At 46.8% G+C, this 223,010-nt stretch overlaps 5 protein-coding genes across 5 annotated transcripts; 3 read left to right on the top strand and 2 right to left on the bottom strand.

Moving 5' to 3' along the window:
• Window positions 1-7,966: 7,966 nt before the first annotated feature.
• Adgrf3 (adhesion G protein-coupled receptor F3) lies at window positions 7,967-20,209 on the bottom strand. Its single transcript, XM_051181745.1, has 13 exons — window positions 20,156-20,209; window positions 19,720-19,869; window positions 19,160-19,336; window positions 18,425-18,643; window positions 15,682-15,891; window positions 14,656-14,799; window positions 14,329-14,525; window positions 13,647-13,826; window positions 11,340-12,722; window positions 10,610-10,651; window positions 10,460-10,528; window positions 10,010-10,065; window positions 7,967-8,510 (listed from the first exon to the last, which is right to left on the bottom strand). Exons 2-13 carry the CDS (start codon window positions 19,745-19,747, stop codon window positions 8,486-8,488), a joined length of 2,730 nt encoding a protein of 909 aa, XP_051037702.1. The 5' UTR covers window positions 19,748-19,869; window positions 20,156-20,209; the 3' UTR covers window positions 7,967-8,485.
• A 15,510-nt stretch (window positions 20,210-35,719) lies between these two features.
• Window positions 35,720-70,384, top strand: Selenoi (selenoprotein I). The gene is made up of 10 exons (XM_051181746.1): window positions 35,720-35,902; window positions 48,904-48,972; window positions 49,895-50,003; window positions 50,584-50,658; window positions 54,538-54,800; window positions 56,145-56,253; window positions 60,754-60,802; window positions 62,863-63,043; window positions 64,109-64,294; window positions 67,411-70,384. The coding sequence occupies exons 1-10, from the start codon at window positions 35,846-35,848 to the stop codon at window positions 67,507-67,509; spliced, it is 1,197 nt and encodes a 398-aa protein (XP_051037703.1). The 5' UTR covers window positions 35,720-35,845; the 3' UTR covers window positions 67,510-70,384.
• Window positions 70,385-78,481: 8,097 nt separating this feature from the next.
• On the top strand, window positions 78,482-107,275 carry Drc1 (dynein regulatory complex subunit 1). The gene is made up of 17 exons (XM_051181747.1): window positions 78,482-78,725; window positions 86,354-86,441; window positions 87,174-87,286; window positions 89,870-90,053; window positions 92,066-92,203; window positions 92,947-93,033; window positions 94,204-94,326; window positions 98,131-98,270; window positions 98,470-98,604; window positions 98,920-99,152; window positions 100,743-100,849; window positions 101,642-101,731; window positions 102,337-102,423; window positions 104,987-105,249; window positions 105,543-105,686; window positions 105,966-106,068; window positions 107,076-107,275. The coding sequence occupies exons 1-17, from the start codon at window positions 78,571-78,573 to the stop codon at window positions 107,130-107,132; spliced, it is 2,247 nt and encodes a 748-aa protein (XP_051037704.1). The 5' UTR covers window positions 78,482-78,570; the 3' UTR covers window positions 107,133-107,275.
• Window positions 107,276-108,350: 1,075 nt separating this feature from the next.
• Otof (otoferlin) lies at window positions 108,351-198,976 on the bottom strand. The gene is made up of 46 exons (XM_051181748.1): window positions 198,714-198,976; window positions 181,104-181,162; window positions 167,384-167,472; window positions 161,339-161,438; window positions 159,680-159,861; window positions 147,682-147,755; window positions 146,646-146,772; window positions 146,186-146,240; window positions 140,624-140,755; window positions 136,442-136,504; window positions 135,930-136,014; window positions 131,326-131,485; window positions 130,169-130,355; window positions 129,709-129,895; window positions 127,681-127,904; window positions 127,206-127,314; window positions 126,219-126,399; window positions 125,997-126,117; window positions 125,467-125,567; window positions 125,273-125,363; window positions 125,050-125,166; window positions 124,327-124,479; window positions 123,861-124,050; window positions 123,634-123,758; window positions 123,153-123,287; window positions 122,530-122,691; window positions 122,235-122,354; window positions 121,179-121,340; window positions 120,907-121,069; window positions 120,335-120,465; window positions 119,209-119,238; window positions 118,738-118,869; window positions 118,281-118,347; window positions 117,234-117,364; window positions 117,000-117,134; window positions 116,663-116,800; window positions 116,256-116,383; window positions 115,982-116,152; window positions 115,215-115,375; window positions 114,472-114,614; window positions 114,042-114,130; window positions 112,354-112,452; window positions 111,971-112,212; window positions 111,386-111,564; window positions 111,168-111,268; window positions 108,351-108,536 (listed from the first exon to the last, which is right to left on the bottom strand). The coding sequence occupies exons 1-46, from the start codon at window positions 198,790-198,792 to the stop codon at window positions 108,356-108,358; spliced, it is 5,991 nt and encodes a 1,996-aa protein (XP_051037705.1). The 5' UTR covers window positions 198,793-198,976; the 3' UTR covers window positions 108,351-108,355.
• Window positions 198,977-203,175: 4,199 nt separating this feature from the next.
• Fam166c (family with sequence similarity 166 member C) lies at window positions 203,176-221,484 on the top strand. Its single transcript, XM_051181901.1, has 4 exons — window positions 203,176-203,292; window positions 217,393-217,663; window positions 219,216-219,328; window positions 221,267-221,484. The coding sequence occupies exons 1-4, from the start codon at window positions 203,219-203,221 to the stop codon at window positions 221,409-221,411; spliced, it is 603 nt and encodes a 200-aa protein (XP_051037858.1). The 5' UTR covers window positions 203,176-203,218; the 3' UTR covers window positions 221,412-221,484.
• Window positions 221,485-223,010: the final 1,526 nt, after the last annotated feature.

Consider the following 223,010-nt stretch of genomic DNA (forward strand, 5'->3'; position numbering starts at 1 on the left):
TTTATGCTGTCTGAAAAAGTATTAGCCTCAGTTGTGGATGTTTGTTTGAATGTTGTTCAAATGTATGAAAGTTGCTATCAGACACACCCTGGGCTTTTGGGCAAGGAACAGAGTATTGACCTCTGAAAAGTACTTGAGTTTTCTTGGTAAATTAGTGTATGTGTGTGTATATATATATATATATATATATATATATATATACACACACACACATATAAGGGATTTTGTGTGGTGATGGGAATTAAAGTCAGGGCCCCATGAACATAGGCAAGTCCTCTGCCACTCGGCTTCAGCCCAGCCCATAATGTGAGTGGTATGTATTTGTTTTTTAAGTTTCGAGTCCAAACTTTTAGTTTTAGATATCTGATGTAAATCAGTTACATTTTGTGTTTTAATATTTAGTGAACTTTCCTTCCAAAAGGCGTTATTTTAAATTCATTTGCAAAAATGACAGAATTCTTACCACTTAGTCAATAAGAAAACCTAGCTTGTGGCGGGAGTGGGAGGAGCTGCACACCTTTAGTCTCAGCTCTTGAGGAGACAGAGGCGGATGGATCTCTGAGTTCAAGGCCAGCCAGGTCTACACAGTGAGTTCCAGAACAGCCAGAGCTACACAGAGAAACCCTATCTCAAGAGAGAAGAAAGAAAGAAAGAAAGAAAGAAAGAAAGAAAGAAAGAAAGAAAGAAAGAAAGAAAGGAAGGAAGGAAGGAAGGAAGAAAGGAAGAAAAGAAAACATTTCTAGAAATATCTATACGTCAGTTTTCATAAGAGGCTAGCTGATATAATACCACACCCATCTATTTTGTTTGTATTTACCACGCATTATGCTGTAGAGACATGCTATGAGGATAATCAGCCAGCCTGCCAGAGGAAAAATGTAGACTTCTCAATATCTCTGTAGTCTCTAGGAATGCTTTGGGGAATCCTAGACATAAAGAATCAATGGCAGTCTTAGTTAGGGTTTCTATTGATGGGATGAAATACCATGACCAAAAGCAAGATGGGGAGGAAAGGTTTACTTGACTTACACTTCCATATTGCTGTTCATATTGAAGGAATAGGTCAGGAACCTGGAGGCAGGAGCTGATTACTGGCTTGCTTCCCCTGACTTGCTCAGCCCAGGGTGGCACCATCCACAATAGCTGGGCCCTGCTACATAAATCACTAATTGAGAGAATGTCTTAAGGCTGGATTTCACTGAGGCATTCATTCCTCTGATGACACTAGCCTACATCTCATGGAGGCATTTTCTCTGATGACTCTAGCCTGTGTCAAGTTGACACAAAACCAGTCATTACAGCAGTGCCACTAACCACACTTGAGAAACGCTTTAATTTTCCCAGAGTTATTTAAATATAATAGTTAAGAAGTGAAAGTTAACTTTTTGAGTTAGAAAAGCTATTGAGTTGGGGAAAATGACATTAGTCAAAAGCACTTTCTTGAGCTGGCCACATGGCTCAGAGGCAAGTAAAGGTCCTTGCTACCAAGACTGACAACTCAGGATCTACATAGATGGGTGTTTCTTTCCCAACTGCCTGTCCCAAATAACTGACACAGAGACTTAATATGAATTATAAATGCTTGGCCAATAGCTCAGGCTTATTATTAATTAGCTCTTAGAACTTAAATTAACCCATTTCTATTCCTGCATTTTGCCACATGGCTTTTATCTCTATTCCATTTTGTTTCCCACTCATTCTGTATCTTATCGGTGACTTCTCTGACCCCACCCTTCTTCATCCCAGCATCCTTAGTTCGGTTGTGCTGCCTGTTTTACTTGCCAATAAGCTTTTTATTAAACCAATCTGAGTGACAGATCTTCACAGTGTACAAAAGGATTATTCCACAGCAGACCCACATAGTGAAAGGAGAAAATATAAATTGTTCTTTGACCTCTATATATGTGCCATGAAATGTGTGCATGTCTGCTGACCCACACACACAGAATAAATAAGTATATGTAATAAGAAAATAAAAACCCATCAATAGAAATAAAATAAGGTGTTCGTACAGGTGTACCATATATAAAAAGGCTAATACATTTCCTAATGGCCAGGCTAAATATATGAGGTAAGTTTTACAGTAATAGAAACAGATATATAAGTGCTAATGTCATGATGCCACTGTTTCTGTTTTAAAATATGAGGGAATTATCTTAGTTACTGTTCTATTGCTATGAAAAAACACTATGGCCAGGGAAACTTATAGAAAAAGGCATTTCACTGGGGGTTTGTTTACAGTTTCAGAGCATTAGTCCATGATCAGCAAGACAAGGCATGTAAGCAGGCAGGCAGGCGCGAAGCTGAAGCAGTGCCCAGAGCTCACACCTGATCTGTAGGCAGAAGGCAGACACTGGGCCTGCTGCAGGCTTTTGGAACCTCAGGTCCCACCCCCAGCGACACACCTTGAACAAGGCTACACTTCCTAATCCTTCCCAAACAGTTCTACTAACTGGGGCCCAACTATTCAAAATCAGAGCCTGTGGGGTCCATTCTTATTCAGACACCACAGTAATTACTCATACGTTTGAAAGCTATGTACTTTGTTGAGGTTGTAAGACTGACTAGGTCTTACAGTGTAGCATGAGCTGGGCTCAAACTCATCCTCTTTCCTCAGTCTCCAACACTGGGATTACAGGCGTGTTCTTGGCACATGTACCCCTCAACCAGTTATGTACACACAACATACAAAAACAAACAAACAAACAAAAAAACCAAAAGTCCAGATTAAGTAATTTTTAAATTAAAATTTAGGAAAATAACTCCACTGTGATCTTAGATTGAAGGGAGCTGGGGATTTATTGGAGAAGACATTTAAAATACTAGCTATTGAAGTGCTACAAGTTTGCTAATATTGGGCTGGCAAGATAGCTCATTGGGTAAAGGTACCTATCGCTAAGCCAGCTGACCTGGAATTCTGTTGCCAAGACCCACATTGTAGTAGACCGAGAGAACCAACTCCCACTCACTGCTCCATGTGTGCATTCTGACATGCACCCATCCAGCTACACAAAATCTAATTAAAAATTCAATTTTGCCTGTGTTGAAATAAGAACTTTGGTTTTCTGTGTGCTTAGAATGCTTTGAGGAGACAGGCCACAAGTCAGCAAAAATAGTAGACACATTTTTCAAAGATTGCAAGCCATATCAAGAATTGCTATAGAGCCAGAAGATAGAAAACATGTAGAAAAAGCATCGACAAAGGATTCATAGACATTATTTTCAAGTGGTAAGTAAACATGAAGCTAGGATTCAGACAAAAACCTAAAGCCATAATGACATTTTACTTTATACTTACCAGGCTGGCAAAAATCAACCAGAATGAGAATACTATGTAAAACAGAACTAAACAGAACTTCCCTCCTTTTTTTGAGGCAGGATCTCACTATGAAGGTCTGGCTGACCTGGAACTCATTATATAGTCCAGGCTTGGCAGGAACTCACAATGATCCAACAACAGCATACATGCATGGGGTACAAGGTGATTGATTACAAAGTATGATCTCATGTTTGAGAGATCACCCAGGTCTGACCTGTTCTTCTTTAAAGGAAAAACCATAGAATGACTTGGAAAGACCCCAGACTATCTGTTGGCCAGGAGTGACCCAGACAGAGCTGGTCATCTGGAATCATTTTTTCCAGGGTTGGGACCTATTTCCTTGTTATGGGCCGGCTTGACCTGTGAGAAACTTTTCTTATTCTGGCTTTCTCTTGGCTGTACATTTAGAGCCTTCAGTTATTCCACAAAGGTTTGATGATTCAGTAACTAGCCCTATTTAGCAAGATCAGCCTAGCATATAACCACTAGCCCCATCACCACAGTAACCTTTCTTATTCTCATAATTCCTGATCTTTCTACCCATGTCCACGTCCATTCTTTGTGACTTTTTCTATATTCTGTTTTCAAGAACTATTTTTCTTTTCCTTTCCTACATCCTTGCTCTGCAAACTAAAGTCTTTCATCCTTAACTGACAGGAAAGTTTACAAATAGAACTGGTTTCTAATGCCTACAGATGAGTTCAAAGGTAATTTAGGAAAAGATAGGGTTTTTTCTGTTTGTTTTTGTTTTATTTTAGAGAAAAATAAGAGTGCATGTAAATATCTCAGTCCAGAAGTTGGACCCCCCCCCACTGGACTGGACTTTGTGACCCCAAAAAGTAGTGCATGGAAAGTGGGGAGAGACAACCTCACGGGGGAAGTTGTGATCCAGTGTGATCCAAGATTAACCTCAGACACTTATAATTGGCAAAACATCAGGCAAAACTAAAATCCAGAATCCAGGGGAATTCTACAAAGCACTTGGCCAGTCCTTAACAACTGTCAAGGTCATGAGAAACAGTGACAGAGAACAAAGCAGCAATGACAACATGGATTGGACTCTGGGACAGAAAAAGAGGTGGGGCATTAAGGAAAACTGGTGAAGTCTGAATGAACTTTAAAAAAATAAAACAAGCTGGGCCTGGTGGCACACCCTTTCTTTAATCACAGCCCTGAGGACACAGAGATAGGCAGAGCTCTGTGAGTTCAAGGCCATCCTGGTCTCTGTAGAGAGTTTCAGACTAGCAAAGGCTACATAGTGAGACTCTGTCTTTAAAAAAAAAAAAAAAGCTAGGAAAGTGCTTGCCTCCTGTGTAGGCCCTGGGTAGGGTCCTCAGCTGGGCAAGGAAGGGCAACCAAAAATAAGAGCTGCATAGAAAGGATCAGATGCCACTTGATTTTTAATTTCTTTTCTTAACTGTTTGAATTTTTTATAGTTAACATTTTTGTTACATGTTTATAGTTTACAACATGTTTTGATAGGGGTGTGTGTGTGTAAATGATTACTAAGCAAGCCAATTTATCATCTCACATAACTCCTGTGTGTACATGGGTCTCTCTCTCTTCGTGTGTGTGTGTGTGTGTGTGTGTGTGTGTGTGTGTGTGTGTGTGTGTGTATGTAGCTCAAAGCTTCTTCCAGGGCACATTACATTACTAATTACATTACTATCAACTATAGTTTCCACACCAGCTAACTGCACTTACTTCTCCTACAGAACTGAGATGTGTCTTTTTATATTAAAAATGATTACTTTGGAAAAGTTCAGGATCTTTTACATATCTAATCATATAAACTCAATAAACGATTTCTGAGGAAGTCTAACTACTATGTAGCCCAGGGTGGCCAGAGTGAGAGTCACTATGTAGCCCAGGCTGGCCTGAAACTTATACTCTTCCTGCCTCAAGAAGGCAGCTAAGGAAGTTTTAAATTGTCATTTGGCATTCTGCTTTGGTAATCAAGTGTTTGATCTGATAGTCCTATACAAAAGGGAAGAGAACTTGATCCAATGCAGCTCTAGATATCACCAACAAAGTCTAAGAGCCTCTTCTGCTGTAGAATATTATTTTAAGATGTGTCACTTTTGTTTATGCTGCATTTGTTTAACTCTGTGGAACTGTGATTCTTTGCCTGTCTAAAACTCCTGATGGGCTAATAAAGAGCTGAATGGCGACAGTGAGGCAGGAGCAAGCAAGGATAGGCGGGGCTGGCAGGCAGAGAGGATAAATAGAAGGAGAATCTGGGAGAGAGAAGGAGCAAGAAAGGGAGGGAGGACAAGAGGAGCCAGCCACACAGCCAGCCATGGAGTAGGAGTAAAAGTAAGAAATACAGAAGTGAGAAAAGGAAAAGGGTGGGTGGTGGGACCCCAAAGGAGTAAGAGTAAGGAGTAAAAGTAAAAACAAACAACTATACTTTTCTCTTTCACAACAATGTTGTGAAAGTTCAAGGCCAGCCTGGTCTACAGAGCAAGTTGTAGGACAGCCAGGGCCAAACAAAAAATGAGAGAGAGAGAGAGAGAGAGAGAGAGAATCCCAAATAAGGATGGGTAGATGGATCTCTGAGTTTGAGGCCAGTCTGGTCTATAAAGTGAGTTCCAGGACAGCCAGGGATACAGAAAGTGTGGGTTGAAAAGAAAAAGGAAAAGATCCAAATAAACCAGTGAGAGATTGGACAACAACAAAAACAAAAACAGAATGGTGCCTTGGAGCCATGTTAACCGCGACCTCTCTCCTCTTGGGGGCATATTTGTACACTTCAAAGTCCCATAGTATGACTCGGCCTGGGAGCTCTTTGTTTGCTTAGCTCTATAGCCTGACCACTTCCCCACATTACTGACCACACCGCAGCCCAGCGTATAGGTTTATCCTCACTGCCTCTCATGTTTACCGAGACTGAGTCTGCCTTTGCACATTGATCTGCTCAGATGCCCATTTCCTCTTCAAGCCATCTTAGAAATGGAATTGTGTTTTCCTTTATTTGTCTCTGGAGACTTCTTTTATTCCCCCCCCTTTTTTTAATGGTGAGAGTCAAATGAAGACTTAATGTTGTTTCATGTACTTGTTCTAATGTTCACTGAGTATGTGTGATTGCTTAGGAAGGAAAAAGAAATCCTCTGGCCCCCAAAGCACACTCAGGAAGGCAGTCTCCTCTGCTTCCAAAGGGAAAGTGCAATTTCTACCTCTAAATTTTTTGTTATATTTCTTTATTTGTGTGTATGTGCTTGGGGGCGGGGGGGTGGGGTGGGGTGGGGGGTGGGAGCGGGCGTGTGCATCCCATGACAGAGCACAACTCTGGGGACTCGGTTTTCTCCCACCATCTGTGGGTTCTGATGAGCAAACTTAGGTTGTCAGGCCTTGTGGCAAGCACTTTTATTTGCTGAGCCATCTCCTGTCTCTCCAGTTTTATTTTAACATCCCATTAACAGTTTCCGTCCCATTTCATAAAAATATCCATAGAAAGACTGACTCATCAGAAGATTTTCATTGCTCATATATTTTCTCAAAAACCTGTCACTCCCTTTCGAATTCTATCAATTTGGCCAGATGTCTTATTGTCCTTTTTTCTTGCTTCTTACTCCTGTCACTTTCAAGTTTCATTCAAATTGGTTTTTTTTTTTTTTTTTGTTTCTATATATATTTCCCTGATACATATATTTTATTTTGATTTTTAAAAGTTAAAGATAAAAGGACTTCACCTTTTCTAAAACCTTAAAAAGATGCAAACAAAGGGCTGAGTGTGGTGATATTTTGTTTGTGATCTAACAAATAAAGCTTGCCTGAAGATCAGAGCAACTAGTTAGGAGCTAGCCACACTAGTTAGCCACAGATGCCAGGCAGTGGTGGCTCACGCCTTTAATCCCAGTACTTGGAAGTCAGGCCTTTAATCCCAGCACTAGGGAGGTGGAGACAGGAGCGATGTGGCTGGACAGAGAGAGGACTATAAGGCAGGAGGAGACAGGGACTCATCACATTCAGTTTGAGGATTCACAGGGACAGGATTGCCTCTTTGGTCTGAGGATTCAGTAGAGGCAAGAGTCTCTCTTGTGGCTGCTGCTTTACTTCTCTGATCTTTCAGCATTTGCCCTGATATCTGACTCTGGGTTTTTATCATTAAGACCTATTGGACCTCGTGCCACACTGGAGAGGTGCTCATTGATCGAGAGCTCTGGCTGCTCTTCCAGGGACCTGAGTTTGATCCCCAGTCCTCTCATAGTGGCTCATAGCTGTGGGTAACTCCAGGGGATCTGACACCCTCTTATGGCCTTTTGGGCACTTCTCAAATGTGGTACGAAGACATACATACAGGCAAAGCACCCATAAACGTAGAAAATGAAAAAAACAAACAAACAAACAAACAAAAAAAACAGGGAAAGGAAGATTACAGAACATTGTCGTTTGTTTGCTTTGATTTGGTTTGATTTGTTTTGAGAAGGAGTTTCTTTGTATAGTTCTGGATAGGCTAGAACTCACTTTGTAAACCTAGGCTGGCCTTGAACTCAGAGATCTGCCTGGCTCTACCCTTCTTGTCCTGGGATTAAAAACTAGCACCACCACACCTGGCATTACAGAACATTGTATATATTGCAAAAGTAAGATGTAAAGATTGGTAAAACTTAACAGCTACTTCAGAGATATTTTGGCTATTTGAAAATCTTGGACCACAAGGAAACTGATCATATTCTCTATGAGATTGTTCTAAAGCTGCCATCAATTTTACTGCTCTGCTATGAAACACACAGGCCCATCTGTGGTCAGCTTTTTATTGTAGTTATATAAGTAAATGTAAACTTGGAATTTTATTGTAAAGCACTTCCCAAAGTCTGACATTACCTTTTACAATAGCACTTTTTATAGTTAGTGATGCAAAATAGTCAGGTTCCTCCCTTGCCACCCTGAGCACGTGTACTGTTCTTTCCTCCCTGTTTAAGAGGGCACTGTCAAAAGTTTCACTGTTGCTTAGTTTCAATCACTGGCTTTAATAGGTGAATTCACTGTTACTCTGAAGTTTTTCTAAGCCATGTATGTGCCACTTCATAGATTAGTAAATGAACTCTTTTTGGTGTATTTTAAAAGCAGTTATATTAGTAAGGATTTTGTAACCAAATACTGTCCCCAAAGAAACTGAATTCTGCCCTTCATCTTCAATGTTCAGAAGATCACAGGTTCCTGTCAATCAGTCATCCTTTCTTCATAACTGTCAAAAAGAAACAGCAAAGAAATCACTCAGTAGTAACATTAAAAACATTTCCCTGTAACATGCACTGCTGAGTATAATATTCATTGTTGTTAAAACTGTTTTTTCTTGCTGGATGGTGATGGTACATGCCTTTGATCCAAGCACTGGGGAGGCAGAGACAGGCTCTGTGAGTTCAAGCTAGTCTGGTCTACAAAGTGAGTTCTAAGACAAGCCAGGGCTGTTACACAGAGAGAAACCAAAAGAAAACAAAACAACAAAATACAGCGTTTTTCTTTGGAACACTGACATCTGTTTGTAATTTTTCTTTTATTTTCTTGTTTTTCAGCAAAGGCAGGCCTTTTCATCAGGTCACTGGGTAGATTTAACTACTTTTTTTCATGTACCTTGCATGGATACTACAGGGGCTCTGTGTGCTGAGCTGCACAAGGAATGCCTATGACTAATGGAAATGAAAATCCGCCTGTCCTGAGTAAGGAGCAGAGTGTTCAGAATATGGCCTGGGACTCCTCTGGTGGATTCTAGCACAAACCCTCACCTCCCTCGCCAGGAACATGAGCTCATGGATGGTTCATCCTGGAATGTCTGTCTTTCTTATTAGAAAAGGTCACCCTGAAGCTTGGGGTTGGGGGGGGGGGGGTAGGATACCTTGTCTTTACCTGTGTAAACAGCTCTTGTCTCCAGATATCAGACCCACAAGGGCAAGTCATTTAAGATAGGATTGGTTGGTTGAACACACACACACACACACACACACACACACACACACACACACACACTATATGTGATATAGGTATAGATAGTTTTGTTGTTGTTGTTTGGACAGTCATTATGTAGTTTAGACTCTTGCTCCTCCTGCTTACAACCACACACACCCCACCTGACTGAGTTTTTCCAGGTAATTTCAAAGTTGGTATCGTGAGCTGGGCCTTGGTGGCACACACCTTTAGTCCCAGCACTCGGGAGACAGAGGCAGGTGTATCTCTGTGAGTTCAAGACCAGCCTGGTCTACAAGAGCTAGGCTCCAAAGCTACACAGGGAAACCCTGTCTCAACCAAAAGACAAAAACAAGAAAGTTGGTATAGTGGAGAGGGACTCTCTGGAGTGAACTAGATCCTGTTTCACACTGAGCTTCACCTCTGTACTGCAGCTCATTCAGGGATGGCCACACCCACTGGGGTAAGGCTTTGCCAAGTGCTTGCTGAGAAGGTATGATGTCACATGTCACATGCCTGTTATTCAAGCACCTGGGAGGCTGAGGCAGGGAGATCACAAGTTCAAGTCCTGTTGACTAGAGTGAATTCAAGGCCAGCCTTTGGTAACTTAGCAAGAGCCTTTCTCAAAATGAAAACTTAAGATCTGGGGCATCCGGATGTGGCTTAGGTCTCCAGGTTCTGGCTCTAACCCCGCCACTGGGGGAGTGGGGGACTTCCGGGGGCCCTTACTCCAGCCTCTTTCATCTCCACTCTTGCTCTGTTCCTGAGAAAGCTGCCCCTCACCTGGCATGTTCACTTCTTTCTTTGCTGTGTTCTGAGGCGTAGGCTTCATTTGTGGCCTGGGGAGAAGTAGAGAGGCCCAGCTGGGGTGTGATCTGTATTACAGCCCACCCACCGTGAAAAGGGTGGCATTCTCGACAGCCCTTCAGGAACTTTGGTATCAGCTACATAGGTCCCATGGGACCTCACTCTATCATTTCCCTACAAAATGTTATCATGGAGTAGAGTATTAGATGTGGGAGACTATGGAGAGGAGTATTGCCAGGCATCCAGGAGGTCACTGGGAACCCCCAAATCCCATTCTGCCCACCTGCCCACCCATGTGGCTGGAGAAACTGAGTCTGGAAGCTGCTTGCTATAAAAAGAGCTGCTAACTCATCTCCTTGTTGGGACCATCTCTCCTGGGGATGGCTGGCCAAATCTTGCAGACAGCTGAGGCTTGGGGTAACTCACCAGGGAGATGGCAGAGTTGAAGGATTGAGTGCCTTGAAAGCGGAATCGTTTGCGCAAGGCCTCGAGTACCTGAAGGGAAGGTGAACACCCTCTTGTGTTGATTGCATTTAGGCCTCTGGGTCAGGAGTGGGGAGCTAACTGGGCACTCACCTTCTTGTCTGTGAGGCAGCCAAACACTAAGATGAAGACACCCTGAGGGAGGGGGTTGGGGAGCAGGTTAGTATGGGGGAGGCTCATTTCTCCCTCCCTCTCCTCATCTTCTGTTCTCAGATCCTTTTTCTGATGGATATTCCAAGTCACCACCTCAGTTTCTGCACCCATAGACACCATTTGGTATTGTGTGTGCACATGTGTCTGTGTGTGCCTGTGTACATGCTAGAGCCCGGGGATCAAACTCAGCTTGTCAGGCTTGGCAGCAAGCACCTTTACCTGCTGAACCATCTTGCTGGCCCTCAAGTGCCTGCCTGCCTGCCTGCTTTCCTTCCTTCCTTCCTTTGATTTTTTGTGTGTTTTTTTGAGACAGGGTTTCTCTGTGTAGCCCTGGCTGTCCTGGAACTCTCTCTGTAGATCAGGCTGGCCTTGGACTCACAGAGATCCACCTGTCTCTACCTCCCAAGTGCTGGGACTAAAGGTATGTGCCACCATTGCCTGGCTTCAAGTGCTTTTCTTAAGACTGGGTTAAGATCAGGTACTGATGATTTCTAGACTCTGACACAATCATAAGAAAAACAAAACTCAGAGAGATTATGTTATTTGCCCAAATTTACCCAGTGAGGCAGTGAAGGAACTGGAATCTATATTCAGTCCCCTTCTAAAATGCTTGAGCCTGATGATTGGCAGCGACTTAAACTATCATATAGTCACCTACCCTGCCACTTACCTGCAGGCTGTTGAGAATGGTGAAAATGTAATGAGGGACCATAGAGTCCTGATCAAATATAACAGCTACTCCCAGTCCCCAGGTGAGGCCAAAGATGGGCGTGAGAATGAGCAGAGCTTTAAGCACCCCCACAAGAGCTTGCCGCTTCTCCACTGGTGGCCCCTCTGACAGTGAAGGCCTTAGGAGCTTCAACACAGCTATGACAAGGACCAGCCCGTTTACACAGACGATGACCAGCACTGGCTCGCTGAAAGTGTGCAGCATGACTCCGTCTCCATTCAGAAAACATTTTCCCTCCCACAGGTACTTCCTTTGAGGCAAGTAGAGGCCCAGGGTGACACCTGCAAACCCCAGGGGGCACAGGTAGCCCAGTATCACCATCAAGGAGAGAACCAAGTACTTGGACAGCTGATGGAAGACAAAAAGCAGCTGGTGGGCCAGCACCAGCGCCTGTGCCAGCATCCAGAAAAAAGTGGCCAGGTAGAAGAAGTGACACAGGAAAGCGGTGGCCAGGCAGAACAGGCTGTGGTACCCTGAGGGGAAGAATGGGGCCCCCAGGAAGCATGTGTCTGCGGCCAGCAAGCAGATCACCATGTTATACAGGGCGGCATGGCGGAAGAAGGAGACTTTGTTCCGAACAACCACTCCCCACACCAGCTTGTAAATAACCAGGCACACCAACAGTGCCAGGATGGAAACCCCAACACCCACCTGACTCAGCAGGTTCAGGATAGGATTTTCTGGGACAGTGTGTTGGGACATGAGGATGGAAAAGGCAGTGAGATGCTGGCAAACACACTGAGTGATGGTGCTGGTGTTGGCTGCATGTACCTGGCACCCTTTATCTGACCAACCACCCTGACCCTGGAAGAGACTGTAGTCCCAGAAGACACAGTACAGGGTTCCATTCATCTCTTCAAAGTCCATGATAAGTTCTGCCTGTGTGAAAGCCTGGCCATCAGCTGTAATAGAGACTACCAGGACCAGCCCAGGAGTGATATATGGGTTGTTCCAAAGCCCTTGTGCATAGCTTGAGGGCAGACAGTGGTCCAGTTTTTGCAGTACTAGACTAGTAATACTGACATTAGTCCCATTATGGACCAGTGGGGCCAGTGAATACCATGGGATCCGTGCCTGCAGGAGGGGCCAGGCAGAGAAGGACATTTGGTAGCCAGGAGGAGAGGTGTGTCTGAGGAGCTGGCTCTGCAGTAATACATTAGATGAGTTGAAGGAGAAAGGGTGCTGCTGTGGGCTCAAGCTGTGGACCAAAGTCTCCACAGCCTTCAGGAAATCTGAGGCCAGCGAGGGCTCCTGGGTCTGGGCCAGAGTCCACAGAGAGCTGAGGTTCACCTCTAGGATCTTGTCTGTGGTCGTCAGGAGATCCTGTAGTGGCCAACAGAAGGAGGCATGTGACTTGCCGGAGTCTACAGGGTCACTAGGACCCAAAGGCACCGCCCCTTCCCTCCACGGCAAGACCCTGGGCTAAAGAAGAGGTTCCAGGAGGACAGGACTGTGGAGGAGACCATCTAGACTGGAGGGATGGGGCACTGTCAGCAGCTGCAGGGGCCTCTAGGGCTCATGGTCTCCAAATCACACCCAGGTCCTCTGCTAAAGCCTCTTCTCCCACTTGCATCCCTTGGGACTTCCCGAGTCCCACAAAGGTTCTGGGAACAGTGGCCAGGGGCAGGGAGCACATTATTCTGAAGTTGACAGACACATGAGGTCCACATGGCCGTCATTGCAGTTTAATGGCTGACAGGAAGGGCGAGTGGCATCATTGCCTCTTGTTATCCATTTTTATTTCTTTTCTTTTCTTTCTTTCTTTTTTTTTTTTTTTTTTTTTTTTTTTTTTTTTTGTTGTTGCTGTTTGAAACAGGGTTTCTCTGGCTATCCTAGAATTCACTCTGTAGATCAAGCTGACCTTGAACTCACAGAGATCTGCCTGTCTCTGCCTGGGATTAAAGGAGTGTGCCCACCACTTGGCTGCCTGGCAATACCAATTGTGTCTGAGTGTTTCTGTGGGATTGGGTTATCACATATGGTGTGTGTGGTTATGTGATGTTCCCATGCTGTGTCCCTAAAGTCCATGTCTCCCTATCTCTTCCCGCCTTCCAGCATCCGGCTTTCTTTACTCTCCATGGCACTGGAGGCTGGTGTTTAAGAACAGAGGAAGCAGGAAACCACATCTGGACTCAAAAGGATCCCTGTTGCGCTGCCCTTGTAATGCTGAAGGGCAGAAGCAATCATCAGGAAAGATCTGTCCTCCCACCCACCCCCACTTGGCTCCCAGTGGCTCTGAGGTCTCACCTTCAGGGCACTGTCTGTGAGCTCTGTTCTTGTCTCTGCTACCACATTGGCCAGCAAGATCACAGTGTGAAGCATTTCTTGTAAGTCAGAGGGTGTGCTGACCACACCCACCTGCCCTCGAAGCTGACTCAGGATGCGTTGTACCTCCTCATTGGGCTTTCCTTGGCCTTCCAGCAGCAGCTGACAGAAAAGACAATGGGAAATACTTACCAGGAAAGGGCCACATCTTCCCTGACTCAGCTCCTTGTCCCTCTGTTTCAGAGTCCTCAGAGGACCAGGAATGATCAGGTGGAAAGAATGCACCCTGATACTAAAGGACAGACACTACTTGATGGGACTGTGGTTTGAGTCAAACACCCACCCCACCCACTCCCATCCCTGGAGGACCCACTCCTCCTTCCCAGGTCTAATAAAGGTCTAGATGAGAGAGGCTGAATAACAGGAAAGCTGGTATCAGGAAAGATTCCTGAATCTGAATTCTGAGGGAAGAAGGAGAGAACAGGAGGGAGAGAGGGAGGGAGACAGGGAGAGAGGGGATGCAGGCAGGTAGGCAGGTAAGTAGGCAGGCATGTAAGCAGGTAGGTGTGTAAACAGGCAGGCAGGCAGGCATGAGGGCAGGCAGGCATGTAGGTGGGCAGGCAGGTGTTGTTTGCTGGGAGGGTCATGGAGGTAGCAGCTTTACCTTAGCTTTAAGACACATGGCTAGAATCTCAGCCTCTGTGCAGCTGTTCTGGACGGGTCCCCAGATGCCATCAGGCCCACAGAGCCTCTTTACCACGCCCCTCTTATTCACGGGACATGGGGCCTGTGCCACAAAGCCAGCCTTGGTGACATTCCAGGCAACTACTGAGAAGTCCTTGGGGCAGGTAGTGTCTGTATCTGAACAAGAATCATTGAGGTCTTGATACCTGACTCAGTGGCTCAAGGCAGAGGAACAACAAAGAAGAGACCCTGTGCTCCAAGGACAAGTCACTTAGAGGTCAGCCAGCTGAACCCAAGGCCCACATACCCTGGATGATGGTGATGGAGACAGGAGCCATGAGAGGAGCCAGGTTCTGACTGTGAAGGGTACACGTATATGTGGTATCGGCTGCTGGGCAGTGTTTAACAGTCAGCACCAGGCACTGGGAGTCTGAGAAGTTATGCAAGGAAGCTGAGGGTAGGAGAAAAGAGACAAGTGAACCATCACTGGCCGAAGCAGGTGAGAGCTAAGCAGGTCCCCAAATGCCATTTCAGAGCGGTCTTTGAAGATGAAGCAGTGAAGGAAAACTGAATGCTATGTCAGCATCCAACTACTGGGTACAGAATTTGGGTTTCACTGAAGTGCCTCTTGAGCCTCTATCCTCAGGGACTTGGTTTCAATATATTTTAAAATATTTGTTCTTGCTAAAAAGATTCACTTTAAAGTTTGAATAATTGTGTATGTGTGTGTATCTATCTATCTACCCTCTATCTTTGTGTGGATATGCGCATGAACAACAGTGCACACAGGGTCCAGAAGAAGGCTTCAGAGCCCCTGGAGCTGGGGTTGCTTGTGGCGAACCACCTGGCATGGGTGATGGAAACTGGTCTTGTGTCCTCTGGAAGAGCAGCAAGTGCTTTTAATTGCTAAGCCATCTCTCTAGCTGTAGTGTCCCCCTTTAAAGATTTGTTTATTCATGTAATTTATGTATATGAGTTCTGTCTTCATGCACACCAGAAGAGAGCATCAGATCTCATTACAGATGGTTGTGAGCCACCATGTAGTTGCTGGGAATTGAACTCAGGACCTCTGGAAAAGCAGTCAAGTGCTCTTAACCATTGAGCCATTTCTCCTGTGCCCCAGCTTCCTCTTTTTTAAAATAGGATATTGTTAAACTAACCTCATGGGGTTTACCACAAGTGAGAGTGTGTGATGGAAGGGTTCTATCAAAGAACAGGGATTGCTTTGCTTTGGTGGGGTGAAAACAATGAACATGGACGCCCAACTCCCATCTAAACTGCAGTCCGAGCTGCCCCGAGGGACCAGTCACAATCATCTTTGACCGTCTCCTACCTTGGCTGCCCTCCCCAGGACTCCAGGTAGCAGTGTAGGCCAAGTTTGTGAGTGGGATGCAGCAGCTCAGCTGGAAGCCAGTGGAGGCAGCACAGGAGATGGACAGCTTGTCTGGAAGTCGAATCACTTCTTTCTCCTCCAAGGGCACCTGCACCACCTGTTTCAGCTTCCACCTGAATCCCTGGGCCTCGAAGATGCTCATGTACGAACCTGCAGAGATAGACCCATTCTACCCGGTGGCTCACCCGGTCTACCTGCAAGCCAGCTCTCCACTGCTTTCTGAGTCACAGCCCAGGCCCTCCAACTTCTCCTTCTCTGCTCAGCACCAGGAGCTTACTCCCAGCCACAAGGTCCCAGGATGGCTCATTTGGAGAACATTCCCTCCCCCAGGAGAAAGACCTGTGGAAGAGGCTCTTGCCCTGTCCATCTTAGCCAGTGCTGGTGAACTCTAAGGTGAGCCCCTTCCCCACAGTGCTACCCCTCCCAGTGCTACCCTGTCAGTGGTTTTCAACCTGTGGGTCATAACCCCTTTGGGAATAACGACCCTTTCACAGGGGTTGCCTAAGACCATCGGAAAACACAGATATTTACATTACGACTTGTAACTGTAGCAAAATTACAGTGATGAAGTAGTACCGAAAACTTTATGGTTGGGGTCATAACATAAGGAATTGTATTGATGCGTTGAAGCATTAGAAAGGTTGAGAACCACTGCCCTAAACAAACACCAGTCTTTTGTCAACTGGAACTGAGTGGTCTCAGTTTTTAGTATTCCCCCATACTCTGAATTTTTAGCAGGAATATTTTTTTTTTCTGAAAAGTAGTAACTATCAGATTAACATTTTTGCACTTGTGTTTGTGTATGTATTGGGGAATATTATTTTCAGATGTGTGACTTTTGTTTATGCTGCATTTGTTTAACTCTGTGAAGCTGTGTTACTGTGCCTGCCTAAAACACCTGGTGGTCTAATAAAGAGCTGAACAGCCAATAGCAAGGCAGGAGCAAGGGTAGGCAAAGGGTATAAACAGAAGAAGAACCCAGGAAAGAACAAGGAGAGAACAAGAGGAGAAGGACATTAGGGCCCCCCAGCCCCCCAGCCCCCCACAGAGTAAGAGTGAAAGTAAGATATAGAGAAGAAAGATAAAAGACAAGAGGGAAAAGGTAAATGAGTTAATTTAACTTAAGAAAATCTGGCTAGCAACAAGCCAAGCTAAGGCTGGGCATTCATAACTAAGAATAAGCTTCTGTGTGTGATTTACCTGGTAGCTGGGTAGCAGGCCCTTCAAAAAGGCCAAAAGCCAAGCAATATGTGAAACTGTGTGTGTGTGTGTGTGTGTGTGTGTGTGTGTGTATGCACTTACATGCACAAACATGTTTGCTGTCTGGGTGGGCATGTTCCACTGGTGGTCAGAGGACAATCTCTGGTGTGGGTACTTCTACCTTGTTTGAGGCAGGGTCTTTTTTGTTGTTTGATATCGTGTCTTCTGGGCTCTTTTTGTTAATATGAGGTTTCATGTAGCCTCAAAGCTACTATGTTCTAAAGGGAAGAACCTTGAGCATCTCTCCTTCCTGCCTTTACTCCCAGGGCACTGAGATTATAGGTACGCACTACTATGCATGACTTATGGGGTGTTGGGAATTGGACCCATGGCCTCATGCCTTCTGGGTAAGCACTTTACCAACCAGAGCTATATCTGCAGTCTAGGCACAGTCATTTTAATATATAAAAGAAAGCCCCCTTCTCTTCATTCGTTCCTATTGTGGAATATTAGTTTAAGATGTGTTATATTCATTTATGCTGTGGAATATTTGTTTAATGATGCAAAGATGTGTTGCATTCTTTTATGATGCATTTTTTAACTCTGTCAAACTGTGTTACTTTGCCTGTCTAAAACACCTGATTGGTTTAATAAATAGCTGAAGGGTCAATAGCTAGGCAGGAGAGAGAAATAGTCAGGGCTGGCAGGCAGAGAGAATAAATAGAAGGTGAAATCTAGGCTCAGGAGAGAGGCGAGGAGGACAACAGGGGTCAGCCACCCAGCCACTCAGCCAGCCACGGGGTAAGAAGGGAAGACAGACAAAGTTAAAAATCCCAGAGGCAAAATGTAGTTAAAGAGAAACAGGATAATTGAAGTTATAAAAACTGGCTAGAAACAAGCCAAGCTAAGGCTGGGCACTCATAAGTAAGAACAGGTCTCTGTGTATTTATTTGGGAGCTGGGTGGTGGGCCCCCAAAGAGTTTTAAAAACAAAACAAAACACTCACTCTCTGCACCATTCCCAACAAAGAAGCAAGTGACATCGTCACTTTTTTGTTTGTGTTTTTACATCTTCATATATAAGAACAACACTGAGTTTGTGAAGCTGAGAAAGGGTCTTAGAACCCCCCAGACTACAGTGCAAACAGCTGGCTCTTGCACAGAATTTTCCCACTATGATGAGCCTCTCTGCCTTTGCTTCCCCAGCAAGTGGAAAGATGGAAAAAGTTTGGACGAGGTGAATGGGGAGAAGAGGAAGAAAGGGGAAGGAGACTCAAGATGGAGATGGGAAGAGAAGCAGAGAAAGAAGTAGATGGTTCATGCCTATAACCTCAGCACTTAGGAGGCTGAGGCATAAGGACTGCTGTGCAATTGAAGCCAGCCTGGGCTACAGAATGGGATTCTGTCTCAAAAACAAACAAACAACCCCCCCCAAAAAAAAACCTACGGGAGAAAAGGGGACAGAAGAGATAATAGAGTGCTACCTGTCCAGTGACGGGATAAGCTGGTGATGCTAAGACCAGCCTGGCCCTGACCAGACATCTGGGACACATTTGTCCCTGGCCGTAGGAAGACGAGTCTGTGGCTCTCTGGGTGCTTCAAATACCATCTCAGGTTGGTAGCCTCCTCTTTCTTCAGGAGAATGAGGTGCAGGGTGTCCCTGGGCATTCGTAGCTGGGAATCCAGGATCAGGTTTGCAGGAACTGCAGGGAAATAAGAGATATTGAAAGGCCTTAGCCAGCAGTTCCTCTTCCTTACCCCCTGAAGCCTGCCTCTCCACACCCCTCCCTTCATAACCTCCTTCTTGCCAATCAAAGGTGTCTGAAGGTAACTGCTACACCTCAGCCTTGTAGGCCCTCCCAACTAGTGGCAAGCCCTCTCTGATGACTTCCATTTTCCAGGGACTTGGGGTTGCTGAATCTGCTTTGGAAACGGTCCTTTCCTTGCCCAGGTGTCTTCAGAGCCACCCACTTTCTTTAGCCTCATTTTTCAAGTCCCAAGCTCAGATCTAGTGACTTGCTGTGACAGCTGGGTTTTTTTGTTTTTGTTTGTTTGTTTTTGTTTCTTTGTTTTATATATCCAGCCAGAGGAGTAGCTGGGCTTGGACTAGCTGCCGGAAACCCAGGTCCAATGAAAACACAACAACAAATGAAAACTGCAGAAAGTATTTTTTTTCTTCACTTGGGGATACTAGTTTCCAAGTTCCCTACCCTCCTTACCAGGTGGCGGAAACTGGCAGTAGCCCGGAGCAGGACCATGGAAACTGCGACACATACAGGAATCAATTTCTGATCTGTGGCCATGGCAGGTAGGATAAAGGGAGCAAAGCGTAGCGTTCCACAGGTAGCCAGAGTGGCAAGTGCAGAACCTAGTCCCATTGTGGGTGACGAGACACTCTGTGACAGAGAGGCAGGCAGGCTGTGGGACCAGCAACTGACCCCTGAGAGGCCTCAGGGCTGGCTGATGTTAATCTTGAAGTCCCAGGAGATCATCCACCCAGCCACCCGGGGGAACTTCCTTTGCAGCCAGGACTCAGAGCAGCAGGTTATGCTGGACAAGGACACCGGTGAAGTTCCCCACACTCTGCCTGCCCCTTGTACCCTCTGCTCAAGTTAGAACAGTGAGATGTGACCTAGAAGGGGAGGAGGCTGTCGGGTAAGGAGACGAGGAAGGAGCTGGGCCAGCCATCAGGGAGAGCTCGAGACATCTGGGACAAGCTGGTTAGAGTTGGAAAGCTGTGTCCTGCTCCCATTGAGCCTCTTTACCATTTAGCTGCTACCTGTTGTAAGACTGAGGGAGGTAAGCATCCTTGGGGGAAGGGATGTGGAGGCTGCAGGGAGAGTGAAGTTCTCAGGGAGCTCCTGTGGCCAGGTCCTGTTTGGTAATTTCAGGCGTACATAGCTGGAGATCAGTGCTGATTCTACAGAAGCTAAGGGGACAGGGGAGGAGAGGCAGTGAGGCCCCTTTTGCCTTAACATGCCCAGCCGGCTGTTTCTGGGGACACAGGCAAATGTCATTTCCCAGAGCCTGCCTAGGTACACACAGGACAGCTCCTGCCCTAGCAGAGGTGCATTCTGTCCATGGCTCCATGTCATTATTGCAAAGGTGCACATGTCTGGCCCTCCCACAGCCTGTCCTCTCTGCCCACCTTGCTGTGCCCCCTCCTGTTTCTTCCTTTCCTCTTTCTTGCCCCCCTCCATAATCCCTCCACTCACCCCCTACTCCCTTGTTCTGGTTCAGTTCCTGCCCAGGTTTCCCTCCAGACAGTTTGGATTCCTGGAAAGAGACAAAAGGAGAGAGATCTGAGGAGAGGCTGGTCCCAAGTTCCGGGGGGCACCACAGGGACAACCTGGCAACTCTGGTGTGACTTGGTCTCTTAGAGGTCTTTTTTAACCTAGAGGTCAGATGTTACTATCTGGAGGGAGAAAAGGCATTCAGAAGGGGACAAAGACATAATTCCAGGGACCCTGACAGGGGCAGCAGTCCATCTGAAACCAGGAACCAGGCACACCCTGGGAGTCAACATGCTTTGCTTAGCTCCTTCCTGAATTTACCTGTCCCTGGGCCTCTAGGCTAATTGAAATGCCTGGGCCCAGTGCACTGGTAGGAAGGAAAGAGGGGCATGCAATATAACCCATTCTTTCTCTTAAATTCTCATGTACATGGGTCTCTAAACCAGATGGCAGCACACACTTGCAATCCTAGCACCCAGGAGCCAGGAAGATTTGCAGCAAGTTCAATGTCAGCCTGGGCTACAGAGTGAACCTTTATCTCAAAAAAACCAACAACCACCACCCCAAAGCATGGCAGCTCATGCTTGTAATCCTAGCCTGTAATCCTAGCTCTTAAAATAATGGAGCAGGAGCATCACTTAAGTTCAAAAGTTCAAGACCAGCCTGGGCAACAAAGCAGAACTATATATAAAATAAAAACAAAGTAAATAAAACTTAATGTAAACGGCTGTAGAGAAGGATGGGGTATAAGACTCAGAGAAAGCTACAGATCACAACAGGTTTGGAGATGTAGGTAAGTGAATAATGAACGATATTGTGACCCCCCTGGGAGAAAACATAAAATACAAGCCTGGGCTCTACCGCTTCTTCCCAGACTCTGTCCCGTCCTCTATGCCAATGAGTTTCCAACCTGTGAAGGTTTTCTTTTCATTTTAAATTGCCAGCATGGCCAGACCTTTATCCACAGTGCAGCAGGTGTCACAGGAGTTGGTAGGGATTCAAATAAAGGCACCCTGGGCAGAAAGACTGACTTCTTGGGGGGTCTTGTAAGCTGGTTCCTTCCTCCCACCTGTCCGCATTACACCTTGTGGTCCCTTACAATACCAGGCTTTGACTGTGGTATCTGCAGATCTTCCCAGGCCCTCATCCCGGTACTTACTGACTGGACAAATGTTGACTCCAACTCCAGCAGGGGAAGCATCATGGCCAGGAGTAGCTGGGAGAGAGCTCGAGAGGCCATGGCTTGATACAGCTGTCCCTAAAAGCCTCCAGCTGTCCCATGATGCAAATCCCCTCCCCACCCCAGAGCTGGCACAAGAAGAAGGGCAGGGATGGGCTGAATTTACAGAGCAATTGCCACAGCCTGTGACTCAGTCAAATGTGCTTTCCGGTCACTGGGGCCACCTGGACCCCACATGACTCTGTGAGAGGACTGTGCCAGGATTCTGCTGGGTCTAGACCAAGAACTCGAGGAGGGAACGCAGATGCCAAATCCCAAGAAACAATGGGTCACAGAACCAGGTTCAGGCATAGTCCATGGAGCTAGGAAACTTGGATTGTTTTGGAATTCGTCCAAGAAGCTGGATCATTGATCCAGAAGCCAAGGTTAGAAAGTAAAAGGGAGCAGTGGTGGGCAGTGGTAGAGCACATTTTTAATCCCAGCATTCGGGAGGCAGAGGCAGGCAGACTCCTTTGAGTTCGAAACCAGCTTGTCTACAGAGCAAATTCCAGGACAGGCTCCATAGCTACTAAGAAACCTTGTCTTGAAAAACCAAAGTAATACTAATGATGATAAAGAAAATAAAGAAAAATGGCTTGTTTTAGTGCTTCTCTGGGCATGTCACACTCCTTCTACCTTCATATGTGTACCAATCCAGAAGCCCTCTGAACTCATCAGCTTTGAATTGTGTGTGAATGCTTCATCATATATACATGAGTGATTATTTTTGTTTGAAGGAGGGTTTATCTGTATAGTCCTAGAACTCACTCTGTAGACCACATGTTAGTCTTGAACACAGAGATTGGCCTGCCTCTGCCTCCTGAATGCTGAGACTAAAGGCATGTGCCACGACCTCCTGACCAGGCAGGATTGACTATTACTCACCAAATCCCCAATTCTTCTCTGCTCTCCAAGTTGGAAGGAAAGCAGGGTTGATATTTTCAAGCTTCTGATTACAGAGCTGGTTCCCTTGGTAACCTGCTCGTTATACTCAGGCTACCCAAGAGCTGTACCTGTCATCTCAATAGCATATAAAAGGACATGCACCACTATGGGATGCTATGTGCCAGGAAGCTAGATAAATACCAATAAAATTCTCGCATATGCCTGTGCATATGTATTACATCACAGAGAGCAATTCTTTCTAGGCCAAGGGCATCCCAGAGACAGGGATATAGTTGGCTATGAGGTATTGACTTCAAATGCCTCTTTTTAAAAAAAAAATACACACACACACACACACACACACACACACACACACACACACACACACATACACATCCCCAGGTTTGATTTTTCTAAAGAAAATGTCTTGACTGCCAGGCCACACATTTTAAAGGGCTGTGCCTGTATAAAGAGTTTGGAAATCAGCTTTTTGAATCAGTGTTTGAACTTGATTTTCCTGTAGCTTTTTTGTTGTTGATTCTTTTGCTTGTTTTCTGTTTTTTTTTTTTTTTTTTTTTGTTTTGTTTTTTAGATAGGAGCTCACTCTGTAGCCCTGGCTGACCTTGACTTTGTGATTGTAATCCCCTATACTGGGATTACAGGAATATAGCACCATGTCTGGCTTCTCTCTACCTTCTGAAGGCTCCCCAGGATAAACTGACAAAGATTATTCAGGAGACAAGGAGTGGAAGGGAGGCTTATATGGAGATTCTATGCTTACTTTTTTTGTTTGTTTTGTTTTTCAAGACAGGGTTTCTCTGTGTAACAGCCATGGCTGTCCTAGAACAAATTCTGTAGATCAGGCCGGCCTGGAACTTAGAGATCCACCTGCCTCTGCCTCCCAAGTGCTGGGATTAACAGTGTGTGCCACCATCACCTGGTTATGCTTACATTTCTGAAGAGTTAGCAAACATTTTCCCACAGACACTAAACCATTTTACATTTCTCCCTGAAGTGCATGGATTCCAATTTTTCCTCCATTCTTACCAATAGTAGAGTTGAGGCTGGTTCTCAATCCATCAGAGTGACCTTATCTCGCAGTAAACCATTTTAGCTGCTCCACAGCCAATCAATCAAGCCATGATTTCCATGGTTAGAGAGTACTTGTTGAGACCAGTAGAAGCCTTGGGAAGAAGAGGGGGCCAGCAAAATGGCTCAGCTAATGAAGGTGATTATATAGCAAGCCTGATTACCTGAGTTAAATCCCCTGGCCTACCCAGTGGAAGGAGAGAACTTTGTATGTCGTTGCAGGCACGTGAACACTTGTGATAATAATGTGATAACAATAATGACGGAATAGACATACATACATTTTCCAGAGCCTGGTTTTGTTCTATGCTTATCTGAGTATATAGTCATGTCTGTAGATCTAACACTAGGTGGCGCTCCAAACTCAGGTTTGTACCAATTTTGCTGCAGCCCCAGTACCCCAAAACATAGAAATCTGATGGGTGGGAAGAGTGAACTTCAGGTAAATGGATATTTGTCTGCCACTCTGCAGGCAACCCTTAATAAACTTATTCTTCTCAACACACTAGACTTGCATACATCATTCTTTGGGTTGTTGGCATCACCCCAGTTTGGAGGCAGACATTTCTCCAGGTAATGCACAAAACTTTATTACCAGTCCCTGTCCCTAATTTATTTACCTTGTTAAAGAGATTATATACTTTATTACATTAATTTATTATAGTTTGGGTTTCCACTTAACTGGGAATTTGATTGCTTCTGTCTTCTGCGGTTATAAAAATGGCTTACTGTGCTACTATAGGAAAAACAATGGTTTTTCCCAGTCTCTCAACAATCAGCAATTCTGACATCAGGTGGGCAGGATGTTCTCCGTGTACATCAACAGGCATTCATTTCTGCAACAAGTTCTACAGCAGACATTGGTGAGCAGTGTTCTAAATCCATTCACTTCTGACCCTGTCTGCAGGAAGACACCTTTGGACCCCCAGGGCTCACCTAAGAGGCTGCTGCCCACTTTGGGAGCCAATCTCAGGACCAGTTGTTTTGCTCGTTTTGACAACCTGCTACCCAAGATTCCCATGACTCCTGCCTTGGGTTCAGTTAATTTTCTGGAGATGCTCATACCTCAGAGAAGCACTTGACTTCCCTTTATCCAGGTATTAGCAGTTTGTGTAATGAAGAGACACAGGAGGCAAGAGATGTGGGAAGGAATTCGGAGCTCCCCTCTTCTCTTTGCATCTACCAACTTCAAGACCTCCACATGTTTAGCAATCTACAAGCATCCCAAACCCCACCCTTTGGAATTTTAAAGGAAGTTTTAATATGTAAACATGATTGATGGACTCACTGCCTGCCCTTCCTGGAGGTTGAGGGTTGAAGCTAAAAGCCCTGCCTCTCTACCACATCTTCATCCTGCTAATGATCAGCCCTTCTCCTGATGCTATCTGGGATTCCTCAGCTACCAGTTTCCCATCAGCATATCAGAGAGACATTTCACAATGTCGCAGGGTCCCTTTCACTTTTGCAACAAGTGAGGTTTTTTTTTTTTTTTTTTTTTTTATTCCTCTTGGGTTATTTCCTAATATTATATCATTACAACATGAGTATGAATGAGTATGAGTACTGCTTTAGCACTTGCTGATGCCAGCAACATGTTTTTCTTTGTTCTCTTGTGATTCACCTTATCTCAGTGAATGCTTACTGAGGGCCTCTTGGAAACCAGACACTGTGCAAGGTCCAGGTGTATCCAGATGTGGCTCTCCCACAGATAAGAAGGGTGAATGAGATACTGAAGAAGGAGAACAGCAAGACAAGTCTAGGTGGTGCAGGGTGGGAACTGAGATGAAAATGTTTTCTTGCAGTTCTTGAGAAGCTGAGGTAGGATGGCTGAGTTTGAGGTTAGCTAGGGATAATTAGTGAAACCATGTTGGTTTTACTTTTTGTTATTTCAAGTTTGGTGGCACATACCTTTTAATACCAGCTCTCAGGAGGCAGAGGGAGGTGGATTTCTGAGTTCAAGGCCAGCTTTGTCTACAGAGAATAAAGAGTTCCAGGACAGGTAGAGTTACATAAAGAAACCCTGTCTCAAAAAACAAAGTTTTTTGGAGGTAAATGAACAAGATGGATCCTGAAGTTTGAAGGCCCAGAGTTAACTGGGCATAAATGAATGCATTGTACACACAGAGCTGAGATTAGTGAATAATCCTTTATTCCAGGGAGATTGGGAGGGTGTGTGCGTTGGGAATGTGTTCCTGTATGTGCTCTAGATTTGTGTGCATGTGTGTACTGGGAATGTTCCTGTGTGTGGGAGCGTGTTCTCTGTGTGTGTGTGTTGGAAGACTCCTAAGAGCAGGCATACTTGAAAGCAGCTGAGGAAGGGGGCAGGCGTGGCAGCAGCCAGTGACTGCTAGCTTTAGGGACAAGGAGCCTAGAAGCAGTTTAACTGGGTTACTGGGTGGGTAACTAGACTGGGAAGGCTGAAAAGCGGGTGGGAGGTGCCTTAACAAGAGTTGTTGATCACTTTAGCTTGGTTTTGTTGTCCCTTTTCTGAATGTTTTATAACAATTTAAAAATAATCCGAGCCAGGGTGGGGTAGCAGAGAGGAAAAGGCAGGACAGGTGGCACTTTCCAAACCTGCCAGGGCCACAGAGCAAGAGCCTGTCTCAAAAAAGCCACAAACAACAAGAATAAGTCAGAAGTTTCTTTCCACCCTCATTACACTTCCCCCACCCCCAAATCTTCCTGTGTAGCCGAGACTGGCCTCAAGCTCATGGCAATTCTCCTGTCTCAACCTTGTGGGCACTGGGATTATAGGAACAAACCATTCCTGGTTTTCCAAATCTCTCTCTCTCTCTGGCTTTTTGAGACAGGGTTTCTTTGTAACTTTGGAACCTGTCCTGGAATTAACTCTGTAGACCAGGCTGGCCATGAAGTCACAGAGATTTTCCTGTTTTTGCCTCTCACGTGCTGGGATTAAAAGTGTGAGCCACTACTACCTGGCCCAAATCACTCCTTAATGGAATGCGCTTACTCTCTTGTATTTTAACGTTAGGGATAGTGATGGAATGTTCACAAACCCATTGTCTCATGACTCAGCTATCTCCTCCCCTCAGAGGTAGATCTAGCTAGGCATTTTGGCTCATGGCTGTAATCTCTGTGCTTAGTTTCTAAGAATTCAGGCCAGTTTGGGCTACAGAATGAGACCCTGTCTTAAAAAAAAAAAAAAGGCAAGATCAGGGGCCAGAGAGATGTCTCAGTGGATAAGGGCATCTTCTGCTCTTCCAGAGTACCCAAGTTCAATTCCCAGTACCCACATTTGGCAGCTCCAGGGAGATTTGTCCTCTGCAGACAGACACACACAGACACATAATAAAATTAATGAAAGTAAAGCTTAAAAACTAACAAACCAAGATTACAAAGGAAATGGAAGCTGGGATCTCTTCCTTCTCACCAAGGCTGGTTTTGTGGTCTGTTGTGCCATCAATTTTGCCCAAGGAATGACACAGAAGCAATGTTGTGTAGTCTCTTTTCTTTTAATTAACTCTTTCAGTGCTGAGGAGTCAACCCAGGGCTTTGTACTCACCACAGATGTGCTTGGTGCTGAGCCAAAATGGCCAGCCCTGACATGTTGAACTTCTAAGTGGAAGTTTTCAAAGGACCAGTTTTGTTGAGGTATGACTACCAGATAAAGCTGTGTATGTCTAAGGTGTGTCCTTGTAAAATGATTATGATTTATCAAATAAGACCAGAACTGTTCTACTGACCCATGGGCTTAAAAGTAGGTGCCAAGGAGGAATTTTAGGTTAAGTTTTGAGTGCTTTGTTATCTCCGCTCCCCCCCCCCCCCGGTCTGAGTCTTGCACATGGCCTGGCTTAGCTGGGAGCTATGTAACTTAGGATGGGCTTTAATTTATGGTGACCTCCTGTGGCAGCCTTGTCATGGCAGCAATGAGCCACATGCTCAGCTGCCATTTGCTTGTCCTTTATAGTGAGGTGATGTTTTCATTTTTGATTTGTGTGTGTGCCATGTTTTGTCTTATTGAGACAGTCTCTCTAGTGTTTGTAATCCTTCTGCCTCATCCTACCGACTGTTGGAATTACAGATATGTACTGCTGCACCAGGATTATAGTGCATTTTCTTGTAGTTTTTATCTGATATGGCAATATAAAGGGCTAAGGATCATTAGTGAATTTATAAAAAAAGAATTAAGATTTTATTTTTAAACAAGTGCTCACATTTGTGCTTGTGTGTGTGTCTATGTGTGCACATGAGTGTAGGTACTTGTAGAGGCTAGACGTATCAGATGAACCAGAGCTACAAGAGGTTGTGAACCATCTGAAGTAGGTGCTGGTAGTTGAAGTTTGGTCCTCTGCAAGAGCAGTACATGTTCTTAACCACTGAGCAATCTCTCCAATCCTCATTCATAATTTAAATAGTTATTTTTGTATCCCATATTCTGATTATTCATTAAAATGCTAAAGTTAACATCTGGAGGATCTCTGACTATTAATTTGAAGACTCTGCCAATGATGGCCCCAATTCCAGTCCTTAAAGTGGTTCTCTGTGGAAGAAAGATCTTATGCTTTTGCTGGGAGAGGAGTGAAGGACAAGGATGGAGGGGAGACTCTGTGGTGAAGGATCGAAGTTGCTCTTCACAGGATGCAGTAGTAAACCACAGCTGGGGCTATCTCTCCCCAGTCTTTGGTGCCATCTGTGGCTAGCAATTGGTTACTATTCAAGGATACATGAAGGCATTAGGAAATCCTTACCTTTACACATTGTTTCATAGTCCTGTTCTTATTTTCTAAGTGTAAGGCCAGTCTAAACTTGCATTCTGATTAAGCAAGCTAAATAGCCTTGGCCCCAGCAAGAACATCTCAGAGTTTTACTTTGTAGCTATTTGTGTTGGCCATCTTGTGATTTCAATGACTGCCCTGGTTTTTCCAGGAATCCTAGAGGAAAGTAGTAAAATTTCCTACTCTCAAGCTCCACTTACTTTTGTCTTTACTCTTGCCACTGACTTTCACTCAAACCAAAGGGCCACTGAGCCAACCATCTCAAAGGTTCATGAAGATAAAAACGAACACAGAAGAGTAAACAGTATGATAGTGGCCACATGTGGCTCTACCTGTAGGGCTGATATTAGATGGCATCAGTGCTTGGAATTAGAAATAAAGGAAAAGTCACCCCAGGGCTGATGGATGCATGGCACCATGGCTCCTCATCTGAAAAATATGTGCTTGAACACCACTTGGGTGCAGCAAGAATGAGGAGGGGAGAGGTTTCAATCATGTCTTTGTTCCTAACATGCTGCTCACTTTCAGCCCTTCAAAAAAAGCTGACAACTGAATTGTTCTGTATACAACTTTGAGATCAGTTGTTAATATTCCATTCATTTACTATTGAGTACGTGTGCGGGTGATCACAGGCGTGTGTGTGTGTGTGTGTGTGTGTGTGTGTGTGTGTGTGTGTGAGATCAGGATAACCATGTGAGTTCAGGTCACCAGGCTTGCACCCCCTCTGGGCAGGTGTTAAGACAGTTATAAACTATAAAGAACCACTATTGATGTTAAAATGTCCTTATTAGCCAGGTGATAATGGTGCACACCTTTAATTCCAGCACTCGAGAGGCAGAGGCAGGTGGATCTCTGAATTTGAGGTCAGGCTGGTCTACAGAGCGAGTCTCAGGACAGACTCTAAATCTATACAGAGAAACCCTATCTCCAAACAAAACCAAAACAAAACTTTGAAACAAACAAAAAACACCCTTATTATAAATGCTCCTGGTGCTTAGTTTTCCTGTAAATAAGCTAGAATTTTAGAGGCTTGGGCAGTTTGACCTCCTGACTGTGAGCTATTAGATACTGGTACTCTAGATGCTTCAGGGAAGGACAATTAGCCAAGTGGCCAACTGACTGCCCTCAGACTAGCATTTGAGGAAGCCACATGGCACATGGCTGGCTGTGTACTTTAGCTTTTCCTCCAGAAGGTGGGACCCAGGCACAATGGTTTCAATTTGTGTTGCATTTTTCTGTCATCTCAAGTCTTGGTGAAATATAGATGATCATGCAAGCACCACCCAGGACAAGAAGGGCATCTCCCCTTGTGGTGTGGCAGAGAAACTCTGTGACTGGTGCCAGAAAACAGCATGGTTAGTGTGAGCACAGTCCTCCATTTACATGAAGGTCTACCACATTGATACCAATACCACTCTTCTAGCTGGTCAGCTGACATTGGGAGCTGGCTGGGAGTGGTCATTCTGTGCTACCCCACTGCTGTTCCAACGTGAGCCCCAGGTTCCTCCCACTCTGTCTTTTCTGGCTTGCTTCTGATCTTTCTTTGACACACTCTGGAGAACGCAGCACGGTGGCAGCTGAGGTAGTGGCAATGGAGACAATGGCAGTGGCAATGGCTGCAAGAGGGAGCTGACCAAACAGGACACTTAGGTTAGAACAGCCGGCAACCACTCAGTACTGCCCCAGACTCCTACATGCTGGGCTTGTAAGTGTGCACACAGGTCTAGCTAAGCTTTGAGAGTAGAGAGCTCAAGAAGATGGAAAGCTTAGCTAGACCTGTGTGCACACTTACAAGCCCAGCACGTAGTAGTCTGGGGCAGTACTGAGTTTGAGGTCACATAACAAGAGCCAGGTTAGCCTGAGCTACATGGTGAGACCACACACCACACACACACACACACACACACACACACACACACACACACACACACACACACACAGAGAGAGAGAGAGAGAGAGAGAGAGAGAGAGAGAGAGAGGTGTCAAGTGGTCAAGCTATAAATAGCCATAGAGGACAAACTGCAGGCCCTGGTCACTGGAAAGTTCTAGAGAGCTATCAGAGATTAAAGGCCACAGGTCTCAGATATTGTGAGCCCCTATAGCTATGATGCTTTTTCAGGGCTGGTGAATCTCAATACCTTAAGCCTGAAAACTGTTAAAAAAAAAAAAAATGTACCATTAGCCAGGTGATGGTGGTGCATGCCCAGCACTTGGAAGGCAGAGGCAGGCGGATCTCTGTGAGTTTGAGGCCAGCCTGGTTTACAGAGTTCCAGGACAGGCTCCAAAGCAATACAGAGAAACCCTGTCTCGAAAAACCAAACAACAAAATGTACCATTAATGGGTAGGAACACCAACTTTTTAGATCTGAACCAAAGCTCAACATTTGTCATCATAAGGATAAAGGTCACAGTACCTAAGGTTCCCTGCACAAAAGTAATAATAAAATCACCTGCTGTTGCTTGCAGCCATCTACTATAGCTCATTGCAGCTGAATTTGAAAAGGCACAAGTTTGATCTCTGCTTATGCTTTTCCTCACCTGCCTGGGATTCTAACCTGGGTAAAGGGCCCTCAACCAGGTGATTGCTAACAGTAGCAACCTGGGCCTCTACCTCCCTCTGAATATTGCCTGCCTTTATTCAAATGATTGGTCATAGTACTGGTTAAGTGTCTGGGAAAACAAAACTGGCCCTAACATCATTGGGAAGCCAGTATGAGAACCGTAGTTACGGTCCTCCTCCACCATCATGAAAAGTAAGTACCAGGTGCTAGCCGATGTCAACTCTTGGTGTACCCTCACATACTATGGAATAGGGGTATAAACCACTCAGGGTTTCCTATACATTTTTATGTAGGAGGATTATTGAAAACTAAAAGTAAAGCGGTAAAATACAAGTAGGCAAAATCCTATTATTACAGCCAAGAATTTTTTTTTCTCCCCAAAACAGGGTTGTCCTGGAACTCACTATGTAGACTAGACTTGCCTCAAACTCAGGTATTCACCTACTTCTGTTTCTTGAGTGCTGGCATTAAAGGTGTGTGCCACCAAATCTCATTTTTAAGAAACAATGAAGAACTTAATGTCTGTTTGACTCTTTCCTAGTCTCCTCTTCTGCATGCCTTTGCCTTGATTAGAAGCTGGCTTACAAGGTTTGGCAATGTTACTCAGTGGTAGAGTAATAACAATGTGCGAGGCCCTAGGTTTGATGTCTATCACTGCAAAACAACTAGACATATTATTTTTTTTTCTAACACCTTATCATGGTAACCTGTATGGTCCAGTGGAAAAATTACTCAACTCAATTTGAATAATTTACTACAAATTGAATAATTTGGAGGCAAATATATGAGTTTTCTTTTGTTCTGTTCAATTGGAACAACTCTGGCTTGTTTCAGAGTTGTTAGGGTGAACAAGTGATGCTCAATTGCTCTGAGAATTGATGATGGTGGTGTGTGTTAAGGTACCAGACTGAACCCAGAATCTCTTGCACTTGAGGCTAAGTGCTATAACCCAGCCAAGGACTGTAAAACTTATGAACCATTACTTTTTATTAGTGTATTGTTTTTGTGTGGGTTAATATTAAACCCAGAGCTTCATGCATATGAAACACTCATGGAACACTGAATTATACCTCAGGCCCTAATTTTATTTCACTTATTTAAATTCTAATTTTTTTTATTTTTTTTTAATTTTTAAGAGTTTAAATGAGGAGTTTATTTAGAAAGGGGAGTGAGGGAGAAGGGAAGAGACACAGAGGCACTGGTAACAGAAGAGGAGAGAGGGAAAGAGAGGAGAAGAGGAGGGGGGTAGCTGGTGGCCAACTGAAAGCAGGAGAGCATATATATATATATATATATATATATATATATATATATTTTAAACAAGGTCTCATATTGTAACTCACGCTGGCCTCAAACTTACAGCAATTCTTTCTGTGTTGGTTTTCCAAATGCTGGAATTGCAGGAATGAGCCACAACATGTGGCTTAATTTTTATTTAAAAATGAGAATAAATCTATTACATCTTTTACAAACTTCCATGGAAAGATTTTGTTCATTTTTATGACTTCAATAACTCTTATTGGTGTTATTAATTATATTAGTCCTTTAACTTACTAGCTATTGTCACTTACCTGACACATTCTTCCTTCTGACTAAATAAAACAGAATCTACAAGAATTAGGTTCTTTTCATGTTATGTTACAAAGATAACATTTTTTAAAAGCATGAATTGATATTTTCTAACATTTGTGAGGGTAATATGTGGTTTGAGATGCAGATGTTCGCCCAGTGGGAGGAAGACCCTAGCTAGGTTCAGCCTCCATACTGGTAGAGGGGGGTGGGGGGGAACACAGAAGTAAAGCTCAACGGATGAGGTGGCAGACAAAGGAAGCAAGGCAACAATAAAGCACTCACCTTTGCGGCATACTGGGAAGAGATACAGAGGGGAACAGCCAGGTCAATATAAGACTGTCCCTGGTCACTCTGAGCATAAAAGTCTCCTTGAGTGCGATTCAGAAAAGAGGACACAGGAGAGTGGTTCAATTCCAAAGCAACTTTTCTCTTTCTAGCATTGACGAAGTCTATGGGAAGCTGACCCACTCCTATGATTCATATGCCTCAGGAAGTCCTATCTTATGCTTGCCTGGTTTTAATTTAACCACATTAAGCCACATCATTTCACATGATCTGCGCAATAACTGAAGGGAAGGCATCTTCCTCCAGATGAGCTGGTTTCATCTGCAAAGTTAAATGATTTAGTTCCATTGGATTTCAGAGAGTAAGTTAGCGTTAGTCTAACAAGATGGCTCAGAGGATAAAGATGCTTGCTGCCAAGCCTGACACTCTTAGATTCCCAGGATCCAACCCAGCTGTGGAAAGTTGTCCTCTAACTTCCCCACAATCAATACCCCCAACAAATAAATACATTATTAAAAAAGAAAATAAAATAGAAACTGGGGCAAGGGAAAACTGAATTGTTGAGGTTTCCTCAGATAACATGATGTAGACAAACTTCTATATTGTTTTTGTTTAAGATGCTCTCAGGAGTTATAATTGATTCTAAGTCAAAGCAGAGGCAGCAAACTACAACTGCTTCCTTTACAAAATTAAAAGCTGTGGGAATGGAGAGATAGCTCAATAGTTATGAGCACTTACTGCCACACAGAAGACCATGTCCTGAAGCTCACAACTACCTGTAACTCCAGCTCAGGAAGACTGGATGCCTCTGGCCTCCTCAGGCAACTATACTCACTTATTCATACCATACACATAATTGGAGATAACAAAAAAGTTTTTAAAAAATTCAAAGTTTCCTTTTAAAGCATATTTACTAAATTATTTTTGAGGCAGGAGGATCATGAGTGTAAGGTCAACTTTGGGTAAAGTGGTCCACCTGCCTCAGTTTCCCAGCAAGCTGGGACTATAAGTGTACATCATCACACTCTGCTCTGGGGGAAAATATTGAAGGAAGGAAGGAAGGAAGGAAGGAAGGAAGGAAGGAAGGAAGGAAAGAAAGCAAGCAAGCAAGCAAGCCAGGTGGTGGAGGCATACAACTTTAATTCACTCAGAAGTCAACGACAGGAGGATCTCTGAGTCCGAGGCCAGCCTGGTCTACAGAGCAAGTTCCAGGATAGCCAGAGCTATTACACACAGAAACCCTATCTCAAAAAACCAAATAAAGCCACATTGAATTTGCTTCCATATGAAGAAACTAACAAATGGAGTTTATGTACTATTATTAGCTTATACCAAGTCACTTTTAAAAAAAAATTAATTCTTTTTTTGTTTTTTTTTTTTTTTTTTCCAGATAGGGTTTCCCTATAGCTTTGGATCCTGTCCTGGAACTCGCTCTGTAGACCAGGTTGGCCTTGAACTCACAGAGATCCACCTACCTCTGCCTCCTGAGTGCTGGGATTAAAGGCCTGTGCCACTACCACCTGGCTAAAAATTAATTTTTATTTTATGTATATGAGGTGTTCGCCTGTATGCATACACCATGTGCATGCAGTGCCCTTGGAGGCCAGAAGGGGGCATCAGATCTGCTGGAAACGGAGCTACAGATGGTTGAGCCACCATGTGGGCATTAGGAATTGAACTTGGGTCCTCTGGAAGAACAGCCAGTGCTTTAAATATTGAGCCATCTCTCCAGCCCTATCATGTTACTTTTAAATGGTTTTCCACAAGTAATTAAAATGTTAAGTATGGTGTTTGTATTTCTGATGGAATAGTACAAGGCTTATATTAAAACATTTGATGGCAAGATCCTTTTCTTTTTTCTTATTTATATTGACTAGAAGAAATACATGGCAAAGCTTTTATCTTGGTTTAACACATACTTTATATGTATCATCTCATTAAAAATTGTATACTTTAGAATTGGGTGTTGTGGCTCACACCTACAATCCTAACACTTAAGAGACTGAGGTAATAGTTGAGGTTAGTCTGGGCTGTATGAGTTTCAGGCTAGCTGGGACTACAGTATGAGACCCTGACTCAAAAAACGACAACCCCACTCATACGCACCTCCTTGCCTTTGGAAGGGAGCATACAGCCAAAAACTGGGCTCAGCATATTTTAGGTCATAGTAAGTATTTGTTAAGTGAATGACTCTAAGGGACATAAAAGGAGATTTCAAATTAATTGCCCTTATTCCAGGAAGTAGGGAGACTGAGATAGTGATTTTAATAAGTCTGTATTTCTAATCGGGTTGACCATTTCCCACCAAATAAATTGTCTCTGGGGAGGTAATGTAATCTAAATTTCTTTTTTCTGGTACTTAAGTCACACAACTCCTGGGTTTGTGCTAGGGGAAATGGGGAAAATACCTCCCATCTCAATGGGTTGGCAATAATGTATGCAAAGCTCTTGGCAGTTAGAACACTCAACTAAAAAGTAGCAATCGTTATTAAACATTTCCTATGATTAGACACATAGTAACCAGTAGTGACTTGTTCTTTCTACAAAGCACTGGGATCTCTGGCTGTGTAAAAACACCCCTTGCAACACAGTTAAGGCCCCGACAAGACTGAGAAATCAATGGTTTCATGGGCGATCGAGATTTAAGCAATTGGAATTCGCACCGTATTGAACCAGTGTAATATGACGGGGCAGTCCAAGGTTCACAAGCAACACCGATCAGAGGCGGGCAGACTCCGATGGCTTTTCAAGTCCCTTTATTGGACCGCTCCCAGTCTCCCGATCGCCCGGCATCATCAATTCAGGCTCCCGAGGCTCCAGGAACTCGCAGCCCGCCGCGGCAGGCACCTGGCTCCGCCCTTCCTCCCGAATTCGCGCGTACACACTCACCCGGGCCACAAGATTACAAGGGAATCCCACACAGTCACCCTCGAGGGTCCTACACCAGAGACAAGAGCAAAGGCTGCCGGGAAGTTGACCTTTCACCTCTCCTCTTCACCTACTTTGACTCTAGCAAATGAATCGCCGAAGACAGCGAGAGGGCGGGACTTACCGGTGATCAGTCTGTTCCGATTGGATAGAGGCGGCATTAGGGGCGGGCCGTGCGAAGGGCGGTGTCCCTATCCGAGTGGGCGGGATCCGCGGGGGGGCTGCGCTTGCGCGCTGAGTCGGCTACGCGTGCGCGGTGGGCGGAGCGCGCCTTTACCTTCTTTACCAGCCCAGGCTTTCCCAGCCCTGCACAGTGCCGTGGTGCTGCTCGTGTTTCATCTGCCAGTCGCAGAGAGTCGCTGCCACTGCGGAGTGGGCGCTGGGTTTTCGGGTCGTCATGGCTGGATACGAATACGTGAGCCCGGAGCAGCTGGCCGGATTTGACAAGTACAAGGTAGAGCGGGCGGGCGGACGGACGGACGGACGGACGGACGGCCACCCCTCTCCCGCTCGCCCCGGCCGCGCCCTGGCGGCTGAGGGGCCGGCGCGGTCCGTGTCACCTTGTGCCTGCCGCGTGGCGCGCCGGCGGGCGTTGTTGCGGGGATCCTAGTGGAGCTCGCGGTCGGGGAGCGTGGGATCATCCTAGGCCCGCCGCCGGGTCCCCGCACCCCGCGGGAGACTACCTTTTCCTTAGATTAGAGCACCCAGAGAGAGAGAGAGAGAATTCCTTTCTCTCCTTTTCCTTATTACTTGTCACTGCTGTGCCTTTTCGGCCTCTTCTAGAGAGGTACCGTTCCCTCTGTGTCCTTCTATTGGTCTTCGTTTGAATGAACTTCTCATTTGCCTGTCAGTGCTTACAACTTCAGAGATCGGAATGGTCCTGCGAAGGATGCTAAGGGAGGGGAAGTGACTTCTCCAGGCCTTGATGCAGATGCGCTCCACCCTGCCCCTGGAAAGAGTCTTCCACTGTGGCTCGTGGCGCTGCTGTTTGAGACATTGTGCACTAGAAGGAACTATGCAGTGCAAAGAGCGCGCGGGCTTTCGAGTACATAGAAACCCGATGTCAAAGTCAAGTTTCTATTTGGCTTTGGGCGAGTCGTTCAAACCCCACACTGCCTTTCTTTTAGGTGGTTAGCTCAAGTGTGAGTTTCTGTCATGCTTAGCTAGCTGATTGTGAATGGTTGAAAAGACTCTGGCATGTAATGAGCCCTCAGGAAATAATGATGGTTTTTACCCCGATTTAGTACTCCCACCAGGGAACTACTGGCCATCTAGCCATCTTAGCCTGGAATAATGAATGGGCTTTTAGTGTTTCCTCTTTGCTAAGCCTTTCCAGGCCAGTCTGTTACTTTATGAAATTAATGTGCCCGTAGAATAGAATAGAACGTCCAATGATGAGGCATGGCCAAAGCATAGTGCTACACGGCACAATTGGCATCCAGCAAACATTTGTGCAATGAATGAATATCTGGGGGTGGTGGTGGTGGGGACTCTTAATTTTGTTTAACTGAAATGTAAAAAACCCCAAGGGGCTTTATATCCCTCTTTGAAGCAGCGTTGGACCTTACTATTCTGAATTGAGGTGGTGACTTGTCTTAACACTATAACTGGGAAGAAGTTCCAGAGGCTAACTTGGGCCAGGGCCTTGTAACTTGTATTTCAGAAGCCTATTACTATGTGTGGTCAGCGCCCCCCCCCCCCAATTTAATATCTATGCTGCACTCTGTAAAGATTGACGGCTAAAACATTTTTTCCTACCAGAGCCAGACGTTCAGAGCACGGTATATATATATAATAGCAGTAGTATTTATTTAGTGAGTCTTGTTTTCCTTACAGCCTTCTCTAGGTTTATATTTTCTGCTGGACTGGAGTCTTTTAGCAGACATTTCAATGTGGTTTTCTGTGGAGATCCTCTCCTCCCTTATCTGATTCAGTTCCTGTATCTGACAGCATGCTTCCTATCATCCTGGAAAACAAAGGTCAATTTTGCAAGTGCTCTAGCATTCTTTCACAGAAATAGTTTGTTGATGTTGTCATTTTAGTTACAGTGAGTCTTTTGGGGGTGGGGTGGGGGAAACACACCCAAAATCAAATACAAATTTATTGCCTTAGCATTTTTCTAGTAGGAGTTAATAGCATATACCATGTTCATTTTAAAAGAATGAATTAGAGGTGTCCAAAGGAAAGAAAAATCTGTGTGGTCATTTTTGTTGGCACGTGAGTTGAACACAGAGATCTATTTTTTTAATTGCCTTCTCACTGTGTGGTCTTCAGAGAGCACTTGCTTTACAGCTTCTTGGATTAAACCACCCCCAGATGTGCAATCAGCACTCTTAAAAGACCTTCTATAACCCAGCAAAGATATAGAGGAAAAAATGATAACTCCTAGAAGAGCTGGTGGAAAAATTACTTTTGAACCAGTTGAATTTCTTCATTGGCCCTAGAGGAGATCTGAGAGCTGCAAGTGGAAACCTGGCTCTTCACAGAGCAGTTGCTGCCGAGAGGGGGACACACGGAGAGCTAGTTAGGTTTCTGTAGCAAGAAGAGGGTGATTTTCAGTACAGAAGAAAGCCTGGTGTGGACTCGGCTTTATAGACTCTCTTTAATACTCATATCTTCTGGTGGAGTGTCTAACACAGTCCTGTTCAATAGTTAGTTTTTTAATTAGTTGAATGTCTGTCTTCTGTGTTAGGACAGGAACTCTAGTTGGGCGGGGCTGATAGCAGTTATGTTCAACATAATCAATGTCTCCACAGCATCCTGAGCCAAAGAGATGCCCAGTAAAAACTGAAGGAATAGAAATGGAAATTTTAAGTATGTAAAAGTAACTGTGCATGTGACCCCTGGAAGACTTTTGAATTTTCACTTTGAATGTGAAGGTACCAATTTAGAAGTGCTATTGTTCTGCTCCATTGCTTATAGCAACCTCAGACAGTTGTGTTAAAGTATTCTGCCTTCATGGGTTTTATCATCCTTTCCTCTACTCACTGGTTTCTTCCCCCCACCTTTCCTCTTGTTCATACTAGACAGATACTTACTGTTGAGGGACTCTACTTTTATGGGTTAAACTGTTGTAGTGTGCTTAGTCAGACCTGGGGAAGGCACAGTTTTAATTTATAGTGTTGCATCTAGTGTCTCATTGTATCCTTTTGCTTTAGAGGGGGAATGAGCTAAATACCTTGTTTAGTTTCAAGAGTAGAATTTCAGGAATTGGTTCCTGCTGTTGGGGTTTAATTAACGTTACTGATGACAACAACTTGATACAGGGACTGTAGTTATTGTGAATTTATTGCTTTTATAATTAAGAAGTTGTAAAGACAAACTGTATTTGCATTTTGATAGCAAAGTCAGAGAACCAGAATCCAAATTGGCCTTTGGTCTTACTGGACCATACCCTGTCATTTTATTTATTCGGCAAGCATTTATGGAAGATCTGCTCATCAGGCATAGCACTGGGGTTGCAAAATTAGGCTAAGTTGAAATTCCTGACTTCAGAGAGCCCAGTGGGGTGGCGTAGGGATGGGTAAACAAATCTTTATAAACAGTGGATACAGATCATAAGTTCTAGGTGCTGTGGAAGCAGACAGGAGGCAGCACACACTGATAGAGGTGAGAGTGGATGTTAGATCTGAGGAAGACTTCTGAGGTGATGGAAATGAGGCAAGGCCAATCTAGACAGATGAAAACTGAGTAAGAATGCAGATGGGAAAAGGGATCCTCTCAGAAGGGAGCCATGAGATGTGAGATGGGCCCAAGAGGTTTCTCTGAGAACCACAAAATAAGGTGTTTGAGTATAGTGGTGGTGTGGCAGGTGAAACGGGCAAGGAACAGAGTGGGGGTAATTTTGTTCTGTGGGTTAGTGATTGTGGCTCACATTTATTGGCATCAGAATCACTTGGTGTGTGGAGGGGTGGTGATTACCCTCCACCAAGTGATTCTGATGCCAGTGAGTAAATCCAAACCTAGGAGATGTTGGTGGCCTGAGTATTATGGCAGGGGGGACAGAGGTGAGGGAATAAAGATTGTCTGTGTCTCAGTGTGCCTTAAACTCATGATCTCTGCCTTGGTATCCATAATGCTGAGCTGACAGGCCTGTACCACCATGTCCCCCAAGAAAGCAAACACCCTTCTTCCTTTCCCCTGTTTTTCTTCAAGACAGTTTTGATCTGTAGGCCAGCTAACCTCTAACCACTGATCTTCCTGCCTCAGCCTGTGTAGTTCTGGGGCTGCAGGCATAAGCTGCCACACCTAGTAAGGGCGAGGGGATTCTAAAAAGAGGTTACAACTGGAAAGCGCATACTGGACTTATCCAGAAAATACATTTAATTTGGTCCTTTCTTTGTCTTAAAAATTAATCTTTCTCATAAAAGTTCTGATTTCCAGATGCTCTTGAAAAATCAGAATATTGGGCAACACTGTCCTTGAAGTTCCTCTTTTAGTTCAGGCTCACTGCTTAACTTCTTTTTAAAAGGTGTATGGCTTGGTGTGATTGAACACACTTGTAATCCCAGTCCCAGAGAGGCAGAAGCAGGTGGTTTCCTGTGAGTTAGAGGCCAGCCTGGTCTACAGAGTGAGTTCCGGGCCAACCAAGGATACATAGTAAGACCCTGTCTAAGAAAAGGGAAGGGATATATGACTGATTAAAGAGGCACAAGCTTCTGAGATCAAGGGCAGCTTCAGGAACATAGCAAGTTTCAGGCCATCCTGGCCACTGTGAAACATAGTCTCAAACAATAAGAACAAAATGGAAAAACCTCCAAAAATCATAAATAAAGTAGAGTATGTGTTCTCCAGTTTGTTGTTTTCCTGCTGTTCATGTGTCTCATATAGGTTGTCTTTGTTCATTTGACCTTTTCTGTCCCTGATTTAAGAGTGACAGAACATGGTAACTGAGTGAGTAGCTGGGGGATGGTATCCTGGGCAGTGGAGGGGCACATAAAACGTAAGGAGAAGCTGGGGTGACTCAGGATCTGGTAATAGGTGGACTAAGTGGAGGGAGGTAACTGTCATATGAGGCAGGGTTTTGTGAAGCACTTTATTGTAATGCTTTAAAATTAAAAAAAAAATCCTCTATTATTATTTTTGTGTGTAATGGGGTCTCTTGTAGACCAATCTGGTGCCAAAGTCTTATGTAGCTGAAGATGCCCTGGAACACCTGGTTTTTCTCCCTGTCCTTCCCAAGTGTTATGACAGGTCCTATGACTCTATAGTAACCTTTGGAGTAGGGCTTTTTTTTGTGGGGGGGAATGTGTATACATGAAAGTGTAGTTTGTGGATTTGGAATGAAAACAGAACTAATTGTTCTATAGGACATGCCTGTAACTCAGCACTCTGATGCTGAAACAGGATTAGCAAGAGGCCAGCCTAGGCTACATAGCAAGACCTTGTCTCAAAAGAACAAAAGGAAACAAAATATCAGCTATTGTTTGTGAGTTGGTTGTCCTACGTTAGAGACAGTTTCTGTAATTTCAAAGACTAGGATGCTTCCTGAGCCTCAGTAGAAATAGTATGAGAAATTATTGATTTTTTTTTTTTTTGAGTTTTGATTATTGTGACTGCAAACTGCCTGCAGTGTCATCTAACATGTAAATATGGCAAACCTAGATGTCACTGTTATTCAAGAATAACCCAGCATCATTGGTACATTAGTTGCCTTGATGAGAATTATTCCTAGTATTTTCTTAGACATACTCTAGGGATGTTGGTAAAGATAGACAGTTGCCAGGTGTGACAATGTATACATGTAATTCCAGCACTGGGGAGGCCAAGGCTGGAATTTAAAGCCACCCAGGCAACATAGCAAGACCATGTCTCCAAGTTCACTCATGCCTTTTCCTTCCTTCCTCTCTCCCTCCTCCCTTCTTTCCCTTTCAACTGTCTCTTGAAGAATTATAACCTGAAGCTAGAAGGGAGTCTTTCTGAAGGAACAGAAGGTGGTAGATAGGAAGTTCTGCTGGTTCAGGGGAAAGAGTCAATAGGAGAGGGAGAAAGTTACCTGCCTGCAGGTGCTGTGTGAAGGAAATGCCCAAGGCCCTTTCACTTACAATGTAGTGGACTGAGATTTGATACCAGGCCGTTGGATCTCAAGTTTGTTCTTCATGCTATGCTGCCTCTTTTTTTCTTTTTTTTTTTGATTTTTGAGACAGGGTTTCTCAGTATTGCTTTGGAAAGCTGTCCTGGAACTTGCTCTGTAGACCAGGCTGGCCTCGAACTCACAGAGATCCGCCTGCCTCTGCCTCCCAAGTGCTGGGACTAAAGGCGTGTGCCACCAACGCCTGGCACTATGCTGCCTCTTAAATGTAGGAATTAAGTATAAGCTATCCCTGGTTGGTACTGGCTGTGTTTTGTACAAGATATGTAAGGTTGGAGTAATAATCTTCAGTAATATGCTTAATTAGGTATGTGTCTAATGGTTTAGAGATGAGACAATGTACAGTGGAAACCAAAAGTGGCTTAGGTGGGCTCATGTTGCTAGCTGTGCATTTCATTGAGTCTTGTAGCCCCCTTATTTGCAGGGGATGTATTCTAGAACATTCAGCGGATACCTGATCCCTGAGTAACACAGAACTTTGTCATGCAATTTTGCTACAGAGACAAACAAACCTATGGTAGAGTTTAATTTGTAACTTAGGCACAGCAAGAGGCTAATAACAGTAATAGTATATAAAAGTTCCATTAACATGGTTTCTCTTGATCTTTTGTCAAAATACTCTAGCCTTCTTGTGATCACATGACATACAGTGCCTAGTGGTGAGCTGAGTGAGGTGAGTGACATAGCATTGGGTGGTAGGATTTTAGAAAATAAACAGTGTGATCCCACAATACTTGTTCCATAAACCTTGGCCCCTACCGAATGACTAATGGGTGGGAGTGTGTATGGCGTGGATGTGTTGAATAAAGGGACAGTCCACATCCCTACTTGGGCAGTCTTTCTCATATTTCTTTCTGTTCTTAGATACATAATACAATGTTGTGAGTAGTCTGTGCCCCCCCACCCTGCCACCAATCCCACCACTATGCCAGCCCCAAATAACACAGAGACTCTGTATTTGATATAATGCTGTTGGCCAGGTACTTGTTTCTTATTGGCTAGCTCTGTCTTAAGTATTAACCCATTTCTATTAATCTAAGTATTCCCACATGGTCTTACCTGAGAGTGAGGCTGGTGTCTGCTCTCCCCAGTCTCTACATGCTGACTCCTCCCTACTACTTCCTCTTTCCTCCTTGTCTCCTAGTCCCTCCTATCTTCCTTTTCTATTTTCCAACAGTGCTTTATTCATTAACCAATAAGAGAAACACATTTACAGAATGACATCTTCCATCAATACAATAGGCAGAATAAACATTTTTCCTTAAATATGACTCTCCAGTGTAGGAATCTGCAGGGCCCTTATGCATTTATCATATGCTTGATATCCAGATTCCTCAGCAAATATTTCTGTTCCTTACTGAGGTAGACCAGCTGTCATCATAGCTTGCCCATCTCCTGGCTGTAATTCTCTAGGCTGCTCTGACTTGTTAGCAGATATAAATGACAGTGCTCACTGAGATGAGATCTCATTACTGTTTGAGTCATGTTGTCTGTGGGTGTAGTTCTTAGAGCCTCATAGTCACAAAGACACTGTAAGGAACTGTTTCTGTTCAAGGTTCATACCCCCACCCCAATGCACCTGAAGTTTAGAGTTTGTATCATCTCTTGGTTGTGGCAGAGTGTTTTCTTGTACTTAGTAGACTTTTAATGGATACTTAAAGTTTATTAAAACTATGTTTTGCCTTTTGCTTACAATGTGATGTTTGGTGTTACCCCAGGAGGTGTCTTTGTTGGCCATTAAGCTCTTGTTAGTGGCCTTTCCTTCAGTCAGGGATCAAGGCTGCACTTAGTTTCACTTCTAAAGGTTTGTTAACAGGCAGGTCCTGAGTCGGTGTGGTAGCCACACCTTTCATTCCTGTACTACAGAGGCAGAGGCTGGTGGTTCTCTTGAGTTCTATGCCAAACTAGTCTACAGAGGGCCAGGGTAGCTATGAATACACATAGGATTCCTTTCTCAACAAAACAAGTAAACAAATAAATAAAAAGGGCAGATTGCCTGGTCTCACTCTTGGGGAACCAATAATTTGTCCAGTTTGAGACCCACACTTTGAGAACTATGCTGAATCAAAGAAATATCCAATTATATTACAAGAAATGGATGTGAGGAAATCATACTATAATATATATATATATATATACACACACACACACATACACACATACGTATATACATATGTATGTGTGTGTATATATATATGTGTGTATTATGATTGTGTCAAGACAGCATAGTCTGTCTCACACAGCACAGCAGTCAGTTTCACTGGAGTGTTCTAAGATGACTAATCTTACTGGACTCAGGATGTATAACTTAGACCTTTCCATCTATCAGTTGTGCTAATCTGATTTTATAGCCTCTTTATCTGTAAGATGGGGACAGATAGTCCTCACCTTAATTTCCTTTCCTGTTGCTAGGATAAAATACTCTTGACAAATGCAACTTAAAGGACATGCTTTATTTTACCTCACAGTTGATGGCAGGGAAGCCAAGGCAGCAGGGGTTGGAAGAGGCTGCAGAAGAGGGATGGCAGCACAGCTGCTCAGCTGGCGCTCTCCATTCTACAGTCTGGAGTTCCCTGCCCAGGGAATGGCCCTCGGACAAGATGGCTTTTCCCTCCCTAGTTAACATCTGTCAAATGGCAATTAACACTGTCATATATGCTTTGTCATGTTAAATGAGGTGACTGGTAAGATTGTCCTTTGGACACAAAACATAACACAATATGGTACTGTTAATAGGGACCAGTAAGGGCAGCTTCCCATTCTGATGTTAAAACATTGCTGTGGAGGGGGTTGGACCCAGGTTCAGTTCCCAGCACCAACTTGATTGGCTCATGACCACATGTAACTCCAATTCCAAGGGATCCAGTGTCCTCTTCTGCCTCTGCTGGTACCGCACCATGTGGTGTACATACATAATACACCGAAGCACCTGCACCATGTGGTGTACATGCACACATATATGCATGCATGCATAGATACATACACTGAAGTACCTGTTCCATGTGGTATACATGCACACATACATAATACATGCATACACACACAGAAGCAGCTGTACTATGTGTACATACGTACACCAAAGCACCTGCACCATGTGATGTATATGCATGCATACATACATACATACATGCATACACACACTGAAGCACCTGTACTATGTGATGTACATGCATGCATGCATGCATACATGCATGCATGCATGCATACACACACTGAAGCTCCTGTACCTGAAGTGGGTTTGGGACCCAAACTCTTATCCTCTACAAGAGCAGTACTTGCTGTTAACCAGTCCATGGCTTTTCTTTTGAGCTTCATACATGTCATGGACATGGTAGAAACATGTTCTCTTTCAGGTCTGGCTTCTTTGACTTGATATGGTGTTGTGTACGTTGACTGACTGACTACCTTCTCACCTTTTAGGATGCCGTTGGTCTGAGCACTCTGACTACATAATGGGGGTAGGTCAGACTTCATTGGTTTCCTAGAGATGCCATAGGAATTGATATGCAGTAGGTGGCCATAAACAACATAAACTTATTTTCTCAGTTCTAGAGGCTGGAAAACCTTGCAGGGCCACATCATCTCTAAAAATGCAAGGGAATCCCTCTGCCTCAGCTGGTGGTGGATCTGAGTGTTTCTTGCTGTGTGGCAGCATTTCCAGGTTTAGCTCTTGTCCCTGTAGTGCCTCCTCTAGGTGGATTTCACCTAGACTATGAAAGTCTCTTACTGTAGACATAATTGCTTTAGATGACATTACAGGGTTCTGTATTCAAATAAAAATGATGAGATGTAATGCAATAGCCATTCCAAGGGTGTGGCCTAGAAGTTCTGCCTTACTTGGCGGTTTTATGAGACCTAAGTGCCCCTCAACTGAAGAATGAGTAAAGATGTGGTATATTTACACAATGAAATACTACTCAGCAGAAAAAAACAATGGAATCTTGAAATTCGAAGGCAAATGGATGGAACTTGAAGAAACCATCCTGAGTGAGGTAACCCAGTCACAAAAAGAGGAACATGGTATGTACTCACTCATATATGGATTTTAGACGTGGAGCAAAGGATCACCAGCCTACAATTCACACTTCTAGAGAAACTAGGATACAAGGAGGAACCTAAGAGATTCATACAAGGTCCCTCACAGACAGGGAAAGGGACAAGATCTCCTGAGTATACTGGAGGGGGGCGGAGAGGCAGTGTGTGGAGAGGGAGTTAGGAGAAAGAGAAGAGGAGAACATGTGGGACCAGGAAGATTGAGTGGGGACGAATAGACCAGAGCAAAAAAAGAGATACTGTAAAAGAGGGAGCCATTATAGGTTTGAAGAGAAAACAGAGAGAAATGTTCAGAGGATGACCTCAACTAACAATTGAGCAACAGTGGAGAGGCTACCTTAAATGCCCTTCCCTGATAATGAGATTGAAAACTAACTTATATGCCATTCTAGAGCATTCATGTAGTAGCTGTTTTAAACAGAAGCAGACACCCACAGCTAAACACTGAGCCGAACTCCAGGAATCCAGTTGCAGAGAGGGAGGAGTGATAAGAAAAAGGGTCAAGACCAGGCTACAGAAACCCAGAGTTAGCTGACCTGAACAAGTGGGAACTCATGGGCCCCCAGACTGATAGCTGTGAAACCAGCATTGGACCGACTCAGACCCCTGAATGTGGGTCTCAGAAGGCCTAAGGAATCTCAGTGGAACCAGGATGTATCCCTGGTGCAGGAAAGGACTTTGGGAGCACATTCCCCATGGAGGGAAATTCCCTTAACCTAGAGGCGGGATGGAGGGCCTAGGCCCTACTCCAAATGACTTGACAGATTTTGATGATCCTTCCAGGAAGGCATCACCGGCCCTCTGGAGTGGGTGGGGAATGGGACAGGAGTGTGAAGGAGGGAGAGGAACTGGTATTGGTATGTAAAATAAGAAAAAATAACAATAAAAAGAAAATAAAAAAAGAAAGAAAGAAGAACCAGCAGCATGGGTGTAGGTGGGAAGCACCGAGTGTTTAGGGCGTTTGCTGATCTTGCTATAGTATACTTCATCTCACTCACTACTATTGAATGTCAAATTAGAATCCTAGAGGGTAAAATGCCCCTTTTGTGTTTATTTTATATTATTATTAACCTATTCTGGAGTGGAGGTTTAAAGTGTCAGTCTATAAAAAGAGTTTTTTTCACACTAAAATGTCATTCACTTAAAGATTTTTTCTTTTGGACCAGCAGTGGTGGCCCATGCCTTAATCCTAGCACTCAGAAGGCAGAGGCAGTTTTGAGGCCAGTGTGGTCTGCAGAGCTAGTTCCAGGACATCCAGGGCTACACAGAGAAACCCTGTCTCAAAACAAAACCAAAAACCTTTCTTTTGGATCTAATTCAAAATTATGAAGAGTTAATGAACGAGGCTCTTTGAGTAAGTGGAGTTTTGGATGTTGTGCCCAGTAGATATTCATTGTGCCTTAAGTTGTGTCCTTCTCACTTGAACCTCTTCCAGCAGATGGGCCTGAAATGGGTGCTTTTCCAGTTTTTCTGGCCTCCTGGCTCCATCACATGGTCTGGGTACAGTTTGTTAGGTGGAGGCCAGGACACTCCTACTGAATGAGTCATCTGTGCTGTAACGTTCCACATGTCCAGGTCTGGAGGCTTCAGGTGAGCTGTCAGCAGGTGTGTTCTTTCTGTGGAGCATCCCATGTGGTGAAAGCCTCATAGCATAGTTTGCTAAAAGTCACAGTAAGGCTACTTCAGGAGGCCTGTGAGAGTCTGGAGAAGGCCCTGGGCATGTGACTCTGGCCAGAGCAAGCAATCTCTGTCATCTTTTCTTCTTACTGCCTGTGTCAGGTCTTTCATTCCATTTTGGTTGTAATAGGCTAGAGCAGTGGGAGAATGTCACACACAGAACATGGTGAGTAGATATTAGAGTTACTGTGCTAACCATATTTATTCATTTTCAGTTTCTGTTTTGTTCATATTTAGTACTTGAGGCATTGAAAATACTGGCTGACCAGGTGGTGGTGGCATATTCCTTTCATCCCAGCACTCGGGAGTCAGAGGCAGGCAAATCTCCATGAGTTTGAGGACAGTATGTATGTGTCTATGTGTGTGTGTGTGCTTGATGTGGCACGTGTGTATGTGTGGAGGTGGGGGCCAGTTTCTAGGAGCTGGTTCTCCACTTCAGCCCTGTGGTTCTGGGGATGAACTGCAATGCCCTTTCCTGCTGAGCCATCTTGTTGGTGTTTGGGGTTCTTTTGAGACATGGTCTCACTGTGCAGCCCAGGCTGACCTGGGACTCATCCTGCTTCAGTATCAGTAATGGGATTAAAGCTTGCATCTCTCTGTCTGGCTCTTCTGGTTTTATATCTCTTCTTCCCTCTACCTAGTGGAGGACATATTTTTTTTTTTTTGGGGTGGGGGAGAGGGAGAAAGGGAAGGGAGGAAGGAGTTATTAGTATAATTTGTACATATTTACATATATTTATCTGCTAAAATTTCTTTGCAAGTCTCCCCACTCCCCCATTCTTACTAAATATTTCAGTTGTTAATTGGGGTATAATATAACTCAATTACCACACAACCTTTACTTCTGTGTTTGCTCCTTCATTTATACAGTCTGCTTTTTTACTGGGGGGGGTTGTCATTCCTTTGGTGCTCAGTTCCTGTAGTAATAGCTAATTCTTACATTGCACTTACTGTGTCCTATTCTAGGTGTCTTGAATGTATTATTAACTTACCAAATCCTTGTGATAGCCCTCTAAGAGAAGGGCTATCACACATTCAGTTCACAGGTGAATAAGACAGAAAGGTCATTCAGTTGTGTGTATGAGAGGGAACAACTAGACACCTGTAGGTGAAGATGGTTGAAGGGGATTGGGAACGTGCCTGGTGTGTTTAATGTGCACAGCATACATATTTCCCAACCTGTGTAATAACTATAACAGCTTAAAGTGTGTACACATATTCTTTCTTGTAAAAGTGTTCCCTCAGTACCAGTGCTCTGCCACTCAGCTCTATCCCTGGTCCATAGTGTAAATGTCTTTATTGAACCACCACAACATTATAAAGTTGATTGAGAGGGGACGGATGAGTTAGTGATGACCCTGGCCATTTGGACTTGGTGTTTGTGAATGAAGCAACCACATTAGGGTTAGTGCCATGCTTTAGACTGATCTGTTTACTTCCTCTGTGACCCTTCCCTGTTGCCATAAAGTAATACCTGACTGCTTGACAGTTTTGCCCTGTTTATATTGCTACTCTAGTTTTGTTATCCAGAGGGGGATAGAATACAAACAGATGTGTTCTTCATAGTTTGCACTGTTGTTATTATAGTTTTTAGTAATTAAGGGTTAACTCTGAAATGTTTCATTTCTTAACAGTACAGTGCTTTGGATACCAATCCGCTCTCTCTGTATATCATGCATCCATTTTGGAACACTATAGTGAAGGTAAGATTATTAATGGCGTACACTTTTGTTTAAACAAATTTTGAGTATTTTAACTAATTTTAGAGTCTTATTGCTGCCACTCTCAGTTTTTTCTTTGCAGTTCTAGTTATTGACCCTAAGGCCTCATACATGCTGTCACAGTGGTCCACACAGAACTGTATCCTCAGCTTTTTGCTTCTTGAAAAATTTGTTTTTAGAGTTATTATTTTATGTGTATGAGTGCTTTGCCTACATGTATGTCTGTACCATGTACATGCCTAGTGTAATTGGAGGTAAGAAGAGGGCATCAGATGCCCTGGAACTGGAGTTAGAGATGGTTGTGAGCTACCACAGGGGTGCTGGGAATTGAACTCAGGTCCTCTGGAAGAACAAGTGCTCTTAACCACTGAGCCACTCTCCAGCACTTTGTACTTTTAAAATAGGGACTCATTGAGTTGCTTTGAACTTGGAATCCTCCTGCCTCACTGTCCAGAGTAGCTGAGATTACAGGCTGTGCTTGCAGGCCCAGCGAACAGTGTTCTTAGTAAGATGTTACAGAGGTGCCCCCTCTCCCCTTCCCAGTTAACCCTCCCTTTTGGGGTCACTCCCTGTTGGAATATAAATATATATACTACTGTGATTGATCATTTTTATAAAAGGCCTTTGAAACCTCCTAAAATGAACTGTATGCTATCATTATAAAAGTTTGTGTATTAAAGAATCTAAGGGACAGGAAGAAGAAAGAAATGCTCACTTATCAGCTGGAGTTACTGTTTGTATTTTAATATACAGAATACCTACATATGCTCTTTCAAACTGGTAGCTTTTATGACCTAATTTGTATGTTGTGATGTTTATTGAACAGAGCTTTCTTTACTTAACTATTTCTTTACTTAACTATTTTGAAAAAAAAAAAAAAACAAAAAAAAAAACAAAACCACAGGTATTTCCTACTTGGCTGGCTCCCAATCTTATAACCTTTTCTGGATTTCTGCTGGTTGTATTCAATTTCCTACTTCTGACATACTTCGATCCTGACTTTTATGCCTCAGGTAAGAATTTTATTATCTTAATACATAATTTTAAATCTCTTGAGTAGCAAAGAATAAGGTGTGGTTAGTTAATTTCTAAATCTAAGATGCTTATGTTTCTGAAAGTTTTGGGTATTAGAATGTTATATAAGATCTTGGGATTGTGCTGTGCAGTGGTGGTGCACACCTTTGATCCCAGCACTTGGGAGGCAAAGGCAGGCAGATCTCTGTGTCAAGTCCAGCCTGGTCCAGGACAGCCTCCAAAACAACAGAGAAACCCTGTGTCAAAAACTCTGCCTGTCCTGGAACACTTTATTCTCTGTGGACAAAGCTGGCCTTGAACTCAGAGATCCACCTGCCTCTGGACTGGGATAAAATGTACCTACCTGGCTTCTAAAATATTTTTGACATTGGTCTTGAACATAGCTTATTAAAACTGTAAGTGGGGACCTGCTAACTTTTAATATTTTAGTTCTGCATTCAGAATACATTGTAAAGTAACTTCTCATTAAGAAGCAGCAACATTTCTCACTGGCAGCAGGTAGGGTGGTGAGAGCTATTATAGTTAGACTGTTAAAATCTTGGTTGCTCTCCTTTACAGCACCAGGTCATAAGCATGTGCCTGACTGGGTGTGGATCGTCGTGGGCATCCTCAACTTTGTGGCCTACACTCTAGGTAAGAGACTGACCGTGGTGGCTGGTGGGTACACCAGCAAGACTAAGCACTCATTAACATTTTCTTCTATGCTTAACTCATTATCACTAGAATCTGTTAGTGTCTTGTTCAAATTGATCATTTATATTTTTGAATCTATGAGAAGTGATGTTATTTACTGCTAGGGATCCAGAATAAAAGTAGGAATTGGCAGGTGACTGCTTGCAAGTCAAGCCTGGAGAACTGTCTATTTTTGGAAGGAAGGTTTTTGTTGATTTTTGTTGTTGAAGAATTTTTAAGAGTTCTTTAGTAATTTCCTCCATATATATTATATATTTAGAGTGTATCAACCCCGCTTTCTTCAACTTTTTTTGGCGCCCCTTCCACATCTCTTCCAACTTTATGTCCTCTTTTCTTTTTTAACCCACTGAGTCCAGTTAGAGCTTCCATGTGTGTGTGGGTGTAGTTAAAGCCGTCCTTTGGCATGGGCAGTCTACCAAGGACCACACCTCTGAAGAAATGGACTCCCTTGGCACAGCTTTGCTGGACAGAATGTGTGCTTTTCTTTATGTGATGTCTCTGGCTGCCTTCCTGCAATAAAGATCCATTGAGAAGCCACAACCAAGTCTCACAAAGGGTGTGCCTCACAAAGCCTAAGCTATTCATTATTTGACCTTTGCCACAAGGTTTGCCAGCTCTTAGAGTAAGACATTATTTTTGCTTTAAGTTTCACAAGAAATCCTGACATAGATATTAGACTGAGTATTCTTGTTTACTATTGCATCCTAAGTTTCTAGAACATGGCCTGGCACACAGTAGCAGTTCAGTATTTGGTTTTCAAATACATGAAAAATAGCAGACCTGAAGTTCAAGTTATTTAAGTCTTTTCAGATAAAAAATAGTTTGTTCTCACAGACCCAGTGTAATGTGGCATATTCATGCTGGCATAGTGGATGGCAAGAGCTGTAAGAGTAAAGAAACCAGTGAGGTCTCTAAGAGCCAGGAGCTTGGCTAAAGGTTACATATTTGGATAGAGGCTTTATACACTTGTTAGAGGAGGGGGGCAGGTTTTAAACTGCTGCTAGTGGAGTTTGTTGCCAAGGGCTGCCTTGAGGACTAGGGAAAGGTGAGGTGACCTGTGAGGTCTTGCTGCGCACAACATTCATCCGAGCCTTATAAGGCTCCGTGTTCCAGTTAATTTAGGGCCACAGTTTCTGTGAAGACCCTGACTTGACATAAGCAACTTGCTGCATAACTAGTTATGAATTAACATGAGGCAGTTTATAATCTGTTAAGTGTGACTGTAGGAGTGTTACAAAAATTATTTGGCACTGTAGTAGTTTTGTTAGAGTCAAACATGTCTTTCACAATAATGAAATCTCCCCTAAGTCTTCACCATTATGAGGAAGAAATTACATTCTGAAACATACTCAGACCCAACATAGGGAGCTGGAGTGAAGCTGAAAAAATGCACAAAATCTACTTAATATGTATTTGTGGATCTGATAGTTTAACCATATGATTTATACAGAAATTAGAAAATTGTTAAGCCAGTTAATAAGAAAAAGGGTTTTATTTGTTTGTTTGTTTTTGTTTTAGATATTTCAGATACATAGAAGCAGAAAAGAATCCCAACCCTGTGTACTTCACACTCCTGCCCTGGTTGGTCTCCTACTTCCCTCTTTGTAGGGTTACTGCTGCTCTCCTGGTACCCAGGCTGGAAACTTGTGCAGTTGTTTTCTTGGATCTTGCACCTCATCTTTATGTATTCTCTCACTTTTACTTGTTTGGTTTTCTTTGGGTTTCACTTGTGGCTCACCTTGAGATGCTCCTTCCTGTGTCACCTGAGTGGAAGTCTGCACTCCTGCGCCCAGTTTCCGTCTCTCTGTTATTGTTTCACCAGCTTTTCATTCCGGCTATACTCCATCTCTGTCTAGGTAACTCGCTAGGGACTCTGTTTTCAGCATGTCAGTCGCACCGTTTCAGCAAACATGATTTCTTCTCTTGTCTCATGGTTTCTATTATTCTTTCATACATCTTTTAATAGCTCCCTCTAGTCCCAAAAATATTTGAAGCAGCTCAAATCTCTTATTAGACATTTTTGTTTTGCTTTCTTTGTTTTTGGTTTTTCAAGGCAAGATTTCTCTGTGTAGCTTTGGAAGCTGTCCTGGAACTAGTTCTTACAGACCAGGCTGTTTAGAACTCGCAGAGATCCTCCTGCCTCTGCCTCCCAAGTGCTAGGACTAAAGGTGTGCGCCGCCACCACCCGGCTGATTTTGTTTGTTCTTTTAATAAAGAAACAAGTATGAGATTTACTTTTTTTCTTTTTCAATGTATGAGTGTTTTACCTGCATGTATATATGTGCACCATGTGCATATCAAGTATATGAGGAGGCCAGATGAAAGCTTCTAGAACAGAGTTAGGGATGGTCATGAGCTGGATGCTAGACACTGAATCTGGGTCCTCTGCAAGAGCAGCAAATGCTAAACCATTTCTCCATCCCTTCTCTTAGCCTTCACTTACATCAAATGATGCTGCTTGCATTTTCTGAGCATGAGTTGTGCTTTTTGCCATCTCAGGCTTCTGCATGTGCATTGCGGTTTCCATCAACGTACGTTGCTGGTAGCACTTCTCTTCTTGAAATGGCATACTCCTGTATCTCTTACCTGCTGAGATCCAACTCAGTCTTTATGTCCCTGCTCACATTTCACTGTGCTCTAAAGGCCAATCTAGATTATCTGAAGGGAACCTTGCTCTTTTTTAGCCTCTTTTCTGGTGCTCTTTAGTGACTGTCTTCTGTCCCTTTCTCAGTTGTAAACACTCCAAGGGAAAACTCAATTGTAAGGTTTTTACACTTTTATTTATTTATTTTAATTTGTACATATTTGGGGTATTTTGCCTGTGTATATGTCTGTGTACCATGTGTGTACTTGGTGCCTGCAGAGGCCAGAAGAGGCTGTCAGATCCCCTGGAATTAGAATTACAGATGGTTGCGAGTCATCACATGGGTGTTGGGATTCAAACCCAAGTCCTCTGGAGGAGCAACCGGTGCTTCTAACTGCTAAGCTGTCTCTCCTACCCCTTGTTGTCATTTTTATAGCACCAAGAATAGTGAGTGCTTTGTACAAGTTCAGCAGACCCAGTCATAATATTTGCTGACCACCTTACTGCATTCGTACTCTGAAAGCACTTGGAGGGAGGGAAAGCAGAGCCGTGAAGAGAGGCCCTGGTCACAGAGGAGGAAATGAGTATGATGACTAAAGTTCTTTGGGCTCCTGAAGCAACAAGTTTTGAGCTAGATAATTACGATGAGCAACTGTGAGAATGCTGTGGGAACTTGAGAATATATGCCTCGTTTGGAGGAGTTTGGAGTCCAGCTAGAATGCTTTCTTCTTAGATCTAAAATGGCACCATTCAGTGTAATATGATGTGAGCTTTTAGATTCCGCCTTAAGCAATAGTAGGGCTGGAGGAGAGATGGCTCAGTGGTTAAGAGTCCTGTTGATCTTCTGGAAAACTGGCGTCCTGGTCCCTGCACCCATGGCAGGTGGCTCACAGCTGCCTGTAATCCCCGCTCCTGGGGATTCAATGCCCTCCTGGCCTTCATCACCGTTTGCACATCCGTGGCTTGACTGTTTGCACAAACACACACAAGCACACACAGACACATACACACACTAAATGAATGAATGAATGATTACATAATAAATCTTTAAGAAATTACATGTTTATTTTATTTCTGAAATGTTTGAATTGCAGTAATTAAAGATTAGGCTCAAGAGTACTGCCTGGGAGAGGCACTTGAGACTTGTTTTGCTTCATTCTACTAGTTTCCTGAAGTCGACTTTCTCCATGCTGGCCAGATGTTGACCTTCTTTTGTACTATGTGTTTTGTTGCAGATGGAGTAGATGGAAAACAAGCACGTAGAACCAATTCCAGCACCCCTTTAGGGGAGCTGTTTGACCATGGCCTGGATAGTTGGTCATGTGTTTACTTTGTTGTGACTGTGTACTCCATCTTTGGACGAGGACCGACCGGTGTCAGTGTTTTTGTTCTTTATCTCCTGCTTTGGGTAGTTTTGTTTTCTTTCATCCTGTCTCACTGGGAAAAGTATAACACAGGCATTCTTTTCCTGCCCTGGGGCTATGACATTAGCCAGGTGGTAAGTATACATTATGCCCTAGATGGTCTGCATGTTTTAAAGTTTTTACTACCCTTCTTTACTGCTGTTAGGCATTGGCAAGTTAGAACTGATGTGTGGGACTGGAGAGGTGTCTCTCCTTTCTGAGGCTCCAGGTTCAATTCCCAGCACCCATATTGCAGTTTACAATCGTCTGTAACTCTAGTTCTGGGGGACCTGATGCCCTCTTTTGATCTCTGGGCACCAGGCAGTTGTGGTACACATGTAGGCAAATCACACATAAGATTAAAAAAAATAAATAAAAATTTCAAAAAAGCAATTGATGCTTTAGCGTTTTCTTTTCCTGAGAAGACAGCTGAGGGTGGAGATGTAAAAAAGCGCTAGAATGCTTGCCTAGCATGTAAAAGTCCATAGATTCTATCCTTCCCAGCATCATTGGTTTCTTTTTTTGGTAGTGGGGAGGTAGTCCAGACAGGGTTTCTCTGTAGCCCTGGCTGTTCTGGAACTCACTCTGTAGACCAGGTTGACCTCCATCTCACAGAGATCCGCCTGCCTCTGCCTCCCGAGTGTCGGGATTAAAGGTGTGTGCCACTATCACCCAGCACATCATTGATTTCAAACATACAAAAGTAAAACATGACAGTGAACCTTTAACGTGCTTAGTACTTAGCTTTAGCAGTTATCAGCACATGGCCTCTAGTTTCTTGTGTGCTGTCTGTGTTTTCCTCATTCTTTTATAGGAAATGTGGTTAAGTATTTTGTAATGTATCTCTAAATGATAAAAAGCTTTAAAAATATTAGAGTGCCACTGTTGTATTAAAATGTTATAACATCTTAATGTTATCAAATATGATTTAATTTGGCATGTTGACCTATTTTACTTTTGGAGAAAGTGGTGCACATATGACTGAAGTTTTGGCCTTTTGCCTTCCTTGCCGACTTCAGTGAGTAGAGAGCTTTGTCTCGTGGATAGACCTGTGTTAGCTCCGCCTTAGAGTCTCAGCTTCTTGTGCTGCCATTTCTCCATTTGCCATAAGTTGCCAACAGAGATACGGGAAGCTGGGGTGTGTCTGCCGATGGAGGTTGATTAGATTAGGTGGGCACATTGAGTCATCATCCTATGACTTAACTGCCTTTGAAGGGCTCCAAATGGTGACCACTTGCCTGCATTGCCTACATGGCAGCTATTAGATGGCAGTGTTGGAGGGGGGAGTCTCTATATGGCAAGGAGATTTGCCATATAGCAAGTTTAAGCACGTTTGTGGTAATCACTCTGATTAGACTTAATGATGCACAAAGCACTGTTGGCTTCCTGGATTGTTCAGCTGTTGATGCCTCTTTGTTCTGTCTGTGTTTTCCTTCCAGACTATTTCTTTTGTCTACATAGTGACTGCAGTGGTGGGAGTTGAGGCCTGGTATGAACCTTTCCTGTTTAATTTCTTATATAGAGACCTATTCACTGCAATGATTATTGGTAAGGAGCTCCATGTCGAAGCCTGTTTTAACCCTCACTTTGTTATCAAAAGCCAGTGTTTGACCATAGCAAGTGATAACACTCTTTCCTTGTTCTCCATCAAGCAGAGCCCTACAGCCCTACAGGATTTCTACCAGAATGTTAAAGAAACAAGGTTTTTGTTGTTGTTGTTGAGCACCAAGCTTTTCCTAATTGGACAGAAATGCCAAAGTAGATCAGCACATACGCTTTGTAAAGTTGTTACCCGGTTTAGTCTAGCGTTGGAGGACTACATTTAGTGGATACTTCATACCTGTTTCAAGTTGAAAATTGTTAATTTGAAAGAGTAGATGAAATATAGAGATTTATACTCTGCTGACAAAACTAACTCTCTCTTCCTCTTGGACACCTTGCCTCCTGTGTCACTGGAGCTTTTGGTTGTGGTTGCTCCCTAAGACGGTAACCTTCACAGTAAACAGAAGCCATCACACCCCCTCCTGCCTATACCACCCCCCTTTCACAGGTGCTCTTTTCCGCCCATCCCTTCAGCCCCATCCCCCCATTTCTGTTTCTTTGAGGCAGGATTTTATATAACCAAAGCGGCCCTTGAATTCTTCATCCTCTTGCCTCTACCTCCCAAGTGCTAGGATTAGAGATGTGTGTCACCATGTCTGGCTTAAATGTCCATGACAGCACATGGTTAGTGTTTAAAGATACCTCACATAGTACATGTTTCTATATTCTTTAAATTTTACATTTAAATAGTAAACCTCCATGGGACAAGCTGCTTGATTGAGAGATTCGCTAAATGGTATGAGAAGAAAAGTAACTTTTTCAAGGCTTAAAATAACTCAAACAGAACCACTTTATACAGATAAACATCTGCTGGTAAAATAGAGTGGTTCCTGAATGTGGCCCAGACTACAGGAAGGTCTGCGCCTATACAGCAGTCAGCAGTTTCTGAGCCTTATCTAGTTTCTAGCCTTTACCAGGGTTTACCAGCAGGAATAGGTAGGGTTGTGTTTAGATAGAGCAATAGATCCATGACCTGCATTTTATTCTTAGATCTTTAGTATTTTTTTTCTAGGACCCCTAAAAAAATAGCCTAGATTCTTTGCCTTTTACTGCTCTCAAAACCACTAGTGCTGCCTGCACACTACAGATACCTGCCTTGGCTAACTCAAAAGTTAATGTGAGCACATGCTAGGGATCACACAATGTTTAGTTGCCTCTGTTTTAAATAGTGATGAGAGGGTTTAGGTATTGTATGTCAGTTCCGATTTAGTCCATGCTCTTCACCTAAAAGTACTCATAGACATTGAGGATCTTTGTTTAGCCAGCCATTCATTCAGCAGCCAGGTAGGGGAACTAAAGTCAGTTTGTGATAAAAATACCACAGGAATTCAAAATATTGATTCCAAATGGAATCTGATAGTAAAGATGCCACTTTGTGTTGTGACACCATTTTTTGATATATACATTTAAATTTTATAGCCAGGCGGTGGTGGCACATGCCTTTAGTCCCAGCACTTGGGAGGCAGAGACAGGAGAATCTCTGAGTTCAAGACCAGCCTGGTCTACAAAGCTACACAGAGAAACCCTGTCTAGAAAAGCCAAAATAATAAAAATAATAATTATTATATTATTATTTTCTTTTTTATTTTAACTTACAAGCATTGGATTTTCTTTCGAAATTTATTCTTTATAGTTTTAGAAAACATAAGTACAAAGTAAAATCTATAAAGGGGTATACTCAAAGAAGTACAGTTTTTGTTTTTTTTTTTTTTTTTTTGTTTTGTTTTTTTTTTTTGTTTTTTTTTTTTTGTTTTTTTTGAGACAGGGTTTCTCTGTATTGCTTTGTTGCTTTGGAGCCTGTTCTGGGACTAGCTCTGTAGACCAGGCTGGCCTTGAACTCACAGAGTACCACCTGCCTCTGCCTCTTGAGTGCTGAGATTAAAGTTGTGTGCCACCAACTCCCAGCCTTTTTTTCTTTTTCCTTTTTTTGGGAGAAGTATAACTTTTATTCTGCCTATTCTCCCTTCCCCTCAGCCATTCTTAGTCATTCATTCATTATTTATTCACTGTGTGCGTGTGTAGGTCAGAGGGAGCTCTCCTTTACCATGGTAGGACTCTGGTTGCCAGGCTTGGCAACAAGTGTCTTTATCCACCAAACCATCTCTCCAGCCTTATTCTTAGCTTTAATTTACGGTTTAGAAGTGCATGCATCATTTTATCACCTTGTTTGTAGCGTGTGCCCCCCACTTGCTAATATACCCCTGACAGTGTATAGGCTTTTCCCCGCTCTTCCAGCTTGCTGATACTGTATTGTATAGATTGTACCAGAGTGCTTCAGCTAGCATTTGGATTGTCTTCAGGCTTTTACTGTTGCACATGTTATTGTAGTAAATATAGTCTTGTGCATGTGTCTTCTTCATATTTTTTGCCAGGCTAGTGTGAAGAAATACCTAGAAGTAGAATTGTTAGTGAAAGACAAATACATGCAGTTATGTTGAATACTTCCATATTCAGCCCCACAGCATTGCTCATTTTACATGCCCATGAGCTGTTGTGAAAATTCTTGTTTATTTGTAGTTAGTTTCACCATTATAGTATATTGCTGTATTTGTTAACCTATGGGTAAGAAATAATACATTGGTATAGTTTCAATTTGCATTTCTCATGAACTTAGCTAAGCTAATAACCATTTGTATTAGTCTTTCTGTGTGCTTTTAGACGCTAGCCCATTTTCCGCAATAGAATTGTTGAGCACTTCCTTTAGGCCCTTGTGTTTTGTGTACATTAATCTTTGGGGTTGGTTAATTACAGTTCTCCCACTTGTTGTCTTCTCTTTTTAACTTGGTGGAATTTTTTGTTGTGTTTGTTTTTAGTTTTATTTTATGCATATGGATGTTTTGTTTACATATATGTCTTTGTATCCTATGCATGGCTTGTGGCTATGGAGACCAGAAGAGGGCGTTGGCTCCTCTGAATTTAGGATTATAGATGATTGTGATCTACCATGTGGGTGCTGGATTCCCTGCAAGAGTAGGGAACAATTCTCTTAACTGTTGTATCTTTCAGCCCCATGTTGATGGCTTAGCTTTGTATTTTTAAAATTCTATGTGTATGAGTGTTTTGCTTGCATGTATGTCTGGGCACCACAGAGGCCAGAAGATTATATCGACTCTCCTGCAACTGGAGTTGCAAGTGGTTATTAGCCACCATGTAGGGGCTGGGGATTGAACCCGAGTTCTCTGAAAAAGTAGACAGTGTTCCTCACAGCTGAGCCATCTCTCTCCAATCCCTCATCTTGGTGTTTTTTAAGTTCCTATGTGATGTTTTTTTTTTTTTTTTTTTTTTTTTTTTTTGTTGTTGTTGTTGTTGTTTTTTGTTTTTTGTTTTTTTTTTTAAATGAGTTGTCTGTTTTTTTCTGTAGAGATTCCATTTTCTGTATTTTAAAGTCTGGCCTTAAATTACGGCAATATGAAAAGCAGGTTCCATCTCCATTGTAGACTTGAAGTTTTGAGGTTAAGAGATAAGTCTTCAACAGTTAAGTGTTCTTTATAAAATGTAGAATAAATTCTACTTAGAGAAGAAATAAAGGTAGTCTTTTCCTTTGGTAACTTACATAGAACACAGGCTGTCTACATGCTTCCTGTGCTTAGATTTCAAGAGTATAGTTCCTGGGGGCAGATGAATGTTAAGAACGGACAGGATAGGGCTGGAGAGCTGGCTTAGAGGTTAAGAGCACTGGCTGTTCTTCTGGAGGTCCTGAGTTCAATTCCCAGCACCCACATGATGGCTCACAACCATCTGTAATGAGATCTGGTGCCCTCTTCTGGCCTGCAGGTGTACATGCACACAGAACGCTGTATACATAATAAATAAATCTTTAAAAAAAAAAAAAGAACGGACTGGATAAGCTGTGCCATAGGGTCCCAGAATGGATGGACTGTCTCAGAAAGACTATACATTATTTTTAGGTTTAAGAGAAAATAAATATTGTATGAATAAGGTGGGAAGGAGAGAAACTGAAGATTCTAGAAAGATTAAAAATAAACAGGAAACAACAGACACCCCCCCCCCCCACACACACACACACTTTGTAGGAGTTACATTGATTTTCCAGTTTGCTGGGCTTGGGCTCTGTTTTGGTGTCTTTCATGTAATGATCCGTGTAGTTTTCAAGCTCTGCAGTTGGTATTACTATTTTCCTGCTTCAAAAATAAAGAAAATGAGGCACTGACTGAAAGATTGGGTTGCTCAGAGTTTGGTGGTTTGTGACCAATTGACAACAAAACGGAAATTGAAGTCCCTGCTGGTGACTTGAGACTGTACTGACTTCACAAACCAAACCGCCTCTCTTCACCTACAGCTGCTGTGTAGAAGAGTAGTTTTGCTGAGTAATAAACTTGAACCTGAAAACTATTGGCCCTAAAATATTGGACATTTTTCATGGATGCAATTACTGTAAAATAATCACCCTAAAAATTCATAATAATTTAAATATTCTTCTTTTAGGCTGTGCATTATGTGTGACTCTTCCAATGAGTTTATTAAACTTCTTTAGGTAAGTAATTTTTTTTTAAGTTGTGGGGAAAAGGCAACCTTTAACAGTTGTATTATTAGATTTTAAGGAACTGTTTATTGTTTGTTTATTTGTTTGTTTTTCGAGACAGGGTTTCTCTGTGTAGCCCTGGCTGTCCTGGAACTCACAGAGCTCTGTCTGCTTCTGTCTCCCAAGTGCTGGGAATAAAGATGTGCGTCACCAAGCCTGGCTGTTTGCTTTTTAACTGTTTGCTTTTTAATCTGGACATTTTGAAAAGGGTTAAAAATCTCTATGTCAGATCTAGAGTGAGAACTTGATGATTAAGGTCATTTCTGCTCATAGTGTAGTCAGCTCAGTCACACTGTAAATGGTCAGTTATTTTCTCAGGTTTTGGGCTCAGCAGTTTTCAAGTTTGTCATTTTTATGACTGAGTCATAAGGAATGGGTATTTTCTTGTTATATATTGATGTGTTCACATTCTTTTTAGGAAGGATTATAATGAGGTTTATAAGATAACACTCATGAATATGTGAGGCTTAGGATCAAACTCTGTGCTGTTGTTCTCACATAGGAGGTTGTGTAGACTTTCCTGCCTTTGGGGAGTAGTTTCTGAGGTAGCTTAGAGGTGGGCTTTCAGTCCGATAGCTTTGCTGGCTGCCTTGACTTGCCTTGTTTTGTCCAGATATATTTTATTCTTTCATGACTCAGTAATTTTGGTCTGCCTGTTTCCTCTGCTACGTTATTTCATCCTGTTCTTCCTACTTTGGAGCTCAGATCTGTCTTATAGTTTCTTCCTCATGTTATGACAAGCTCTATATAGCCTCTGTTGTAATGATGGCCATTTACAGAAGTGATACAGTTTTAGCCAAATATGGGGCACACTCATAATCCCAGTACTTTGGAAGCTGAGGCCAGCAAGCCTGGTTTTCATATTGAGTATCAGGTCTGCCAAACAGTACATGGTATGACCCTGTCTTTAAATGAAAGAAAGAAAGAAAAAGTAATAGCATTTAAAATTCACAAGCCGCACTGATCATTTGAGTCATTTCCTCCTCTTCCTCCTCTTACAGATGAGGCTTTGATTGGGCCACACATTGTCCAAGGTAGTGTGATCAATAAGCAAACTAAGACTAGAATTTGGAACCCTGTTTAGATGAGCCAGCATGCTGGGTTACTCCTAGTGTATATAGGAACACTAAAATGTGCTGGCCGTTTCTCTTCAGGGTCTTTTGTGTAAAGTGTATCTGCTATAAATCTTATCACTGTTTTTATGTGTATGGGTATTTTGCTTGCATGTATGTGTTTGTACCACATGCATTCCTCTTGCCCAGGGAGACCAGAGGGTTTGATTCCCTGGAGCTGGACTTGTAGATGAACCTCCATGTAGGTGCTGGGAACCAAACCTGGGTCCCTTGGAAAAGCGGTTGAGATTTTTAACCTCTAAGCCTAATGCTGCAGTGCTTTAATGCAGTTCCTTATGTGGTGACCTCCAATCATAAAGCTTTTGTAATTACAAAGCTACTTTGTAATTATAATTTTGCTACTGTTGGGAATTGTAATGCAAATATTTGATATGTGACCTCTGTGAAAGGGTTGCTTAACAGCCCTCCCCCACCAGGGGTTGTGACCCATAGTTTGAGAATCAATAATCTAGGCCCTCTCTCCAGCCCTGTCTTTGCATTTCTGACACAGCTGTTGACCATTGGTTTAAAATTAAGAAATGGGCTAGACATGATAGTATATTACTTTAACCCCAGCACCCTGGAGACAGGCAGGTGGATCTGTATAGTGAGTTCCAGGCCAGCCAGGGCTACATAGTGAGCCTGTCTAGAAATGAAGAAATGAAGGAGGGAGTGTTTGATCTGGAGTCAGAACCTCAGCTGTAACCCTGGCCTTGGTAGCAATTATAAATTTAGAGCATTTCAGCCTAACCTTAGCCTGCTTTAAAGCAGGGTTCACGATGTTGGTTCTCTGTGCCATAGGGTTGTAAAAATACAGTAAGAAAACATGAGAGGAGTCTGGAGATGGCGAGTGTTAGGTGTGTGTCCTGTATGTAATGATGTTCTGTATTGATTTTTCAGAAGTTATAAAAGCAACACCCTGAAGCACAATTCCGTTTATGAAGCTATGGTCCCCTTCTTCTCTCCGTGTTTGCTCTTCACTCTGTCTACAGTGTGGATCCTCCGGTCTCCTTCAGATATTTTAGAAATACACCCTAGAATATTCTACTTCATGGTTGGAACAGCTTTTGCCAATATCACAGTAAGACTTCTTATATTTTAAAAAATAATATAAGCCAGATGTGGTAGCTTATGCCTATAACTCCAGGACAGCATGGGCTGCATGAAACTTATGTCTCACAAAACCAAAATAACAAACAAAAAAGAATTGAAGCAGCTTTGAAAGGTGTTCATTGCTGGTCGGAGGTCTTGCTTCCTGTTCATTACCATGAAGAAGTTGAGTTGTGTCGAGGTTTAGGAGGTCGTTTGGTTATTCACATAATAAAGTTTTAAACTTGGGAGCTACTTTTACCTCAGCTGGTACTACACTGTGAGAAAACACCTTCTGTTTTTGTGTTATTTGTTTGTTTGGTCGGGCTTGTTTTTCGAGACAAGAATTTCTCTGTAGCTTTGGAGCCTGTCCTGGAAAACTAGCTCTGTGGACCAGGCTGGACTCGAACTCACAGAGACCCACCTGCCTCCGCCTCCTGAGTGCTGGGATCAAATGCGTGTGCCACCACTGCCCTGCTAGAAAACACCTTCAGTAACATCCATGTTAGTTCTTTTCTCATCTCTTGGCGGAGTACCTGACAGGCAATGAGAGGAAGGGTTTGTTCGGGCTTGTGCTTTAAGAAAGGGAGTGGTTCGTCATGGCGGGGAGTCATGGTGTCAGGTCACAGTGTTGGTCACACTGCAGCTGCAGAGAGGGGTCTGCACGGCTCATTCCTTTCTTTTTATTCAGTCCAGGGCTCCAGCACACCAACTGTGCTGCCCACACACAGAGTGGGTCTTCCTTCCTCATTTAAACCTCTCTGGAAACTAACTCTCCCCCAGACATGTCCAGAGGTGTGTTTCCAAGATGACTAAATCTAGTCGAGCTGAGAGCAGAGATTAACCAGCAACAGCACGACACCCTTTCCTCATTGTCTTAGCCTCTTCCGATCCGGTCCTAAGATTTGAGGGTGGGATCAGGAGCCGGTTGGGGCCCTGAGCGCCTGAGAACTATTGATAACAGATAGATTCTTGAAAGCTTTAAATGTGGCTGGTTTTGAAAGTGCTTTGCTAATTCATACCCCCTCTTTTCCTCCCTCTTCTTGCTTCTCCCAAGTGTCAGCTGATTGTTTGCCAAATGAGCAGCACGCGGTGCCCGCCTTTGAACTGGTTGCTGCTTCCTCTCTTCTTGGTTGTGGTAGCAGTGAACATAGGCGCAGCAGCCTCCCACCTGGAGAGTCTTCTCCTCTACGCGCTCACAGCATCCTTCACGCTGGCTCACATCCATTATGGAGTACAAGTGGTGAGTAATCCAGAGCAGGGCAGAATGGCTTCCGTCTGCTGCTTAGGAGTCTAGAAGGCACAGCGGGAAACCGCACAAGAGAGTTGCTTAGTGTGACAACTAGACATGTGGGGCAGATGCCTCAATTTCAGGTGACATGTAAGGGAGTCATTTCAGATACTTTTTTCTAATGATTGTAGCACCTACAAATGATTTTAAGTGAGCGATTATGGGTAATTAGTTCTTATTTTAAATCATATAAGTGATTTTCTTATTGAGAAAACACTATGCTTTTCATTATGTGAAACCAGATAATCCCATTAGTTTCTGTTTCTTGCCTCTTTAGTCCTAGGACATTTTTATTGCTTATGAATTTAATTTGGGGAAAACAAGTAACATTGGTTTATAGTATACCCCTGTCTATTCCTAATCTCATGAGAAATGGAGAAGGGCAGTCAGTATCTTAGGGTTTCGATTGCTGTGATAAACACTATAACCAAAGGAACTCAGGAAAGAAAGGGTTTATTTCAGCCTATAATTTCACATCACAGGCAGGAACCTGGAGCAGGAACTGAAGGAGAGGGCCTAGAGGAGCACTGCTTACTGGTTTGCCCTCGGTGGCTTGCTCAGTCTGCTGTCTTCAGCACCAATGACTGCCTATCTGTCCATGGGTGGCACCAGCCACTATAGGCTGCACCCTCCCACATCCATCATTAATCAAGAAAATGAACCACAGGCTTGCCCACCAGCCAATCTGATGGAGGCAGGTTCTCAGATGAGGTTCGTCTTCCTGGATAACTCTGTGTCAAGTTTAAAAAACAAAACAAAGCAACTGGTCGGCACAGGCAGATTAGTTTTAGAGTAGAGGAAGTCATTTGCATTACTTCAGTTTTTATCTCATGAGCCTTTACCTTTATCGTCAAATGATGAAAAAATGTAAAGGAAAATGGTTAGAATTTTTCCAGGTGTGGCAGAACACCGCTGTCATATCATCACTAAGGACAAAGAAGCAGGAAGGTAACTTGAGGCTGACTTGGGCTGCATGTCAAGATCCTGTCTCAAGAAACTACAAACATAAACAAATAAGCAAGTCATTTCAGGATGAATGGAAGGATACAGTGATGCCAGAACCATGTGGCCTTCTCTCCCTCCCACTCTAACTAGTTTTCTATTTATGTTTAAATATTTTAGTTGTTGTTACATAGTATTCCGCCACAGAGATCACCAGTAGTTAATCAGTCTAACTAGTTCTACTCAGTTTATTTTATTACCTAGTGATTTAATGTTTACACTGCTGATCAGAACAAATTGAAAGTCTTTTCTTTGACTTGTGTCACATTGAGATGATTGCTGTAGGGGTGGGCTGGTGTACTTGGTACCCACACTGCAGCACTAGCATCTGCTCCCTGCCTTTGTTTTGGAAGGGTCCCTGCTGAGAGTCGGTTTGATGACCAAAACATTTTTTCTTCTTGATTATTGTTGTGAGAACCCTCATGAACTGTGATGTCAGGGAATTGCTTATGTCTTTACTTGTAAAGTTTATCATATGCTTCTTGCCAATGATCTTGGGCATTGTCTTGCTCTTCATTGATCATAAGAGTGATATAGAATGCTATTGCCAGTGTCTTGAAGTTTCTAAACAAGTTGTCACTGTGTAGTGTGATCCTGGTTGGTCTGGAACAGACCGGCCTGGAACTCACATAACTCTGTCACCTGCCTCTACCTCCTGAGAGCTGGGAGTAAAGGTGAGCCTCCACACCAGGCTAGAAACTGTATACCCACCAGAACACATCCCTTCATGTGTGTAGATTTGTGATGTGTGGGCAGTGCCTGGGGAGGCCAGAGGAGGGAATCTATCTGGTCCTGTGGATCTGTGTGTCTGGAGTTTACCAGCAGTTAGGAGCTGCCCAGTGTGGGTCTGGGAACTGAACTGCAGTCCTTACCACTGTGCCATCTCTCCAACTCCAGTAGCTGAGGATTTAACCGAGTGTCTTACACATGCTGTGTAAGCACTTCATCAGGCACACTGCCGCCTTCACAATCGTTTTATATTATGAAAGTGTACAGATTCTTTGTTAAAATCTGGACAAGAGGGCCTACAAGCCTGACAATGTGAATTTGATCCATGGAACCCACATGAAGGGGAGAACTGACTCCACAGAGCTGTCATCTGACCTCCACTGCATGCTATGGCACACATGTGCCCCCCCCCCCCCCCACACACAAATAAATAAATCTAAAAAGAAAGTGGAGAGCAGGAAAGATGGCTCAGGGGTTAAGAGTACCAGATGACCTGGATTCGATTCCCAGAACCCACATGAAGACTCACAGCCACCTGTAATTCCAGTTCCTCAGGGGACCACATGCTTCTTCCGGACTTCTTGGGCACTGAACACACATGGTGAAAAGACACACATTCAAGCAACACCCATAGACAAAAATAATTAAACTTAAAAATAAGTTGTAATTTTAAGAAATCTGTAAAAAAAACACACTAACAGAAAGAACATCCTTCCTATTTGTCTTTGTGCTCTTTGGTTTTTCGAGACAGGGTTTCTCTGTAGCTTTGGAGCCTGTCCTGGAACTAGCTCTGTAGACCAGGCTGGCCTCAAACTCACAGAGATCCATCTGCCTGTCTCTACCTCCCGAGTGCTGGGATCAAAGGTATGCACCACCACAGCCTGGCTCTTTACTACTTCTAACTAGAAACCACACAAAATATTGATTTATTTATAAATGGAAGCTATCAAAGAATTATCTCCTGCAGGGAATACCCTAGCCAACATGACTTTCAGATTCACAGATCTGATGTTTTCTATTTTATCCAGGTTAGGAAGCATTCATTACCTAGCAGTGTTTTGAAGCTAAATACTAATGTATCGAGGTAATCATTTTCTTTACTAGCTGTTTGTTGTAGGTCAGATAATCTTGTAGTTTCTCAATAGGGTTAAGGATATATTTGTCTGTTCTAGAAGGCTCCAGGAGAGACTAGAATTTGGTTTAACAGAGCCTTTCTTGTTTCTGGCAGTTTACTCTCAGTATATTGCACTGTCTGCAGAGGGTGAATTCTGAGTCTGTTTGCAGAAGAATCAGGTGCGTGTTTGTCATTGTCTATCTTGTATTCTGGTTTTCTGTAGGTGAAGCAGCTGAGCAGCCATTTTCAGATTTATCCATTTTCATTGAGGAAACCAAACTCAGATTGACTAGGAATGGAAGAGAAGAATATCGGCCTGTAATCTTCAGGAAGTACTGTAAATAGATGCTTGTAAATATCTCATACATCACCATCGAACTAAACTGGTCTGCTTGACAGATGTGGGATCGATCGCAGTGTGGCATGTGGACAGCAGGAGTGAGCTTGTGGAACTTCAGACTTTCTAACTCCCAACTTTATTTTTTTATGAAACCGTGAGACATTTGGTTAAACACAGTGTACATTAAACCAGCTAAATGTTTCTAGCTTCATGAGTCCATAATGTTTTGACTCATAGAGTTAAAGATGCTTTACTTCTGTGTTTAAAGTCCCCAGATTGATTCAGGAACGCTAATAACATTCAAATAGCCACAGCATGTCCTAATATTTGGTATGTTATAAAACGTCTTCAGCTATGGAAATAGTTGACAGCCCAAATCTAATGTAGAGAAGCATCAAAAAAAGTCTCTGGCCAGAAATACCAGTGTGCACTTGCCAAACCCTGGTTGCTTTCTTGTGAATTGCGAGAGATTGTCTGGTGTCCTGGCTCTTGCTGTGGCTAAATGCTGATAAATGGTTTAATTTTCTGTTAGAGAGAAGTGTTCTGTTGTTACTTGGTGTAGAATGGGTTGTAATTACAGCTTGCCATTGTGGCACAGTTCATGGTTTAATAGTGGCGTTTCTTCCCGTCAGGAGTGGGTGCTGTGAGCTGTGTTTGGCAGCCTCATTCTTATTTGTGAGGATGCAGATGAAGTCCCTTGTGAGAGGAAGTTTAAGCTGGAGTTAGGAACCTCAGAACGTCATGATGATCACGGTTAGCACCCTGCGCTGCCTGTCCACCTGTCTTTGCTCGATTGCTTTCTCTCTCCTTCTTGGGGTGAGGTGCCATAGTTTTTAATTTCACAAGGGATGAGGCAGAGAGACAGTCTCTCTCCCCTGACTCTCCCACCTCCCCATTTAAAGAAAACTTTTGATATGTATGCCTTACTGAGTATGTACTCCCTTAATATGTCTCAGTAGGTTTTAAGGTTTACTGACAGCACAAAAACTCCCTTTTGCTGTATTGTGATTATCTCAAATCTCCCCTTTTTTTACGAATGTGGATGTTTTCTTTCTTTGAACTTTGCCTTTAGTTTGGTGGTGGTGAAATTTAATTGCTGATTTTATTTTTCATTGAATGAGGTTTGTGCTTAAATGAAGAGTGTGTCTTAAACCCCTTTTATAACTTTTGGGCAGGTTGCACTTGGATAAGATAGGCACCACTGTGTTGATATGTAATTAAATTTGTAACTGTTATTTACCTATGAATATGACCATCCTTAAATATTGTAGCTCATTCCTTTGTTGGGTTTCTGTCTGCTGCTTTGTAAAAAGTAACCAACTGATACTCCACCTGAATGTTTTTAAATTCTAATCATTGTCATCCAGGCTGTTGAAAATGAGTCCGGGAGCTAACCCACAGCCCTGTGCTCAGTTTTAATTGTTGTAAGGCTATGTATGTTTGGGGACTTTCTCTGACACTAAAATTGAAAGCAAAAATCAATGAGAAATTGATGTAGAAAGTGGATAGTGATTCTGTATTCGTTAACAAATCATGGAGGTCAGAAAACAAGCTGTTTGCACAAGGATGATTGTCCTGTGTACTCCAGCTCTGTAGAGTAAGAGTCAGGAGAGAACTTGGTTATAAGGCTTTTTGGCTAATCATTTTTACTGTTTTCTTGACCTTGTACACAAGAACATTCATTTGTATAAAAGAAAATAACATAACTATGTATAAGAATGAATTTGGATCACAGGCTTTCTTCACCTTGTACAGTATACTGAAGCATCATGTCCTGTAATCTGGGGGATCTTTCCCTGCCAAATGTGTATTTGTTCTCTTTTTGTTGCATCAAGTGGATTTGAAAAATGTTTTGTGCCTTTTGTTCTGTGTTTAACATGTCTATGTGATGGTAAAGAACTCTATTATAGTTTGTTGATACTGTAGAGTGGAAAAGGAGACTGCTAATTGAGAAGCAAACCCAGGCAGCCAGTGTTTCAGGATCCTGTGGACTCACGAGTCCCTCCTAGGTTGCTCGTGTCCTGTGTCTTGATGGTGCATCTTAAAAGACCCATTCGTCGTATCAGCACAGCAATACAGGAGCTCTGTGCATCTCTGTCATGCCCCTTCCTCTATACCTCCCCAGTGTAAATGGTACTGAAAACTTATGTACTCTATTTGGGTGAGTTTACCCCATATCTTTTCCCTGGTGACACAGAGCTGCCTTTTGGGGAGTAGCATCATGCTGTGTCTGTACTTGTGGAATAGAGTGCCTAAGCCAGGTTAGGGGCTTGCATTGTTATACTGCTGGACTCATGTTAGAAGGCTATGGTATGAAAAAGCCCTTTCAGGCTTGTCAGAAAATAATCTCCCTGTGTCTGAGAGGATGTGAGACAGAAAAACATAACAATACTTAGATAGCTGCCGCCGCCTCTGTTCTCTCAATGATATTGATTATCGTATTTCTGCACACTGTTTGAAATTGCCACAATCACTGTCTAAAAAAATAGTAATAGTTCATAGGTTTCAGAGGAGTAGAGTGACTTCAAAGTAAAAATATAACCATTCTTCCTTGGCATTTCAATATCATGACTAGCATACTATTAATTTCAATTTTGAAAAGAAAACATCGAACATGGTTTAGGATATTACAGTACCACTGCTAATACTGCCATTTGTTCTCTCCGGAGGCACTGAGGAGGGAGGTATATATCTGGGTTAGCACATGCTAAGTATTTGCCCAGAGTGTTGCTTGTGACTTGGAGCGAATGTTAAGGGAATATGTTGTAGTCAGAAGGTATATGGACGGCACCTTGCTTCCTGAAGCAGACTTCAATTCCATGTCCTATGAAGAATAAAAAGATATTTTTTTAATTTATTTTAATTTTTTGCTTGTTTTCTTTTTCTAGACAAGGTTTCTCTGTGTAACAGTCCTGGCGAACTCCCTTTGTAGACCAGGCTGGCCTCAAACCCACAAAGATCCGCCTGCCTCTGCCTCCCGAGTGCTGGAACTAAAAGTGTGCGCTACCACCGCCCAGTGAACTTTCTCCTTTTATATTATAGCCTGAAACCTACTTATAGCCACCTCATAATACAGAAACAGCTCACTGACTGCTAAAGGATTGGGAACAACCCCAGAGAGAAGGCAAAACCTGTGGATCACAACATTTGAGTTTGGGTCTCCCAATAAGCCAGAAACAGAGAAATTGTATTAGTTGTGATGATGCCTGTGTTCAGAGTGTCCTTATGTTGACTCACTCCTGGGCTTCACTGTCGGAAGGAAATCTGTGGCGTCAGATCAGAATTTTCTTTGCCCTGTGAAATGTCGTTTTAAGGCAGCTATCTCGAACATCCTGTGGGTGAGTAATCTTATTATAGTTAGCTGTCCCTACTCCAGCCTGTCAGGAGGAGTGTTGACTGGTGTGCTGTATTGAAGCACTTGGATGTACATTTAAGTGACATTCCTAACAGTAAAATGGTATTAAATTAATTACCATGAAACTTGAATGTGTGAGGCTCTGGGAATTTTTTAAAGCTAGTATAGATTTCTGCTTTTCTTTGATTATGTAACCCATGTGATTTGTACATTTGGGTTTTTGTTATTGTTGTTGTGTTTTGTTTTTTAATCTTTGACAGTGGTGACTGACATCATAACAGGCAGTGGCTTCAGGGTACATGGTGACTCATGGTGGTCTTAACTTTTCCAGAGAAAGTGCTCATGAGTTTCTTTCTTTCTCAAATAGAGCCATGGGGATTGAGTTTGCTGCCTTGTTTATTTCCAGTGTTTTTACAGTACAAACTAAATGTCACTTACTCTCCAACCTGCATCCTAGTAGTGTACTTTGCTTTTTAAGAGGTAGCATACCAGCTGGTTATTGTCTCTGGCTTTTAAGCAGGGGTATGTCCTTTTTATAGACATATGATGAGCTCACATGTAGGGTAGCAGGAGTTTTGCCATCGGGAGCTCTCTCAGAGGCAGCCTAAACAAGGTTTTGTTGATTCAGTGAGGAAGGTTGGGTTCCCAGGATTTAAAAACCGTCACCTGGCTGATTTTAGATTATTTGTCAAGGGTTTGGTTAGGAAACACCTTTAGGGGGAGCAGAATGGTTGTTTTGGGCTGTTAGGCTGTTCCTGGTGTCTTCTATTCCAGAGACTCCTTCTTAGAAAGCTGGACTATAAGTCAGTTGGGCTGTTTTTATGACAGTTGGATCATGGCCATTGAGAGTCTAAAAATAGAAAGAGAAGCCAGTGTCCACTTCAGCATCTCTGAAACTGAAATCAAAGATCGCATTGACTATCCAGGGAGTGACTAAATACTGTGTGTGTGTGTGTGTGTGTGTGTGTGTGTGTGTGTGTGTGTGTGTGTGTTTCTGTCATGTTGGCTACAAGAGCAGTTTCTTTGGGTACCAATCAAAATAAGCTTTGGATTTGGGTTTTTCATAAACTAATCCCTGATGAATTCTCGATTGTGTTTGATAAGCACTTTTTTAATACCGAGAGAGGAAAACTCATGACCTGGAGTTTGCTTATTTCATACTTGAGGTAACTAAGCAGGTTATGGAAGTGGCCTGTATTAACTTGGCCATGTCACTGATCTATTGGAATTAATGTTACTCATCAACAGGCTAATGTCCCAAGAAAACAGAATTCAGTATTGAACTCCAAATTCTAGTTTAAAAAGAATTTTTTCCCCTTTCTGGGCGAAGTGGAAGACAGTAAAGACCGCTGTGTAAGGGAGTACACTCTTTCCTTCCCCACCCAGCAGTGGATTAAATGGATGGCAGGTGACGGAAAGTAAGTTACTACTTTCTTTTTGAGTAAGTTTCATGTTCTATGCTAAGAATGTGTGGCAGGAACTGAGGCTGGGGAGTTTAATTTGGTGCCGTTCCCTGTAGGCTTTATGTAGTCTTCTGAAGCAAGAATGCAATTCCATCCCTTGCCAGGCACCTAAAAACCAGCATTGGAGTGGGCAGGGTGTATTTGCTGTGAAGAAGGAAGATACCAGACATAAAGATAAAAAGGATTGCTCCCTTTCAAGTATTTTTGATTGTATCTGGCCTGCATAGGACTTGCTGTGTTAATAGCAAATAATGTAGCATTTATTTAATCTGGTTCCATGTGCTGTGTGCATATACACATTTAATGTGTACGCCTATTCTGCCTGCATATATACATTTAATATGTACACCTGTTCTGTGTGTATAACAATACGTTATCTACATGGAGTTTACTCTTAATTACCAGGTGGTGACTAACCCTCATTAGACTGTTGCTTTGTGTGGACTTGGTGTGTCCGTGGTCCTCATCTGAAGCCAATTACCCACCTGGACCCATAAACCCCCCAATAGCACCCCACACACCTTGGTCATCTCAGGCTTGAGGAAGCCCCCTAAGTATATAATTTTCTATGTCTTTTCACCAGGGAACTTGTGAGCCGGAAAGACTGGTTTCAAGAATGCCAGCTGCTATCATCAGAGCTGAGGTTTCTGGGTCTGCTGGGGCCTTTTTGGCTAGGAGGCAGCTTGGGAGCAGTGTGCCTGTAGACTCGGGGAGATACTTGCTTTTGCCAAAGCAGAGCTCTGCAGCTTGCTTAACTTTACTGAAATGTTCCAAGTCTTGTGGTTTGATGTATAGTAGAGTACTCTGAGGCGTTTGAATGTGATTTTTGCATTATTTGTGTTACCGTTCCCTGCTGCTAGTCCAGATAATCAAGACCTGTTCCTTGTCACCGGATTCTAGAAGCCTTGACCTTTCAACTGGATTTACGTTCATGTCTGCTGCTGTGAACTCCAAAAGTAAAGCAGTAGGTTTTGGTTTTCAATTGTTTAATTCTTTTATTGATATTTATTGTAATAAAAATAAATAATTTTTAAATCCTTTTAACTGTTTTCAAGTTGCCTTTTTTATTTGTTATTTATTCATTCATGCATTCATTTACTTATTTATTTATTTATTTTGGTGGGTGCAAAAGGGAAGGCTCTGTAATGGGAAATAGTCTCAGCTGCTTGATCCAGAACCATTGGTCAGTGTAAAACACAATAGTCAAGATACACACACACACACACACACACACACACACACACACACACATCAAATAAGTGGATAAATGAGTCTTACTTAGCCTTCATTGGCCCAAGCTTGTACCATCAAGGGTGTACCCAAGATGACCTTGGATTTCTGATCTTTTCCACTTGCCGTTACTGGGATTGGAAGCTTGTGTGCATTGGGCCTGTTGTGCTGGGGTCCCAACTGGAATACGTTGCTAGCCCTGAAAAGGGGGTTGTTCTCTTTCTGGTTATTGCTTGTTTTGGGTATAAAAAGACCAGCTTGCTTTCAAAGACCATCCTGGGTATGACTTGCTTCCCTACCAGACAGTGACAGCAGCAGCTCTGTTTGATTTGCCCAGGGCAGTGTGGAAGTATCAACATGAACTTGTTTTTTTCTAACCATTTACAATCTTCATTAACTTTTTAAAGATAAGGTCTCATGTAGCCCAGGCTGACCTCAAGTATTGTATAGCTGAAGATGACTTTGAATTTTTGACCTTCTGAATTCTGAGGTTGCAGGCATGTTTCACCATAGTCTGTTTAATTCTGCACTGGGGATTGAACCCAAGATTTCATATATGCTAGGCAAGCTCTCCACCAACTGATCTTCCTACCCTCTTGGTTAAGTTTTTAAAACCTTCAGCTCATACATGTTGTCCAAGCTCATACAGCTCCTGGCTTCTCTGCTGCCTCTCTTCCTTTTTTCTTTCTTACAATTTTAAAGATGTACATAGTGGTGGTAGGGATATGCTACTGCCCACATGTGGTTTGTTAAGACAATCTGTGGGATTTGTTTCTCTTCACTATAGGGGTCCCATGGGTAGAACTCAAGCAAGCACCTTACTCCTCCCTAGCCTTCTTCCTGACCCCTTCCTTCATACTTTAAATATAAAACCAAACAAGTTTTAAAAATATATTAAAATTGGATAAAGATTTCCTTCTGGGAATGAAATTGGTAAGAAATTCACACAAATTGGAATATACAAATAAACCCAGAAATTTTTAAAGGGTGTGGTGGGCTTTTCTGACAGGTAAGGTGATTTATAGCATGAGCATACAGATGTAAAATTGTGAGTTGACTTGTGAATTAGGATCAGTGGAAAATTGCCTGAGGTTTAAAGTTACCCTCATATAATGTGAGTGAGCACCAAGCTAGCCAAAGAGCTACACTGCAAAACCCAGCCTGTATCAACAAACAAAACTACAAAACTACCCTTCTCTCTGTGTGGTGGGGTCTGCAGCTGTGGATTCTTCTGATAGTCTGCTGCCCACTGCACAGCCAACTGTCTCACCCAGATTAAGGCACTGAGCCCATGTGCAGGTACATGGGCCTCTGTACCATGATATTCTGTGTATATTTTAAATAAAATTGGGTGATGCTTTCCATGAACCATATCTTCCTCTTTGTATGAAGTAGAGTTGAGAATGGATGCATGCATATATATGTATATTTAAGCTTAGCGGTTGAGAGAAAAAGTAAAGCACTCAGAAAAGTAGGACACCTGAAAGCATGGGTGTGGTGGACTTCTCTGAGAGACTTGCCTGCATCTTTTTTTTTTTTTTTTCTTCAATAGATCTTGAGCGTCATTCTAAAGTCACAAAAATTCTTAAATCTACATCATCCCACAGATGCTTTGGTAGTTTGTTTTTTAATTTAATTCCATTGTTTGCATTGGTGTGAGATTCTCTGGAACTGGAGTTACAGTTTGAGCTGCCATGTGGGTGCTGGGAATTGAATCCAGGTCCTCTAGAAGGGCAGCCAGTGCTCTCAACTGCTGAGATATCTCTCTAGCCCCAATTTTGGCAGTTTTTTTGATGGATCTTGTACCATACCAGTTTTTAAATTGTAAGTAACCAGAATAAGCACACAGATTTATCTGCATTTTTTTCAGTCAACATCTCTATATATATACATATACGTGTGTGTGTGTTGCACGCTTACCATGTAGTAGGTATCATGGTAGATGCTATAGTGTACAATGCTAAATAAAACTGATCAGTTTACCTCCAAGGACCCCTTATTCCCTAGGATAGTTGTTTTAAATAGAATGACCATGGCACTGTGTATATGTTGATAAACCCTGGTAGAACTGTTCAGTAAGGGACCTTCCTGGCGTCATTCATGCATTTGTTTCCCACATCGAATTACAGCCCAGACATTGTGGCTTAAATCTGTAATCCTAGCATTTGGGAGGTTGCCAGCCTGGGCTGCAAGGTGAGATGCTGAGGTAAGGCAACAACAAAACCACCCAAAGCAAACAAATACTTATTACATAATTGAGATTGACTAAGAACAGCTGAGCAGGCAGTGGACTGAGCAAGGAAAGACGAGCCTGTAGCCTTTACTGTGCTTATAGAGTAGATGGGAGTCCCTGGCATGCTGGGAATCACCTGCCAGCAAAAAAATACTTAGGCATTTGCTTGGTTTTGTTTTGAAGGTGTGTGTGTGTGTGTGTGTGTGTGTGTGTGTGTGTGTGGTGTGTAGGGGGGGGAGGATACCAGAGGAAGCCAGAAGGTGTCAGGTCCTGTGGAGCTGGATTACAGGCATTTGGGAGCCACTAGGTGTGTGGGTCCTGGGCACTGAACTCAGATCCTCTGGAAGAACAAGTGCTCTCCATAGCTGAGCAATCTACTGCATCCTGTTTCTTTTTCTTTTCTTTTTTATTTGTTTGTTTGTTTTTTGCTTGTTTGAGATGCCCAAAGCCTCACTCATACTAGGCAAGTACAATATCACTAAACTACTTCCAACTTCCCTTCTAAAACAGCTGTCCCAGATGTGGAAAACAAAGGAGTGAAATCTGAGAGCGGCCCTCAGCCAAACGACAGAAAAATGGACACAGTGCCTTCCCACACAAGCAGCTAGACTGATACCTGTACAATGTGGGGGCCATCCGTCACCTGATACCCTTACTGCTTACACATCATGGAATTTTTTCCTTGTTCTCCACTATGTAGCTGTTGCTGGCCTGAGATTCTCTATGTAGACCAGGCTGGCCTGGAATTTACTGAGATCCTCTGCCTCTGCTGGAATTACAGATATACACCACCACACCAGCTCTTTTTTTTTTTTTTTTTTTTTTTTTTTTTTTTTTTGCCTCCGTCTCCCATGTGTTTATTGGAATTCCATGGTGCCTTTATTCTTGCTTGTCTCTTACGTGACAGCTCATTCCCATTGATTATCTCGTGGTGTCCTGCTCACAGCTACCACTAATTGAACATGTACAAGAACACACAGACACATTGCTTAGAAGCAGGAGCCAGAACCTGACAGAGCCTAGGAGAGTTAAATGCATGCGGTTATAACAAAGGAGAGAACTTTAGTAGAAGGCCCTAAATCATAGAAGCAGCTGCCCCTGTTCTTGCCACTTCTGGACTTGAAGAACATATTTAAAATGCATTAATAGAAAAAAATGGCTCTGCTTGCCTCTTGGCAGGGCTTGGTCACAAAGGGCTTATCTTCTTGGCTTGACCTTTAAGTCAAGTAGACAAGACAGTAAATGCTTTCTTGGCAGTGAAGGATATAGCTTTCAAGGAATTATGCTTTGTCCAAGGTGGCAGGGCAAGCCCAGGACTAGTGGTTGTATTCTAGTAACTTTCTTTAGCTGCCCATGGGCTGCTTGGTCAGAGTGATACTGGTACAGTTTAGCCTAAATAGCTGTAAGGATGGGAATCTCAATTCAGTGGCAGGGCTGTCATCCAACATGTGTAGACCCTGACCCTTCAATCTCCGATGCTATAAAAATAAAACACTTGCTTTTGGGATAGTGTCTTGCAATGTAGCCCAGGCTGGCCTGTTACTTTTTACAGTCTCCCTGCCTCAGCCTCCTAGAGGGCTGAATGTGAACCACCATGTCTGGGTAAAAGGGTTTTTAATTCTTCTTTCTCCTCCTCTTCCTCCTCCTCTTCTTGTAGGGCTTTACAGTTTTTATTTTAATTAATTAATTTAGAGACAGGGCTTCATCTGTAGCCCAAGATGACTTGGAACTGACTATGTAGTCTGAGTGCTGTGATTACAAGGGTGGCTTTTTTTTGGTTGTTTGTTTTGTTTTGTTTTGTCATGTGTGTCCTGTCCCCGAGGCTCCCTCCCACCTACCACTTGCTGGGCTGGGCAAGCCCTTTACCACTGGGCTGCATCACAAGCCCCACTCACTGTTTTAATTCTTTTTTGGTGGTGGTGGTAGAGGGAAGTGTTAAGACAGGGTTTCTCTGTGTAATCCTGGCTGACCTGAAACTCACTCTGTACACCAGGCTGGCCTCAAACTCAGAGATCCACCTACCTCTGCCTCCTGAGTGCTGGGATTAAAGGGGTTCACCACCAACACCCGACAGATGGTTTTATTTTTTGATGAAGACCTTTACACGTATGGCGTGTGCTCGAGTGCCACTGTAGTATGTGAGTATGTGAAGGTCAGAGGCAACTTGTCAGAACTGGTTTTCTTTCCACAGTGTGGATCCAAAGGATTGAACTCAGGTGGTCAGTCTCCTAGGCAAGAGACGTCACCTGCTGAGCCTGCTCTCCTACCCCAGGAACATTACTTTTGTTGGCAAGGGGACATGCTGTGCCTAACGAATAATGTTGTTCAGCTTTGAGAGAGTGGTGGTGTTCTAGGCTCCTTCCCCCAAACCATTCTGCTCCTGGCTGCTGGAGACGCTGCTGCTGATGTTCGTACTTGGGTTCACGCTTCAAAAAACAAGAACAAACAAAATCCGCAGTGGGCTTTACACTCACTCTACACTCTGCTTGAGGAAAGGAAGCCACCATCCTTAGATAGAGCACAATGCTTTTCATGTAGCAGGGGGAGTTTTCATTTTAGAAATATTAATTTAGTCAGTGGATGATGACTTGGTCATTCGAGTCAGAAAGTGATACAGGTCGGTCCCACTTGTTCCAGAAGAGCTGCGCGCGCAGCCTGCTCCAGCTGTAGGTCAGGTGACTGCCTTCCCCTGGCAACGGCTTGTTCCTAGCAACAGGGCTGCGGGTCCAGGTGGAGCTGCCGGTGGGCAGGAGGCCACTGCCATGAATCCGTCAGGAAACCTTGGGGTCATAGAGCAGAATGGCGAAGAACACTTGGTCACCACGATTCACGGGCCCTCGGTGCATTCGGATAACCCGCAGGAGCGCATCCAAGCTCGGCGACTGCGCATTGCTGCCAGACAGGAAGCCCGGAGGCGGTGAGCAGTGATGGAGGGTGGTGGTATGGTGGGGATTCCTGACCACGGGGCGGGACCTGGGGCTGGCTGGGTGGGAGCCCTGCAGTGAGGAGTGGGTGTGCTCAAAGTTTGAGCAGGAAACGTTTTCTTCCAGAATATTCAAGCAGTGAGTTTTGGGACAGCTAGGCGTGTTGGCTCATGCCTTTAATCTCCCAGTACTGGAGAGTCAGAGACAGGCAGATAGATCTCTTTGAGGTCAAGGATAGCTTGGTCTACATAGTAAGGCCCTGTCTCCTGAAAATAAAATAAAATAATAAAAGTAAAATAAACGCTTTCATTTCAATTAGTGGCCACACTCACTGAACCCCTGTTCATGCTTGCTAATCTACTGTAGCAAAGATCAGGACAACTACTTGTTTGTGCTTGCAGGAATTGATAATGATTTTCTAAAATCCATCCAGGTATTTTGAGTGCCAGACCAGTGAGTTAGGAAGTGTGAAGCGGGCCACCAAGTCTTTATTAGCTTAGGCACAGTCGAAGGGACATCCACACTGTGAGAGCTCTTACCCAGACCTAATGTGGCAGCTCTTCAACTTCTAAGTAGTTTATCAGTTTTAGTTTTGGTGAGCAGAAAAATGGCCACTGGCTGAGTGTACAGATCCAGCAGAAGCATAAAATGTTGGTGCCTGCGTGTCTTCATCCTGGTTGGGTGAGGCCATGGTGATGGTTTGCATCTCTAGGTGTCAGTGGCAATTCAAATCTTGTTTTAATAGTCCTAAAACTGTCTGGGTATCCCTCTTTCTTCACCATCCGTCCTTTGGGGAGGGGCTATAGGCATCATTACAGTACATATTTGCCATTTGTTCCTGTTCTTCCTCCTGGAACCCTGCCACCTCCACCTCTTTAGTTAATAGGTCTGTTGTAATTGGTATTGGTTCAGGGACTGGGCATTCTCGGTGTGTCTGTTGCTGCTTTCCTTGGTGGACAGATGACCTGGACTCTTGTCTGACCTTCTGTTTGGCTCCAAATCATGCCAAATTTAACCATCTCCAAAACTGTCTGTAGATCATGCTCTGGCTTTGACAATGATACGGGGGATTTGGTGACTTATGAGACAAAAGTTCCCTCAGGAAGTTTATACTCTAATGAGGGAGGGAGGACAGATTACAGTGGACCAGGGGAATAGGTAGCACCTTGTGAGCTGTGACAAGAACAGTAAGAGAGAAAGGAAGACAACGGACATGGGACGTAACGACAGGCAGCTAGAAACCTGAAGCCGAGAAAGCACCCACTGGGGCATTCAGTGGATTGATAGGGGTGTATGATAATGCCTCAACAAAATAAAGGCTACTTTTTCAGTGGGAAGGGCAGCACTTTCACCTTCAAATTGCTCTGCTCACTGTTTGGGCAGCAGTGTAAAGGGGCCAGCAGCGTAACCAAGGAGACAAGGTAGGAAGGAGGCAGGTATTCTGGTTCTGGGTGACTGGGATCGGCCTGGACTCTGTGGGTGGGTTAGAGAGAAGCAGTTGGAACTGATGGACGCTCCTGATTGGCTGTTTGAGCAGAAGACAGTGAAGCATGGAGGACAGCAGGTGGCGGTGTCTGGAACTAGGGTGATGGTGGCAAGACGCTGGTGGGACAGCGAGGCAGGGCGTTAACGATTGGGTTTGGAACACGTGAAGCAAAGTTGGACACTGTAAGATATTAAAATTGAGACTTCCTTTAGGCATTTGGAAATGGGTCTCAGATTGAGGAGAGAATTGTCTTTTAGTAATCTTTAGTAGCCAAAGAATCAGCCCACAGAAACGGCCCATGTAGATCATAATTCGGAGGTCCTTGTCCCGGTGCTATCAGCTCTCTTTGTTAATGTAAACATAATGTATGCGTAATGTAAACATACTCTAAACATAATGCATTTGTTATACCTTTGGGGTACAGAAGTTGAGAAAGGATCTGACTTGTAAATATATAGACCAGGGTGATCTCTCTTTCTCCCCCCCTTTTTTGAGATGGGGTTTCTCTGTGTAGCCTTGGCTGTTCTGGAACTCACTCTGTAGACCAGGTTGACCTCAATCTCAGAGGACCGCCTGTCTCTGATTTCCAGGGGCTGGGATTAAAGACTTGCACTACTACCTCCCGGTATAGACTAGGGTGATCTTGAACTCTCTGAAAGTTGCCTGTCTCAGCCTCCCAAGTACTGGAGACACTGGGTGCTACCACATCAGGCATATTAGTCATAATATTAAAATTTTTTTCTGCTTTATAGTAATACTATATTTCAAGTCTCTAAGTGATTGGGTATTTGGAGTGAAATAATTCTAAATGGTCTTTATTGTCTCTGAGTTGGGGGAATTTGAATGTTCACATACTTGTATGTATGTGTAACTAAAATCTCTTCTGAGATTCTAGTTTTATTCTCCCTTGCCTCAACAAGGCAGAAAGCAAGATCCAGCTTCTGAAAGTTGTTCTCTGACCCACATGTGTGCCATGGCTTAAGCTTAAGTACACACACACACACACACACACACACACACACACACACACGAATAGATAAATGATATTAAAAAAAAAAGATAGTTGTCAGCCAGGCAGTGGTGACACACGCCTTCAATCCCAGCACTAGGGAGGCAGAGGCAGGTGGATCTCTGTGAGTTTGATGCCAGCCTGATCTACATGAATGAGTTCCAGGATAGTCAGGGATACACAGAAAAACCCTTTGTCGAAAAACAGAAAAAAAAAAAAACAAACGGAAAATAAAAGAAATAGTTGCCATCAATGTGGTGGCACATGTCTACAATCCTAGCACTCAGGAGGCAGAGGCAAGTCGTTATCTCTGAGTTTAGGGCCAGCTTTGTCAAAATAGGGAGTTCCAGGCCAGCTAGGGCTACATAGTGAGACCCTGTGTCAAAACAAAACAAGAAAGAGGCCCGGAGAAACGGCTCAGCAGTCAAGCTCTTCTTTCAGAGGACCTGGGTGATTAACACCCCATGGCAGCTCACAACTGTCTCTAACACCAGTTCCAGGGGATCCACTGCTCTCTTCTGGCTTCTGTGGGCAGTAGGCAGGCACATGGTACACAGACATACCTGCAGGCAAAACACCTTTAACATAAAATAATAATCATAAAGAAACTCTTCAGCATAATGAAGGAAGTAGGCCTACTCCAGCTAAGGTGTAGCTCAGTGATCAATCATGTGCCAATTCCCAGCACAAAGGGAAGAAAGGGAGTGGAGAGGAGAGCAAGGGAAGGGAAAGAAAAGGAGAAAAGGAAGGAACAGAGGAAGAGAGGGAGTGAGGGTCCATGCAAAGTAGAGAAGTGCCTACAAGCTTCCACAGTGCAGATGAGCCTGGGGTTGTGGTACATGCCAGTAACTTCAATACTTAGGAAGCAGAAGCAGATGCATCAAGAGTTCCCAGCCATCCTGAGCTACATAAGGAGAATCTATCACAGAGAAACCAACCAACAAAATAAAACAGGACAGCAGAGTATGACCATGCCTAGCTTCCTATGGATGCTGGAGGCTGGAGGTTTGAACTCAGGTCCTCAGTGTTTCTATTTTCCCAGCCCCTGGTGGATGGTTTTTGTGTTTAGATTTATTTAATTTTACTTTATGTTATATGATGGCTTTGTCTGCATGAATGTGTATGTACCACACGCATGCCTTGTGCCTGAGGAGATCAGCAGAGGGTGTCGAATCCTTAGAACTAGCGTTGTGGCTGATTTCAAGGCAGGTGGGTGCTGAGATCTGAAGCCAGGTCCTCTATGAGAGCTGTTATGCCCAGATCATGGAATCCCCCCCCCTCAAATAAATCCCATATGTAAAGGCAAAGAGCCTTTATTCAAGTTTGAACTTGGACCCTCCGTGTGACCAATGTATTGGCATGATCAGAGAGCCTCGAGCTCAGTTGGGGTGGAGTTTTATCATAGCAGAGGTTGGAATGAGGGATTGTTAAGATTCAGGACCCTGATTGACTGACATTTGTCTAGGGGTGTCTTGGTGAAAGGGGATGGGTGTGTGCTGGGCTAAGGGACATCTGATGATCCTATCTACAATGGTTGGAACATTAGGTATTTTCCCGTTAGGTCTGTTTCTGAGTGGTGCCTGGGTGGTCTCAGTTTATGATCTTTCCTGGAACCAGGTATTGCCTTCATGGATGGGCCAGACAAGAACAAGTGTTCTTAGCCACTGAGCCATCTCTCCAGCCCTGTATTGTGTGCTTTGAACTCACCTCTGTTTCAAGGGCCGATTGACTAGTGTGGTCAGTGGCCACCATATTAGTCAGCTCAGTGCCCAGGATGTCAAAACAGATGAATTAAAGCAGCAAAGGGTTGAAATAGAAACTTGGTGAGAGTTTGTAGCAGTCACTTTCCTTTCTGAACCCCTGATCTTTGTTCCAGGAATTAGCTGTAAGTATTTAGACAGAGTTGGTTATTAATTAAATGACTGATAGCCAATGTAGGATGCTTGAGGTGGGCCTGGGGAATGTAGGTAAATTAGCCTGGCAATGTCCTAGATGAAGGGAACAATTAGTGTTCTTTCCAGAAAGCAAAGGGTGAATTCAAATAAGGAAACTGAGCGGAAGGACTGTTGAGAAGGATTTGGATAAGACTCAGAGCCCAGTGGGGACTCTAAGCTTTCTTATCTCAAAAATGGGCAGCGGTGGACTTTGAACAGAGTGGGTGGAGCTGAGGCCAATGAAGGGATCTCCTTGTTTCCTAATGAATGCTGGAATCCTGACAGCTTCCTTCTTAAAGCCACTCACCCTTATGAAGGCTTGTGCCTTGGGAGTGAGGGAGGCCTTTTGGTAGTAAGCAGCATGGGGGGGGGGGGTGGCAAGCTATTTGCCTGCTGCCTCCTTGGAGAATCCCAAACCCTTGTCTCTTTCCCCTCTCCTCCCTCCAAGGTCACTGTGGGTTCCAGGGTCTTTTGAAGGTCTGGGGAAGAACATTGTAAAAATGGACAATAATGCATAGTACTCCCTCTAAGAGCTGAGCCATCTCTCCAGGCCCTAAGTGTCTGTTTTATGCCATTTGTAAACTTTATGCAGTAACTAGGTTAAAAAAAAAAAAAAAAAAAAAAGAAGAGGAGGAAGGAGAAGAAAGAGGAGGAAAATGAGGAGAAGGAGGGGGAGGAGGAGGAAAAGTCCTCACAAACTGGATTCCCTTTTCTTAAGTCATTGCTTTCTTCTGTTTGTCATATTGCCAGCAGTGGCAGGAATGTGGACACAGCCCCACTCTGTGGCTCAGAGTCAGCCTAATACCAAGAGTGCTCTGCTTTCCATGTTACTTGACCTTACACCTATCCTTCTCTGAGCTACTAAGTAGCTCTTTCTGTTGCTGTTGTGTAAGCTACTTCAGTCGGCTGCGGCTGCTGGGACTGGAGAGGTGGCTGACATACCACTGTTGCAGAGGACCAGCGGTTGGCTCCCAGCATCCACATTGGGTATTCCATGACTGCCTGAAACTCCAGCTCCAGGGGATTCACCACCCTCTCCTGGACTCTGTGGGCACTGTCACAATAACCCCCCCCCCCCCCCGCCACACACACACATGTACATCATTTAAAAATAAAGAAGTCAACTGCTGTTATACCTGAGACTGTTTCATGTTCCCATTGATGTAACAGCAGCTATCACTGTGTCTCTGTATTCATGTCCCCGTGAAAACTTAAGAAAATTAGTAATGAGGGCTAGTAGGAGAGTAAACAAATTTCACATTTTGGTCAATTTTACCAAACTGTCCTTTATGCCCAGATTGTTACACATTGTGTAAATGGTACCTGTATTTTCAACCTTTTAAAATCTTTTCTACTCTGATGTGAGAATAGGGATGTGTGCTGGACAGTTTTACGTCAACTTGACACGTGCTACACTCTTTTGAGAGGAGGGAACCTCAAGAGAAAATGCCTCCATGAGATCCAGCTGCAGGCCAGCCTGTAGGGTATTTTCTTAATGATTGATGGGGGAGGGACCAGCCCATTGTGGTTGGGTCATCCCAGGTTGGTGGTCCTGGCTTCTATAAGAAAGCAGACTGAGGACTGGAGAGGTGGTTCAGTGGTTAAGAACACTAGCTGGTCTTCCAGAGGTCCTGAATTCAATTCCCAGAAATCATATAATGGCTCACAACCATCTGTAATGAGATTTGGTGCCCCCTTCTGGCGTGAAGGCATACATGCAGACAGAACACTGTATATATAATAAACAAACCTTTAAAAAGTAGAAAATATTAAGAAAGGAAGAAAGGAGGGAAGGAAGGGAGGAAGGAAGAAGGAAAGCAGATTGAGCAAGCCATGGGGACAGGCAGTAGGCAGCACCCCTCCATGGCCTCTGCATCAGCTCCTGCCTCCAGGTTCCTGCCCAATCTCCTTTAATGATGAACAGTGACATAGAAATTTAAGCCAAATAAACCCTTTCCTCCCCCAGTTTGCTTTTTGGTTATAGTGTTTCATCCCAGCAATAGGAACCCTAACTAAGACAGGATGTAACTGGATTGCTAGGGTTCTGTACTGAGGGGTTCCAAAGGTCCAGGCCCAGCTATGCATTGGAAAGGTCAACTGACAGGAGCAATGGTAAAGGCAGGAAAGGAATTTTCTCTTAATGTGACCACACTGTAGAGTAAATGGCTGGTTTTGTTCTCAACAAAGACCATACCTTGTAGGCCTGTTCCCTCCTGGGGAACCCCAGGTGAAGCCTACAGGAATAATTCAGAGAAAGGGAAAGTCAGAAAGGTGAAAGGTGGCATCGGCTGGTACCCACAGCTGCTAATTACCATGTGGACAAATGTCACAAGAGGAGATGCCAGCTACCAGGCACCATCTTGGTGATTTTTCCTCATAGTTCACAACAGACAAAGATCCCAACCAGGGATGGTGGGTGGTGATTCTCCCATGGTAGCTATGTCAAGACAGACTCCATATATGGTCCAGATACCCATCTCCCAGGTGATTCCAGGTTCTGGAAACTGACAATTCCAACCATCAGGGCGATTTATAGCACTCAAGTCTTGTTCACCTGACTAGATTTATTCAAAGACAAACTGGATGTGCCAAGGTTCTCCATTCTCCTACATTTGCTCCTAGTGTGGGGTTTTGTTGCTTTTCATTTTTTTTTTTTTTTTTTTTTTTGAGACAGGGTTTCCACTGTGTAGGCCAGGCTGGCCTTGCATTTAGATTAAATTTAGGATTAAAGGCAGGTGCCACCACAGCCTGTTTGTGTGTGTGTGTGTGTGTGTGTGTGTGTGTGTGTGTGTGTGTGTGTGTCAGGGTCTCTATATAGCTCTGGCTCTGGATGTCCTAGAACTCACTATGTAAATACTTCCAGCATTTTTATTATAATTGTGTATATGGTGATTCTGGGAATCAAACCTAGGGCTTTACTTATGTTAGGTAAGATATGTCTCTAGTTCTTAGAATTTTATTATTTAAAAGTTTATCTAAGTCTGGCATAATGATGCATGTCTGCAATCCCAGCACTTGGGATTAGAGACAGGTAGGTCTCTTCAAGTTCAAGGCTAGCCTGGGACAGCTAGGGGTACATAGTGAGACCCTGTGTCCCCCCCAAAAAAAATCCAAGTGGGCTGTTTTATCAGTAGACTAAGCACTTAAAGACAGCATGACCCTCAGGGCCCGGCTTTGATCTCTCTGCCACAGGGAGGCCCTTGGAGAGTATCTGGACGGAAAGAAGGAGAGTGTGGAAGACCAAAGCAGAAGCTACAAACAGAAAGAGGAGAGCAGACTGGTACGAGCTGGCGACAGCGGAGCCCTTAGCTTGGTCTTCCCTGACTGCAGGCAGAAACTGCGCCTCTCTCCCTAGATGGGGCTGACCTGGAGTCTGTCCACCTGGGGGGTTCCCTAGGAGTGAGCTCTCAGATTGTGGTGGGTTCTTGTCAGGAAATGTGACATGTATCTGTGGGAACAGCATCCAGGAGACTGAGGCAGGAGGATTGCTATGTGTTTAAGATGGGCCTAGGATATAGTATGAGTCTCTCTTAAAAACAAACAAACTGAAATGGGATGGCTCAGTGTTTCAAGTGTCGTGTCCAAAGCACAAGGGTTGGAGCTCAGATCCCGAGACCCCATGCTAGTGCTGAGCGGGCAGGGCAGTACAGACCAGAGATCCTAAAGCAATGGCTTGGAATTTGCTGTGTAGAGCAGCTTGGCCTTAAAATAAGATCTACCTGCCTCAACCTCCTGAGTTCCAGGATTAAAGGCATGCAATACCACACCTAGCCTTAATTTTTTAAATGTAAAATTACATTTTATTTATTCATGTGGCCAGGGTGTCATATGCCATGGTGCATGTGGCAGTCAGAGGAAAATTTGTGGGAGTCTGTTCTACAGTGTAGGTTTTGGGGGTTGAACTCAAGTGATCTGGTTTGGCAGCAAGAACCTTTACTCACTGAGCTGTGTCATCAGCCCTCCAAACTCTTTACACAATGTTCTAGCTTAACAGCTTCTCCTTGTTTTTCAGAAATTGACTAAACTCCTACTCTGTGGTACTGAGTTGGTGACAAATATCCAGGTGGCTACAGACATCAGAGAGATCCATAGGAGAGTCGAAGAAGAGGAGATGAAGCGTCAGCGGTGAGGGAGGCATCAACTGCGCTTCCGTACTGCCAACGTGTGCCAGTTCTTAGGTTCCGAGTCCTAGGAATGAAAATCTGTCCTACTTTGTCTCATGAAACCTCCTTTCTGCTCCTCATGAATCACCTTCTTTTTTCCCCACCCCATGTCTCCCCCCTCCCTTCCTCAAGTGTTCCCAAACTGTGTGGGCATGAAAGGGTACACCTGTCCCTTCCTCTGATTAACACGGAACACTCAACCATAATTTGTTCTAGAATTGAGATGAAGGTAAAGAACCGCAGGAAGACACGCAAGGAAGCTTTAGGGTTTCTCTGCAGAGGTCAGAGGGAAATCAGCAGGCTTTTAGGTTGGGCTGGAAAGGCTAAGTAGAGTTTCAGCTGTTGAGTAGGCATTTTAGGCAGAGGCATGCAATCTCAAAATGTGCTTGGGAGTGGCAGGTGACTCAGATGGTGCCAGCAGCCTCTGGAATGACTCTTACAGGTGTACCTTGTTGAGTAGGCGTTGCTGACGAAGCAAATGATGACCACAGGGGCCACATTCACCTGAAGTCAATATCCACCTCTGCCAACAGATTTTTTTTCCTATGGCTCGACGGAAACCTGGGCTTCGAGTGCCCCCTAGTGTTCTCTCTGTAGAGGTGGCTAGGGCTCAGATAAAACAGCACATTGAGACAGTGTCCTTATACACTTCCTCTTCCGGGCTCCTCTGATGGTAGTAAAAACCCCAGGAAACAGCGTGACATTACAGGACCATTACCTGAAGTCATGCTGAAGGATGACATTACTGTGGCTGGCATTTAGAGGTGCCATTTCAAGGCAACATGATGGTGAAGATTTGGAGTGGAGAGGGGAGGGTAAAAAAAATCAACCCATTTAAATAATTGAATGACCAGACTCACAGGTAGCTCAGTGTTATGTACATATGCAGCAACATATTTTAGAAAAGAAAAATTGTAGTAGGTATTGTGACCTAGCTTGGATAGTGGAGGTATGCAATGTGATTATAGGATATTTTTGTTTGTGCTCTTTTTGGTGACATAGAGAGTTATAGGGATGGTGTGGTCCTAGCCACCATATTCAGAATAGCTACTGCCTCAGCTCTGATGCCAGTTTCTCTACTGCTCCTCAACCCCAACAGGGCCTCTGGCATTTCTAAAAGGCGCTCCTGGTTTTGTTACTGGTGATGGAAGGGGAGTGACCAGCCACTGAGGCTGTGGTGTTCATGAAAGCACACATAAGGCTTTAAGAGTTGGGTGTGATGTCATGCCTGTGTTCATCTCAGCAGTTGGAAAGATGAGGCAGGAGCATAACCTCACTTTTGAAGCCACTCAGGAATACCTATTGAGTTCCAGGCCAGCCTGGGCTACATCCAAGACACTCAACAAAAAGAATTTAGGTACTACTTGTGAGGTGGCTGGCATGTACTGAGTCCCCAAATAGTGTGTCATTTTATTAATCCCAGCAATGGGTACACAAAGGTCAGTCAACAAGGTAGATATTTCATTGTCTGCATTGTCCAGAGGGAGGAGCATGAGGCTTGCGGAGGTCAAGTGGCTTGAGTCCACTCACTGTAAGGTCAGGGTCTGAATCTAAGCTGTTTGCAATAATTCTAAGTGTGTCTTCACCTCACCCAGCCCAGTTGGCCTGATGCAAATGCACGGGCAGGTTTAGCATTGGCTTGTTTTTAAATCAGGGTTGGCGTTTATGAAGAAGAGGTTTTGTCTTTGTCACTGGTCTTGATGCTTGGGCAAAAGACCTGACCAGATGAGCTTAGAGAAGGGAGGGCTCACTTTGGGGTTACAGTTCATCGTGCAGGGATGTCATGTCAGCAGGAGCTTGAGGCAGCTAGCTGGTCACGCTATGGCCGAAGCCAAGAGCTAGAGAAAGATGACTGCTGGTGCTCATCAGCTTCTCCTTTCGAGTTAGCCCTGGACTCCAACCCTCTAACCTGTGCACTGGTGCTGCCCACCTTAGTTGACTTAATCCACACACCCTCACAGACATGCCCAGAGGTTTGTTTCTATGGTGATTCTAACCCCATCAGGCTGACAAACAATATTAACCATCACAGATTTCAATGTAGATGGAATCATGGAGAGTGGGGAGAGGCATGTGCACCATCGCATGGGTTGTCAAGAGACAAACTTCTTGTTGGTCTGTCTGTCTTGACAGGTGCTTGATGTAAGTTTCTTGGGGTGAAGCATTAAATGAAAAGAAAAGGTGTGGAAATGGCTCAGTTGGTAAGGATGCTTGCCTCAAAAACTGAGTTCATCTCTGGGGTCCACATGGTGGAATCTGAGAACTGACTTCTTCAGGTTGTCCTCTGTTCTCTATACACAGGCTGTGGGGCACATGTCTGCCGACACACATATGTGCATGTACACACACATACACAAATACACTAAATAAATAAAGTGCAGTACAACATTAAGCTAGAAATAGTTTCCCCAGAGTTTGGTTTGGCTTTGGGTGAACATCTGAGGGAAGAGCCTGGACCATGAAGCCTGTGTCATTCTCTTAGGAGAAGCTGCCCTGCTCCTCTGGGAGGCAGGATCTAGAGCACCCAGCATGCTTCTATTTGCAGACTCGAGAAGCTGGAGAATGAAGTTAAGACCAGCCAGGACAAATTTGACGAAATCACGGCCAAGTGGGAGGAAGGCAGACAAAAGCGGATTCCCCAGGAACTGTGGGAAATGCTCAACACCCAGCAGGTGCACTGTGCTGGCCTCATAGAAGACAAGAACAAGCTGATCAGCGAGCTGCAACAGGCAAGGGGCTGCAGCAGGCAAGGGATGGGCTTCCATCCCGGCCAAGGGGGCATGGCCTGCTGGTTCTTGGCTTTTCCTGCCTTACATTATCATCAAGCCTGTGACAATTCAAGCCAGTAATGGTGATATACACCTGGAATCTCAGCACTTACATGGCTGATGGAGGATAGCAAGCCCAAGGCTAGATGGGCTACAGCAGTGAGATGATGTTGAGGGGGAAAGAAAGAAATGCACTTGATTGTATTTTTATGATAAGTTGAAGCTCCGTGGGTGTTATTCGAGCCAGCTCTCTCGGGAAGATGGTCCTGTTCAGCTGACTCATCTATGTGGTCTGCTTTACTCTGTTGACAATTTCTTTAAACACTCAGAAGCTTTTGAGGTTGGCACAGTCCCATTTGTCTACTTTTGATTTTGTTCCCACTGCAAATCTACTCTCCCAAGGCTTTTCCCATTTTTTCCCAGGTATTGCTGTTTTAGGCTTTGCTTTTAAGTTTTTATTCTGAGTTAATGTTTTATGACATTAGGCGAGAGAGAGAGAGCACTATTTTATATTTTACATGTGAACTGTCCAGCTATTTCAATAGTGCTTCTTATCCACCCCCACCTTTTTTAAATATTTTTTTCCAAGACAGGGTTTCTAAACACTTTGTAGATGAGGCTGGCCTCGAACTTACTGAGATCTGCTTGCTTCTGTGCTGGGACAAAATGTGTGAACCACCACCCCCTGGCTCCTTTTTTTTTTTTTTTTTTTTTTTTTTTTAACATACGCAGTTTCTGGGCACAGTCTTACAGTTCTGGTTGGCTTTGTAAGCAGTCTGTAATTGAGAATGACCTTGAGGTACTGGGTTACAGGCATGTGCCACTAATCCGGACTTGTGTGGTGTTATGGACCAAATGAAGGCCGACCAAATGAATGCTAAGTGAGCACTCTACCACCTGAGCTAGAGCTCTGGCTCCAGTAACATCGAGAGGACTCTCACCATGGTATGGGCATGTTGAGGTTGGGCTGTAGCTCAGTGGTAGAGTGCTTGCCTAGCGCAAAGCTGTACCCTGCACTGCCTGCCTCTGCCTTCCAAGTGCTGGGATTTAAAGACGTACCCCACTGAATAGGCCTTTTCTTTTGGGCCATGGCCCATATCCCAAATCATGACACAGAGACTTACTAGTTTTGAATGCTCAGCCTAACTCAGGCTCATTTCCGGCTAGCTCTTTTAACCTAATTAACCTGTTTCTCTTTGTCTACCTTTGCCTCGGGAGGGAGGTTACTTCTCTCTCCTTCTGTATATCTTACTTTCACTGCTTCGTGTGCCTGCTGGCTGGGGATTCCTGGCTTCTGACCCCAGGCATCCCCCCCCTTCTCTCCTTATCCTTCTTTCACTCTGTGCTGTCCTCCCCCCTCTATCTTTCTCTCTCTCTCCTCTCCCTCATTCTTTCTCCCTCCCTCTCCCTCTCACCTAGATGTCTTCTCCTACTTATTCTCTCTGCCTGGCAACCTGCCCCCATCCTTTCTCCTGCCTAGCTATTGGCCATTCAGCTCTTTATTAGACCAATCTGGTGCCGTAGACAGGCAAGGAGAAACAGATGCCATACATCATTACATAATTAAACATACATCCTTAGAGTGTTAAACAAATGCAATGTAAACAAAAGTAACACGCCTTTGCACAGTTAAAGTAATGGTCTGTAGCGTAATCAAATGTAACACATCTTTGCATAGTTAAAATAATATTCTATAACACACCACCACTCCTGAATTCCTTTTCTTTTTCTTTTTTTTTAAGCCAAGTGTTGCTATTTAGGCCAGGCCAGCCTTGAACCCACTATGAAACCTAGAGTGGCCTTGAACCAAGGCTGATTTACACTCACAATCCTCCCATCTTTAGGCAGTGCCATCAAGCCTGCCTTAGGTCCCAGTGTTTACAGATTTGGATGGGAGGTAGTGGGTGGTTATGATTGGAAGCTCTTGCTTCTGCCTCTGTTTCTGGCTGACTTATGCCTGTGTCCTTCTCAAGGAGTTGAAAATAAAAGATGACCAGTACGTCAAGGACTTGAAGAAACAGTCGGACGACATCAGCCTGCTTTTAGAGAGGATGGAGGAGCAAGTGAAGAATGTGATGAAGAACTTCCGGCAGGAGCTCATCCACATCGAGGTGAGGGCCGTGGGGACTCTGGGAGGGTGGCTGCCCCTGTCCTGACAGCCTACATCGAGGCTCCAGTGGCTCTGACCTCTGATTTTAGGGTTTGTTTGCTCATTTGTTCATTATTCAACAAGTAATAGTCAAGCATTTAGCATATGGCAGACACTGCTCCAGGAGCAGGCCAGACAGCCATGGACAAAACAGAGACAGCTAGTACTAAACATGTAAATTCCTAGCCACATAATTAGGCTGGCACTAGAAAGTGCTGTGAAAGCAGCCAGGGTGGAGGATGTGCAGTCAGTTTTCTGTTGCCACCATGACAAGTACCTGAACCCTCCTGACTCTTGCTCGTTTCACTTAGTAATGCAAGGCCTTCCCAATCCACATGTTATCTTTGTAGCCATGGAAATGCTAGTCAAGTTTGTGGTACCTGCCAAGGTTTGCCCTGTGATGTCACCCAGGGCACTTCTTTTGCCCCTAGTACCGGTGCTCTGGTAGACTAAACTATAGCACTCTGGGTAAGCTTCCTGTCAGCATTTATGAGACATATGCACTTGCTAACTTCCATTCACATGGAATTTGGCAAGTCCATTTTTGTATGTAACTTCACCTATACGAATAGGCACTTCTGTGGTTACCTAAAGTTCTTTGGTACTGGTGTGACACCTCCCCTCCCGCCCCACCCCGCCCCGCCTTGCCCGCCTGCCCCTTGCAATGGAAGTGGACACCAGGACCTTTCCCCACCTTGGTTGTAGAAAGCCTTTGAGTTAGAACGACAAGAGCTGCTGTCCAGTAATAAGAAGAAATGGGAGCGAGCGCTGCAGGGTCACAATGCCAAGGAGGTAAAGCAGTGGCTGAGCAGGTGGGGTGGGGGGGTCTCCAGGGTGGGCCCGTGGGCAGTATTGGATGTGGCTGAGCCTTGGGTCTCAAGTACCTTGGGTGGAATGTGATGTGTGCGGCTCTCGCTCCTTTCTGTGCCTCATCATTAGTCAGTGTGGCTTTGAAGGCTGAGTGTGTCCAACAGGACTCCGCCATCTTCTCATTGTCTCTTCGGAATCCATTCATGATAGTATTTGTGGCCCAAGGAAGTGTTTGCCTTTTTCCTTTTTTTTCTTGAGGCAGAGGGTCTCATGTATCTTAGGGTGGCCACAAACTTTCTATATGGCCAGGGACCTTGGTCTTCTGCCCCAGTGCTGGAATCCTAGGTATACAATGTTACAACCCATGTCCAACCCAGGACTTCCTGTGTGTATGCTAGAAAAGCATTCTTTCCACTGAGCTACCCCAGTTCGGGAAACTTTCAAGGTGCAGTTCATTAAATATTGTTATTAATTGTTTGAGATAATCTCACTATGGTAGTCCTGGGTTGCCTGAAACTCAGTATGTAGAACAGGCTAGCCTTGAACTTGTGGACATACTTCTGCTTCGTGATTGTTGGGATTGCAGCTATATACAATTCAATTGTAGGACACATTTTTAAAAGTGTAGGAATATTGTACCACTTTATTTCATAGGTACAAAAAACAAAGAAGAGACATGACTAAGGCACATTACTATTGCTATTATTTTACACTGTAAAGGCTGGGTTATAGGGTGTATTTAACTTCTCTTGACAAAAATATTTTTTAAAAATTATTATTATTATTTATTATTTGGTAATTAGGTATGCGAGTGTGTGTGAATGTGTATAGGAGCCTTCAGAGCCAGAAGAGGTCATTAGATTTCTTGAAGCTGGAGTTGTGCTGACATGTAGCTGTGTGGGTGCTGGGAACATCGCTCTCTCCTAACAGCTGGGCTACCACTCGGCTCCTGCCTCTCTGTTGTTTCTACAATAAGAGCCCAGCCAGGACTCTGAGAGCTCAAAGCCTTGGAGCTTGGGTCTCTGAATGCCAGCAGACATCCCTGTCCAGACTCCTGGGCCCTGCACTGTGCCCTGCTTGTCAGGCTCTTGGAGGGTGGGGCTGGGAGGGAGGCTCCCGAATCTGAGAATCTCACCCTCTGCCTGCCCTTAGCTGGAGTACCTCATCAACCGCATGAAGAAGGTGGAGGACTACGAGAAGCAGCTCAACAAGCAGCGGGTCTGGGATTGTGAAGAATACAACACGATTAAGATCAAGCTAGAGCGGGATGTGCAGGTGAGAGATGGCTCCCCACCTCAGGACCAGGGCACCGTAGGTGACAAATGCCCGAGTGTCTATTAGCTACTACTCACAGTGTCTCAGAAGCAGCCACTCATTGTAGTATTTATCTTTTTTCTTTTTCTTTTTGGTGGGGGTGGGGCAGGGCAGGGCAGTTAGAGTTTTATGTAGCCTCAGCTGGTCTTGAACTCTGTGTAGCTAAGGATGATCTTGGACTCCCGATCTTCCTACGTCTATCTTCAAAGTGCTGGGACAGTTGTGAACCCACTGGGTGAGGGTTAGGAAAGGACACACAGGTCCTCTGCAGGAGCAGACAGTGCTCCTAACCAGCGAGCCAGATCTTTTCAGCCCCTTAGTTTAACTCTATTTATTTGTTTGTTTGTTTTTTCAAGACAGGGTTTCTCTGTAGCTTTGGAGCCATGAAGCCATCCTGTAGCCCTAGGTAGCTTTGAAATTGTGACATATTTGCCTCAGCCTCGGGCTGAGGTTGTAGGCCTATGCCACCAGGCCCAACTGGTCCATGCTCATTTAAAATTGTAAGCTCAGTTCTTACTAAGAGCTGCTGTTTTTAATACCAGGGTGTTAACCACAAAACATTGAGTATGTGCCAGGCACGGTGGCATTTAGTGCAGGGCTGGGGATGGAGCCAGGGATGTGATGATGCATGCCTGTAGTCCTAGAATCTATGAGGTGAAGGCAGAAGGATCAGCGGGCCATTGTTGGCTACAGAGTGAGTCGGAGGCCAGCCTAGGCTACATGAGACCATTCTAAAAAAAAAAAAAAAAAAAACAGCAAACAAGCAAACTGTACTTAATATATAGCAATCAAGGATAGCTGTGTTGGGACTGAATCCTGTGATGACTGACAGTGAGACATTGGTGAGAAAATTACAATAAGCATAAAGAGAAAAAACGAGTGACCAGCTATATAAATCATGTCACTGTGCCCTGCAGAGAGGGACTGTGGGAGACACAGGCTTCTGTGAGTGGTGTGGGATCCTTGGCTGCACTGCCAACAACCCCTGTGTGCCATTGCCTTTGAAACTCCAGTGGGAGCAGCCTTGCATCTGAGATCTGGTGAAACCCAAAGGCCTGGGGGCTGTTGCCGGGCACTTGGCACATTGGCAGTGCCCAAGGTATTGGCTCCTGGAATTGCTCTCAAGCAGAACAAGGAGCAAATGTTTGCCAGAGATGCAAATCAAAACAATCAGATGACGGTTGTTGTGGTTGGGTTGCCTGGGTCTGGTTGCTTTGGGGTTTTGCTTATAAAATCAGAATAGTTAACTTCTTCCAGATTGCAGAGGGGAAAACTGACTGGAGTCCTTGAGCTCCAAGGTTTGGGGAGTGCTATCCTGTGGAAAGCATGGGGTGGGGGGCTGGAAACCAGCACTGCAGACGCTGTGCTTCCCAGAGAGGACCGGAAGAGCCCCTTGCTGTCTCTAATTCTAAGTGCCTCTGGAGAGCATATTCTCTGTGTCCATACATGTTCATGTTACCCCATCCAGCATCAAATTTGTGTCTCCAACTTCTGTATTGAGAGCCACCTCACTGGTCCTTGGCCAGCCTCTGAGCACAAATGGCTTGGGTTCTGATCCAGATTTCTGGGTTATGTCCTGGAAGATGTCATGTTTGGAGCAGAGTGGGTGGTTTCCATCAAGGAGGAAGAATTGTCCTCTGGAGCCACATTGGACTGGCCCTCAGAAGCATTGTCAAGGCCATTGATTCTGCTCTGAGCATCTTCCATCAGTCCCTTTGGCTCTTGTTCAAATCAGAAATTTCAACATTAAATGCTAGATGTGGTAGGACATGTAGCTTCTGGCAGCTCTCTGCCCATCATTCCGGTGTCTTCTGTGAGGCTGGTCTACAAGGTATTCAGTGCTGGCAGTGAGAGGTGCAGTTGGGACTAACTCTCCACCAATGGATACAGAATCCTTGAATACAAGTTCCTTGAAAGGGATCTGTAGACTGGGGGAGGGACAGGAAAAAGGCTTTGGGGAGAACATGTGTGAAATCACCCCTTCCCAGGAGAGGAAGTGTCTGCTGCCTGCTGTGTTTGCCAACTCTTCTTAGCCTGTCTCTCTAATCTTCAAATAGTTAGCTGGGCTTTGGAGATGCCTCGGTCAGGAAAGTGATTGCTATGCATAAGATCCTGAGTTCAAATCCCTGGCACCCACATAAAAAGCTGGACATGGTAGCATGTCCCTGTAATTCCAGTGTCAGGGGGTTGGAGATAGGTGGACCCTCTGGGAATGGTGGTGCACATCTTTAATCCCAGCATTCAGGAGGCAGAGGCAGTCAGATCTGTATGAGTTCAAGGCCAGCCTTGTCTACAAAGTGAGTTCCAGGATAGTCAGGGCCCTGTCTTGAAAAACTAGAGTCAGTGAGCTCCAAGTTCAGTGTTTTAAACAAATAAGGCAGAGAGTAATTGAGATTAAAAAAATAAAATAACAAAACCACCTGATGTCAACCTCTGTCCTCCACACATGGCACTCACATGCATGCAGCCCTGCACACACATGTGAATACACATATATACCACATATTTGCAGACAGATTAACTAACAAATTGAAGATTTCAACATGTAGATCAGGCTGGCCCAGAACTCACAGTCCCACTACCTGGGCCTCTGGATGGCTCTGATTAAAGGCGTGCACCATGTGTCCAGCCTCTCTAATCATATACTACAAGTTGACACAGTAACCTTCTTCAGGGTGTGGGCACCCCTGCTTAGTGCCCTTCGCAGTCCCTCCTTGACTTTAGGATGCTGTTTTAACTCCCCATCTCGGTGAAGCTCAGCTGCACAGCCCACCTCATCTCTAGTCATTGCGCCTCGCGCCTTGCATCCTGAAGTGCTTGCGGTTTCTCCCGGCACCTCTCGCCCTTGCTTCTGTGTCTCCTGTGCCATTTCCTCTTTCCAGTGCCCGTGGTTCTCACTGTCACCTCACTAAGTCCTACTCATCCGGGTCTCAGCAGACATGAGGGTGCCATCTCCTCAGGGCTGTTTCCTGGTCTCTCAAGGCCAAGGGCTTCTGATTGAAGAAGGAAAGTGTTCCTCTCTGTGTTCTCATAGCACCCTATTCATACTTTGAACTTTTGGGGGGGGGAGGAGACAGGGTCTCTCCGTGTAACAGTTCTGGCTGTCTTGGAACTGACTTTGTAGACCAGGCTGGCCTTGCACTCACAAAGATCCACCTGCCTCTGCCTCGCAAGTGCTGGGATCAAAGGTGTGCACCACCACCACCTAGCTGAAATTTCAAGCTTTTGTGGTAATTATTTTCTGGTGATTTTAAAGGCAGCTTTTCATCCCATTGAAGGGTGTGGAGCATAGTGCCAGAGTTAGTTGCACTGGGAAATACTTGCCACATTCTTTCCTCTTTGAGTACGCTGGTTTAGCTGCCAGATGACCCATTTGTATTTTATCCAGTTGTCCTTTGTTTTGCCTCTATTGACACTTTCTCCTTTTCTTTTCTAGATTTATTTTGTTTTTAATTTTTGTGTTTGGGTGTCTGTGTGTATATGCACATGTATGTACAGGTGTTTGCAGAGGCCAGCAGAGTGCACTGGACCCTCTCCCCGACATGTGTTCTGGAGACCAAACTCCAGTCCTCAGTAATGACAACAAATACTCTTAAATGCTGAGCCATCTTCAATCCAACACTATGTTGATAGATAGAACTTCTAGTTTAGGTTGAGGCACATGTCCCTGAGGTCGCTTTAGAGCATGACTTGAACAAGGTCCTTGGGAATAGTACTAGGGCCAGCTAGGTATGCATGTGTATTTACTGTTAAAATTGACACCAGATTCTTGAGCAACAGCTTCAGCAGATAAAAGCAACTTACCAGCTAAACCAAGAGAAGCTAGAGTACAACTTCCAAGTGCTGAAGAAGAGAGATGAAGAGAGCACCGTAATCAAATCCCAGCAGAAGAGGAAACTCAATCGGTGAGTGAGCGAGCCTGTATAGAGAAGCTTGCTTTGGGGGCAGCATGGCTTCTGTGCTGTCCCCAGGCAGGGGTGGATGGTAAATACTTATTTCTCCTGAAGGGGTAGAAAGTCAGGCAGGTGAGGGGGGAGGACTGCCCCCCCCCCGCCCCCCCTGCTTAGCTGCCAAACTTTGCTTTTTTTGCCTCCTGTCAATCAGCATGCACGACATTCTTAACAACCTGAGAGCTAAATACGCCAAGCAGATAAGACAGTTTCAAGAGGAGAACCAGTCCCTGACCTCCGACTACAAACGCCTCGTGGGGCAGTTCAAGGAGCTACAGAAAGCTATGAGGTCTCAAGGGGATTCGTCCTGGAGTTGGGGGTGATGGCAGGAGGGGAGTTGGCAGGGGCGCAGCAGCAGCAGCAGCGATTTCATTAGACTTGAGATCACCAGCTCTTTTGGAAGACTCTCTCATGTATATGTTCCTCCATCCCTTGACCTCCTCCATCATGTGTCAAGCATCTGTTTTTATTTCTCATTGGAACAGCTACATTTTATCCCACACAGAGAATTTGAAATTCTTCCTCATGTTCTTATCCTATTGATGATGTGGGCAGGGGCCGGCCTTGAGGCCAGCTGGCTGAGCTGAGTGACTTTCCTTCACAGACACTTCACCATTATTGATGCCGAGAAGTTTAGGGAGATTTGGCTGATGAATGAAGAAGAGGCGAAGGCGCTAGCCCAGAGAGCATTTGACGTGGACAGCATTATCAATGCCCAGCACCTGGGGCTGCCCTGGAAGATGCCTGATTTCTGGTTCCTGAAGAATGTGGGGCCAATTTCCATGCAGCAGCAGAAGTCAGCCACACAAATACTAGAAGAACTGCTGCTGCAGACAGGTGACTAGAGGCAGTCGCTGAGACTGGGGTGCACCCATCTTACTCGGGAGAAGCAGGAGAGACGCTTAGCAGTGAGTTTGTGAGAGGGTTCAGTGGGTAAAGGAGCTTGCCGCCAAGCTTGACATCTTGAGTTCAAACCCTAAAACCCACATGAAAGGAGAGAACTAATTCCTGACCCCCACACATGTGTGCCCCCACATGCAATAAATAAAAACATATACTTTCTTTCATTTTTTGTTTGTGCTACCCAGCACTTCACACATGTTAGGCATGCTTGGGTCACTGTGTTGCACCTGCAGCCCTTATTTTATTTACGATACCACTGGAGATTATCTGGTTGCAGTAAAAACTCCTCTCTTTACATGGTACCACACTGACTCTGTGCCTGACTCCCTCGAACAACCCTCTGATCTTCACAGGCCTAATTGCTTTGGGGATTACACATGTTGCTGAATGAATAGCTCTGTTCATTTGTCTTTTCATTTTCTTTTTTGGAAAATTATTGGGAGAGATCCCTACAAGTATGTTTGCTGGGTTAACAGGCAAATGCCTTTTTTAGCTTGTTGGAAATCCCTACACAGAGATGTTGTCATTTCCAGGCTCTCAACATTGTGTGAGAGGGTTTCATGTGGCCCGAGCTAGCCTCAAACTCTATGTAGCCTTGAACTCCTGATGCTCCTGCCTCTTCTTTCCAAGTTCTAGGGTTACAGCACATGCCAGGTCATAGATACTATCTTACTCTTTGAATAACCAGTAAGTCTTGGGTGATACGTGATTTTCAAAAAAAAATTTATTTATAGCCAGGTGTGTTGGTGCATGCTTTTAATCCCAGACTCAGGAGCAGAAGCAGGCAGATCTCTGTGAATTCAAGGCCAGCCTGGTCTACAGAGCAAGTTCCAGGACAGCCAAGGGCATTATACCTTATTTCGAAAAACCAAAAAAAAAAAAAATTGTGTGTGTCTGACCCACACTTGTGGGTCAGAGGACATCTGGGAGGAATTGGTTCTCTCCATCTATCATGTAGATTTTAGTCATCAAGTTTAGATTATCAAGTTTAATGGCAAACACCTTTACTCATTGAGCCATTTACCAGCTGTTATACCATGATTTTTATTAAATTATAGTCCCTTTTTTTTATTTTTGGTGTGTGTTTTCCTCCTTTGATTACAAAAAATTATGTGAGTGTATGCTACATGTATATGCCTTAGGAAGCCAGAAGGTGATGTTGGATCTTTTTGAGCTGGAGTTACAGGTGGTTGTAGATGGTGTGGGTGCCTGGGGAACTGAACTCAAGTCCTTTTGGCTCCCGCTGTTAGCTGTCAGCTCTTGCTGACAGTGTTCCTCTGTGTGGAAGCCATTTTGTCTTTTTAACTGGCCACTTCTGTCTGTGTGGCGTGCCTTTTGAAATCACGATCTATCCCTAAGTCTAGTGCCTACATTATAGGATTCTTTTTCAGCACTCAGATGTGTTTGGCCACAGAGAAGCAGTAAGAGACCCATTTTCTTAGGGAAAGCCACTCAGCTGCTCTCAAAGTCCACAAGCCAAGACGCTGTCCTCTCCCTGCCTTCCTTTCTCTGACCCACTTGCAGAAGGGGAAACAGAAGAGGCTTCTGAAGACGATTCTTACATGGACCTACCCAAACAAGTTTCAGCAAAAACTACCAAAAAGATCTTGATGCTCCTGTGTGACGAGTCGGTAAGGCCTCTGAGTCCATGGGGTCTGGAGCCAGGAGAGGCAGACCTGCAGAGAGGGACCTGGGGAGTGACTTCAAAAGGCCTTGCTTTGAGAAGCCTGGCTGGCAATGGCTATGCCCACAGGGGGCCAATCAGAGCCATGCTGGTTGGCAATAGCCTTTTCCCTTCCACTGTCCCACCCCTGGCTGCTGTTCTCCAGGTGCATCAGGTCTAAAATATTTAAGGATTGGGCTTGGGGTAAAGACATGGTGGAGCTGACTCAGCCCCAGCTAGGTGGTCCTGGGGCAATCAGGGCAGTTTTCTTTGGTGCCATTGAAGCCATTCCTGCTGAAGGAGTCAGCAGGCAGGTCCCCTCTGTCACATGCAGCTGTATAGCATGACCTCCTCACTCAGTGTAGCACTTGGCCTCTCCTTACACCCCATCTGTGTAACTCACAGTGTGTTCCCACGAGGCCCATTCCTCCTCCATACCCTGTTCTCATTTCAGTGCTTGCTTCTGGGTTCTGTTGATTTGGAGGAAAATGGGTGAGGCAGGCACCAAGGGGTAGTTTTGTTTAAATTGCTGTTCGCCCAGTGGCGTGTGGGTGAGGTGGAGGGTAGTCTAAACCCAAGACGGGAACTAGCTTTGTCCTTGCATGCTGAGACTGGCTTAGGTACCCCAGATGGCCTTCCCTGAGGATCCCACGGTTAGAGGTTCTACTCTGTGGCATTGTCCTTGGAGAGTCACAATGTGGGTGGCTGCAGACCCTAGACCTGGCTCTGACTGGGGATGCCATCTTCCTTTTCTCCTCAGGGTTTCCTCATAGAGAGCAAACTGCTGAGCCTGCTCCTCCCCCTGGAGAAGAGTGAATGCTATCTGCTGAGGTTGGATGCCATCTTCTCTGTGAGTCCCACTGGGCAGAGAAGACGTGGGGTGGAGGACAGAACCTGTTTTCTCAACATCCTCAACCCAACCCTGAGACTGCGCCAGAGTCTCCCCAGGCCTTTCTGGGCTCACTATCACTGTCTTCCTTCAACTTCAGACCGGCTTTGGTGTCATGATGTGTGGAGCCCCCCCATCCCCCATCATTGCCATGATGTGTGGAGCCCCATCCCCCATCATTGTCATGATGTGTGGAGCCCCCCCTACCACCATCATTGTCATGATGTGTGGAGCCCCCCCATCCCCCATCATTGTCATGATGTGTGGAGCCCCCTCTCCCCCATCATTGTCATGATGTGTGGAGCCCCCTCTCCCACCCCATCATTGTCATGATGTGTGGAGCCCCCCTACCCCATCATTGTCATGATGTGTGGAGCCCCCTCTCCCCCCGCCCCCGGGATTTGTTCCAGTGTTGGCTCCACTTCACTGCATTGTCCTGGCTCTCGCCCTGGACCCTTTATTCGGGCCCCAGGGATACCGGTTCAAATGAGCTGAGGGTCTATGAGCATCCCACGTTCATGGCCTGCGTATGAGGCATCTGAGTGGCCATCCTGTTTCCTCCTCAGGCCCTGGGAATTGAAAGTGAGGATGACCTGTACAAGCTGGTGAACTTCTTCCTTCGATACCGATCCCATCGTTTATCCTCTGCCCAGGTGGGAAAGGGTGCAGCTTGGGAGAGTGTTCATGTCTCCAGAGGTTTAGCTGCCCCATGGGGTCCTGCCTACCTTTTCCCTCTGCCCCTGTCTGTGACATGTGCCCTTCGTCTGACTCGCCACATCTCTCCATCATGTCTTCTTCTCTTGTAGCTATCTGGGGAATATGGTAGAGTGAGAACTGGCTCTGGGTCTGGGAGGAGTTGGGGGTGTCTATGCTGGGAATGGCTAATAGCATTGGCTTAGTTATTATTTTTTCTATTTGCAAAAAGCATAATGCCTGGGGGAGGGATGGGATGTTGCTCTACATTGTGGCCCAAGGGCCCTTTTCCTGGGATTTCTTCAAAACCAGGTTCTAACCACTGTGAGATCTGGCTGCATCACACTCTGCATATTTGATCCATCACCCCCTCCTATGAAGTGGGACTCCTTTGTAACACTGTGAATATTATGTTGTAAATAATTCCAATACGAACTTCAAAGGGCAGTTACTCTGGAGAGTCACATTAAAGGTTACAAGATTTTAATTAAAAAAATGTTTTTAGTGTTGTTAGCACCAGGGTGAGCTTCCTGACATCCTTCAGAAAGAGAGTGTCCAAGGGCTGGGGAATGTAGCTTATGTGGAAGGTACTTGCCTAGTCTGCATGAGGCCCCGGGTTTGACCCATAGCATTACATGAACAGTGCAGAGTGATGTAGGTTATAATCTCAGTACATGGGAGGAGGAAGCCGGAAGACCTTAAAGCACCCATGACATTGAGGAAGAGTAGCTTCAATTAATATCACAGTTAAGGGTTAGCTACTATATAAAGAGCTCACATAAACCAATTAGGAGAAAAGACCAACGTTTCAGAGGAGTGGGACAGGCTCACTATATAGCTCAGGTGGCCCTCAGACTCTTGCAGCTGTCCTCTTTGATCACTTTAGGTCTGGGATGGCAAGTGTGCATCACCACACCTGGACTAGGACAGGCAACGTTGCACATGCTACCAGCTTTCCCTGTAAGAAGGGAAGCAGCACAGTGAGACCTGCACAACTCCTTTCTGCCCGGCGGGTCAGCAGTAGAGCTTGACTGTCTGCTAGCATGTAAGCTCTGCGAGCTTGTGACACACTCAAAACCTGGTGGGAGTGTAATGGCTGTCACCTGCTGTGAGGACAATTTGACAGCATCAGTGACTATATATACTTCACAATCCTCCTAGGATTTTGTTCTATATACATTTGACTTTCTAAATACATTTGACTTTCTTTCTTTAAAAGATGGGCTTATATAGCCTAGGCTGGTCTCAAGCTCTGTGTAGCAGAGGATAACCTTGAACTTTTAACTCTCCTTCCTCTACTATTCCAGTGGTGAGATCAAGGCATACTCCTGAATAGTCTTCTTAATACAGTTGAAATTATATGTATATTATAGTTTTTTAAAAAATAAGTTATTTCATGTGCATTTGTGTGTCATTTGTATGTATGTCTGTGTGAAGGTATCAGATCCCCTGAAACTGGAGTTTCAGGCAGTTATAAGCTGCCATGTGGGTGCTGGGAATTGAACCCTGCTCCTCTGGAAGAGAAGCCAGTGCTCTTAGCCACTGAGCCATCTCTCCAGCCCCTATATTATAGTTTTTTTTTAAATTGTAACATTATTTGAAACAGAAGACTTTCATGCTTAAGGAATGTATTTAATAATTCATGGTGCACTCAATGGGGCACTACTCAAATAAAAAACAAAGACCAAGAAAGTGTATATGAAAAATCTATATGGTTAATTGTTCTGTGAAAGAAGCAAAGTACAGAATATGCACAAATATGTATATAAAAACAGCAAAGAAGCCAGAACTATGGCTCTGTAGTTAGAGGCACATGCCACTAAGCCTGGCAGCCTGAACTGGGTCTCAGACCCGAAAGGTGAATGAAGACAGAAGACTCCCACAAGTTGTTTTCTGATCCCCACACATCAGTAAATGTAAATAAAAACAGGGAGGAAAAGTATGTATGTATGTATTTGATCAGAGACACACTTTGTTTTGTTTTGTGTTTTGTTTTTTCTGTGTGTCGTGGTGTACACTTGGAATCCCAGCTGAGGCAGGGGGATCACGAGTTTGAAGCCAGCCTGAGCTCTATAACAAGATCTTGTTTCAAAAACAGCTTTTATTCATCCTCCCCTCCCCCGACACACTTGCTGCATAGGAAGCAAGCTAATATCAACTTGCCTGTGGGTGGTAAACAATGGCTTGGGATTGGGAGACAGTTGGAGAAAGACTAGTTAACTTCAAAAATTATACCAGGGTTGATTCTGCATTATGAGTCCGAGGGTATTTATAGCACATGATTATCAATACAGTGAACACCTGTGAACTGGATTTAGAGCAGAATTTCAGCTCCCAATCATTTCAGGGCCCTGTGCACCCCCTTACTCACCTGCCTTCTATCTTTATGGAAACGTGTGCATCTGAAAGTTTTCTGGAAGCTTCCTTTGATTTCTTCTTCTCCTGTTTCTTGTCACATGTTGGGTATTTTCTTGTCACGTGTTGGGCATCACCAGCCCAGTCACCCAGGCACCCTCTCTCCAGTACAGCACCTCCATTCACACAGAGCGCACAAGCCTGCTGTCAGCGATAGATCGTCTGAGCTTGCTGTCCCAGGTGGATAGGAGGAGCGTGGTGTCTAAATCGGAGGTGGAGTCCATAGAGCAGGAGGCCCTGCAGGGAGGCGACAAGGAGAGCCTTGTGGACAAGGAGTTGAGAGATGAGGGCCTATCTTCTCCAATGCTCATCCACCCCAATGACGTCCTCAAGATTCTGGAGGCCTTTGTCATGGGGCTGAATAAATCCAAGTATGCAGTGGTGCAGTGGTAATGCAGGGATTGCCTAAGACCCAGGGATGGGGAGGCTGGGAGGCAATCAGTGGCAATTGAGTAGAAAAGGGGCCGTACATACAAACGCCCATTGATGTGGGTGATCGCATGCGTGCATACACACACACACACACACACACACACACACACACACACGATTTTTTTTTTTAAACATCTGCAAGTATATGACTGGCTTCAGCACCATGACTGGCACTGCTTTGGGAACTAGGGTGTTGGGTGGCAATGGTGGCACCACTGGTTTTGACTTTCAGGGACATGCGGCCAGTACTGAGAGTGAAGAAAGATATTCGAGATAATTCAAAGGACACCGAGTATTGGGCATCCCTGGCCATGGTTATCCCTCCCTCCAAGCAGAACCTCTGGGACGCGCTGTACAAGGCCTTGGAGAAATATTAGTCAGTGTCGGGACTTGGAAGGGCAGGGAGCTGAGGGGGTTTATATGTCCTGTCTGGGGTCAGTTGTGTTTCCTGTGCACACAATTTGAGGTGGTGGGTGACTGCCGCTCTAGTCCCACCCTCCTAGTCTGACCCTGCTAGCCTGGGAGAAAAGGAAATGCCCCAGTCCTTCCTCTACTTGCAGGCAGAGCAGAAATGCTAAGCGCCTGTCTTCTAATCAGCGGAGGACAGAAGACTGAGCTGGCTTCTGTCTAACCTGCTTCCTCTGCCCCACTCTAGCCTCGTGCTGACCCAGAGGGCCAAGCTGCTGATGGAGAATGACTCTTTGGAGCAGCAGAATGCCGAGATGCAGTCCTTGCTACAGCAGTACCTCCATGCCAAGGTGGGTGGCGGAACATGGGGCCAGAGTAAGATAAAAAACCATACCCACGGAGGAGACAGTTGCTGGCAAGGCCATGGGTATTGCCTGTAGTGCCGTCTAGGCCAGAAGCCAGAAAGACTGAAACTCTGTCCCCTTGATGTCATGGCTTTGGTATCACTGTGTGATCACTCTTTTTTTTTTGTCTTTATTTTGTTTTAATTTTTTGAGGCAATGTGTCAAGTAGCCTGGGCTGGCTTCAAATTCCATATGGAGCCTGGCCAAGGATGACCCTGCAGTTCAGATATCCTGCTTTCACCATGGGGAGTTGGGATTATAGCCACCACACCCTGAGTATGTGGGGCTGGGGATCAAGCCTAAAGCTTTTGTGCATGTTGGGCAGGCAGCCTACAAACTGAGCTATATATACCTGCTCAATACAACCTCAGCCTCCCAAGAGTAGAATCAGTCTTATTATTATTATTATTTTTACTCTGTGTGTGTGTGTATATGTGTATGTGTGTACGTGTGTACAAGCCATGGCTCACATGTGGAGATCAGAGGACAGCTTTTGGGAGTCAATTTTCTCCTTCTACCATGTGGGTCCCAGGGATAGGACTAGGAAGTCAGGCTTGGCAGCAAGCACCTTTCCTGCTGAGCCATCTCACGGGCTCAGATATATCTCTCTATGTAGTCAGTCCTGGCTGTCCTGGAATGCACTCTGTAGTCTAGGCTGGCCTCAAACTCACCCAGGTCCAGCTACCTCTGCCTTCCAATGGCGTGTTCCACCATGTCTGGACATAAATATTCTTTTAAAAAAATCAGTACCAAGTCCAGAAGTAGCTTCCAGCTTCCAGAGAGGGAGGGACTTATGGAGGTGGGTGGGTGGGGGGAAGCCCTGGTATCCTCCAGGACCCAAGGCCTGCCTTGGAGAAGCAATGCTTGCAGGGGTTGGAGCTGTGGGAGAACCAGCACCTGCACTTGAGCCCTCCCAGAAGGCAAGAAAATGACCTTTACCTTCTAATTTGCAGGTCAATTCAGAACTTCAGATTCCTCCAACCCAAAGCTTCCGGATGCCCACAAAATAGAGATGTATCTACAAGGCTTGGTGTCAGAGTCCGCACCGCTCAGCGGAGAGCCTGGGCCCACTCTGGGTTTTCCAGAACTGTGTCTGTCTGCCAAAATAAGGCAGCGATGGTCCCCACAGTTCTAATAAAGTCTTTGAAAGATAGGCTGAGTGCCTTTAAAGAGGCCAGTCTAGATGCGGTGAGACTAGCACCCTTTCTGCTCTTGGAAAAATGCTGGTTCCTATGGGTGGGAGCTGGGGCTTTGGAGCTATATGCCTTCAGATTATCCCCAAGTTGAAGAACAAAGAACATTTTCCATACTTGGGGGCCTCTGGGTCCACCATGGTGTGCCCTCTGGAGGTAGGCTCTTGCATCAGCAGCCTGGACTGGCAGCAAACCAAATGCTGCTCCATAAGATTTTACCATCCCCCCACAGACCCATCCTCCCCGTGCTCCAGTTTGATCTCAGGGTTTGATTTATTTTATTAAGAGAAAAATCACACTCAAGAAAGGAAAAGCAACCAGCAGACTCATGGAGACAGAAGGGCAGCACTCATAGTGTAGAATCCCGGCTGTGGCTGCCATCAAGCTTGACAGGGTTGCCTGCAGGACAACTAGGGCAGTGGGCTCACTCTTGAAGCTTGTGTACTGTCTGGCACACATAGACCTGGGCAGGGGAAGTGATGTGAAGCCTCAGGCTAAGCGGCTGCACAGGGTGCTGTGGGAAGGAGGAGGAGCCAAGAGAAGAGCATGCACAGGAGTGGCTGGCTACTGTGGCCTTGTCCAGGTTGCCCTGGTGTGTTGTGCTTCTGCTGGCATTTCTGGTGCTTTCCACTCATTCCTACTTATCAAAGCTTTGATCACTGCCCCATCCATGTTTCTTGGTTAATTTCATTGCTGCTTTAACCCAAGATTTGAAATGCCCAAGGGAGGGTTGGGTCCCTGCCACTCTGGGAGCTGGGCTGATGAGTGTGACGTCACAGAATGTAGGGCAAGAGGGTATCTGCTTTTGGATGCCACCAATTCCAACGATGCTTTAAATCCAAGGCAAAACTGGACAAGACCAGGCAAGTGACAGTTTGGGTGTGGGGTGGAGATAACAGCCCAGCAAGCAGGTGTCTTGCTCAAGGCTAGCAGGGGTGGTAGGTAGGGCTCCTCAGGGAGTTGGGAAAGAGTTCAGGTGAGGGAAGGCAAAGACAGCGGCCGCTGGAGGGACACTGGGCAGGGCGGGGTGGGGGGACACTTCATGCCCCTAGGAGCTTCTTGACCATGTAGCCTGGGAGGCTGTAGAGGAAGAGGGCCAGCATGAGCAGCCCCAGCAGCGCCAGCACAATCTTGATGATGAGCCACTTGTACCGGGTGCAGATGAGGTACTTGATAGACTTGAGTGGGTTCAGGAACCAGACGAAGGCTGTGTCAGGCCGGCTAAGGTGGGGAGAAGATGGCAGGGGCCTGTCAGCAGGCAGGAGCCACCCACACAGGGCTCCTGTCTCTTCTGCAGGCCGTGAGTGCTAGAGCCAGGGTGGAGCCCTTATCTAATATCAGATCGTGGCTAGCTTCTAAGCTAAGGCCTCTCTGTGAGGCCTCGACTGCCCCAGATCTGCCATGCAGACTCAGTCTGATGGCTTGCAGTCATGATCTGAAGCAGAGGCCATGGCATTGCAGGCCAAGCATGTTGTTCTTGGGGCTCCTGTCTGCCCATATTCCTAGGAAATCCGAATTGCTCAACTACCTACTTATCTCCCTCCCTCCCTCTCTCCCTCACTCTCTTTTTTGGGACAAGGTCTCAATCATCCTAGGCTGGCCTTGTACTCACTATGTAGCCACGGGTGACTTTTGACTTACCATGCCTGCCTGAAGGCTGAGGTACAGGCCTGCATCACTACCCATGGTTTATGTAGCGCTAGACGTTGAACCCAAGGCTTTATGCCTGCTAGGCAAGCAATCCATCAACTGAGCTACATCTCTAGCCCTCAAACTCACCCTTTCTGACAAGCCCACAGATAATATCCATAGCAAGCATCCAAGCAGCTCATCCTCTCCCGAAGCTTGCCCACCATCAGGGTGCTAACATGCCCTGCCTTCTACGGAGCTTCCTTGCTAAGGTCTGTTTGTTAACCTCTACTGTCTGCAGGAGCCATAAAATATCACAATATAAAATCAAAGTGTCGGATATAGGTGTGTGTGTGTGTGTGTGTGCGTGTGCGTGTGCGTGCGTGTGCGCGTGCGCGTGCGCGTGTGTGTGCGCGTGCGTGTGCGTGTGTGTGTGTGTGTGTGCGTGTGTGTGCGTGTGCGCATGCGATCGCCCACATCAATGGGCACACCTGTGTACATATATTGAGGTCAGAGGAGGACATGGGGTCCTGCTGTATCACTCTCCTTAAGCAAGTGTCCCTCTCTTTCTCTGAATTTGGGCTAGTCTGGCAGCCAACAAGCCCCAGAAATCCTCCTGAGTTTGCCCCGAGCAGTGGGGGTTATGGGCCTAGTTATAGCTGTCCCCTAGCTTTTTATGTGAGCGCTGGGGATATAGCAAACCCTGAACCATTGAGCCTTCTTCACAGGTTCTGGACATAACATTTTCAAACAGTTGGCTCATCTCTCAAAGGATGTAGACCCTACCCCATTGTAAGTGGGGCAACAGGGCAGGGATGTGGGTCCAGGGTGCCTACAGCTCTAGTCCTAGCTGTTGTGGGAAAGTCAGACTAGTGAGCCTCAGTTTCTTCATTCACAATACGATGGTTTTAATAGGTATTCCCACTTCCTGGACTTAGGGAACCAGCAAAGTGGGAAAGTGCTGGCGAATCTCAGAATCTGCAGGGACATGGTATTCAGCTAATGTCAACTTGAATGCTTTCCTTGGTGGGACAACTGTCCTGGGCACAGGAACCAGCTGTGCCCAGGGAGGCCCCTTACACAAGGAGGAACTTACAGAACAAGCTGGCTAACCCTAGCCAAACCCTGCTCCTGTATGGCCCTGCCCATGTCTCAGCTTTCTCTTGCCCTGGGAACTGGAGTAGAGTCTGGGGACAATGCTGCAGTAGATGGTGGACACTGGACTGGCAATTTGGCACCTAGGCAGGAGACCTAGTGCTACCAGCCAGGTGACCTTGGTCAAGCTATTTACACCCTTGGGCCCAATAATATAAAAATATAAAGTAGCCATTTCTGGTTCTGAGAATAAGATTAGGTTTTGAAAGCTTGAAAGTTACAATGCATGCTTATGTGGATGTACACACATGCGTGTGTTTGTGTATGTTTATATGCATGTGTGTGCTTCTGTATGTATAGACTGTGTGTACACATATGAACTTGTCCGAGTGTCTGTGTGTTTTTTGGGTGTGTCCCACATGTTGACCAGCCCTTGTCCAGAGACAGAAGGGAGAAGTACTGGGCACAGGAAGCGCAGGGCTCAGGCCCCCAGGATCTTCTTGGCTAGGTAGCCAGGCAGAGAGTAGAGAAACAGGGCGAGCAGCAGCAACAGGAGGACGAGTAGAAGGAGCTTGAGGAGCAGCCAGCGATAGGTGTGCCACAGGAAGTAGCGGGCAGACTTGAGAGGGTTCAAGAACCAGATGAAGCTCGTGTCGGGCCGACTGGAGAATTGGGAAGAGCAGAGGCGCATAGAGAGAGGACAGGGGTGGGGGATAGGTGTGTGGGGCAGGAACAGGCTTGGCAAGAGGCCTCCACTGACGAGGAGGCCCACCTGCACCAAGCAGTAGCGTTTCTGACACCTATTGGCCCACCAAGTCTGGCCACCATTGGAGTGTGCTTGCCCTTGTCAAAAACTAGGGGGAACCGGTATTGCTACCAGACTGGAGGTGGGGGGTGGTGTTGGGGAGAAGCTTCCTGGGAAAGGAACAGCTTTCTTTTGCAGCTAGCTCTTCCTGTTCAGGGGGAGGAGGTAGGGTTCAGGGTTGAAGGAAGGGGTGATGTGGCTGTGACCCAGGAGGGGACAAGGTGGTTCCTGGGGAGTCAGGGCAACACTAGAAGGGTCTGGACTCTCTTTTCTCTCCCTTGTGATGTAGTGTGTCTCTGGGTCTAGGCAGGCAGGACACTCACTTGGGTTTTTCTAGAGGGTCAGGTTCATTGCGGGCCAGGCCCACTGGATTCTTCTCTGCCTCCTCTGCTGTTAGTAAGTGTAGCTCTGCCTCCACTTTGCCCTGAAGGAAAGGACAGAAGAGTTCCACTGTGTAGGCCATGGTGCTAGGCCCTCAGTATCCCAGTCTGGCCCAGACTGGCCCATGTAGGTCCACTCCCAAGTAGGAAGCGGTGCCCACCGTGAGCTCAAACTCATCATTCTCATTGCGGGCCAGCAGGGGCCACCAGCCTTTGACGCGCTTCTGTTTAAAGATGGAAACCAGGGGCACGTCCAACTCCCCAGTGGCCATCTCCATGGTGCACTGCTTGGCTGTCTTAGCACCCCTTGGGAACCGGTTCAGGTCCAGCTCGATGGCCCCTGTGGCAACATCAGAGTCAGTTTCAGGTGGGTGGGGACCATACTGCCTCCTCCCTTTCCACCCCTACTCTGTCTTACTGGGATCCTTTCTTGGCTTAGAGTATCTCTAGGCATTTGCTGCCTTCATCCTGGCTGTTGTGTGTCTACTGACAATGCTGTACCAAACTCAGGCTTGCAGATGCAGATAGTTTGGTGCAACCTGAGACCCAGGAAAATCTGTCTCCTTAGGGAGCATTGCTGGCTTCATCAGCATTGACCCTGCCTTCCTTGTGTGTCCAGAGCTCCCTGAGAAGTAACTGGGCAGAATCTTAGAGAGGCTTTGAAGACTAGGCCCCCCGCCCCATGGACTCAGCCTGCCCACCCCTGCCCCTCAGTTTTGGGCCCTAGGCCTCGCTCTGCTCTGCACCCAGGAAGTCGTCAGCAGAGAAGTGGTCAGCATCCCAGATCTGCAGGGTGAGCCGTGCAGGGATCTTGTACTCTGTCTCATCCCAGGAGAACATAGACTCCTTCTTAGACATAACGATCTTCTCTTCAGCAGCCAGGTAGTCGAAGGGAAACAGGTAACGCCAGTTGAAGTTGCCTTCACCAGTGAGGGAGTGGTAGTGGACATCTGTGTCCTGTTTGTCCTCCTGCTGGCCCTTCAGCCACCTGCTAGGAGTCACCTGCTTCAGCTCTGTGGCCACACCCCTGGGGCCTCACCCCACCCCAGGACCCCCTTATCCGATCTGTTCTCCCAGGAAAGTGAGAGTGCCCAACTCATTCTCTCCCAGGATGGTGACTGTCACCCACCCCCGCACAAAAATGTCACTGGACTTCTCTCCTGTGAAGAAATCGTCGTCTTCTAGGACCACCTCATCTGTGTTCCACACGATGACCCGCAGTTCATACCTGGACAGGAGCAGGGAGAGCCATCAGTGACCTGGGGCAGGGCTTGTCCTGGGTCCTGGGGCTGTATCAGGGCAGGGGTCTCCTGATGTGTTGGCAAGAGAAGCCCTGGGGACTTCAGTAGGCTGGGAGAGTGGGTGGGGGTGGGGAGGATGGGATAGAGACCAGGCTATCACAGGCCGAGACAGTTCTAAGAGAAGCAATCAGTCTGGATCAGAGACTCAGACACACTCCTGGGCAGAAGCTAGGAATGGGAGTAGGGAGAGGCGTGCCGGCTCCTGGGGGCGGCTGCAGTGAAGCAGCAAGCACATGCTGTCCGTGGGTCTGTGGGGGTCAGTGCTTTGCCCTATTCCTAAGAAATTCCTAGTTAAACCCAGTGCCCTTGAAGCCCACGTACCTGGGGTTCCTTTATGTCCTTGTCCTCAAAGAGGACTTCCCCTTTGAGTTTTAGTTGTAATTACAATTGAGGTAGTTACATTTTAGCCTTTATGAGTGAGGTTGTGTCACTCACTAAAACATGGGATTGTGGCTCTCTGGAACAAAGTATCTATCTGTTGGTTTGGGTTACCCCTTTGTGGTAAAGCCTGGAGTAGCAGGCTAACAGCCACAGGTCTGGAGGTTGTTCCAGGCGGAACTGGTTGCACTATTTGCTATGGCTGGAGTAAGTTGAAAATACAGGCCCCATCCCTGGTTAAAGACCTTCAAGAAACAAGGGCTATGGTTATAGCTCAGTAGTAGAGTATTTGCCTCGTGTTCAAGAGGCCCTGGGTTCAATCCCCAGTATTGCCAGAAAAGAAAATCAATTAAGAAGTTGAAGATGGGGGCTGGAGAGATGGCTCAAAGGTTAAGAGCACTGGCTGCTCTTCCAGAGGTCCTGAGTTCAATCCCCAGCAATGATATGGTGGCTCACAACCATCCACAGTGAGATCTGGTGCTCTCTTCTTGTGTGTGTATACATAATAAATAAAGACATCTTTAAAAAAAAGAAATTGAATATCAGGGCTTGAAAACAAGAAAACAGACAGCTTTGTGTGCCCAGAGAGTTGGCCCCAAATCCAAGAATTGATGATGTTCAAGCCACAGTGACCATCGTGCCACCTTATTTGGGGGGCATTGAGTTCCAGGGTCAAGACCACCTAGGTGAGGCAGGTGGCTTAGCTCCAGACAGGGGCTGATTCCACCCACCACCACCTCTGGCCTTTTCCAGGCATTCACTTTGGCTGCATTGTCTCAGTCACCCGGAAGAAAGACTGGTAAAATGTGATGGTACAGAAAAGGCTCTGATGTGTGCCTCTAGGAATGCATATGGGAGACAACTGTGTGAGCACAGGCAGTGTGGACATTGCTGGGGTTCAGGTGAGTGCTGGATTGTGGGTTATCCCATTCACTGTGGTAAGGGCACGTGTTGCCACACCTAGAGCAGACCCCAAGACTCATAGGTTGTTTTTTCTCTCCTAGAAGGGCCTGGCCACACCTGAGTCCCTGGAAACAGTGGCCAATGGAGGCTACTTTCCACCCATGGGAAAGTCTGTGCTGTGCTGGGAAGCGGACGAGGTTGGGTAAGAGGATAGTACCCATCTCAGGCAACTTACTTCTTGGGTTTCCTGGGGGAGATATCCAGAGGTGTCCCAGGGGCTGGCATGTCCATGGGGAACATATCCACCCACAGCTCCAGGCGACCCTGAGGAAGAGAGGGGTGGGGCAGATGTCTGAGCAACTTGTTCTCTCTGCTCAGGGAGGTCCACTCTCCTGGCCTATCCGAAGCTGCATGCCATCGATTTCTCGCCTTGGATGCTAGGATGTCTTACAATGTCACCACCAATAGCCAGTGAGTGACAGCTTCTGGAAGGAGCCAGCTCCCTGATGTGATTCTCCGAACACACACTGCCATTCAGGCTGGCATGTAGCCTGGTGGCAAGGCATGTAGACATACAATGGGGACACAGAGGGCCTCGTGAGCCCTGTTTCTATGACCCCAGGTTGGGGATCTTTAACCCCAGACCCCGGCCACCTGTGTATCACCTGCTCAATGCCTGGCTTGTCAGGGTTGAGCAGTGGCCTGGTTTCCACATGTTCTGGTACAAGGCGGCAGCCCACTCGGGGGATGCCCTCCCAGTGTCTCAGAGCAGACAGTGCCACGTGCTCATCTGTGGGCTTCCTCTGACCTGTGGATGACAGTGGATCAGGTGTACCCACACAGCCTCTTCAGAACCAGGGGCCTGTGCTGGAGCCAGGAGCTTAGGAACATAAAACCCAGAGTCTTGACCTGTCTTCCTAGCCTCACTTTTATTTTATTGCTAGGGGCCAGATGCAGAGGAAGGCCAAGGTCTCAGCTGCACCACAAGGCCCAGAAAGACCTGTGAACTTGGTTTACCAGGCTTGGGGTAAGGAGTGGGGCTTCGAGCCAGAAAGACCTAGGTCCGCACCCTTACTCTGCCTCAGGAGAGATACATGACCTTGGGCAAGTCACCAAACTGGAACTTGTGCCTCAGTTGGCTCATCTGTTGAATGGGGCATTTTCCTGACCCACGGGGATGAGCAAAAGTGAGAGGGGTGTAGTGTGTGGGTGAGTGTGGTGTGGGAGAGGGTGTCAGGGCAGTCACTGGGCAGAATGGAAGGCGCTCTAAAGTATGGAGCAGGGAGTCACTAGGACTTAGCTTAAGCACATGTGCACTAGGTCTGAGAGTCCCCATAGAGAAGTGTGGCTCCTTGGTGGCCTCTGAAGCCCCTGAGAGGGGCAGTCAGCTGCGTTCAATGCCCTTTACCATTCTCGTCCTCTATCTCTGCAGGCCCTGTGAAGACTCGATTGGCGACTTTCACTCTCCCATGGGGACCAAAGTGGGGGCCATCCACTTTGCCTTCTTTGCAGAGACGAGTTAGGATCTGGCTGGGCTTCATAGGGTCCCTCCAGATATTGTAGCCATGTCTGTGGGAGGAGGCACACAGGCGTGAAACGGCTCAGGCGGGGTCATCCCAGGTGGCAGCTTTTTTCTGGTCAATTCTCCACAGTTGGTCATTGCCTACATCAGCAATGGGCCTCCTCCAGCTCCAGGTTCACTCAAGATACTAGCACTGCTGGAGGCTGACCCTTCTGCCTTATCTTTGGTTCTGATATCCAGTGCTGTCCAACCACCACCCCATCATCCCTCAAGGGCTCTTTTGAGGCATCGGATAATCAGGGAGGGAATGGACTTAACTAAGTACTCAGCCTGTAAGTAGCAGAGGTCTTCCCAGATCCTCTGAAGATATTACCCACTGTCTTGTCCTCTTCTGCTTTCCATATTGTTTCCTTTGCCTAGGAATTCCCTCCCTACCTTGTCTTGAAATATTCAAGCCTAGTCCCTGAAGCTGCACTTAGAGTGTGTAGTGAAGGCATAACCCAAAACAGAAATCGTAGCATGTTTATTACTCCTGAGTCTTGTCCTAGTGTTAAGATGCAACAGACATCCGTCCCCTTCCACATCCCCTGCCCCCAGCCTGGTCCTCTGGTCCTCAGCCCCTCCCAGTGACTGGTCCCATTCTGTCCTCGCACATGGAATAGGTCTGTGCAATGCCGCAGGTGGCACGGTGCTTGCTGTAGAAACGGTTTTCCAAGTCGATCTTGGTTTCTCCAATGAGGTCATCAGTGCCCACCAGATCCCAGTCATACACAGCAACTGTCAGCATGGATTCCATTGGGAAGGAGGCCTCAATGTCAAAGGACCTGCCAGGCAGGGGGGTTAGGAGTGGGTTGCAGGTTGAGATTGGCAAGGGGTGGGGACTGGACTAAGAGTCAAGTGGGCAGAGAGGGTACCACAAGGTCTTACTTCCCAAAGACGGGGTTGAGCTGCTTGGAGATGTAGTTCTCCTTGTCTCGGATGTCAGTCTTGCCTAGCTTGATGGCGATATAGGGGTCAGCTTTGCCATTGATGTCAGCCGGGTGTAGGTCTGTGGCCTGGGCAGGGTAAATGCTGCCTAAGTAGAATCTTGGGTACCATTGTCCCATTCCTGAGGGTCCCATGATGTTGAAAAGTGGGGACGGAGTTATTGGGTTAGAGACAGAAGTCTCATTGTGTGGCTCTAGGGAAGTTGCTGCTTCTTGTCCCAGGGACTGAACTTTCTCTCTGCAAAGATGGGGATAAGACCAGTAGACCCTTCTGATGTCTTGAAGCTACCCCAATCTTTCCAGCAGGAGGCTGGAGGCTTGCAGGGAGGGAGATGTGAAGAGTCTTACCCGGACCACATAGATTCGAACCAGCACATTAATGGGGTCATTGCTTGGGATGCCTTGGAACATTCCATAGGTGGGGTCATAGCCAGCTTCTCGAGCTACATCCTCTGGGAGTGGAACTTTGTACACACAGATGGAACCCTGGAGCAAGGCATGGGGTGGGGGTGTAAGGCTGCAGGTTCCCCTGGACAGTGCCAACTAGCCAACAGTATAGGCCCACAGCGTGGTAAGGCCTTAACACTCAGTTGTTGGACCATGGAAGATATAGGGGTTCTAGATTGAGATATAGAAAAACGAGGTTGCCAGGGGATCAACAGTTGGGCCATACTCTTTGTCTGACCTTAAACCGACCCACAATGCGTTCCTCCTCTGTGGACCCATCTTCATCATCCCCAGTCTTGCCCCGCAATAGGTTGAAGGTGTGCAGCCAGTCCTCAAAGTTGCCGAACTGTGACTCTAGCTCTTTGGGGTACACCTGGACAGACCAGGCTATCAGGCCTTGTTCCAGCATCCTGTCCCATATGCTGCCTCCCTCCCACCTTGTGTCTGGGCAGGATCTGCTCCCAGACCTCACCTTCAGCTCGTCAATCTTGGCTTTCTTCTTCTCAGGAGCCTCTGGTCCCTGGCCAGGGCCAGGGTTTTTCTTCTTCTTCTCCTCCTTTGCAGCCCTGGATTTATCCTTGCTCTTTATTGGCCCCTTCAGACCTGACCCAAAATAGAAAGGGGCCCTAGTCAACTTAGGGAAGTGTGGGTGGAGAGGGCCAGAGCAGGATGGCCTGAGATGAGACCCAGCCTCACGATTTCTTTTCCACTTAACTTTGGAGTCTCTCTCTCTCTCTCTCATACTAATGTGCCATTAGTATGCTTAGAATAAAAGAGGAAACTATGTATATAATTTCTTTCTTTGAAAAATTGATAATACCAGTGCTTGGAGAGATGGCTCAGGGGGTAAAAAGCTTGACAAGTTCAAACCTAAGTTTGAACCCCAGGAATTCGTGTAAAGGCTGGATGCATATCACAAGTGCCTATAAACCCAGAGCTCCTGTGGGGAAATGGAAGATAAAGAATTCCTGGAGGCTCTCAAGCCAGCTAGCCTGGTATACGCAGAGGCAGTGAGAGCCTAATTCAAACAAGGTGGGAAGTGAGGAGTGACACATGAAGTTATCCTCTGAGCTCCATGTGCGTGCGCACGCACGCACGCACGCACGCACGCATGCACGCACACACACACACACACACACACACACACACACACATCTGTGTAACCAGTACCAACATAAAGGCTCTGAGAGGTCTTGTACCAAGCGAATATGCTCAAACAAGCATTTCCTAAATGGATCGAACCACAGAATCCTCTTTCTCCCCTATGGCATTAATGTTGTTTCATGGGAAAGGTTATTGAAAATGCTGGGTGGGACAAGCTAGCAATGTCCCTTCCAGCTCAGATATTCTATGGTTCTATGTGTATGCCTGCTGCTATGGTTGTTGGATTGATATGAGTGGAAACTACTGTAGAAGAAGTCCTTAGCTTGATCCTTGGAGTCCAGGCCAGGGCTGAGAAGCAGCAGATGTTGTCATGGATGCAGGCAGGGGTCCAGGGATCTGGATGCCAAGGGCTCACCCTCAGTGGTATCCATTTCTTCCTTTTCTTCTAAGTCAATTCCAGAGGCCTCATGTTGTCGAAGTTGCTGCCAAAATATGAAGGGACTTCACTGACTCTGCAGGTATTGTCTCCATAGCCAGCAGCATCTTCACCTTCCGTTCACATGTGCATTCGGTGCACAAGGCTGGGGCTACTCAGGGCATTTATGGTACCCCATCTTTGTCTCCCATGGCACCTAGGATGGTGTCTGATTCATCATGCAGATGCCAGAGATCTTTGTGGGACACATGGCTGACAAGAGGGGACTAAGCCAGGAAGGTCAACTGTCTACCAGCCCAAGGACGGAGGGTTCTGAAGGGAGATTTCAGAGCTGGTTCTGCGGGTTAGGGTAGGAGCTGGAGAGGTCGATGTGATTTATAGCTGGGTCACCTGCCACCCCATTCCTCCTTCCTCCCAGCCCATGCCCAGGTCTCACCTCCTTCATTGTGTCGATGGAGGCAAAGTACTTGGACCACCAATCCAGCATGCTGTCATCAGGCTCCTCTTCCTCTGCCTCATCTGACACACCTTTCTTTTTCTTCTTCTTCCTTTCCTTCTCCTCTTCAGCCTGGGGGATGGCAGGACGGTCATCCCATAGGCTCTCCTGCTTTTCACCTTTCCTGGAACCTTGAATGATCCCTCCTCACTCTGGCCATCTGATTCCAGAAGGCCCCCCCCATCCCATAGTACTGTGGGGCCACCAATGCCATGGAAGCAAGGCCCTGGTGAGAAGGACAGCATAGCCCCACAGGAACAGCCTGCCACTGTGAGCCACAGGTGGGTCAAGGCAGGACCGGCACTCAGGGAAGCATGGCTAGGTCCATGAAGTTAGCCTTCTGGCCTGGCACTGGTGTCAGCGAATGCTTCTCTTGCCCCAAGGCCCTCCTCGCACAGCTCCCACGCTTACCACATCCACCTTGACCACGGCATCAGAAGTCTGCAGAGGGAAAGGCAGGACAGGATTAGCCACCAAGAACTGAAGGGGCAGGCCACAGGCCAGCCCAGAAGTGAGAAGCGGGGAGCCATGAGGATGCACACAGTGACCAAGCTTACTCTTTGCTGTGAGCCCCTTGGCCCTGACTGAAAGGCAAGCTTCACACTCACAAGGGCAGGCTGCCTGCTAAGGTGATGAAGGGTCTACTCGAGGTTGCTTCTGCTGTTCCTTCTGACATACTACACCCTGGCTGCCTGTACCTTAGAGTCACCTGGGGGCTTTTATGGACAATGATGAGTTGTATTGGGAAGGGGTGGAAAGCTGGGCCACGGAGTATTCAAAACCCAGTACCTGGGCAGTGAGCTTCCCACGCAGCAACACCCACCCAGAGCTGCAGGACCTACTGTCTTCTGCTGTCCTTTCTAGAGACCAATGGTAGCCCTGGTTCTACTCACTGGCCATGTCAGGGGAAGAGCATTTTAGACCAGGCCTCAGAAGCTAGGAAATACCCCAGGCTGTGTGAATCAAGTGTGGTAGCGAACAGAAGGCTGGAAATGTGACTGGGAGGGAGGTCCCTTTGTGGCTCTGAGCAGAGATTAGGCCTCAGGGAGACTGGGTCCAGGCTGACCCACCTGCTCTCTCCTATAGGCCTTCCTCTGCCAGGTTGACACCCCTGGTCCGAAAGCCAGAGGAATAGGACCTTTTCTGTGGAAATCTTCCCCAGCCCAGGCTCCCAGGGTATCACCTGCTATGAAAAATGGCCCTATACAGGCAGGACACACCTCTGTCTTAGGCAGCCCATTGCCTAGGGGTCCTTTCTGAAGTGTGAAATGTCCCATGCCATTGCCTAACTGTTACTACTCCTTCTCTTGTACATACATGTCATCTGCACATGTACACATCTGCATACATGTGTGTGCAATACTCCCACATGCCCAGGTACTCTCTTCCAGACAATGCCATGTGAATCAAGGTTGGCTCTTGATAACTACACATAGTTAAGTCAGGGTGTCTCGCTCTCAGGACAGTTTTGCCTGGCTCTCTAGCTACCTGTGGTTGTGTGTCCCCAGCTAGCGGGGTGGCCGGCCACTGGCCTTACCGCATCCAGCTCCACCATGGTCTCCAGCTTCTTGACGGGCACTTCAGGCTGCATGCTCACAACAACTTCCCCTGTGGGGCAAGAAGAGGGGCCCCCATTGCACAGCATGTGGCAGCCCCGGAGAAGCCTGACTGGATAGAGAGACAGACAGACAGACAGACAGACGGAGGAGGAGCAGAGTCACAGCGAGAAGCAGTAAGATAGGAAGAATGGTCTACAGTGGATTCTGGAACTTTCTCAGGGCAGAGGAGTGACAGAGCAGATATGAGAATAAGATGGGTATGAGGAAAGAAAGTGATCTAGAGAGAAGGGTGGATCACTGTGCACCCAGATAGCAGAACTAGGGTGAGGCCTGGAGGCTATGCCCAGGGGGAGGGCCTGGGGCTCCTCCATCACCTTTTGATGGCCTGTCTGGTACTGGCTGTAGGCCTTGTTTGGCCCCAAGCCCCCAGCCCCACTGCATTACCATGCTGCCCCATAGAGGAAACCCCGATGAACACTTGAGCTGCACTGTGAGATAGGGTCCTTCTAGCAGCTGACTAGAGACAGACCTGGGCTTTAGGTGGCCATACCAGTGGTGTTCCAGTTGGGGGCTGTGCGGTCTGGGGGTCGGTAGATGAAGCGTCTCAGTGAGCTGACTGCATGCGAGCCCACCAGGGTGTATCGCCCAAAGGCCCGGCAGTCCACAACTCGGATGTTCAAGGGTGGGTGCAGTAGCTCATTCTCTGGGAGGTCCTGAGATGATGGTAACATGTTACAGCCTATGCCTCAGCACTCAGAGAAAGGGCAGAGGAGGCTGGCTAAGGCAAGAGCCCTGCCCTGCTCTGACGGCTCACACACTCACCACTTCAAACCACTTGACCAGGGTGTTGAAATTGGGGTTCTTCTTATAATTGTGGATCAGGGATGATTGTACCCCCTTCCCCGCACACTCGATGTCTACCCGTGGTCGGTCCACCTGGGCCAGGTTCACCCTCTTCAAGTCCCTCAGGCCCCAGAACAGCACCTGGGAGCAGGGGGAGAAGTGGCGTTGTGAAGGGTCACCTGAGAAATCAGTAGCAGGGTGGGAGGTGAGGACATGGGCAGGGACAGTGCCAGGAGGCTGCATGTGGCAGGTGTCCTCAGAGGACTCAGGTAGGGTCACTATGGAAGGCAGAGGGCTGAGAATGGCTCTGGGCACAGTGGGGTGACTCTGTCAGAGCAGGACAGGCACTAGCGTGGGCTGGGGTCCTGTGTCAGTGCTGCTGAATTTGACGGTTCACATAGAATGTACACTCAGGGTGCATCATGAAGCAAAAGCCTCAAGGTGACCTGGGCGAAGGTCACAGGAAGGGCAGGAAGGTGCACGGAGCCCTCACGCACCTCTGTTGTGGAAATTACTTTAACTAGGCGAAGATATGTTACATTTATTTATGCTGCAGAATTTTACTCTGTGTAAAGGTGTGTTACTTTTGTTTGTGTTGCATCTGTTTAATGATGTAAGGACATGTGTTGAATTATGTAAAGATGTGTTGCATCTGTTTCACCTTGCCTGCCTAAGGTACCTGATTGGTCTAATAAAAAGCGAATGGCCAATAGCCAGGCAGGAGAGGGATAGGTGGGGCTGGTGGGCAGAGAGAATAAGTAGCAGGAGAAATCTGGGCTTGAGAAGATAGAAGACGGAGAAGGAGAGAGACACACCCAGGGCCAGCTGGACAGGAGAAGCCATGAAAGAAGACACACAGAAGGAAAGAAAGGTAAAAAGCCCTGAGACAAAAGGTAGATAAAGAGAAACAGATTAAGTTAAAAGAGCTGGCCAGAAATGAGCCTAAGCTAGACCAAGCATTCATAACTAACAGTAACCCTCCGTGTCATGATTTGGGAGCTGGTTGGTGCTCCAAAAGAAAAAGCCAATACACACCTCTACTCGATACTTGCTGAGCACTGGCCGGATTCCCACTGGCACAGGCATGATGGGTCCTCTGTCCATGTCCATTGGGCCATTGATGGGTGGCAGGTCAGCCTTCCCTGATGGCCCAATCTGAAGCATGAAGTCATAAAGTCACTGTGGCAGGCCCAGGGAGAGGGGCTCTTTTCCCAGTGGGTTGGTGCCATGAGATCAGAAGGAACAGGCAGGCAAGAGAGCCCAAGGGACAGGAGCTCTTACTCCCAGCCCTGGTGTTCAAGGCCCCCTCCCTCCCTTGTCTGCCACCTACCTGCAGCAGCTCAAAGGCAGCCAGTAGGTCTCCCGCAGTGGCATTGCCTCGGTAGATCTGGTAGTACTCAAGCTGGGGCGGGAAGCGAGGTGGGCAGTATGCCTCATCTGCCATCTTCACCAGGGGCTTGGCGAAGGTCCGGCCCATGAAGTCAGCTTTGCCCTAACACAACAAAACACTAGAGTTCCCTTGGGCACCCCAACAGTTGAGTAGGCTTATAGGCAGAGTTAGCCCTTCTTGGAAGGGGTGTTATCCTGACCTTTCCTCCCCACCCCAGAACCTCCATGGAAAGTAGCAAGGCTACTACAGACTGTGAACAATATAGGTAGGGAGCAGAGGCCTGCACTGGGGGTGGGGCTGTGGCAACAGGGCTTCCTGGTACATCTCTGGAAGACACTGGCCTCAGTGTGTTTATCCAGGAGGTGGGAAACACTGTGGTTTTCTCCTAATCCCTGAGAGGCTCATGGTACTAGAAGAGGATCAGGTTGTGGGCGGGCAGGCTTGGTCACCAGCCCTGCTTTCCAACAGGTGCAGCCAACATAGAGCATCAGTTGCAAGGGAGGGTGGGGGACCTGCAAGGGGAGGGTCTGCTATGGGTCAGTGGTGTCAGTGCCCACCCTTACCATGGTGTCCTGGTCATAGATTTCAATGACAATGATGGGGGGGTCATCTCGTAACTCATGCGCTTCACCATACAGCTCCAGATTGTCAAATACCAGCATTTGGTCCCAAGTGGGACACAGCGTCTCATTCAGAACCTGCACCATGGAGTTGAGGGATGGAGAACAAGTCGCAGACACTATTCCTAGTCATGGGCTGCAGGGACCCTGCAGGCAGGAGTGTTGGATTCCCTACTTTCCCAGAAATCTCCTATGAAGTCTGTTCCCAGTGCCCTGCCAAAGTCTTCTTGCCTTGTGGTCATAGCCCTGGTCTGAGCTGGTGGCGTTTACCAGCCTAGCCAGTTACCTGAAGGGCTTCCCTCTGAAGATTTGGGGGAATAGCAGACCAGTTGTACCACCTTCCAGTGCTCCCAAAGGCAGAGCCCACCCCTCCAGATCCCCCCACCCCTCCAGATCCCCCCACCCCTGTCCCCCAGGTCTTTACCTCTGTGCACTGGCTCTGGTTGATGAAGAAGACACGGGCGAAGGGATCAGAGAGCCCACTGCTATCAGCAGCAAAGAGGCTTCGGGCCTGATACATGTGGGCTCGGAGCTGGAAGGCTTGCTTCTCTGTGGGGAAGAGTGGGTTGAGCCATTCCATATGGCCCCTGTGGCCCTCTGGGGGCACGAGCTGGGAGAGTGGCCCACCCAGGGTGCGGGGTCCTCACTCACTGGTGTAGACCAGGCTGATGGGCGGAAAGGAGTGCAGACCCAGGCCTTGGGCTGCCTTGACTTCCTCAAAGCCGCAGGGCAGGCCACACAGGAAGTCCTTTCGCTGCTTACTGAGGCCGAGCCATAGGTAGAGCTCCAGCTTGGCCTGTACTGTCCATCCTGCTGAGCCGAAGCCCCTCTTCCCTGGCAGCTAGGGACAGGTTCAGGGTCACCAAGAGCCTGACAACTTCCAGGGCCCACAGAGTAAGGGAGGCCCAGGGTGTGGTGTTGAAGCCTTAGGCAGAGTTGTGCCTTCATTGTACAGATGTGGAGGTGGGAGGCTAAGAGGGATGGATGGATGGGACCAGGTGGGCCCCAGACCCCTGAACACCTGCTGGCTAAGTGCCCTGTCTCCTTCCCTTAGGCTTGCCAGAGTCAGAGGGGGCTCTACAAGGACTCCCCACCCAAGCCCCATCCCCTGCAGCACCTTGAGGAAGAGGGTCTTCACTTTGGCGCAGTCCTTGCCTAGTTCCTCCTCCACAATGGAGAAGAGAAGGTCTTTGGAGGGCACCCGGGCATAGGCAATGCGCTTGTTGTTGCTCATCATCCAAATGAACACATCTGGAATGCTGTGCTGGGGCTGCAGTGGAGGGCAGAAGGCACAAGCTGGGGAGGCGGCTGCCTCAGTATAGAGTCACACTGAGCTTGATGCACCACACTCCTGGGAGCTGGGCCTCCTGGCTGAGGAGAAGCTGGGGGCTTGGGAGGGAAAGTACCTCATTCTTGGCTCTTTTTCTCCCACTGAACTTGCCCAATCTTGTCTATAGTGGCTATCAGAGCAATAGAATCTGCCCACCAGGGGCAGACTTTTCTTTTCCTTCCTTCCTTCTTTCCCAAGATCTATCTATCTATCTATCTATCTATCTATCTATCTATCTATCTATCTATCTATCTAGATATCTATCTATCTATCTATCTATCTATCTATCTATCTAGATATCTATCATGCACACTGTGTTCTGCATGCTTGTATCCCTACAGGCCTGAAGAGGGCACCAGACTTCATTAGGGATGGTTGTGAGCCACAGTGTGGTTGCTGGGAATTGAACTCAGGACCTCTGGAAAAGCAGGCAGTGCTTTTAACTCCTGAGCTATCTCTCCAGGTCCACCAACCCCTTTCTATGCTGTCCCTACCCTCTAGGGCACCCACCTCATCTGCTAGGAAGCGTAGCTTCTGTAGGAAGTTCTGGCATAGCCTCAGCTTGTCTCGAACAGTGTGTCGCTTCACCTGAGCCCTCAGGCTCTTGGCCTGTTGTCCCATGCTTTCCTGTTGGGAACAGTCAGCTCTCAGTGACAGCTTGAGCCATGACATCAAGAACAAATGGCCCCTGCTCATTGGCTTCCTTAATCCTGGAGCCCAGCTGTAGCCTCACCAGCTCCCTCATACAGGACTTGAGGCGCTCCCGATCCAGCCTGGTGCGGGACAAGTGGCCCTGGTCCTTGTCCGAAAGGGAGAGGAAGCGGCTGCAGAGGGACAGGGGCGGGGAGGTGCCAGGCTTAGGCTGCTCTTCCCTGACCTGGCTATAGTGTCCCCTGTCCCACTCGGCCCCTCCCACACTCTTCTCACTGGCAGCCACAGCTCAGTTCCTCTAGCACACCCCGCAGGCGGCGCTCCGGATAGGACTTCTCTGTTTTGATCATCTCCTGCACATCATTCAGACCTTCTTCCTGTGAACCGGGGTTTCAAGTGCACTCCGGGCCTCAGCCAGCCTCCTCCCAGATGCCCCTTCCATTCACCCCAGGAAAGAGAGACCTAGTAACGCGGGGCCATCCCATATATTATGAAGGAACCACCAAGTCCCCAGGGTCTGTTGTAGACAATGGGGACTCTTGGTTATTCTTGGTCCCTTGGCTTCTTCAGGGAGAAGCACCCTGGGCTGTGGTCATGGTGGGCTGAGCAGGAGCCAGAGCCGGGTAGAGGCCTTGTGCAGCCCCAGAGAGCCCAGACATGGAGGGGCAGACCCTTAGACTCTACTCCAGAGCTCTGGGACCCTGTGTCTGTTTCAAGACAGCCTCTGGATAAACAGTGTGCTGTGCAGGTGAGGCCCTCACACATGCCCATGATTCCAGCTCCCACCACCCCTGCCTGGCTCTGACCAGCTTATCAGCTATGTGGTCCATGATGTTTGCGTTGTAGAGGCGCCGTCGCTGGTCAGGCCACCAGCTCTTGATGTAGATACAGGGCTTGCGATCCAGGTAGGGCAGGTGAAAGTAGTTTCTGGGGTGGGATGCAGAGGAGGTTGAAGGATGTTGAAGTCTAGGGCCCTGGGAAGAGAGGGCCAAGGCCAGTAGAGGCTGGTGGCGAGTGGCAGGGCCCACCTGTCTGTGATCTGGGGCCGCATAGGTGGGGTGGAAGACACTGAGGCCAGGTCCCCGCCTTCATCACCCTCATCATCACTGGAATTCTGAATCAGGTCTACTTCTTCTTCATCCCCAGGCTCCTTCCGGGGCCGAGGCCGCTGGGGTCGGGACATGCCATCAACTTCATTGCCATAGTTTCCTGGACAAAGAGTGGCTTGTAAGAGGCCCACAGTCCTTTTTATCACTCACCCCACCCTCAATCCAATCCATGTATTTCTCCAGGAGAGGACAACACCATCCACAGAAAGGTCCCATGTCCTTTCTGATGGTCTGAGGTCTAGATAATGGCTATGCCCAACTCAGAACACAGCCTGGGTTTCTCCTCTGTCTCCACTGTTGGGGGCAAGGCTCCTCCTCTTTTCTAGTCCCAGTCTGGCCTTTGGTGGAGTGATGGTTGACCTCTCTTATAGTCAAGTACACTTTGAAGAATGTTTTTCAATTTCAAAATGTTTCAAGGGCATGTGAGGACAGTTGGCGAAACACACCATTGTTGCTCACTGTCCTAGCTAGTTTTGTGTGTCAAGCTAGATTCATCAGAGAGGAGCCTCAGGTAAAGAAATTCCTCCATGAGTTCCAGCTGTAAGGCATTTTCTCATTTAGTGATCAATGGAAGAGGGCTCAGCCCATGGTGGGATGATGGTCCTGGGTTCTATAACAAAGCAGGCTGAGCAAGCCATGGGGGAGCCAGCCAGTAAGCAGCACCCTCCATGGCCTCTGCATCAGCTCCTGCCTCCAGGATGCTTCCCTGTTTGAGTCTTCAATATGAATAGCAATGCTGAAGTATAAGCCAAATAAACCCTTTCCTCTCCAACCTGCTTTATGGTCATGGCATTTTGTCACAGCAATTGACACCCTAAGACACCCATTCCTTGTGGCCTAGGGCACGAGGCCAACAGTGACAACTCAGAAGCCTGAAACCCTCCCCATGATCCCGGCAGCACTCACCTATGGTCACTTCAAAGGTAATTGGTTTGTCCCCATTTTTCCGGTCAATCATGGAGGCTTCAAGGAATGCTCCAAACAGAAAAAATTCTTCCATTCTTCCTGTGCAGCTCTGTGGGGGAAGCAGTTAAAGCCTACATTGAGCTTTAGTGGGGCAATAGGCCTGATGTCATAGGTAGGCTCTCAGCTGACAGTTAAGGTTGTGTCCTGTTCAGCTCAAGCCCCCAGCCCAGTTGTCCTTGAGGGAATGACTAGCTCTGTAGACACAAGGGTAGCCAGGATGCCATCTTGGTTGCTGGTGGCTATAATGGCATCTATGTACAGAGTATAGGTCAACAGAAGATGAGGACTGAGGTTGTGTAACATGGCCAGAAGAGGGCCTCTGAGTAGACAGGGCAACTAAGGAAAAAGCAGAACCCAGCTGGCATGTTGAGGAGATCCAGCGAGGGATCCCGACACAGCCCAGCCTTGCCCTCACCTCCGAGACGGGTGTGGCTTGTTCCACTTGCACTTCCGTGGAGCTGGTGAGCTCTGGGTTGGAGGTGTCCAGGATCTCCACAGCCAGTCCCAGCATGAGGCGGGCACGGAAGGACACACCCTCCCCCAGGCCCTCGTTCAGGTCCTGGTGCTCGTCCAGCAGTGTGTAGTTACGTGTGGAACCATACATGTTTACCCAGGCTGGGCCCAGAGTAGGCAGGAAACCTGCGGTAGTGAGGGGAGAGGTAGAAAGACTGTTGTATCCAAGGCTCACTTGGTGCGGGGATCTTTGTGAACTTCTGGGTGCTGAGCTCTTGGGTATTGGGTGCCAGGAATGTATGGGGCGGCTTTCTCAATCATGCCTATATAGTGTGCGTTCCGGGATTCTATCCTCTGCAGGGGCCTTGGCAAGGTGTGTGGGAGAGAAAACCAGACTCCTGTTTCTCACTGCAGCAGGCACCCCCTTTGGGCAGGCGGCACTGCCCACACCCACAGCATGGACCCTCCACTTCTGTTTCTGGATGTAGGATGTGCATCTATTCTGCGTCCCCTGCTTAGGGGATATTCCTCCTCTCTGTTCTCTTGGTTATTCTTGGCTCCTCAGCTCCTTCAGGAAGCAGCAGCCTGGGCTGTGACCATGGTGGGCTGAACAGGACCTGGGGCTGGAGAGCAGCCTCGTTCTCCATCTCTGTTACATCACTTCTCTCGTGCTTAGGGTTGGGGGTAAATCTTGTCTTATGTGAATCTAATTCTTCCTTCATTCCTTCCTTATTTCCTTCCTTCCTTCTTTCCTTCCTTCCTTCCTTCCTTCCTTTCTTCTTTCCTTTCCTCCACTCCCCTTTTTTTGTTAGAATATAAATGTGGGCACACTCCTTTAATACTAGCAGGCAGATCTTTGTAAGTGCAATGCCAGCCTAGTCTATGAGGTAAGAAAAATGAGTGATTTTTCACAAACTAGTGTTTGTATGTGTATAATGTAAGTATATGTGTGTGTGTGCATGTGTAACGTGTGTATGGGTGTACTGTGTGCACATGGAGACCAGTCTCTGTCATTTGTCAAGTATTGTTCTTTTTTTTTTTTTTTTGAGACATGGTTTCTCAATGATTTGGAACTTGGCAAGTTGGCTAGGTTGGCTGGGATTCAGGGAGCTCTCCAGAGATCCACCCATTTCTGCCTCCTCGGTGCTGGGGTTACAAGCACATGCCATCATGCCTTGTCTTTTTTTTTTTTTTTTTTAATAGGTTTTGGGGATTGGAACTCAGATCCCCATGAACCATCTCCTTAGCTCTTATATTCAGTTTTTGTTTGTTTTGTAAACACAGCATTAAAAAATTGAGATACAATTACTTATAAAATTTGGCATCTAAAGTGCATGTTTGGGTGGCTATGTTCAGTAAGCTGTGCACCCATTGTCATGGTCTGTCATACTCCCACCCACCCTGAAGAAGCCGCACACCTCTGAGCAAGTGCTCCTGGCCACTCTCTCTTTGTTCCTGAAGCCGCAGTCTATTGTCTGTGTCTGGATTCACTTCCTCTGGGTATCTCCTGGATGCAGAACTGCATTGTGGGTTTTTCTTTCTTCTGTCTGCTAGTGTGGTCATTTAGTGTCATGTCTGTCTCTTTAATTGCCCCAGGGGTGTGAGGAGTGTTAGGAGTGGCATCTGCCTCACTGTGTCCTTGTGACTGTCCTGGATTCTGGGATGTGGTCAGTCCCTCCCATAGACAGATGTTATCGCTCTCACCATCTACTAATGAAAACCCAGAGATTACATATACAGAGTGTATGCACTGTAACACAGGACAGTTATATTTCGCTTGGCCAGTGGCAAAACAGGTACAAAGGCAACACAGCTAATTGCTAAATCTAGTCAGCTCCAACAGTCTTGAGTGTTATTATGTTCTCCCTTTCCTCCAGGCAGGGGCTACAGGTAGACCCTCAAAAGCCCTGTGGTGTAAGGGAAAGGGCCTCATTTACCCTTCCCTCCATGCCTCACTCTCACCCCTGAGCCTGCACGCTATACAGCTGACCTTTGTCTCCATCGTTGGAAATCTTGCGCAGGTCAATGAAGTGGGTACCGATGGCCACGTCGTTGACTTTGTCTGAGTCTCGGATCTGCACCTTCATGCGTTTGCAGAGTGGGGGGAACAGGTCTGTAAAGACGACCTGCTCATTCCACAGCGGCTCATAGCTGCTCTTTTGCACCGATGTTTTGCCCTGGTGAAAGGAAGTCACTGCGTGTGTGTGTGTGTGTGTGTGTGTGTGTGTGTGTGTGTGTGGTGTGTATAGTTGTGTGGTGTGGTGTATGTGGAATGTGTGGTGTGTATGTGTGTGTGTGTGTGGTATGTGTGGAGTGTGTGCGTGTACAAGTGTGTGTGTGTGTGTTTCCAGTTTAAGGTTCCAGATCACTCCTGGTTTGCCCCTTTCTCCCATCCACCACCTATACTCTAAGCCCATCATCCGATCCTTCAGCATTTCCAACCTCAGTACCTTCTGGCCAGCAAAGAAGACTTGCACATAGGGGTCTACGAGGTCCTTGTTTTCACCAATGAAAGCTTTCTTCACGTTGGCCATGAGGCTTGTGTTCATCCGGGGCAGTCCCTCCGCTCGGTAAATTTTCACATAGAACCGGGCCCACTGACGTTCAGGGGGCACGCCTTCAGGGAGCAGCAGGTTCCTGTGAGCACAGGCAGCACATCACATCCATGGACCAGGCTTAGAGAATCCTCTTTGCATCTTAGGTCCTTAGACCAAGAACCATGCAAGGAGTATGACGGGAGGAGAGGCGGAGAGGATGGGGTCAGGGAGGAGATGAGACAAAGCAAGTCCACACTTGTACATGTGTGTTCTCTGCCTTGCACAGGTGTGCACGCATGCACGCACGCGCGCGTGCGCACGCGCGCACACACACACACACACCCCATTTAGCAGCTTCATTCCCCTGGGGCCTGGCATAATCTGGGAAGGACAGATTAGAGGGCCCAGACTCAGATTAAAGGCATTTGTGGTGCCTATCCATGTTTAGGATTCTGGGAAAGGCTTCCTATCTCAACAAGATTCAGTTTCTTCCACATTAAGATGGCAATAATATTACAGCCACTTCTCAGAAGAGCTGCACATAGGTGATATTATGTGAGTGCTTTGCAAATGGTAATGGAGGATGTTATCATGGCATCAACTTTAAACTCTGTGTGCCACCTTTCCTCCCACCTCCCAGGAGCTGGTCCCTCCCCCAGCCCATGGGGAACCAGGCTCACTGGACCCCAGCACATTTCGAGAGTCCAGACAATGTCCCGGAGTGTTTCTCAGCAGCCATCATCTGCTGTCTGAGATTGGCACGCTGAGTGCCATCTCTCTGCTGTCCTGAGTACAGGGCACTGGAACCCCTGGGCCCTGGCAATGGTAGGACTCCTAGTTACCAGCATCTATTTCCATGAGCTTTCTCAGTTGGAAGCCTGGGTGTCAATGCACTGCCTTCTATTAACCCCAGCGGCCACCCTGTCCTGGGCCCTGGGACAGTGACTGGCAGGGTGCAGCACTGAAGTAAGGGGTTGATGGCAAGAACCCGGGCTCAGGCCACTTCGGCAGCTTTCTTTTGGGGAAAGGAAGGGTTATGCTCAGGTCCCTAGGGAAGAAGGGGGCCTCACCCCTCAATGTCATCCTCGTCTGTCTCATTGGCCTTGTGAGGTGTCTTGATGTTGTCTCCCTTGCCCACCACAGCGACATCACACTTTACATAGCCCTTCAGCCCGGCAGAGATGTCATCAGGGTCAGATAGGATGGCCCACTTGTGATGGAACTGGTGTTCTGCAGTGGCAAGGAGGGACATTGCACCTGCCATCACCATCTGAAGCCAGGCCGTGGGACGTCCAAGCTGAGTGCCTGCTAGACCTTGCAACTTCAAGGCTACAGGTCCAGGAGTCTTGGGGCCATAGCTCTACTTGCACCCACCCAGTGAAGACAGAAGGCCACCGTAGCCAGGGGGCTGAGCAAGGCCCCTCCCAGGAGCATATTTCAGGACTTCAAATTGCTCCCACGTCAATTTCCCAGCCTGCAGTCTCAACTCTGGTCCCTGCTACAGTTGGCCCTACATAGCTGCCAGATAGCTTCTACCAAAATAGGGCTCCACCATTCCCCTGTTTCAGCCCCTCTGAGCTCTGCTGTGTCTTGAGGTGAAGCCCAGAGGTTTGGTAGGGGAGTCCTGTTGCTCTCACCCCTGCTTGGTTCTGCCACCCCAGGACTGTCCGGGAAAAGTGATCACTGCTTCTTGAGCTCACACCAAGCCAGACTCTAGGCCATTGTGTCTGCTCCAAATGTTTCCACCTTCTCGCTCATCCTTGTTTAGCTGGAAAACTACTCATTTTGTCCGAGGGTGGTCCTCTTCCATGCAGCCTCCTCTGACTACTTCATAGGAATGGGTCCTGACCTCTTGGTGCCCTTAGGGCTCGGGTACATGCCTCCCACCTCACTCGCTGTAATCTGTACACTGCCTGTCCCCATGTTTAGATGGAACAGATTAGTAGTGTGCCTCCCCAGGGTCTCCAGGGCACAGGACAGCGTGGGGAAAAGTGTCAACGAAGGAGGCACTTTAGGAAGATCTGCCCCCGGGGCTGACTTTGAAGCAGGTACTGGGTAGGTAGGGTACCTTCTTAATAGTTTCCTGCAAGTACTGAACCCTCCAGGGGCCCAGGGGCCCTCCTCTCTCACTTGTGTCCTTCAGGTTCTGACTCGGGTGGGGACCTTGAGGTGAGGCTGAGGCAGGGAGCACAGTACAGCCTGAGTGTGTGTGTCAAGCTGGTCCAGCTGTCAAGGGAGCTAAGGCCAAGTGTCAAGTGAGGTTCAGAGGCATCGAAAGGCCAGGAAGCCTTAGTGCTTAGAGCCACTGGAGTCCTTCCGCTGAGCTGGTGGCCTCGGGAAGAGGGTGCCGTGTGTCCCTAGAACCTCACTGAGCAGATATAGGCAGGAAGGGTACCCAGTGGCTGGTGAGATGAACAGCGCTGCATGTGGGCGCCTGCTGGCCTTGGGGAGGTGTGGGAAGATGGTACATGGATGAATGAATAGCAGGATCTGTTATGCTGTGGACAGAGGAGTGGATGTTTGTATGGATGGGTAAATTGGCAGGCCTGTACATGGTTGGACGAAACAAGGGTGGGATTTAACAAGGAAAGAACAGGATTCAGGTAACATAAAATTTACCTTTAAACCTAAAAGCGATTGGAAGACAAACATGAAAACTTGCCTGAAGATTATAGGTGACAAAAAATTACAATGACAGATCTGGGTCTGTCATACATACATGAAACCGTTGTCTAACATACATGTGGAGAGTAAGCCACTTTTGCCAGCTGGCCATCAGGGCACAGCTGAGGGGCACCCCTGTGGGGTCACACTGCATTTATGTCTTCTGAGGTTCTTCTAGACTGATGTTGCAATCACAGCTGGAGGTGAAGGAAAAACCAGAGACTTCTAGCTGTAGGGCTTTGAGTTCTCCACCTGTGGCTGAGGAGAGCTGGCTATGAAAAGAACAGTGGCTCTGGCCTCTGTGAATACAACCAGTCTCCAGCAGAGGGCAGCAGCGAGCAATTTCCTGCACTTGTCGAGTCAAACTTTGGAGAGATGTTCAGGGCAAGCCGTGCCTGTGAGAGGGCACCAGGCTCAGAGGCAGACTCCACAGGAGCAGTAAGTCTAGGAGTAGGTTACCCTGTCAGAAAGACTGTGCTTGGGGCTCATGAAGGCCTGAGCTCAAGTTCTATCTGCCATTTACTCCTTCAGTAGTTTTGGATGAACAGTTTAAGCTTGGAATGTCTCAGTTTCCTTATTGTCAGATGGGAACAAAGGTGCCTACATGAATGGGGAAGTTAGACCCATTGGAATGTGTCTGACCCATTGTCTGAACCTACCAACCTCTTCTGAAGAGCATTTTCTCTTCCAGAACTCAGTCACCAGGGGATAAGATCCACCCTCCCCTTTATCTTGCCTGAAGGCCTGCTGATGCTCAGCCTAGAGAAGAGGTCATCTCCACAGACATCGGGGCAGTACTCAAACCTCTGAACCATGATTGGGCATGTTTCCTGAGAAGCAACATAGCAGGGGTCCTGGAGGCCCCAAGCCTGTGTGGGGCAGTGGAAAGGCCTGGGTACCAGGAGATCAAGCAATTCCTCTCACATGGGGTAAGCCCCCTCATCCCCTTGGGCCTGTCAGTCTTCCTTTTTGTGAATCCCAGTTAGAGAACTTGCTATACAGCTAAGGATGACCTTGGGCTTTGGATTCTCCCAAGGGCTGGAATTACAGTGGTACACCATCACAGCTGGTTTACACAGTGCTGAGGTTTTATGGTATGCCAGGCAAGTAGGTACTCCATAATTGACTTATATCCAAGCCTACCTGTCTGTCTTAACAGGTAGACAACTAGATGCTTGAAGGCCTCACATGTTTGGAATGTTTTGATCTGTGAGTTCATATGAATAGTCTTAGACACTAGATTCACATTCCTGATGCAAGCCATGTTCCAGTGGGTGCCAGCAGAGTGTTATCAGGCCCCAAGAAAGCGCCAACTGTCTCACCTACTGTTAACATCACTTCCAAGGCCCCTCCCCTATTTCTTCTTGCTCATTGGTGCCTCTGTAAAGTGGGAAGGGATGTTATTGTGAGTCTAACTACTTTGTGAGGGTCAAATGTGACAATGGGGAACGAAATTGATTTGTCACCATCAAAGGGCCTAGTAGGATGATTATTGACTTGTGAGCAGTTTCATTCAGGGACATGGATATCCCCAAATTGTCTAAGTAGTGATAAGCCTTCTAGACCATCACTTGAGGTGCCCTTGCCAACTCCACACAGTGCTGGCCATCGGTACCTGATGGGAGATGTCCTTCTGTATGCTGTGACTATATGTTTCTCTTATTGGTTGATGAATAAAGCTGTTTCAGCCAATGGCTTAACAGTAAAGCCAGGTGGGACATCTGAACAGGGATAGAGAGAGGCAGTAAGCAGAGTCGAGGAGACATCGTGTAGCTGCCAGGGCATCAAAATGCCAGGGCCTGACCTCCAGTAAGCCTAGGCCATGTGGTGATACACAGACTAATAGAAACAGGTTAATAATTAAGAGAGAGCTAGCCAGTAAGAAGCCTGAGTCATCAGCTGAAGCAGCTTTATTCATCAACCAATAAGAGAAGCATATAGTCACAGCATGCGGAGGACATCTCCATCAGGTACCCATGGAATGATTAATCAGAAATAGCACCTCCCACCATGACTCTTCCTTAGGGGGCCTGGGTCCCTTGTGAAAAAGAGCCCAGAGTCCCCCAAAATTGCTGTGTTACACTTGCCATCAATTGTCACATTTAGATTGGACAGGGTGACTTGATGGGTGCTGGGAAACACATGCCCTGGTATCCCCCTAACTAGCTGATTGGCTGGGCCAAACCCTGGCACATCTGAGAGCCTCAGGTCTTTCTTTTTCTTCCTTTTCTCCCTCCCTCCCTCCCTGCCTTCCTCCCTCCCTCTCTCCTCTCTCCCTTCCTCCCTCTCTCCCTCTTTCCCTTCCTCCCTCTCTCCCTCCCTCCTCCTTCCCTTCCTCCCTCCCTCCTTCCCTCTCTCCCTCCCTTCCTCTCTCCCTCCTTCCCTTCCTCCCTCCCTCTCCCCCTCCCTCTCTTCCTCCCTCCCTCCCTCCCTCCCTCCCTTCCCTCTTTTCTTTTTTTTGAGATAGCCCTGGCTGTCCTGGAACTTGCTCTGTAGACTAGGCAGCCTCTGCCTCACAGAGATCCACCTGCTCTGCCTCCTGAGTACTGGGATTAAAAGCTTTGGCCACCACTGCCTAGGAGCCTGAGGTCTCTGAACTGCCAGGAGGGGAGACAGGGATTTGGTAAGGATAGCAGAGGTTTCATTTATTTTTTTCTGTTCAACAGGTGCCAGCCAGAGGCAGTGGGTGGGCATGGCCCCTCAGGCCTTTCATTGTTCTTGGCGTAACTGTTTTCATAGAACATAGGATAAGCGATGCTCTCTGTGCCACATACATTTAAGCTGCCTTTCTGTACTACTGTGCCCAGATCTCTTGCTCCCATAGTGACCAGACATGGTGCACGTGGCCTGTGCATCCTGTGTAGCATGCACACCACTTTCTGCCTCTCCCATGGCTGCATACTAATGGGCTGTGCCTATGCTCCTTGATGGATGAGTTAGGAACCAATATAGCAACCATATGATGCTTCTGGAAATGCATGCACCAGTTCATTCTTATGGGGTTACTCACCAGGCTGGGAGTACACGGTGCCCACATCCATTTTGAAGGAGCCCACCAGGGTGCCACTTCGAAGCAGGTTCTTAGAATGGATCACCTTTGAGACAGAACCACCAGCAGCCAGTCAGGCTGGGTGGGGAGAAGCCTTGGGGGGCCGGGGTGGGGGTGGAGGTGGGAGCAGGGGCAGGGCCCACCGATGATAGCGTTAACTCTGTCTTTCTCAGGACCCACGTTTCATAGAAAAGTGGGAAGGTATTTGGCAGGAGACAGGGTTGGTTTGCTGAAGGTCAGCAGCAGCCCCTCCCACCCTCCATTGTGCCCCCCCCACTGTTATGTATGGGTAAGTAGGTTTTACACTCTATAGAGGGAACCAGCCGAAGGTGCAAGAGGACCACAATCCATTCTGTGCTACCCGCTGCCCAGGTGTGCATCCAGGCACAGGGCTGCTGCGCTATGAACAGCATGTCACAAGGCTGTGCGGAGGTCCCAGGTAGGTCCTGCCGTGGCGGCTGCTCTCCACTCACCGAGATCTTGATGATCTTGTCAAACATGACGTCAGGAGAAACATGGAAGTCGAAGACAAAATACTGGAGGGGGAAGGGCCCAGAGGGAAGTTACTGTTGGCCCCTCCCTCCTAGCAGTGCCTCAAAGCTCACATGAGCAGTAGCGCTGACCCACTGGGTCCTGAGAGTCTGAATGGGTGAAGGTAGGGTCCCATCTCCTAGCTTGGGTGCTCTGTTATCAGGGGGTGGAGCAGTCTACTCATTGCCAGTGTTCATGCTGCAGGCTGCCCACCACACCTGTAGGTGACGCTACGCTTCAGTGTCAGAAAGTTGAGCACCCCTTGGTTATATGCTGTGTGTGGAAGAGCCCTGGCCAAGGAGAAGGAAACCTTTTTTTAAAAAATTATTTAACCTTATTTTATGTGCATTGGTGTGAAGGTGTCAGATGCCCTGGAACTGGAGTTATAGACAGCATCATGCTGCCATGTGGGTGCTGGGAGTTGAACCTGGGTCCTCTGGAAAAACATTGCTCTTAGCCACTGAGCCATCTCTCCAGCCCCTCTCAGCCAGTTTTACCACTTTCTAGTTGTATAGACTTTACACACGTTCTTTGGCAAGTCCTCAGAGAGCTGTGAATTAGGGATATGGACATGGACTACCATGTCACAGAATCAAGCAGACTACGATGTACCCCATGGCATGATACCATATAGATAACCACAAAACCTCAGTGCTCCCTGGGAGATGAGATGGACCCATCACAAGAAGCGTTAAAAGGTGAAATGGGAAGCGACACCTTAGCCACAACAGAGAAACACTGCTGTGTGAGCTGTTCTCTTCTGCTATGGGTCTCTGCTCAGTCCCCATCCTTGTCCTGAGTGCATTGGGATGAGGTAAGACTCTGGGCAGTGGACTTGTGTTTCAGTGGACTTGTGGGGGCGGGGCAAAGAAGGCAGTATTACCAGGGACTTTGGACAGAGCAAATGTCCCAAGAGCAGGTATTTCTTGCTGTAGTCAATTGCTCTAGTCAACTTGGTGACTCTGTGACATAGTAGTTGATGTCCACAGCCCTATTTTACAGCTAACACTTAAGAACTGTAGGCAAAAATGCTGCCTATAAAGCCAGAGACATAGAGCTGTTACTGCTGGATCAGTCACTTCCTTTCTCGAGCCTCCGTTTACCCTTGTGCTATGAGGATAATGATATCAGGCTGCCATGCTGTGCTCCTCCAGGGGCATGATCTCACACAAGCAGGGAGGTGTGGTTGTAAAATTAAAATGACTGAACCCAGTTGTGCACTAGGTAAGTGTACAATAATGTTAACTGGTATGCATGGCTGATAAGTCTTGGGGTACTGGCTGGGGAGAGGGTCTGCAGCTCTGGAGTCTGGATTTGGGAATGAACCGTCAGTGTGAGGATGGTAGGAACGGAGGGGACCACCCAGATGAACACAAGTTAGGAAGCTAGGAAGAGGGTCTGGGGAGACCACAAAGCAGGAGCGTGTCATGAGAGCTCCGGGAAAGGAGGAGCAAGATGAAGAGTGTGCCGAGAGTGGGGGGCAGCTCACACACATATCCACTGTGAATGAGGAGTTAATAGGAGACCGCTGGAGACCCAGCTGGCAGTGCGGAGAAGCCCTTTGTTTAGGTGGTGGATGAGAGACTGCAGGTTCCTGTCCTTGGGTAGCCATGAGGTGTCCTGGTTGTGTTTACAATATTCTGCTGTGAAGGGCCATGTGGGCAAGGGAGAAGGAAAGAGCCACAAGAAAGGCAAAGACAGAATTGGGGTCGTGGTACAATGCTGGGTTCTTTGGGTTGAAGAAACAGGAGGGTCAACGGCAAAGGTGATAGATGGACATTGGGTGGGGGGAGGAGTAGTGGTCACCGGCTGGCCAGGTGGGCCACATGTGCAAAGAAACGGGGCTTTGTGTTGGTCCATATGTGGCTAGGCTCCTAAGGGAGGACAAAGGTCAGGAGCCTCCCCTTCCCAGGCAGGCTTAAAGCTATGCCGAAAACTACCAGGCCAGGCCATAGGAACTGGACCAGGCCCACAGAAGGAGCTAGATAAGCTGGATCCAGACCCAATGTGATCTGAGATGGCTGGAGTCACAATCCCTGTATTTTCTGAGCATGATTTTTCCTTGGGACTACACAGAGAACTGCTAAGTCAGCTGAGGGTTCCTACCAGCCTCTACTGTTCTAGTGTGCCCAAAGGGAAGATCCCTGCTTTGTAGAGAACCTTCCAGAAGCAATGCATCCCCATGTCTAGAAGGGTGTTTGTGGTGGCTTGAATGGAATGGCCCCATAGGTTCATAGGGAGTGGCATTATTTGAAAGAATTAGGGCATTATTGGAGTAGGGTGTGCCCTTGTTGGAAGAAGTGTGTCACTGTGGGTGTGCTTTGGGGCTTTTGAAACCCCCAAAAGAGTGAAACACACTCTTTTCCTTCTGCCTGTTGATCCAGATGTAGAACTCTCAGCTCCTTCTCCAGTACCATGTCTGCCCACACTCTGTCATCTTTAATGGACTTAAGCCTCTGAACTGTAAGCCAGCCACAGTTGAATGGGTTCCTTGGTCATGGTGTCTCTTCACAGCAATAGAAACCTATGACAGTGTTTTTCACTGAAGAGGAAAAGAAGGGAAAGAGACCATTCTTGGGGTTGCAAAGAATCACACCAACATAGTGTAGAGGTGTGAGCTTAACTGGGGGTGAGCTTAATTCCCATGGGACATTTGCTAACACCTGGGAATATTTCATTGCTACAGCTAGGAGGCTTGCTATTGGCATTTTTGTAGCCTTAGTACCTGGGTCAATCCAGAATTTTCTATTCCAAAATATCCAAATGGCTGAGTTTAAGAAACCCCAGTTTACAGGAAAGAGACAAATGGCCTTGCCATTGAGCTGGGTCCCTGCAGAGACAATAGGAGTTTGCTAGGGGCCCACAGAGCCAGGAAGCTATGTTGGAAGGAGTAAGCAAGTCTACTGAAACATGAGATACATGGGCCTGATGCAAGATGAACTTCCAAGTCAGCCAAATGTGGCTCCCCCTCTATCAAATAACCCAAGAACCACTGGGACTCGTCTCCATAGTCATCACAGGAAAGTGGACTCTTATCTAAAGTGGAGGCTTTCCAGTCAGGAACGTCTCCTGGTATAAGATCAGAGATGTTCAGCTTGGATATCCTGATTCCACTCAGGGCTGGAGGGTCCTTGAGCAGCATTGCCCTGCCCTTGGGGGCCAGTGGGACACCAGCTTGGAGCATTGTAACCCACAGTTACACAAGAGTTTGGTGAAGCTTGAACTGGACTGCAGAAGTGTTCCTGGGTCCTGCAGGAGGCCCTGCAGCTGCCCAAGGACACCCTCAGCTCTCCCCACCACACTGCAGGGCATAGGACATAGTTGCATCACTTGATCTAGCCTGGCACTCCTTGCTAACTGAAGTCACTGGGGTAGACAAACCAGCTGCTCCCTCTAGGACAGGAAGCCTGGGATACCTAGGCTTCTAGATACTGACATGGGCTTGGCACCAGGGAAAGAAGGCTTGGCCAGCTTCTCTCAATCTGATCATGATGGAGTCCCTTCTGGAGTCCAGCAGTCAAATGGGCCTTATCCCATCAACAGCTCCCTAGGGGTGGTGGGAAGGCTCTTCCTGACCTGAGGCCTCAATTATCTCCTCTAAGATAGGAAGATCAAACTGTTAAGGCTCTGAGGTACCTCCCCTTCTCCCCTCTGTGTGGTCTCAAGTGGAGGAAACAGCAGTCATTTTCTTTCTCATAGCTGTATCCTAGAGGGAGGCCTCTTAGGGACACAAGTGACCAAGAAGGCAGCCTAGTAGAAAGGGCAGGTACCGCTGACCTGACCAGTGAGGTTCAGGAGTCTCAATGTCCCTGATGTGTAACAATGTCCATCTGTGATGGGTATAGGAGAGACTTGGTACCTGGAAGGGCTCATTCGTGGTGAGTGGTACCCAGGCTAGGCTGGTGTGAACTGCCGTACTCTTAGGAAGGCATGGTTAGCTTGTAGGGGTCCACACTGGGGGCGGGGGTAGAGAGGATGTGGCACTGCATGCCAGTGTGCTGGGTTGTAAGAATGTGACCATGACCTTGAGGGCTGGTGGCTTTGTGCTTCCAGCTCTCAGCTCTCCTTCCTGTTCCTGTGTCAGTAGGACCCTTTCCCACCTTTAGGCCATGGGGGACACTGACCTCATTGTAGTAAGGGCAGTTTGTGGACTCCTTCATAGATGTGTATTTTTTGTCATCGCCCACCTCCACACACACCACAGGGTCCATGTTCAAGCCCACCAGCTGCCGAGCTTCGATCACTGTGATGCTGACCTGTGGGAAGGAGAGAGGGGATGACATGAAGCACCGCCACCATTTTAGAGTCTAGTCTTCCAGAGCATGGGACCAGGCAACAGGAACCAGTCCAGCTTGGAGTCAGACCCCAGGATCCGTGTTGACAGTGGCCCTTCATTTGCTGTGTGATCCTGGGATGTCTGCACTGAGAGAGGAATCGGGGCTAGTGGCCTCTAGGTCAGTGTTACAAAACTGCCCAAGGGAGAAACATGATCAAATCCTGGTGCCAGGCCATCCTCCTGATTAATCAGTCCCACCCATGTCGAAGAAAGGTCTGGCATCAGTTTTCCTAAAGCCAGTCAGGCATGCCCAACCTACCACAGGCATCCATGGACAGACATGAATGAGACATAATGCAAATAGTAAGCTTCTACTAAAACATTATGAACTCTTTTGTACCTTGATAGTTTCTTTGTGAACTTAGGAGTTGACAACATTGTGTCATGATGTTAAAAGGTTGTGCCCTCTAAAAGTTCTAGTTCATTCCTGGGCTACAAGTTCTCCCTAGATCTGTGGCTCTGCTTGGGGAGGACCACCAAGCCTGCCTCACTAGTTTGCAACTCTTAGAAACAGGCCAACCTGCTGAAGTCTCCGTGAACTTGTTTTGGGTCTTGTCCAGGGTTTCTTGTTTATGCTATAGACCTCTGACATAGCCTTGGTTTTCTAGAAGCTGGGCCCTTTCCGATGTCCCAGTCCCCTTTCTCTTTGTTGAAATTCCTTGAGTGGCTGAAGCCTCGCTTTCTGGCTTGGTTAGAGTATGTTGTATACATTCTACTGTGCCCTTCCACAGCTTCTAGCTCCCTGGAGTCTTCTGAAACCCTGTTTCAGTTGTCTTTTCTGTCAATTAGAGGATACTGCTGGGGCGAGGCACAGGTGAGGTTGGAATAAACTCCTACTCTTCAGGGATCTTACTATAAAGGAGTACTGGCTTATAGGTTTTAGACTAGTACAGACATATTTTAGCTTAGAATATACATAAAAGATACATTATGTCTTTATATGCATGAACATATAAAGATATGCATAGCTAAAGGATGTATATAAAGATACATATATGTGAAGAGGTGTAGTTATATGTACATATATGGCTGAAAATATGACTATATATATATAAAACATATGTATGTATATATATATATATATATATATATATATATATAGAGAGAGAGAGAGAGAGAGAGAAGGATAGGAAAGGGGAGAAGGGAGGGGAGAGTTGGGGAAGGAGGGAAAAGGATGGAAGGGAGAGAAAGGAATGTGATTTTGATGCAACTGCTATTTTTCCTGAGTCTTCATTTTATGCCATTAGCTCATGTCTTGGATTTGGTGGGGTCAGTCCCCATTAGGGTTGCCATGGCAAAATAGAAACAGGTATAGATTTTAGGTTGCTGGTCTTGGCACTGAGCCTCAACCTGACATATGGCCAGGAATGGAGGCAGAGGACCCGTGGGCTCACTGAACTGCATTTTTCTCAGCTGAGACCCTAGCTGGCCAGGGTGAAATGATGCACACCCAAAAGCATCACAATGCTGAGCACTCCATGAAAGGAGAGCCAGCTCCTTAAGTGACCTCTCGAATAGGATGCTTCAGATTGCTCCACATGAGACTTGAACTTGTGTTTTAACCCAAAGCCTCCTGTCAGCATTCCCCACTAGCTAATTCGACTGTAAGAGCAGCTGTTTGTGTCGCTCATCTGGGTCTCTGGCGCTTCAGTTGTTATGCTTTCGATGCAACTTCTAAATATGATTTTACTCAGGAGAATTATTTTCCATTTTTAGATAAAAAGAATCCTTACTAAAATTATCAGCCACTGTGTTCTTCAAGGTCTTATAAATAGCTCAAAGACCAAGAAAAATCCACACGTCAGAAATGATACTAGGGAAATAGAAACCCTAACACCAACAAGGCCACTGCCAAGACAGCACAGAAACGCAGGAGTGGCTGCGCACTGAAGGAACACGAACTCTGCAAGCAGCCGCTTCTATTCTGGGGCTTGAGAGGCCAGAGGGGCTGACTTTGAAAGCTGAGAATCCATGCTTGAAAGAGTCGCAATAGTCAACATTTCTTCAGGGAACCAAAACGGAAACAAGGCTAATTAACTTAGCTCCAAGAAGTTGACGATGAAGCGAAACTAGGAGTCCTTCTGGAATATTCTTTGCACAGTAGTGCATAGAGTTTTAGCTTCCAGAAACCCTTTTATGCAAAATGTTTAAAATTTTTATTAATCTACAACTAGGACTGCCTCCCCCAGCCCTTAGAAAAACAGGTTTTCTGTAACTCAGAGCTGGAAATAGACAAGTATGGTTTTGGTCAGATGTACAAGCTGAGATTAACTGCCCCATGCCAAGAGAGTGTTTGATTTTCATGTGTGCATTCCATCTTTTGTCCCCTCCTCTATTTGGCCCCTTTCCCTGTTTCAGGACTCATTTTTCTATACTCTGCAGTGGAGTTTAGCCAGCAACAGTGCCCTGGGTCAGAAGCTCACAGTCAACAGGGGAGGAGGGACTATAAAGTGAGGAGGAGAACAGGCAGTTGGAAGGAAGAGAGATTGCTGGATGAGGATGGTCCCAGGGAAGCCTGGGAGTGTGAGATAGAGATGAGGCTATCCACTCCCACAGCCTCCCCAATCCCTGCTTCAGCTGTGTCTAACACTTGCAATTAAGAGTAACAATGTGGTCAGCTCTGTATTTGTCAGGAGGGGATGGGCTAGTCGTCAGAAGGTTGAGAAAACCAAAACCACAATGCCAACTGGGAAAAAATTACAGGAAAGCAAAGAAACTTTTTTTTTCACATACAACTTTTCCAGAAGGGAAGACCAGAGGGCAAAGGGAACTGCCTGTGGGACCACATGGCCAGCTGGCACCTTAGAAGTAAGGGTTAGACTTCCCAAGAGCCTTCACCAAAACGAGCACAGGGAAAAATGCTGGCTTAAAAAAAAAAGTGTACTCAAATGTTCTGCAGGACCTCAAGAATAATGGTGCCTTGTGATCTGCTCTGGGGACTTCTGTTCATGCATGCATCAAGAATGTCACAGCAAGCTAGAGGAGGAGGTGATAAGGACACCCAGCCACACCCAGCATTCCTTGTGTCCCCTTGTCTCCAGAGCCAGAGGTAAGACATGACCAAATAGTCAGGTCATTCTAGTGGTGACAGGGAGGCTGGAGTGGAGGGACAATATGAAGACACGGGGGACACGGGAAGGGCTGTAGAGTAGAGTAGAGGCTGGGGGCTGGCTTGAGAGATGGAGTGATGCTGAGAACTGGACAGCTGTTTGGAGGTGACATGTTAAGCCTCAGTATCAGGAAGAGAGATCAGGGGACAGACTGCAGGCTCATGAGCATCTGTGCTATAAGGGCAGCTGCCCACTCTGCAAAGTACATATTCCCAAGGAGGTGGCAGTGGTTTGTACCTTCAGACACTAATAGGAAAGAATTTTAATGTTCCACCTGTCCTAAATTGTTCCAGTATACAGCACACTGGAGTCTCTTCCTGCAGACCTTCCATTGGTCTCTAACCTTCACAACGGTCCTGACTCTCAGGGTCCCTCCTGGACCTGAGTTCTGCCAGGTCTCTCTAGCACCATGTGCTCTTTGAGGCCTTTCTGATTAATTAGAACTCAGTTCTCTAAAGGAGAGATGCTGTGGTTGGTTTTATTTGGTTTGTACATGGTATTTATGGGAAGTAAAAATATTTTGCTTTTGAATTCTCCTCGCTCCCTCTCGCACAGTGGATAAATGCATGCAGGTGAGCTATGAATGGACGGGTTGGGAGACAGTGCTGCCAGGTGAAATGAGGTATCTGGTTCAATTCAGAAGGGTTAAAAGACTTTGGAGGGTAAACTATCTAGCTTGGGATGTAGGAGTCCCTGGCAAGAAGCAGTTTGGGAGGAAGAAGTAAGTGTTGAGCTAGGAGGGACCAGGAGCAAACTCTCCAGAAACCTCAGCTGCAGAGAACAAGGAGCTCTGACCTCGGTGACTCCAAACCTGGCTCCCGCCTCCATTTACCTGAGACCCATCGCCCCTAACTTCCTCAGTTTCAGTTCTTACTGTAAAAATACAGTAACAATTACATCCATGGCACTATAAGAATGACATCACCTCAATGGAAACACATATTCAGCTTTTACACAGTGCCTGGCTCATAATAAGCCTTTAAAATAATAATTTCCATTAACATTGATTCCATGTGCTTTTGCACAGCAGGCCAGTGGCATGGTATCTGCATGGGGGTCTCTGGGAGTTCCCTGGTCTCAGCACACAGAAGCAGCCCCCCCCCCCAGGTTTCAGTCCCCCAGAGAAATCCCCTAATGCCTTAGGACATTGTCTTTGGGTTTTGATAGGTAAGGAGGCAACACTACAAAACTTCCAAGGGTTGTCTAAAATTTCAGGGTGGCACTGTGTGACACCACTTGGGGCTATTTTTTAAGCACCAGGGAAAATGGGTACTGGATGGAAAAAAGCCAAAATGAGCATTAAAGGAGTCAAGACGAATTCTTGGGAAACATGGCATATGAAAAGTAGGTGGTGTCATCTAGTCCTTTGGGGAAGGTGGGGTGGAGTGATGTGCACAGGGCTTGGGAGATGGGCATCGAAGATAAAGTTGTACTCACATCATTTTCCAATCTATAACTGGGCCCTGTTAACTCTCAGGGTAGTCTGGAGTCAGGGCAGGTCCCTGGGCCTGTCTTGAGATGCGCTTCCTCTTGTCTTTCTTCTCGCTTTGTACATAAGGGCCAGGTGTTTCTGGCTTGTAGGACATTCTATCTGCCATGTGAGCCATTCTATCCAGCTCTGTACCTCAGGCTCAGGGAAGAACCAAGACTGAGACTGAGGGTCTGGGCCTGCAAAGTGGAGGCCACTGAGGCCTGCGTTGGCAGTCCCCCCCAACCCCAGTGACACTCAACCCCTGTTCTGCCTGTGCTGTGGCCACACCCACAACCTCCCAGTCAGAACTTTTAAAGTTTAGTTAAAAACAAATATCTACTAAGAAAGTACAGAGATACAAAAAAAGGGGAAAAATTTACTCCTATTTTTACTGTCTGGAGAGAATAGGAGTAATGTTACTTCCAGCATTAAAATAAGCCAGAACAACTTAAAACAACACCCAGTATTCTTCAACAGCTCATCCCTGAACTGTCTGAGTGTGTGTGTGTGTGTGTGTGTGTGTGTGTGTTTTCCAGGCTTCCTTTTCCTTAGGATTTTCAATAATGGACACAGAATCTTCGAGGAGCTATTAGCAGTGTAGAGATCTCAAACTCTTCTTGGGTTTGCACCTGCCTTGATACTTCTAGGAGAGCCAGGCAGAAGCCAACTGTGAGACTCAGCCTGTGACCCTCTAGGACCCCCTGGGTCTTACCTCTGAGTCTCTCATGCACAACTGGCAGTAACACCAGACATCCGGGTGCCCACCTACCTGGTAATCCATGGGCCTCCCAGCACTTGGCTCCATCTTAATATCGGGCTTAGACCTGAGGAGGAGAATGTACTGTCAGGGTCTGTATGAGGGATGGAAAGGCCAGAGGGACAAAACTGTGGTCTTCAAATACTCATTTTTGCCAAAGAATGTGGGGCAGGGATGGGTGTCCTCAGTGGCACCAACAGAGAGGGTTAAGCGACAGAAGTAACAGAGATGTGGTCACTGGGTGAACAGAGTCACACGTGGCCTGGTCAGCTCTGTGCTTTCCCTGTACCACCGGGGGCTCAAGGACTCTGCCTCTACAGGGATAGTGATGAGAGGCCATCCAAGGACAGTAAGAAAGGGAGAGGCTGTTCATGGGTCCTGATTTCTCTGCCCCCAAACAAATCCCAAGTCGGCAAGTTGGTTCTGCCCAGGAAGGGTGTGGCAGGTGGGCTACGGGCTCTGCCGCACTCACCGCTTGTTGGAGACATTGCTGGTGAGAGCAGTGACTGAGGCTAGAGACACTGTGTCGGGATCCAGCCCATCCCCCAGCCGAATGGCCAGGTGGTCCAGGTCCTCCATCTCCAGCACTGCTGGCTCATCTGGGGAAGAAGTAAAGGGCAAGTGGGTGGATACAGGGCCAGGGATGCTCTCCTCGAAAGGAGAATCAAGTTTCACTTGCTTAGAATGAATGAATGATTGATTGATTGATTGATTGATTGATTGATCGATCGATTGATTGATAACAGAGTCTCACTGTGTAGTCCAGGCTGGCTTCAAACTCACAGAGACCCTGCTGCCTTTACCTCCAGAGTCTTGGAATTAAAGATGTGCAAGGTTATGCACAGCTCTAACATTAGTCCTTAAAATGTTTTAATCGTCATTATGTCTAGTCTTCCTTTCTTCTGTAATCTTATCTGACTGTAATCCTTTTATTCAAGCCCATTTTCTAAAACTCTGAGTATCCTTTGTGGAAGAAAGTAGGAACTATCCTGAACTTACTACCTCCATCTCATGACAATGGCTACTGTTAACAGAGAGGCCAGAAGTATGTGAATCCAGTGGGTATGTGATACCTGTCCCTGGCCCCTCTTAAACAGCTATCAGATGCCCTTCCAGCCTCCTTTCTTAGAGGGGACCAAGCGTGGAAGGTCACTCCAGCCCCGCAAGCCCAGTGGCCTCTCTCTAGAGACGAACCTTCTGGCAGCTGCCAGGTGCAGCCTAACAGGTTTTCTTGAGACTCTCTCTTATAATTAAAAAGTTCTCTGGGCTCGTGTAAAGTTAAATACTCAATAAAGGGAAAAGCCTACCCACCTGACAGAGGCTCAAAGTCCTAGGCTTCCTTTCCCCAGGCCAGCCAATGGGAGGCCAAGCCCTGCTGTGGCAGTGGCCAATGGGAGGTGGGGAAGGAGGGCCCTTTGAGACCAGTCTGGGTCGGGTTTAAAAGATGGTTAGCGTTCAAAGGGGCTGATCCAGCTGTTTGAACGGTGGACAGGATCATTGTTGCCTACCTTGTCTTTGGGGCTCCTCTTTGTGGGACCGAGTCTTGCCAAGTTTCATGGCCGAGAACACACTCCTTCCCGCTCTGTAAAAGTGAGGAGGAGATAGGCGTATGCAGGAAGAGCACACACAGGCAGTGCCCAGGGGAACGCAGAGAAAAGGGGGGCGGAGGCCCCAGGCCCAATTGACTTTTCCCAAGATATCTTCCAAATTAGGGGCCATGAACCTTGAAGGACATAGGACACTTCCTCCCTGGCACCTTCTTGGGGTTAATGGGGAGTAGGTGGGGACCCCGGAGAAGCAGGGAAGTGGCCTGGAGTATGGCTGGGTCTTGAGCTTCTCTGCCTGACCTTGCCCCAGTCTTCTCAGAGCTCTGAGATCAGCAAGGCCCTAAGCAGTCTTTTTGTCCACGCACCCCTCCCTCCCCCAACCAGAGCTAACCAGGAAAGAGGCCAGATACCCAGAGACAGCATCAGAACAGATACATGGGTCTGGGTGACTCAGAGGGACAGACTGAGGCTGAAGATGAGGTGGGAGCCATGGAAGCCAGCTATCGAGGTCTCAGGTGCCATTGGTACACAGAGCCTGCTTTGTCTTGCTCTGTTCTTCCCAGTTCCCAGTGAAAACGGTATTTCTTATATTCCAGTTGCCCCCCTCCTTATGCCTTCCTACTCCAGACCACCACCTCCTATCTAGCCCCTAAAACTCATGGCAGATCCCATAGTTCCTACCTCTTCCTCTGGCGTCGTTGTCAGTGTGCCAAGGCAAGGGGCCTTGCAGTCAGTGGAACTGGGGGTAGGGGGTCCCCACAGTTCTTCAGTGATGTCCCTGCAGCTGAGCCTGAGGTCCCCCGAGCCAGGAAAGACCGAGAGTAGGATCCGTGGGGGGTAAGTGCAGTATTCCATTACCCCATCCATATTGTATAAGAGGGATACCTGACTCCCTGCATTTCCCTTTCTCCTCCTGGGTGTGGCTGCTGTGCTGCAGGCTTCTGTGGGGGTAGGTCGGGTCCCATTCCTAACCTGCTTCCAGCCAAGCCCACTGACATTGGGTCAGTCTTGGCTTGCAGAGGCTTGGGGATGGTATCTAAGATCCCCCAGATCCTTGCTCTGCAGGCCATACACTGTGAGACTGTAGAAAACCTTTCTGTCCTTGTGAATGCCTGGACACCTTGAACCCCTCTACCTGGAATTGGGGGATCAGTCTCATTCTCCAAACCTGACCCTACTTAACCCAGATACAGAGTGAGCCATGTCTGTGTCCTGTGATGGGTGGGTGGACAGGGACCACTGCTTTCATGTATGATAAACTCACAGATATGTTCATTAATACACAGGTAAGAGAGGTGGGTGACCCTGGTTTGTCTGTTTCCCCTGGTATTATGGGTTTAAAAATGGAGGGAAAGGAAGGGACCCTATAAAGAACGTCTGCTGTTTTTAGAGTTATCATTTGGCTCAAGTATATTCTTTGTTCTCTAGTCTCAACTAGGAATCTTTTTGTGTCGTGTGTGGTGTGCATGTTCACGTCTGTGTGAGTACACAGGTGTGCACGTACGTATATATGCTGGCCAGAGGTTGACACTAGCTGGCTTTCTCATGGCCCTCCACTTTACTAAGACAGGGTCTCTTGCTGACCCTAGAGCTCAATGACCAGGCTAGTCTATTCACCAGCTTGCTCAGTGGATCCCGTGTTTCCTTCTCCTCCTCTGGAGTCCTGGGATTACAGGTGGGTTGCCATGAGTGACAAGCATATTATCCACTCAGTTATATCCCTCAGCTTCCACACCATTCCTGTGGTTTTAACTATTGACTTTAAGCATCAAATAGATAGGAGGATGACCTCATTTCAAAAGGCGTTTACTGGGATCTAGGATTAGCCTGTCTGAGACTTTATTTAATTTTTAGATTCTGGTTTTGCTAGAAGTTAAAAAAATTAAATTACATTTGTTTATTGACTCATTAATTAGAGAGAGTGTGTGGAAACAAGCATGTTCCAAGGCTCATGGGCGGAGGTCAAGGATAACTTTTGGGCATTGACTCTCTTCTTTTACCATGTGGGTCCTAGAGATGGAACAGAGTCGTCAGATCTGGTGGTAGGCTTCTTTTTCTCCATAGACACCCTCAACCCCCAACTTCTTCTTTTTAAGACAGGGTCTCATATAATCCAGGCTGGCTTGAAACTTGCTGTATAGCCTAGGTTGGCCTTAAACCTCTCCTGCCTTGACCTCCCAATGCTGGAATTAAAAGCATATACCATCATACTCCACTGGTAGGAATGAAACCTGGGCCTTGCATGATAGGACTCTATCATTGAGCTACATTAAAAGGAATTAAATCACGTACACCACACACACACACACACACACACACACACACACACACACACACACACACACAAAATGAAATGGCCAAACTTGTAAACAAGAATTGTGGGCCAGTGGTTTTTCTCATGTTTGCTCATCATACCCTCTGGCAGTTGTGAAGGGCATGTATATGTGTCTCTTCATTCAGCCAGTGGAGAACTGAAGCTCAGAGATGAGAAAAACATCTCTGTTCCATAGTAAGTGGGGCTATAGAGGCTAAAGCTCATGTCCCCAGGCTTGCAGGAGTGCCACTGTCCTGGCTGCACTGTCTCTGATCTGGCCCTCTCTGAACATGAGTCCATTGTGACCTAAAGGGACACTGGGGAAATTGCAGCTGTGGCTGTGGTGGTGGCTTAGGTGCCAGCATCACTTGCAGAATGGGATGCTATTCATTCAAAAATGACCCAAGCCTCAACATATTTTGGAAGAGACTGTGATGAGTGAGTTCATTAGATTTGGAGGTGGGGAAGGGGCCATCCTGCCTGGCTTAGCCTGAAACATCCTGGGGGCTTTCTCCCCAACAAGTGGTTTAAAGGGCAGGGTGGCTATTTCTAGAGTCCTTGTCTTGTGCATGTGTGACCTACATGATGCCATCACCATGGCAACCTGCTTTCCCCACCCCTGGGGGAAGGGTTCTGAGATGGCAGAGCCGAATGCTATGTGGGTCAGAAGAGGTCCTGCTCAGAGAGGACAGCTGCTCTGCATCTGAGGCTGGAATCTGGGCTGCTGCCAGAAGCCAACGAGGACTGCATGGTTTTCAAAAGCTGGTCCCATGTAGCCACTTAAGTTCAAGACCTGGGGTACCCTTAGACATTTATAATCCTTTGATTAGAGCCCCACTTTATTCTTTAGAATGAACATTTTGGGAGGTAAAAATTGAGACTTCTAATGATCATACTTAAACCAACCACCTCTACTGTATGCTGAAAAAAAATCAAAGGCGATCCCCCTCCTCCTGAGACTGCATCATGTGACCACCGAAACAAACACTCACTGGTGGCACCATGTGCTGGGGGGCTGTCTCCAAGTGGTGCTTCTTGAGGAAGGCACAGGAGTGTGCAGTGGTGGACACCATCTCCACAGTTCTTAGTCCAGGCTCCATGCCTCTGGCACCTTCTACACAGTTCCTTAGTTGGTCTACATTGTGGGCAGCAGAGCGCCTTTACTACGGCTGTTCTTTGTGATTTCCCAATTGACACGTCAGGAAATCACTGTAGAAAAGGCCCTTCCCCTGTGCTAGTCTTTGCATGGCTTCTCCAGGCAAAGGGCAAAGAGCAAAGAAGGACAATTTAAAAAGTAAAACTGGTTTAATCTGGGCACGTCAAAGACTATCCACTTATATCCACAGATGGTAGGATGGAGTGAACAAGCCAGTAGTCAGCTCTGTGAAGAGAAACCTTCAAACAAGCAAGTCTGTACTCACAGGCACAGTTTGCTTGAGAAATATGAGAATGAGTCCTTTTCCAAGGGACTCTTTCTAAATGACACTCCATTCTACAAATGGCCCTGGCACCTGGGCCATATCCGTACCTGCAATTGCATGGGTTCAATGAGACCTTTCTTGAAAAAACGAACAAACTATAGCAAAAAAGGGCTGGTGAACTGGCACAGTGGGTAAAAGTGCTTGTCGCCAAGCCTGAGGACCAGAGTTCAATCCCTGGGACCCCCATGGTGGAGGGAGAGAAGTGAGGACCTCTGTCCTCTGACTTCCATATGTATGCCATGGCATGTGCATATACACACATAAAACAAACAAGAGTAATGAAATAACAGAACATCAGCAACAAACACACACACACTCATGCACACACGCGCACACACACACACCAAACAGAAAAGCTTGACAGGAGGGTAGGGAGATGAAGACAGAGAACCACACTTATTGCTAGTGACTGGTTTTACATGGTCAGAACGATGTATCCAGACTGACAGTTCTCTACAGAAAAGGTTTGTAAATCCGTGTGCTCACTGTTCTCATTCTTCTGTGTATCTAGCAATTCCCTCACCTTCTTCCACGGCTCAGTCCAGAAGTCTGTCACTATACCTGTGTGATGTACACATGGCCCAAGGGTGAAAGCTGCTTATTCATTATGACCTGGGGGCATTCACTGAGGAAATCCAGTGGCCTGATTTGCTCTATGGATTATTCTGGAAGCTTCTACTTAGAAGGGTGTGGCTACAAATGAAGCACTCACTGTCCAGCCAGGGCTTCTACTCCACAAGTACCTTCAGCTGGAAATGCCGAGGCTCATCCATTCATAGTTCAGGTAATCAGGATACATGGACTATCCATGAGAGGCAGGATCTATATTGTTTCTTTGCATTGTTGCTTATACCTCTAACTCAATATGAATCTTCCCGCTTCCATCTCCTGAATACTCAGACATGGACAGATGCTGCCTGTCCCTGCATTTACAGATAATTTTATAATTTTAAATGTATTTTAAACTGTGTTTAATTTCTTGTATGGGTGAAGACAGGCTGACTTAAATTTGTGCGTGTATATATTCATTTATTATTTATTCTTTTAGCATTATTTATTTTTACTTTATGTGCATTGGTGTTTTGCCTGCATGTATGTCTGTGTGAGAATGTTGGATCCCTAGGAACTGGAGTTGCAACAGTTGTAAGCTGCCACATGGGTGTTGGGACTGAACCTAGGGCCTCTGGAAGAGCAGCCAGCACTCTTAACCCCTGAACTATTTCTCCAGTCCCTAATTTATTTTTCTTAGAGCTAGAGAATCAGTCCCAGGACCTCACACATGCTAGGCAAAGGCTACTAAGTTACATGCCTGGCCCAGACTGATCCAGAGGGAATGTGAGTGCTCCTCCTGACCCTGGGAATGCCTGGGAATCTGACTCCTCCTTCCTTTCTGGTCACCAGTTCTTTTGCAAAGTGCCAGCAAACAGAATAGATTTTCCATCTCCTCATGGCAGCCATGGGGAGCATTTTTGTTCTTTCCCAAGTCAAACCTTACATTTTCTCTCATCTATTTCCTCTGATCTCCCTCCAGCACAATTATAAAGCACAGTTGTCAGGATCTGCAAGCTCTTCTCACAGTGTTCTTTTCTCAGGCTAAAGAGTTTCAATTTGCTTAATCGCATCTTAGAGATTCCATTCCCCATTCCCATACACGTTACAATAATACCACATCCCAGCTCACTTAATTTCATCTGGTAATGGGACAACAAGAAACAAGATGGAGTTGGGTAGGGGAGGCAGCATGTCTATCCCAGCTATAGTCATAGGGATCAAGCAAGTCTGACAGATTGGGAGGGGACCTGGAGTCTGGTGATCTCAGAGAGATGGGGGGGGGGGGGAGGAAGAGAGAGAGAGAACGCCGCCCGAGGGAGAGAAAACAGGTGGCTTGTGCCTGCTAGGTGAGCCACAGGGTACATTTAAGTGGCCACAGAGAAACCTAGAGCCATGAGCCTTCTCACTAAGAAAGGTCCCCAGCTCAGTGTCCCCATCACCTTTACCCATGCAAGGATTCAGACCCCTGGCTCCCTTTCCCAGCCCTGTCACACTCTACCCTTCTCAGGAGCTAGCAAACTGCTCCATCTCTCTGCGTGGCACCCTCTCCCCATACAGCATGTTGCTTCTATTGCCCTATGGTCTTCATTATTAACTGTGCAATTATTGCAAACATGACTAGGACTCAGTTTGATTTGGGCAATGCAGTGGATGAAGCTCCAAGTTTCCCGGATCGTAACCTATGCAGACACGTACTGCTACAGACACAACTGTAAACTGATTCTTAAAGTCTCAGGACCACATTTTTAAACAAATTACTTGGTATTTCCCAGTTCAGTTTCTGTATGTGCGAAAGAAATACGGACTACATCTCTGGGTTTTCTGGTTCTCTGGTGTGCCTGAAGAGTTTAATTGGCTTTGAGGACAGCCAGGTGCTTTCAACTTCTGGCTCTGCTGTACACTCTGGGTAGGAAGTTAGATTCCTTGTTTCTGCCCAGCTCTGCTTTATTCTCTGGAACTGACACTTGTCACCATACACAAAGGTCAGAGGTTCTTTGTACTGTGATCTGCCCTGGGGACCCAAACTACTGTAATTTCTGTGACACTTGAGTCTCTAGATGACAGCGTGGCTTTGGGGAACCTACGAGCCTGTCAACTCAGGCCACCAATCTTCCTAGGCCCTTGTGATTGGCCCATCAGACAGCCCTATGCCTTTTTACTGTGGAATGCCTTTTAGGGAATGGACAGTGTGAGAGTCACAGAGAGTGGCAATCTCTTTGGCTATCTGTGAGTTTGTGCTTTGGCCACACCCTGCAACCACACGGTGTCTAGTGGTTGTCTTCCTTGGGCCTCCAAGGCTGTATGTTCAACTGCCCAGGCCTACCTAGACTGGAGGGTGGCCGCTGGCTTCTCATGTTCCGCACTCTCTAGCTATATCCTCCCTCATAGGGATGCTTAAGGGCCTGACCTTAGGTACAGAGAGCTGATGAGTGAAGTAGAGGAACGAGACACTAAAAGGAGGGAGTGTCACCTCCAAGAACCCAGAGTGGAAAGAAAAGGTTCGGCCACTTCCCCGGCTCTCTCCACCCTCTGCGTTCTCTCCCCCTGCATATCCCCTGCTGCTGTGCCAGCGCAGCTCCTCCTAGACCCTCTCAGCCCATCCCTCCCCCCTTGGAGCCCCATAGCAGAGAGCCAATATAGCTGGCTTTGCCCTGGCCTGGGACACCTACTTGTGCTCGCCATCTCTGCCTTCCTTGGTCTTCTCTCTGCCTTTGCTGAGTAGGGGGAAGAAATGAGGAGACAAGGGGATGCAAATGAGAGGTTGTGGACCAGAGATGCTCACAATTTTGCCCCTGGCACTGCTGCTCCCCCTCCCCAGGGACTTCCCTGTCCCATAGGCCCCTTTAAGTCTTCCGTATAGCAATGCCATGACCTCAGGCTGTCAGTCTCCTCTATCCCAGGAGGAGATCTGGTGATTCCAGAGTTGTAGGGTCCCCAACATCTCTTCCTCCCTCACTTTCTCCCTTGGTCCCCTCCAAGGACTGTGCAGTACCCATGCTGTGGGGTCCTCCAGGTACACAGTGGGCAGAGCCTATCTGAGAGGAGGGGCTGCACTGCTGCAGGGTGGAGGCATTCAGCCACTGAGAAGAAAGATAGGGAAGTGGAGGGCATGTGCTATAACCAAACCACCACTAAAAGGCTCAGAGCAGAAAAGATACATTCCCATCTTCCTTTGGAGAGGTTTTCAGAAACTCCCCAGCGCCGAGTCAATGAGAAGGAAGAAAAGAAAGTAAATAACCGTTATGGTTTTTTCCCCTCTGCTCACACACTCTCCTGGCTCAGACCTAGCCCAGGTGAGGCCATACCCCGATAGCTCAGGCCTGGAAACCTCCACACAGTTACAGCTGAAGTCCAGGTTCAGCTGGCTAGCCTTTGTGTTAGGCAAGTATTTAGTCTATAATTCAAAGAGGCCCACATCATCCAGGGACACTGATCAGAAAGCAGGGAGAGAGGAGGGGAGACTCTCAGGTACCCTACTCCAGCCCAGCTCACTTGACCTTAGGGCCTCTGCTAGGAACACCCACGGGCTGGGGGCCTGCTTCCATGGATCAGGGTTCCCGTGGGCCATTAGAAACTAAGACTCCATTCAAGGCTTCTGGTCTCCGTCCTCATGTTTGTTGTAGGGGAGTTGTGCCCCCTCCTTTTTTTCTGACTGGACAAGACATTCCAGGTTCTGAGGGAAGGGATTTGTTTCTGCTTTTATTTTTAAAAGACTTCTGTGACCCTGGAAAATATGTCAGTCTCTGCAAAAGAGAGGTGTGTGGCCTGGGGTTGGCAAGGGTCAATAAGTGTGTGGAATTGGTATACTATAAGTAACCAGGAATTGGGGTGCTCTCTCTCTCTCTCTCTCTCTCTCTCTCTCTCTCTCTCTCTTTGAGTTTTGTTCTGAAGTCAGAGAGGTGTCACATCTACCAGAATGTAGGGAGACTTCTGCTTTCTCCCCTCCTTCCATATTCCAGACCTCAAGGCTATCATGGGCCCACACTCTGAGTGGAAATAGAGTAGGGAAAAGAACAGAGCAGAGAAAAAAAAAACATCATGATTTTACTACAACCACTGTGTGACCCTTAGCTGAAAGCTGGGCTTAGCCCTTCAGCGGGCACCTCCCCCCAGCCCCAGATATGCCTGGATTTCTTCCTAGTGCCCACGTTGTGCTTTTGGTGTCCCCTGCTGGTTGTGTAAATCTTGCTCCTTAACCAGCCTGTTCTGAGCTACTCTCGGCCTCACTGAACAATTCTTTTCCCTTAGCTCCATCCCCATGGCTCCCTGAACTGATAAAAGCATCTGCAGGCAGGAGGGGGAGCAGTAGTGCCCTCCTGGGACCACTGAGGCCTATGGGGACCCAGGCACATCTCAGCACCAGGCCTCACTTGGTTACTCAGCCTTGGGCTGAGTGCGGGAGCCCCAACTTCAGGTAGAATGTCTGGATAGGACTGGAGTATCCTGAGAACCACCTCCCTCCTAAATCTCAGCATGGCTGTGCTGGTCCTCTGGCTCCTTGGTAGCCATTGCAGCACTGGATCCCAGACTGGTGAGGGGAGGCAGGGAAGGGTTTCCTAGCTTTTTGGGGCCCATGAGAACCAATGAAATAGCATCTGAGGACGAGACAGTGTGCACTGCACCATGCATACATACTTATGCACACCTCTTAGTGTACACATGCCTAGTGCACACATGCAGCTCTTTCTCAGAGCTCTTACTATGCACACATGACTAGCTACTCTCTGCTCCAGACACAGGAAGGAGCTTCCTGGTCTACAGGTTTCCACTGGAGTGGAAGGATGCCCATAAGCAGGGCAAGAAGAATGGTAGGTTAGGGTCATAACCTACCCCTAAAAGAATGATATGGTAATTAGCTAAACACCCTCAGGGACACCAGAGGAGCTTGGGTAGCAGAAGGTGAGGTGTGTGTAGAAGCTTGTGAGGCTAGGTGAGGGAGAGAAGATGAGATAGCTTTGGAGTACAGAAGAGTTGGGAAAGGGAAAGCCTGTGTTGTTTAGCCACAGAATTGAAGTGGATGCTCCTTTGTAAGATGTGACTCCAGTGTCAGTAGTCCAGGCCGATATCTGGTGGCATGGAATGCCTTGGTACCATTTGGAGACCGAGACATAGTTTGGAATATTGATTCTATGGTCTTGAGAATGGAAATGCTCATGAGGTTAGCAACCCATTCCTTTCTTACAACAGGGACAGTGGTGTGTGTGGCAGGGCAGCAGTGGGGGATTATTTCTCTTCTTGCTCAGGATAGCTGAACCTCCAGAGGCCAGCAGCTGGAGAGACCTTAGCATGGGGTGGGATAATAATCAGATGGTAACAAAGCCTGGGCAGTGCTTAGAGGAGAAACAGTTGGGGTCAGGGTAACATGGGGTCTGGAGAGACAATGCTGGCTGAGAACCTACCTTCCATGTGCCATGGGCATCACTCACATATAGTAAGCACTCTATTTCTTCCTAATTCTCTTGTGGGCATGAGTGAGCCATCTTACAACTGGGGAGGTGTCTCCAAGCAGCAGAGCCAGCACTTGGGCTCACGCTCTCCACTCTCTGTGCTGTCTCCTAGTGGCATCTGCCTACTTGGGATTATTTTGTAAGGAGTGGGCAGATAAGAGGCTCTTGGATGAAGGCAGCAAATAGAGAAGTGGGCAGAGAAACTCAGATGGCAGGTGATGGATCGGGGCCCAGGAGACATCAAATGGCATGAGCAGAGCGAGTCCTGCTGGCTACAAGGCTAGGTCCAGAGGAAAGGAGAAGGTGGTGACATCCATCTAGAAGGTGATGTCATGCCTAGGTTGGCAGCTCCAGGTGGCAGCTGGGGAAATAGTGTGTCCTCACACACTCCTTTACCCAGGGTGGTGGCACCTACTGAAAGTTAGAAGCTCTGTGCTGCTGTTCTTGCCCGATTCCCAGTCCCCCTAAGATGGAACCCTTCTTCTTACCCCTTCTGGCCTGGGAGAGGTCCAGGGAGGTGGGACAGGAGAGAACAGCAGGAAGCCTTCCGAGCTTCACCTCCCTGGACCAGGCCCCTCTGGGGTCTGAGAAGAACCTTTTGCATCTGTTTTATCTGAGACACATCATGCTGTCCATCCTCTACTGCCTCTGTGCTGAGGACAGCAACCAAGAATTCCCAGGGGAGCTGTTTACATGGCTGTCCCTGAGTCTCCTGAGCCATGCTGGAGGCCAGAGAGGAGGGGAGTCAGCATGTCTATTTCTGAACTCATTTATTTCTGTTAGTGACCCAGAGAAGGCTGGTGACATGTCAGAGTCACCCAGCTGATGAGGGCAGAGTCGGGGTCACCCTAATGGAAGCAGCTTTCCTGACTCTGATCACCATCCTCTTCTCGACAGTGGGTGGCCTGCTTCTCAGAATGCCCTCCCAACCAGCCTCACACAGCTCTTCTTCATGTAGCATCTGCAGATGGTGACAGGCGGTGGTCATTGTGTTACATCCCTCAGGTGCTGTCCAGGCTGATTCTCCTCTTACATTTCTAAACCTGTCCCTGACATTTGGCACTGTCCAGCGTGGATAACCTGTTGTCATCAGCCCTTCCCTGTATAACACTCAGCTCTTCACTCATAACATCTAATAGCCCCATGGTTCATCATCAGGACCATGGATGGATCATGGCTTGTGACCCCAGCTCACTCCCATTTTACAGATATGTAGGTAGGGGGATAGAAGTTACATGACTCACTGGCACTCAGGCTTGGGTTTATTTATGCTAAAAGACCTGATATTTGTGTGGCAGGGGATGTAGCTAGCCTGAAGCATGCCGTCCTGGGTATTTATTTAAACTTGTGCTTTGGAGGTAAGCTGGTTCTGGGAGGAGGCTGGAGAAAAGCACCTCAATTCCATTCCACTCAGGGCAGCCTGTGTGTTTTCCATCACAGGCTGAGTAAACCTCACTGGGAGGGAAAGTAGAGGAAGAAGTTGCAATGACATGGGGACCCCTTGTTCTCAGAACAGCCCTCAGCCGCCTAGGCATGGGTCTCAAGCATCTTACGTGATGTTCTCAGCATCCTAGGTGCATTGTCTCTGGTAGTTGTACTCAGCAATGTAGGGAAGTGAGGCCTGGTCAAAGCCCTCTGTCATTTGTAAGTGGCAGGACATTTGTGAGATGTGAGTCTTAGACACAGCACAGCCTGGACAAATTGTCCTCAACAGAGGGTGGCCAGGTCCTGACCAGGACCGTTAGCCTCACTCTGGCAACAAAAGGCCTCTCTTCCAGGGATCTTTGCACTGGGCCAAGGAAGAGGTCAGGCTGCCTGGGCCTGGTTGGCACTTAGATCAGGGAAACCAAGGCTTCCCTTGTCTCCTTTCCCATTTCTCTGATGAAGGCAGGAGTTCCAGTCTCCCCCTTATGTTAGAGCTTGGCCTCCCTCAGCATTGGAGCAGGCCTGGCCCCTCAGTCTGACTAGAACCTTGCTCATGCTCTTGCGGTGGGAGCCTGATGAGAGGTGATGTGAACATCTTCCCAACCCTCAAGTTTGTCTATTGCAACTCAGCCCCATCCCTGAGCTCAGTCAGGCCCGGACCTTCCAGAGCACTAGCTCCAGGGGCCTGCTTCCCAGACCTTCTGGGGGCAGTGGGCAACCAGAGGGGTTCACTCTCTTACCTGCGGAAGCTCTTCTCGCCGGGTGTTCTGGTGCTGGGTCGGGAGCCAGGGAGCAGCCCATCGGTCTCCTGGCTGTCCTTTTCCTCCTCCTGAAGAGCTTCATCTCCCAGGAAGTCTCCATCATCCCAGGAGCCCACTGTGCCATCTGTGGCCTGATACCGGACCTCCATGCTTAGGGTGGTCTGAAGGGGGAGGGACAGTGAGCAGCTGGGCTGACAATAACAGCCCCCTGGTACACGTGACATTGGGAGGCACGTTCGCTCCCTATGAAGACGAGGGGAGGACCTTCCTGCCTCAGTGTGAAAATGAGAAAAAGGCCGAGTATGACTGGTGCATGAGGTCCTCTTGTACTTGGCCCTCTTCTTCCCAGGCACTCCAATTCCAGTGGCTGCCCTTGATCTCTAGGCCTAAGCCTGGCTGTGAGGTCTTTGGGTTCTTAGTATAGAATCATGTGGTGTCCCCCTCTTCATCCTCAGAACTTGAGCACAAGGGGATTTCCCTGGATAGGTGACAGAATCAGCTGAGCATGTCTTTTGAGAGAATCCCTGGTCCTGGGTGCCCCTCAGCCTCGTACAGTCAACATTTCTTCAAACTCCTCTGACTAGCTAGAGAAGGGGGTCTTGGGGAATTGCCTTGACCTTTTCTTCTGGAGAAAGTGGAATGCCACATCTGGGTCCAGATGTTAAACAGAATCCAGGTGAAAGGACCATGTCTAGAAGGTGTGACCCTAATTTGCATGGAGTCAAACTGAGGTGGGAGATTGTGCATCATCCAGCAATCTGAGGACTTTCTTTGTATGCCCTTTGACCCCTTAGAACAGTCCAGTGAGACCAATATACTTTTATGAACTTTGCAGATACCCAAGGGTCAGCTCCTTAGCACCAGGCCAGCTACTCTGAGTGGCTACAGAGGAGCTGGAGGGGGGCAGAGCCTGGGGCTGGGCATCAAGGGTTTCCCATCTGCTTTTGTTGGGACAGACATTGAAGGGTGGACTGGATATGACTAGTTCACATATGCCCATGCTGACTTGGGCAGAAATGGACAAATGGAGGAGAAAATGAGACCCTGATCCTTGCTGGACCACTGGTCAGAGAGGAAACACATCATGTGCAGGATGGAGGCCTTGGAGTAGCTGGCAAGGCTCAGTGTGGCCATTGGATGGTAGGAGGCACCTCAAATTCATTCCTGAGCTGGATCCAAATGGGAAAAACACATCAGCGGGGAGGAGGTGGCATCCTCATTACCTCACCCGGAACCACCACCGTGGGAAAGGCTGCCTATCCACTTGGGACAGACACGGCCATACTACAGGGACCCTAGCACCAGCCTTCACACCAAATGGCTCTGGCAGAGTCTCCCTGATGTCCCCCTACTGCCTCCCTTGTCAATCATGGAGCAGTCTCTAGACCAGTGCTTCTCAACCTGGGGGTCATGACCTCTTTGAGAGGTGTCTAACAACCCTTTCACAGGGTTTGCCTAAGACCATCGGGAAACACAGATATTTACATTATGATTCATAACAGCAACAAAATTACAGTTATGAAGTAGCAACAATATTTTATAGTTGGGGAGGGGTCGCAGCATTAGGAAGGTTGAGAACCACTACCCTAGACCTTCTGTGGGTGATGGAAGACTCCACGGACTACTTGGCATGCCTACCTTGATGATGGCATTGTTGTCATCGATCAGTGTGTCGGTCACTTCCACACGATTCTCCTCCACCACCTTCTGCAGCACCATGCGGAAGGTCCCAATTAGTCTGTGAATGACAGAGGGGACATTGCCAGAATGAGGAGCAAGGCTGATGTCAGTGTCTGGCTGACAAGGAGGTGGGCAATTGTGAAGACCCTAGACTGGGACTGGAGTGGTCTGGGGACCATAGTAGGCCTGGCTTGGACAGCATGTCTGTGAGGGTAACTGACCCTTTACAAGTATGGATGGTTGAATATATATGGTCTGCTCCACGCCCTTGGAAGAAGAAAGAACTCTAAATGATGTCCACAGATAGAGACAGGGAATTTAGCATCGGGATTGTAGCTGGTCCCCTGCAGTATGGAAGCTTCCAGATGCTACAATGGAGTGTGGTGGTGGTGGGGCATTGAGGCTTCCTAATGATGGCCGTGGTGGTGGTGGTGGTGGTGGTGGTGGTGGTGTGTGTGTGTGTGTGTGAGAGAGAGAGAGAGAGAGAGAGAGAGAGAGACAGAGAGACAGAGAGATACTGAACCCTGGGTCATGCTGGGCAAGTGCTTTTCCTCTGAGCTACCATCCCCCCCCCCCCCCCGCCCCGACTATTAGCTACATAAACACCCTTTCCTTCCTCTTCCTGACTGGGGTAGATGGGTAGAGGTCTCTAGTCTCATCAACACCAGGTCTCCATTATCTCCATTATCCCACATTTGCAACTGGTAAGCTCCTGGTGGGAGGGACTCCTGCGACCTCAGAATCCCCTGAATTCAATTGCATTGTGGAGCAAGCATACAGAGCTTTCTCTCTTGGTTTTCTTCTTAGCTAAGCTAATAATTTCAACTTCATGAATGGCATGCTCATCCCCAGTGCACACTCACTCCCCTGGACGGCCCCATCACTGCTGTGGTGCCTCACAGCCTGCACATTCTATGACTAGTCTCCACTTGGTGTTTCCTGTACACCAGAGTCCCAGTGCCTGTTGCATTTATGAGCAGCAGCGGGTGTCTAATAAATTCTGACTTGGATCCCATCCCACCCTGAGACTGGAAGACTGTTGTTGGGGGAGAGCAGGGCATTAAGAAGATACCCCATGGAGAAACATACTCCAAAGGCTTCAAGGCACATACAGTATGTGAAACCTGGAAGGGATCTGAGGGACGGGTACTTCTTAGAGTTTGTAGAGGAGGGAGGTGGGCCAACAAAGGGGGCAGGGACAAAACCAATTAATGAAAAATACCAGTGAGATATCAAATGAATTGTGACAGACAGACCTGCTGCCTATAATATACTAAGGGCTATGGAGGGGGAACACTTTTAATTCTGGGGCTAGAATGATGGTTTAGTGAGTGAAAAGTTTGCCTCGAAAGCACAAGGACTTGAGTTTAAATTCCTAGCATCTGTGTCTTTTAAAAATTAGTCAGGTGGTGCTTGTCTTTAATTCCAGGAATGAAGAAAGTGTAGATAGGTGTGTTCCCAGAGCTCATCATTGGCCATCCAGACTCAGGAATCAGTGGGCCCCAAGTTTAGTGAGAATCACTAAAGAAATCAAGAATACACTAAATGTTGACCTCTGGCCTACAGACAGACAGACAAGCAGGCAGGCAGAGGCGCGCGCGCGCACACACACACACATACACACACACAGACATGCACTTATATACCCATGTGCACATATACACATGAATACGTATGTACCCCACTCCACAGTCTTCCCAGCTGTGTTGAGCACATAGTAGATTCAGCCATAAGGGATGACTAGGAAGTGCTTGCCTTCTAAGTGTAGAGCCTCACTGGATTTCGTATCTTTGAGGGCAAACTGTCCACCATGCTAAAGCTTAACTGGGCTTTTAGATTCTTCCCAGAGAAGCTCTATAGAGGATCCTAGTGCTGCTTGGCTTCTCCTCAGCCCGAGTGCTGGGCTGGGACCCAGGGGATCCCAAGCCATTGCTGGGGAATAAAAAGGAGGGGCAGGGCACAGCGCTTGGGGACATCATGACTGTCAGCAGTGGGCAAGAAATAAGGCACTGGCTTTCTGAAGGTCTCAACTGTCATGGTTCTAAATCAGTGGTATAAATTGGATCTTAGGGAGAAGCCCCTAACTCCTCACAGACCCACAGTCACTGCCAATTTGCAGCATTTACCAATTTCCACAGGGCAAATACTCATAGGATACCCAATTTCAATATGCTTATGGTGTAGAGCCTAGAGGAGTCTACTGAGTCCTGGAGCACCTCCTGGCTGGAGGTGGACATGGGCAAACTCTAGGCATGCACATCCAAGCAACGTTGTTGCTACTGCTTGGGGTACAGAGCATCTCTGTCCTACTCTGAGCCCTTGCTGTCAGGCTCTTCAAGCCACTGTCACTCCACTAAGCACCTGCCAGGTAACTACCGAGTACTGGAACTTAGGAACATCTGTTCTCAATTTTAGATGCTCCAGAATAGTCAAAGAAGGTTCCTAGGTGCTGCAATGTGATTAGACACCCCCCAGGGGGCAGGAGGGAGCCATTCCCCTGCAGTTGTTCAGACAGCCTCTGGTGTCTTCTAGATTTCTTTGGCATTACAGTCTGAGATCCTAGTCTTGGGAGGAGAGCTTGGCCTGTGTGAATCCCTGAAATGACCTCTCTACCAGGTTTTCAAGCCTCTTCCAGACACAAGGGTGACAGTGACAACAGAAGTAACACTGCAATCTGTCGCCACTGCTAGTCTACTCACTGCTTGCAACACACAGCAAACCACCTCCTGGCAAAGCTCTATGGATACGCAAACTGTCATTTCCTAAGGGAGGAAGGATAGACGGTGGGAGAGCTCGGCTCTGGAGTCAGACAGACTTCACCTAGCAGTCCCTCAGGGTTCCAGCACCTGGCAGCTATGTGACTGTCTAGTTCTGCAGCCTTCTCTCAAAGGCATTGATGCCACATACTTCCCCACATGCTGGTGTGGAGATGCAGCTCCATTAGCTGCAGCCCTCTGCATCACTGACTCTTCTCCCTGAAACTGAGAGTGGCCTGCCTTTGGAGGGTTCAGCCAGGGAGGGTACTCTCTGTAAACTGGGCTCTGGGAACAGATCCAGGTTGTCCCCACCCTTAAAGCTCCACCTAGAACCAGGGCCTGTTGGTGACTGGAGTGAGGGTGGTGCCAGAACAACACTAGGAGCTTGCGCTCTCAAAGGGAAGAGCTTGCCACATAGCCAGGGAGTGGCGGCAGTGGAGATGGTGGTAGTAACTGTGGTGTGTGTGTGTGTGTGTGTGTGTGTGTGTGTGTGTGTGTATAACAGCTCCCCCTTCCTCAAATAATAAGCATAAATAAATAAAAAATAGAAATAATAACTTTTGAAATGGACAATTGATATCTCAATAAAGAATGTTCTGAACCTACTGTCTTGGCCTCAGTTTCCCAGGCTGACTCCACATCCCCTATGTGGCCTAGAGAGCTCACCCATTAGAAAGAGAGGCCACACAGGAGCCTGGGAGAAGCCAGCATCCTCAGGTAGGTAGACAGTGGGGAGAAGGCCTCAGGTGCAGATGGGTCCACAAAGCGGCAACTGGGCACCAGAATCCTGTCAATAATTTATCATCTTCCTCTGGGAGCTGGTGTCAAATGCCCTGGGCTCAGTCCAGCTCCCACTGCACTCCTGGCTTCTGAATTATTCAGGACCCCTGGCATCCTTGGTGTAAGGAGCCATTGCCCCTTAAACTCCTGGTGAGGCTACGTGGGATGCATAAAATCTCATCCTAATGGCCAAGCACACTTGGGAATTTTATGGTCTCTGACCAGGAGGTTTCCTCCTTTCTGCCATGTCTCTATTTCCTGGCAGCTCCTAACACTGCTGGGTAGAACCAGATAGGCCTCTTGTTTGGCCCTAACTCTAAGGTTGAAAGCCCTAAGCCCACTCAACTCTAAACACCTCACTCCCAAGTTGCCTGGATCAGGATGGGCATCCTAGGTCTTGGTCAGTGGCCTGAACAGTCTCTAAGTCCTCCTTTACCACACTTTGGTACCATGTGACTTCCCTGCCTTCTCTTCAGTGGGGAGAGGGAGGGCAGGGAAGGAAGGAGGAGGGCACAGTTAGGAAAGGAGGGTCACACTTCCTCTGTCTTTCCACTGCTTGGCATTTAAGAACACCTAGTGTGGTTATCCATTGCCCCTGAATTTCTAAGTCCTTTGATTTGTCTGTAGCAGGGGTCCTGATGGTGGCTCTCTGCACTATGGTGTCACATTCATATGCTCTGGCTGCTGGGAGATACAGAAGTTTAGAAGAGGAGGTGCAAGATGGTAGCTCTTCCAGAATCTTCTCATATGACCTCCGTGTGCTTCTGAGCCTTAGTTTCCCTTCCTGCACACTAAGGGTTTTGCTGCTGAGCTCCCAATCTCCTGGAGCCCTGATATCTGTACCCTCTGCATGGGCCCTTCTCTTGTTCCTGCTTCTCCCCTCCTGATTAATCACAGGGGTATATCTCAATCAGATAATAAGGCCATGCTTTATCTTGGGGTCTCTAGAGAGATGCTTTTCCAAAAGTTTTTATTGTGGTTCTAGAAGAAACTGACTGAGTGATATCATCCCGAGGAGACAAAGAGGAGGCCTCTGTTCCCTAAACATACTTCCTGTGGTCCTGCCATCAGGTCAGAACCCCCTCTACAGGGGCCTATTCAGCTCACCTCTCCCAGTGGTAGGCAGACTACTTCCTGAGATAGCACAGATGTTGGAGATTCTGTCTCTTCCAGCTGTCTGCTCTCCTGATCCTCTTGTGTCTTTCCTCTTCACCTGACAAGCAACTTCCTGAGGATAGGGACTGTGCCTTGATCCCCCATTTTAACAACTATCATGACTAACACAGATGGATGAGTGAATGGGTGAATGAGATGAATGGATAATACAATTCATGAAAAGGTAGGCTGCATAAATGGGATGGAATAAATGAATAAATGCAAAAATAGTTGGCTGGATAGATAGACAGGTTGATGAGTAGCTAAATGACCCTAGGACTTCCTCTTGAGGTTTGCATCTACTTGCCATAAGGAAAAAATTAGAGTCCCTACCCCAGACAACCACAGGTGTTAGCTATTAACGGTCTTTACAATGGGTATCAGAAAAGTGGACCCCTTTGCCTACCCTTTTGAGATTATATAGCTTGTAAGGATTAGGTTATCTTTCCTCTTTTACACTCCCTTCCTACTGCTGAGTCTCTTAGAGCCTTCATTGAACTAGCACTGTCACACCTTTTTGGACACTTTGCAGTTCAGCCATGAATGCCTATAGGTTACAGAAGAACAATGACTTTTTTACTCCAACACAGAGTGTCTCATTTTACTTATATTTAGTCACCATTCTAGCACCTTCCAAAACCCATGTGTCATCCGCAGGAAGGATGGGGGCTACTCCAGTTGATCGGATTGTAGGATAACACTCACATGGTAGGTCCATTCCATTTACAGAACAGAAGCTCCATGAGGGGCAGACACCTCTTTAGCATCTAGTTCAGTTCACGACTTACAGTTTGCACTTCATACATGCTTGTTGAGTAAAGGAACGGACAGATCTATCTCATTTCATCTCCACAGCTATATTGAGACAAATTCTTACCTTTTCCACACATAAGTACAGTGACCTCAGAGGGCTTACTTAGCCTGCTCAGGGCCACACCTTACTTAAATCACTGGCCCAAGGGGCTGAGATCATGTTTGCTTCCTAAACCACAGCACGGAACAGTCTCTGTTAGACAACTTCATCCTCAAGCCATTTGCTTTTAGTTTCTCTGATGGGCTACATCCTCTAGTGGAGGAAGGAAAGGCTCAAAGAGAGGGGCATGGAGCTTTAAAGGGGCAGGAGACTGAGGGTGGACAGGAGGGTGAGCTGCTCTTGGTTGGCAATGGTTGGAAAAGCCAGGGTACTTTGAGGGTCCCACAAAAGAGCAAGATAGTAGCTCTTAGGCCTTTAAAGATGGTTTCAAGGTACAGGGTTCCATGGTAAGCCTAGAGGAGTGTAAGAATCAGGCTGATCCCAGCCACCTATACTTACTTGTTGCTGAAGACTTTGCTGTAGTTGAAAATCTGAATCTCCAACATTTCATTTTTGTCAATGTTGCTGGCCACCGGCCACCGGAACGTCTGGGGAGAGAGGGACAGCTGTGGCCTTGGGTGCAAATAGCAGGGAGGTGATGAGTGATGAGGTTGGGGCCTCCTAGCTGCCAGGTGATCCCCCCCTCACACAGGCTCCCCAGGGACAAAGCATTCACACTCCCACTCAGTTACCATAGCTGCCTCCTATGAGGGTTTTCCCCACCCACTCCTCTTTCAAAGCCGGTGCCCAGAGGTTTGGCAGGCTGTCAAGGTCACAGGGCGGGGTGGGTGGGGGTTGGGGCCCTAGGCCTAAGAAGAACCTTTGATTCCCAGCTGTGTGAAGCTTTCACTACCTCCTGGCTCCTGGGGGAGCTGAGGATGGTGCCACCGCCAGGGTGTGGGTAGACTCCAGGGCCAACAGCTGGTGGGATGGGAGCTGAGTTCAGGATGAGCTGATTGGAGTCTGGACTTTCTAGCTCTTTTCTAAGTTGTTTGAACCAGTCCAGGCTCTGCCCTGGCCATCCTTCCATTGTGGCAGTCTGAACAATAGGGACTCATTTTGCAAGTCTTTCATGTTATGAAGGATAAACATATATATATATATATATATATATATAGTACATAGTCTGTGCCCAACTTACTGTTTCTCCATTCACACCCCTGGAGACATCTCTAGATCAGTAATAAGGATGAATTAGAAATTCAGGGACTTTTTATTATTATTTTGTGCTCTAAGAGTGGCAACTAGGACCCAGTGCAGCCCATAAAAGAGTCATTGGGGACAATCAATGGTGGGCAGAGCCAAGCTCTTCCCTAGGCTCTGTAATTCCTGTCCTTACCTAGCTGTCTTCCTTTTGGGGACAACAAAGACAACTGGGGAAGGAAGAAAGATGATAGACAGAATTCCATCCTGTGTATAACATTTGTGGTGTTCTCTAGAGAAATAGCTTGTAGCTTGTAGCCATCACCTTCAAGAACGTGCAAGTTCTTAGGGACACCTGCTTGATTGTGAGTAGTTGGCCTGTTCTGCTCCCTGATCCCCAAAGACTGTGCCTTCGGAGCCAGGAAAGAACTGGCATGTCTGTGTTGGTAAATATGGAATTTATCCTTTGAGGGCCAACCTGGCCAAAGCCAACAAGAGGACACCCTCCAAAGGCTGCCTGCCAGGGGAAGCTGTCAGGCTGACCCTCCAGTCACAGGAGACAGGGTGAGTTAGAGCCAGGGCTCAAGGTCCACACCATCACAGTCCACCCAAGTCCCTCATAAATCCCACTGAACAATCTCTGCAAGGAGCCAATGTTTGTAGACACCACATGTAACCAGAACAGGTGAGAACTTGTCGGAAAAGCCATCTCACTTCAAGGACAAGTCACATCCATGGTAGAGACCACACCCCCATGCCCTAGTAGAGGGGGATAAGAGCACCCAAGTGGGACCCATGTCCATTCCAGGCCTGGTGCATCAAGCATGAGAACAGAGGAAGAGGGCAGACTGAACCACGTGCTGTCTGGAGTCTATATCCTTCTGCGCTTGACGTTTGCTTTGTATCCTAGGCTAGCCTAGAACTTCTGAACATTCTCCTGCCTCTGCCTCCTAAGTGCTGGGTTATAGGCTTGTACCATCCCATCTGTTTTCTTTTTTCTTTTTTTGGTGTTGGAGATTGAACCCACTGCCATGCATACTAGGTGAGCCCCTACCCACTGAGCCACACCTCCAGTGAAACTGAACTTGGACCAGCGGGCTTCAAGGGCTGCTCAGAGCTACAGAGAGATGATGATACCAGGGATTTTGACAGACTAGATAGAAAGTAGTGACTTTAGTTTTAAATGTCCTGTATGTTCCCCACCCACTTCAGACCAGTCAACAGTTCAGGAATAAATAAAAACCGTGATGGGAATAATTTTTGCCATTTGCAGAAAGCTTTACATTGTGGAGGAGGCTGAAGTCTATGTATATTAATTCAATTATTCTTTCCAGCATCCCAGGAAGCTGATGTCTGCTGTGTTTCATGGACAGGGGAGCTACAGCTCTGAGAAGTGGGGTGAGGCAGAGTTCTACTGATGGCTGAGTAGACACCGCTGAATGGAGGCTTCTGAGAGTTGACCCTGCAAGCTGCCTTCCACAGCTGGACTTCCTTCTTCCAGACTGGGAACTTTAAGGGTTGGGGCTTAAAGGACTATCCTGGCTGCTCAGTATCACCCTCCTTGTGTAATCTCTTCTTAGAACTAGTCAGGTTCCAGGGAAACTGTGTTGGCTCAATTAAGAAAATGCCTCCATAAGATGGGGCTGTAGGCAAGCCTGTAAGTCACCTTCTTAATCAGTGATTGATGGGGGAGGGCCCAGCCCATTGCAGGTGGGGCCAATCCTGGGCAGGTGGTCCTGAGTTTATAAGAAAGCAGGTTGGGCAAGCCACGAGAAGCCAGTAAACAACCCCTCCGTGGCCTCTGCATCAGCTCCTGCCTCCAGGTTCCAGCTTCCTTTAATGAAGAACAGTGATATGGAAGCATAAGCCAAATTAACTCTTTTCTCCCCCAGTTGCTTTGGTCATGACGTTTCATCACAGCAATTGTAATTCTGACAGAAACCCTGATGTGAGCATGAGAGGGAGAGAGGTCCGGCGGTTGGTTGGGGCTCTTGGCAGCCCACAGGCCATGATTTACCACAGCTTCGGTGCCTGTTCTCTGACATCTGCGGCAGCTGAGCTCCACAGAGGGTGTAGTTTTCTTAATGAAGTTGCTTTGCCGAGACTACAGGGAAATAGGGACGAGGCCTGACTCATTAGCCATAGGTAGAGGAGAAAGTACGGCGGGCCCATTGGGCCTGGGTTTCCTGGGATGCAGAAGAAAGGGCCCTGACTCCATCTGTGGGCTCCTGGCACGGTTCAGCACGGAAGAAGAGGAGGTGGCCCCGGAGGAATGTTTCCGATGGACACAGTGTCACTTGGACAGTGTCATTTGCAGGAAATGATGAACGAGACCCACAGAGAGAAACTCCTGGATCCTGCTTGTCCCCTGCTGGGGTGTAGTTCAGTGGCTCCCAGAGCTGATGGGACATAAAGGCCGCCCTCTGCCTCTGCGCCTCTGTCTTGAGTATCTGCCTGGCGGCCTGGCCTCTGCCCTCTGGTTTCCCTTTCCTTGTGTCTGGCTCTCCACCTGTCTGCTTTTCTTTGTCGTTCTCTGCCTTTGTCTCTATTTCTCTGTCTCTGCCCCTCTTCCTCATTGGTTGTCACGCCTGGTTGTTCATCAGCCTGGTTTCTGGAAACTTTTTGAGGCCTCTGGTCCCCAGCTTTGACACTAATGGAGCTAGAGTCTCTGTGTGGGACCCAGGCTGTGACGCTTGCTCTGTCTCGACGCATGGCCTCCAACACACTGTGATGGAGTAAGGAGACCTAACCAGGTGCCCAGCAGATGTTGGTGCACAGCAAGCCAAATAAGTACTTTAGAAATGACCCTGCCTTAGCTATTTTGTTACAGACACAAAAGACAAAGATGGATATCTACCTTGCAGGGCTGTTGCAAGAACCAATGAAGTCACACAAGTGACAGGATGTTTGTTATATGGAAAGGGAACATAGCACTGAAGAAATGAAAGCTGTTATTGGTTCGGGCTTGTTTTCCTCCTGTAGGGGCTCTGTACATGTTGTAGCCAATATGTCTCCCTGGCCCTTCTCTGCCCTGCCCCTGCCTCCCTCACACTTCATTCGCCTTGGCTTTTCCATGTCTCACGTCTTTCTTGCATGTTCTTGCCCTGATTTCATTTCTCATTGTCTCATTTTGCCCACCATTTCCTTTTTTTTTTTTTTTTAAACCAGATGCTGTGACACACACATCATATGCAGAGAACATAACCAGGTAAGCTAGGAGAGTTTAGGGGTTTGGGGGCTCCCAGGAGCCATTGACTACCATTCCTACCCTGGCCAGACAATGTTGCTTACCTCCTGAAGTGCCTGACTGAAGGGACGAGGGTTCTGAGGGGAGGTTTCTATCTCCGTTATTAGTAATTATCAGGGCACTGCTCTCTAGCAATGAGCGAGGCTCTGGCAACATGGCAAAGATGCTCATCTGCTGAAAGGGGGTGAGAGAGAAGTGTCCAAGGGCACACAGCTGATTTGTGGCTGAGGAAGGACTGAAACTCTAGCCTCCAAGCTTAGTTCAAGACTTACTCCCTGTCTCAGAGTAAGCTCAGAGGAGGCTGAGTTTCAGAGGGGCCTATGGTTTTTTTTTTGTTATTCCTCTAGGTTGGCAGCTGCAAAATCATTTATTTATTGAGTGTGGACCACCTGTCAGGTGCTGGCTACCACTTGTCACATAGTATACAATCTTGCCCCACTTCACAGGTAAGGAAACTGAGATTCAGGATTTGCTCAGCTTCATCAGTAATGTAGCTTACTAATGAGGTGGACTGCTGGGTTCGAACCCAGGTGCTGATATTTAATAACCACGAGACCTTGGACGAGTTACCTCACTTCCCAGTTCTCTGATTTGTAGAATGGAGGTTGCAACACCTAACCTTGGCTCAGGCATAAGATAAACACTGGGGAAGTTGTGACTCTGCTGTTACCTGGGGGCGCCTGCTTCCTCTGTGACTCCCAGCCCCCTTTCGTTTTCCTCTGTGACTTCCTCTCCCCTCATCACAAGATGGGGTCTGTGCTGCCTCTTCTTGAGTCTAGGCTGACCTTAAAACTGCCTTTCTCCGATAGAAGGTGGCAATATGACACGGTGTGGTACCTAGATCTGGAAGCTTCCATTCTTCATTGTCTTAGAAATCAATAGTACATAAAGAAGTCCAGGCCATGCTGCTGGAAGAGAGAGGCCCTGAAGGGTGTGAGGCCAAGAGGAAGAGACAGAAAGGACCCAGGTGTCACAGCCACCCAGCAGATAGCAGGCCTCAGAATCAGAAGCCACAGTATAAAGTGCAGATTTTGTCAGTCCCTGGGTGGTTTGTTAACGTGGCAGTAGATAACCGTGACATTATCCTGTGCTTCCTGTGGTACTTCCTGTCAGGTTTGTATCAAGATCATTTCACAGCAGCTGCAGGGCTCGGATCCATCCCCTGCCTTAGTCTACACACACAACATGCACGCACACACACACACACACACACACACACACACACACACCTCTTGCTCCTCTCCTCACCATTGATTGGTTCCTGGAATGTCATGATGACCATTCTCAGGGCATTCAGAGCAGGAGTAGAGCTGTGGCTTGGGTGTCTGTATGGTTCTCTGGGGCTTCCCTGCACTTTTTACAAGGTCTGGTACACAGTAGATGCTCAGCAAGCAATTCCCAAACAATACAAGGGACTATAGCACAACATTACAAAGGACTATAGTACCTGATGGGTACAACTATCAGGTGATAGCACGAGCGTATTCTTTGGGGTAATTATGAGGCTGGCCAGGTTTTTGGCATAGAGTCAGAACACAGGAAGTGTTCAGTTAAATTTATTATTTGTATTACTATGGTGCTGTTGCAGGAGCTGGGCAAGACTTGGCTTCTTGATGACAGACATTTCAGGGTTGCAGAAGCTACTGAGGACATAGGGCACTTTTCAGCCTGGACAGCACTAGTATAAATCTCTTCCTGTGGCCATTGCTGCTGAGGGTGGTGGCTTTTGTTTCTGGAAGTGCCTAGAAAAGTGGTTGCCTAGAGACTGGGCCAATAAAATCTAACTCACCATCTAACACCCTGTTCCAATCAACCCCAAACCTAGGACCCTGGCCCTATTAGGATAGCAGCTGAACCAAACATTGCTACCTCAGGTGTCATGAGCCACCATACCCCATTCAGGGGCACAAATTGGCTGAGCATCTTGTACCAGATCTGTGAGCATCTGGCTCCATGTGGGATGCAGAGATGCTGAGATGCTGAGATGCAGGAGTGCAGGGATGCAGGAATGAAGGGATACAGGGATGTGGGGTATTTCCTAGTCCTGGGGATGTACTTAAATGGCTCTGAAGACAAACTGACCTGAAACAAGAGTGTGCAATGGGACTTTACAGGAGCTGGGGGGTGGGTACTAGTTGTGGAGGAAGGAAAGATGATCTCAGTCTGGAAGTCTTGGGAGCCTCCTGACTGTCCAGGTGTGACCCAGTTCACCAGCTCCAGGCTGAGGCTAACCTGGGGAATAGTGGCCAGGGTGCAGTGTTCTATATTTTATCAATCTCAGGGATGTGGGGCTCCTCAGAGCTTCCTGATCTGTGTTGAAGGGTGATCTGGATCATCCCCAGCTTGCTGGCTGACTGGGTGTGGAATGTGCTATCAGCAGGTTAGCATCTCCAATGTTTTGGGAGGCAGGGTTGATATGAGATTTCCTGTAAATGTTTGTGGTATAATAGAAACAGTCCTGGGAACTGAAAGACCTGAGTTTTAGTTCTACCCTTGTAGAAGTATTGGGGAGCCCCTTCCCTCTATAAACCCTCTCCTACCACTATAAAATACTGCAGCTCAACTATCTGACCTCTAAGGCACCATTAAGTAATTGCATTTGTGACTTGCCTATTGCTTATCCTAAAGGCCAAGCCGAGGGCCTGTGCATACTACTAGCTCTGTTGAGCATTTCCTATCTGGACACAGGCCTGCCTGCAGTTACAGGTGCCAGACTAGCAGACATCTATTCCTCCCCCCCCCCCCGCCTCAATATTTTCAGTGCTGTGTGTTAGAACAGTAATGAAGTGAGTCACATTCCTGTCTGTCTCCTTGGAATTCATAGCCCATGGCTTCCAGGTGTAAGCAGAAGGGCAGACAGTCTGTTGCTCAGCCATTCCCAAGCTGAAGAAGGTTCCATTACCTGAGCTCAGAAGCCTATGGTCTAGCTTTGTGTGTATTGGGCACCTGAGGACAGGACTGAATCACTTCTCTCCCTTGCAAGCCACCTGGGCCCTGGAATCAGACCCACTAGCATTCAAATCCTGGCATGGCTTCTCAGCCAGTTACACAGAGCAGAACACTCAGGCCAAGCTGTCCCCTTAGCGCTGTTGACGCAGTGTGGTTACTTGGGGGCAGGTGAGGGGGCTGAGAGCCCACACAGTGCCTGTGTTAAATCAAACCAGGCTGGGGTTGAGACAGACTTGGTGTGCTTCCCTTTCGTCCCCTGCCACGGCCCCCTCCCATCGCCTCCTGCCTCAGCCTCTTCAGAGTTACCAGCTCGATGAGGGATCTCGGGTTCCAGCCCCAAGGAAAGGGGACACCTCTGGGTTCTTTTTCCATTGCTGTTGGAGGGGCATTGTTTTTCTTCCCAGCTACCTCCTGCCCACTCAGGTTGCTCAGTCCAAAGCAGTTGGTGTACCTGTGTCTGAATCAAGCAGGCCCCTCCCTTGCTTGGACTTCTTACCTTGGTAGTGGAAGTGGCACATTTACCTCTTTGCCTTGGTTTCGTTGTATTAGTTTTGTAACAGTCTTACAGGGTAGCATGCAAGGAGAATCCCCCTCCTTGTTTTAAGGAAGAGTCCAAGACCCAGAAATGTTATCTCAGGAGGGATTTAGAGTCCATGTCTCCTGACTCCCAGGCTCCCCAAGCTATGTATCTCTCTCTAAGGCAGTTCCTGAAGGCCCTGGCAGAATCTAAGAACAGAAGAGACCCTTGGAGAATTCACAAGACTTTCTTTCCAAGACTTCTTCTGGGACCTCTGGTTGGTTCCATCAGGGATAGCCGGAGGAATGTAGAACTTGTCTACCTGAGGCAGGAATGCATCTCCATGATCTCTTTGGGAGTTGAGGAGTTGCCCCTCCTGCCTTGTGAATTACACACTAGTAGTAGCCAGGCTAGTGGGCCACTTTTCAGAGGAAGGAAGAAAAAGCTGGCTCACTTAGACAAGCCAGCCAGTCTTTTTTAAAATTTATTTTCCTTTTTTATTAATATTTTTACATTCCAATCCCAGTCCTTCCTCCCTTCTCTCCTCCTGCTCCCCCCCACACATCTGCTCCTTGGTGAGGGAAAGCCCTCCCTTAGGTCGTTTACTAAGTCTGTCCATCATCTAGTTGAGGCAGGACCAAGGCACCTTTCCACTCCCACACCCTTGTGTCTAGGCTGGGGGAAGGTATCTCTCCATATAGAATGGCTCCACTAAGTCAGTCTGTGTTTTAGTGTTAGATCCAGTCCAGTATATGGACCTACTTCCATATACTACACCATTGTCACCTATATTAAGGAGTCTAGTTCAGTCTTAGGCAGGTTCCCCATTTGTCAGACCTGAGTCAGTAGTCTGTCACTAGTTGGGTCAGCTGATTCTGTGGGTTTCCCCATCATGGTCTTGACTCCTTTGTTCATAGTATCGCTCCTCCCTTACTTTGATTGCACTCCAGGAGCTTGGCCCATTGGTTAATTGTAGATTTCTGCATCTGCTTCCATCTGTTTCTGGAAGAGGGTTCTAGCTTCTCTGGGGTTATGGATTGCAGACTGGGTATCTTTTGCTTTATGCCTGGTATCCACTTATGAGTGAGTACATACTATATTTGTCTTTCTGGTTTTGGGTTATCTCACTAAGGATGGGTTTTTTTTTCTAGTTCTATCCATTTGCCTGAGAATTTTAGGATGTCATTGTTTCTTACCGCTTAGTAGTACTCCATTGTGTAAATATACCACATTTTCTTTATCCATTCTTCAGTTGAGGGGCATCTAGGCTAATTCCAAGATCTGGCTATTACAAATAATGTTGCCTGAACATATTTGAGCAAATGTCCTTGTGGTGTGAATGTGCCTCCTTTGGGTATATGCCCAACAGTGGTATTGCAGGGTCTTGAGGTAGGTTGATCCCTAATTTTTTGAGAAATTGCCATACTTATTTCCACAGCAGTCAGGCAGAGTCTTGAAGCTTCAAGACTTTTTGTTGCTGCACTCATAGAGATCCCCAAATCTAGTCTTGGTGGTGTGCACTTAGAATTCTGGCTTGGCCACTTTCGTTCTGTCATTTTGTATGGGACACTCTCTGGGCCTGGGTGTCATCATCTATGGTTTACTATGAGGACTAGACAGATGAAGACAGCTCAGAGACTGTTGTGCCATCCCTGCCCCCATACCCACAAATACCAGTGGGTCTCCATTATGTGATAACCAGGAACCTTCTGGTCACCACCCTCACCTCCAAAGGCTAGGTAGCACACGGGCAGCTTCTATTCATCTGGTGGTGGCTCTTAGATCTCATCAGTGTCTGCCGTAGCCCTCTGGCTTCTACCTCTTTCCTGTGATCACTGAACACTGTCCCAGATGCAGCCCAATGTTAAGTTCCTGTATGGAATATTCTTGTTCCTCCCACTAGCTCAGGTACCCTTCTGACACTCAGAATATGCCTCATGTAGATGTCCAGTGGCATCAAGGACATCCTTTACCTGATCCATGTTGGCCTCCTCTGGAAAGAGGAAGGACACGGTGATTAACTTTGAATGTTGTGTACTATCTGTGGCTCAGGTGTCCTGGCTGCAGTGCATGGAAAGGGGTGGCATTGTCCTTGGAAGGGGCATCAGGTTGCTTGCCGCCTGGGGCCTGGGCTGGAAGGGGGTAGTTAGTTGCTTGCATAGGCCAGGGAAGGAAGGCCTGTGAGGAGGGAGCCAGAGCCCCTGACTGAAGAAAGGAAGGAAGCCAGCTGGCTGTGCTATGCTGCAGCTTCGTGATAGCTTTATGTGCATGGGGCCTCTTTATCACCCCCCCCCCCATTTCACTTATTGCCTCCCAGAGAAACTGCGTATCAGTCTCCATCATGATTTGGCAAATGTGGCAGCTGAGGCAGAGCTGAAGTTGAAAGCTGCACAGCAAGAAGACAGAGAAAACAAGAACAGACACCCCTCTCTTTGCCCCCCCCCCCCAGAGTATTGGTGATGAGCCCAGCTGTCTTGGGGCAGAATGACACACCCAGCAGGAGGCAGTGGACTTGAGGGTTCACTTCTCCTATCTCCAGTTCTGGGTCTGAACTCGAAGCTATACCATATGACATTGACTCAGGAGGAGGGAAAATACCTGGTTTGGATGGCCTCTCAGCCTGAATGTTCAGATGGAACTCACGTCTGCCATGAGCTCGCTCTTAGCGCAAATAAAGCCAGATGTGAGAAACAAACACCAGAACAAAGGTGTGCTGTTCTGCAGGGGGTGGGGGGATCCACACTAAACTGTTGGTTTAGGTCAATGTGGTGACTTAATACGGTTGCTTCTCATCTCCAAAGTCAATTCTGGAAAAAGTACAGTATTAGGAGGGAGAGATGGATCCAAGCAGATAGACAAAAGGACACAGATACTTGGATCTATCTCAGGCTCTTTAAGCTGATGGCTGTTGGAGGCTGGAGGCTGCCAGAGGGGAGGGGAGAGGAGGGGAGGAGCTGGACAAGAATGAGACCTAAGGCTGAGGAAAAGCTTGCCATCTGCATCTATGATAAAAACTGTGACAAGTAGGTGTTGACAGGCCAGCAGCTCACTCTCCTGCTGAATCTCAGTAACTGCCAATGGTGTTTGTTGTAGAGTATTATTTTAAGGTGTGACATTTGTTTATGCTCTGGAACATTTGTGTGACTATGTAAAGCTGTGTTGCTTTTGTTTATGCTGCATTGCTCTAACTCTGTGAAGCTGTGATTCTTTGCCTGTCTAAACACCTGATGATTTCCTGGGTAAACTGGGAGTGGAGTAGAAGGGAGGAGATGGGGGATGGGAACATGAGGGATTGAGAAGGCCAAGCTGGGGAAGGAACAGAGGGAGAGAGCAATGAAAGAGACATCTTGATAAAGGGAGCCTTTATGGAGTTAGGGAGAAACCTGGTGCTAGAGAAATTCTCAGGAATCCAGCTAAGACTCCTAGCAATAGTGGACAGGGTGCTTGAAGGAGCCTTCCCCTTTACTCAGATTAATGACTGCCCTAATTGTCATCATAGAACCTTCATCCAGTAAATGATGGAAGCGGATGCAGTGATCCATAACCAAATACTGGGCTGAGTTCCTGGAGTTCAGTTGAAGAGAAGGAAGAGGGATCCTATGAACAAGGGGGCAGGTCAAGATCATGATGGGAAAAACCAAAGAGACAGCTGACCCGAGCTAGTGGGAGCTCATGAACTCTGGACTGAGAGCTGGGGAACCTGCTTGGGATTGAACTAGGCCCTCTGAATGTGGGTGACAGTTATGTGGCCCCTGGCAGTGGAACCAGGATCCCAGGGACATGAACTGGCTTTCTGAAGCTCACTCCCTATGGTGGGATACCTTGATATGGGCAGAAGGGCTTGGTCTTGCCTCAACTTGATATACCAAACCCAAGGAAGGTCTTACCCCTTCTGAGGAGTAAGTGGGGGTTGGGAAGAGGGGATGTGCGGTGCAGGAGAAGGGGAGGGAGGGGAACTGGGATTGGTATTCAAAAATGAAAAAAAATTTAAAAATAAATTACAAAAAGATAAATCTAGAAGAAGGAGCAAGAAAAGGAAGAAAGGAGGACACTAGGGGCCAGCCACCCAGCCAGCCACAGAGTAAGAGTGAAAGTAAGATATACAGAAGTAAGAAAAGGAAAAAAAGCTCAGAGGCAAAAGGTAGCTGGAAATAAGAAAAGCTGGCTATAGGAATAAGCCAAGATACTGTGTGTTATTTGGGGGGGGGTTGATCTGTGTGGCAGCCCCCACAAAAGCCAAAAGAGTAGAGCCCAAAGAGTAGAAAACAAACAAACAAACAAACAAACAACAGGTGTTTCTCCTTGAAGGCTCCAAGAGGGAAGAAACCCTGACCCCCCAGTGAGGGTCTATGCATTTCTGTGGTGACTTGAGCTCACTTCTTTCAGTCCTAAATAACTAAAAATCTTATCCTAAGAATATCCATCTAAACTTAAAACATGCACATATTGAAAATAAGAAATTAAAAAGATAGTCTAGAAAAATAGAGATTTGCAGTGTGTGAGAGAAGGTGGGGGAGTCCATATTGATTTCAAACTTGTAATCCTCCTGCCTCAACCTCTCAAGTACTAGATTATAGTCATGTGCCATGAATACCTAGGTAGCCACCTTAGTATCCAGTAAGGTAGACATCAATATAAAAACATCATGGAGACCAAGAAGGGGAACCTATGCTAATAAATGAGAAAAGGGACAAGCAGAGAACGCCATTATGAACAAATAACAACTAGTAACAGTTTCAAAATGTATGGGAACATCAGGGAGAAATAAAAAACTTAACAGTTTGACCTTGGACCTAGCTCATAGGAAGCTGATAGACTGGGAAATGTTCCACCCCCCCCCCACACACACATACTGTCTTTTTCATTCTAGACAGGAGCTCATCTGGCTGAGGGTGGCTTTGAACTTGATATGTGGTTGAGGACAACTTGAACTTCCTGATGTTCCTGCTCTATGTCTTTGGTGCTGCATCACAAGCATATGCTACCATGTCTGGTTTATACAGTGCTGGGCATTGGCCCCAACTGAGTTACATCTCTAGTAGGCACTTTAAACATCTAAAATCAACAGAGATTGAGACCTAGAATATAATAAGATCAGTAAGAAAAAAATAAAAAACAGCCCAGACATCCTAACTGGTAGAATGACAAGGAATATGACAATTTGCAAAAGAGAATGGAAAGTCTAAAGACACGATCAGGAGATGTTCAAATCCATTAGTGAGCAGGGGTCTGCAGAGTGGATAAGAGATCCCTGTTGGACTGGTGACAACCAGGGGCATGGGAGACCCCACCTGAAGATAGGATATGGGCACAGGAAGTGTCACTCTTCTGCATAGGCCGTGGCAGCCCCGGGACACAGTAAGTGTATGGAAGCACCACATTTGATGCTCATCTTGGGGACTGTTTTCTATATCCCTAGTACCGCAAGCTGGAGACCTCCCTGGTAGAGAGGGCAGGTGGCCAACTCCTTCTGACTTGTCCAGGATCTCCCCATTTTAGCACTGGAAGTCTGTTTCTCTGGAATCTTCTCCATCCCAGGCAGACTGGGGTGACCCAAGTAGTGCTATGTAACACAGATGGAACTTAGAAACAGTAAATAGCAAAAAAATAGAAAATATTTAACATATTGTCACCTAAGTAAACAAACATATGCTTACAACAGTCCAAATCTTTGCAAGAAGGTACGGGACACTAAAAGGCATTTGTTGCCTACATTAGTTAGAATGGTGGTGTGTGAGGAAAAGAATGGGGTCCAGGGAGAAAGCACACGTGTACATACATATCAAAAGACATAAGTAGGACCTTACAGAGGCCAGTGATTCGTGATGCACCACAAACTGAAGCAAATAAATTATACATTCAATGATCCTGAGTCTACAGTTTAAGAGAAACATAAACTTGTGGGGGAACCACTGTGTGTGTCTTTGATATTCCCACCCAGGAAGCTCTTAGAAGGGGTGAATCCTGTGTGAGATGGGCATTGTAGAAGTCCTGGTGGCCTGGTTACTCTCCAAAGATACCATGAGGAAAGACCCTGATAGCAACCTCGCTGACCCCCTGGCAAGGCTTGGACTGGGTTTAGAACTCTGTCGGGCATTTTCACTACAGGGAGTGAAGGGGCCCTGATCTGGCAGCAGCTTTGGAGTTGGATCCAGTGCTCAGCTGTTACTGTTTCCACCCACCACCACCTCCTCCCAGGAAGTCACTCAGAGATGAAGCAGGCGGCGAACAAACTACTCAGGGTTTAGGGCCAGCATGTGCCCCAGGGGCAGAGAGGAGTGCTTGGCTGGAAAGACATGGGGACAGGGAACCAGATATCCTACCTCATCAAAGTCAGCCACATCCTCACAGTTCTCCAGGACCCGGGAGTAGAAGGACTGCCCTGTGGACAGAGGAGAACTTAAAGTCACACTTGTTTAGACAGTGAGCTGGGGACACATCTTACTTGAAGTGATGGGACAGCATTTTACCCCATGGCTATGCAATTCTCTCCAGAATGAAGGGAGTCCCCACACATAACCTGTTATCTGACCTTCAAGAAGCCAAATGTCATTAGCTCAGTTTTCTAGATGGGAGACTAAAACCTAGGAAGGCCAGGCTAGTCAGTAGCAGCGTGCACCCTGGGTTCCTTTGTTGACTTAACTGCTTACCTGGTAATGCTAAGGGCAGCAGGTACTGAACATGGCCACTAGCTAGAGCTGGTAACTCTGAGGGTTGGATAAGCAGTTGGAGAATGACAGCACAGCAGAGAGCAATGGAAAGAGCTTCTAGGAGTTGCAAACTCTGACTACTGAAAGATTCCAAGGACTGGTAGCTGGGCCGGGGGTAGGGCAGTGAGGCTGAGGCTGGGAGCTGGTAAGAAGGCACAGAGCTGCAGACACTAGGGGAGGCCATCACTTTGCTCATGATCTCTGTCCAAACTGAACAAAAGAACCTTCAATGAGTTAACACAACCAGGCAGCTCTGTTTTGTTTGATTTCAAGACAGAGTTTCTCTGTGCTGTCCTGGAACTCTCTGTAGATAGACCAGGCTGGCCTTGAACGCAGAGGGTCCTGCTTGCCTCTGACTCCTGACTCCTGAGGGTACCACCACCGCCCAGCAAGATGGTGGGTCTCCTGACCTATGGCCAATGGTCTTTCTTTTCCCTGTTGCCTCTCTTCCCATTTCTGTGCTCCCCTCTTGTGGAAGACAGGCTCAGCTGGCTTCTTCCCTGTGCCCTGCACCCGGCCCCTCCCTTCCTTCTGGCACGGGCAATAGAGAGTTTGGATGAACATGCATGTGTCGGGCCACCCTCCACACCCTGACTTCTACTCACCTCACATGGGAACTGTGGAGTGGAAAGGGTGAAGTTACCTTTCAGACCTAATCTAGTCTGAGCCAAGCTCCTAGAAGAATCCACTTAGGAGAGAATGGGGGGGGGAGGATAATGGGGCTGGGTGAAGGCGCCTACTAGTGTAAAACATTCACTAGAATTGTTGATGTACAGGGCCATGGGGATTCTAGATGAGAGAATGAACAATTTCTATAGGATCCCACCCCCAGGGGACTAATAAAGGGGAAGCCATGGGTTGGTACAGACCTCAGTCAGTGTCATAAAACATGCGTGCATGAGATACAAAAATGATACAGATACAGGAGGGTACATGCTGTTGGAGAATGGGATGGAATCCATAAGAAAGGTTGTAATTTCTATCAGGAAGAACCATGTAGATGAGGTTAAAAATTATTATTTACAATTAACATGCTTTGTCAATTCCATACTAAAAAAGGTAGCAATATTGTAGAATCCTCTTTCTTTAGCAAAAACTACTCCCCAGTTGTATGTACATACTTTGTACATCCACATGGAAAGACTGTAATCACTAAGTGATCATCTCTAAAGCAAAGAGTAGATACTGCAAACATTTATGCACTTCACATTCTTACTGTACATTATGTATATTATATATGATTTTTAAAAATTGGTTAGCTTGAGAGTCAAGGTTACTTATCCACATATAGTCTTTTTTTAATTTTCTTTTTTTCTTTATTTATTTTATATAACCAAGTCCATTTAAATGAAAACAAACATTTATAGACAATATTTGGGAATTTGGGTGTCGTTCTTTCCAAACTACTTTCTGCTGGTAAGGGGCACTGTCCTTGACTCTCCTCAACCAATGCTTAGAAATCCTCATTTAATATGTTAAGGGCTCCTTTTTTTTTTTCAAAACCAATATGTAGAGTACGAAGAAATGTTGCATCCATGATGAAAAGTATCAACACTGTTACACTAACAAACAAATTCTAAAATGGCAATGACTAAATAAAATTATTTCCACTCAAAAGTTGGTTAACTTTTTTGTTTGCTTGTTTTGCTCTGTTTCTTGGAGACAGTCTCAATGTATAGCCCAAGCTAACCTTTAACTCTCAAGACATGACTTAGTCTTTCAAATACTGGGATGTCAGGCTTGTGTCATCTCCTCTGGCTGTGCGCGCGCGCGCGCGCACGCGTGTGTGTGTGTGTGTGTGTGTGTGTGTGTGTGTGTGTGTGTGTGAGGAATAGAGCTCAGATAAGGGCCTTGTGTATACTAGATACTTTCTTTGGTGTGTATCCTTCATTATGTATGTTTTTTTTTTCTTACAGATCACACTTTTGTAATCAAAAGGGAAATACATTTAAATCCTTACCATCTTAAATAGCGGTCTATCTCATGGAAGACATTTCCCATCTTGAACACAATCCTGTCTGGGAGTTAGTGTGGGTTGTCACTGGTGGCCATGGCTGTGTGGCCAGGTGATTTGGTATTAGGGAAACATGCTCTTCTTCCAGTATATCCGAAGAGCTTGCTTGGTTAATACTGGACCAAGGAAGGTTGGAATAAACCCTTCTGAGTCCTTCCAGAGTCAGGGATGAGGCAAGTGAGCATAGAGGCTTGGCCAGTCTTGTTCCCTTCAGGAACTGATTCAGATTTTCTGGGTTCAGTGGCTTCATCTGTTGTTTTTGAAACAGTGTCACCACTGGCTTTGAACCCTTAGCTGTCTTCCAGGTTTGAGCCACCCTGCTGGCCGGCTCAACCATTCAATTCTGTTTAATAAGAGATTTCTGGGGCCTGAATAGTTTATATGATATAGGAGGTAGAGCTGACTGCCCCTGACCAGGAAGAGTGGGTTTTGATGTTGGTTTAACAGAAACAAATAAGTGTGTGTGTGAGTGTGTGTGTGTGAAGTAAATGTAGAAATGGTTGCCTGGCTGCAACTGAGATAATGATGATGCTATAAAGTAGAGAAGTCATATACACAGAAAACGGATGGGAATAGGTGAGATGAGAAAGAGTCTTTAGCACTATCCAGGGACAAAATAAAAGAAACAAATGGAAAAGAAAAAGCTCTGCCTTGCATTTGAAGGCAGCCAGCAGAGGAGGAAGTGAGCGATGAGCCTGAGATTTGTGCCTCTGTTAATTTCCCCTCAGGCAGCACACACTAACTCTGGGAATCAGGTGAGTGCTGTTGTGCCTTGGGCTTCCCAAAGACCCACAGCTCAGGATAATCAAAGGCCTTCTCATCCTAGAAGGCCTTAATGAGCCTCCGATATGGCTGTGCTCAGGGTCTCCAGGAATGAAAAGCTGGGGACCTCAGGCATGGGAGGGCAGGTGACGTCCTGTGAGGTGGTCTTGGGTTTGAATAGCATGAAACACACCTCTGCTGCTTCCCACAGCCCGACAGATGTAAAATACAGTGAAATTAGTCACTGTAGACTGCGCACACCGTTGCTCAGCTCCACCTGGAGATGCGCTAAAAACCTCAATGTCTTGGGCTTTGGAGATGAAGCTGTGAGGGATAGTCTCCAATGGAGGAGCAGAATGCTCTCTCCTTCCATATGCATGTAATATATTCATACACATGTAAATAAATATTTGCTTAAACAAATCATGCAGAAACAGTGGAAAGTGTGTTAGGAAAACAAAACATATGGACTTACTTTGGAAGAGCACGTTTTGGGAGGGTTAATGAGCAATCCTGTCTGCTTTGGGGAGAGCCAGAGGCCCTCCACAATTCCAGCTTATCACTGGGGCCCGCGAACCTCATCATGCTCAAGTTCATTTCCACTTGCCATCCACTTCATCCACCACCTGTCTCAGATATTGACAGTTCCGCTTCATTTCAGATGGCCTCGGACAAAACCATTAAAAATCCTAATACTCAATCCCTTTCCTCGCCACAGGGACGATTGAGGATAAAGCTTGAAAGAAAATCACCTCCTTCTTGTGTGGAGAGAGGTCTGGTGAGAAAGAGGTTGGATGGAAAATTGCACAGCACCCTCCCTCTGATGGCTCAGCTCTGTTCCATTTGAAGTGAACCCCCCCATACCCAGCCAGTCAGTGCAGAGCTTAGCTCACAGTGCCATGAGTACCACACCATCTGATATTCCCATCACGACTCAGGGGGGTTCAGGTTCTTAATAGAATGAACTTTTATGTCATTTAAAAACACCCACTCTGCAGCTAGCTTCCTATATGCAAGTGAGCAGTGGGCTTGTATTATGTGCAGGGTGACTGATGTCCTAGCTCCTCACGGGATGTGATTGCATAGCATAAAATATGCCACCTGTGCAGGCAGACCAAGTTCCTTTTTCCAGTTGGCCCTGCTAAAGACACAGACCTCTGAGATGAGGCAGGCACAGAGAGCTGGCAGCTTGCCACACAAGTTCCTTCATTTTCACAGGCAGCAAGGGGTCTTCTCTTCCCTGGCCTATGTCAGCCCTACCATTCAGCCCTCATGGAGGGACATTGAACTGAGATAATTAGAATCTCGATGCCGCCTTGAAGAGCTTATTACAAGCCACAGGGAGAGACGTGTCAGCCGCAGAGAAGCTTTTATATAAGGTGGAATTAGACTGCTGGCATGAAGTGAGAGCAGAGAAGAGGAGGAAATGAGTCTTTGCTTAGCAGGTCAGGGCAGGAGTTACCCAGGCATGAACGCACGCTCCAGGAGAATAACAAGACTCCAGATCTCCAGAGGCTTGTGCAGTGAATTTGGAATTCCAGGAGAGAATGTATGCAAATTTTCAAAGAATGTCCGAGCCGAGAAAGGGGTCCTGATGATGCTGGGAGTGGCACACTGGATCCTGATGGTGATGGGAGAAATGAGAGTCTGTCCTCAGAAAGTAGCCATTGACCCCTAAGTGGGGTCCAGAGGAGGATGAAGGGTTCAAAGTCACCCTCAGCTGCTGTCCTAGTTGTGTTCTCTGTTGTTGGGAAAAGGAAGGGTTTTATTTGGTTTACAGATTGCAGTCCATCACTGAGGGAAGCCAAGCAGTACCTTGAGGCAGAAACTGAAGCAGGGGCCACAGAGGAACACTACTCACTGGTTTGCTCTTCATGGCATGTGGCGATTGCTTTCTCATACACCCCAGAACTCTCTGCCCAGAGTGGCAGCATCCACAGTGGGCTGGACCCTCCCACATTGATCATTAATCAAGAAAATGCCCATAGAAATGTCCACAGGCCAATCCAATGCCAGCAATTCCTCAGCTGAGGGTCTCCTTTCCAAGTGACTCTAGTTCGTGTCCAATTGACTAGAACTGGCACAGTTACATAGAGAGTTTGAGGCCAGCCTGGAATACATAGTACCTTGTATTAAGAAAAACAAAAACACCTGGAAAGGTGCGTTGGCGCTGAGAATCCAGGGTGGGTTGGTAGCCATCTGCAGTACAAGATAGACCACATCCTTGTTTTGCTGGGATCTAGCCCTCCAGCCGCTGTTGCTTCATGTGAGCTGAGAGACAGAGCATAACACTCTTCACCACCCAATGGAGTCCTAATTCTTTCCTTGCCTTACTTAAAGCCAGCAAATCACTGTGCATTTCCTAAGACAGGCCCAGCAGAGTTCCTCCAGGGCCACTCTGATCGGTCCCCTGATGCCATGTGCCTCCTCTGTTCTCTGAGCAGGCACCACTGTATACTCATTCTCTCCTGCTTCCTTGGAAGGCCAGCTGCCTCCACAAACACCAAGAAGCAGGGCACAAGTGCTGTGAGTGTAAGGGAGAGGCCAGGCTTTGGCAGGGGTGGGCTTGGGGCTGCTACTCAAGGCTTAGAATCCTGGAACCAGTGGTCCTAGCCATGAAGTCTCAGAGTCATCACCTGTCATCTGGGAATAATCATGCTGGACCAATTTGATATCTTGGAACCTTAGGACAGTGGGTAAGAGGTTGGTTTGAAGCAAGTTTGAGCATAAAACCAAGTCTCCACAAGCATAGGGCCATTGTGTTGCTAGTTAAAAGTTTTTATTTATGATCACTGAATGTGAGAGCATGGTGGATGTGGGGGTGCATGCACCCCATGAGTACATGTGGAGGTCAGTAGATACCTTGTGGAGCCAGTTCTCCTCCCAAGGATCGGGGACCCCAGATCACATCCCCAGGCTTGCAGCAGAAGTGCCTCCGCTCTTGGAGCTATCTTTCTGGGCCTGAGTTTGGTAGACGTTGTGGCTCTTGGGCTGGCATTACCACTTGCTAGCTCCCCCCGCCCCTAAGTTGCTTCTGTTTGATTTAGTCTCCTCATCCATGAAATGGGGGACAGGGTTGTTTAGAACAGGATGTGCACACATTTCATTACTATGCAGAATACAGCCACCATTCTGCAGAACGGTCCTGTCTTTGTTTTAAGCTTTTAAGTTACATGCTAAATATACAAGTTGTCTCCTCTACTATGAATCACATTTATAGTGTAATTTTAGCAGTGTATAATTAGAAACAATTTTCCACTCACCTGTAATATTATTCAAGTTTTAGGTATTTTAAGTGTGATTATGACTCTTTTTTTTAACTAGGTAGAATTTACATTCACAGATCTTAAGGGTATATTTTAATGACTCTTAATAAATGCACGCACTTGTTTAATTACCACACAGTCAAGATATAGAACATTTTAGGTTCTTCAAGTATTCCTCAGACCCCTTCCCAGTTCATTTCTACCTGCCAGTCAACAGCTAACCCCTGCTCCAGTTTCTATCATAGGTTGTTTTTGTCCCATCTTAATATTTCAAAGTTTATTTTTATTTGATTTTATGTGTGCACCAAATACATGCCTGATGCCCAAGGAGGTCAAAGCATAACACCATATCCTCTGGAACTGGAGTTATAGATGGGTGTGAACCACCATGGGGATGATAGGAACCAAGCCCAAGTGTTCGGCAAGAGCAACAAGTGCTCTTAACACTGAGCCATCTCTCCTGCCCCAGTTTTTCCCCACCTTTGTTGTAGAATATTATTTCAACTAAGCAAAGATATGTTACATTTGTTCATGTGTGTGTATGTTCACATGTGTGTGCAGGTGCATGTGTGTGCAAGTACATCTGTGCATGTGTACATGTAGAAGTCAGAAGACATCCTTGGGAGTTGTTCCTTAAGTGCCATTCACTATTTCTTTTGAGACAAGGTCTCTCATTGGAAAGTGACAGGTAGTGTCTGATGGCTGGCCTAAGAGCCCTGGGATTTCCTGTCTTTGCCTCCCCAGCACTGGAATAATATAAGTACAATCCTGATGGGTTCTAGGAATTAAACCTAGGCCCTTGTGCTTACAAGGCAAGCATTTTACCAACTGAGCCATTACCCCAGCCCCCAGATGTGCTTTTTGTGTGTCTAGCTTCTCTTAGTCAATTTTTTTCTTATCCATTTGTTGAATACATCAGTATAGCTCTTCTTGGTGTCTGAGATATGGAGAGTACCTTATATAAAATTTTGTGGCAGTTGCATTTAATCCACACATATCTTCTGATATACTTCAGACCATTGCTATACTACATATAATACCCAATAATGTAAAGGCTTATAAATGTAAATGTAAGTAGTTACAGTGTATTAAGAGATTCTGACTAGAGAAAAGTACATGTTCAATATAGATACATTTTCCCTCATTATTTTCAATCTTCACTTATAGATCTCATCCACATGGTGGCCATATCTAGTCATTTTCACCATCAACCAATATTCTGTTGTATGGATATAACTCAACGTGTTAGGCCATTCTGCTCGTAGACTTTTAGGTTGCTTTTGATAGTGTCTTATTTCGCTAGATAGTTATTTTTGTTTGTTTTGTCAACTTTAGTGACCTGGGAAAATGGAACCTCAGTTGGAGAATTACCTTCATCAAATTTGCCTTTGGGAATATGTCTGTGGGGCAGCATTGTCTTGATAAACAACTTACAGGAGAGTCCTGCCTATTGTGGCATATTAATTTAACTAAGCAAAGATGTGTTACATTTGTTTATGCTGCAGAATACTACTTTAACTGTGTAAAGGTGTGTTATATTTGTTTTTGCTGAATTTGTTTAATTATGTAAAGATGTGTTAGATTTGTTTCACTTGTCCTGCCTAAGGCATCTGATTGGTCTAATGAAGAATTGCCCAGCCACTAGCTGGGCAAGAGAAAGGATAGGCGGGACTAGCAGGGAGAGAATAAATAGGAGAAGGAACCTAGTCTCAAGAGGGGAACAAGAGAAGAAGAGAAAAGAAAATGAGGGACGCAGGCAGCAGGAAAGGAAGATATAAAGAAAGAAAAGCGGTAAAGAGTCCCGAGGCAAAATGTAGATGAAGAGAAACAGGTTAAGTTATAAGAGCTAGTAAGAAAAGAGCTAAGTTAAGGCCGAGCATTAAAAATTGGTAAGTCTCTGGGTCAAGATTTGGGAGCTGGGTGGTGGCCCAAAAGAAAGAGCCAGGTGTGTCTGCCCACTGTGGATGGTGTCACCCCTGGGAAAAATGGCCCTGATGTATATCAGAAAGCAGGCTGAGCAAGCATGAAGAGCAAGACAGTAAGCGGAGGTCCTCTGTGGCCTCTGCTTCAGTTACTACCTCCTCCAGGTTTCTGCCTTGGCTTCCTTAATGGTTCACTGCAATCTATATGCCAAACAAGCCCTTCCCTTTGCGTGCGGCTGTTGGTCAGTTTTTTGTTTTTGTTTTTTTTTTAATCACAGCAATAGGAAGCAAAATAGGGCAGTTATTATGGGTAAATCTGCTGTGAATTTAAAAACAAAACAAAACTTTGTAGACATGTAATTTCTCTTTTCTTGTGGAATGCATAAGAACAGAGTTGCAGGCACAATGGATAGATATCTTTTAAGTTATCAGAAATTGCCAAGGAGTTTTCCACAGTGATGACTCTATTTCACAAACTAATCAGCAATGTAAAAGCATGCAGCTGTTTTGCATTCCACAAATATCTGCTGAGACTTTTACTTTTCTAGTTATTGTAGTGCCCATGAGATGTTATCTCTTGTAACTTTGATGTTCATATTTTTAATGATGCTGGTCACACTTAGGATTTTTGGCGTTATTCTATGAGACATCTGCTTGAGTCTTTGATTGCTTAGGAAGTTTGTTCATTTGTCTTTCCATTATTGATTTGCATCAGTGTGAATATTGTCTGTGCCTTGCCTTCTCATTCTTAAATATACTTTGTACATATAGGAATTTTTAATTATTAGGAACTCTAATTTATGCCTGGTGGTGGTGGCACACTCATTTAAACTTGGTTGGTGGCAGCCTGGTCTATAAAATGAGTTCTAGGACAGCCAGGACCACACAAAGAAACCCTATCTTGCGGGGGGGGGGGGGAGCAACAAATTTAATTCACCAGTTTTGGTGGAAAGTTTGTATTTTACAATGTGGGGATTTTGTATTTCCTTTAAGAAAATTTTGAGAAACTGTAACAAACACATTTAAAATTTCTTCTAGAAGTTTATAGTTTTGTTTAGCTTTATTTTCGATTTTAATTTGTGTGTGTGTGTGTATGCACATGCCTATGTGTGTGGTGCATGCCTGTGTGCATGCAGAGGCCAGAGGAGAGCACAGTGTTTCCTCTATCGCCATGTTGTTCCTTTGAAGCAAGGTCTCTCAGTGAACCTAGAGTTCCTGTCTTTCTGTTCGTTTTTCTCTAGGTCGGCAGCCAGCAAGCTCCGCCGATCTTCCTGTTTTCTGCTCCACCCTTCCCTGGGCTCACAGGTGCTTGTGAGACCACGTTCATCTTGTCATACAGGATCTGAACTCTGGTCCCCAAGTTCAGAGCCATCTCTTCACTTCTCCTACTCCCTCTATTTTGAAACAGGGTCATGCTGCCTTAGAGCTCGCTCTGTAGACCAGGCTGGCCTTGAACTCAACAGGTCCACCTGCCTCTGCCTCCTGAGTGCTGGGATAAAGGTGTGCACCACCACACCCAGCTCTCCAGCCCCTTTTAATATTTAGCTTTAGTTGACCCATCTTAAATTCATCTTTGTGGGTGAAATGATGTAAAAGTTTGAAGTTTGTTTTTACCAATGTGTAGGGATCTAGCTCTTTGAGGTACCTAATACCCTGACTTCAAATCAATTGATTATCTACACATGAGATCCACTTACAGACACTGTATTCTACTCCATTGTTTATTATCTTAGGCTGGTGCCATCAACTTGGTTCCTATAACCTTATGGGGTCTCACTCAAATAGTAAGACTCCAAAACTCTGTTTTCAAGGTTGTTTTGGCTATTCTAGATCCTCTGCATGCCCACACAATTTTAAAATAGCTTCCAGTATCTACAAAACAGCCTGTTGGAGCTTTTGCTGGGCTCTGCTCACTCTATAAATTGCTATATAGCAATTTATGAAGAGCTCTGGTTCCAGTGCCGTTATGACCTTTCCCACAGACATATTTTCTGTATTTGCTGTTCTTTCATTTCTCCAAATGTTTTACTTTTCACGTCAAGGTCTTATTTCTGAATATTTTATATTTTATGCAATTTTAATGAAGTTACTTTTTAATTTCTTCATTTCAGCTGGTTGGTTCTTTAGAAACATTTGTGTGTATCAATCATACACTCTGAAAAGTTGCTAGTTTCTACTCATTATGGTAGTTTTTCACATGGGTTACTTGGGATTTTCCACACAAGCCAGTAAGGTTTCCTATGAAACAAAGCAATTTCACATCTTCCTTCCCAACCTATGCGAGTTTTGTTTTCTTGTCTTATTACACTGGCTAGATCACCACTTAGTAATGAGCAGAGTGGTGATAGGAGACCACGTCACCTTTCCTGGGACCTTAATGTTCAGGGTTTGTGGAGTAAGTGTGGTGTTATCTGGGTACTTTTGGGGTGGTCCTTTATCTGATTGAAGAAGATTCTCCATTCCTGCTTTGCCAAGAGTTCTTACCATGCGTAGGTATTGAATTTTGTCAAATGCTTTTATGCAGCAGTGAGTAGAACCATGGCAGCTTTTCTCATTTATTCCACTTACACGGTGCAATGCTTGATTTAATAGTTTTAAAGAGAACTTTGCCACAATGGGCTATCTTGTATATTAATGTTCTTCTGGCTAATGTTTTGTTAAGGGATTTTATATCTGTGCTTATCAGAGGCAGCATGTGTGCACTTCACACACACACACACACACACACACACACACACACACACACACACACAGGTCAGAGGTCAGTGACTTTCTCAGTTGCTCTATTCCTGAACCTGAGCTGGCTGGTTCCCATTCAGCTACACTGCTAGCTTCCCCTGGGGATTCCCTGTCTCTACTTCCTGAGTGCAGAGATTACAGGTGGTCTCAATGGCTGCCTGGCTTTTCTGTGGGAGCTGGAGATCTGAACTCCAGTCCTCACACTTGTGTAGCATTCGCTGAGTCACTTCCCTCTGTCTCTGTCTCTGTGGGGAGGAGGCAGAGATCAAACCCAGAGCCACGCACATGCTAGGCACCTGCTCCTCCCCAGTTATAACCCCAACCACCAGTGTTTTCTAACTTCTCATTTGTGCTCTTCCTTGCCCACAGGAAAAAAGGCTACTACTTAATTCTCAAATATCTGGGGCTTCAAAAGATATCCTATTGCTATTGACTTTATAATTAATTTCATTATGACCAAAGAGGGTACTCTGTGTGGATGTGTCTAACCCAAGACCCGTGGGATGTCTGTGTTCCACAGTAGTTACGAATACAGCCCAACACATTTGTAGATGACAATATCTCACTGTCAAAAGTTGGACTCCCCGTCAGTCTTAATTTTTTTTCCTTAATTATTAGTACGAATGTATGTGTATATGGTTACACATGCCATGACCCACATGTGGAGGTCAGAGGATATATGGAGTTGGTTATCTCTTTCCGCCTCTGTATGGGTTCTGTGGATCGAACCCAGGTTGCCAAGCTTGCCGAGTGGTCTCATGGGCCCTGCAGTCAGTCTCTGGAAGTGTAGTGACCCCTGAGTTTCTCAGCACACTGCCTGTCATAACGAACGTGCCATAGATACTTAGACAAATGTGCAGTCTTCAGTATTGAGGCTTACTATCTCAGAAAACCCCATTGAGTGACATTAGTGGAGGGATGTGCCAGATCTTCCATCTCCCTAATGATTTTCTTGTCTGCTTGTTGGCAATTTTCTTTGGAAACAACCCATTGTTTTCTCATACGGAGTGTTCTTCGTGTTCTTATTGACAGGTGATGGCACAGTATGACAAAGAAATTCAACTCAAAATAAGTTCCCTCCCCCAAGAGCTCCTTAAATAATGTCCTCTCTGAAAGCTGGCTGCTCACAGACAGACCCAGGGGACCGGAGACTCCCTGGGTCTCCAGCTCTCAACTAAGCAAAGGTCCCCTCTGTCACTATTCTCCTTACTCTTACTCAAGTATCATTTTATCACCCATTCACTTTCCCTTTCTCACTTGCTACCACCCAGAAAGTCAGACCTGGACAAGGTTCATCTGAGAGGCAGAGATGGGGCAGGGTCTTAAACCACCTATGAACTTACTGAGCCCCATTTCTCTAGCTCAGCTCCACCCTTCCCCCAGGTACTGGGATTATGGGGTCCCATTTTTCAGACAGAATCAGGAGGCAGAGAAGGAGAGGAGGTGTTGCATTGGAGCCCAGGACAAGGCTAGCAGATGCTGGGAGCTAGGTTCTCCCAATCCAGAGACAGATGGAGGGGTTTGTGATCCCAGCGAGCCACAAGCTGTACAGAGAACTCATTCTGTGCAGGTGCTGGGAATATAATGAGGCATAATGGGAGACTGGCCGCTCTTACATTCTCAAATGCAGTAAAATTATTGTTATAAGCACAATGCTGATTTTATCCTAAACTTTCAGATTAAAAAAAAAAAAAAAAAAAAAAAAAAAAGCAGGGGCTGGAGTGGTTAAAACACCAGTTGCTGCTCTTCCAGAGGATCTGAGTTTAATTCCCAACACTCACATCATCTGTAACTCCACTGTTGTGGTCTTGATAGGTACCTGGTACACAGACACACAAAACACCACACACACACACACACACACACACACACACACACACATACAATAGTAATAATGAAAATGAATGAAAACTAAGAAGAACATTAAAAATAAAGCACCTGGGATATGGCTCTGTCCAGGCAGGCAGGAAGCAGTTACTGGGTTGAGAGTATCACAGGATATTCTGTCTTAGGAGAACTTTCTGGAATTGTGAAACACGGATCCATGTGAGAACCACATGTCCATGAGGGCAATATGGCTATTTTCCCTCCTGTAGCTGTAGCATGGGGTGGTGCATGTCCTTGCTATAGCGATGGCTGCTGCTTTCTGAGAGATGTGACTGGACATTCCAAGAGGCTGTGCTGAGAATGGCCATCCTCAGCGGAATCTAAGGTGTCAGTCTTTGTCTCTGTAGTAGGTAGTGATGTACCTTCTGGAATGGAGTGTAGGGACACCTTGAAAACTGTTAAAGGACTGGGGAGGTGTCAGAGTCTCTTGGGGTAGGGTCATTACCTGCTCTCTGGCTACACAGTGACCCCTGTTGCCACTGACTAGCTGCCTTGGGAAGTGATCAAGGCTGGGGACACTCACAGGGTGCTGACAGCTCCAGGAGTTTTGGCTGATGTCTCTGTGACTGTTGGGATTCAGGCAGAAGAACAGAGGAGAATCACCCAAAACAACAAATCTGTTTCAAGTATCATTTTACCTGCCATTATGTCCCCATTCTCACCCAGGAATCCACAGTGGGATTCTGGCAGGGTCAACTGAGAGCCAAGGGCAGGGAAGATCAAAAAGTAAGACCTATCTGAGCCCAATGATCCCTGCTTCTCCAAATCCAAATCCATGGGTATCAGCCCTCTATCAGAGGCATCTTTTCTTACCTCCTCGATCACTCTATGGCTCTGAGCTGCCCCTCCTCTGAATCTCAGGTCCACCCTTTCAGTTTATCCCACAGCCCTAGCTGTGGAGTTTTCAGAAAGAAGTCATGGAGATGGGGAGTCTAGGGGCAGTCTTGTTCTCAGGGCACAGTCACCACCCCCCTTCCCCTGCCCCTAGCCACAGGGATGGCTTCCTAGCTCTTGTTCTGGCTGGGAGTCCACTCTGCTGTCTCTGGTGCAGTGGGCCCTCCATACAGAGTGGCTTTGCCTCCAACAGCCCATCCTCCACTCTCCTGTATCTCAACTTATAGAAATGCAATTCAAGACACAGCTAGGAGCTGCTATTCCCAGCCTACCTTGCCTTCCCTTACAGGAAGTACTCCTTGACTGCTGGGGATCTGAGTGGCATGGTTCTTGGGCTGGCCTACTCCCAATATTTGCTGGAGGATGAGGTCAGCCTTCCTCTGGGACCTAGAGTGTTCCCTGAGCTAGAGGCTGATGGAAGGAAGGGGAGCCAGGGAGGGGTCTTGGCTCATGAGACCCCTTTCAGTTTGGTGCTCCCTGTAGCATAAAATTCTGGTGACATCTGAGTGATGCCCATCTGAGTCAGGGACTGACAAGGCCACCATGGATGAGTTTAAACCCACTAAACAGTAAAAAGTGTGGCACACGGTGCTGCATGTTTGCAGTCCTTTCATGTCCAGAGACATAGTGAGTTCGAGGCCAGCCTGGGCTATGTGAGATCCTGTCTCAGAACAGCAATGACCAAAAACCAAACTAGTGACAACTGCAAGGAAAGAAGTCATTTCATATGGTGGATGGTTAGTACTTCAGGAGAGATCTGCCTGTCTTGAGGGTTCCTAGGAGGTGGGAGGGCTGACAGACAGAGCCACAGGAGGGTGTACAGGGTATGGAAGGGAGGCGGACTTCCTGGAGGAGGTGACACATGAGCTGGGCCTTGATGTATGCATTAGATGGACATTTGTAAGGCAGAAGGTGGGGGACATTCTACAACAAAGAAGTACAAGGTCTCAGGCTGGAAGGCATCTTGAGAACCAGCTGGGTGTTCAATGTAGTAGGAGGAGTTGGGGTGTGGAGAGGGGTAGAGATGAACTCCTGTGGGGAGCCTTGTTACAGAGAATCTCAGTACCAGCAAGAAGTCCAGGTGAACATGTGCAGGTCTGGAAAATTCTCAACCTTGTGTTTTGGCAAGAAGGCTCTGGAGAGGGGTGTAGAGATGGCAGCCTACCACTGGGATCTTGGCAGTGGGGTGAGGGGGTACGGGGGATCGTAGGGGCTGAGCACAAGGCAGAAGAAAGGTGGACAGACAGATGGCTTCCACCCCGTGTTCCATGGCTCTGCAGGTTACTTGAGCTGAAGTAAGAGCAGAGAAATAGGAAGCTGACAAGCATCTTCTTGCTGACCTGCTCGGAGGGATGGCTCCTGCAGGCTGGAGGCCTCTCAGTGCAGCCAGAGCTGCTGTGCCCTATTTGTGGCTGGGAGGCCCAGGGCAGCCATGGTGGGTGAGGCAGAGTGAAGTCCATATTCCCCTTCCCATGCCCCTGCAATTCCTCAGGGCAGGGCCTTTCTCTCCTTACACTTAGGCCTCCTCCTGTCTGCCACCTGCTTTATTTGAGAGGTGTGTGGAGGTAGGGAGTTAGTAAGCCCCTGAAGCTTCTTCATATTCTCCCCCCCCAAACACACACACAGTGTGTTTGGATATTGGTTGTCGATGTCAGGAGAGGATGTGCTGGTCTAGTTCCTCAGAAACGGCAGTGTAGGCTGGTGTTCTGGGTGTCCATAGTTGCTACCTGCTGTGCATCTCGTGACTGTCTCGAGCTCTGTCTTTTCAGAGATCTGGGCTGTACTCTCCTATAGTTCTACCACACACTCCTCACCCCTGGTTGCCGGAGCTCTACTGACTACCTGCAAATGAGGGGGCATGGGCTACAAACAGCCTAACTCCTGGGTGTTTGGTCTGCAGCTCAAAGAGAGGTGGCAGCAGGCCCTGGCGGGGCAAGCCTGTAATCTCAGCTGTGAGGAAGCTGAGGCAGGAAAGTGTATGTCCAAGGCCTGCCTGGGCTATGGAGTGAATCCAAGGCTAGAAAACAGGGTGGTATATGGTTCAGCAGTAGAGTGCTTATGTTGCATGTGGGAAGCCCTGGGTTCAACTCCCTAACACTGCCCTGGCCAAAAAAGAGTCCCCTATAACAGGAAGCCCATCCCTTGTGGCCCCCAGAAGAGACAAGAGATTACAAGATTGAGTAGACCTGACAGTCAGGCCACTGTCCCTACCCCTCTGCTAATTCTCTGACCATTTCAGTGGCTCCTGGTTTCTTTTTCTGTGAAGGAGACTAGCCTGTCACAATCGCAGCCATCAAGCAACCTAGGGCTAAGAAGCCAAGAGCAGGACTTTGTGTGGAACACAGGCCAGGTCCCACAGAATAAAGGAGATACTTGTTTTTCTAAAGCCAGCACGAGCCAGCAGGTGACGCAAGGAGAGCCAGGGCAGTGCACCAAATGCAGCCACTAGGGTGGCCTGCAAGGCAGTGGGTGGCCCAGCCCACTCTCTGGTCCCTGCTGCCTGCTTCCTTCCTGCCAGGAGACAAAGCTGGAACTTCCACTTTGGCCCAGATCTGTGACCAGCAGGCTGCAGGAGGAGAGCCCATGGCCTGTGTGGGTGATGGAGGTGTCTGGAAGCTTCTACTGGCATGTCTAGTGACTCACCGTGTCTCACATATCCTTCCTGGTAGACCTCTGGGGGGAAGATGCCACTTTACAGAGCACATTGGCTTTGGCCAAAGGCTGCTGAGACAGTCCTGGACCAGAGGGGTTTCACTGTGGCTAGGAAGGTTGAACTGTATTTTGCAGAGGTGGGTGGGCACAGAGATAAGCCTGGCTCCCCGGGGGGGGGGGGTTGATACCTGAGATGAAGCCCAGCTTCAGCTTGCTGGCTCACATAGCCTCGGTCTCTCCCTTCTCCAGCTCTGCTCCCAGACCTGAGGCACACTGCTCCCTTTACCTCTGGTGTCATCATTCCCTTTACCTGCTTGCTCCCTCTGCTCATCCCTCAGCCAGCTGTTGAGCAGTGTCTCCTCCTGGAAGCTTTCCCCAACCACTAGCTCCCAGCCTTGTTCATGGTACTCATGTTCCCTACCTGTGGGCATCATGCACTTGTCATGCCTGTTCACTGCTTCCCATGCCCACCAAATGTAGCTCTTTAGACTGGAGCCTGCTTCATGCTCAGCTTCACATTTCTAGACCCTAGATTTGGCACACAGGAGGCCATAATCCATGAGCTGAAAGACTCTCGGAGGAGACACAGAGGAGAGGTTGGAGTAATGTTCCCACCTAAGGACACCAAAGACCTGAGAAAGGCCAATGGGGCCATCATCATGCTGGAGGGCAGAGTGCCACTGGCTGTCAGTTTCTACTAGCCACTCTGGTCTTTTCAGGCATAGACTCCTAGTCAGCAGGCAGAAACCAGCCTGTAGGTGGAGGGAAGAAAGGGGGCCCAGGAAGGTTGTACTGGAGCCCTTGTCCTGGATCTATGTGGTCCCAGGGATGGAACCCTCACTTCTGCCTCATTGAGCCAAGAACCTGTACTCTGCCAGGACGCTTGTGTGTTGACCTGGGGGATCACAGGAAACCTCAAAGCTATCCCGGCTAGGAGCATGTGGCCACTCTTAAAAAGCCTTATAGCCACTATGCCTGCTAGAACTTGGCCGTCCCTCCTTCCAGCCCTCTTCCGTCTCTATCAACTCACAGAATATGGGCTGGGTCAGTTTGCAGAACTGGGTCCCTGACACAGGTGCTTCCCTACCTCGGAAAGTCACTTTGGCGATCCGGTCATTTCTGCCTCGCAGCTCCGAGACTGTCTTGAGGTGGACAATCAGGGCCATGCTGGTGGGGAGAGTCTGGGCAATGCCAGGCAGAGCAGCAGGAAGGAGCTGGCTGGTAGAGTGCAGCTCACACACTTCCCTCTTCTCCGGCTGCTGCCGCCTCCTCCTGATGCTGCCCACAGAGACCAAGGCAACCAAAGCGAGCTGCTCCTTCAGCTCAGCAGAACCGTGCCTGCAGCCTTGCCAGCCCCGCCCCTCTGAGTTGTCAGCCCAGCATGTGTAGTGTGTGTGTGTGTGGGGGGGTACACCCAGCCAGTTGCTTGGGAATGCACGCTGAATTCATTATTCAGCAGCACCAGCCCCTAAATAAAAACTGTCCGTCCAGCTTTAGGTGTCTTCTCTCAATCCTTGAAGGGAAGTTCCTGTTGTTTGGAGGATGGAAGCTCTATGCCATTCAGATCCAAGATTGCAGTAGGCATGAGGTGGTGTGGGATCAGGTCACCTCTTCTCATGATCTGAGCTTGGACTGGAGCACTGGTGTCCTGGGGTTTATCCATGGTGGCCCCTGTTCTGTCTAGCTAATCATTAGGGTTGTGGATATGCAGAAGGCTTGGGGACAGGGACAGGACAGTCCTGACAGCTCTGGATGGATCATGCTGTGTCACTTAGAAAGCCTCCCCAAGGGCCAATGGAGATGCTTCAATTGGTAGAGTATCTGTCACAAGAACATGAGGACCTGAGTTTGATTTCTAGCATCTGTCTTAGAGATGGGTGCAATGGCATGGGCTTCTAACCCAGCTCTGGGGTGAGGGAAGGGTGGAGACTGGAGAACCCTGGAGTTCAATGGCCACCCAACCTTATCTGAATGGATAAGCTCCAGGTTCAGTAAAGAGACCTGTCTTTAAATAAATAAGGTAGCACCCTAGAGACTGGAAAGCAGCTTCTATAAGGCAACTTAGAGGATGTGCCCAAGGGCTGTTCCCTATGAAATACAAACATTAGACATAGCCTAGGCCCTGCACTATGTTTGTGCCCCTGGAATGCTGGGCTCTGGCACTCTGTCCTGGGATCATGGGTTTGAATTTTAGGCAGCTGGTCCTGAAAATGGAGGTCATCACTGAAGATATCCTACTGGGAGGCCACAGGGGTGGCTTCTGTGTAGGGCAGTGTGTAAGACTCAGGACACCAACCTCTCCATCCCAGGCTGGGGACAGAGAACTAGAGTAAGGTCAGTTGATGGATGGTTTCCAGTGAAGGGAGAGCTATCTTGCTCCCCCCAGTCAGCTGCTAGAGGTGACAGGAGGGACATCTGTAGAGGGCTATCCAAGGAATATCAGACAACTGCCCGTCTCCTCCTCCAGGAAGGGCTTGTAGGGAAAGAGACCTGGAGGAACCCACCCTGACCTTAGAGCCTGCACACCCTTGCTCCTGCTGCTCACTCCTGGTAGGATGCCCATGCCCCCCCAATCCCACCCCCTTGTCTCTGCCTTCTGGCTTGGATTATCAAAGGCCCATTCCCATGGCTAACTCTCCACCTGCGCTCTGGTAGGCTTTGGGACCCCCTTTGTCTGACTCCTGCTGAGGGTATCTCATATAGCTGTGAGATTGCTGCCCTCACATCTCCCCTGCTAACCCAGAGAGATCCTTGTACCTGAGAACTTCACAGGGTATCCTGTAATAGTCAGATGTCCAATTAATATGAACAGGGCTTGGAAGCCCAGTGTCCTGTCAAAAAAGTCTACAGGCTTTGGGCTGACAGAGTGTCTCAGCAGGTGAGGGCTTTTGCTGCCCAACCTGATAACCTGAGTTTAATCCCTGGGACCCATATGGTAGGAGAGGATCATTAACTGGTCTTATAGCTTCTGGTTGTGAGCCAAAGCACATGCACTCCCCCCCCACACACACACACAGACCATGTGCCCTCTCCACATAGATGATAAATGAATAAATAGATGTAATAAAAGGGCTTGGAAGTTTAAGGAGAGAAGCGCTAAACTTTCACCGCTTGGTAAGATAGTTACCCCCTCTGAATTCCCTCAGTGGAGTTAATCTGCAGATATCCAAGCCTTCCCCATCTTCTAATTGTTCCTTGCTCTTGACCCTATTTTTTGGTTATTTCCTTTTTCTCCCTCCTCAATTTCTGCTTATCTTTTCCACACATATTTAATTACACAGAGTTAGAAAATCCTTAGAAGTGCATATATTGAATGCAAGCACATATCTAAAAAGTTTAAAGACCAAGTTTAATGTCCCTTTAAAATTACACAGATTCACCTTTGTTTGTAAGGCTTGGAGGTACTTAGCAGACTGCCTTCTTGAGGGGTTCCTGGTTGTGTTTCACTGTAAAGGGTGAGTTTTACAGAGCCCTTGCAGCCCTGTGTGTATTGAGGGAAAGTTCTACAAAGTGGCTCTAGGAACCATCACCAAACTCACCAAACTGGTGTTTCTCACCTGCAAGATGACAGCAATTCCAGTGAGCATATCATGTCTCTACCAGCTGACCATTCCAAAAGCTGCCCCAGAATTAGGGAGTCAGAGTCCATGCAGAAAAAAATAGAGGACTTTGATCAAGAGCGGCACAGGAGGGTGATGTGCATATGAGCTGGGCCAACTGGGAAGCCATGGATGGGGAGGAAGCGAGGGTGTCATCTTGTAGAGCTGGGGTCATTGGGAAGTCTTCCTGATGTATGTCACATCAGAGATACAGGTCACCTTTCAAAAACAAGTGTCTGGGCAGTAGTGGCGCATGCCTTTAATCCCAGCACTTGAGAGGCAGAGGCAGAGGCAGAGGCAGAGGCAGAGGCAGAGGCAGAGGCAGAGGCAGAGGCAGAGGCAGAGGCAGAGGCAGAGGCAGAGGCAGAGGCAGAGGCAGAGGCAGAGGCAGGTAGATTTCAGTGAGTTCAAGGCCAGCCTGGTCTACAAAGTGAGTTCCAGGATAGCCAGGACTGTTACACAGAGAAATGCTCTCGATAAACAGAACAAAACAAAACTTTCTTGCATGTTTTCTGTAGTGCAGTACGTGTCCCAGCAAGGAGACTTGGGAAACTATAGTTATAACTGGATGGCATTTCCTGCCCGGATTTGGCAACCACTCACCCACTCTTAGCTTCTTTGCCACACTAGGTTTCAGTTGTTCTGGGTTTGTGTGCGTGCATGTGCGCGTTATGTATGTGAGTGTGCCTTTTGTGAACATGTGGTTCTCCACCTCCCAGATGCGTTGGCATCTGTTAGAGTGAATCTTTGGAGCATTCTGATTGCAGTGGCATCCTGTGGGTTCATTAGTGTTTGTGTCTTCATCAGCTGCCATTTAGAGTCAGCTGTGCAGGTGACTGATCTTCAGGTGACACTTCTCCCAGTCCGTTATGGGAGAAGAGATTGACTTTGGGATGGTTAGCATTGACTGGCTACTTGATGGGACCTAGATTTGCCTATGGAAAAGCCTTGTGGAGGGAGATGGTTTATGTACAGCAAACATTATGTGGACTTTAGCACTTTGATGGCTGGAGGGAAACCTAACCCTGAAGATCCCTATGCAGAACCAACTGTGGTACTTGAGACAAATTGAACCACACACTTAATCTTTTACTTCCACATTACCCAAACAAAATAATGGACTAAAACAATTTAGCAGAGCCAGGCTTTATTTTAGACAACAGTTTCAATCTAGCATATTGGGGAAACACAGAAGAATAGCTCCATTCATATCTTAGTGATCAGAAAACAAAGTGAAGCCAGAACCAGGGGCCAAGGCATAACTTTCCAAGGGTGGCCCCTAGTAATCCACTCACTCCAGACAGGGACCATCTCCTATAAGATTCTAGGCTCAAAATAGCCTGTGAGGGATATTCTAAATTCAAACATGCTTACCCTCCCTCGCCTCCTCCTGCCCCTCCTCCTCTACTCCTGGCAGTGTCTTACCAAGTTGCACAGGCTAACCTCAAACTAGCAATCCTCCTGCTTCAGCTTCTGAAGATGGGATTACAGGTACAAATCATCAAACACAGCTTCCCCTTTCTGAGGAATGTGGGAAAAGGAAGTTCAAAGGGAGAGAGGAGCGTGTAATGAAGAAATGAATGAGGAACGGTGAAATGACAGGACTGGGAAACCACGCATCAAATGTGACCCATCACAGAGACACTTCCTGGAGCTCCAAAGATGGAGGGAGCCCTGGGCGTCATAGTGGTCCAAACTGGATTACCGAGGGTCTCTTCAGAAGCGATCTAGCCTTTTCATGGCCGCACCGTATGTGAGCACTGTAGATATGAACACCTAGGCTGGATGTCAGGGAGACTTGGGGGAGCCACACAGTGGGGACAGGGAGGACATCTTCTCAGGCCTGCGAGAGAAGCTATCTAGCATACAGCAAAGAGGAATCACTGTCCCAGAACGAACTCGGGTTGCCAGGCATGTGGTTGCCGGGTGACCAGCTGGCTGTTTACCACGGGGTTGAGCCGAGCCACAGCGCCGGGGCTCACAGCACCCCACAATGGCCTCCCGAAGCGCGGGCACACTAATGACCGAATTCAATGCCACCTTCGTGCCCCCCGCCCTCATGCCCGGGTAAGTCGTCAGGCATCCTGGCACACCTGAACTTGCCGTTCAGAGCCCTTCTCCTCCCTACTGTACACACCTGATGGGACGCTGAGGCTCCGCCTTCTCAATATGGAGTCTTTGAGGGACCCCACCTGGCCAATTTTCTTTCTTGGCTTTCTGCTGTAACAGGTAGTGGCAGGTAATGGAGCTGGAGGAGCTAATGGCTGAGAATTAACCCAGGATGATACCATCTGCTATGGACGGGGCCAGAGAGATGGAGAAGGAGGAGATGAAAGCATACTTGTTTGGAGCAGCAGCCTGGCTTACAAACAACATGGGGAGGAACAGGGGAGCATGCTTGATTTTTCCAGGAATATTAGTATTTGTGGATTGAAGGAGGAACTGAGGCTGGGTGGGCATGGCTGGCAGAATTTGGCAGGGCAGTATTTGATAGTTGGTAGAGTACACTATCCACCTGACTTTTACACATACTCTCTTCTGCAAACTGAGTAGACTGCAAGATGAAAACCACAAGCCTCAACAGAACACAGTACATTTTGCACAGAATGAGTAGCTTTCCAGCAGAAGCAGCAAGGCATGGAGGAGCTGTTGTTACCATCATTTTCAGAAACAATACACGCTGAAGTGGCTGCAACCAGAGTCTGGGGCTCCAGTTTCCATCCATACGCTCTGTGTACAGGACCTTTCTCTGGTGTTCAGTCAGCTCAAAAAAAGACTTTGGCTGCCACCAGACAAAGCTGATTTCCCAAGGGCAAGCCAGGAGTGTTGGATCAGCTTGCCTTGGGGATCGCCTATTCATTCTTTCTTCACTTAGAAAAGACGTTGAGTGTTCATGGGGCATGTGCCAGGTGTTATATTGGATCCTGGGAAAATAAAGACAAATAGGGGAGAGATTGCCTTTGAGGGATCCCAGCCTTCTATTTAGATTTTCTTTTCTTTAGAGTTTGAGAAAGGGTTTCACTAAGTTATCTAGGCTGACCGTATGCTCTTTTGGTAGGCTAGGTTGTCCTTGAACCCTTGATGCTCCTGCTTCAGCCTTCCAAGTGCCAGCATTAGAAGCCTGTGGCACCAGGCCTGGCTCTCATGTAAATACCTAAGATTTAATTCAAATACATCTTTGTGGCCATGGCTAGCAGTGTTTTTTACCATATGCTGGATGTCTGTCATGAGGTTTGGCTTGATAAACTGATATTTTATTTTTCTTAAGCCTCCACAGACTTTTATTGGAAGAGCCTTTGCTAACATACCCTTAGTTCTTTGCTGTCTTCAGATCAAGGCCTGGTGTGCCTGCGGCCCTATCCCATAATTCCCTCACTCTAGAAGTTGTAGGAGCTGTAATTTCAGGGCAGCCCCCACAGTGCCTCTCTAAACCTACCACTTGTCTACAGTTCCCTTGAGTGCGCCTCCTATCCCATGATGCCTTTAGAAATAGTGATGACCGGTGGCCATAAATGGGGCTTCACTAGCCTGGACTAGGCTGAGCAGCTAAGCCCGTGTTGACTGCTTTCTTGTCATGATCTTTCTGTAAGAGAGATGCTTTCCTTCAAAGTCACCATGAACCAAGGAATGAAACAAGACAGCTGGTTTTGCTACACCTCACTGGCAACTCTGCTAACTTAATGAAAGAATCCAGGATTCTCTACCTCTCTTGGATAATTATTATTTGTTCTGTTCTTTTTCAAACAGTAATCACCTCCTTTGTAGTCTTATCTGCAGGCAGAAAATATTTGTGTTGGTTAGGACCACACAGGTCTCACAGCTTACCTCCTCGCTGTTTCAGATATGGACATGGAGGTCCTGGGGGTCTATGCATGAGCCCTTGCTGGTGACTATAAGAGCTGAGTTGGAGCCAGGTCTCTGATGCCTGACAGTAACACCATAACTCCCCAAGTACTAGGCTCACACTGTGATAGGTCCTTTACATGCCCTCTGTATAAAGGTCTCTAAGGCCCAGTGTGTGATGGCTCAGCAGGTAAAGGAACTTGATGACTCAAGTTCAATACATGGGACCCACATGGAGGAAAGAGAAAAACCTATTCCTGACACACCAGCCATGGCACATGCAGTACTCTAAAATTAATAAACAAAAAGGTCTTCATAGCAACCAAGAGGAGGAATGAACTTCTTTCCCAGGGCCATGCCACATACCCTTGTGACTTTAATAGTCTGCTTTATCCCAACATCTACCCTGAGCCTTCATGGAGCCCATCACAGGTCCCATTTACTAGGCAGAGAGGGAACAGAGTAGAAGGCAAGAGATGGATGCTGGAGCCAGCCTGCCTGGGGTTGAATCAGGGTCCCATCATTTTGTTACCTGGAGGAAGCTCTTTATCCCCACTCTGCTCTACATAGCTTATCTACTAAATGAAGACAATGCGTGCAAGTTAAAAGGCAGGGAAACCGCCAATATGCACAAAACCTTGTTCTTGGTACCTGTTATCTATTACTGTTAGAACACTGCTGTGTTTATAGCCTGAAGCTACAGGGGGCAGCACCAGATAAGGATGATAGTGATGGTGATGATGATGATGTCTGTCTGGTCAGATGACTATCAAAATGGCCTTTTGTTTCTTGCTGTTCCTAAGTGCCACACTGTCCAGGCACCTTCTGTAGATAGTAAATACTATCTCTATGTACCTGTTTTAGGTGCCACACTTTACTGGGTAGAGAATTCTTAGATCAGAGGCCCTGGGACTATAAGCCTTTTTAAGGGATAAGACTAGCTTCTGTGAGAGCCTGCCCTCTGCTTGCAGGACAGGTGTGGGTACTACCTTCTCTGGCTCTCTGTATGTTCATTCATGCCCAGCCTGCTTCTTGAAGTTCACTCCAGAGGAGAAAGCATGAATTCATAGCATTCACTTGGATCTGTGGCAGAAACCTTTGAAGCTGGGTGTTGGTGAAACATGCCTTTAATCCCAGCACTCAGGAGGCAGAGGGCAGGCAGATCTCTGTGAGTTCAAGGCCAGCCTGGTCTACAGAGCTAGTTCCAGGGCAGGCTCCAAAGCTACACAGAGAAACCCTCTCTTGAAAAAACAAACAAAAACCAAAGATGTTGCCATGGTGGCTCTAAAGCTAAGAAGGTGTGTGGTGACATCAGTACATAGTGTATATGCTTTCAGCAATTTCAGTTACCCAAGGTCAACCTCAGTCTGAAAATAAGAAAAGAAACTTCCAGAGGCAAATAATTCAAAAGCTTTACATAGTTTTTATTAGTATATTGTTATAATTATTCCATTATACCATTAGGTATTGCTAATTTCTAGTTGTACATAATTTATAAGTTAAACATTATAAGTACATATTATAGGAAGAAATCAAATATGGAAAGGTCAATACCCAGAGATTTTTCAACAAATAAACCCTCCTGGAAGAGGAGGCTTGTCTGTGTCTGCACTTGTGAAGTCCAGTGGGTAAAAACTAGAGAACACACATAATATGATCATGCGTGATGACTGTTCGCACACTTACTTAGTTTTTTCATCCCATTTGCTTAATCACGACTTTAAGTAACTCAGTTTTTTTACATTAGCTATTTATTCTTTTTTTTTTTTCAATACTAGCCTTTTAAACACCAGCCACATTTCTGATGTTTTAGCAACCAGTCATTTGAGGCCAGATGAAGGGAGTCCCAGCACCCCATCCCCTCCCCTGCCAGCTCCCTGGGGCCTATGGCTTCTTGATCAAGAATGAGGAGGTGAAACAGAGGAGGTGCGGTCGGGCAGTGCTCAGGGCAAGCCTAGCACATGAGGTGCTGCCTCCATGGTTGGCCAGTCCACCATGGAGTAGGAAACTGGTGTGGGCATGGGTGTTGGATCTGAGAGCTTTCATTTGTGTTCTTCCTTGAACCACACATAGAGAGGTTCTGATGCCATTGGTTGGCTAAGCACAAGGATTAGGTCTTTCACCCTCCCAGGCGACCCCAGTGATGAGGACTTTGTGATAGGGCAGGCACCATTGTAAACACCTTTTAAAAAGGATTCTCCCAGTGTGCAACCTTCCTGGTGTACTTCTGACAGCTCAACCTTAGGCTGTAGGGTCTGACTCAAGCCAGCACATAGCTATCTTCTGTGAGCCTTGTCCCAGCCTCATGAGCAGGAGGCAGGGGGCCTTCAAGCAGACATCAGACTCTGAAACCCCACTCTCCTAGTCTCTGCCCTTCAGGAAGTCCCATCTCAGGGCCCTCCTCAGTGGAAAACTGTTCTCATTTGCTGGGGTGTCTGGCAAGCCATTTATCTTTCTTTCCAGGGTGGTTCCCTCACCTCAGCCCCAAGGTCATCTCCTCAGGTCTCAGCCTGAAGCTGATGCCTCCACACAAGCTGGGGCATTAAGGAGTTCCCGAGAACAGAGCATCAGGAACCTGGGAACTGGGGGCTACATATCAGAGGGTCTCCTCTTTTCCCAGAGGAATGAGCCCCCATTTGTCAGTTCAGTCCAATAAACACAGAACACCTATTGGGTGGGAATGGCAGGATCACAGACAGGAGCAGTAGAAAGAATATTCCAAGGGGTCAGACCAGTTCAAAAACAATAGAAAGTGAATAGGTCAAAGAACAAAGGGACAGAGGGTGAGCAGGGCCCAGGGATTAATCAGTAGAGGCTTCCCTGGAATGAGAATACTTGGTACTTGGGTTGGGAATTTAGTTCCCAACTTACTGAGAATGCATGAGACCCTAGGTTCAATTCACAGAACTGTTTAAGAGAAAGGGTATACTTGACATCACCTGGAAAGGCAGATAAGATCACAGGGGAGAGAGGGGAAGGAGCCCTCTGGATGGAGGGGAGGGCTTGAGCAAAAGCAAGGGCTGGGGGTTCTATGGGTTTTTTTTGTTTTTGTTTGTTTTGTTTTGTTTGTTTTTTATGATAAATGGGCGTTTATTGGGGAACACTTAACACAGATAATAGTAAAGAACCATGGGAGGGCTTCTGCCCATCCTATCAGATCGGCTGACCCAAGAGAAAACCGTTCTATGTTTTCAAAGCAGCAGTCTACTTGGCTAGTGTGGGAAAGCTTCAACAGGAAAGTTAAGAACAAGGCTGGCAAGATCTCTTACACAGGCCCACAGCTAAGGACACCCCTCCCCCTAGGAGCTAGCCTGCTTTCTTCTTAATTCCACAGGCAGCAGGAAGCCCTCGCAGGTCCTGCTGGGGGTGGGGTGGGATGGGAGGAAGCCATCAGCTCCATCCTTAGTGGAAGGTACAGCAGAAAAGAGGCTGTTCACGGAATGGGAACAGCTGAATGCAGCAAGTTAATTAGTTAATAAGGCTGCTCAAGGGATCCCTGATGCTCATGGTAATTAATTTTAATGTCAGCTATGGGGCCAGCTAGTGCTCTTAAGAGGCAGGGATGGGATTGCTCCCTGCACACATAGTGATCCACAATGGGCTTTAGAATCCATTTGTGGTATTGGCCCAGGAGCCTCGCTCAGCATCTCCTAACTGTGTACAGGTAAATAGAGAAACATGGGGGCAGATGAGTGGGGAAGGACAGAAGGGGTGGGTGGGAGATGAGCTTGTGCCACTGCCATTCCCCTAGGTCACAGGGCCAACAGAAACAGGGCAGCAGAAGGTTCTACTATGGAACCCTACAGGGTCTGCTGAAAAGCCCACACATCCAGACGCAGCCAAGGGACACATACCTATCTTCTGAATGTGTCCTCTGAGTGCTAAATAATGAGAATGTGTGCACAGGCATGCACCTGGTAGAGCTGTGAATTCAGAAGGGAAGGCTGGCAGAACTTGAGAGAGTTGCGGAGGAGGGGGCTTCTATTCTATTGGGATGCAAATGTCTTGGCATTCAGAGAAGGTAGGAGGCAGGGAGCAGAGGAGGAGCCTGGCAGGGAATTTGGGGGTGGTGAAGAGAAGAATCCTAAGGGCAAGTCTCATTTCTTTTCCTGTGGGCAGGATGCTTCATGTCCTCTAGAAACCTGAACTCCCTTCAGAACAGGCCAGGGACACTGCCCAGTGATCTGGACTCCCCTCTCCTCCTGTGAGCATGGATTGAGTGTGGGGTCTTAAGAAGCACAGAGGCAGACACGTGCTGGCTTAGTTCACCTCTGGAATTAGCTTGAGGAGAAAAGGGTTTGTTTGCCTTTACTGATCTCATCAATGTCCATCACCATCACTGAGGGAGACCAAGGTAGGAACTCAAGCAGGGCAAGAGCCTGAAAGCAGGTACTGAAGCAGAGACCATAGAGGGATGCTGCTTACTGCCTTGTCCTATAGCTTGCTCAGCCTGCTTTCTTATATAACCTAGGATGACCTGTCCTGGGTGGCACCTCCCACATCAATCACTCATTTAAAAAAAAAAATGACCCTGTAAGACCCTCAGAATGAGGAGTCTCCTAGTTTCGGTCGGTACCCCCAAGAGCTCAATGGCCAGTCCAGTTGATGCAACACGCAAGAGGCTTTAATGAACAGGAAACATTTGCGCAAATGGGCTCCCTCAGCACACAGGCTAGAGAGAAGCACCATTCTCCAGGCACAGGTGTTTTTAAAGGCAAAACCCACAAGCTTAGGGAGGGGGTATGACCCTCTGTTCATGACCCTTTGAGGCCAGATGGTCTTGCTGCTATTAGGGTCAGGCCCTTAGGGCCTCAGGGTGTGCTAATTAATCTTGTCTGGGCAAACCGGAGTTACAGCTATCTCTTTGTTTCTTAAGGACCCTATTCACCACCTGCTGACTCACAGAAAGGAGGGGCAGTTTGAATTCTTGGTATCCTGCTATCTCAGGGCCAGTGGTTAGCAAATTCCACCTGGCATTCCAATTATTTGGGTTTCATTTCATTTCTTTGTTAGTTTGTCTTTCACCCCACAGTCTTTCCTATAGACAATCTGATAGAGACATTTTCTGAGTTGATGTTCCTTCTTCACAGCTGACTATAGCTGTGTTGAATTGACAAAACAAAATACTAACCAGGATATGTGTGGACTTGAGTCTGAATGTGAGGATGATAATCCCAATGGCAAACATCCATGTGAGGTACAGGGTGAGGTCAGAGAGGCAACTCTGTATTGGCTCTTCCTAAATGAGGAGGCAAGTCCCTGGGGGCAGAAGATCAGCCCTGCAGATAGAGTAGATACTGATGGCATCAGAGACTAAGGGCATGACTATGTGTATACTTCTGCTAGACCTGGGTGTCTAGAGGGAAGTGGCCAATGGTGAAGGAGATTGCTCTGACCTGGACAGAGGCTACAGTGGTGGTGGGTGGGGGAGGGTATGAGATATGGGGGCGGGACTTGGATGAGAAACGACTCTAGGAGAATTGAGGTTGTCTTAGTTGAGCATAGTTGTGGGAGAGAGGAAGGCAGAGAGAGAGACAGAAACAGAGGGGGGAAGAGAGAGAGAATTTGGGGATTGTATAAGCAGGATTGAGGGAGATCTGTGAGAAGATCTGAGAGAAGAAACAGCAGACCATGTTTTCTGGATGAGGAGGTGTTAACAAGGGCTCCATTATGTTGGGCGAGAGGGGAAGCGGGCAGGTTCCCTGTGTGTGGAACAGAGCATGAACATCTGTGGGCTGAGTAGCTGGGGCTGGAAATGGAGCAGGCATCATCAGTGCTCAGGAGATGGAAGCCTTCCATGGTGGTATGTCCCCCCCAAAGGAGCCAATCCTTGAAAAGAGAGCCCTGGGTAATACCAAGATGATACATGACTAGTGCTGAACCTCCACCAGACCTCACCAATCCCCTGCTTTGTGGTTCTCTCCTGGCCTTTCACAAGAACCCTGACCGTGGTCCAGCTTGGGTTGGAGTTGGTCCTTGCTGGTTGCCTACATGGCATGGCAGACAGGACACAACCTCATGACACTATTACTTCTGTCTGAGAGTTGGAGCTTGTGTCTCCCACCTCCTAGTATTGTGCCACCATACAGTAGGTTCCCAGAAAGGTGACTTGTACTTCTCTTTGTTCTTGTTCTGTCTCTTTCTCTCAAATGCATGTGCAAAGAAGAAAGCAGTAAGTCTTCCCAAGTCCAACACCCAAAGTTAACGTTTGGTGAAGTCTACCTGAGGTCTGAAAAATGGGTCAGATGAAGGACAGATGTGAAGTCACATAAAAGCCATTTTGTAAAAAAAAAAAAAAATGCAATTAGACCTTATTTACTATGTCAAAATGAAAGTGTGAAATTTAATCTCACTAGGATGAAAGAGAAGGAAACTGAAATAAAAGGAAAGACCAGGCAGACTTCAGATAAATGTCAACTCATCAGAAAAAGATAATAATCCCTCCCAGATCCTTGGGTGTGTGGGGGTTGGGGGGTGTGGGCAGGGAGAGAGCAACTAAAAGCCAACAAAGGCTGAGAGTCATTATGCCATGTACTTTTGACGGTGTTTCCATTTTCCATGGCATGGTTGACTGTTCAGAGACATTCTCAGTGTGCTCCTGTCTCCCCTCCACCCACCTCTCAATTTTGGTTGCTCAAGTTATTTTTACCTTGACAGGTTTTATAACATTTGCTTCTGTTCCGCAAGCAGCACTCACCTGGCTGCTATTCCTAGCCGTGTTCGTGAATAGGTTGGAAGATCACCAGCCTTCCTTCTCACAGAGCCTCTGCTTGACTGAACTTAGCTGTTCCTTTGAGTCACCCCTTGTTTGGCAGGGTGTTTGTCACGGAACACTTCTTTTAGGGAGAGCCTGTGAGCACTTTGCTTTCTACATCCTCATGCTAAGAAAGGTCTGAATGGCTACTTGACTGGTAGTCTCAGGTTGTGTGAGCGTTCTCTACAACCCACATTCTCCCCTGCCTTGTTCCTTCCCTCCATTCTTTTCTTTTTTATTGGTGTGGCATCTTAGTTAAGTGTTTCTACTGCTGTGAAGAGACACCATGATTATGACAATTCTTGTAAGGAAAACATTTAATTGGAGCTTCTGGCATGGCAAGTCAAAGCATGCATCCCTCCTTCCAAAGAAAAGGTGCTATACAAGCAGTCCAACATTCACAGTCAACTCACCCCGCAGATGCCTGTCCCCCATAACATAGCAGCAAGAGAGTCATGGAGCTCCAGTTTCACTGGGACTAAGGAAAGATGAAGCAATACCTCCCTCTCACACCTATTGTCTTTGATTTTGCAGCTTACTGAATCTACATTTTTAGGAGGCTTCCTCTACAGCATGAGACATCTCAGGAACTCTGCTTCTGCTTCTCAGAGTTGCTTCCTTACAAACAGGGATCGTCATTGGTACAAATGGAGCAGAGGGGCAACATGAGCCAAAGACATTGGATGGCCCTGGATGGCCTTGATTAAACCTAGAGGTTTATGGTTCAGTGGTGAGACAGAAGTGGGACTGAGATAAGTCAGGAGGACCAGGTTGAAGAAACAAAGTTCCGTGTCATTCCTTAGAGAAATGGAGACATAAAGGAAGAGGAAGGGTGGGACGTGGGAGGCAGCAGAGTCTCCTACAAAGCTTCACAGTCTAGAAAAGACTAGTGCATGTCTTTAGGCAGAGGGCAGAAGTGAAGAGAGGAGAGATTAAAGATGTCTGGGAGGAAGGACAGAGGCTGAAGAACAGGAGAGACCTGACAATGAGGCAAGAAAGGTAGACCCCAGACCCAGGAAGGCACAAGCTATGGTAGAGAGGAGCATTCTGTCTTTTGTAAGTGTCCAAGGTAGACACGAAGGCTCACAGGGGGGAGGTAACAAAGACTCCTGAGCCCTCAATTTCTGCATCAGAGGAGGCATGGCTGTCAGCAGGAAGTCCAGGAGGACCAGAAGAAAGGGCTCTGAAGTGGATAAAAAAGCATCAAGAGCCCACAAGGTCAGACTAGAGGGAAGGGCTGGAGAGAGACCTGTGAAGCCAGTGACGCTCTCCTAGCATGGTCATCTCTGTGCTAATTTTGCATATTGCTCTGACTCAGGCATATCTTTGCTGCTAGATCCCAGGCAGGCCCACTGGTAGGCATGACAGTACCAGGAACCTGAGGGAGTTGAGATATTTTGACCACAATGGAAAGCAACCAGCATGCTTGTCTGTCACTCTTACAATTTTTCTTGCATTTTTCCTGAAGATACAGGGAAGGAAATCATGTATTACTGCCTAATGCTAGGCCTACACATGGTGTTAAGGAGGCAGAGGCCCAAGGGGACTTCTGAAGACACAGAACCCTTGGGGCAGGATGAATGTCTGGAAAGTGGAAACAGACAAGTGGTAGTTCCTTGTATCATCAGGACTCAACTGGGATTGCCCTGGTGTGTGGTTGGACATCAGTTCTCAGGAAGGGTGGTTGTTGTCTTAGGGCATGTATTAGAAGTTCCTGACCTTCTGGTGTTTGTTAATACAGATTCAACTGTGCCCATCACCATTACTGTAGATATTCTATCTGTTCATCATTTTATCTGTTTAATAAACAGCTTGTTTTCTCCCCACATACCATGTGCCAGACCAGGTATGAGGAACCAGGTGCTCTGATAGGTAAAATATGAACCCATCCCACATCTGAGAAGCTTGCTATCTGGTGGAGTGCATGAAGAGGTGTGGCGATCTGAACAGCACAGAAAGGGATGCAGGTGATGGAGGGGATCTTAGGGTGCTAAGGGAACAGATACCCATTCAGACTAGGAGAGGGAGAAGCTCATAGGCGTGTTATTTGACAGGTCTCAAGGGACCATTTAGTATTGGGAGGCAGAGCATGGTAACACACTCAGGGAGTAGAGACAGGAAGATATCTGAGTGTAAGGCCAGTTTAGTTCCAATCAGCCAAAGCTACATAGTAAGATACTGTTTAAAAAAAAAAAAAAAAAACGTGGGTGGGAGTGGGGGGTGGGCAATGACCAGGGACAGGAGGGAGTGGAATGAAAAGATTGACATTCCGATTTTGGGAGACAGAATAAGAACCCAGGAAAAGGGGGCAAAGAGGAGAGAGGTCATAGGTAGCAAGGGAGCATGACACCTATAGAATCTCAGTGCCCCTTAGGCTTGGGATGTCAGGTGACCTTGAGATTTGGGTAGGCAGAGCTTTTAACTACTTCACTAAGGATTTGATGTTGGGCAGTGCAGGGTCTGGACTGTGGGAATGGATTCAAGGAGCAGAGGTTTGAGTACAGTTAGGAGACCAATGATGCTACCAATGGTTAATGTCTCAATGAAGGAGATATGACTGAGGTTTAGTGATACAGGTAGAACTTGCTGCCTGACTGGATGTGAGGGAGGTAGATGTCTACATTTTCACCTGGACAGCTAGGGAGAACTCTTTATGTAGTTAAGACCAGACTTCTGGACAAAGTAGGAGTGAGAAGTTAGATTATGGTTACAGCCATGGCTGTGTGTCAGAACAGACCCCAAAGGAATGCCAGCCATTAAGAGGCTGTGAAATGGAATTAAAGGAAAGTTTAAGCAGGAGAGGAATCCATCAACAACAGAGAGCTGATACACATGTAATTGAACAAAAGGACCAAGTTCTAGCCCCTCCACAGCCAAGGAAAGCTACTGAGGCCAGGTGTACATTAGGGCTGTCCCTGCATGGAGGTCCAGAGAGGCCATTGTGTGAAGCTATGAAGGTAAAGCCTGAATTTTTTGGAGACCTCAAGATGTTGGAGGTGTCAGAGATGCAGGATGTCTGGAAGAGCTGCTGACAGGGAGTGGTACCAGCCCAAGAGAAAGAAATTGTGTTGCAATCAACAAAGCTGAAAGGAGTTGGAGATCTGAAGAGCACTTTGACATCAGACATGGAGATGAAGAATTTGGAGTTTACCCTGCTTGTTTTAAGTCTTGCTTTTTGATCCAGTATATTATCACTGTGTTCCCTTTCCTCTCTTTTGGAATGATACTGTATATTCTGTACCATTATATGTTGGGAGTATATGACCTGCTTTTTTATTATGATTTCTCAGTGGGCTACAGTTAAGTGATTGCCTTAGTCTCAGAAGAGAGTTGGACTTTGGACTTTTAAACCGTCTTGAGACTGTGAAAGTCTATAGGCACTTTTCAAGTTGGATTAGATGCATTGTGCATTATGGTATAGCTACAAGTCTATGGTGGCCATAGTGAAATGTGGTGACTTGAATAAGAATAGCCACCATAGGCTCATATATTTGAATGCTTAGATAGCAGAAAGTTGAACTATTTGAAAAGATTAGAAGGATTAGGACTGTGGTCTTGTTGGAGTAGGTGTGGCCTTACTGAGGATGTGCATCACTAGGGGTGGGCTTTGTGGCCTCAGAAACCCACAGCAGGCCCAGTATTTCTCTCTTCTTCTCTGCCTGTGGATCAGGGTGTAACTCGGAGCTACTGCACCAGAGCTATGCGCCTGCCATGATGGCAATGGACTAACCCTCTGAAACTCTAAGCAAGCTCCCAATCAAATGCTTTCTTTTATAAGAGATGTCTTGATCGTGGTGTCTCTTCACCGATAGACAAAGACTGGGAGTCTGAATCCAATTGCCTACCACCCACATAAAAGTTTAAAATCTAAGTATGGCAGAACACATTAATAACGTAAGCACTAGATGTCTGGAGGGTTCACAATGCTCACTAGAGAGCCAGTCCAGCTAGGTAAGCTCTGGATTCAGTGAGAGATCCTGTCTCAAAAAGTCAGGTAGAGAGCAATGGAAGAGTTGCCCCCACATTGACCTTCAACCTCCACACATGTATGCCTTCTCTCTCTCTCTCTCTCTCTCTCTCTCTCTCTCTCTCTCTCTCTCTCTTTCTCTCCTCCCTCTGATGAGTGGAAAAGGATGAAGAGACTCAGAAGAATGATCAGGAAAGTGGGTATGAAGGACAGGGTAATCAAAAGTGACATTTCTAGGGTGGAGGGGAGATGCCCTCTGCACTAACAGCAGGGAAGTCATCAGCAATTTCGACAGCAGCGTGAAGGAGAATTGGATGTCGGATGGTGAGGAGTGGAGGGCAATAGTGTGACTGTACAGACTGGAAAGCTTTGGGCTGTGTCTGATGTGCTGGGCAGCTTCCCTCTGTAAGCCCCATGTAGCTGAGGGTCTCCCATCCCAGAAGACCTTCTGCCTGCACACCTTCTGTCCCTCTTGCTGGGCCCCCAGGCCACTTGAATAAGCATCTTGTGAGGCCATGGGAATGTCAACCTGAAAACCACAATCTGGAGGAGGGGGAGGATTGGGAGGGGGGACCGATGGAAAAGATGGAAATCCAGCACTGGTGGATGACATTTTTGGAAAGAAGTTTTAATTAAAAGCAACAGTACAACTCTCCCTCAAAAGTGAGGAGGGAGTTTGTTCTACAGCCAAATATGGGTGTCTGTGTGTCCAGAACTCACCGTTAAATTATCCGGAATACCATGTTCCGATGTGGTTATGGTTCAATGAAGCTTTTATAGTAATAGAACAAAGAAAATCCTAAGTCCAGGCACTTTAAAACCCTTGGTGGGGCCACTGAGTACATGCTCGAAGGAGTCTCCTCTGTTATTATCCCCACATGCTGTCTGATGACATTCCTACTTAGCCTTTTGGTTGGTAGAAGATAGTTTCAATTTCATACACTCAAAAGGGTTTTACCTACTAGTCACTGGATATGAGGTCAGACACAAAGGTGGGTAAGGAATGGCTGTTTAGTGGGCTACAGATAGCGCAAGATAGAATGTGATTAGGCTCTGGACTGGCAACATTCCAACCTCTCCAATTCCAGCCTCTTTGATTAAAACATTGAAGTTTAAATCAGTTACCCAGTATTGAAAAAAAATTTAGTTGAAGGTGCAACTCCTTTAGGGACCTTTGGTTCATAGGAACAAGATCCAGCCAGGCCTGTGTTACAGAAAACCAAACACCCACAGCATTTCACTGCTGAGCCCCGCCAACTTGTCTTCTGTCTCCCCTACGATGAGATTAATGAGATGACGACTGAAAACCAGGGTTAAACAGAGCCCAGACTCTTCTGCCTGGCCCCCGGAGATCTGGGGGATCCGGGTGCGGGTGATTTGCCTGTAGGCTCCCTGAGAGGTTCAGAGGCCTATGGTCTAGGGGACAACCACCCAGTCAACCCCTCTGTGCCAAGGAAGCAGTTCAGAGGCCTGTTCATGTGTCCTTCCCCAAAGACCTGAGGTCTTTAAGAATCTTGTCAATTACCAAGAGCCTGTCTGGGAACTAGCTATGGATGTCATGAAGTTGCATCCTCCCCCACCCCCACCCCCGCTATCACTGCAGGTATAAAGGCCATGTCCCCGGTGTAGCTTCCTCCTTTGGCTCCCCTTACGGCACCACCACCTTCAAGTACTTCCAGGACCTCCGAAATACAGCTTTGGAGAAGAGCTATGCAGTCCTCAGTGGGGGCTGCTTTCCCACCCTCTTCTCCCCTAATCCCTCCATGGTGCTGACCAGCCAAGCAAAGCACTGGGATCGCTGGCTGCATATGCCCACCTACACCCGATTCAACTTGGACATCAGGCGCAACTCTGAGATCACTAACTTTTACCAGGTGAGCCGGCCACAGCCAAAGCCTGGGAAGGACTGGATGGCTGGGGGAGTGGAAGGTGTCTTTTCCAGAGTTTCAGGGCCAGAGGAGACCTTCCATGTTCCAGGGGTTTCTGCAGTCCTGTCTTGTTCAGTCCACAGTCAGTGTAATTGGGGAATCTTCAGGGATGCCCCTACCCCTTCTTTCTGCTCTCTCTATCTAGTCTTTTAACCCTTTGTTTCTGTCTTAGTTCCTATTGCTGTGATAAACACCATGACAAAAGAAACTTGGGGAGGAAAGGGTTTATTTGGCTTAGCCTTCCACATTATAGCCCACTATGGAAGGAAGTCCCAAGGGAACCTGGAGGCAGGGACTGGAGCACAAGCCCTGGGGAAATGCTGCTCACTGGCTTGCTGTCTGTGGCCCCTCAGAACCACCTACCAGAGTCAGCACAATGATCTGGGCCCTCACACACCAACCATCAATCAAGAAAATGGCTCCCAGGCTTGCCTGCAGGCCAAACTGGTGGGGGCAGTTTCTCTATTGAGGTTTTCCCTTTCCCTAATGACTTTAGCTTGTATGAGTTGACATAAAACTGGCCAGCACAGGGTACTTGCTTACTTCTTACCCAAAGTCCCAAAACAAACCCCAGGGAAAATCATACACGATCTAAGGCCCCACTGAGATTTCCTGGTACCCACTAAGCCTGCACAGTCCCCATTCCTCTAAGAACAGGCCCCGGGTCATCCTTAGCCCAGATTGGACCAAACGGTCCGATGAACATATGAAGATGAAAGGGACCTACACCTGGTACTTTTGTTTCTCTGACTCATCAAGTGTCCCCAGTACGGCACAGGCACACAGGCCTGTCCCCTTGGTTGGAATGAGGGTTCAGTTCATGCCAGCTCTAGGAGCCCTGTTCTTAGCAGTATCTTCCAAATCTTCCTTCATAACCCCCCCCCCCAACAGAACCTGGTAGGAAGAACACAGACCACAGATTCTGCCTGATAACAGAGCAGGGGACTTGTCTGAGTAAGGAATATTCCCCAGGGGCAGGATGAATCAATGATCTCAGGCCTCGAAAAGCCATGGGACCATCCCAGTGTGCCAGCGGTAGCCTTTCTCTCCATTTTAACTCTCACAGACACATCTGCTCCAGGAGTGAAGGAGAAGCAGAGCTTGTGTGCACAATGATGTTCTTAGGCCATGATTGTGTGGACATGAGTAAGTGTACTTAGGGCATGTGTGTGTGGACATGGGTAGGTGTGCTTAGAACATGCTTGTGTGGGCAGTGGATAGGCATGCACACGTTTAGCTGGGATTTCAAAACTTCTCTTAGTCGCTTGGTGTCATTTACTCACTGTAGCAAAACTGCTATGTGGGTGTCAGTATACCTGATGGGCAGAGGAGGAACTGAGGCATAGAGGACAACAGCTGGTTAGCAGTTGAGCTGAGTCCTGGCGATCCCTGGGGACTGTGGCAGGAGTATGGGGGAGACTTTTCACTCCTGACTAGGCATAGCCGGGAACAGGTGATGCAGCAACAACCTGTTGTGTGTTCTTTGGCTGTGCTGTAGACAGCACAGCAGCAGCGGAAGTACTACCAGGACAAGACCGGCACGGTGCCCCGTGTTCCCTACTTCGTGTTGCCTGTGAAGGAGCTGGACCGGTACCCCCTACCCACCGACCTGTGAGTGTCCCTATCTTCCTCTCTGTCATGGACATGCACACACACACACACACACACACACACACACACACACACACACACACACACACACACACACACACACACTCTTTACCCAGCCCTAGAGCCCTGTCACTCAGAACCAATTAGCAACCTAATGTGAAGTGCCTGCCATCAGAGGCAGTTGCATTGCAGGGAGGGGCCCAAGTCCAACAACTTGTGGAGGGAGAATGCCAGGAATGCAAGTAGGCTAAATCAGAAAGTGTTTTCCTGACCAGAGGCATGCTCCATAACCTGTGCGAGAACCTGTCCACTGCTCCCTCTACAAGGGCCCCCTCTCAAAGCTGAACCAGTCCAAACATGGAGCTGCTGCTGCCCTCTGGTGGTTAAATAGGACACTACATTGACTAGAGCCAAGCCATCCACTTGCTACCCCCACCTTCTAGCCCTCTCCTATGGCACCCAGTCTGGGAAGTTCTGGGAACCTAGTTGCACATCAAGGACTTGAAAATACCTTAAATGCCTAACTAGCCAAGTAAAAAAAAATTTAAATGCAAGAAAGCATGTTGTCCCCTAGCTCTCGCAACTGGGGCTATCTGGGAGAGTCTTAGCCCACCTCCAGGGAAGACCTACTTTGCCCTGAAAGGTGAGCCAGGCAGTGTCACTCCCTCCTGCCATCTGAGGGGTCACATGCTTATTCCTAGGTGCCTATGGGCGGGGTAAGGTGGTGACTTGTCCCTGGGCTAAAAACCAGCAGGACTCCAAGCCCATTCCTCACTCCACTCTTACAACCCACCTCTCTGTGTGAGCAGGGGCTGTTAGGAGGTCAGGGGGCAGGTGTGGGGTTTCTAACCCTTCCTAACCCCTCACAGAGCCCAGCCTCCACATCCTGATGTAGATAAAGCAACTGTTCCCACAGTTTGGTAGATGGTGCAGGCACTGTCTCACCGCCTCTCTGTGACATAGGTGGGTCTGTTGATAAGTAGGTAAGCTGAGTCCGGCGAGGAGCTCAGGAGTTGTGCCAGGTGGCCTGGTGGTTGGAGACCCAGTCTGGGAAGAGACCCATGTCTGTTGCAGTCAACCCAGTCTTTGAGTGTGACCTACTCTCTAACGAGGCAGTTCTGAGCCAGTGTGTTCATGGGGACAGATCTCCTGAGATCTTGCTAGATGTGTTCTTCTTGAATCTTCAGATCCTTATAGCTCTTCACCGAATTACCCAGTAGTCTGTGCTGCCGACAGTGCCATTTCTGACCCAGATAATCCTAAGAGCCCCGGGAAGGCCAGTGGTCAGTTCTGTAGCCTGGAGAGGCTCTGTCTTTTTGGAGTTCTAACATCACCATCATCATCACCATCGCCTTCACCATCTTCACCATTGTCACCATCGTCACCATCACCTTCCTCACCTTACCCATCATAATTACCGTCACCAACTCCATCACCTTCATCATCGTCACCTTCGTCACCTTGCACATCATAATTATCATTACCATCACCACCATTACCTTCATCACCATCACATTAACCATCTATCACCCTCACCACCATCTTTACCATCATCACCACCGCCCCCTTCCTCACCTTGCCCATCATCATAATTAGCATTACCATCACCATCCATCACCACCATCACCTTTACAGTATCAGCAGCAGCAGCCACCATCTCCTGTAACCTTTACCTTTCATTAAGTGCTTTGTATGAAGAGCTTCACTTAGAACAAAGCCAACTGGGCAACAGTAACAGCACTTCATTGTTACATGGGTTTGTTTACAGCCAGAGATAGTACCTGAATCTATACCCAAGTCATGTGACTTAGCAGCTATCACACTGCTGAATGGCTACAGGGCCACAAAGCTATTGTGGGTACATGGGGCTATGGTGAACACTCTTGGCCCTCCCCACCAGACATTCTTGCCTGACAAAGGCCTCATCCTCACCCCCAGGCCTCCTCTGAGCCCGAAGAATAAATGGCACCTTTTAAGAGTGTCCCCTGACTACCTGAAGACCTACCAGACCTTCCCATCAGGGAAGAGGGTCTCCTCACAAGAGCGACAAAGGAGGGACAATTACTTTGAGTTCAGAGCCTGAAACTAGGCTGATGCCAGGGAGCCTTGGCCTGACCAGGCTGGCTGGCTTGCAATAAAACCTTCAGCCACAACCATCCCATGTGCCTCTCCTTTGGATCCTGTCAGCATGCTTGAAGGTATCCCAGGTGCCTGGGGGAAAGCTAAACCTAAGGGATTCAAACTAAGATGCTGTGTCCAGCTGCTGTGGGCCACCCAGCTGCTCCCAAGTTGCGGTAGGTGGGGCCAGTGGGTCTGACAAAGGTCAGCTCACAAGGCTGCCCATGCAGGAGACCTCACATCTACTTTCACGGTATAATTGAGAACACCCAGCCCATGTTCGTAAGTGGGTGCCATGGCTCCCAAACAATTGCGCTGGGTATCAGTGCTCAGCTCTTGTCTTTTTTCCTTTTCCCTTTACTCAGTCTGGGAGTTCAACCCATGAGATAGTGCTGCTCACATTCCAAGTGCAATCTCCGCCCTCAGTTAATTGACTCTGTAAACACCTCACTGACACATTCAAAAGTGTATGTCACTAACTCCCTGGGTGTTTTTTAGTCCGATCAAATTGACAATGAAATAACCCTCACACATGGTGAGGAATGCTCCCTGGAGCCTTGGTGTCATTTAATTGATCTTATGATAAGGTCTGGGGACAGCATCAACCTCCCTCTTCACTGAAGATGTGGAACTTCCAGGATGCTGAGAAAGTTGCCCAAGCACACACTGTAAGGAAACAGCACTGACAAGATTTGAATGGAGCCTTTTGGACTCCCCAGTCCTGGCTTCTCTATCACACACCCATGTGGAGACAGAAGGGGCCTCTATGATCCCAAGGGGCCTGGAAGCTCTTGAGAGAAGCCGTCTGTACAGCATGGACAGGTAGGAGTTGGCTAAGTAAGTATCTACCCTTGAGCTTATGTCTTTTTTTTTTTTTTTTTTTTTTTTTTTTGGTAACAGTTTTCTCTACATAGTCTTGGGTGTCCTGGAACTCACTCTGTAGACCAGGCTTGCCTCAAACTCAGAGATCCACTTGACTCTGCCTTCCAAGTGCTGGGACTGAAAGTGTGTGCCACCACTGCTGAGTGAACTTATTTGTTGAAGAGCTGGAGGAGTAAGCTGAGACTAAACTACTCTTAACAACATGGCCATGGGAAGTGGGTGCTGAGGTCACAAGCCTAGGTGACCTTTGAGGGTCAAAGTCTGCTCTCTCAATGTGACTGCTTCCAACCTCCTGGGAGACTTTGACAGGGCAGAGGGCAGGACATAACAGCCCCATAGGTGATTCTGAGGAGGAGATCTCAGCTCAGGAGTGTACTATGCCATTGGGGTCCCCCAGCATCCATCCCTTCCTGGATATGATCAAGGAGACTCCATCGAGCACTGGCTGCCTATTGCCTCCAAACAGGTGAGTCAAACCTAAAGAACAGGATCCAGTATACACTGTAACAAAAAAACCCTTCCAGTGTAATTAGTGCTTGTCTGCCTCCCTCAGGACCAGGATGAGGAAAACCACATGCCCAGCAGGTAGCCATCTGGCAGCTGCCACAGTTCTCATGATGAGCTTCTCTTATGTCCCAGAGTCTCTGGCCAGCTGGACCCCAAAGTGTCCCCAGAGTCTCCA

Source organism: Phodopus roborovskii, unplaced genomic scaffold, assembly GCF_943737965.1.
Source record: "Phodopus roborovskii unplaced genomic scaffold, PHOROB, whole genome shotgun sequence".
Lineage (NCBI taxonomy): Eukaryota > Metazoa > Chordata > Mammalia > Rodentia > Cricetidae > Phodopus > Phodopus roborovskii.

Coding starts and splice junctions, on each gene's coding strand:
- Otof (XM_051181748.1), bottom strand. CDS start 198,792: ATGGCCCTGATTGTCCACCTCAAGACAGTCTCGGAGCTGCGAGGCAGA. Junction 136,015..136,441: donor ACAAGATCATCAAGATCTCG/GTGAGTGGAGAG, acceptor TCTGTCTCAAAG/GTGATCCATTCTAAGAACCT. Junction 124,480..125,049: donor TACGCTTCCTAGCAGATGAG/GTGGGTGCCCTA, acceptor CCTCCACTGCAG/CCCCAGCACAGCATTCCAGA.
- Adgrf3 (XM_051181745.1), bottom strand. CDS start 19,747: ATGCTTACCTCCCTCAGTCTTACAACAG. Junction 18,644..19,159: donor CTGCCAGTTTCCGCCACCTG/GTAAGGAGGGTA, acceptor ATTTCCCTGCAG/TTCCTGCAAACCTGATCCTG. Junction 13,827..14,328: donor CCATGTGTCTTAAAGCTAAG/GTAAAGCTGCTA, acceptor CTTTTCTGTCAG/CTGCTGCTGGAAGGCCAAGG.
- Drc1 (XM_051181747.1), top strand. CDS start 78,571: ATGAATCCGTCAGGAAACCTTGGGGTCATAGAGCAGAATGGCGAAGAA. Junction 87,287..89,869: donor GAGGAGATGAAGCGTCAGCG/GTGAGGGAGGCA, acceptor TTCTATTTGCAG/ACTCGAGAAGCTGGAGAATG. Junction 105,687..105,965: donor AAGGCCTTGGAGAAATATTA/GTCAGTGTCGGG, acceptor GCCCCACTCTAG/CCTCGTGCTGACCCAGAGGG.
- Fam166c (XM_051181901.1), top strand. CDS start 203,219: ATGGCCTCCCGAAGCGCGGGCACACTAATGACCGAATTCAATGCCACC. Junction 203,293..217,392: donor CCCCCCGCCCTCATGCCCGG/GTAAGTCGTCAG, acceptor CTATCACTGCAG/GTATAAAGGCCATGTCCCCG. Junction 219,329..221,266: donor TACCCCCTACCCACCGACCT/GTGAGTGTCCCT, acceptor CCTCACCCCCAG/GCCTCCTCTGAGCCCGAAGA.